The sequence below is a fragment of the Eschrichtius robustus genome, chromosome 15 (assembly GCF_028021215.1).
Source record: "Eschrichtius robustus isolate mEscRob2 chromosome 15, mEscRob2.pri, whole genome shotgun sequence".
NCBI lineage: Eukaryota > Metazoa > Chordata > Mammalia > Artiodactyla > Eschrichtiidae > Eschrichtius > Eschrichtius robustus.
In genome coordinates this window covers 21411876-21637947 of record NC_090838.1, presented here as the reverse complement: position 1 = coordinate 21637947, position 226072 = coordinate 21411876, and the positions used below count along the sequence as shown (strand labels likewise).

At 47.6% G+C, this 226072-nt stretch overlaps 14 protein-coding genes and 1 non-coding gene across 25 annotated transcripts; 9 read left to right on the top strand and 6 right to left on the bottom strand.

The window, feature by feature from the left end:
* The first annotated feature begins 1619 nt into the window (after window positions 1–1619).
* Window positions 1620–21253, top strand: PPM1G (protein phosphatase, Mg2+/Mn2+ dependent 1G). The gene is made up of 10 exons (XM_068564591.1): window positions 1620–1949; window positions 15939–16008; window positions 16480–16565; window positions 16905–17037; window positions 17711–18126; window positions 18714–18848; window positions 19176–19410; window positions 19796–19925; window positions 20223–20325; window positions 20642–21253. Exons 1-10 carry the CDS (start codon window positions 1824–1826, stop codon window positions 20843–20845), a joined length of 1638 nt encoding a protein of 545 aa, XP_068420692.1. The 5' UTR covers window positions 1620–1823; the 3' UTR covers window positions 20846–21253.
* Window positions 21254–21717: 464 nt separating this feature from the next.
* On the top strand, window positions 21718–25381 carry ZNF513 (zinc finger protein 513). 2 transcript variants are annotated; one of them, XM_068564597.1, is made up of 4 exons: window positions 21718–21815; window positions 22371–22526; window positions 23530–24117; window positions 24208–25381. In XM_068564597.1, the coding sequence occupies exons 2-4, from the start codon at window positions 22502–22504 to the stop codon at window positions 25032–25034; spliced, it is 1440 nt and encodes a 479-aa protein (XP_068420698.1). In that variant the 5' UTR covers window positions 21718–21815; window positions 22371–22501; the 3' UTR covers window positions 25035–25381. The 2 variants fall into 2 exon arrangements, with proteins under 2 accessions (XP_068420698.1, XP_068420697.1); XM_068564596.1 differs by lacking the exon at window positions 21718–21815 and adding an exon at window positions 21944–22112.
* A 108-nt stretch (window positions 25382–25489) lies between these two features.
* Window positions 25490–31296, bottom strand: SNX17 (sorting nexin 17). Its single transcript, XM_068564598.1, has 15 exons — window positions 31090–31296; window positions 30522–30596; window positions 29378–29495; window positions 28792–28856; window positions 28401–28511; window positions 28199–28289; window positions 27941–28028; window positions 27627–27696; window positions 27241–27333; window positions 26941–27144; window positions 26677–26802; window positions 26435–26512; window positions 26208–26282; window positions 26074–26115; window positions 25490–25981 (listed from the first exon to the last, which is right to left on the bottom strand). The coding sequence occupies exons 1-15, from the start codon at window positions 31150–31152 to the stop codon at window positions 25868–25870; spliced, it is 1413 nt and encodes a 470-aa protein (XP_068420699.1). The 5' UTR covers window positions 31153–31296; the 3' UTR covers window positions 25490–25867.
* A 215-nt stretch (window positions 31297–31511) lies between these two features.
* EIF2B4 (eukaryotic translation initiation factor 2B subunit delta) lies at window positions 31512–36354 on the top strand. Of its 4 annotated transcripts, none has more exons than XM_068564594.1 (13): window positions 31512–31576; window positions 31955–31998; window positions 32314–32449; window positions 32645–32851; window positions 33115–33197; window positions 33385–33476; window positions 33712–33826; window positions 34028–34104; window positions 34288–34390; window positions 34629–34756; window positions 34895–35072; window positions 35470–35650; window positions 36111–36354. In XM_068564594.1, the coding sequence occupies exons 1-13, from the start codon at window positions 31543–31545 to the stop codon at window positions 36308–36310; spliced, it is 1578 nt and encodes a 525-aa protein (XP_068420695.1). In that variant the 5' UTR covers window positions 31512–31542; the 3' UTR covers window positions 36311–36354. The 4 variants fall into 4 exon arrangements, with proteins under 4 accessions (XP_068420695.1, XP_068420696.1, XP_068420693.1 ...); XM_068564595.1 differs by having other exon boundaries at window positions 31513–31576; window positions 32648–32851; XM_068564592.1 differs by lacking the exon at window positions 31512–31576 and having other exon boundaries at window positions 31822–31998.
* A 3546-nt stretch (window positions 36355–39900) lies between these two features.
* On the top strand, window positions 39901–61306 carry GTF3C2 (general transcription factor IIIC subunit 2). Of its 2 annotated transcripts, none has more exons than XM_068564795.1 (19): window positions 39901–40168; window positions 48019–48289; window positions 48453–48774; window positions 49369–49654; window positions 51481–51575; window positions 52363–52440; window positions 52587–52685; window positions 53776–54003; window positions 54178–54289; window positions 54506–54614; window positions 55920–55945; window positions 56130–56259; window positions 58235–58379; window positions 58487–58648; window positions 58832–58919; window positions 59585–59713; window positions 60010–60162; window positions 60313–60420; window positions 60736–61306. In XM_068564795.1, exons 2-19 carry the CDS (start codon window positions 48043–48045, stop codon window positions 60952–60954), a joined length of 2736 nt encoding a protein of 911 aa, XP_068420896.1. In that variant the 5' UTR covers window positions 39901–40168; window positions 48019–48042; the 3' UTR covers window positions 60955–61306. The 2 variants fall into 2 exon arrangements, with proteins under 2 accessions (XP_068420896.1, XP_068420897.1); XM_068564796.1 differs by lacking the exon at window positions 39901–40168 and adding an exon at window positions 44922–45028.
* Window positions 61307–64333: 3027 nt separating this feature from the next.
* On the top strand, window positions 64334–74831 carry MPV17 (mitochondrial inner membrane protein MPV17). Of its 5 annotated transcripts, none has more exons than XR_011076617.1 (8): window positions 64334–64444; window positions 64839–64913; window positions 71685–71762; window positions 71991–72073; window positions 72168–72263; window positions 72512–72544; window positions 72814–73602; window positions 73859–74831. XR_011076617.1 is itself a non-coding variant. In XM_068564700.1 (8 exons), exons 2-8 carry the CDS (start codon window positions 64844–64846, stop codon window positions 73926–73928), a joined length of 531 nt encoding a protein of 176 aa, XP_068420801.1. In that variant the 5' UTR covers window positions 64335–64444; window positions 64839–64843; the 3' UTR covers window positions 73929–74831. The 5 variants fall into 5 exon arrangements, 1 of the variants encoding a protein (XP_068420801.1); XR_011076615.1 differs by having other exon boundaries at window positions 71647–71762; window positions 71981–72073; XR_011076616.1 differs by having other exon boundaries at window positions 64334–64456; window positions 71647–71762; window positions 71981–72073.
* A 1494-nt stretch (window positions 74832–76325) lies between these two features.
* UCN (urocortin) lies at window positions 76326–76706 on the top strand. The gene has a single exon (XM_068565193.1). The coding sequence runs from the start codon at window positions 76326–76328 to the stop codon at window positions 76704–76706; it is 381 nt and encodes a 126-aa protein (XP_068421294.1).
* Window positions 76707–76798: 92 nt separating this feature from the next.
* On the bottom strand, window positions 76799–97285 carry TRIM54 (tripartite motif containing 54). The gene is made up of 9 exons (XM_068564147.1): window positions 97118–97285; window positions 81936–82108; window positions 81233–81404; window positions 79359–79454; window positions 78447–78680; window positions 78165–78187; window positions 77924–78048; window positions 77663–77785; window positions 76799–77232 (listed from the first exon to the last, which is right to left on the bottom strand). Exons 1-9 carry the CDS (start codon window positions 97283–97285, stop codon window positions 76799–76801), a joined length of 1548 nt encoding a protein of 515 aa, XP_068420248.1.
* TRNAW-CCA (transfer RNA tryptophan (anticodon CCA)) lies at window positions 86805–86877 on the top strand. Its single transcript has one exon. It is a non-coding gene; the product is annotated as a tRNA-Trp (tRNA).
* A 2487-nt stretch (window positions 97286–99772) lies between the features above and the next one.
* DNAJC5G (DnaJ heat shock protein family (Hsp40) member C5 gamma) lies at window positions 99773–101308 on the bottom strand. The gene is made up of 4 exons (XM_068565041.1): window positions 101196–101308; window positions 100678–100891; window positions 100337–100481; window positions 99773–99848 (listed from the first exon to the last, which is right to left on the bottom strand). Exons 1-4 carry the CDS (start codon window positions 101306–101308, stop codon window positions 99793–99795), a joined length of 528 nt encoding a protein of 175 aa, XP_068421142.1. The 3' UTR covers window positions 99773–99792.
* Window positions 101309–112749: 11441 nt separating this feature from the next.
* On the top strand, window positions 112750–120697 carry SLC30A3 (solute carrier family 30 member 3). The gene is made up of 8 exons (XM_068564566.1): window positions 112750–112844; window positions 116312–116493; window positions 117070–117216; window positions 117314–117467; window positions 118055–118253; window positions 118499–118604; window positions 118846–118980; window positions 119909–120697. The coding sequence occupies exons 1-8, from the start codon at window positions 112750–112752 to the stop codon at window positions 120055–120057; spliced, it is 1167 nt and encodes a 388-aa protein (XP_068420667.1). The 3' UTR covers window positions 120058–120697.
* A 9090-nt stretch (window positions 120698–129787) lies between these two features.
* On the bottom strand, window positions 129788–152515 carry CAD (carbamoyl-phosphate synthetase 2, aspartate transcarbamylase, and dihydroorotase). Its single transcript, XM_068563913.1, has 44 exons — window positions 152155–152515; window positions 151776–151915; window positions 149141–149270; window positions 148134–148276; window positions 147820–147961; window positions 147462–147633; window positions 147073–147258; window positions 146789–146901; window positions 146323–146468; window positions 145934–146065; window positions 145559–145792; window positions 145211–145432; window positions 144823–145011; window positions 144453–144577; window positions 144143–144273; window positions 141415–141527; window positions 140926–141170; window positions 140463–140709; window positions 139999–140097; window positions 139586–139810; window positions 139317–139499; window positions 138872–139090; window positions 138429–138596; window positions 137637–137819; window positions 137413–137517; window positions 136738–136977; window positions 136410–136491; window positions 135943–136109; window positions 135613–135777; window positions 135337–135468; window positions 134914–135115; window positions 134348–134538; window positions 134113–134253; window positions 133801–133902; window positions 133307–133403; window positions 132638–132682; window positions 132361–132530; window positions 132176–132250; window positions 131442–131654; window positions 131112–131237; window positions 130757–130912; window positions 130570–130671; window positions 130288–130382; window positions 129788–130172 (listed from the first exon to the last, which is right to left on the bottom strand). Exons 1-44 carry the CDS (start codon window positions 152234–152236, stop codon window positions 130070–130072), a joined length of 6678 nt encoding a protein of 2225 aa, XP_068420014.1. The 5' UTR covers window positions 152237–152515; the 3' UTR covers window positions 129788–130069.
* Window positions 152516–152594: 79 nt separating this feature from the next.
* ATRAID (all-trans retinoic acid induced differentiation factor) lies at window positions 152595–156907 on the bottom strand. Its single transcript, XM_068563914.1, has 7 exons — window positions 156758–156907; window positions 155964–156085; window positions 154086–154157; window positions 153802–153873; window positions 153579–153700; window positions 153153–153250; window positions 152595–152927 (listed from the first exon to the last, which is right to left on the bottom strand). The coding sequence occupies exons 1-7, from the start codon at window positions 156854–156856 to the stop codon at window positions 152823–152825; spliced, it is 690 nt and encodes a 229-aa protein (XP_068420015.1). The 5' UTR covers window positions 156857–156907; the 3' UTR covers window positions 152595–152822.
* Window positions 156908–157230: 323 nt separating this feature from the next.
* SLC5A6 (solute carrier family 5 member 6) lies at window positions 157231–168791 on the top strand. Of its 2 annotated transcripts, none has more exons than XM_068564657.1 (17): window positions 157231–157310; window positions 157718–157784; window positions 161272–161816; window positions 162142–162207; window positions 162535–162586; window positions 162946–163013; window positions 163336–163490; window positions 163869–164009; window positions 164205–164334; window positions 164875–164963; window positions 165381–165493; window positions 165835–165902; window positions 166313–166399; window positions 166548–166729; window positions 166945–167048; window positions 167298–167413; window positions 167809–168791. In XM_068564657.1, the coding sequence occupies exons 3-17, from the start codon at window positions 161424–161426 to the stop codon at window positions 167959–167961; spliced, it is 1917 nt and encodes a 638-aa protein (XP_068420758.1). In that variant the 5' UTR covers window positions 157231–157310; window positions 157718–157784; window positions 161272–161423; the 3' UTR covers window positions 167962–168791. The 2 variants fall into 2 exon arrangements, with proteins under 2 accessions (XP_068420758.1, XP_068420757.1); XM_068564656.1 differs by lacking the exon at window positions 157231–157310 and adding an exon at window positions 157422–157544.
* Window positions 168792–217439: 48648 nt separating this feature from the next.
* TCF23 (transcription factor 23) lies at window positions 217440–220626 on the bottom strand. Its single transcript, XM_068565159.1, has 3 exons — window positions 220405–220626; window positions 219455–219697; window positions 217440–217619 (listed from the first exon to the last, which is right to left on the bottom strand). Exons 1-3 carry the CDS (start codon window positions 220624–220626, stop codon window positions 217440–217442), a joined length of 645 nt encoding a protein of 214 aa, XP_068421260.1.
* Window positions 220627–226072: the final 5446 nt, after the last annotated feature.

Below are 226072 nucleotides of genomic sequence, written 5' to 3'. Positions count from 1 at the left end.
GCCTAATTAACACCTCCTACCTTCATAGCCTAACTTCAAGCCAATATTTGCAATGTTTGTATATCTAGCTGTCACCTTAAACCAAACGCACCATTTTCTCCCCAAACTAGCATTCACCCCCGCCCCCCGCCCCCATCACACCATTTTCTGTTACCGGCTCTGCCAATTTTTGTCATTCAGAGGCAAAACCTTGGTGATATTCATTCATTCAACAAGTATTTAAATACTATTCAGCACAGATAAGAATTGTGCTAGGGATGCTGGGGTATACAACAGTAAGTTTGACAGAGTTTCTGACTTCCTAAAGGCTTATAGTCTGTCAGGAAAGACACACAAGTGGGAACCCAAACCATTGTAGGGATATTAGAGAAGACTTCCTGAAGGTAGTAGTGATGAGGGTGGGTGGGTGAGGAGGTATGTTCCATGGGTGAAAGCATAGGAAGAGAAAGCATGGAGGAACCCAAAGACATATTGCTGAAGCACTGGGTAGCAGAAATGGAGAGGAATGGGAGAGACATGGAAGAAGCCTTTCAAGCATGAAGGGTCTGGTAAACTATGTTAAGGAATTTGGACTATCTGAAGAGTAGGAGGAAGCCATGATCTTTGTATTTTAAAAGAATTAATCTTCTTATCCTTTGAGAATTTTCCCTTTCTCTTCCACCCCGAATCCAATCTGTTACTAAATCCTGTCCATTTCTTATTGTCTAATTTGTTCCTTTATCTCTATTCCCATTGCCACCCACCTTAGTCCCTGCCCTTCTCGTCCCATACTTAGATTAAGAGCCCTTTAACCAGTTAGTTTCCAGACTCTCCCTCCAATCTACACTGTACACGAAGACTAGACCAACAATCCCCAAGTGCTACACCAGGATAGCAGTGAAGTCCAAGTCACCCATTTTGGCGCTTGCGACCATCTCTAGCCTATCTAATATTACCACTTAAAATCAATTTCCAACGAGGCCAGATAGCTTCCTCAAAAACCGTCACCAAAGCAGTTTACTTTCATTCTTCACCCCTGCAACCTTGTAACATTATTCCCTTCTCCCCCTGGTATAACGCATGCCTGGGGCATCCTGAGGACCTCAAGTAACAGTTCTTCCACTCTCTGATTTCTTCTCGACCAGCATAGACTGGGTCACAGATCGAGGTCTTCATTTTCTTTTATCAGAAAGACTCTCTCACATCCTACTCGCGTAGGCCTCACAAAGCCTGGCCAGGGTACTTCTTGCGCTCAGAACCCTAGTCAACTTTAATTGAACCGTACGGGGCGGGGTTTGAGGGAGTCTGAGGGCGCGGTGGAGAGTGAACTGACACGCTGGAGGATGAACCGGAAGTGCCAGGTCCCGCACAAAAGAGCTTCAGACAAAACGCGAGAGGCCGGGGTAGGGGAGCGGAGGCGGGGGACAGTGGGGGACGGTTGGGGACAGACACTGGCGAGGAACAACATCCCACGCTGCCCCAAGGAGGCCGCGGCCGTTGGTGGGCGTGGCCGCGCCAATCTCGCGGGAGGGCGGTTGGGCGGGCCGTTGTCCCCGTGGGCGGGGCGAGTTGCTAAGGAAATGACTGCCCGCAGCGCCGCGCCGCGCCGCGCCGCGCCGCGCCGTCCGGGCGGGGTCTGAAGTGGCGCCGTTTCCGCTTCCGCTCCCTCTCTGCTCCGGTCCCGTTACCGCCTCCTGGGCCGCCTCGCGCCTTTCACCGGCACCTTGCGTTGGCCGCGCAGCCGGGCCCGCTCCTGCCACGCGCGCACCCGGGGCTCCGGCTCCGGCGCCGGCACGGGTCGCGCTCCGTTCGCCTGCCCCTGAGGCCGCCGGTCAGCCGCCGCCATGGGTGCCTACCTCTCCCAGCCCAACACGGTGAAGTGCTCCGGGGACGGGGTCGGCACCGGCGCCTCGCGGCTGCCGCTGCCCTACGGCTTCTCCGCCATGCAAGGCTGGCGCGTTTCCATGGAGGTGAGGCGGGAGGGGCCCATAGGCTGACGGCTGTAGGGCGGGAACCTGACGGAGAAAGGGAGCCGGGGGGGGATGGGGTCATCCCCGGGGAAGGGTCCGAATCGAGAGCCTGTGACCGCAGCGGCAAATTGGGGGGCGACAGCGAGAGCGGAGCCGGGGCCGAGAGGGAGCTGCCGGTGCTAGGAGACCGTGTGACGGTGGCCAGCTTGGCGGCGAGGGCTCGGCCATGTGGGGAGAGGCACCTTCCGCCCACTGACCGACCTCCCCGTGCCTTCGCGCCATCCTCTCGTGACAAACCAGCCCTCCAGGCTCGTAAACGGTGTGAGGTTTAATGTGGGAGTAAAGATGAAGAGAGGGACTATTTATCCATTGACTTCTGCTAGAGAGAGGCGGATAGATGTGAATGATTGTACTTAAAAATAAAAAATGTGATGTGTGAGGCGTCTTTGGACGAGGAGTTTGACAGGAAAGGAAGCCAGGCAAATAGTCCGCTTCAAAATCTTAATACCTATATGCCTGGCCCTGGGCACCACATGTTAATTTCAGAGGTTTGACTTGACCTCCCAAGAGTTGTCACTCGTTTGTATTCTTTCACGGCCTTTCTTGGCCTTTGGAAGCCTTGAACTGTGTCAGTCACTATAATTTCTTTTAAAATTATGCCTGATGTTTTTTTCTCACTCGGAATTTCTCTAAAACTGAGTAATTGTCATTTTACCTGTGCTTGTTGTAGCTTATAGTTTCCTTGATTTTCAGTCATTTCATCAACTTTTTTTTTTCTTAACCTACAGAGAACTGATTTTTCTTTTATAGAAAAATTTACTATCGATAAAAGGGAAAAATGGAAAAATTCTGGATAAAAAGGAGTAGTGTTGGGCAAATGGGTGTGAAACTACAAAGGAGAACAGAGAAAACTATGGTAGGAGGGAAAGGAAGAAAGACATGTGTAAGACGTGTTTTTGTGAAGAGTTTTGTGAGGTCTAGGCAGAGGAGCCAGGGAAATGCTCTATTATGTCTGGGATCGAAGGTTTATCCGCTTACTAGGTGGGCTTCAGGTAACAGCCAAAAGTCTCCCTTGGGAATTTCTTCAAATCCCTCACTCCTCCCTGTGGTTAGCTCTGGAATGACAGTATAAATTTAAATGGTTTGTTCTCAGACTCAAATTTTATACCCACGGCAGACTTTATCATATGCTTAAAATCTCAGGAATGGAGAGGATCCTATATAGTTCATCTCACCACATTTTACAGCTCAAAAACCGACGCCCAGAGAGATTAGGTTACTTGTGCCTTGGTGGAAAGAGTCTGTAGGATGAAAATTGTTCAAGACCTATACTACACACTGTTCTCATCTGTGTCATCCTGAAATAAAGCATTTATATTTCTCTATGGTGCACAGTATTGAGTTTACTGGGTGCTTGGTAAGTGTAATTGTCTGGCTGGTAGAAATATCTGGATGTAGCTTCGCTGTCAATCTGGGGTTTGGGTTAGTTGGTAATTTGGAGGTTCCAGTTCTATGGCATTTTCTGTTAATATTGTAAGATTTGAGGTGACTATCTCATGTCACAGTAAGGCTTTTCCTTTGGGTTTCTCATTCCATATTTTCCACTTTCCTCTCTGCTGTGGTTGTTCCACTTCTTTGTTACCCTTTCTAGTTTTCTTTATGAATTGAGTTGCTTGGATAATCAATTTTCCAAGTCTTTTGCCCAGTGATTCTGTACTGTTTGCTTCTTCTCTGCAGGGCATTTCCCTTTATTTTTGGCTTCTCCTCTGATAATTAGAACATAACTGTTTTCATCAGGGGCTGTTTGGTTTGTAGAGATCTTGCTAGACTATTCCTTAGATCCTAATCTTCCTCCTGAGAGATAACCACTTAGGGTTTTAAAATCTTATTATGCGGTTTCTGAATTTCCCTTTGTTTGAATAGTTAAGTATACCCAATCAAATCTTCTTGAAGTCCTGTTTGGGATCCTGTTCTGCTGCATTGATACTTTTGCTTCTGGCTTTGTTTCCTTTCTCCCTGCAGTATAACATAGTTTCTTTGCTATGGCAAGAAAAGAACTGACTTCTAGCCTGTTGAGTGAATCTTACCTTTTCCGAAAGTGTACTCCTGTTCCTCTTAACCTTTAGGGCTGAATTTCACCAGTTTATTAATTCTATTGACCTTATTTGCCTGGTCCTAATGATTTGGTTGAGGTAAGTTTATCACACCCATACACATTATAAAGGTTACTGAAATCCTGACTGATGTATAGTCAGCCTTAGAGAGTACTGTTTTATCCCTTCTCTTGAGGCAAGAATGGCAACTATCAATAGCTGGCATTTTATACTTTCTGCCTCTCTCCAGCCCCTTTTGCTGTGGAACCAGGGTGTTTTGAGGAGGGGTAATCAAAATACCACAGTTGATGTTCCCTTCCCTTCTTCCTTCTCCATGGTTTGGAGGGACCCTCAAGCTGGTTGAGGTATGTATTTTGGGGGTTAACAGGTAGGTTGTGGAAGGGTGCCTGAGAAATATATATGGAAAGGCTCTGAGTTTCTGATGTCTAATGAGAAGTCCAATCTGAAAACAGTTTTAGTTGATGTAGTCTCAAAGAGACTAGAGTACTTTTAGTTTTTGGTTATGAGGTTCTGTGGAAGTGACAAAATTGCTTCCTGTGGGGAATTAGGAGATATATATATATATATATATATATATGTATATGTATATGTATGTATATGTGTATATATATATATATATATATATCTTATATTTGTCCCTTTTAAAGGCAGCATCAATACCTAGAGTATAAATTTGAGTAGGCTAGCTGTTTATTGCCATATAGAAGCTGGCTTATTAGTGGTCACAGAGGGTCATCTAGAATTGAATGTAGATAATGTTGAGCAGAAAGTTCTTAAAGATACATGCATGATAGTTTCAATCATTATATTAATAGGGGAGATATAAAATGAGATACCACAAGCATGCTGTGGGGTTCCACTTGAGAGAGGGCATCTGAGGCTGAAGACCATTTATTGTTTGTACCTCAGATTAGTGTCTCATCTGTAGCTTAAAGCACTTTTTACTTACTGAACCAGATCAGAATTCCTTTGTCTAGGATACAGTTAAGCAACTTTCATAAAAGGGCATTCTTTTTGATCAGCATGCAGTTCCTATTCTTTACAATTCAAAGATAGCATGAAATGATATCAAATGCATGTCCATTAATATGGAGAAATTTTTTTCTACTATACTATTCCTTTGTAAGTTTTCAAGCAACTGTAAGTTACAGTCAGAACTTATTTCTCAAGATTTCAAGAATATCTTACATTATTTCTGTTGCCCAATCCCCTAGCAGTTAATACTGCTTCTGAACCCCTGACCCTCTATTGGGTTACCATCTTGGAATTATACTTTGAGAGGTAAGGGCTTGAATTTGAATGTAGAAATTTGACAGATCTGATCAGTAGTTCTTGCCACTGTTAGCTGCCATTAAAATTGTGCTGTCTGGAAGCACAAATCTTTAGAACTGAAAGCATCACTGATGTTTAATGATACACTGTGAACTGAGTACCAATTCCAGTGGAGTTGTTTTCTGTTTCCCTCTAAGTCTAGTTCAGAGATGGAGTGTGTCAACTTTTAATCATGCATAGTACTTGAAAATGTATATACAGGTCCCTTTTTAAACAACTGTATCGAAATATAATTCAGGTACCATATCCATTTAAAGTGTACATTTCAATAGTTATTATACTCACACAGTTGTGCCGCCATCACCACTATTAATTTTAGAACATTTTCATCACCCGAGAAAGAAATATTGTAGCCATTATTAGTCACTCCCTATCCCCCCTCCTCTAACCCCTGGCAACCACTAATTTACATTATGTCTTATGGATTTGTTTATTCTGAACATTTCATATAAATATGTCACCTTTTATGTCTGGTTGCTTTTTACTAAACAATATATATATATATATATATATATATATTTAATTTATTTATTTTTGGCTGCGTTGCGTCTTCGTTGCTGCGCGCCGGCTTTCGCTAGTTGCAGTGAGCTGGGGCTACTCTTCATTGCAGTGCGCGGGCTTCTCATTGCGGTGGCTTCTCTTGTTGCGGAGCACGGACTCTAGGCACGCGGGCTTCAGTAATTGTGGCGTGCAGGCTCAATAGTTGTGGCTCGTGGGCTCTAGAGCGCAGGCTCAGTAGTTGTGGCACATGGGCTTAGTTGCTCCGTGGCATGTGGGATCTTCCTGGACCAGGGCTCGAACCCGTGTCCCCTGCATTGACAGGAGGATTCTTAACCACTGCGCCACCAGGGAAGCCCCTAAACAACATTTTTAAGGGTCATCCAGATTGTACCATGAATCGATCAGTACTTCATTCCTTTTTATGACTGAATAATCTTCCATTGTATGCACATTTTGTTTATTCATCCATCAGTTGATGGTGGTTTGGACTTCCACGTTTTGGCTATTATGAATAATGGTGCTATGAATATTCATGTTCAGATTTTTGTGTGGAAATAAGTTTTATTTCTCTTGAGTATATTCCTAGGAGTAGAATTGCTGGGTCATATAGTAACTCCGCGTTTAACATTTTAAGGAACTGCCTAACTATTTTCCAAAGTGGTTGCTCCATTTTACATTTCTACCAGCAGTATATGAGGGTGTCAGTTTCTCTACCTCCTCCCTACACCTGTTATCTTTTTTTTTTTCCTCCAGTTATAGCCATTCTGGTGGGTGTGAAATGGTATTTCATTGTAGTTTTGATTGTATTTCCGTGATGGCTAATGATATTTGAGCATTTTTCCTTGTGCTTATTGGCCGTTTCTGTATCCTTGGAGAAATGGCTGTTCAGATCCTTTGTCCATTTTTTTTTTTTTTTTTTTGGCTATGCCGAGTAGCATGTGGGCATGCAGGATCTTAGTTCCCCAACCAGGGATCGAACCCGTGCTCCCCTGCAGTAGAAGTGCAGAGTCTTAACCACTGGACTGCCAGGGAAGCCCCTGTTGGTGTCCTTTGAAGCACAAAAGTTTTTAATTTTGATGAAGTCCAGTTTATCTGTTAAGAGTTTTATAGTTTTGGCTCTTACATTTAGGTCTGTGATCCATTTTGAGTTAATTTTTGTGTATGGTGTAAAGAAGGGTTCCAAGTTCAAACTTTTACATCTGGATATGTGTTCGTCCCAGCGTCGTTTGTTTTTGTTTTTTGTTTTTTTAGGTATTTATTTATTTATTTGGCTGCATCGGGTCTTAGTTGCAGCGTGTGGGCTTCTCTTTAGTTGTGGCGCATGGGCTCTAGAGCGCGTGGGCTTTGCAGCTCAGGGCTTAGTTGCCCCGTGGCATGTGGGATCTTAGTTCCCTGACCAGGGATCGAACCTGCATCCCCTTCATTGGAAGGCAGATTCGTAACCACTGGACCACCAGGGAAGTCCCCATCATTTGTTAAGAAGCGTATTCTTTTCCCTTTCTGAATTATCTTGGCATCATTGTTTAAGATCAATTGACCATAAATATGAGGGTTTATTTCTGGACTCTTAATTCCATTCCATTGATCTATGTACCACACTGTCTTGGTTACTATAGCTTTGTGGTTTTGAAGTTGGGAAGTACAAGTCTTCCAGCTTTGTTCTTTTTCTTGTTTCTTCTTTTCTGGGTCCCTCGTATTTCCGTATGAACTTTAGGATCAGCTTGTCAGTTTCAGTACAAAAGGCATCTGGGATTTTGATAGGAATTGCTCTGAATTTGTAGATCTATTGATGAGTATTACTATCTTAATGATACTAAGTCTATAGTTTTCTTGCGATGTCTGTCTGGTTTTGGTATCAGGATAATACTGGCCTCATAGAATGAGTTGGGAAGTGTCACCCCGTCTTCTGTACTTTGGAAGAGTTTGTGAAGAATTGCTATTAATTAGTCTTTAAATATTTGGTAGAACTCACCAGTGATGCCATCTGACACTGGGCTTTTCTTTGTAGGAAGTTTGTTTGTTTGGTAAGATACACATAACATAAAATTTACCATCTTAACCATTTAAAACGTGCAGTTCAGTAGCGTTAAGTAAATTCACATTGTTGTGCAACCAGTCTCCAGAATTCTTTTCATCTTGCAAAACTGAAACTCTATACCCATTGAACCACTCCCCATTCCCCCTTCCCCCAGCCCCTGACAACCACTGTTCTACTTTCTGTCTCTATGAATTTGACTACTCTGGGTACCTCATATAAAGACAGATTTGTCTTTATGACTGGCTTATTTCACATAGCATAATGTCCTCAACGTTCATCCATGTTATAGCATGTGTCAGAATTTCCTTTCTTTTTAAGGCTTAATGATGTTCCTTTGTATGTATATACCACATTTTGTTTATCCATTCATCTGTTGATGAACACGTGGGTTTTTTTACTTTTTGGCTCTTGTGAACAAAGCTGCTATGAACATGGGTGTGTCTCTTTTGAGACCCTAATGGGAAGCTTAAGATCAAGGTGTCTGGAGAGGGCCCACTTCTTGGTTCATAGTGGCTGTGTTTTAGCTGTGTCCTCACAAGGCAGAGGACCTCTCTGGGGCACTAATTTCATTCATGAGGGCTCCTCCCTCATGACTTAATTGCCTCCCAAAGGCCCTACCTCCAAATACCATCACTTTGGCCCTGAAGTTTCAACATAGGAATGTTAGGAAGACACAAAACATTCAGTCCATAGCACAGTGGTAATACATGCATATAATTTTAAAAGTCAGACAGTAATACATGACTTTTTTTTTTAATAAATTTTTATTTATTTATTTATTTAATTAATTAATTTATTTTTGCTGTGTTGGGTCTTAGTTTCTGTGTGAGGGCTTTCTCTAGTTGCGGCAAGCGGGGGCCACTCTTCATCGCAGTGCACGGTCCTCTCACTGTCGCGGCCTCTCTTGTTGCGGAGCACAGGCTCCAGACGCGCAGGCTCAGTAGTCGTGGCTCACGGGCCCAGTTGCTCCGTGGCATGTGGGATCTTCCCAGACCAGGGCTCGAACCCGTATCCCCTGCACTGGCAGGCAGATTCTCAACCACTGCGCCACCAGGGAAGCCCAATACATGACTTTTTAAAACCAAAAATGTAGTTCCCTTTCCAACCACCTTCAAAAGTTTTATCTTGAATTGCAAAGATTTAGATAAATTTAAGTATCATAAATCTAAATGATTGATCAAGTGACACAGGAGCCTTTGTGGATGTATTTGTAACCTTAGGAAGTTGACATCAGGAAAGATAACCAGGTCTTTATTAATAGCAGATCCACTGTTGTCTAGAAGGTCAGAAGGGGCTGTGTGATATATAATTTAGTAAGGCAAGACCTAAGAGCCCTTATTCAGGTGATCTGTGTATTCTGCATCATTTCTTTCATACCATCTCAGTGGTTATTGTGTTATGATACAACTTTAGGTTTTGGGTAGTAAATGAAGGAGGAGGTATCCCTAAGATATTTGTTCTGAGGCAGCTGGGAACTCACCATCATAAGCAAACATCCTGCTGTGTTACAAAACATACTGTTAGGCCCCAGCGCTGTAAAGAAATTTAAGACAATCTGTTTTCATGCTGTTTTGGACCTAGGACTCTGTTTTCCCCTATGGAATGTTGGATAACAATACAAGATAGCATATGCTGAATGCCAAATTATTGGTAGAAGCAATAAATGTTAAGAGTTCGGGTGGGGAATGATCACAGAGTATTGGTGTGATGAAGAAATATCTCTTGGAGGTGGTGAGACTAACTGGACCTTTAGGAAAGAGTATAAATGGTAACAAATGGGGAGGAGGAAAGTGGGAGAAGAAAAAGTATTAGAAGAAAGGATAGGAGGAAAGACTGAAGCAGGCATACTTACTACTTTGCTGGGGTAGGGTGTTCAGTATCAAGAGTGTCAAGAGTAGTTTCTTTTGGGGAATGGTATGAGTTAAAGAGACTAGGTTATGGAGATGGATAGGAATGATTACTGAGTGCCTTAAATTGCCAGTAACTTGTATGGAATTAATCTAATGCAGTAGAGTCCATTGAAGGGCCTAGCAATAAAATGTTATATAAGGGAGATTAATCTGGCAGCTGGATGTATGTAGGCTGGATTACAGGGGGCAGAGAGTAGAGATTGGAGAGGAGTTAAAATACCATTAAGAATAAAGTAATCCAGGATCACAGTTATGAGGGAAAAGTCAGCAGGACTCAGTAGTGGTTGGTGGAAGACAGCCAGGAAGTCAAGGAGGACTGATATTAGGTGTTGCCTAGGACAGTTAAGATTCCATTGACAGAAATAAGACATGTAGGGGAAGCTTTGATTTTTTTGGAGACTGCTAAGTTCCTGTTTACATATGTTAAGTTTGAGGTGGAGAAGGGATATCCTGTAGAAACAGGCAATTGGAGGTATAGAACTACAGTTCTTCACAGAACCCAAGAGAACTTTTGAGAAAGCTGACGTGGTTTGTACTATTTAATTACATACAGCGGTTGGGGAGAATGAAGCCTGCAAAATGGCTATTGGGATTGCTGTTATAGTGATTGCCTGCTTCGTGAAGTATGATCTTGAAGGAGAAGGGTTTGAGTTTAAGAGGAAATGTTAATCTAGAAAGAGAGGAGAGGGACTTCCCTGTTGGCAGTGGTTAAGAATCCACCTGCCAATGCAGGGGACATGGGTTCAAACCCTGTGCCGGGAAGATCCCACATGCCGCGGAGCAGCTAATCCCGTGTGCCACAACTACTGATCCTGCACTCTAGAGCTCGTAAGCCACAACTACTGAGCCCACGTGCCACAGCTACTGAAGCCTGCACACATAGAGCCAGTGCTCCGCAGCAAGAGAAGCCACCGCAGTGAGAAGCCCACTTGACACAACTGGAGAAAGCCTGCGCGCAGCAATGAAGACCTAACGTAGCCAAAAATAAATAAATAAATTTATTAAAAAAGAGAGAGGAGAAATATTGCTTCTGAGGCAGAAGTGAAGGAGATGTTAGATACAGCTATGGAGAAATTTTGAGTTAGAATAGGGAAGATGAGGTAGATCTTGAAATAAGACCTTGATCTAAGTAAAGTAAGAGGTTAGCTCATCTGCTGTGAGTGAAAGGAAAATAACATTGAGAGCTTGAATAATGTGGGAAAGGTTTGTGACTGACTGTGGTTAATATATTTAAGAGTCAATGCAGAATAGAGAAAAAAGTGCTAAATGGAAGTAGTCACCACAATCAACATGATTTCATGACATTTTATGACTAGCGATACTTAGTGGCTCGGATTCAAGTGTGAAGAAAGCATTTGGTCGGGTTATACAAGGTTAGATGAGTTTTTCTAGATTGCTAAGAGACAGAGTTGAAATATGCAATACTTAGCTCTGACTCAGAAAAGGACAGAGAGAGAGACAAAGGTAAAGGTATGGAAGCTATGATTGAAGATATAAGGGGGAAATTGAAGTGCTTAGAGAAGGTAGAGCAGTTCCAAGTGATATAGATCCAAAACCTCACCAAGAAGTGGAGGAGAAGGTAATGTGGAGTGGTTCTAGGAACTGAGACCTCGAGGTATAAGATGAATCTTTATTGTGGGCATTCCTCTTTGAGACAAAGGATAGAGAAGACAAATGTGAACCAGGTACTAAATTTCAGAGCAGAATATGTATACTTATATATTACGTTCCAGTTTACAAAGAATTTTTACATGTTTTACATCAGCATCATGATAGTCCTGTGATGATACGAGTAATGTAGATATTCTTATTCCATACTATAGAGGGTAAAATTGAGGCACATCAATAGATAGCTGACCAGAGATCACACAGTATATGGTAGCTTGGCAGCTTAAGGACAATCATAGGTTTCTTTTGTTGTGGTCATTATTCAGAATGGAACGATATGGCTAATTGTATAAAAATAAAAATCTTGAAAAGTAGGATATAATTATTACTCAGATTTCACCCTCCACTAAGTTTGATGTGTGATCTTAGACTTCTAACATATACATAGATACTTTATTTTTTGCTTTTTATCACAATATATTGTGAACTCATTTCTAAATGAATACATATTCATCATTTCTAAGAGCTGCATATATTCCATTGGAGGGATGTACTGTTTGTAATCTAATCTATTCATGGAAATTTAGATGGTTATAATTATTTTTTATTATAAGTAATGCTGTAATGAACATTCTTCATATCTTTGTTTCCTTGTATCAGTACTCCCATAAAATAAACTTTTAGAAGTCAAATTACTAGATCAAAAGACATGCACATTGTGGTACATATTACCAAATTGCCCTCCAGGAAAACTAGTAATTTATATTCCTGTTTGATCAGAGTACATGAGAATGTGTTTTTATCTTCACTCTTCTTATTACTGGATACTATTAATCTTTTTCATCATTCTCATTTGCACAAAAGGATAATTCCTTGGTTTTTTAATGTTTATTTCTTTGATTACTATTGAGGTTAAATATTTTTTCCTGTGTTCACTGTTGCTAGATCTGCTTCAAAGTCACATGATCTTGTGAGGAACAGATGAGAAGTCAAAAAGATTTTTTTAAATAGAGGTGTGGGTTCAAAAGAGATAGTACACCAACCTAAATGTCCATCAACAGATGAATGGATAAAGAAGATGTGACACATATATACAATGGAATATTACTCAGCCATAAAAAGAAACGAAACTGAGTTATTTGTAGTGAGGTGGATGAACCTAGAGTCTGTCATACAGAGTGAAGTAAGTCAGAAAGAGAAAAACAAATACCGTATGCTAACACATATATATGGAATCTAAAACAAAACAGAAAAATGGTACTGATGAACCTAGTTACAGGGCAGGAATAAAGAGGTAGACATAGAGAATGGACTTGGGAACATGGGGTGGGAGGGGGAAGCTGGGGCGAAATGAGAGTAGCATCGACATATGTACACTACCGAATGTAAAATAGTTGGCTGGTGGGAAGCAGCAGCATAGCACAGGGAGATCGGCTCGATGCTTTGCGATGACCTGGAGGGGTGGGATAGGGAGGATGGGAGGGAAGCTCAAGAGGGAGGGGATATGGGGACATGTGTATGCATATGGCTGATTCACTTTGTTGTGCAACAGAAACTAACACAGTATTGTGAAGCAATTATATTCCAATAAAGATCTATTTAAAAAAAAGATGATACAGCTGTGATTTAGAGTGCGTTACAGGACAGAGAAAGACCAGTTGATTCTCTTGTTCCACTGGGAAGCAGTGGACAGGAAGAGTGCTCCTCTCATCTACCAAAAAAGTGAAATTAGTTGGACCAGCCTCTCAAATTTTAGCATATATTGAGTCTTTTTAAAAAGACATTTCATTTACTTTTGAAAAAGTAAACATTCCCATGCTTAAGTCTTGCTCCCATCAGTCTGTCTGCGCCCTCATGCCCTCCCACAGTTTACTTTTATTAGTTTTCTGTGTGTCCTTGTAGTATTAAAGTATGAGAAGACAAATGTCTATTCCTATGCTCCCGCCTATACAGAAAGCAGCTTACTAAATATATCATTATGCACTTTGTTTTATTTAACAAAATATCTTGGAGATCTTCCATGGATATTTTGTGTGTGTGTGTTTTGTTTTTTGGTTTTTTTTAAGGAAAGCAATATTTGTGGATCTCCAGTATTCACTAAAATGTTTTTAATGTAATGTTACTTATATGTGTACAAACATAGAACTGGACATAAATTACATGCCAACAAACCAAACTACAAAATCAACAGAATTAAAATCAACATTAATGTGACACAACTGTTTTGCTGAAACTAATCAGACACTCACAGCATGACCAAGGTAGTGACGGCTGAGGTACAGTTTCTTATGGGTTTAGCATACCTGTGCTGTACTGTGTCCCATGCCGATTCTCTCACTGCTTTTGTCATCTAACCCATCCCTTCTCACTTTTTCTTTATTTCATAGCACTACCATCTTTCTATGTGAATTATGCCATCATTCTATATGATTTACCTATTTACTGTGTTTGTTGTCTATATTCCTCACTAGAATATAAGTGTTTTATGAAGTGTGGGTCTTTATTTTGTTCACTGATACATCCTGAGCACCCAGAACACATACTAGCACATAATGGATACTCAGATATTTGATGAATGAATGAATGAACAAATGAATTCTTAGGCACATTAAAGTCTGAGAACCACTGTAGAGGATGCTGTGGTAAAAGACAATCATAAAAGGCAAGAAAGTGCTAAGATGTTGGTGATAGGAGAGGAAGGCCCAGTAAGATAAACCCTGGTCTAGAGGGATGGGAGGTCAGTGTGGCTGGTGAGAGAGCGGTTGGAAGAGGGAGAGAGGCAGAAGATGACCTTTGGTGTGTGGTGTTCTTCTAGATCTTGGGGATGAGGCTAAGAGGCAGTCGTGTCAATGGCCATAGATAGGCCATCAAAGGCCTTCTGTGGACGCCCATTAGCTTCTGGGGCACTTTCCCCTGGAGACAATCAGAGGGAAATACAAGAAAGAGTAGCTCCTTTTCAGTGCTCTCCTTCCCTACTTTAAAACCCTAAGTTTTTGTTTTTTTGGTTTTTTGTTTTATTTATTTTTGGCTGAGTTGGGTCTTCTTTGCTGCGCGTGGGCTCTCTATAGTTGCGGTGCGCGGGCTTCTCGTTGCGGTGGCTTCTCTTGTTGCGGAGCACGGTCTCTAGGTGTGTGGGCTTCAGTAGTTGCGGCACACAGGCTCAGTAGTTGTGGTGCACGGGCTTAGTTGCTCCGCGGCATGTGGGATCTTCCCGGCCCAGGGATCAAACCCGTGTCCCCTGCCTTGGCAGGCGGATTCTCAGCCAGTGCGCCACCAGGGAAGCCCCCTAAGTTTTATATTCTAGACTTGTATAATGAAGGAATAGTCTTATTTTAGTGACAACAGAACTACTACACTCAGGTCTCCTGACTATTAATATAATTAGAAATTTTTAAATACTAATACCTGAAAGACAAAGGAGAACTATTAACTTTACTAATTAATCAAAGTAAATAGCTAATTATATCCTTTTTGTCTGTAGAGAATACCTGAAAGGAAGGTTGGGTTGTTTTCCAAGATGGGGCAGGGTAAGCGGCGGTACCCTTTTATCTAGGTCTGACAGTCTTGCCTGAACTTTGGCTTAGCCAGTAATATTAGTTTGGGGTAGCAGTTTTATTAATAGAAGAATTTGATCAAGCCCAGCCTCCCAAATAAAATGTTCGTGTAGCAGGACCATTGCAAATTTCTCTTCAGGTGTGCTGTGCCTTCAGAGTTAAATGGTATCTCAGTTCCAGCTGGGGATAGGAGATGGGATGGCTGATTTAATGGGGCATTGTAAATTCCACTGTGTGTAGTTTAATAACTATTTGTTGGAAAGATATTCTTTTGTAAATATATCCTCCGCCTAGCCTTGGGGGTAACTTCTTAAATGAGTTAAACTTTAAGAGAAAAGGGGAGTAATTTGTTTAGATGGTGGTTTTTGGGGGGTGGGGAGTATTAAGTGTATGTAGCTTTACCAATTTCTAGTGCTTTCACTCCGGCTGTCTTAGGATTCTCCTAGAAACTTTTTAGGTCGGTAATGCCCTCAGGTCGCTTTTTGCTATCTTCCCTAACATTTTCTTCCTTTAAGTTCACTGATTCATAGAATGGGTCTGGAAGTGACTTTAAAGATCCTTTATTCTGGTGCTTCCCATAGTTGCCACAAATCCAAAAGGGTCAGATCTAGAGTTCCAACAGCCAAACATTCTGCCATGTGGACTGAGATCTCCTAGGCTGAGGCTGCTAGACTGCAGAGGTAGTGACCTGATTCATCTCTTTCCCTTCTTCCCTCCCTCCTTCCTTTCCTTTCTCCCCCTCCCTTCCTTTCTCCCTCCTGTGTACTGTTCTTATTTATCATCCCATCCTCCTTTCTTATTTCTAGGCCATATAGGTCAGCCAGGGAAAGGTTAGTGCGATTAAGGTGTGAAGGCAATCCTTAATGACCTGAGGTGCACAAGGAAGAATACCCTTTGACCTTAAGAAATGATGATTATGCTCTTTTTCCTAGGATGCCCACAACTGTATTCCTGAGCTGGACAGTGAGACAGCTATGTTTTCTGTCTACGATGGACATGGAGGTAACTTTAGCAGATCATATGGTAACATTCTAGGACCCCACTTCCAGGTCCTTTGTTCTTTTACTTTCCAGGGTTCTCGTCCTCAGATATAATTTCCTGCCTAGTTCTGTTTTTCTCTATTCTGCCATTCTTCCTTCCCAGGAGGATAGTGGATTGGTTCTTAATCTCACCAGGCCTTGTTTTAATCCAAGAAGCCTCTTCCTACATTAGCATTTATCTCTTTTTCACTGAAAACTAAGTATACAGGCGAGAAAAGACATGGGATATATTAATATAGCCCTGAGAGAGGTGATGGTGAAATCCATTTTCTTGGTCAGAACTTCCCAAAACATTGTCTTTTAAATAGGTTTCAGTTGTGCTAAGATATTCATCTTCTCAATCCTTGGGGTTCACTCTAGAATGGTGTGCTGATATTATATCACTTTCTGTGTGTGCGAAGCTATGCTCTGGGTGACTTTACCTTTGTTCTAGGGGAGGAAGTTGCCTTGTACTGTGCCAAATATCTTCCTGATATCATCAAAGATCAGAAGGCCTACAAAGAAGGCAAGCTACAGAAGGTCTGTCTTCCCACACTGTTCATTCTCCATTTCTGCAGACTTTCCCTTTTTTTCCAGTCCTTGGCTTTTCCTTTTTCATTGCCACCCAGCTTCTTCTTACTGTATTTCTTAAAGAATTCCGTACCTAAAATGAGCTTATTCCCACTTGATCCTTTTTAGAGCTACCTTATTGATTCCTAAGTCTCTAAACTGTTTTTTTATTTGTGAGTGTCTCACAGCTTGGTGGATCACACTCTAATTTGCATCTCATCCTCGTGCCCAGGCTTGTGTATAGGCAGTTCATTTTGTACCCACGTACTTCTTCCTACACTTGCCTCATACTAGTTTGATTATATTCAGGCTTTGGAAGATGCCTTCCTGGCTATCGATGCCAAACTGACCACTGAGGAAGTCATTAAGGAGCTGGCGCAGATTGCAGGGCGACCCACTGAGGATGAGGATGAAAAAGAAAAAGTAGCTGATGAAGATGATGGTGAGTGTGGCATCTTTTGTTTGAGAGGAAATTGGCATATTAAAGAACTGTTCTTTAATACATATTTGTTGTGTGTCAATTCTGAAAGATGGCTTCCTAGGGACCTGGGAAATCCTCATGTTAAAGAATCTCCTGTACTACAGGTGGTTATGAAAAGGAGAGAGAGGATTAACCTTTGTTGAGTTCACAGTGTTGTAAGCATTTTTATATACATCATCTTTTGTCATTGCAATTGGGTCTTTCTGGTTCATTTTAATGTTTATGTGATTTTTTTTAAGACTGGAGCTGCCTTTAGCCATAGCAGCCAGTCATTAAGCCTGAGCCCTAGGCCTGGACTAGTAGCATTGTGGACTTCCTGGGTCCTCAGCCAGGTTAGGGTTTCCAACTTACCAATAAAAAATGAGAGGTGATAGGGAACACATATAGTAACTAGTATTCCTTTGACTAAGAAGGGAGTGCAAGACAAAGACCAAAGGAAGTCTCTGGAGGCTGATGTTACTTGAGGAAAAGGGAGCAAAGGGCTGTTCTTCTGAGATTTGATAAGTGACAGGAGCCTTAGGAGTGGGAGGTGGTGGGGAAGTTGGAACTCAGGTTGCAAGGGCTGTGGAGGTAGTAAGGGACTGATGCCATGAGGAGTCTGGCATGGGGTGCTGATTTAGCCTCTCCCCTGCAGTGGACAATGAGGAGGCTGCACTGCTGCATGAAGAGGCTACCATGACTATTGAAGAGCTGCTGACACGCTACGGGCAGAACTGTCACAAGGGTGCTCCCCACAGCAAATCTGGAGCTGGGACAGGCGAGGAACCAGGGTCCCAGGGCCTCAATGGGGAGGCAGGACCTGGGGACCCATCTAGGGAAACTTCTTCAGAGGAAAATGGCCCCACAGCCAAGGCTCACACGGGCCTTTCCTCCAACTCGGAATGTGTGACTGAGGCAGGCCAAGGTGGGGAGCCTGGCACTCCCACTGGTGAGGCTGGGCCTTCCTGCTCTTCAGCCTCCGACAAGCTGCCTCGAGTTGCTAAGTCCAAGTTCTTTGAGGACAGTGAGGATGAGTCAGATGAGGCGGAGGAGGAGGAGGAAGACAGCGAGGTAAGGGCCCAGTGGCGGCAGATAGACGTTGAAGTTGTAGAGAGGGCCTGGTTGGTCGCCGTGCATAGCTTTCTACTCTTTTCTGTTTCCTATTTTGACATCATCCCCCACCTACAGTCTAAGCTTTTTTTTAATTCATTATCTCCACCAACACGGGTACCATTAGCCCTCTTAACCTCTTCCTTTGTTGACATTATAACAAACAGATCTAGTTCTGGCCTTTCAGAGTCTGTCTCCTAGAGAGAGAACAAGAAGTTGGTGGTTATTACTTTGGATATGTGGGTGTTTCTTTTTCTGGGCAACTTATTTTCTGGTCATGTTGCCTGGAAGGTGCTTTTGGCTAGCAGCTCTGGCCTTCCCCGGGGTTTCCTGCTAGTGACCGCTGAACCTAGTTCAGGATATTAGTTATATCCATCCTAGTCCTCTCCCCCGTCCTCCACATTTTTCCATCATGATCATATATTTGCATCTTTCAGTGTTTTAAGGATCTATGTTCAGTCAGGGCCTCTTGGTTCTGAGCGTGAGTTGGGGGGAGGGGGCAAGGAGGTCATCTCAGTCCCAGTAGCCTGGGATTGTCCCTCTGGCAGGAATGCAGTGAGGAAGAAGATGGCTACAGCAGTGAAGAGGCAGAGAATGAGGAAGACGAGGATGACACTGAGGAGGCTGAAGAGGATGAGGAAGAAGAGGAGATGATGGTGCCTGGGATGGAAGGCAAAGAGGAGGTGTGTGGGGAAAGGAGGGCAATGAGTCTGGAAAGCCAAGAGGCCAAGTGTGAATTCTCTGATTTTGATTTTGGGAGAAGGGTCCCCTTCCTATCTTAGCACTGAAGTCATGGTCATGGAGGGATTTACTCTGCAAGGGGAATTAGGCCTTTTGGGTAGAATTATCTCAGAAAAGGGTGAGAGCATGCTATATCTGGAAAGATTAAATCTATGCTCCTCCTGTCTGTTAAAGTGCTCTTGGTGGTCCTAGTGAGATGAGAAGACATAGGGGAATGATTAGAGCTGGTGTCCAGAAGCTCCCATGATGGTCCCTTTCTTCCTTTTAAGCCTGGCTCTGACAGTGGTACAACAGCGGTGGTGGCTCTGATACGAGGGAAGCAGTTGATTGTAGCCAATGCAGGAGACTCCCGCTGTGTGGTGTCTGAGGCTGGCAAAGCTTTAGACATGTCCTATGACCACAAACCAGAGGATGAAGTGGAGCTAGCACGCATCAAGAATGCTGGTGGCAAGGTCACCATGGATGGGCGAGTCAATGGTGGCCTCAACCTCTCCAGAGCCATTGGTAAGGGCCAAGAAACTATGGGAAAAACTTCTGGGGTCTTGTTCTCTGTTCCAGACTACCTATAGCAAACTTTAATCTTCATGGCCTTTTTATCTTTCCAAGTATTTTTGTATCTACTACCTATGTCCCTTAATCATCTCTATGAAATAGGTAAAATAGGTATCATTTCTAGATGATGAAAAAACAGGTTAGTGACTGACCTAAGGTTCAGCAACCCAAAGATAGGGTTGAAACCAGAAAAACTAGACCTCACTTCTCCATTCCACTAGATTATGGAACTTTGTAAAGAAGGGAAATAAATGGCAGGGTTTGACTGGCCTCAAACACAAATCTGTGCGAAGTGCTCAAACTACTTACTCATCAACCATCCATTCCTTTACTTCAGGAGACCACTTCTACAAGAGAAACAAGAACTTGCCACCTGAGGAACAGATGATTTCGGCCCTTCCTGACATCAAGGTGCTGACTCTCACTGACGATCACGAATTCATGGTCATTGCCTGTGATGGCATCTGGTAAGCACTGGTGGAACACCCTACAATTCCCTTTTTTCCCCTGCAGCATTACTTCTCTTCTAGGGCTCTGAGCTGCTTTATCTTCCTTCTAATGGCTGTAGTCAGCCCCTTTTCTCAGGCTGCTCTAGAATTAGAGCCTAGATAGGCAGCAGCTTGGTGTCAAGACCCCCAAGCCTAAGGCAAAGCTGAGAAAAGTCTCTGTGGGTGTTTACGTTGGCCTGAGCCATCTGTGACCTCTATCCTCTACTCTGCCTTGCTGGGACTAAAGAAGATTCTTACTGTTGTTTTTGACCCCAGGAATGTGATGAGCAGCCAGGAAGTTATAGACTTTATTCAATCGAAGATCAGCCAGCGTGATGAAAATGGGGAGCTTCGGTTATTGTCATCCATCGTGGAAGAGGTAAGTCCCAGGTAGAGGAGAGAGGGTGTCTGGTCTGTGTATCCAAGGTTTTCTCTTTTGGCCTGAGTTAAGACCAGAGCCTGGGAGTATCACTAATTACTGACAGATACTAAACTCTGACTAGAAAGTTTCACTTTCCCTCATTTCCCTGACTTATCCTTATGCCTCATGCACTAGCAAGTGGCCTGTTTTGTGACACCTGTTGCCCGTTCCCCTCCTTCTGCCACCCTGTCTCAGCAAGGCCAGCCCTTTGAGACTTTAGGTTCCCAGGAAGGTTTTCAAACCCTGAAGCTGAGCTACCCCATCCCTTTTGTAGCTGCTGGATCAGTGCCTGGCACCAGACACTTCTGGGGATGGTACAGGATGTGACAACATGACCTGCATCATCATTTGCTTCAAGCCCCGAAACACAGCAGCGCTTCAGCCAGAGAGTGGCAAGCGGAAACAGGAGGAGGTGCTCTCTACTGAGGAGGCTGAAGAAAATGGCAACAGTGACAAGAAGAAGGCCAAGCGGGACTAGCGGTTGTCCAGACCCCTGCCCACCTAGACTGTTTTCTGAGCCCTCCAGACTGAGACTGAGTTTTGTCTTTTTCCTTTAGCCTTAGCAGTGGTTATGAGGTGTGCAGGGGGAGCTGGGTGGCTTTGCTCAGCCTATTCCAAAGAGGGCTCTCCCTCCACACAGCAGCCTGGGAGCCTCTGCTGTCCTCCCCAGCCGCCTCCTTGCTCCTTGGGGCTCATCACCGGTTCTGTGCCTGTGCTCTGTTGTGTTGGAGGGAAGGATTGGTGGTTCTGGTTTTTACTCTGTGAACTTTATTTAAGGACATTCTTTTTTATTGGCGGCTCCATGGCCCCCAGCCGCTTGTACCCGCTCTCTGTTGTACACTTTCAGTCAACACTTTTTCAGACTAAAGGCCAAAACCTAATCGTGCCCATGGTGTCCTTTTTTCTCTGCTGCCATCCTGTCCAGACCACCCACCCAGGATGCCCTGGCTCCATAGTTGGCCCCCACCAGTAGCATCGACCTAGCCCTTCCCTGTGTGGGTGGTGTGTGAGGTGGTGTGTGTGTGTGTGTGTGTGTGTGTGTGTGTGTGTGTGTGCGCGCGCGCGCGCGCACCTGCCCACCTACCTGCCTGCCTGTGATGTGTGAGACTCAGGGAGAGGGGGGCCGGGTACGGTAACTCCCTGAGCCGCTGGCAGCCTGGCCTGGCGTCGCGGCTCATCCTCACCCCCTCCTAGAGTGAGGAACGATTTCCTTGTTCCTCCAGGGAGGGGTCAGGACCGGCCAGGCAACCCTTAACTCTAAAGCCAGGGTCACGGTTTGACCTGCCCTCCTTACCGGCCAGGTTTCATCTGATCCCTGATTGGCTCGCCCGCTTGCTCCGTCACAATCACTTCCTGGTCACGCTGTGGACGCTTTCGGGGCTTATGCTTTCCACGGACTACGCGTCCCGTGTGGCTCTGCGACAGCGGAAGCGGAAGCGAGTACGGAGGTACCAGCTGGTCTCCGTAGGGCGGGGGTAGGGGGCTCCATGAATGGACGCGGCGGCGGCGGTGGCGGCGGCGGGAGCGGCCTGAGCTGGGCGCCGGGGCCAGGGCCGGGGTCTGCCCGGGGCCCGCGCCGCTGCATGGGGGCGGCCCGCGGGCCCTGAGGGGAAGGGCGGGCAGGCCGAATTGGGAGGGGCGGGGCCGGGCGGCCGCAGGCCGGAGGCGCGTCGGGCTGGAGCCGGTCACGATGCCCCGAAGGAAGCAAAGCCACCCGCAGCCCGTGAAATGCGAGGGGGTCAAAGGTCAGGGGTCAGGGGTCACGAGCTGCGAGGTGGGGAGGAGCGGGGGTGGGGTCAGTGGTGTGGGTTCAGGTCTGGGTGGAGGGGGACTCTTGAGGGATGGGGTGGGCGATCTGGACTCCTAGCTTCCCATCGAGGTACTAACAGAACCCGAGAGGGTCTACGAGTGCGGGAAGTACGGTCTGCGAGGGCTGGCTCCCCGGGTGCGAATGATGGGCACGGTTCCTGAGGGAGGATCTACAAGCCTCTTCCCCTCTTCAGTGGATACCGAAGACTCCCTCGACGAAGGACCTGGGGCCCTGGTATTGGAGAGTGATTTGCTACTAGGCCAGGATCTGGAATTTGAGGAAGAAGAGGAAGAGGAGGAAGGTGACGGCAACAGCGACCAGCTCATGGGCTTCGAGAGAGACTCTGAAGGTGGGTTTGGGGGACTTATTTAAGGAAGTGACCGCTGGAACCCCGGCCTTTAGGAGGCGGGTTATGGTATAGTGCCAGTGAGCAAAACACCGTTTCCTGCCACTGGGGCTGGTTTAGTTTAGATTTGAGCTAGATTTCTTCATTTGCCTGATGGTCCATCACTTTGTTGAGGTCAAGTTCTGGGGCCTGGTTCAAAGGTGGTATGAATAGGACAGTAGAGGAATCACACGGAACAACTGGTTAAAAGTAAATGCCCTTTTAATAACTTTATCCCGCTCCCTAGCCCATTCCTTATATGAGTTTATTTTTAAGAGGTTCAGGGAAGCAACCTCATTCAAGCTAGTATTTACAGCTGATCTAACTCCCTTTCACCTGCAGCATAAACTCCTCTTGTATGGAGGTATTAGTCTCTGCCCTCAAATATCCTTCCACATTCCTCTTCCCTGTGATCTTAGCATCACCCCATCCTAGTTTGCTGCACTACCTATCCACTAATGCCACTTCTGAAGGATGATTTTGAAAGTCATTGAGGGAATCCATATAAAAGAGAATCCATCCTTTAGGCTTAGAAGTGGTATTACATGCGTTACTTTGTTTCCTCTTCCCTCCAAATTTTGCCTCTTGAGATAGTATGGAGGTGATTATAAAATAAAAACTAAGAGTCCTTACTGATAGAGGCACTAGAAAAAAGGTATCAGGTCTCTGCCTTGTGTATTTTTACTTTCTTATCCCAAGAATCAGTTAATTATTTAATTATTGATTCATTTCAGTCTGTGGTCCACTGTGAGCCCTTGATCTTTTTCCATTCATTGGTCCTATGTACAACTCTGTCATCACTAGGTTAGTCCAGACTTGGAGGTAGATGATTTGTGTTGAATTTTTAGGATCATTGAATTGAAGAGAAGGGTGGAGCCCAGCAAGTGGGGAGACCACAAGTGAGAAACGGAGTTTGGAGTCTGTTCCTAGCCTGTGTTGATGTCTCTTCTCATGTCTGTCTCACCAGGAGACTCTCTGGGGGCCAGGCCTGGGCTTCCCTATGGGCTGAGCGACGACGAGTCTGGGGGCGGCCGGGCACTAAGTGCGGAGAGTGAAGTTGAGGAGCCAGCCAGGGGTCCAGGGGAGGCCAGGGGTGAGAGGCCAGGCCCAGCCTGCCAGCTGTGTGGGGGGCCCACAGGTGAGGGGCCGTGTTGTGGGGCAGGAGGGCCGGGTGGGGGGCCCCCGCTGCCCCCACGGCTACTATACTCATGCCGCCTCTGCGCCTTCGTGTCCCACTACTCGAGCCACCTGAAGCGGCACATGCAGACACACAGCGGGGAGAAGCCGTTCCGCTGTGGCCGCTGCCCCTACGCCTCAGCCCAGCTCGTCAACCTGACGCGACATACTCGCACCCACACTGGCGAGAAGCCCTACCGCTGTCCCCACTGCCCCTTTGCCTGCAGCAGCCTGGGCAACCTGAGGCGGCATCAGCGCACCCACGCGGGGCCCCCCACTCCTCCCTGCCCGACCTGTGGCTTCCGCTGCTGTGCTCCACGTCCTGCCCGGCCTCCCAGTCCCACAGAGCAGGAGGGGGCAGTGCCCCGGCGACCTGAAGGTAAAAAGCCAGGGACCAAAGAACCTTGGACGTGGGTGGGTGGCCTTAGGGGTACTTGGATTCATAGCCCAGGTTTCATTGTCTCCACAGATGCCCTGCTGCTTCCAGATTTGAGCCTCCATGTGCCACCAGGTGGTGCCAGTTTCCTGCCGGACTGTGGCCAGCTGAGGGGTGAAGGGGAAGGCCTATGTGGGACTGGATCAGAACCACTGCCAGAGCTGCTGTTCCCTTGGACCTGCCGGAACTGTGGACAAGAGCTGGAAGAGGGGGAGGGTAGTCGGCTGGGAGCGGCCATGTGTGGGCGCTGCATGCGAGGAGAGACTGGAAGTGGTGCCAGTGGTGGACCCCAGGGCCCCAGTGACAAAGGCTTTGCCTGTAGCCTCTGCCCCTTTGCCACTCACTATCCCAACCACTTGGCTCGGCACATGAAGACGCACAGTGGCGAGAAGCCCTTCCGCTGTGCCCGCTGTCCTTATGCCTCTGCTCATCTGGATAACCTGAAACGGCACCAGCGTGTCCACACAGGAGAGAAGCCCTACAAGTGCCCCCTCTGCCCCTATGCCTGTGGCAACCTGGCCAACCTCAAGCGTCACGGTCGAATCCACTCTGGGGACAAACCTTTTCGGTGTAGCCTTTGCAACTACAGCTGCAACCAGAGCATGAACCTCAAACGCCACATGCTGCGGCACACCGGCGAGAAGCCCTTCCGCTGTGCCACCTGCGCCTATACCACGGGCCACTGGGACAACTACAAACGCCACCAGAAGGTGCACGGCCACGGTGGGGCAGGAGGGCCCGGCCTCTCTGCCTCTGAGGGCTGGGCCCCACCTCACAGTCCCCCCTCTGTTTTGAGCTCTCGGGGCCCAACAGCCCTGGGTGCCACTGGTAGCCGAGCTCTCCATACAGACTCACCCTGAACTAGGTCCTTCTCCCCTAGGGCTCTATGGATTAGCCCTGACCCTCCTGTATGTTTTATACAGATGGACCAGAAGCCACCTTTTCCTTCCTCCCCCGCTGGCCAGGGGCTCCACACAGACTAACTTAGGCACTATACGGACCAGTCCAAACCCCATGGGCAGGGGGCCCATATGGACCAGGGGGCCTTGCCTTGACTGATGCGACTTCATAAGCTCAGTGAGAAGGGCCCTGTATCCACCTCCACTGCTCCCAGGGGCGGTGGATGAACTGGCTGGGGGACTGTCCAGCCTCACACCTGTCTATTTAACTTATTTCAGTGCTTTATAATAAAGGAAACACTAACAAAGCCACGTCTATGCTGAGTCGGCAGTGGCAAGCACGGCTCGGCCTCACCCTTAGCACAGCAGTCCATGCTGTGACGGGGGGAGCAGGGGCAGTGAGAGGGAACCAGAGGTAGGCAGCAATCAGGCTGAGTTTAATGACGGGGAGCTGGGCCAGACCATACACAGACTTCTGCCCATCCCCTTGGCTCATGGCCCCGAGAAGCCAGAAGCAGCCTGGGGGGAGTTGTGGTTCCTCCCCAGGCAGGTAGCCATGGTCCCGTGGACTTTGTGCAAAATACTAAATGCTAATTTGGCATTGAAGGCCAGCTCTGAGCGATCCTTTGTATAGCCAGCCCTCGGGAGGGGAAGGGAAGGCAGGTTAGGAGGCCCCTGGCCGAGGAGAAAAGGGGACGATACGAAGAAAAATACCCCAGTTTGGGGGATACAGGCACAGGGCAAGTTTCTGAACACTCCTCCAGGGTAGAGGGCTGACATCCAAGCTCTGGAGATCACAGATCCTCGTCTCCAATGCCCTCAAAGGCGAAATTGCCGTGGACATCACTGGCACTGGCATCTGTACTGGGAGTGCCAATCCCCCGCAAGCTCACGGCACTCAGCTTGCTCTGTAATAAAGGCAGGGTCGGGGTCAGAGGGCTCAAGCCTCCCTAAGGTCCCCTACAAACACCAACCTCGCCAACCCTCGTGGGAAACTCACTGAGAGTTTGACCATGGACTCCCGGCTGGCATCAGGTGACTCCTAGGGAGGAGGAGGCAGAGGTGTCAGAGACCTCACTGGGGAGGTGACACAAGGCCTGGGGGCTGGGGGACTGACCAGGGAGTAGTACTTACAAGCAGCGGTGGGGACTTCACTGCTTGCTGGCTGTCTGAGCGTCTCAGGGTGCTCCCCACCCGCCGGCGTAGCATCTGGGGATGGAGACATGAGGTGCTGATAAGGGCTGGCCACTCCCTCTGGAATCCCAATCCCTTCCCCTCCCTCTCAGGAGAGGCGTCACACCTAGGACAAAAGGCAGGGAGAGCACAACCACTCAGCTGCTTGGTCCCTGCTTGCTGCTTACCTTCCTGATGCTGCCGCCGGATTTCTTCACCATCAGTTCATCTACCATGGACTGCAAGCAGATGCTCATCATGATAGCCTGAGGGCAAGGAGAGAGCTCAGCCTGACTAGAGTGGTCATCCTGAGCCCAGCACCCCTAAGACAAGGGCTCCCACTCACATGGAGTCCTGGAAGCCCTAGACTTGGGTATCTAAGAGAGACGGTGCAATGGGCTCCAGAGGAGGCCTGAGGGTGGGCTCACACCTGGGGGCTGGTGATGGTGACCCACTGTAGCCGGTCCTTGCTCATGAGGTATTCAAAAGCCAGTTCCAGGCGCACCTCACCCCGGCCCCGACCTGGGCTGCTTGTGCCTCCACTGGGCAGTGGCACCTGGGAGAGGAAGGGTAAGAATTAGGCTGAGCTCATTCCGACTGATGTGCCTCTCCCTGACCCACTCCAGCCCATTCCTGAAGCTCAAGGCTTGCCGGGCCTCCATCCCCAAGGTCTCCCCCTCCTACCCCAACTCACAGAGGAGGTGACCCGCCAGCACCGCATGCGGGTGACCCGGAAGGAGCCTTCACGGAGTTGCTGGCCAGGCAGGCGGAGCTGGAGGCTGAGCTCACTGTTGCCTGCGCTCACCACCACTGGACAGTCCTTCTCCGGGAAGTCAGCCACACAGGCATCGAAGCGCAAGTAGCCATAGTGCCGCAGTGTCTGGGCCAGACGCAGGAACTGAAACCCAGTCAGCACGCGGGACGGGTCAGGAGGGGAAGTGGGACAGCCCAGAGGAAGCAACCCCTTGGAGGGAGACAGGGAGGCAGGGCTCACCTCCTTCTTGGAGACCTTCTCTTGCAGTGATTTGAGCTGCCGGTGCTGCTCCTTGGTGACTAGGATCCACCCACGCTCAATGTCTGATACTGTCTACAGTGGAGACAAGGGGTGGGGGGTTCGGGGCTCCCAGTCAGAGATCCAGAGTGTCCAGTTACCTCTGTCCAGCCTGACCCCTAGCCCCACATTTGAGCAAGCTCTTCGCAGTTGAGTCCTTGACCGTATCAGCTTACAAAGCAGGGAGAGTAGAGGTTGTGCCATATGCCCTGAGAGTATTCTAGAAACTTCCCCATGAACTGGCAGTAAAGATACGAAAGGAGTTTTCTTGGCAGAGGGACACCAGAGCCATTTTCAGGGGAAGGGTTCTGAGGCAGCTCCAAGCTCACCTGAGCATAAAGCAGGTTCAGGCCAACCCGGTTCTCCATGACATCGTCATCATAGGCAGAGTCCCAATAACTGTGAGGCCAAGGGGTGGAAAGGGGTAATGGGGCTAAGCTGGGGGAAGGCAAGAGGCAGAATGGAAAAGGGGCAAAACCGGAGCAATCTGGAACTATGGGGCTAATGGCGATACAGCTGGAGGAAGCTTGGGAGGCCTGGTAGAAACACCCAGCACTACCCCCTTATCCAGATTATTCTGTCTCAATACGTGGCCCCATAATCCAGTCCAGCACCCTCTCCCTCCTCCAAGCCCAGCCCTGACCTCTTCCTTAGCACAATCTTATACTCTTGACTCCGAAGACTGGCAACAGACACATAAGGCAGCTCAAACTCTTGCAACTTCCGTACAACTGTGGGTTTATAAAAAAAAAAAAAAAGAAAGAAAAGAAAAAGAAAATGTCATGAAACTCAGGGGAGGGAAATCAAGAGAGAAGCCCTGGGGAAATGCCACATTCTTGGGGGAGACAGGCAAATTCACTAGTGGAAACAGAGGGAAGCTGTAAAGTCCAGACAAACTCACACGAAAAGGCTCCATCCTCTTTTTCTCGAACTAGAAAGAGACTAAAGTATCCGATCAAGTCATCTGGAAGATCCAGCTTTGCAGCCACAGCCTAGGGATAGGGAAGGAAATACAGCTCATCATGCTGGATGGTTCCAGTCACCCCAAGCCTGGGAACCTGGGGTGCAGGGGGAGGAGGGGCAGTGCAGAACAAGCGCCTCACCTCCAGGACATCCTCAGTCTGATCTGAAGTTAGCACATTGACCAGAACTTTCTGCCCGTTGCTAAGCAGCACTTCCAAGGAGACCTCTTCTGTTGGGACCTGCTGTGTCTCCTGGTTGTGAGCATACACGGGAATGGGAGGCGCCTTGTTAACAACATGCCAGGCGTCCAGCTCTGACCCTTCCCAACTATGTTGTATTGTAGGTCCCTCTGGTGACTTTATTCTCAGCTGTTTAATTATAGACTGGGTTTCCTTGATTTCACTGGTAGAGCAGAAGCCCCATTCCATATAGAAAGGTGCCAGGATGGCTCCTCTGTACCCACCTCATTAAAATGATGTGGCCCTGCAGGAAGGTGCTTCCCTTAAATCTTGGTCCCATCCAAAACCTTACCTGTTGCGCCCGACGCAGGAAACTATTGAAGGTCTCACTGCTCCCAAGCAATGGGTCTTGCCGAACTGTGGGGACAAGAAAATGATGTTCTAATAACTTATGATTCCCTCTTGGATCCCCCCAGTTCTCTTTTTGGCAGGCCCCCCAGGTCCCCTTTCCTGGGCTGATGGTGGCTTGTCACATCTCCCAACTGGCCTCACCTCACTCACTGTTTGCATAAATTCTTCACCTGCCCCACCCTTGGCTACCATCTAGTTGAGTCCAGTCTATAGAACTAGGGAAAAATAATGTTCATCTAAAGCACATCAGATACAAATTAAGTTCTCCCCGCTGATCGAAACTGCTTTAAGACTAGTTAGTGCTATATTAGTATTTCTCATAGATGTCAGTGCCCAAATTGCTTTGCTGGTACCTAGATATTAGAACATCCTTGCATGCTATTTACTTTTGCTAATTAAATAATAGATAAAACAATAGGCTTCCCAGATCTACAGATTCCTTCAGGACCTTCTATAAAATCAGCCGTTTTAAGTCTCTCTCCATAGTCCTCAACAGAGTCAGCCTAAAGTTCCCTCCAACCACTCACCAGCTTGCATGTACTTCTCTAACTGCTCTCTCCTCTGTTCTACCTCAGCGGGTGTCAGAGAGAAAAGCTTCTTTGGGGGAAATGCAGGAAGCACATTGGCCCCATATTCCTTCCGAAGCTATTTGGAGAAAGAGATACAACTCTTCACATAAACATAGCAAATGAGAAGAGGCAATCCACATTCACAATGTTCTCTTGGGCTCCCCTTCCCTTTCCTTAGTCCCTGCTCCCCTATCTACCCTGGTCATCCAGGAAACCATTCCTTTGGCAGGGTCAGCATCCCAAGGGAGCCGTTCCTCTGTCCTAGATATATGTTCTTTCCAATCTTACAGTGTACAAGTCAGTCCCTCCACAGTGTGGGAAGGGTGTGTATAGGGCCAGGGCCTAGGGAGACCCTTGATTATCTAGCAAAGCTGTGTTCATTGAACCCTCACAGGAAGCAAAGGGCTTTGTAAGGAAAGTTTATGTGCACAGTTAAGTAACAGCTAAATATATTCACGAAGTATTTTAGGACTTAAAGGGACTTTGCAGATCAATGACTCCATTTTTCAGTTGTACAAGCTGAGGCCCAAAGAAATCAGGTAACTTGCTCAGGGTTGCAAAACTAGTTATCCAGTAAAACCAGGACTCTGTACCGAGTTAAATACAGAGCTCAGAATCGGGTGAGGATAACAGAGAAACATTACATCACAGACACATAAGGATAACTGGAACAGCTACACCCGCTCAGGTGAGTCAAGGAACACAGAAACTGGTGAATGGTTTGTATCAATATGAGCAAGGAAAAGAATTTCAAGTTGCAGCTCAGATGAGAGAAGGAAAGTGCTTTGGCAGGGTAGGGGGTAGGGTTGTCGTTTTCTCCATGCACAGGCACAGGCAGTGTACAGGCTGTGTAAGATGGGGACAGAGGAGAAAGGAGGGAGTATGTGAGTATAGGGAGGAGCAGTTAGTGGCAGACATTAAGCTTCCTGGGAGTTCCCCGGAAATGTCAGACGATAAGATAAAGCACCAAATCCTTCCCTGTGGCAGTGATTAAAGGGGAACTACAGCCTACGGGAAAGCGACGAGGACGGAAATGGAGACACTGATGCCCAGGTGTAGAAAAGGGCTTGAAGCTGCCTCAAGGCAGGGGTGCTAGTCCCACCTGCTCGTGCAGCCCCAGGAGTTGGCTGTAGCGCACCCGACAGTGCAGGACTCCATTCACGTGAATGTTATAGGCCTGAGGACACAAAAGCAGGCAAGCAGTTTAGGGTCGCGGTCTTGTTTAGGGTCGCTCGCCTCGCTCGCCATTTTGGCGGGGCTTGAGAACCCTGGCCGGAAGTTGCCTGCCACAGCTCCGCCTGAGCAACGCGCCGAGATCTTCCAAAGGTGGCCAGTCGATTTTCCCCAGAGCCAGGTCCCAAAGCAGAAGGACCAGTCGGGGTAAACCCGGGCGCTCAGGCTGCAGTCTTCCTCCCCAAGAGGCCAGGGACGCCCACCAGAGTAGCCACGGCCCAGCCGGGGGAGGCGATGCGGCCGAACAAAGGACCTACAGGAGCTGGGGCGACCTTTGGATGAATCTGAGACGTAATATAAGCTCCCAGCGAGGCTGTCGGGACTCGGCGGCCTGTGACCAGGCCCGAAAAGTGGCGGCCAGACTTCGGAGGCCGCTCGGAGAGGGCTCCGGCCCGTTATCCCCGCCCCTGCCCGGCCGGGCTCCGGCCGCTCCTCACCACGTAGGCGGAGCCGCCGCTGTCCCCGCTGCGGGACTCGGTTTCAGGAATGGAAAAGTGCATGTTCCCTGCGGCAGGGCCCGGCCGGGTCCGGACTGTGAGGGCCACAGCGGCTTTGCACGCTCGCCTCCGCTCCTCAGCGCGTCCCCGCAGCCTCGCTCGCCATTTTGCGGGGGACTTGCGATCAGAGATGGGACGGGCTGGGAGGGCTGGGAACGTCCGCTCTGGGGCGCAGCAGCCCCGGCATCCTGGGAACTGTAGTCTAAAGGGCAAGAGCCGACAGCCGGGATTGGGAGCCTGAAGCTGAGAAGGCCCTTATCGCGACCCGTAGCCAGGGGCAGAGCCCCAGAGCACTTCGGGGCTTGTAGTCCGGTTGGGGCTGCGCGCCGAGGCTGTCGGCCCAGGGGGCGCTGTAGTCCCTGTGACCCAGGCGGGCGGAGCCTAGGACGGAGGATGATGGCTGCCGTGGCCGTGGCTGTTCGCGAGGGTGAGTGAAGGGCCGGGCGCACAAACAGGTACGCGAGCGGACGGGCCCCGGATGGCTACTGATGGGCCCTGAGTAGCTCTGGGCCCCGTCGTTCGGTTGCCGCGCCACGCCGGACTCTGTTCCGCACTGCCTCGGGCGCACTCCTTGCCGCGTAAGGGCTTGTTCCTCCGGGAGGTGTGCGTGCTCCCTCCTTCCCCCGCCCCCCTTCCCTTTGATCCTGCCGCGCACTGCGTACCCCACGTCGATCCCCGGCTCACCTCCCGCCTGGTGGCGGACCCGTGGTCATGCAGACCCAGCAGCTAGCAGCGCCGAGTACGTGTCCCCGCAAACCCTCCCGGAGCCTCTCTGGTTCACTTTGTGCCCTGTTTTCTGATGCAGACTCGGGATCTGGGATGAAGGCGGAGCTTGTTCCTCGGCCTGGGGTAAGTGCGGGTGCCCTCCCTAGCCGCCTGTCAGGCGGTACGCAGGAGGCCGTGTCAACTTCATTCCGCCCCAATCTTCATCCCCGTTTCACTTTATTTCTTGGTAAAGCCAAGAGATTTTACAGAGCTTTTTCAACCCTAATGCTAATGTGACTGTGACTTGCAGGAGATTCCTGTGGGCTCTAAGCTCGTAACAGGTAGCTGCTGAGACTTAGGAAGGATTAGGGATCCTGTGGGAGACTAGTAAGTATCCAGTAGTGTTTATTCATTTTTGGAATTGTTGGGGAAGAGCAGTGTTCTATGTCTGTGTCTTAGGCAGGGGGTAGGGAGATGACCCAAGAAGAAAAGCTGCAGCTTCGGAAGGAAAAGAAACAGCAGAAGAAGAAACGGAAGGAGGAAAAGGGGGCAGAACCAGAAACTGGCTCTGCTGTATCTGCAGCCCATTGTCAAGGTGCGGGGGCTTTTTTAAAGGGCCGGGGTGTGGAGCTGGTAAAGGGATGTGGTGGGAGAGAAGAGGGGGAGACAGGACAAAGTTGGTTTGAACAAGTGAAAAGGGAAAAAGTTTAGATAAACAGGAAAAGAAGCTTTGGTTGGGGCATAGCTATTACCTACCTGGGGCTTGGGCACCTCTTCCTTCTACCTTTAGCAGGCCCGACCAAAGACCTGCCTGGACTGGACAGTCAGTTGGGCAGTGCCAAGGAGAAAGTTCCTGCAGGTCGGAGTAAGGCTGAACTTCGAGCTGAAAGGCGGGCCAAGCAGGAGGCTGAGCGGGCCCTGAAGCAGGCAAGAAAAGGGGACCAAGGAGGGCCACCTCCTCAGGCCTGCCCCAGCACAGCTGGAGAAATGCCCTCAGGTATCTTCACTTCAAGACCTCTGTTGATTCAAATGCCTATGTTAGCTCAGGCTTACCCACAGTAAAACAGCTCCCAATTTTCACCTTGGTTCCCAGAGTTCACAATTCTCTCCTTAACCTCATCCTACCCGTTTCTTTTTCTACTCTTTTCTCCTGTTTTTTTCCGTCTCTCTCTCAAATCTTTCTCGATGTCCCTTATGCCCTGAAAGCAGATTTCTCATTATCACCTACAGTGTCTTGAAAACACGATTGTTATCTTCTAGGAGTGAAGCGTCTACCCGAGCATAGTCAGGTTGATGACCCCACGCTTCTGAGGAGGCTTGTTAAAAAACCAGAACGGCAGCAGGTAGGAAGTGGGTTTGGTGTGTGGCCAGAAAGAGCCTAGGGAGATGGAGTAGAGGGAGGAAAGGTGTTCGGGGCGAAGTGAGACCCTGGAAAAGGATGGGTATTTGGCTCACCATCTTCTTCCTTCCCAGAATTATCGCACAGTTTTAAACTCTAGGCCCTTAGTCCTGTTCCCCTGTTTTGTCAAGGTTCCTACACGAAAGGATTATGGATCCAAAGTCAGTCTCTTCTCCCACCTACCCCAGTACAGCAGACAAAACTCTCTGACCCAGTTTATGAGGTAGGAGCTTACGAAATTGTCATAATTTTTAAGCATGAGGAGTTTTAGTAATTCTGATTTGAAAGTGACTGGAAACTTGAGGTTGGATCTGTGGAAAGAAGCATGAACACAAGGCAGAACTCTAGAGGAAATGGGGGTGTCTGTGCGAGTGAAGGAGGTTTCTTTTCATCAGGGGCAGGTGGGCGGTAGGTGCTCAAGTTCCCTTGCAAAGTGTGTGACACCGCCATCCCATCAGCATCCCATCCTCTGTGATCCACCCAGCCATGGTGCGACTCGGCCTGCAGTACTCCCAGGGCCTGGTCAGTGGCTCCAATGCCCGGTGCATTGCCCTGCTTCATGCCTTGCAGCAGGTATGTCCCATCTTGTTACCTCTTATGATCCAGCCTCACCTTCCCCAACACTACCCCAGCTTTTCTCACCCAGAGTAATCTCTGGGGGGAAGAGGGAATGACTCTACCCTCAGAAGACTATTCTCAGAGAAGCTTACCCTATTCCCCTTTCAGAGACTTTTGTTAGGGCGCATTTTGCTGATCAACTTGTGTACCCTACAGGTGATTCAGGACTACACCACACCTCCCAATGAAGAACTGTCAAGGGACCTAGTGAATAAACTAAAGCCCTACTTCAGGTAAGGATGACCACTGCACATCCACTCCCACCCCACCTTGCTCAGTCCTTTTCTTGGACCCTTTTTCTTGCTCTTCTATCTCTATTTTCATTTTTCTGTTTTCTTTTTAAAAAAAATGTTTTTAAATGTGAAAGCTTTGTGAGCTGTGAAGAGTTGCACAGATGCAAGGTGTTGTTGTTGTAGCTTCCTGACTCAGTGCCGTCCCCTGTCCGCGAGCATGTACAACGCCATCAAGTTTCTTAACAAGGAGATCACGGGTGTGAGCAGCTCCAAGCGGGAAGAGGAGGTGATGAGTATGAGGAATGAGCAAGGCATGCACCTGGGGGATAGAGCTGGAAACGTGTTCGGGACTCCCAGAGGGGCAACTCTCTGGTCTGCCTGGTCAAGGGTTAAGGAGGTGGTTGGTCAGTCTGACCTTGGCCCCCTTTAGGTCTGTCATTATATGCATATTCAAGCATCCAGCATGATAATCAAAGGGAAAGTTGTGTTCATTTCTTGTTCCATAAGTATCTTGCTCCATTTAGGCCAAGTCAGAACTTCGAGAAGCCATCGATCGATACGTGCGAGAGAAGATTGTGCTTGCAGCTCAGGCAATCTCACGCTATGCTTATGAGAAGATCAGTAATGGAGATGTGATCCTGGTATATGGATGGTATGGGCCAGACGCTATGACAGAGAAAATTGGGGAGTGAAGTGATTTGAAGAAGGAACTGCCCCTTTGCCCTTTAGGAATGAGCTGACCATCAGTCAGTGACATTTATAACTGAATCCTCCTCTCCATTCACTCCAGCTCATCTCTGGTATCACGAATTCTTCAGGAGGCTTGGGCTAAGGGCCGGCGGTTTCGGGTGGTAGTGGTGGACAGCCGGCCACGGCTGGAGGGAAAGCACACGCTACGTTCTCTGGTCCGTGCTGGGGTCCCTGCCTCCTACCTGCTGATTCCTGCAGCTTCCTATGTGCTCCCAGAGGTGAGGGCAGAGGAAAAGGACTCCAAAGTTGGAGTAAAAGGGTATAGTAGTATAGACATAGTCTGGCTTTCCCAACATTGCAATTGTCTAGAAATACTAGAATTATACAGCTGTGTTTATATTTAGTAGGAGAAGCATCTATAGCATGTTATACAGCATGTCTAGCTATTGCGAGAACCTTATATTAAACTAGTAGCCGCTGAGAGGGAACAGGGCAAAAGAGTTTAGTTTTCCTGTGGGTGGTGCGGTGAGTCAATGGTCAGGTGTTTTCCAAGAGCCTTTATTAAGATTTGTTACCCATTGCCTTAATATTGCTGTCCTGGGTAAGAGTTGGGAAACTTATTCTGCACTGGTCACACATGACATTTTTTTTCCTCCTCTCTACTCTCCAAAATAGGTTTCTAAGGTGCTGTTGGGAGCTCATGCACTCCTGGCCAATGGGTCTGTGATGTCACGGGTAGGGACAGCACAGCTGGCCCTGGTGGCACGGGCCCATAATGTGCCAGTGCTGGTCTGCTGTGAAACATACAAGTTTTGTGAGCGTGTGCAGACCGATGCCTTTGTCTCTAATGAGCTAGGTAAGGAGGCCCAGGAGGGCAGGAGAGAAGGTTCCAGGGACCTGAGAAGATTTGGGAGGGAGAGGGGAGGTTGAAGTACAACTTATTTTTTATTTTTCTTTTTTTATAAATTTATTTTATTTATTTATTTTTGGCTGCGTTGGGTCTTCGTTGCTGTGCGCGTGTTTTCTCTAGTTGCGGCGAGTGGGGGTTACTCTTCATTGCGGTGCGCGGGCTTCTCATTGCGGGCACGGGCTCTAGGTGTGCGGACTCCAGTAGTTGTGGCTCATGGGCTCTAGAGCGCAGGCGCAGTAGTTGTGGCGCACCGGCTTAGTTGCTCTGCAGCACGTGGGATCTTCCCGGACCAGGGCTCGAACCCGTGTCCCCTGCATTGGCAGGTGGATTCTTAACCACTGTGCCACAAGGGAAGCCCACAGCTTATTTTTTAAAAGTACATAAAAGGGTACACCTCCCATTGCAGATGACCCTGACGATCTGCTGTGTGAGCGAGGAGAACGTGTGGCCCTGGCTGACTGGCAGAACCACTCGTCCCTACGGTTGTTGAATCTGGTCTATGATGTGACCCCCCCAGAACTGGTGGATCTGGTGATCACGGAGCTGGGCATGATCCCTTGCAGTTCTGTACCTGTTGTGCTGCGAGTCAAGAGTAGTGACCAGTGAGTGGGGGAACGCAGGGTCAATAAATGACATACTCCCTACACTTAGCAACTCTGCTGCCTTTTATCTCTTTTAGCATCGCCACCGCTTAGGTTAGGAGTCCAGACTCTTCAGCCCCTCTTAGCACCTGCTACCAACCTCCATGCCAGTGCTTTGGGGCCAAAGTGAAGGTCAGTATGGAGACCAAAAACTATCCAAGTCATCAACCATTTATTGAGCATCTATGTGCCAGACACTGAGCTAGATATGAGAAAAAGTATAATAAGGACAAATAAGAGTCCTATCCTTAGTATTTTAGTGTTATTATTACATTAATATTTAAGTTAAACCAATATGTTGATATTCATGTTAAATAGTTACACATTAATATATTAATATTTTGTATCTTTAGTATTGAGTGTTTACTGTGTGTCATAAACTGTTGTAGTCCCTTTCTTATCCATTTAGGAAGATTAATACCACTCTATGAAGTGTGATTTTATAGAAAACTGGGGCACAGAGAAGTTAAGTTACTTGCCCAAGGTAACACTAACTAAACCGGCATGTGATCTCAGGCATTCTGGATCTAGAGACTGTGCCCGTAATTTTTATGCTATCTGCCATTAAGGAGTACTCATCATGATGGAGGAAGACAGATGATATCTACAGTATGAGATACATTCTACTAGTAGTATGAACAGAGTTCATTGGAAGCAACCCAGGATGTTGCCAGGAGATCTAGTGAGGTTGGAGAAGACTTCACAGGTAACATCTGACCTAGTCTTGAAGGATAAGAAGTTTCCCAGTTGGAAAAGAATGAGAACGCAGATCAACAGAGGAAATAACTTAAACAGACTACAGAATAGGCTTTAAAGTGACTGGCCAATTCCAAAGTGCCAAGTAATGTGGTAAAGCTAGAACCGCGGCTTATGTGGACAATTAGTGATACAGCTGCTAACGTAGGTTGGATTGGGTCCAGGTTGTGAGAGTCTAACCATTGTGGTTAGCCTAAAAAAAATGTTAGCGTATCCATTTTGTGTGTGTGTGTTTGTTTTATTGAAAAATTTCAAGCAGCATAGAAGTACAGTGAACTATACAAAGAATCCCCATCACCAAATGTAGTAATTACCAAGATTTGCCACATATGCTTTTTGTTTCCCTTTTTTTCCTTGCTGAAGTTGTATTAGAGCAAATCCCAGTCATTATATCGTTTTACTCCTCCAAACGTCAGTATGTCTCTAAAAAATATGGAAGCTTACCACGTCATTACACTTATTAAACTCTTCCTTATTGTCCAATCCATAATCAAATTTCCTTGATTGTCTCAAAAGCAGGTTTTTACTGTTGAATCAGGATCCAAACAAATCCATATATTACATGTCGTTATTTTGTCTTAAATTTTTTGTAATCAAAAGCAGTCTCTCCAACCCCCCTTCTTTTCTCATGACATAGACTTGTGCCAGGAACCAGGTTGAGTATGTTTCATACTGCCTTGCCATCAGGTTGGTTGGTCCATTTTCAGTGATGAATGGGTCCAGGTGTTTTAAAGTTTCCCAACAAACTTTCATTTAGTGGTTTCATCCACTTTTATTGTTGCCTGAATTATTTCATTAGAGGATGCAACATGGTAAATTTTTTTTTCCTAATTACATCATTCCATACGTACTAGCTGATAATCTTCTATAAAGAACTCCCTCTCATCAGTTACTATTCTGAATTACAATTCATACTGGAAGGCAAGATAAATATTTAATTCTTTCCTATTAATTGCCAGTTTTCAGGATTGATCACTGGTTACTTCCAGTGGCATACAATGAGAAGTTGTTGAATTTTTGCCTTTCTCTGTATAAAGATCATGATGAATTCATGTTTTTTTACATATTGAGCATACCACTCAATCATCAAAATTAAGCAGAGGTTCAACAGGGTCAGCTCTGTGCTTTAGAAAGGTAGCTGGTAGAGATTAGAGGCAGGGAACCAGATCAATTAAAAAAAGATTGCCTATCAATCAAAATCACAAATGCACCTAAACTTTGGTCCAGCAGTTCTGCTTCTAGGAACTTATGCTAGCCATATAGTTGCACATTTGAAGTAGCTTAGATAGAGCTATTTATAGCAGCATTGTTTATAATAGCAGAAGACTGGAAACCACCTGGATATCCATTAATAATAACAAGGGCTAATCATACTACATTCATATAATTACATACTAAGCAATCATAACAGAATAAGGAAGGTTTTTATATAGAGAAATGGAATAGTCTCCAAGGTACACTCAAAAGAAGTTAAGGTGTAGGACAGTGTGTGTAGTTGCTGTTTGAATTAAAAAGGGGAAAGACTCCCTGGCTGGGGAACTAGATCCTACATGCGCAGCATGGCCAAAAGGTTAAAAAAAAAGGGGGGGTGGAGATATATATGTATTTGCATGTGTATAAATACAGAAAGTATCTTGGACCTGTAACAAGAAAACTGCCTGGGTGGATGTGGTCTGGGAGGCTGGACACAGAGGTGAAAGGTACTCTTCACTTTATACCCTATGTATCTTTTGAATTTTCAGCCATGTGAATGTCTTATCCCCCAAATAAATACAACTATTAGTATGAAAAAGACTTTGCTTTAGTTGAAGTCAAAGATAGTCTAATCTGAGGCAACAGGAATGGAGAAGAGTCAGATTTGTTCATTACAGAAATAAATGCTTGAAAAAAATTTTTAATAGAAAAATAAATAAATGCTTGAAGTTGTCAAGTTGAGAGCTGTCCATTGGACAAGCATTGTAGATACTCCGTATTAGAGGAACTGCAGCCTCGACTGCACCCGATTTTGCACTCTCACAAAGGAGTCAGTCCTAAGCCACGGCGCAGCCTTAGCTTGTCTTTAGGCCACTTAGGGCAAATGGGATGGGAGTCCCCTTGCTCCAGATTTTAAATCTTAGCTAGCTTCTCCCATGCTCTTCTTAAATGGTTTGTGTAACCAAGGGAATTTAATAGATGAGATTATCTGGTAAGAGAAAGATTGGTTTACCCCACCCTTTCCTGTTTGTTTATACATCCTGAACGCCACTATTCGTTGTATGGAGACCTGTGAGATTTACACAGCTTTAAATGCCTCAGGAAAGGGCGGAAGTTTGTTACATTCTTTCTCCACCAGCATCCTACCTCCCAGGGAGGGAGTGGGGCAAGGCCTACGACCAAGGGGAGGGTCCAAGCCCGAGGATCACTTGAGTAGAGCGTCCCCATGCCAGGCTTTTCTACTGCTCTTCCCTTTCACTGTGTTTCTGTCTCGGGTCCATCCTTGACTTCACTAGTGGCTGGATCTGCTGGGGGCTGCCCTGAGGGGGAAGCCGGAGTCGTCCCCCGAGGCAAGGATTCCTTTGTCTCCCAGTCTTCGGCTCGACGGCGGGGCTGCAGGTCAATACTCTCACATCAGCCCGGCCCTGCCCGCCACAGGCCGGTAGTCTCGACAGAAAGCCAGGATTCCGCGCTCGGGAGCGACACTCAGGCCTGGGCACCCGCACTCTCGATGCTCGAGTAGAAGCCGCGTGGGAACCGGCGGGGGCGCGACGACTGTCACCGCGCAGGCGTCAGTCTTCCCTTCGGGACACTGCAATTCCCATAAGGCCGTACAGCGGCATCCCCTGCGCCGCTAAGGCCCGGGAGCTGCGCCCGCTGCGACAGGGCTCGGGGACGCTCGCCGCACTGCATTATGGAATACATAGTCTAATAGAAAACGTCCTGGGGCACAAACTCCCAACCAAGCCCACGTGTTTACCTTGTGCACTGGGGGGACGTCAATGAAGAGTAGCTACCAGATTTCGTCATAAAACGGCGACCAGACAGGCGGCGCCATCTTCGAACTTGGACTTCCGGAAGGACTTTGGTGAGGGTGAGTGTACAACAGCGGGATGTGCGGGGCCCCACGATTACTACCCCCCCACCCCACTTCTTTTTCGGTAGCACTAAGATATTGGGAACCAACTCCGGCTCCGCTTTTCCGCCTCTGCACAGCATCGCGACCTCCAGCCCCTAAACTCCTCCGGAAACCGTCGTGGTCCCCACCTCCCTAACCCACGGTGGCAACCGTGCATCCCCCATCTCTGCTCTCCTCGGGTCTCGCCTTCTTTCCCCACGCGGTGTCCGTAACACCTCATCCTGTGTCCCGGCCGCGGCGCTGCCTACATTGCAACCCTCGGACTCTGCGAACCTACCGTAGTCCTCAGCCTTACGAAACTCAGGGCTCGCTTCCCGAACAGGCTAGTGGTGAAAGCTACCCCACGCCCAGGACTGAGAAAGGGCAGGCGGTCACCCCTAGAGTGGTAGCGGGTCGGTCTTCTCATTCTGCTGTGTTCCAGCCTCTTCCTCGGTGAGGCTCTTCTAACCCTGGGGGTTGTGCCCCGCGCGCTGCAACCTCATTGGCGCAGCCTGGGGCCAGTTATGTTTCCCAATCTAGTCCTTTTATCCCGCAGCAACTTGGCTTTCTGTTGGGGAAGGCAGAGGTGGTGACTTCAGCTTCACCGGTGGTAACTCACTTTGTTAGAGGGGTGCAGGGTATGGCCAAGCCTTATAGCCCCAGGGGCATATTGTTACACAAACCTGTCATTCCTGTGCCTTCAGCTCTTTTTGGCCACCCCTTCTTATCAACTGTAGTATTGTTTTCTTAGTAATTTTCTTTAAATTGATTTAATTTTAGGATTTAAGTGCTTTAGTCTTGATCTAAACAATGTAGATGAAACCATGGGTTTCATGGACTAGTTATAGTTTTTTTTTTATATACAAGTTAAAATAAAAACACAATTAGTCAAATAAAATCGTTCATTTTTGTATCTCAGAAATCACCTTGCATACCACCAGTTGTACCATAGGAACACTTTGGGAAACAATGTATTAGACCAAACAGTGTGTGTAAAGTAATTCCACACTTGAGGAGCAGTGTTATCTAATCATTTTCCACATCTGGGGAGATCAGGCTGGCAGCCTTGGAGCAGCATGGGAACCAGACAAGTTGGGGTGCAGATGCAAAATCTTATAAACTCTGGTACACATTTACTCAACATCCCTTACTTGTGTCCAGAATTTGCATTGTGAAGTCAAAAATGGAAATTAACCACAATGCCATGCCTTCTATGAGAAGTGAATCCTTATAGAGATTTTTGTACCTTGAGAAGTCAGTTGTTCAATCAACAAAGGTTAATTATTGCGCTTACCACGTACCAGGTTCTGGATACAATAGTGAGTCAGATAGACAAGATCCCTATCTCTTGAAACTTTTAAGGAAGATAGATATGGAATAAGTAAATACCCGTATCTCTTATGATAAGAAAATTCCAGATGGACTAAAGAGCTACATGTAAAATCCAAAATTAGAAAAATTATTAGAAGAAAATAAAAGAAGATATTTTATATTCTGATATTATATCAGTGGGGTAGGAAATGCCTTTTTAAGTTATTTATTTATTTATTTATTTATTTTTATGGCTGTGTTGGGTCTTCGTTTCTGTGCGAGCGCTTTCTCTAGTTGCGGCAAGTGGGGGCTACTCTTCATCGCAGTGCGCGGGCCTCTCCTGTTGCGGAACACAGGCTCCAGACGCGCAGGCTCAGTAATTGTGGCTCACGGGCCTAGCTGCTCCGCGGCACGTGGGATCTTCCCAGACCAGGGCTCGAACCCGTGTCCCCTGCATTGGCAGGCAGATTCTCAACCACTGCGCCACCAGGGAAGCCCCAGGAAATGCCTTTTTAAGACACAAACAGGGGAATTCCCTGGTGGTCCAGTGGTTAGGACTCTGCACTTCCACGGCAGGGGGCACGGGTTCGATCCCTGGTCAGGGAACTAAGATCCCGGCATCATGCAACATGGCCAAAAAAAGAGACACAAACAGAAGCCATAAAGGAGAAGACTGAGAAATTTAACTCATAAAATTTAACCTCAGTTTAGCAAGAAACATGAGCAAAGTTTTTTTAAAAGGTAGATACAGAGAGAAAATATTTGCAACATAAATAACTGCACAGATCAATAAGGAATGATCAATTTGTCCTATAGAAATATGGGCAAATTATGTGTATTGGCAATTCATAAAAGACATAGATGTCCAACATATAAAAAGAAGTTGCTAATCTCAATTATTATCAGGACAATGCAAATAAATACAGTAGGGAAGAATTCTTTCACCCATCAGACTGGCAAAAATCAAAGATTGACAAGGGGTGGTAAAAAGGGTATACCCATTTTTACAGTTAGTAAGAGTATAAATTGATTTTCACCTTGGTGACCTGTTTGGCAGTATCTGTTAAATTTTGAAATGTGTATACCCTTTAACCCAGTACAGTAATTCCACTTCAGATGATTATTCTAGAAAAATAATTTCTCATTAATGAAGAGATCTATACTAGAATATTCATTGCAATATTATTTGTAATAATATTATAATCCAATTGTCCATTAGATGGGAAATATCCAAATAAACTATAATCCTATGGAACACCATATAGTAACTAAGAAGAATGAAAAAGATGTATGTGGGAAAATGATATGGAAAAATCTTTAAGACATGTAGAAATTCTCTTAACTGATTCCATTTAACTAGCTGCCTCTGTTAACTGACATTCTCCATTTCCTGTGTAAAGCATACAAACTGATGCCCATGGCACACTGAATTCTCGAAGCCTGTAGGTTTTTTTCCTATAGGCCTGGTCACTCTAACTAGTTGAACTGAATGCTTGCCAAGAGTCATTGTATTGGTTCGAACATTTTTAATATCAGTTGATTTGTCACTATGTTTATATAATTGTGACATATTTAAATTTTAAGGAAATTTGAGTATGTAAGAGTTACTGTTTCTATTAAAAGTAAGTTGAAACATGGCAGATATACAGGTGTTTTATTGTTATTCTTTATATTCTACACTTATAAGTATTTTGTATCAACTAAAGATTTTATAGAAACAATTCTGAAAAAGAAAAGAAAGCAAACTAAACTGAATACCTTGGAGAGACAAAAGTGGTGAGTTTGCAAACAAGCAAAAAAGCTACCAAATAGGTGTAAGACAACTGTAAAAGACTGAGGAAATTTTGTAAACATCTGGAAGGTTACTGCACTTGAATTGCTTCTCAAGAAAAGAGAATGTTTCAAGAAACAAGTGGTAAGGAGCCTTGGTGCTGCTGAGAAGAGTTTATTGGACTAATTGACACAACAGTTATTGATCACTTTAGCTTCAGTGATGAGTTGAGGGCAATATCCTAGTTAGGATGCAGCAGGGTACTTAAAACATCAAGGGCAGACAACTCTTAAAGTTTGACTGTGAGGGGCAGTAGGATATTAGTTGGAGAACTGTGGGTTGAAGGATAGTTGTATTTGTGTTAAGATGAAAATTAAAAAATAATTAAATGTTGTTTATTTTTTAAATTTTATTTTATTTATTTATTTTGGCGAGGCACATATTTTATTTATTTTGGCGGGGGGTGGGGGGGTGGCGCACCATACAGCATGCGGGATCTTAGTTCCTCCACTAGGGATTGAACCTGTGCCCCCTGCGGTGGAAGCGCAGAGCCCTAACCACTGGACCACTAGGGGATTCCCGTTAAATTCTGTTTAGAAGGAGCCAATGGAAAGGAAAAGGATAAACATCTTCAGTTTCTTTGGGTGGGGCAGGAGGGGGCATGGGACCAGAACACAAGTGGAAAGTTTGGCTTTAGAAAGTGGATGAGGTGCTCAGAGGCAGGGAGTGTTAGGTTATCTGACAAGAAATTGAAGTATGGTTTTTGATTGTTTCAGAAATCTGAGGCTAAGTTATCTGCTGAGGACTAGGGGATCAGACATTGGAGGAGAGAGGGTATGGGAGCTGATTAGAGAGAACGTGTGATTGCTAGTGCTCAACTACCTTAGATGCTCCCGTGGAGAAGATGGGTGACTGGTTCATCCAGGCTTGAATTTTGCCAGGCCTATGGAACAAAAAGACAAAAAGAAAGGAAGTTTGTAATATCAACAAGAGTCTGATTAAAAATAAAGGAGTCTAAACTACATGGTATGTGGCTGACATAGGGAGAAATTGGAGAGATCAGTGGATTAATTAATATGGTTAAAGAATAGATACAGTGATAGTTGAGCAACCTAGCTGTAATGATGGGAGGTTGTGATCAGATATTGGGTGTCTTAGTGATTTTAGAGGTTAAAAGGTTTTATATGCTGACAAGTTTCAGGTGTGACAGTGGAGTGACTAGCAGTGATTTAGCTGAATGTTATGAGCTTGGAAGGAACAAGGTTTTTACAAGATGGGGAGGACTATTGGTCAAGAATTGACACTGGAGAGGAATTGAGAAAACACTGATCCTACTTTCTACCCTGGGGTAAGTGGGATGTGAGAGAATGAGCACCCTCCATTTGAGAGCCTGGAAAGCTAGAAATTTCATTTCCTGGAATTTTTCCATCCAAGATTCTGAATATGATTTAGGCCTTGCCAATCAAATGTGCTCTTGAAGAACTCAAATTTGGACTTGAGTTTAGAGAGGAGGCAGGCAAGAAGGCATGCATTTTGCTGTTGCAGGTTGTGGCAGTGGTACGGTTCTGGATCTGGGAGCCAGAGAAGAGTCTTCCTCAGTTGGTCACTTTCTGATTATTGCAGAGGCAGCTTGTTTACGGAGCCATCAGCTATGGCAGGGGCTTCTTCAGCCAGCTTCTGGCTCCCCACCGTGGCAGAGGAGAAGCCATGTGGTTCTTGAACCAGCAGCTGTAAACAACTTCTCAATTTGACAAGTACTTGTTCCTAAACGTTTTTTCCCCAACCCTTCCAGTGATCCTCTATGCAGGTCGTTTTCAAACTTGAGTATGCATCAGAATCACCTGAAAGGCTTGCTATAACATGAAGTGCTGGCCCCATCCCAGAGTTTCTGATTCAGTAGGTCTGGGGTAGGACTGGAAGTTTGCACTTAACTGACTTCCAAGTGATGTGCCAGTTCTGGGACCACCCTTTGAGAACCACTGATGTGAACCATTTAATACCCTGTAATAAATCCCTTTTATTTATCGTGTTTCTGTCACCCTTGTGTTGTTTTTTTTTCTTTTTTCTTTGTGTGTGTGTGTTTCCATTATTTTTAATGATCTTTTATTATGTGGTCTTTTAGAAAATTCCTTCCGTTTCTTAGCCCTATTGGGTATTTTGGAAGCAATATAGTATACTGTTTTTAGTTCTATTAAACATCTAAATGGTATTAGTAGGGAGTTCCCTGATGGCCTAGTTGTTAGGATTCCAGGTTTTCACTGCCGTGGCTGGGGTTCAATCCCTGGTCTAGGAACTGAGATCCCGTAAGCCACACGGTGCCACCCCCCCCCCCCAAAAAAATGGTATTAGTAAACCTATATTTTTCAATTTGTCAACCTTAGAAGCAAAATTAAGATACTTCTTCTTTTGCCCCAATCTACTACAATCAGAATATTGGTATTTTTACATTGTGGGGCATTGAAATTTTTAATTTATAGTCTGTTCTATACCTGTAGTTACCACAGTTAATGATGTGTCACTGGGTTAAATCCTTACTACCAGCCTTTTAATAACACAACTTCTCCACTAGAAAGTTCTTTATATTGATTTATCTTTCATTGGCTAAATTAGGTCTTCAAGTGGATTTTTTTAGAAACTTGCATATTTAGAATGTCATCCCATTACCTTTACATGAATGACAGTTAAGTAAAGAATTCTCTTGATCCTTTTAATGTTTCTTTATCTTCTGACATCAAATGTTTCTGAGAACTCTGAGGCTGACCTGATTTTTTTCTCTTTGTAGGAGAAATTTAGTATCTTCACTTGTATTTCTTGGTCTTGATGAGTACTTATTGATTTTTGTCTCCCTTTTGCACCATAAGCCCTTTTGATCTATAGACTGAGATCTTCCTTTATGTTAGGAAAGTACGCATTTCTAGTTTTCATTTCAGGAAATTTTCTTTTGTTAGGTCTTTGAACATTTTTTTTTCTGTTCCCATTTTTCTTCTCTCTTCTTCAGGAACATCAATTATTCATATGTTGGCTTCCCACTTTCTCTTTTCATCCGTATCATCTTCTCACTAATCACTTTTATCTCTTTACAACCTGTGTGGTTTTTTTCAAACATGTCTTTCATATCACTGATTGTCTTTTCAGTAGTACATATAGTTTCAGCATTTTGCTTCTCCTCTGGTTTTCATTTCTTTGATTTTATTCTTTTACTCAGTTTCTTTCCTTATGACTGCCAGCTCATTTTTTTTTTTTGCCTTGCCATTGTTTTATCTCTTCTTTCGTCTCTTAAATCTTGGATTCCACAGTCTCTTTGGCTTTTTTGAAAGAATAGAAGCTTTTGTTGGAAAATTTCTTGTTTTCTGGAGACTTTCTTTGAAAGGGTACTTTTCACCTTTTTCATTTGTGTCCTTTTTATTCTTTCCATGGTAACTATGCATAGGTCCCATTGGATCCTTTTTGCTTATTACTAATTTTGAATGGAGTAGTTCTCTCAGGGTTTGCTGTTTACCAGAGAACAATGTAGGTGGATTCTCATTGACCTCTATTTACCTTGATAGTGTTATATTATATCCCTAGCATATGATGTTATAATGTATCCTTAGCACCTGAGTTAAAGAGTTGGCTATTGTTGTAGTTTATAATGATAGACTGTAGCTTCCTCAAGAGAGACAGTTGGAAACTTTAATTTGTATGATATTTCTTGTGGTATTTGTATTAGCACACTTTTCCACTGAGGCTGATGAGTTCTTTATCCTTAAGACCTATATAGACCTATGGAGAGGTTCCTCCTGGAATCTGAGCTATTTCTTCCCTTTTGTTACAGACAAGTAGGTTATTCTGGCCAAAAGCTGGGCCCTTGCAGAGTTCTATGTTGCTCAGGTTTTTGGTTTGGTAGTCAGTGTATTGTTTATCTCTGTCAGTTTACTTTGGTCCATGGTTGCACAGCTGGTTTCCTGGGTTTGAAGAAAATGAAGATTCATGACCATTTTTTAGTCTATTCTTCAGTGTGAAAATGGTCTCTTAATTTAGTAGGATGCTCCTTAATTGTCTCATAGGCTACCACCTCCCCCATCCAGCTGAAAGATTGCTAGCAGGACACTAGAGAATTACTTATTCTTAAATAAATCTGTACTTTGACTAATATTCACAAAGATGGATGTCAGATCTCGTCATCCTGTCCTCCTTCAATTTGATGTAAACTTTATAGTATCTGGCAGCTATTCTTTATAGTCTATTCTAGAAACTTGTGGCCCTTTCCTACATTCATAACAGGTGATTTTCTCTCTCTCTCTCTCTTTTTTTTTTTTTTTTTTTCGAAGGGTAGGGGATGATTCATTTCATTGGGTTTCAGGGAGAGGAGTTAAATAATTGTTCACTCACTTTAAGTCATCTAAATAAAGCACTTAGTACAATACTTGGCACATAGTAAGCATTTAATAAATGGTAGCTTTATTATCGTTTGTTTGTTTATTGTCAGCTCCACTAACATGTGAGTTCCGTGAGGTCAGGGACCTTGTCTGTCTTGCTTATTGTCATGTTACCAGTTCCTAGAATAGTGCCTGACATGTAGAAGATGCTTAGTAATTATTGCTGAATGAATGAATGATCAGAGAGCTTGGGTTTCTTGTTGGTGGGGAAGGTGGGGGGAGGTTGGAGAAACGGTTGTGAGAAGAGAAAGACAGGAAAGTAGAAAAATCTGAGCCAGTGCAAATAGCTTTTACCTTCTACTCACTTGTATGTCTCTTGTATGCAGGCGCAGCCATTTTAGGGGGTGCTGATGGATCCCTACGGGGTCGGCTGTGTTGCTCTGGAGGAGGCCGGCCCCGTGGGGAACATGACTGTGGTAGACTCTCCTGGACAAGAGGTGCTAAACCAGCTTGATGTCAAGGCCTCTTCAGAAACAACCAGCGTGGAGGCTTCCATAGAGACGTCATTACCTACCCCTTTGCCTGGATTTGAGGATTCTCTTGATGAGAGGAGGCTCCCTCCAGAACAGGAAACCCTCTCCAGACTGGAACAGCAAGGTATGTCCCTTGACCTTTCAGCTTTTTATCTCCCCATGCTCAGCTTAAGTTGAACGAGAGCAGGTTGAGCTCATAGGACCTTACAAACCTGGGTATGGTGTAATCTGTTCCAAAGAGGCTTGAGCTCTGGTCCCATCTCACAGACCCATATTCTTCTCTACAGATCTTTCTTCAGAGATGTCAAAGGTCCCAAAGCCTAGGGCCTCAAAGCCTGGCCCGAAGAGAGGTGGTAGGACACGGAAAGGCCCCAAAAGGCCCCAGCAGCCTAATTCTCCATCAGCCCCTCGGGTTCCTGGTCTCTTAGATCAATCCAACCCTCTGTCCACCCCCATGCCTAAGAAACGAGGTCGAAAGTCCAAGGCAGATCTGCTACTGCTGAAGTTGTCAAAAGGCCTAGATCAGCCAGAGTCTCCACATCCAAAGAGGCCCCCTGAGGACTTTGAGACCCCTCCTGGGGAACGACCCCGCCGAAGGGCTGCCCAAGTGTAAGGATTTTGGGGCACAGCTTGGTGGAGGGGGGCTGGGCGAAGGGATGAGGGTGGGGCAGATGCTGGAGAGATGAGTGGACTGTGAGGAGGTGTCAGGTAAGCAGGGGTGGTGTCTGGGTTCTGGGGACTTGAGCAGTCTTCTAGCTCTTACCACAGCAAGTTTATCTGTGGTTAAATTTGTCTATCTGGGAGGTTCCTTTCTGTACCTCATATCCTATCACATTTTTCACAATGTCCTCCAAGTCTTCATTGCAATTTTACTGCCCAGTATATGTCAGTATATATGTGCCCTTCCATTCTTTCCCTTCGCCCTCAATGATCTTTGACTGTGGTAGAGTGAAAAGTGTTTTGGACTTGGAGTCAGAAGACCTGGGTTCAGATTCCACATATGTGATCTGAATCATCTTGGCCAAGTTACTTAACTTTCCTGGATTTCTGTTTCTACATCTGTCAAAGGGGAAGGGAAATTAATGGCCACTTCACATGGTCACTGGGAGGATCTAGTGAGATAAGAATCAGCCAAGTGTCGGGCAAAGTGGGCTCTCAGTTAAGTGTCTGTGAGTATTGCTCTGACTCTGCCCTATCCTACAGGGCACTTCTGTATCTTCAGGAACTGGCTGAAGAGCTCTCAACAGCCCTGCCTGCTCCAGTGTCCTGTCCTGAGAGCCCCAAGGTGAGCAGCCCCACCAAACCCAAGAAGAGCCAGCAGCAGGCAGCCTGTCATTATAGAGAAGAAGAGGATGACACTGCACGGGACGAAGACTTCGTTCTCCAGGTTGAGGCTGAAGATGGAGAAGAAAGTGAGGCCCCAAGTGAGAGCTCGTCTGACCCCGAGCCTACAGTGCCCCGGAGCACCGCACGAGGATCCACTTCAGGGGTAACCTGAATAGACAAAGTGAATGGGGATAGCAGGATTATTAGGGGGTCAGCAGGACGCCTAGGAGGAAAGCTTTGGCCTAGTAACTAGGATGGCCAAAACAGGTAAAAGGAAAAAAGAGCAACTTCAAACACAGTTGAGATTGTAGGGGCTGCGGGTGTAACTAAACAAAATTATTCGTTCATATGTTGAGCATCTACTCTATGCTAGGAAACACAAGCATGAATAAGACAAGGTCCTGCTTTACAGAGCTCACAGTGTAATAGGTGCTGCATCAGGAGTGAACAATATGCTTTAGGCATATAGAGGAAGGATGATTAACTGCTTGGACTTCATGGAGAAATGATACTTGAGCTAGGTCTTGAAAGGAATAGAAGTTTGCCAGAGAGGATGGTTTTCCCAGAAATTGGTTGTGGCTGCAGCATAGGGCCTGTGGTAAAGTGGTGGGGAAGATTAAACTAGAGAGGATGAAAGGACTAAAACTGATAGGAGCCAACAAAGGGTGTGTGTGTTTGTGTGTGTGTGTTTGTTTAATTATGGTAAAATAGATAAAACAAAATTTATCATTTTAAAATGTATAATTCGTTGGCATTCAGTGCATTCACAATGTAGTGTAACCATCACCACTATCCATTTCCAAAACTTTTGTCATCCCAAACAGAAACTCTATACAACAGAGGTTTTTAGGTAGAAAAATAACATGATCAGTTAGGAAAATAGATTAATTTGCAGTTGACAATAAAGAAGACAGCTTCAGTTCTCCAGTTCCAGAGGTAGTAAGGGCCTAAATTAAGCAGTGAAGGAAGAGAAGACGGGGAGGCAGATAAAAGAGATATATAAGAGAATTAATAGCAGTTGGGAGTTGAAGGAGAGGAAGGAGTAAGAGTTTCCAGCTTTGATGGTGCTCTCATACACTGAACTTGGGAACACAGAAAGAGTGGGGGACACTGGAGGGGGGAAGGTGGGCAGGCGAGGTGATGAGTTTACTTTCTGACATGTCAAGTTGGAGGTGCTGGTAGATCAAGGGCCATCCTTCTGGAGACGTCTCTTTGCTAGTCAGATATATGGGACCAGTGCCTTACTTCTCCCAGATGCAACATTTAAGGGAGCACCAAAACCCCCAGTAATCAAGATAAATATCTCGATGCAACATTTTAAAAATCAAAATTAATGCAACAAATCTATGGTGAAGAGAATATCAAACATTTAAATAAAGATAGCAACCGTATAATTGATATTCCCTTTTGCCTCAGGCTCTAATATGGCTCAGCACCACACTGAGTCTAGGATTTGTAGAAAAGTTGAGACTGAGTAAAGTTTACATTTACTAAGACGCAGACTTGATAATCAGGCATTAAAATGGTGGTCAAAGCCATGAGACATGGGATGAAATTACAAGGAGTACGTGTATTGAGGGCTGAGGAGACAGAGGGACTCTGGGAAATACCATCACTGACCAAACGGATCAGAGGAGGGAGAGCCTGCGAAGGAATATTAGGGACGTGGGAGGAATAAGGAGAGACTACCCCATAGGGCAGGAGTTTCAAGAAGCAAAAGGAGTCCTCTGAATCAAGTGCCATGGAGACACGCTAAGGAAGATGAACAGAAAACAGATAGCAGGTTTTGCGGTTTTGATGGAGGAATAAGAGCAGAAGATGAAGAGGTCATTGTAATGGTTGAGATACAAATCTTTTAAGATGCTGATAGGTAAAAGGTTGGAGAGGAAGTAATGCCAAGAAAAGTAAAAGTTGGGAAAGCGGTCTCCTGGGGACTTTCTCCAGCTTATAAGATTCTCTCCCTTACACTTTCTTCAATTTGATCCCCAGAAGCAGAAGCCACACTGCCGGGGAGTGGCTCCCAATGGCTTACCAAATCACATCATGGCTCCTGTTTGGAAGTGCCTTCATCTCACCAAGGACCTGTGAGACTTGGGGAACGGGGACTGGGGATGAAAGGGTGGTGGAGGAGTGCAAAGGACGATCTAGCAGTGGGGCTGTGGGAAGGGCGGAAGGCACTCACAGGGTAGAACACTGTGAAGACATTCATAACTAAAAGGCACTGCTCCAAAGGCAAGAGCTCTTTTTTTTTTTTAATTTTATTGTATTTTATTTTTTGGCTGCCTTGGGTCTTCGTTGCTGCACGGGCTTTCTCTAGTTGTGGCGAGCGGGGGCTACTCTTCGTTGCGGTGCGCGGGCTTCTCTTGCGGTGGCTCCTCTTGTTGTGGAGCACAGGCTCTAGGCACGTGGGCTTCAGTAGTTGTGGCACGTGGGCTCATTAGCTGTGGCGAGCGGGCTCTAGAGCGTAGGCTCAGTAGTTGTGGCGCATGGGCTTTGTTGCTTCACGGCGTGTGGGATCTTCCCGGGCCAGATATCAAACCCATGTCCCCTGCACTGGCAGGTGGGTTCTTAACCACTGCGCCACCAAGGAAGTCCAAAGCAAGAGCTCTTGAGCTGTGCTGTCCAATATGGTAGCCACTAGCTGCATGAAGCCATTTAAATTTCATTTTCAATTAATTACATATAATTAAAAGTCCAGTTTCTCAGTTGCACTAGCCACATTTCAAGTGCCCAGTAGCTACTTGCAGCTGGCGGCTAGTGTGTTACACAGCACAGATAATAGATCGCTGCCATCATCACAGAAACTTCTACTGGGCAGCGCTGCTCTAGAATTTCTCTCTTCCTTCATTCATGATGCTTCTGTTTCTCCAGCCGAGAACAGAAGCATTCATACTGGGAGTTTGCAGAATGGATTCCTTTAGCCTGGAAGTGGCAATTGTTATCTGAACTGTAAGTTGAAGAAACATCTTTGAAATCTAGGAGGGGGTGACACCACTGGAGACAGAAGGGTAACAGAGGACTCTAGATTTATAATGGGAATCCCAGGATGGATGAAACTCTTCCAAATTTAGGCTATTCCCTTTGCCCTCCCCCAGTGAGGCAGCTCACTACCTGCCCCAGGAGGAGAAGTCGCCACTGTTTTCTGTACAACGTGAAGGACTTCCTGAAGATGGCACACTCTACCGAATAAACAGGTGACGATTGCACGTCTTTTTCTGATTCTGGGAGACAGAAAAATGAAAAATGGATGTTGAAAGGGATGATAGATTGGCCCTGTTCTTCCCTTAATGCTGGTCCAATTGGTCCCAAGGGTAGGAGTGCTGGCTAGATCTGGTCAGCCCTCTCGAATTTGCAGTGCTTATCGCTGCTGGCCAGACTGAGGGAGCCTAGGGAGGTTGAGGGTAAAACCAGTTTTCAAGGTCACATCTACTCAGATAGACCTAGACAAACTGGCCCTAGAGAGAACACTAGTAAACCAGAATGCACAACCTGTCATCTTTGAAGGTAAGCCTAGGACTAGACAGACTTTGGGAAGGAAAGGAGGAAGATACAAATGGTGGCTAGGACTGGTTTCACCTGTAGACTGTGACTGATGTTCTGGTGCTTGCTTCAGTCAGTTCACAGGAGCTCCAGGTGGAGCTCCCATTCTGTTCACATTACTTTTTTTTTTTTTTCTTTTTTAAGAGCAGTTTTAGGTTCACAACAAAATTGAGGGGGTTTTTCCCATATACTCCCTGACCCCCACATGCACAGCCTCCCCCATTACCAACATCCCTCACCAGAGTGGCACGTTTGTTACAGTTGATGAACCTACACTGACACATCATAATAGCTCAAAGTCCATAGTTTACCTTTGGGTGCACTCTTAGTGTTGTACATTCTGTGGGTTTCGACAAATGTATAATGACATGTATCCATCAATATGGTATCATACAGAGTATTTTCACTGCCCTAAAGATACTCAGTTCTGCCTATTCATCCTCCACCTCCCCCACCTCTGGTTATCACTGATCATTTTACTATCTCCGTAGTTTTACCTTTTCCAGAATATCTTGTAGTTGGAATCATACAGTATATAGCCTTTTCAGGTGGGCTTCTTTCACTTAGTAATGTGCATTTAAGGTTCCTCCATGTCTTTTCATGGCTTGATGGCTCATTTCTTTTTAGTGTGAAATAATATTCCATTGTCTGGGTGTATTACAGTTTATTTATCCATTCACCTACTGAAGTCCGTACTACCTTTTATTAACTCCTTTTTTCATCCCATCTTTGACTTTTCTCTAGATTTAGCTCTATCACAGCACACCCAGAGCGCTGGGATGTGTCTTTCTTTACGGGGGGACCGCTCTGGGCTCTGGACTGGTGCCCAGTGCCAGAGGGGGCAGCAGCCTCGCAGTATGTGGCTCTTTTCTCCAGCCCTGACATGAATGAGACACACCCACTGAGCCAGCTTCATTCGGGCCCTGGGCTGCTCCAGCTCTGGGACCTTGGGACCTTGCAGCAAGAAAGCTGGTGAGGTGGGGCTGGGACACTGCCATTGGAGGGTGGTTGAGGAGGAGAGAAGGATGGGGCTGGGCAGGGGAAGGGGGCAAGGCTCAGACTGGGTTGAGACAAGGGGAGCACAGGCTCTGGCAGCTCCAGGCCCCTCCTTCCCACCCATTCTCCCCACATGCTTTCTCTTCTCAGTCCTGACAACAGAGCCCACTTTGTCTATGGGATTGCTTGTGACCACGGCTGCATCTGGGACCTCAAGTTCTGCCCCAGTGGAGCGTGGGAACTTCCAGGCACCCCTCGGAAGGTACCTCCCAGTTGATTGTGGGATGGCCCTAGGACTCAGAGCCAGGACAAAGGGGCCCTGGGTCTTCCCAGAGTTGGAGGGAGGGAGGTTAGAGAGTGGTGGGTGGAGTTTTTCCAGCAACTCCATATCATATTTTCAGGGACCAGAACCTGAAAAGTTTTCTGAGAGGTGCCTGAAGGCAGCAAGCCTCAGTGCAGATCTGGTCTCACCCTCTAGGCGCCTCTCTTGCCCCGGTTGGGTCTCCTGGCTCTTGCCTGCTCAGACGGGAAGGTGCTGCTGTTCAGTCTGCCCCATCCCGAGGCCCTGCTGGCTCAGCAGCCCCTAGGTGAGTAGCACAGCAAGGAGAATGGGGCTGCTGGAGTTGTGGCCAGAGCTTAGCAGGGCCTTTCTGTCTCCCCTGAAACTCCTCCAGGCCCAGTCTCTGCAGTACAAAGCCTTACCGAGTCACTCCTCCCATTCTGACTTCACACATGTTGTTCTTGACCTCATGCCTGCATGCAGCCTGCATGCAGTCCTCTCTTTTGCAGTCTTGTAACTGCCCACTTTCAGCACATTACCTTTTATCTCCCCCCCTTCCCTGCTCTCCTGTGCTCTCAGGTCTTCCCCCTCTTGCTACCACAGTTAATTGGCTGTGTAAAGAGCTGCTGAAGGCTGAGGCTTGCGCCTGGGGCTTGTCTCCCCTGCCATATTCCTCTTCCTCCCCCAGATCCTGTCCTCCACCTCTCCTGCCCTCACCACCACACATACACGTAAACACACTCTCTTTGTTGTGAAGAGAGGGAGAGAATATAGAATTCTCCCTCTATATTCACCTTTGTGAAGGTGAGCACAAAGAGGAAGGGGCAGGGAAATGCAGCTCCTATTTGGTTGAATTTATTTGTTTTTCAACAGCACTGAGTAATTAAAGAAGAGGGCACCTAGGTTTGAACCCTGAGAAATCCCCTGTTCAGTGGTCTGGTGTTAGGAGTGGGCTGAGGAGGGAGTGGGAGGTGAGGAAGTGAAGACAGAAATGTATAGACAATTCTTTCAGGAAGTTTGGCTGTGAAGGGGATCATATAAATGAGGGCGGTGGCTGGAGGTGAAAAAGGGGTAAAGGGGTGCTTTCCTGGTAGTCAGTGGTTAAGACTCCGTGCTTCCAATGCAGGGGCGTGGGTTCAATCCCTGGTCGGGGAACTGAGATCCCACATGCTGCGTGGCGTGGCCAAAAAAAAAAAAAAGAATAATGGGTAAAGGAAGGCTTTGGTTTGTTCGTTTGATTTAGATAGAAGACAAGAGTGCATGTTTACATGTGCGTATGAGAGTGACCCAATAGGGAGGAGAAAGTGGACAGGGCAGGAGAAGGGGAGGGTAACCAAATGAGCCACGCTCTGGAAAAGGAGGGGATGAGACGAGAGCCGAGTGGAGGGATTAGCCATTCTGATAGGAGGAAGGGCACTATCAGATAGAACAGGAGGAAAGGAGAATCTGGGGGCAGATAGAGGCAGGTTCATCCATTTGATGGTGAAAAGAGAAGAGTGTGAGGGAAGGGCATGGTTGAAAGGGCTGGGGGTGCTGGTCTAAGAGCAAGGCCTGATTAGGACCTCAGTCCTCTGGATGCAGAGTGTCAGTTACTGCTCTTCTTCCCTCACAGATGCAGTGAAGCCTGCCATCTATAAGGTGAGTGAGGAACCTGCTACCTTAGCCAAGGCTCCATCTTCTGGAGCCTCCCTTACTGATTCCACAGCGAGTCTCCTTCCACCTGAAAAATCTCCCACCTCCTGCTGGATTAAACAAGGATTGGAGCCTTTGTTCCAAACAGTAGTTATCCCTAACCCTAGCCTTGTCTCTCCTGTCCCTGCAGGTCCAATGTGTGGCAACCCTTCAGGTGGGGTCTATGCAAGCGTCAGACCCCTCTGAGTGTGGTCAGTGCCTTAGCCTCGCTTGGATGCCCACCCGGCCCCACCACCACCTGGCTGCTGGATATTATAATGGTGAAAAGCAAAGCAGACCATAAGGAGCTACCGCTCTTTAAACTTTTATATATGCTTGTTTTTCTGTTGTTGTTTCCTTTTTGATTCAGTGTTCAACATTATATACTTAAAACTATTCATGAAATGTAAAAAAATACAAAGAAGAGAAAAAAAGTCACTAGAATTTTTCTACTCAGAAAGAAATAATTGAGTAGATAAACATCATTTCATGCTGCTCTCTATGCAGGTATAAAGATAAAAAGATTAGATGGAGAGATAAAGAATTCTGTAAAAATGGGATCATACTCTAGATACTATTTTAAATTAAAAGGTATTAAGTTTAATTATACTTTAACTTCATGGAAGGAAAAGGCAAGTGAAACTGAAAAATTAGTTAAGCTCCCAATAAATGTTCCTTCACCACAGAGAGATTAGTTCCATAAAGATACTTTTAAGATTAAAAGGGAAAAAAGTAAAAAATTATAAATAACATTAAGTAATTGGCGTTATTAGGTTGTTATTGTTTTTAAATGACAGTTTCACTTTTAGACACACCAGTAGACTTTCTGCTAGGGTGATAAGGAAATTAGCACTCTTACACTGCTTCCTGTCATCCTTCTCACGATCTCCTAATTGTGTTTCTTTTGGTGGTCTTGTTCTTACACTGTCAAGGTATGTGATACTCAGTGCTGTTTTGCTATCTTAATTCCCAGAGTTACTTAATCTTAACTCTATATTGAAAATGATTGCCTGTCTCCACCAGTCCTTTGATCTCGGTCTCCCCCTCCATTGCTGAATTACTTATATTGTTTAGCTGTAATTCACTGTCAAATTTTTTCAAAAAGGCTCATAGATGCTACATTTCCTGAGTTTATGTATAAAAGGGGTTTTAGCTTCACATGCTTCCCCCAACTTTTTTTTTTAATTAATTAATTTATTTATTGGCTGCGTTGGGTCTTCGTTGCTGTGCGCGGGCTTTCTCTAGTTGCGGCGAGCGGGGGCTACTCTGTTGCGGTGCGCGGGCTTCTCATTGCGGTGGCTTCTCTTATTGTGGAGCACGGGCTCTAGGCACGTGGGCTCAGTATTTGTGGCTCACGGGCTCTAGAGCGCAGGCTCGGTAATTGTGGCGCACGGGCGTCGTTGCTCCGTGGCATGTGGGATCTTCCCGGACCAGGGCTCGAACCCGTGACCCCTGCATTGGCAGGCGGATTCTTAACCACTGCGCCACCAGGGAAGTCCCGCTTCCCCCCACTTTTGTTTATTAAATTATTATTGTTCTTTAATTTGTCTTTCACTTTTATCAAAGTTATACTTTTGATTACCTCGTCCTCTGCCAGCCTGGTCAGGGGTCAGCTTGTTTTGGATCAGCTGAGTTAGTTTCTATTTGTCCATTTGTTTTCTATTCCTCTACATTTTATTGCTTTTGGCTCCTTGCCTGTTCTCTTTGCCTTAGAGCAGAGTTGGCAAACATTTCTCTTAAGGTTCAGATAGTGAGTATTTTATGCTTTGTAGGCTGTTTTGCCATTGTTGGAACTATTCAACTCTGCCATTAAAAAGTGAAAGCAGCCACAGACCTTAGGTAAGCAAATGGGTGTGGTTGTGTTCCAGTCAAACGTATTTACCAAAATAGGCAGCAAGCTGTATTTGGCCCATGGGCTGTAGTTTGCCAACCCTTGTCCTGGAAGGTTTATGCTTTTTAAAAAATCCCTTTATTTTTATTTAGTAGGGAGTAGAGGACACTGGGTTCATTCAACCTATCTTTCAACTGCAGATCTCAGACTAAGCTATTACTTTTGTTGATGAGAACTGGAACTAATATCAGGTTGAGTCTTCAAACCATAGAGGGAATGTTGGCTAGCTAATCATGATCCCTATAGCCTTTCATAAGGCATCAGGTCTGAGAGTAGAAGACATAGATCCTAGGAGCCAGAGAAAGGAATTAGAACAAGAAGGGAGAACCTGGCTCTAATACCTGCGCATTCTGTCCCTACCTCAGGCATGGTGGTTTTCTGGAACCTTCCCACGAACTCGCCTCTGCAGCGGATACGGCTCTCTGATGGCTCCTTGAAGCTCTACCCCTTCCAGTGTTTCCTAGCCCATGACCAGGCTGTGCGTACCCTTCAATGGTGCAAAGCTAACAGGTATAGAATAGGAGGGTTGTGGAGGTGGGAGGTGAAGACTGGGACAGGCTGACTCTTCCAGGCTTGTTCAGATTTGATCCTCTCCCTCTTCTCCCATCTTTCCACAGTCATTTCCTAGTCTCTGCAGGGAGCGACCGGAAAATCAAATTCTGGGACCTTCGACGACCTTATGAACCAATAAACTCTATCAAGCGCTTCTTGAGTACAGAGCTGGCCTGGCTGCTCCCCTACAATGGCGTCACTGTGGCTCAGGACAACTGCTATGCCTCGTATGGCAGGATGGAGAGAGGAGGAGCTCTGGGGGCAAGCCCTAAGGGTTGGGGTGCACTGTGCCAGATTGCTGTGGGGAGAGGAGGGTTGAGGGTTGTTTCACTGAGAGAGTTTGAATTGTGGGGGAAGAAATGAATCTAATCTTAGAAAAAGCAAGGTTTTCTTTTCTCTTTCTCTTACAGTTATGGACTCTGTGGAATTCATTATATTGATGCTGGTTACCTTGGTTTCAAGGCCTACTTCACTGCTCCTCGAAAAGGCACTGTCTGGGTGAGCCCCTCTCTTCCAAACCTTCATTACACAGGAAAACGTTTCCTTTACTCACCTAGTGGTGGTCAGAAAGAGGCAGTAGTGGTTTTTTTGGTTTGTTTGTTTTGTTTTGTTTTAATATTTTTAAATTTATTTTATTCTTTTTGGCTGCGTCGGGTCTTAGTTGCGACACGCAGGATCTTCACTGAGGCATGCGGGATCTTTTTTGTTGCGGCGCGTGGGCTTCTCTTTAGTTGTGGCGTGCGGGTTTTCTCTTCTCTAGTTGTGGTGCGCAGGCTCCAGGGCACGTGGGCTCTGTAGTTTGTGGCACATTAGCTCTAGTTGAGGCACGCGAGCTCAGTAGTTGTGGCGCACGTTGGCTTAGTTGCCCTGCGCCATGTGGGATCTTAGTTCCCTAACCAGAGATCGAACCCGCGTCCCCTGCATTGGAAGGCGGATTCTTTACCACTGGACCACTGGGGAAGTCCCAGAGGCAGTAGTTTTGGATAAAAGGAGAAGACAGGTGTGTGGTAATTGTATCTTCAGGGATATGGGTTATGATAAACTCATATTTGTTTGTGCAAATATGTCTCTCCCCCCTCAGACTGTGAAGTTGTTACCAGTTCACAGAACTGAATAAATATGAGTGAATGAATGAATGAAAAATATCTCTCTCTTCCTATTAGAGTCTTTCAGGATCCGACTGGCTTGGGACAATAGCTGCAGGAGATATATCTGGGGAGCTCATTGCAGCTATACTGCCTGATATGGCACTGAACCCAATAAATGTCAAACGACCTGTAGAGCGAAGATTCGTACGTATATGAATATTTAATAGCAGCACCATCTGTTGGGTCCTAATCCCCATGACCTCTCAAATTAGTGCTACCAATTAGCAGCAGAGTACAAATTAGTACTAGGTCTCCCAGCCCTGATATTCTCCCTGGAAGTCTTAGAATAGAGCTGTACATAATCTCCCCTACCCTCGTGCATCTGAACATATGTTTAAACATACTACTTACAGTCTTTCCTGCTCCAAACCAATTTTCTCTCTTTTACTTTTATTCAGTCTTCAGTATTATAGAACCTAATCTAACATTCTTCTTTCTAGCCTATATATAAAGCAGATCTGATGCCATATCAGGACAGTCCTGAAGGTCAGGACCACTCTTCTGCTTCATCCGGGGCCCCCAACCCTCCCAAGGCTCGAACTTACGCTGAAACCGTCAACCATCACTACTTGCTCTTTCAAGACACAGATTTGGTAAATTGAGGCCAGGAGAATGGGTGTGGCATTAGAAAAAGTAAAAAACTTGAGTCCTTGTATAGTAGGGAATCCTAAGGAGTTCCAGCAGAAAGATGCAAAACTAAGAAGCTGCTCGCTTTCTCTCTCCTATTACACCCTCCTCCCCAGGGTTCATTCCACGGTCTGCCCCACAGAGAACCAATACTGCGCATGCAGGAGGGAGAGGGGCAAACGCGGCTCTGCCTGGACCGGCTGCAGCTGGAAGCTATTCATAAGGTAGAAACCTTCTCTCTCATCTTCGCCATCCTTCATCTCATTTCCTCCCAACTCTGGGCCTGTGAGCAATGAAATGGGAGATGAAAAGGTAATGGAGACGGCGAAGGGGGGGAAACAGCTCCGGCACTCTCATCCTCCAGAGCATGATAGACATACCTCATTCATCGTCTTCTCATTCCTACCTCTCACCCCATCGTGGTCCTCCTATCCTTTCAGATTGTGGCTCTTTTTTTGGTTTTTTTTTGCTCTTACAGCTAAGACTCACCCTAAAGCAACAACTGTGAGCATCTCTTTTGTTTTCTATTCTCTTCACAGGTACGTTTCAGCCCAAACCTGGACTCCTACGGATGGCTGGTCTCTGGGGGGCAGTCAGGGCTCGTTCGGATCCATTTTGTCCGTGCACTCACCTGCCCACTGGGCCACCGTATGCAGCTTGAAAGCCGAGCTCACTTCAATGCTATGTTCCAGCTGGCCTCCCCCACTAAAGGGCCTGGCTTCCCTCCAACCAGCCATCGCCTTCTGCCTGGTCCCTAGTCGTGGTCCCCACAGAACACTCAGGATGAAGTCTGCCGAGAACAATTGGCCCCGTGCACACAGCCATGGGAACTGGGGCTTTCCTGGACAGTGATGCTGCCAGGCCTGGACCTTTAGACCTGCCTCCCCAGGACTCCTTAGGTCCCTCTCTTTCCACAGACTTCTTCTGTCATCATGGCCCCCCGCGGGCAGGGGGGTTCTCCCTCCACAAACTCTCAAGTCTCCTCAGCATAAAACTATGACTCACGAGAAACACTCAGGCCTGACCTAGGCTTGGGAGTCAAATTGCTCATATTGAGCATATTGTGAAGTGGGTAAAACTAAGTAAAGGTACTGGGTGTTTTTGAGACCACATGTGAGTGGGTGTTTGGAGAACTGGAAAGGGTATCTGCATGAAGGCTCCTGTCTGACTATATTCCAGGATCCAATATTACTGCCTTCCTAACTTCCTCCTTAGAGTACCCAACACCCAGGCCCACAAGGGGGTGATGGTAATTCATTGCACTGAAGCTGCTTACAGTACTTACTTAACTGAGGAACACACCACAGACACCCTGCCAACAGAACTGGCTCAGATCTTACTTGCTCCTGCTTATGAAATGTTCCCAATCACGGGTCATCTGACCCTTCTTGAGCACTCCTAGACAGTCATTTTTAAAAAATCTTCCTTTATATCAAGTCAAACAGTATACCTCTATAAATTTTACCATGGGTGTTAGGAAATCTAGTCACTCTTCCCTATGATTGCCCTTTTAAGTATTTAAAAATAGCTATCATGTGTTTCCCAAGTCTTTTCTTCTCTAGATTAAATATCTTCAGTTACTTTAACCATTCTTTTACACGTCATGATTTTTGAGCCTTCATTATACTGTCACACTGTTGACTTATTAAACATATTTAGCTACTTTATTTCAACTCTATAGGAGGTGTTTCAAACCCAAGCACAGTAGTGTATTATAGCTCATCTTGTTAGAGTCCTCTTGTGGGATGTTGCAGACTCACAGTGACTGCAATATTGCCTCTTAAGCAAGGATAGACCCCACAAGGAGAAATAAGTAAACCATAGTCTTGGAATGTATGAGTACAACCTGAGGTTTGGGGTAGGGAGTAGTCAGATGACTTCAGGAAATAGAGAAAAACACATAGCCAGCTCCTATTTAAGGGAGTGGAGATTAGTTCAGTGCCTACCTGGAACAGGAACACTTTGACACTGTAGACTGATTGGCCAAATATCTGGGAACAGCTTTCTGCCTCTAAAGTGTAGGGAACTTAGCATTATGTGAGAAAATCTCCTTTAAGAGGAAAGGAATCAAGTAGTTCAGTTCCTCCCCTGTACAGAAGAGGAAACGGATTTGGAGGCAACCCAGACCATTAGCAGCAGAGAGACCACAACTCACGTCAATGCAAAGCAGCCAAGTATGCACCATCCTGTTGTGCCAGCTCAGTTTATGCCAGTTTTCTTTTTGAGAGGACTGGTAGGGAAGTGCTTTCCATTGCAGAGGAGCTTTGCTCGTTCTACACAACAGCCCCTTAACACTGCCTCAGGAGATCCCACTTTCAGTGGTAGAAAAGGTGGGGGCCTGGGGACCCATGTCATTGAGGCTGTAGGTTGGTGTTGGCAGCCCTGCTCCTGCTGCTGGGTCTCTGCCCTAATCTCATCCAAAAGAAAAGCAGGAAAATGCTTTCAGCCCTTGCTCTCTTTCTCTGCCATAAGCCCTTTTTGCCCCAGGCCACTCCCCTTCCAAACTTTCCTCCTGATATATACTTTATACTATCCATGGGTTCCCGCATTTTTTCTTCCTTTGTGCCTTTGCTCACACTATTCCCTCCTCCTGGAGTGTCCTTTTCCACCATCTCCACCTAAGTTCTATTCATTGTTCAAGGCCCCAGCTCAAATTCCACCACCAAGGGGCTTCCCAGATTTCTCCAGTAAAAATAATTCTCCCTTCCATGTGCTCCCAAGAGAAAAGGAAGGAAAAGAGGTTAAATGAGAGTTTATTAGGCATTTGATCTATTTCAAGTACTTTAGCATATGTTACTTAATTTAACCCTATGAGGTTGGTATTGCCCCATTTTACTTGACAAAGATAAGATTCTGAGAGGTTAAGCAGTCTGAATAAGGTCACATAACTACTGAGTGGTGGTAGACAGTCTGACTTCAGAATACAACTTTCCAACTTAGTACGTTTGGTCTCCTATTACTAGTGTAAAGTCACTCCTCTAGCATGGTGTTTTGCATATAGAAAGCTTTAGTTAAATGTTTGTGACATCGAATTCTCTTGCCTCCTTACTGTGTTTTTCCAGTTATCTGTTACAGGATTCTCCCTGCCTTAATCATATAGGAATTTAGTAAATTGGGGCTGGAGCTAGCCAGGTAAAGACCCTGAAAGAGTCAGATATGGTTGCCTCCTGAAGTGTGAGCTCTCTAGGGATGATTAAGCAAAGGCTGTCAGCCTGACAAATCTGCTAGGGACCTTGTGAATGTTTCCACTACCCTAGAAAGGATGTTGCAGTATATTCATAAAATTTTAGAATGTTAGAGCTGGAAAGGGATTAGGAAATCACCATATCTATTGGTTTCCTAACAGTTTTAGTTGTGGGCCCTTGTTTAAATGTGGCTTTTTCTATAAGTATACATGTTATTTTTTAAAAGCTTAAGTAAAGAAGAACCTGTGATACCCCTTCCCCAAACATCTATAAAGCCCTAAAACTGAGGAGCCCAGTTTGAAAAACAAAGAGTCCAACCCCCTAATTTCACAGATGAGGAACTTCAAGTCTCGCGATGACCAAGGCTGCAAACCCGCTAGTTATGAAACCAGTATCTAAACTAGAGGTTCTGTAGTCCGAATGATTTCCATGGAGCAGTCATCTTTACGCAGCATTTCTAAAGGCTACTGTGGACAAAGCATTGAACTAGTTGCTGTGAGGACGACAAATATGAACAAGACCCAGTTCCACCCATTCAGGAGCTCACAGTTGAGGCTACTGAAGAACTTACAGACATTTTTTTTAAAAAGTAACACACACGCACGCATTTAACTATGGCTAATAGTTTCCAAACTATAATTCCTGAGACCGAGAACGACGTCTGCACCTTGGCCAGTTCCGGAACGCGGGAACAGTGAGAGTCTATCCAGGTTAAGAGGCCCGTGCACCGGAGAGAGAAGGGGCAGAAGCAGACAGAGGCCGGACCCAGGGGGGCAGGCGGGCCCCGCACCAAGACTCGGCGCAGACCGAGCCAAGCCCTTCTCCACGGTATTAGTGGCTGAATCCACTCCCATCCGGCCCTGGATACAGGGGAAAGCCTAGCGGTCAGCCGAGCGGAAGGGATGGGATTTGGGGCGGAAGTCCCTCCGCCGCTCAGGTCACGTGGGAGGGGCTGAGCTCGCGCGCTGTTGAGTAGCGAGAGTTCCGCGGTCACCGGCTCAAAGCCCAGCGAGCCCGCAGCTGCAGCCCCGCGTGTGACCGTTCCAGGCTCAGGGAGTCAGAGGTCGTTTTTCTGGTGTGGAGTTGGGCTCAGGAAGGATACGGGCTGGTTCCAACTGAGAGTCTGAATCTGGGGACCGACCAGGCTCTGGGTGAAAGCCAGAGCCAACCTGTCCTCCTGTGTGTCTCGGTCGGGACAGAGGCCCCCAGATAGACCTGCTTAAGGGCTGGGGGTGGGGTGGCGGGTGGAGGCCACCGGTATTCCATAGCCGCCCACAGCCTTCCTCACTTCCCCGATTGCCTAAGGCGCGATCCCTGTGACAGGAAGCTGTCCAGGAAGCCTCTGCCCATTTAGAAGCGGGAGGGGGAGAGGGAGTGGGCACAAGGGAAGGACAAAAGTCTCTTTAACTGTGGAGAGGGGCAGTGGGGGTGACCCCCCTCTCCTCTCGCCTTGACAGAAAGCATGGCACTTTGGCGGGCATACCAGCGGGCTCTGACTGCTCACCCGTGGAAAGTACAGGTCCTGACAGCTGGTAAGTGTCCCTGTGGGACCTAGTGGTACCAGAGCAGGCTGATCTGGGAGGCAGAAGCTCGCTGCACCCCCCCGCCCTCATTTTTTGCTTTTATTCAGACCCCTTGAAGGATTGGCTCTCACCCCAGTCTGTTTTGGAGGGAGGGGTCCCCAAGGCTGTTCTTAAGGAAAGGGGTATGCATAGATGACCTGGCTATAAAGTAGGATCTGAAAGTCCTCACAAACCTGAGGAGTCATCCCCTTAGGATGAAGAAAGGCATTGCCCCTAGGAGGCCTTAACTTAGAAAATGAACAATAACAAAGGCTCCTTTAACATTTCACAGTGTGCAAAACACTTTCAACACACATTATCTCACAGGGTCCCCACAAAGGTGGGGACACAAAGTGGGCTAAGATTACTTGGGTCCACATTAGATCACACACCTAATAAGTGCTGGAATCAGACTCTTACCCCAGTTTATTTTTCTTAGTATTGTTCTAATTGTGAAATATATCTTAATACACAAAAAAATGATTAAGATATGTATGTACCATTGAAATAAAAGTAAACTGAATACTCCTGTATCAGTACCCAGCTTTGAGACCCCTTGAATGCCTGTCCCTAATTCATACACCCTAAGAAATAACCACTTTCCTGAGTTTTGTTTATATCATTCTTTTGCGTTTCTTATAGTTTACTATCTATGGATGTATCCTCAAACAATATACTAATGAAGGATTTATTTTTACTCTAAATCCAGTGATTGAGTAGCGACCTCACAAAGGTAACCCAGTGACTTACCTGTATTTGTTATCATCTCATTTTGCAGGTTAGCTAATATGAGAGGAGACGGCACAGAGATAAGTTTTATAGGGGGAAGGATTGGAAGGCCTGTGACTATTGGGGCAGTGCGAGGGTGACCGGTTAAGATAAGGTCTTGCCTATGTTTAGAGGAAAGGAACAGGATTCTAACGAGGACCATGGGCTTCTGAGAGGAAGACTGTTAAAAAGGGGTGGGGGGGATGCTACTGAAAGCCAGGACGCAACAGCAGTCCTGTTGCTGGAATAGCCCCACATCAGCACTAGGAACTTCATTGAGCGACTGGCCAAGGAGTCTTTTGCCCCTCCCTGGGCCCCTCTCCAGCCTCCTGTGCCCAGCTGTCCCCCATCCTGTCCTCAGAGTGTCCGTCAGCCTGCATGACTCACCTGGCTGCGTGTGTGGTGACTCACGCTGGACTGGGTGGCTGTGATGGGAACTGACACGCTGGGCCCTTTGCCCAGCCTCACATTCCCTCAGGGACCCGAACTGCCGGAAGGAAGTTTCCCCCTCTCCCCTTCGTGGCCATCAAGAATAGGGAGGGAAGGATGGTCCTTGTGTTTCCTTACCCGAGGGATCTGCAGCTGACGAAGGCAGGAGCTAGAGCTCCAAGGGGTCCAAGTGCAGATACGTAGCTGAACTGGGGTGCTGGTCTGTCAGTGCTAGAGCTCTGTGGCTCCACACCCCCAGTCTTCCTGAGGCTGTGCCAGTATCTCAGCCCTGAAGCAACCTGTAGGTAGCACTTTTCTCAGAATTTCCCAGACCTTTCAGACTTTTCCTTCCCTGCTGCTCAGTGTACTCGAATCAAACTACAAATAAAGGGGGAAGTGGATTTAGCTCACTGAGCTGTTTTTAGATCCCAGTACAGTAGTTCCTAAGGTCCCACGGCATAGCTCATCACACTGGAAAACAGAATAGAGATTTCAGACTTGGAGTTAGAAGACCAAGGTTTGAATCCCAGAGCCATAGCACTTAGTAGCTGTGTGAATCAGGACAAGAAAATAAACCTCTCTGAGCCTCAGTTTCCTCGTTTAGAATTTGAGTTTAGTTATATGACCTCACAGAGTCAGTGTAGGGATTATCTCTGAAAAGGCTTTAGAAATCAAAAAATGCTCAAGAAACTTAAAGGCTCCAGGAGTTGGCCCTTTATATGAGTGTTGGCAACCCAAGAACAGCAAGCTCTTATTTTTATAGTGGTTTTTGGGTTGGGTTTGTTCCACTTGCTGTAAATTTGGAACAGGGATAACCATCTAGCCTCCGTTCTCCAAAAAGTAGAGTCTGAAGCTTCTTTGCAGGTACTTTGTTAGGAAGTAATCCCACGGTGGGGAGAGAGGGAAGAGGGACAGCCAATAGAAGGATGCATTATCAAATGGACACTGCTTAGGGCACATGGCTGCTCAATCCCTTAAAACTGACTGAGAAGCTCTTTGAAATGCCTCCTAGGACTTTATGGGTGAATAGTCTTTTCTGGAGAAAAGGAGAAACCTTTACCCACCGGCTCCATCCCACGTTGGTCAAAGGTTTGCCATATGGGATGTTGATGCCCGTGCTCTGTGCTCTACCAGGTTGCACGTGCATCATCCCCAGGTAAAGCATCAGTAGCTCAGCCCCAGGTAAGGCATAGGCCTGAGACAAGGACCCATCAGGTGAACTGCAGTGGTGGCTGGAGTAAGAGATAAGTGAATCAAAAAGATCTGATAGGGTTCAAAAGAAGTGTCTGGTACACCCAGTTTGGGCCAAGCCAGAGTCAGGAACAGGGCAGCCTGGGCAAAGGTCTGCGGTGTGTTCTGCAGAGTCTGAGTCAGCCTTCTCCCATCCTTTCTTGAGGGCCCTTCCAGTCTCCAGGGGGCCCAGCTCCATCCATCTTAGGCCACTCTGGTCCTGCTGTGGAAGCAGCTGAGCTTCTGCAGACACTGGTTTCCCTGCAGTCTGAATGTGAGAGCTCAACAGGCATTAGAGACCATCCAGTCCAGCCCTTGATACTACAGAGAAGGAAACTGAGGCACGAGGGAGGAGTGATATGCATGAGGTTTCATGGTCAGTGGTGGAGCTGGCATTAGAACCTGGGGCACTTCCCAATGCACTGCCCTGCAATTGAGACACCTGGGACCTCAGATTGCTGAGTATAGTTCCAGCTGGTCTGGGCTTAGGTACCTGACAAGCTGCAGAACCCTCCATTTTGTCTTACTTTCTAGCAGTGGGAAGGGTTCAGGCCAGGAGTGGGGAGAGCACTCCGACCGATCCCAGAGGAGGCGCTCCCCTCTCACTGCTGGGCTTCAGCTCCCTTCACGCTCTGCCAGACCAAGCCCCTACCCCAGGCAGCTATTTAATTATTGGAGACTTCTGGAGAGGAATGAGATAGCACCCTGGCCCCCTGCCAGCAGCTATACCTGCTGACCCAGACCTCCCATAGTCAAGGACAGTTTCCTGCTCCTCATTCCAACTTCCTGCCCCTCAGTTTTCTCATCTTCCATTAATACTTTGGTTTCTTGCATCTAAGACTCGACACACAAAAGCCAGGAGAGGAACAAAATAGGGGAAGTAGAGAACTTACCCCCACCCATGCCTAGGATGAGGGCATGGAAGTTGGGGCTTTTCCACTAGCGGGCAGAAGGTGGTCCCAAATAGATCTGTGCTCAGATGCAGGCGCTCCCCAACCCCTACCCCCCGCCCCACTCTGCTGAATCTGGTGGCGAGTGACGGCATGAGAACTGGCACCTACCCAGGGGCATGATGTCACACCCACGCCAGCATCTGCCCGCTGGGCTCTGCGCCCAGCCTGGCATTGGGACATCACTGCCCGGCAGCCCCTTGTCCTGCCCCATCAGGGCTCAGGCATTATGTCTCGGCAGGCCTCTAGTCCCAACCCCCTGGAAACAAGTCCAAGGAAAGTGGAGCCAGAGCACTGGAGGGTCCAGGCCAACCAAATATGTCCAAGAGGACTCCCAGAGCCTAGGGTGGTTGGGGTCTGTTTGGCCTCTGGGTTGGGGAAGGTGGGATGAGGAATCTGGATGTCAGCCCTTCCTGCTCAAACAATCACTCTGACCAAAAATGCAGGCCTTGCTCTGTGCTTAGACCAAAGCCTTAGAGCTCCCTGGAGCTGCTGCAGGCCCATGGGGCCTGATGATCTGTGTTCCTCCAGAGGACGAACTGGGCATGGTTCTGTCTGAAATGGACAGAACTGGCAGGGCTACAGGCTACACACCACCTACTCACTCCTGCTGCTTGGTTGTCTCTCAGGCCTGATGGGCATGGTTTGGGGGCCTGGAATCCATCTTTCTCAAAGGCTGCAGGCTTCCAGGACTGTGGGACTACACGTCAGGGACTTTGGTTTTCACTCCTGCTCTGCCTTTAGCTTGTTGTGTGACTGTTGGTAAGCCATGAAGAGTGAAAACACCCCTCTCTTTGTGACTGTTTCCTTCCCAAGAATATTGCTGCTTGCCCTCCCCACAAGGTGACAAGGAACAGAGGTGATCACATTCTGGGGAGTAAAAGACAGAGAGGAAGTGCGTTAGTCCAGGAAGTGTCTTTGATATGCGGGCTTTTGGTGCCTTGTTTGGGCAGGAACCCCCCCCCCCCACCGTGAGTAGCAGCCACAGGAGCCTCTTGGTGCCCACTGGCCCCTGAGCCCAGGTCTCAGCCTCTGCTGGGGATTCCCTGGCCTCCTGTACCCCCTTGAGAGAAGGCCTGGTTTCAGGCTGCAGCTCCACTCCTTACCAAGTCACCTCATCTCTCAAAGACATTAAATGGAGGTGTGACCTCTACCTTCCAGACCTTTCGTGAGGATTAAATGTATGAGAGCCCTTTTGTATACTGTAAACATCTTGCCAAATGTCAAACTGTTAGTCCCTTCATTTAAGCAGTGACTGTCTTTCTGTTCCCCCTTCCCCAGGCCTCGTCAGGGTCACTCTTCCCTTTATGCATGGCCCCAGCAGCTCCCTCCCCTCCCTGGGCACGCAGCTGGTGACCCCAAGTTGTTAGGGAGAGGGGATAGGGTGTTAAGTGCTAATTGTGTGGAGGGGGAGCAAGCCTTCAGCCCCACTGCTCCTCACACCTTGAGCCTGGGTGCGTCCTTTGGGCTACACTTGGCGTCCTCTGTGCCCTTCCCAGGGCAGTCTTGTTGTCTGGGTGGTACCTCTGACATTTCTCCCAGTTTATTTTCTGAGCACCTGCCAGGCTTGGTATGGTGGGGGATAAGAGAACAAAGACGTCCAGGATTCTGTCCTTGCCCTCTGGGAGGCCGTGTCTAGCCGTGTACTTGGAAGGGCCTCCACCACTTTGGGAGTTTCAGGGAGAGGAGAGGCAGGGCTCCCTTGGTGGGTGTGCTGGGGGTCCCAGCAGCTGAGGCCAGCAGCCTAGGTCACGTGTGGGTGCCCCAGCCCGACCCCAGCCCTCAGCCTTACTCAGCTGCCTCTGACGAGGCTGCACAGGGGCAGGGCTGTGCAGGGGTGCGGGCGAAGAGCAATGAGTGTGCAGCCAGCACGGACGTCAGAGCCAGCTCCGGGCCAAGGATGAGGATGTGTTTGCCCAGTGCTAATTGAGGGCACAGGGACAGTGGTGGCTATGGGGCTGGAGGGGACTCTCATTACTCACTGTGATGGACAGGCAAGCTGAAGGTCATACGGTCACTCCCAAGTGGCCCTAGTGTTTGCTAGAAACCATCACACCACCATCACTGACAGGGGCTCTGTAAACAGTGATGGTTTCTTTTTTTTTTTTTTTTGGCTGCGTTGGGTCTTCGTTGCTGTGCGCGGGTTTTCTCTAGTTGCGGCGAGCGGGGGCTACTCTTCGTTGCGGTGCACGGGCTTCTCATTGCAGTGGCTTCTCTTGTTGCAGAGCACGGGCTCTAGGCACGCGGGTTTCAGTAGTTGTGGCACGCGGGTTCTACAGCGCAGGCTCAGTAGTTGTGGCGCACGGGCTTAGTTGCTCCGTGGCATGTGAGATCTTCCCGGACCAGGGCTCGAACCCGTGTCCCCTGCGTTGGCAGGCGGATTCTTAACCACTGCGCCACCAGGGAAGCCCAAACAGTGATGGTTTCTGTCTTGGTTTCTGGGTGTGGGTGTCCTACTAGTGCTGCTTGGAGCTGGGTGTCTGTGCAAGTGAGGGGAGGGGAAGCGGGTGCAAAGACCTGGGGAGAAATGGCCTTAATACCTGTTGACAGCTCAGTCTGAGGCTGTGAATGGGAAGTCTGGGTGTACCTGACTGTGCTGGGAGGTGACAGGATCCTTCCTTGCAGGGACTCTTTACCAGCTCAGCCAGTCATCCTCCTGCCTGGGACCATTTGAACACTTATGTTTTAGAGTTATTCTTGCTGTTCTCCACAAACAGAGACCCCAAAACCAAGGTGAAGGACATTGGCCAAGGTCTTGCCTTCGGCTGGGGGGGAAAAACAACCCCAGGATTCCTTAGCGTTCTGCACATGATCTATTCACAGTAAGGCGTCCTGGAAAGGACACTGTCTAGGAAATCAAGCCACCTGGTTCTTGGCCTTGGCTCTACCCCTTACCGGTTATGTGAGGTCCCGGACCTTCATTTCCATCCATAACTCTAGAGTAAGGGGTTTGCACGAAAACGTCTGGAAGGCCTTTCAAATTCCGACAGTCAGTGCATCTCAGCCCCTGGCACCTCAGATTCTCCTTCCCCTACCTGCGGTTTCTGAGTCCAACTTTCCTTCACTGCTCAGTGCAGTGTTCTTGGGCCCTGGCCTGCTCAAGGCTGCTCATCCCAGTTTCTAACAGGGCACATACGAAATATCACCATCCTTGGGGAGGTGTTACCATCCTTGAAGCAGCAGGAAAGGACTGGCCATTTGCCCCAGAATGAAACTCCTGGCCTCAGAGTGCCAGAGCCTCATTCAGTGAGCAGACTTACCTCCCTCCTTGGGATGGCAGCTTGTCCCTGGGAGGTGTCCTGACAACACCTGTGTACCCTGCACAGGGTCTCTGATGGGCCTGGGTGATGTTATCTCACAACAGCTGGTGGAGAGGCGAGGCCTGCAGGCACACAAGACTGGCCGGACCCTGACCATGGTCTCCCTGGGCTGTGGCTTTGTGGTAAGTTCTGCCCACAGCAGGGCTGCTGGTGGATTGGACAGTGGTTTCAGTTCCCTGTCATCCTTTAGTTTCCCTTGGACCCTGTCACATCTAAGCCAGCCTTGAGTGTCTGCTCCCCCTGGGGTTGGGTTTCTCATATTCGGGGGAGGAGCTTTGTGATGTAAAGGCCTAATGCTCCCCTCTGCGTCCCTGCTCCCCTCTGTGGGGGTTACTTTCAGGGCCCTGTAGTAGGAGGCTGGTACAAGGTTTTGGACCGCCTCATCCCTGGCACCACCAGGGTGGATGCACTAAAGAAGATGCTGTTGGATCAGGTGAGCGCAAGGAAAAGGGAGTTGGGGAGGGTGAGCTGTGTCGAGGGAGGGCAGGGGTTTAGGTGCTCACAGTGCTTTACTTTCTCTTCCCTAGGGGGGCTTTGCCCCATGTTTTCTGGGCTGTTTCCTCTCACTGGTAGGGACACTCAATGGACTGTCAGCCCAGGACAATTGGGCCAAACTCCAGCAGGTGAGCTGGGCAGGTGTGGGGATGATTTGTGGATGGCAGGCCGGCAGGCCCAGGGGAATGAGGCAGGCTTCATGGGGACGGGAAAGGTGGAGGTGCAGGCAGAGCCCCAGCTCTGGAGGAGAGGAGCTGAGGGGCAGTGGTGCAGGGGTGTCTTCTCTGAACAGAAGTCTCTATGTGATACTCGGATCGGGAGGTCTGAGCTGCCTGGAAATGCAAATGTTCACTTGTTCCTTCTCTTGTCTCCTCAGGATTATCCTGATGCTCTCATCACCAACTACTATGTAAGAGCTGACACCTCAGCTGCCTCTTCTTCTTTCTTGAGTCCAGAAGTGCCAGGGTCTGGGGGTCCTCCTGACACAGAAATCCCTCAGTTGGGATTACTCTCTCATTCCCACATGGGCACCATACTCAGGGAAGCACTCACCCAGTTGTGCAACATATTCTTGTCAGACCAGACAAGGAGTCAGCTGGAGTCAGACCAGGCAAGGCAGTGAGTCTGGGGTCAGGTGATGGAGGCAGCCCACCAACCTTTACCTTCTCTCTCTTGTAGCTCTGGCCTGCTGTGCAGTTAGCCAACTTCTACCTGGTCCCTCTTCATTACAGGTATGACAGATCCCCACCCCACCCTTCAAAGAAGATGCACATTATGAACGCTTGGAGACAAAGTGATTCTCATTTTAACCTTGAACTACCTTAGACCCCCCAGAACACTCTGCCCTGGTCAGAGCTCCTCAGACTCCTGAGCATATTATTACAGAACATCCCAGAGTGTCTGCCCACTGACTTCTTTCATCTTCCTGGGGAGGCTCTTGCTCCACAGTCCTTGCCTCCATCCCACCTGGGCTCTCTACCTTTGATGGCATGTCTGCAGGGGCAGTGCTGCAGCCTAGGTTAGGCAGAAAGGTAGACCAGAGAGACAAGTAGGAACGTGGTCAGGTTAGTCCACTGCAAAATATTATTTTATCCTAGATAATAAAGGTAGTTGCTGAAATCTCAATAAAAAAATACAGTGGAACCAAGATGAGTGGTTAAAATTATTGGAGGTGTGGGGGCTTTGGGAACAGGGAAAAACATGAAACTCTTCAGAGGGGACAGGGTCAAAATGGACATGAGTAGCATAGCTAAAAGGAGTATAGACGTACGAACTAAATGAAACTTTAGAGTCCTTGCAGTGCTCTATGAAACTAGAGCAAGGTATATTTAAAATAAAGAGAAGGAGGTGCTACTTTATATGGCAGGCAGCACAATTTTTGGAAGATGAGATCTCAGCTGTACAAGACGGACAGATGTGTATTTAGAAGGAGCCTGGACAGGAGTACGAATAATGGAGCCATGCATGGTGAGATGGCGGCTGAGGGGGGGGTTAACTTTGGGGATTTTGTCCAGGAGACAGAGGTCTGGGCTGGCACCAGAACCTGAGCTGGTTTTCCTCTCGTCTGAGTCACACATCCCTCCGTGGGGGGGCTGAAGGAAGGAGAGCTAAATCTGGGCGTTCTTGGAAATAATCCCTCTTTTCCCACTGTACTTTCCCATCTCTCCCTGCTTGCTTGCTCCTTATTCTGCTGCTTCTTCACGGTGCCATCCCTGTTCCTTAGGTTGGCTGTTGTCCAGTGTGTTGCCGTTATCTGGAACTCCTACCTGTCCTGGAAGGCACATCGGCTCTAAGTCTGCCTCACTCCATCATTTCAAGCTTGCAGTGACGCAGCTTGACCCTGGAAGGGTCAAACCACCTCCTCAAAGTGGGCACATTGGTTTTCACAGGGTTTTGTGGCTGGTCAGAACTTAATGGGGTTAGCACTCTGAAGTGGGCTGTTTCACTCTAAAATGTAACCTGACTCCTACTGAAATCACTAAAACCTTTATAATGGTCTTATACCCACCACATAGTAGGCACTCCATAAATACTTGTTGAACCATATGATTTTGTCACTTTCAGTTTACACCCATATCCCGGCAAGTACCACTCATCCCCACTCTTCATAGACACATCTGTTTTTCTAACCCTTCCCAGCCCTAGTCTAGCTCCAATTTTGGGGGAGCCCCTCAAGCTCTTTATATGGTGCCTCCGTAAATATATTCCTAAATAGGTAATCTGGAACTTGCAGAGGCAATGAGTAAGACCCAGCAGAAACCAACTGGGGAGTCCCGTTTTCTAGAGTTTGGAAAGAACCTGGAGACCACTAAGCCCAGTCTTTTACAGATGAGGACACTGAGGTCCACAGAAGTGAGGTGACCTGTCCACACCATGAGTTACGGGCAGAGTAGAAACTTGAACCCACGTGCTATAGTTTGAATGTTTGTATACTCCCCAATTTATATGATGAAAACCTAATGCCCAAGGTGATGGTATTAGGACGTGGGGCCTTTGGGAAGTGATTAGGTCATGAGGGCAGAGCGCCCATGGGATCAGTACACTTACAAAAGAGGCCATGTGATGAGGCAGCAAGAAGGTGCCATCTGTGAGCCAGAAAGCAGGTCCTCACCAGACACCAAACCTACTGGCACCATGATCTTGGACTTCCCAGCCTCCAGAACTGTGAGAAATAAATGTTTGTTGTTTATAAGCCACCCAGTTTATGGTATTTTTGTTATAGCAGCTCAAACACTTAAGACACCAAGTTTCCTTACTTCCTACCCAGTGATCTTAACCTGGAGGTCAAAGATAAAAGTAATACTGCTGCTGTGATTCCCAGGAGAAAAATTAACTTGGCTAAACTCCTGCTTTGGGGCAAACCTAGAAGCAGATGGACCAGCCTTTTGTTGTCTGAAAGCACCCTGACCAGAGGCCCTCTTTTTTATGGTGCCTCAGTCAAACAGCCCTAGAATTTAGATCCTGGGGCTAGAATGACATCAAAAATCCTGGCAGTGGGCTTCCCTGGTGGCGCAGTGGTTGAGAATCTGCCTGCTAATGCAGGGGACACGGGTTCGAGTCCTGGTCTGGGAAGATCCCACATGCCGCGGAGCAACTAGGCCCGTGAGCCACAACTACTGAGCCTGTGCGTCTGGAGCCTGTGCTCCACAACAAGAGAGGCCACGACAGTGAGAGGCCTGCGCACCGCGATGAAGAGTGGCCTCCGCTCGCCGCAACTGGAGAAAGCCCTCGCACAGAAACGAAGACCCAACACAGCCAAAAATAAATAAATAAATAAATAAATAATTAAAAAAAAAAAAAAAAATCCTGGCAGCTCAAGCTGCCTCAGACGCCTCTTGGGTGGGTACCATGATGGTAGCTGAGTGCCAGCAGTGCTGTCCTGATTGCCTCCATTTACAGAACTGATAGCTGGGGCAAGGGACTGGGTGTGAGCAGGACAGCATTCTCCAGAGGCCTCTGGCCCCTTCTAGAGGCTGAGGACAAGGTCAGCACCATGGACAGCCCCGTGGTCCAGTCTTCCTTTCATGTGCCAGAGAAGACTGCAGATCTGGACTAGTCTGGTCTGGGGACAGGCCCCTTGGTCACTGCTGGCTGTTCTAAACAGGTGAAGGACTCTCATGGCTGGAGCAATCTTTACTCCCCAACAGGCTTCTCACTCTCTTGAGCCAGGTGTCACTTCCAGAGACGCGCCCCACGGGGTCTCGCAGCCGCAAGGGTCGGACTCGAAGCTGCGGCCGTCATTGCTCTACAATCAGTGCATGTTCCTCGCTGACGTCAGCCGGGGCTGTCCTGGCGCTATATAAGGCTGGAGGCAGTCCCGGGACAGACCCCGTGTTCCCCAAGGCGCCCTCAGCCCGCCCCGAGGGACCGAGACAGGCGCTCCTTCCTGCAGGGTACAGACGCTCTCCGGCAAACTGTGAGTGGCTCTCAGCGTCCGCCCAGACTCCCTCAGCACCGGGACTGCGCTCAGCTCACCCACCGCGACCCGCCAAGAGGGAGGGAGGGAGAAAAGGGTGGCACAGGACTGGGCAGCGGCTGGGGCTGGAGGGAAGGCTGTGGGCACCGGGCAGCAGTCGCAGGGCCCCGACAGGGGCGCTGGAAGTGCGCGGGAAGGGGAGTGGCTCCCCCTGCGACTGCCCCTGGCGCACCTCACCCTGCGCTGCGCCTGTGTGTCCAGGGCTGGTGGTACCATGAGGCCGGCGGGACGCGCGGCGCTGCTGGCGGCGCTGCTGCTCCTGGCACAACTGCGCCCGGGGAGCAGCCAGTGGAGCCCGGAGGCGGCGGCAGCCGGGGTCCAGGACCCAAGTCTGCGCTGGAGCCCCGGGACACGGAACCACGGCGGCGGGGCCCGCGCGCTCCTCTTGCTGCTGGCGGAGCGCTTCCCGCGCCGCGCGGGGCAGGGCCGATGGGGATCCGCGATCACAGGCGAGCGGCCGCGACGGGACGACCCTCCGCTGTCCATTGACCTCACCTTCCACCTGCTACGGACCCTGCTGGAGCTGGCGCGGACGCAGAGCCAGAGGGAGCGCGCCGAGCAGAACCGCATCATATTCGACTCGGTGGGCAAGTGATCGGCGGGGTCTGGGGCCCCGGAAATCTCGACCCCCATCCCCCACCCCCGGGCTGAGACGTGCGCGACAGGAACTGACCCAGTCCCGCGGGGCTAGAGCGGCCTAGGGATATCCTGAGCACTCTCCGCGTTACTAGCTTTTAATAAAAGTGCCGAAGAGCCGTTGGCCTCTGCTGCGGGGCGCGGGGAACCACAGCAGGGTGTAAACCCGTGGGAAAGTGGGGCTCCCAGGTCGGCGAGAGGGGACCAGATGCTGCGGGAGGGCTCCTCGAGAACGGCTTTCAGCCAGGGTCCTGCGGTCCCCATCGTCCCCAAGTCTCCCAGGAACTCAAGCCCCGGTGCCGCCGCACCACCCCCGACCCTCTTGGCACTGGGCTTGCGAATCCGTGCCTGATATCGAGGAGGTGCCCAATAGGGGTTCATTCCACTTCCGCCCCCGAAATGGTCCCAGATTAGGAGAAGGTTGGGATGGATGGTGATGCGATCGTCGCCGAAGCCGAGGCTGAGAGAGTGAGCGGTGAAAGGAGCTGCGGGTCGGGACGCATTAGCCCTTTATTGAGCCCCTCCCCCGCGGCGGCGCTCCGAGCTGGGTGGCGGGTGGTCCCTGCTCAGGTCCTTCACCACCCGAGCGCCAGGCCGCGGGTGCGCAGCCTCCCCAACAGGGGCGAGTCAGTGCAGGCCTGTCCCCGGGAAAGAAAGCTCGGTGGGCGGGCGCTCCAAAGAGACAAGGCAACTCCGAAGCCCAGCTCACTCCCTTTCCCCAGCCAGGAGGGTTTCTCCTCCACTTCCCCACCCAACTCGGACTCCCAAACCCCCAGAGGAATGGATGGTGGGAAAGAAAGTTGTACTTCAGCACGCGCGCTAGGGGGCGCACCCCTCCTGGTTGAGGTTGGGAGTAGGGGCCCCAAGCGATCCCTGATGCAGCAGAGAGGGAGATCGCCGCGGGAGGGGCCGTACCAGCCAGACCCCGCCAATGCCCACACTCACCTTCCGGCCCCTCCAGCCGCTCTTCCTCTGGCCCTGCGCTGCCCTCTTCCCCGTCCAACGCTACCTCCTCATCCTCTTCCTCCCCAGAAGCGCCTGGGCGGAAGGAAGGCTGGGTGAGCTGGAGTCCCCGATTCTCTGGCCGTCTTGCACCCGTCCCCCGACCCCCAACCTGGAGGGTCTGGACGCCTAGTCCTAGCGGCCCGCCGCCCCCTCCCATCCTCGCTCCCTCACCTGGCTGGAAGTCGATGGTCCTCAGCATTTCGGCCACATGCTCCACGCTCACGGTGAATTGCTCCATGCTTTCATAGCCCGGCTCCGGCCGTCCAGCCAGCTCCACCTTTGACATTGTCCCGACCCTGCGGCAACCGCAGCTGCAGCGGCTCATTTGGAAACACCCAGCACCCTCACCCCCTCCCGGTGGCAGCGGAGCCCCCTCGGCCCCTTCCTTTCCCTTCCCACTCCACCTACTCACTTATTGATCAGCTCCTTGGCCTGCTGCAGGGAAGAAAAGACGGTGAGAGTAAGCATTGTGCCAACCTCTGGCAAAGTCCCATTTCTGATGCCCAACACAGTCCTGCGGGGTCGGTGGGGATGCGCGTCCCAATTCGTTAAGGAAATAATGCACTCAGGGGGGATGATTTGCCCAAGGCCGTGGGGCAAGTAGGTGCCAGAAATAAGACTTGAACCCGGTCTCCGCGGGTCAAGGCCCCCACTGCAGCCACTAGGCAGCCTGACACCATCCCCCAAAGCCCACCTGCAGATAGAGCGCCATCTGCGGTTCCTCCATGGACTGGATGGCGGACTCCACCAGCTTAGAGGAGGCCTCCAGGTGGTCTCCGTACTGGCGGATGAGGGCCCTGACGCGCTGCAGCTTCTCCTCCTGCTTCCGGGCCAGCGCCTGCAGCAGCTCACCCTTACGCTCCTCCAGAACTGCGCACAGGGCCTCAAACCTCTGGTTTAGCAACTGCTTCTGCCTCCGGCTGTTGTCCTGAAAGACCGGAAGCAAGGATGAGACCTCATAACTGGGAGAGCACGGGGCTACTTGTCCCGCTCCCGACTTAATGGAAGTCACAGACAGCCAAGAAGAAAAGTGACCTGTCGATTACACCACAAATTAGTGGCAGAGACAGAACTCCAGCCAAGGGCTGCTGATTCCCAGATCTTTTCAGTAATAATAACGATATATATTTTGTTAAGGTTTAATTGACATATAACATTATATTAGCTTCAGGTGTACAACATGATGAATCAATATTTGTATATATTGTGAAATGATCACCACAATATGTCTAGTTAACATCCAGCACCATACATAGATTACAAATTTTTTTTTCCTGTGATGAGAACTTTTAAGATCTACTCTCTCAGCAGGTAACACTATATTTTAAAGAAGCTTCATGAGTGCTGTCTATATTACTTGTATTATCTCATTTAATTCTCAAAAAGATCCAATGAGGTAGCTAACATATCATTCTCTCATCACTATTTTATATAGTTAAAAACAAGAAAAACTGAACACAGAGAAGTTAAGTTACTGGACCAAAATCACAGAGCTAGTCAGGGACAGAGCTGGGATTCAAACCAGCAGCCTGGTAAGCACATCCCACTACTTGTGATCCACCTCCAGGAGTCCAGAAACTTTCCCTCCCTCCCATCCCAGGCTCACCTCAATGGTCTGGCACACCTCCTCCATCTGCGTGATCACTGCTTGCACACGGTCATTGCCTGCCACCAGCATTGAGATTCCATCACTGAGCTCACTCTGCCACACACACAGGCCAGCACTTAGGGCTGGAGGACCTAGTCAAGAGCTGTGCCCCCCCCCCCACCCCGACCCTGGCCAGGCTGCCCAGGAAAGGACTGCCCCCTCCCCTCCACCATTAGGGCATCTTCAGGGCAGCTCTGACAGAGATCTAGAGAGTTTGGAGCCATTCAAGAAGTGTGGAAGCACACTCTATGGATTCTGGAAGGAGGTGGAGAGAGGAAGTCCTCCACCACCAAATGAGAAAGGAAGAGACATTCACCAAATATCCACCAAATGCCAGGCACTGGCCTAGATGCTTTATCTGTAGATTCATGTCTTCCATCAATTTTGAAAAATTCTTCATGATTATCCATTAGGATAATATTGCCTCTTTTCCATTCTCTTTATTCTCTCATTCTGTGACTCTGATTAGATATATGTTAGACCTTCTCATTCTCAACCTCCTCATCTCCCAGTGCTGTATTCTAAGTGGTTTTTTCAGTCCCCTCTTCCCCACCTTTTTTTTTTTTAATTAAAAAAAATTTTTTTTGCTGTGCCCCGTGGCTTGTGGGATCTTAGTTCCCTGACCAGGGATTGAACGGGGCCCTCAACAGTGAAAGTGTGGAGTCCTAACAACTGGACCGCCAGGGAGTTCCCCAGTCCTCTCTTCCTGAGAGAAATCTGTCATTTAATTCATCCTTTGAATGTTTTATTTCAACAATTATATTTTCATTTCTAAAATCTCTATTTGGTTCTTTGTCAAATCTGCATTTTTGATAGTCTATTATTGCTTTTTAAAAATATTTATTTATTTATTTATTTATTTTTGGCTGCATTGGGCCTTTGTTGCAGCATGCAGGATCTTTGCTGCAGCACACGGGCTCTTCATTGTGGTGTGCAGGCTTAGTTGCCCCACAGCATGTAGGATCCTAGTTCCCTGACCAGGGATCAAACCCTTGTCCCTGCATTGGAAGGCAGATTCTTAACCACTGGACCGGCAGGGAAGTCCCTATTGCTTATTTTTAAATTCCATTTTAAAGCATTTTATGCAAAGTGACTTTCCGTTCTTCAGTAATTCCAGTATCTGAATTTCTTTGTGTATCTTCAATCATGAGCTAATCTTTTGTTGTTCTTAATCTAAGAAAAACCCAAGGCCTAAATTGAGGGTTTTTCCTCCGGGCAGAATTTGCATTTGCTTTTGTCAAAAGCCAGGTGGCACAACTGACCACTGTAGGGATTCCTGGGATTCCAGTTTAACCTGGGATCCTTGGGGGTCCTCACTGCAGGCCCCCCACCTTTTAGGAGTTTGGAGGCATAATCTCATCTCTCTAGTTCAGTTATAACTTGCCCTGTGGGAAATCCTGCCTTTTCCGTGCTTATCACTCAGGGTTCTGTTCTCATCCCACTTCCCCTCCTCCTCTCCCCACCTCACCGGCACTTGGAGCTTTCCTTTACTTCCTAAGTGTCTACCAATTTAATTTTTAAATTATGTTTTATGTAGAATCTAGATGTGTGACAGTGAGATGGCCTTGAGAGTCCACCATACTGCATCCATTTCTCATTTTATCCTTACAGCTCTCAGGGGTAAGCATTTTCATCCCCATTTTACAAGTGAAGAACGTGAGGGCCAGAGAGGTCAAGTGACTTACCCAAGGTCACACACTGAGTCACGCATAGACTTGGGACTTCAGCCCTGATCTGCCTGCCTTTGAAACCAAGTGGAGTAAGAGGCTATAGTTTGAGACCCTTTCCTATGTCCCCACCCCCACACGCCTGCTTCCTCTGCTGCTTGATACCTTCTGGCGTTTGTAAATGGTGGGCAGTGGGGCCACCTCACAGTCCTTGTGGGCACCGAAGACCTTGCAGAGAGAGCAAGTGGGCACTTCACAGCTCAGGCAGTAGATATTGATCTTCTCATCTTCATGCTCCTCGCACATGAGGTGCTGCTCAGCCTTGGAATGCAGCGGCCTGGAGGGGAGCGGACAGGGTGGCAGGAAGGTCAGGGGCCAGGCTGGGTGGGGGGCAAGAGTGTGAGGCTCCATGAACACCTTCTCTTCAGCCTCCACCACCCAGCGCCACCTTCTCTGCCCCTGCAGCTGGTGCTGTGGCTGGGCAGGCGAGTGACTTCCACGGGGCTCTTCCTTTGAGGAATAGAGCTATGGCGTAGCGGAGACCTAGACCCAAGAGTAGTTTCTATTCCAGGGCAGGGAAGTCCCGTGGGGCGGGACGTCATGGAGGGTTGGCAAGGACCTTGCTGGTGGACGGCCAGCCCCTCCCCAGGTGAAGAGGGGGAAGCACTAACCAGGAATCAGAGGCTGCCTGAGCTGGGTGACCTGACGAGCTGGGGGCAAGTCCCTCCTCTTCTCAGGTCCAGTCCTCTCATCACTAAACTGAAGAGGCAGGTTGATCGTTTCAGCTCCTCTCTTCTGGCCCTGATGGGTTCCCTGGCTGTGTCCCAGGCCCTGCACTTTAGAGAAACAAGAGGCCCTAACAGCTCACCGGGAGGACTCCTGCTTGTAAATGTCGATAATGTTCTCCACTAGCAGATTCCGCTGCAGGCCGTAGACACCATGTCGGTCCAGGACAACCTCATGCCTGCAAGACGGGCAGCGGAAACGGCCTCCTGAAGACACAGTGGTGGAGCCCCGGGATTGCCACAGAGGGTTTGAGGCCTGTGGGGACGGGGAGCGTGAAAGAAAGGCACAGTGAGTCATGGGGGAACTGGGAGGAGGCAGGGGGAATATCACGGGGACTGGGGAGTAGGAGAGTGGTGAAGAGGAAGCATCAGCTCTTTTCTATGGCTGGACGCGCTTCTGAGAGCAGCTCTTGGTGGGTGGCCATGGAGACTTTCCCACCTTTGCTTTGTTACTCAGCCCACCTCCTTGAGTGTCCCTACATCCAGAGCCTAGCTTGATCAAGCCTAGTTAGGGCAAGCTCTCCTCAAAGCGGCCCAGCTTGGAGCTGTGGGGAGACATTGACCTCAGCAGGAAGGCCAAAGTAGGAAATGGACTCTGAGTGTTGCAGTCCTCCAGCCTGGGGCTCTCACGGGCCACATCTGGGACACGTTCTCTGCAGCCACGGTCAGGGGCACGGAGACAAGTGCTGAACAATGGGGCAGACATATCGAGCCGGGTAATTCGGGATAATCACTCCAGGGACTGGGAATCAGGAGTCCTGGGTTCTTGTGCTGCCCCAACACTGCCCTACTATGCATATTTGGGCAAGCATTCAACCTCTGTACAATTAAGGACGAGATTGGATTATTTATTCTACCATAAACATTGAGTGTGTCAGGTAATTGCTAGGCTCTGGGCATAAAACATGAACAGGTACATCACATTACCCTCAGGGAGAGCAAACTGACAACCACATCCAGTGGGCTGCGTGTTATGACAGGAGGAATCTCAGAAGAAGGGTTTACCAGAGCTGCTCACCACTTCCTCCTGCTTACACCTCTTAGGGAACTTTCTCCATCACATCCTAAAAGGGAGAGCCCTGCCATGGCCCAGGCCACAGATGCTTGGCTCAGAATTGAGGAGGTGATCACCTGACCCAACAGGACCAATCAAATTTTCTCTCTAGGAACTTGGAATCGAGTCACAGAGGCTGAGGTGACTAGACCATTTGCAGCTTTTGAACTGAAAAAAGACTTGTGAAGTTGGGCTAAAAGCTGACATTGTGGCCACCCCAAAATCTGTGCAAGTGGACGGTGTGAGGGGTCAGACACTGTGAACAGAGAAGGCTGGTCTGCAAGGAAGAGAAACAGTCAATCTGGGGAGAGCAGCAGAGATGAAAGACTGGTAAATACTGCTTATTGTTGCTCGATATTCACCCCTTCTTCTTCAATAATAGAGCCCCTGAGTTTTTAGCAAGACACATGGAATAAAGACCATGTGACCAAGCCTCCCTTCCAGCTGGGTGTGACCAGGTGACTGCGTTCTGGCCAATGGTATATAAATAGAAATGTTTTGTGCAATTTCTAGGAAGTATCTTTAATGGGAAGGGCATGCCCTACTCCTCCTCTTCTCTCCTTCCTGCTGGCTGGAATGAAGGTGGACTGGCAGGACTTCCCTGGTGGCGCAGGGGTTAAGAATCCACCTGCCAATGCAGGGGACACAGGTTCCATCCCTGGTCCAGAAGATCCCACGTGCCGCAGAGCAACTAAGCCCGTGTGCCACAACGACTGAGCCTGCGCTCTAGAGCCTGCGAGCCACAACTACTGAGCTCTTGTGCCACAACAGCTGAAGCCTGTGTGCCTAGAGCCCATGTTCCACAAGAGAAGCCACCTCAATGAGAAGCACGCGCACCGCAACAAAGAGTAGCCCCCGCTCACCGCAACTAGAGAAAGCCTGCACACAACAATGAAGACCCAACGCAGCTAAAAATAAATAAATAAAGTAAATAAAATTTTTTTAAAATATGGACTGGCGTAGGTTGAAGCAGCCATCTTGAGCCATGAAGTAGCCACATGTCAAGAATGGCAACAAGATAAAAGGAGTGAGTCTCTTATGAGGCAGTCCTGGACTGCCTACCCATACTTTCACTGGAGAGAAAAAATTTTACCTACTTGAAGCCATTGTTATTTTTGGTTTTCTGTCTTTTACAGCTGAACCTAATCCTAATTGGCTGGAACACCATGCACTCTTAGAGAGTAATGGAGAGAGAGTCACCTGTGACTTTGTATGTTCAGATGTATTTCCCGCAATTGGGTTCCATAAAATTCTCCAAATCCTTATGCTATACATCAACCAGAGGGACCCTAATGCGTGTGCAGCAGCACCTATAGCACATAGAGGGCATCCAAGTCCAGAGTCTTATTTGATCCTTTGGTAGCAAGAGATGTAGGCAAGGCAGGAAATGTGGCCCCACTGTGAATTGGGTGACTTGTCTTGGGGAGAGTGACAGGCATATCATAAATATTACATTTTGGGGGAATTTTTTTTAAAATTTATTTTATTTATTTATTTTTGGCTGCGTTGGGTCTTCATTGCTGCGCGCGGGCTTTCTCTAGTTGCGGCGAGTGGGGGCTACTCTTCATTGCGGTGCATGGGCTTTTCATTGCGGCGGCTTCTCTTGTTGCGGAGCACAGGCTCTAGGTGCGCGGGCTTCAGTAGCTGTGGCACGTGGGCTCAGTAGTTGTGGCACACAGGCTTAGCTGCTCCGCGGCATGTGGGATCTTCCCAGACCAGGGCTCGAACCTGTGTCCCCTGCATTGTCAGGAGGATTCTTAGCCACTGCACCACCAGGGAAGTCAGGGAATTTCTTTAGAATTATAAGAAGTTAACATTTTAGCCCATCATAAAGCTAGAACGGATTAGCTTGAGATTATTCAAGGCTGTGTTTGTGCATCTGTCCTTCTCAGTAACTGGAATTGTATGAATATTGTTGAGTTTAGTTTAAAGACTGGGTTAAAGTGTGAGATCACTGGGCTTTTGTTTGCTTAATACAATAATCTTTCAATATTTAGAATCCAAGTGAGCAAGATGGTGTTAGGAGAGCTCTAAGCCTGCAGACTTACTCCTGGAAGGATCTTACTTCTCTTTGATTTGCTGGTGGCAAGCGTATAAAGGTGCTCAGTAAATGTCTGAATGGGAGGAAAGGGGGCGTATTCTAAAGTTTTGACCCAGAGCAAAGACAAACTGCTAAGCAGCCTCTCCTAACCTCCCTCTCTCATTGCACTCTTCCTCTATACTCATTATTTAACAGTCAACACATGTTTTCAGGGCCTATTATGTGTCAAGCACTGTGCTGTGGGCTTTCCAGACATTACTGAATTAACCCTCAAGAATTTCTTGTAAAGACGGTGGAGGAAATGAACATTTACCCCCTAACTTGGACTACAAGAAATATAATCACAAGGCTAACACCTATTGAACACTTAGTTTATGCCAGGCTTTGCTCTAAGTCCTTTTATTTGTATTAATTCATTTCATCCTCATATCATTAGCCCCATTTCAAACATGGGAAATTGTAGCCCAGAAAAGTTAAATAAATTTGCACATGGTCATCAGCTAATAGGTGGCGGAATCAATATTTGAACTCAGGCACTCGGACCCCAGAGCCCATCCTAATAATCATTATACTGCATTGTCAGATACAATAAAATTTAGGCCAATTGAAGAATGATGCCCAGAGCTAACATTTGTCTCTCTGAGCCTCAGGTGAAACATTTTAGTAAAAGAGTCATGAAGGACCAAACAACAACCTGTCACACAGAAAAGAGAGGACAGCCTAAAAATCAACTTTGCAACTGTGCAACTGTGGATTGAAGTTATTTGAGCAGAAATGAACAAAAGATGACCCATCAAACCAAAATCCCTTTGCCACGGAGCGCTAAGAGGGCCCAGCGGGCAACCAGAATGATCTGCTTGTCTGTGAAAAGAAGAAATAGCTCAAATCTCAGGGGAGATGGATCTACGCATGCCCCCACGGTAGATAATTCATCAGATTCTGTGTGAAAAATATTCTGAGGCAACATAACCAAATTGGGACACTCAACTGCCTACTAATCCAGGTCATACCCCTCTGTTTTCCAAAGAAGCCAAAGAGCCAAACAGAGATTACAAACCAATGACAACATCCAGCTAGCCAGTCTGCATTTAGGAGAACAGAGGAAGGAAGCCAAGGTAAACAGGGTTGAGTGAAGAATTCACCCTCAGCACCAGATAAAGCTACCCCTATACAAAGAGGAGTGATAAGCAGAAGAGATCTAACAGGAGATACAAGCCAAGATATTACAAAAAGAAAAGGGAAAAGAAAGCAAGATGAGCAAAGGACAGATGAAGAAAACCCTCTGGAAGAAGAATTGCTCCAGCAAACAATTCAATTTCAACCTAACATTTGTAAAGAAATGAAGAAAACATAGTCTCCTTAATTAAAGAAGAGATATAAGGGAGCAAAGCTGGAAGAAAAAAGTGAGCTGGCAGAATTAAGGAGAGTAAGATATGTTATCAACATAGAAAGAAAATTCACATTTGACACAGTAAGAAGTAGAATATATGATACTGATAAAAGTCACATAGATTTTAGTAGAAAATAACAGAGACACAAGTAACCAGGACTGCATGCTACAACATGGATCAACCTTGAAAATGCTGTGCTAAGTGAAATAAGCCAGTCACAAAAGGACAAATACTGTATAATCCCTCTTATATGAGGCACCTAGAATAGTCAAATTCACAGAGACAGAAAATAGAAGGGTGGTTGCCGGGGGTTGGGGGACGGGAAATGGGGAGTTATTATTTAATGGGTACAGAGTTTCGGTTTGGGATGATGAAAGTTCTGAAGATGGATAGTGGTGATGGTTGAACGACAATGTGAATGTTCTTAATGCCACTGAACTGCACACTTAAGACTGGTTAAGGGACTTCCCTGGTGGTCCAGTGGTTAAGACTCCACGCTTCCAATGCAGGGGGCCCGGGTTCAATCCCTGGTCAGGGAACTAGATCCCACATGCTGCAACTAAAGATCCCACATGCCACAACTAAGACCCAGCCAAATAAATAAATAAATAATTTTTTAAAAAGACTGGTTAAGATAGTAAATTTATATTATGTGGATTTTACCACAGTATTACAAAAGAAAAGAAAAAGTAATCAGGACTTGTTGGGTTATCTTGGCCAAGGGTCCTACTTCAGACTCCCCACATGAGGACTGACCTCAGGGATTGGCCTGAGGTGGGCTGGCGAGGCACTCTACCTCTTCATCGCTTCCCCACCTGCCAAAGAAATTTCTGTGGTAGCTCATCCCACTGGCTAACCATGACCATTCTCCCGGGACCAGGGGCTCTGAGAGGCAGTCAGTACTCAGGCAGTCAACCGTCCATCCCTTGTTTGAAGAACACCACCTTTCTTGGGAGCTGGAGAGCACACAGGGCGGGCGAGGTGGAGGGTTGCATCGCTTTGGCCACAGGGTTGTGCTGCTCCCTGGAGCAGATGCCACAGATGAGCGCAGCTTTGACGTTCATCCCTGGGTCCCAGAGTCCCTCCCTCTTCCACAGCTCAACTCCTCCTGCCATATCCTACTTCTGGTTGGCTTTCCTCCTAACCTCGAGGGCACCCCTTCCTTTCTGTGATGGCTTTGGCAATGTTTCCCCCACCCAACTCCACACCGCCCCACTTCCTTTGCTAGACCCTGAAGCATATATATATATACGTGTATATATATGCCCTTTGGTACTGGGGCTAAATTTGACTGGTAATAAAATAGTAAAGTTTTTCTTTTGCATTTTCCAGGCCCTCGAGCTTATGGCCCAACACGCATGTTGCTTAGAGGCCTCACTGTGCTACCCATGTGCTCAGTACTTCCCCCAATACAGCATACATACTGAGGACAGGTGTGAAGATTTCAGGTGATATGAGGATGGACATTTAAATTTTTTATGTGTTTATCTCAATGCATATTAGAAAAAATAACCAGCCTATAAAACTGGTGATTTTTCATGGATTTTGTCATTGAGAATGATAAATATTTCAACTTTAAAAGTGAGTTCTGGGACTTCCCTGGTGGCGCAGTGGTTAAGAATCCGCCTGCCAATGCAGGGGACACAGGTTCGAGCCCCGGTCCGGGAAAATCCCACGTGCCGCGGAGCAACGAAGCCAGTGCACCACAACTACTGAGCCTGCGCTCTAGAGCCTGCGAGCTACAACTACGGAGCCCACGTGCCACAACTACTGAGCCCTTGAGCCACAACTACTGAGCACGCGTGCCACAACTACTGAAGCCCGCGTGCCTAGAGCCTGTGCTCCGCAGCAAGAGAAGCCACCGCAATGAGAAGCCCACACACTGCAAGGAAGAGGAGCCCCCGCTCGCCGCAACTAGAGAAAGCCCGTGTGAAGCAATGAAGACCCAACGCAGCCAAAAATAAATAAATTTATTTTTTTTAAAAAGTGAGTTCTTTTGAACAACATTGTTAATCAACTATTCTCCAATATATTGTAAAATAAAAAGTTTTTTAAAATGTGAGTTCTTTTAAATAGAAATACTCAAGCATAGCATAGGTGGTACACAGCTTTGGCAAACATCAGGAAGGTGAAACGAGAATGAAGTTTGGGACGTTTGCTCTAACCCTTTTCTGACTCCCTCCCCTTATCAAAACTTGTGTGTCTTGCATCCCAAACCTTTTGCAAATGCTAGGTGGCTACTTTGAGAAAGTCACCTGTACTGGATATGTAGATAAAATTGTTACCCATTCTTGGCAACATCTCTATATTTTAACAGAGATGATATGCAGGATGATATAGGGAAAGTAACACTGATCTGAAGATCTGGTTTGGGATTTGCCATTTATGACCTTGGGAAAATAATTTCTCTTAGGGCTCAGATTTCCTCAGATCTAAAAAGAGGATTCGTACTTAGCACTAGCTCCTTTCAAAGGCTGATGTTTTCTGAGCAATGAGCCTTAATGGATATATTTACGGTAAGAATACTGACCAGTGTGGGGGAAGGGAGTTGTTGGTTTTCATAACAACCTTCTCCTCTCATATGTTGCAGGCCACCATATCCCACTCTGTTTAAAGTTTTGGCTCCTGTGATCCGGTATCTCACTTGTTTTTGCCAGTCCCTAGCTGTCCCTGGATCGCCCTCTTCCTGTCTGATGTCAGCACTTCCTGAAATCCCATCTCCTCTGAAACAGCCCCAGTGTATTTAGATGGATTTATACATTCTACAATTTGTATTATCTGTGAGGTGTAAATTTTACATAATACACCTGTATTATTTTTGTAACCAGAATGAACAGTAAAATTGCTTTTTCAGATAGTTAACATGCTGGTTATTTAATAGTAAAGATTAAATGAGTTATAGAGGAATTATTATGCAACTATCTTTAACAGTTCTTAACATGGGGAGAGACCCATGAAAAAAGCAGGATATAAGTCTGTATAGACAGTAGGATCCCAATTTTGAAATGAGTGATGGGATTTACAGGATTTTAAAATTTCTTCTTTGTAGTCATCTACATTTACCAAATATCTTTGTATAGACCATGAAATTACTTTATAAAGTACATAAAATAAAAATTAAACATTTTGGCAATCATTTCCATTGAGTGATAGAATTGTGGGTGATTCCCTTTTTTTTTTTTTAATATAATTTCCAAATTTTGTACAAGGACTTTCGGTTTGGGGGAAAAAAAACCCTTTACTTTTAAAAAGTGCAATGCTCAATCCTGCCGTGAATGAAAAGGGGGCGCTAGAGTGACAGGCGAGTTAACAAGTGAAAACGCTACTTAGGAGACCGTAAGGAACCATGTTAGTTCGAGGGAGGAGGTGTTTAAGAAGATACCATTTGAAGACAGGGTAGACAGGAAGCAGGAGATGGTCGTTAGGAAAGAGTTTCAGGAGACCAGAGATACTATAGGAGTTTAGGTTACACACAGAGGAGTCCTGAGACGGGCGGGGGTTGCGGGGTTGGGGGGGAGCTAGAAAGGTAGGTTTTACCAAGAAGGGCTTTTTTTTTTTTTTTTTTTTTTTTTGCCTGCGTTGGGTCTTCGTTGCTGCACGCGGGCTTTAGTTGTGGCGAGCAGGGGCTACTCTGTTGCGGTGGCTTCTCTTGTTGCGGAGCACGGGCTGTAGGCGTGTGGGCTTCAGCAGTTGTGGCACATGGGCTCAGTAGTTGCGGCTCGTGGGCTCAGTAGTTGTGGCTCACAGGCTCTAGAGCTCAGGCTCAGTAGTTGTGGCGCACGGGCTTAGTTGCTCCGCGGCATGTGGGATCTTCCCGGACCGGGGCTCGAACCCGTGTTCCCTGCATTGGCAGGCGGATTCTTAACCACCGTGCCACCAGGGAAGCCCCCAAGAAGGGCTTTTTAAAAATAATTGTGGTAAAATCATGGAGGGCTTTGAATCCAAGGGTAAAGATCTGAACTTAACTTTATAGGCAAGGTTTCTAAACTGCAAGAGAAAATTAGAGTGAATATTAATCTAACAGAGGTGATTTGGATACATGGGAGAGGAGACTATGGCTTTTGCTTCTGATCTAAAGGCACAGATCAGAAGCAAGAGCCATAGTCAGTGCAGGTCACAGGCTTGCCCTCAGATAGTGGCAGTAATCCTGCAAAGACTAGGGATGCCAGAGGTGGAATCTGGCCAATCACTTGGCTGTGGGTGGGCTGTGGGGAAAGGAGGGAGTAAGACAATTCAGGCATTTCAAGCCTGGATGCTTGGGGAGACACCGGAAGCTGTATGCTGTATACATTTCGTATGACAAAATGTATAATTTTGTCAATTATACCTCAACAGAGCTGGGGAATAAATGCTGGAGAACTTAACCTGGGGGCCAGAGCCCCCAAAAGATCCATTACTACAACTTAAGGGGTCTGTGAGCCTCGATGGGAAAACAATTACATCTTCATTTTCACTAACGTGCCTAGCAGAACTTGAGCGCTTTCTTCAATTATGAAGGTAGGCGACAAACCACGTAGGTTTAGTAGTACCTGTGACTTTGTCACCAACAGAAATCACGGGTATTTTCATATCGCATTACAGTTGTTGATCAAATCTCCAAAAACAATTTATACTTATCACTACTTCTAAACTATAGTAGTTATTAGGCCCACTGTTCCTTCTCTCTTTTTTTTTTTTTGGCTGCACCGCTAGGCATGTGGGATCTTAGTTCCCTGACCAGGCATCGAACCCATGCCCCGCGCAGTGGAAGCGCAGAGTCCTAACCACTGGCCCGCCAGGGAATTCCCCCATCTCATTATTTAATGTGTTAATCGAGAAGCACATATATTACTCTATCGAAAAACATGTTCTAATTATTTTGGTAATTATATTCCAGCGTTTCTCAAGCTTTTTTTTCACTCCTGCCTCTTCTAAGAGCCTTTTAAGACATTTCCCCCCAATTGCTATCCCCCGCAATTAAATTTTAACACCACAAATCTTAAAAATGTCAAACTCATAGAAGCAGAGATTAGAAAGCCAGTTGCCAGAGGCTCGGGGTGGGGAAATGGGTAGCTGTTGGTCAAAGGGCACAAACTTTCAGTTATAAAATGAAGTTCCCGGGAGCTGATGTACAGCATGGTGACTGTAGTTAATAACACTATGTTGTGTACTTGGCAACTGCTGAGAGAGTCTAGACCCCTCACACACAAACATGGAAACGGTGAGGTGATGGATGTGTTAACTACCTTGATTGTGGTAATCATTTTACAGTGTATAGATATATCACATTATCATGTTGTATACCTTAAATATATATAATTTTGTCAATTATACCTCAACAGAGCTGGGGAATAAAGTTTTACATAAGAGCAGAAAATAAATAACAAGTAAAATTGCAATAAATTTTTTTTAATACCACAGATAAAATTGGATTAATATCACCCCCACTGAGACTGCATGCTGTGTTCTAAGGCAACTGGCGTTTTCTTTATAATCATATATATTTTATGCACTTAAAAACCCTGTTCTTAAAGAAACACACATATACATTGTCCTTAGGATCCATAGGCTTCACAAACTAAAAAGGGATCTATAGCACAAAAAGAGATTACTTCCTGCCCTGATCGTGAGTCCCAGATGGTCTCATCACAAATAGGAACTTTATACTCTGAGGTGCGCATGGCAACTTCCTTAATATGTCTCCATAGCTGACAGTCTCCACCTTGGGCTAAAGATCTCTCAGCTGACCAGTATCCAGTTAGCATAAGCTATCTTCTGCTTCTGTTTATCTTTCTATTTTAAGACTAAGAAATAGCTTTGCTTAAATCCTACATTTACACAAGGGAGCCAGCCCCATAAAGTAAAATTTCACAGGCCAATAATGTGATGTGTAGAGAAAATTCCATCACTCTAGGAAACAGAACACCTACATTTATGTCCCTACTCTGTCCCTTTGTTTGTGTGACTGTAACCTGTTTCCTGTGTTCTCCCCTGTAAAATGGAAATAACATTGATTCTAACTCAAATGGAATCACACATATGAAGGTACTCTATAAATTATAAAGCACTGTACAAATGGTTATTAAAAATCTTAATCTAGACCTTAAAAATATATGACCACATAGAACCACAGGACATGAAATAACTGTTCTTTCTTCACTGTGAAGGATAAAATGGAATGGAATAAATACATGGAATTCTAGGCCATGATCAGGGGTTTTGTGTGGCATAAGAGCTATATGGTGCCTTCTATTTCTTTTGTAATGGTCCATGGCATCCAACAGAAATGTTCCATCCAGAAAGATGCTCTGTGAACGCAGTTTCTCTATCAAATCTATTCTTATCTCAGAATGTTTTCCCACTTCCCTGGCTATCCAGAGTGATGCTAATTGCAGACACTGGCCCAGGATGTAAGGGGGCTTGTTGGAGGCTACCTCCCCTAAACGATTGGCCTGGCCAATGATGAATAGTGGACCACGCAGATACTCTGGGCCAGACCCTCAGAATACACTGGAGAAACTGGGAAAATGGTGGCAGAAGACCAGACATTTGGTCTGGTGACCTTGGCCCTCTTCCTCTGAGCTTTAGAAGAATACAGGCGTTGGCGGCAAAAGCTGAGCTGTGGGTGGAGAAGGGGTTTTGGGTGGTGAGCTAGCTCTGCCCGACAGAACCTAGCAATGAGTGTGGCACAGGGGTTTGTGAACGGAGGCTGGCTGAAAGGAGGGCTGGTAAGCAGAAGAGTGAGCCAAGGTAGGACACTAGTAACAGAATGCAGCAAAGTCCTGAAAAAATGGAAATCCATAATGATATTTCTTGAATTTGTGAAATCAGATTGTTAGAATTACAAGGATGTTAAAGATCAGTTTAAAACCTCCGTTTCATCCATACATGTGTAAACAGGCTTGAAGAGGTGAAATAGCCTGCTTTACATCACATGACAAATTAAGGAAGAAGCTGGTGGGACTTGAGCCCAGGAATGCTGAGTCTCTGTCTATGATTTTGTTTCCCACTCAACCCAGTTTCTTCCCTAAAGTAAGATTCTAAGCCTGCTACAAGGTTAACACAATTCACAAAATTTCAGTGAACCAATTTCTCAAAAAGGAGACCTGCCCAAGGCTGGGCTGGGGTGGGGATGTCTTGGTGCCCTCAGTAGCAGGTGGAAGTGGCCAAGGAGACAGGCTGTGTAGGGTTTTCACCAGCTGGCCTGTACTTGATGACAGCAGGTCCTAACAATTAGCCGGTAAAGAAGTGGAATTCGGGATGAAGTAAAAGAGGTCATCTCTTTCCCAGACTGCCCTTTATGAGAGAAGGAGACCCCTTTATTGCTATCCCCATCTCTGTAAATCTCTCCCTACATGGACACCCTCCAGAAAAGCTGTTTCTGATCAACCTTCTTACAAGGCCTTCTGGTTGCCTGTTAAGTTACAACAGGTTGCAGCTCATAAACAAGTGCCCACAGTGAAGTGGGGGCAGGTATAAAAATAAACCGAAGGCTGCTTTAAAGTAGTTTAGGAGTGAATAGAGTTTACAAATTCAGAAACACATGGGAAGATGTTTGTGTCAAATTCCCACACCGACAGCTTTCCTCTAGTCAAAATGCTTGGTAGCTGAGTGGGTGCAAGTGTGGGGAAAGAGAGAGAGAGAAATTAGAGGGTAAGGTTAATGTGGTGTTTTGGTGTTTTATTCTGTTTAAATTCAGAGAGAGAGAGAGAGAGAGAGAGAGAGAGCTGTATCACAGCTCTGAAGAAAACTAGTTAAATTGTGATGGCAACTATGTAAAAATATGAGACAAGCACTTGAAAGTAATATGCAAACATGAAAATAATTGTGTTGGAGGAGGTGGGATCATGGATGATTTCCTCCCAAACCCTTAATACGGTTCAACATTTTCAATGAAAAAAAAATTTTTTTCTTTTTTGGCCGTGTTGTGTGGCATGTGGGATCTTAGCTCCCCGACCAGGGATTGAACCTGGGCCCTCAGCAGTGAGAGCTCGGAGTCGTAACCAGTGGACTGCCAGGGAATTACCTCAATGAAATATTTTAACTTTTAAGATTTTGCTTCCTGGCTTTTTTGTTAACCTGATGTTATAAGATCATACTCCCTCCAAATTCTTGTTTGTTGCCCATCACAGCAGTTTTTAGGACAGCAGAACACTGGGCATCATCTAAATGTTTCAGAGTGCAGATTAAACAGACTGTGGCCCAGCTACAACAATGGACCGCTATACAGCCATGAAAAAGGAAGGTGCATTAACTTTTTTTTTTTTTTTTGGCTGTGCCGCAAGGCCTGCGGGATCTTAGTTCCCTGACCAGGGGTTGAACCTGTGCCCCCTGCAGTGGAAGTGCAGAGCCTTAAGCACTGGATCACCGGGGAAGTCCCAAAACGAAGGTGCATATCAGAATGTGCGGATATGAAACAATGGCCAAGAGAGCGAACAAAGGCAGGTATAGGATGAATTTAGTTTAAACGTGTGTGTATACACACACACACAGAAACGTCTACCGGACCACGGAAAATTTCTGGAAGTATACCCAAGAAAGTTGGTAATGGCTACCTCCATCTGGAGAAGGGAATTACATAGGGCCTGAGGTGAAGATTCACTTTTCATGATATAAATTCCTATAGCGTCTGGAAAAAAAAAAAAGTGTGTGTGTGGGGGTGTATAATATACTGGTATCACTTTTCTAAGTCCTATTAACTTTCTAGGCAATGTTCTAAGGGTGTTCTTCCTAAGTAGTTTTAAGAGAGAGAAACCACAAGTCCTATTCTTGTCGCCATACTTAGAAAACAGACAATCTGATTATGCCTAGAGTTGTCAAAATGTGGAGGCAATGTGTGAAGAAACTAAATATGCTCATCTTTCACAGGGAGATCTACTGAGATGTATATACATAAGTGCAGCTGAAGAACTGGGTCAGCCTCCCACCAGGCCACCCCAAATAAAGCAGCAAGGAAAAGAGCTGTTCAACTTCTCTCCTTGGAGGGCCCAGGGGTGCCCTGCACTCTAAAAGATACACAGTAGTCCAGATGCACAGAACCATCCCAAAGCTCTGGGAATCATGTTCTCTCCCAAATATTCTGTACCAAACAATTCCCAGGTCTCTCAGGGCCCAGATCAGTATTCCAGAGCTTCAAGGAACCAAAACAGTGTGTCTAGATACAGAGGATGGACTGGAACATCTTCTAGCCTCCATATGGAGGACCGTCCCTGGGTCCTCTTCCCAACGACACTGTGTGCCATGTACTTTAATATTCTGACCAATTTTTTACAGAACACGTTACCTTCACTTTCAAAACTTTGTTTTGCTTTCACATATTTCAGGCTCTAATGAAAAGACGTTTCACTACAAATTCATGAGGAGGGATGGCAAAATCTTTTTGTCATTCCCTCCTAGGCATCTCAGCCTGAAGGATGTTCAGTGTTACTAAGACCGAGGGAAAACCCAAGATAGTGGGCAAGGCATAGCCTCTGGTACATGACTTAGTGCCCGGGATAAGCAGATCCCAGAGGGGGAAAATCACTGGCTCCGAGGTTCTCTGGAGCCAAATAATGGCAGGTTTGGACACGTAGAGGAACAGGAGATGGGCACAAGCCTTGATGGGAAGATGGCAGGAGAGACCATGGAGTTCAGTGAAGACGGCAGACAGCAAAGGGTGGGTCACAGGGCACAGCTGTGGACCTGAATTAGCCAGCTCATTATTTTCCCCCAAACATGCTGCCTCTAAAGAACTTAAAAGGGAAACATTTTCTCGGTTAAGTTGAAAATCACGTGTTCAACACTTTTCCTCATAATTTCTGATACAGATGAAGAATATGTGCTCATGATGTTCCTTATCGCTGCCATGCCTACTAAGCCAGCCAGCTCTGGTCTATTCTGAGTTTTCACTTCATTTGCAAGGGTGTGTGTGTGTGTGTGTGTGTGTGTGTGTGTGTACGTGCCTTTATCCCTCACTCTCCCTGATCTTTGTTCATTTTATAGGTTACTAGAACCTACACCAGGGCACGGGGCAAGAAAGAAAACCCATTTATATAAACCATTCTGGTATGTGCTTTTATTTTTGAAACCAGGAGCTAAAATGATATCTGTGAATTTGACTAGCTATGCTTTGCTCCATGACCACACATAAGCCAAGACTGGTTACATTTTGGGGAAGCAAAATTTATTCTCTGCCTTTTCCCTGCTTAAGTGACCTCAATCCCTTTTAACAAGCAGGTCCCTTTACTGACCAGTCTGAGGGGGGGACACAGGTGTGAACTTCAGCTGGGGAGGATTCCCAGTCCCCTGCCCACTGTCTAACTCTGTCCCCCCAGAGACGGATGCGTTCGGCTTTGCTTTAAATACAAATAGTTTCACTGTCATCATGGACCTTTCTCACAGAGTTTATTTTTTAACGTTTCATTATCTCACTGCTATTTTCTCCAGATTTTCCATATTGTTCTCAAAATCTCAAACGCCAAACTGGAATGCAGAGTCTAGCACAGACTGTCACACAGCCTGGTGGAGGATCGCTTTCCTCCCAGTTTCTAAGGGGGCCTCCTTTCCTCTGTAGATACCAGCATCCCAGCGGCTGTCCACGCACAGGCTGTCCACGCCAGCCTGCAGAGCAGCTGCTGACTCATGCTTACTTTGGGATCTGCTAGGACCCCTGGCTCTTCTTCTGCTCTTCAGCCAGGACAGCCACCACCCACCTCATGGAACCCTCCTCCCATCACCTTCTGGGATCTCAGCGCTGACCCGATGACAAGTCTCCCACGAGTCTGCTCTGCTTTACCCGGCCCTGCCCCGGCCCCGGCCCACCTGGAAGACGTCATTGGCACACTTGCGGCACAGGTTGTGCTGGCAGGGCAGGATCACCACCGGTTTGGAGAACATCTCCAGGCAGATGGGGCAGATGAGCTGCTTCTCCAGGCTGTCCATGCTGTGTGCATCCCCGAGCAGCGGCTTGAAACCCACTGTGAAGTTCATCCCCTCAGCAATCGTGCCTACCCTGGCCTTGACCCTGGTCCTGGCCTTCCCTCACTGCCTCTGGACCCTTCCTCGTTTACTTTAGACAGTCTGCGGATTCTTGTGTTCCCTTCTGTTGCTCACTCCCGAAATAGCTCTGCTATCTCTTCTGTCCCTTCCTCTAACAATTTGCCTTGTCTTAGATCGCTGTTTTCAGACACTTCTCTGTCTCTCCTGAGTCTCTGCTCTGTACCCCAGCCAGGCACACGTAGCTTTTTCTATCCCTCCCTCCCTGAATGGCTCTGTCCCTGGAAATTTCTCCTTTTGTTTCCCAAACCACTCTTGTCCACTCTATGGGCGGCACTGTTTGTCTCTCACTGCCCAGAGAGGCGATTATTTTTTAACGTGGGGGTGGGGAACAAGGGGCATGTGTGTGTGACATTCCAGCTCCCAATTTAGCTCATGTAAGGTGAGCCACAGCTGTCACCGAGTGACCCTGACTCACTCAGGAACGGGTGACTCCCTTGAGCAAGAGCCGGGGTGAGCTTCACCGCTTATGGTGGAAGGTAGGACAGCAAAGTGGCTCTTACTCAGGGGGCTCCTGTGAGCCCCTGACCCACATGCTCTGGCCTGGGCCCCTCTTCCAGGGCAGTGACACAGAATCTGAATCGGCCTGTACGAGAGGCACCATCCATGGCTCGGGGTGGGAGGAAAGATCCTGCCAGACCTACAGTTAGTGAAAGTTTCTGCCTCCGAGGCTTAGCCAGTGACCTTGGCCCTCTTCCTCTGAACCCTGTGATTCAGAACAAGGGCACCAGAGATGAGAGAGAGGCTCTGGTTCAACACTTCTGGACCCATTTTTGTTTTTGCCCAGACCTTTCTTATATCCTCCTAGGAAAAGAAGCCCAGGAGGCTGGAGCTGGCAGGTGTGCCAGGGCCTGGAACTACCTCATGAGCACGCCCCTGAGAAAGTATGGGATTCTGGTCCATGAACACATCACTGGAGCCACTCCAAGGACTTTAAATTTGTTAGGAAATTGAGAGTAGCTGAGCTGGGCAGAAAGGACTGGAATGCCAGGGACCTATTTCGGGCACCAGGGGAATCAGTCTCCAGGGGAATTTTAGAGCACTGACAAAGGCATCATCACAAGGCTCTGGGAAGCCTCTGCCCCAGCTCCACAGTTGTCCTGGACTCCTGCTCTCCAGGGCAGGCTGGTCTCAGATGTGCACACTGGTCCTCTATCTTTTTCTCCTACTTCTTCTCTATCCCAGGCACAATTTGTCTTTTTGGGGCCCAACATATGCACTGGGATTGGACAAAAGCTCTTTTATTCACTGACATCCCTTAGCCCCTCTCCCAGTCAGGAGAGAGAAGTTTGAGGAGTTACTAGACTCTGACCCTGCGTAGACGGGAAATGGTGTGATGAGGATACCAAACAGACAGTGCGATGAGGCACACATGGGGAAAGGGTCTGTAAGAGTGCAGTCTTTACCCTATCACACGTTTCATGCCCCAGTTTTAAGAACAAAACATATAGTGATCAGCTTGCATAAGATGTGGTCAAAAGGATGGAGGCAGGCAGACACTGAGGTGTGAACTTCAGTCAATCCACAGGCGCCCTGCTAATGGGCGCTATGCTGGCAGCTGCAGTCCAGGGAGAATCCAAAGGTGGGATAACTACCCCTAAGCCTCAAATGCATTGATACTTTTCCTGAGTTGTCTCATGGTGGTATGGAATGCGGCTGGCAATGCCAAAGGCATTGGCACCAGAAGAAGATGAGACCAGCCGCCAGAAAGGTGTACTCGCTTAGGAATGTGGCTGACACTAAGAGTTGTTGGTACACAGAACTGCAGCAAAGAAGGGTTAGCTGGTATAGCAGCTCCAGGACAGGATCCATCCAGCTTGGTTATCAGGATCCTGATGGAGATATCGCAAGTGGCTGACCCTACCAGCTGACATTGGCTCAAATCCCAAGGAAAGCACAGGAAAAAGAATGCTCAGGAAAAGACTGTCATCACTGCCTAAGACCTCACAATGGTAGGGATATGAGGGCTGCTCTCTAACAGATTAAAATTGGGACTGCTGCTGAAAAGAAGAATAGCTGGGTGACCCTGTATGGCCAGGGTCAGTTATACCATCAAGGACAAAGATGGCATCCTCACTGGGATGGATGCCATCGATGCTTCCGAAGATGGGAGTCTTACAAGTAGAGGGGAAAATCAGGGTCAATGTCAGGACAGGGCTACTTGCTCTTCTCTTCACCGAGTCCAGCGGACTGGGCAGCAGAAGGCACCCTCACTGGGTCAGCACCTAAGGGCAGAAGAAGATGGCATCTTATTAACCAGAAGGAATGATCACCCAGAATTTAAAGCCAACCCCCTATAGGTAAGGATACAAATACCTGTAGTCCATACTATAAAGATATAAACTTTCCACGAATGACTCATCTGAAGTTAGTGTCTATCCTTTTCTTACCCTTTAATTATTGCTGCATTTCAGTTTTCATACCTCACTCTTCTTCATCTTTTAATAATTATCGTCACTGGAATTATCTTCCCCTCCTCTAAAATGTTCTCTGCGTCCTGTGATGGAATTTTAAAAACACGTATGTAAACATTTAGTAACAAGTTTTTAGTCCACTGGTGAAAAAATGGTGACCTTGCAGTTATGCATTCACATCACTAGGTGGCACTGGTGTGAACGTCAGTCAACCCACACTTTAGGGGATAATCTCAGGCACTTTACCTTTCTTTTGAGTAAATGCAATGAACTGCATCCTCTAACTTGTCTTCGACTACTGCTTTTTCTAGGCACAGTCCCCCACCCCATTCTTTTCCTTAACTCCCACCCCATTTGTTAAGCTTAACAGTCATAGGAGGGCAACATCACATTCAAACTGTCAGTGTGCGGCACAAACAAACTCAGAAACCAAGTGTATCCCCTTCTCTTTCTTCACTTCGCCCCAGTACTGACTTGAGACGCCCATAGTTGGGGGTTCACAGTTTCACCCCCAACCATTTCCTGCATCCCTGTGCCAGCTCTTATCCCAGTCCCTGCCTGTGGTTCTCACCTGGCCTTGGAGGCTGATTCTGGACATTCGGCTCATATTTTTTCTTCGCTGCTTCCTCGGGTGGTGGCTTAAGTGCTCCACAGCAAAAGCAGCAGCAGCAGCAGCAACAGCAACAGGTAAGCAGAGCACACAGGAGGACAAGCGTCTAAAAGGTGGGAAAGAATGGCTTCAATCCGGCCGTTCTTGTGTATTTCCATTGACGCTCCCCTCCCTCAATCCTTCCAGCACCTGCTATATGAGACAACAGAAGCATTTGTCCTAGGAGAGGAGGATTAGCTGTCCTAAGAAAGGCGGGTTGCCCCTCCTTCCTTATTCTTAAGAGACTAGGAAGAATTGTGTACCTTGAACCAACAACTATTCAGCGTAAAATAGTATGTGACGCCTTCTTCGCCAAAGTGGTCGTATATATATATTCCCAATGAGCCACGCCGGTCGTAAATTTGCCGCTTCTTAGGGTCACTCAGTACGGAGTGGGCTGTGTTGATCTCCTTGAATATTTCTGCTGCTTGAGGGTCCCCTGGATTCTTGTCTGGATGATACTTCAATGCCAGTCTCCTACCCAAGCAATACCCAAAGGAGGGTGGGAAGAGGATGGGAATGGCTGGGGAGGGAGGGTTAGGATGAATGACAGGGATAGGTCTCTAGATGGTGAAGAAAGAATGCATGAGATGTGGTACAAAGGATGGAGGCAAGCAGCCCAAGTCTACATTCCTTCCCGTGTCACAATGAAGAGGATGATGGCCCCACCTGGCCCCAAAGTGAAGGCTTGGGGATTTAAAAATGGGTCAGAAAGCAAGGTAGAGGGAAAAGGGTTCAAGGGGGAGAATTGCAGGATTTAATAAGGGGTTGATGTCTGAACCTGTAGGCCTTTTTGATGTCTTCAGGTGAAGCGCCCTTCTTAAGCTCCAGCACTGCATAGAGGGTTGATCCAGTTTTGGACAACCGGCGGGCTGCTTCATCCACGTGAGCCATGATCTGGGTCAGAGGAGAAGAAGCATTTGTGAGAACTTCCACAGGTGAGGCCACAAAGAAGTGAACTTCCAGTGACAGGAAGCTCATCACCTTCAGGGGCTAGGCAGGTAAGTGGCTACAACGGGACAGGTATAAGACAACAGTGACTGGCATCTGTGACTAGCAGGAGAGTGCAGGTGACAAGACCTTCAAATTTTAAAGAGGAAACATCTCCTCACATTTCCCAGTGTCCTTCAGATACACAGACCTCCAGACACACCACATTCTACAGAAGTGAAGCCAAGGGAGGTCTAAACCCTGCAAAAAGATCGATTTTGTCCAGAGCTACTGGTACCTTAAGTAAACAGCCCCGAGCCTGTCCAAGCTCATTACTGGGTTTGAAAGACCAGCAGGGCCCCAGCCCCTGAACAGCTTGGGTGGGGAATCATGGAGGTCCCCAATTCCCAAGGGAGAAACAAGTCAGACCAAACCCTGCGCTGCCTAAGAGAAGTCAGGCGTCCAAAAGCCAGGCCAGAAGGCAGTGCTTGCACCTAGGCCAGAGACTTTCTTCCTCCTAACCTCCCCTCTCAAACCCTCCCACCTCTGTCCCTCAGGGAGAACAGAGGGGTGACTCAAGAGATAAAGGAGGAGCTGTGGGGCAGACCAGAGAGGTAGCAGCGAGCAGGACCCCAGAGGGTCGGGGGAGTGCTTGGGAGGCTGTGGCTTGGGAGAACCAAGGCAACAAGCTCAGAGGGAACGCTCTGGTTCCCCAGGTCCCCTCTGGCTCTGCGTGGACCCCCCACCCGGCCTGGCGTCTACCTGGGAGTCTCTCTCTTCAGCCGGGGAGGCCTCAAGCAACCTCCATCAAGGTGTGAAACTTCACACGGCAGCGGGCCAGTGGCCGACTGCGCCTGCGCGCTGCGTCAACTCTAGGGGTCCCTTTTTGGCGCTGCAGGTAGGTCTGGGAGGGACTTATTGCTCTCGCGGGGAGCCTGAGCGTAGGGATCTGCCTGGCGCCAGCGGCCAAGGGCTGCGGCGCGTCGGTTCCAGCCCCACCCGCGGTGCAGCCTGCAGGGCCGTCCCTTCTCGGGTTGGGGCGTGGGGGGGGGACTCATTCATTCTGATCAGGGACATGGCTCATCAACTCACTGAAGGAAAGCTAACGGGGCTTGCAGACCGTGGCTGTATGAGAGGTATGTTTGCTACAAACCTTTCTCAAGAGGTATATTACCTTCTCAGTCTTCTTTTACGGAATTTAGGGGTCTCCACTTGGTCCTTTCTTTCCCTTCTGCCGGGAAACTCCTACACATGCTTTAAGACCTACATCAAATATCAGTATTCCTAGGAAACTTTCATTCATTCCCTCAATTGTTCTCACCTTCCTCTGTAAAAGCATTTATCCTATCATATTGTAATTTAGATGGCATGTTCCTTTAAATTGATGTCTTGAACATTTCCAAAAGTCATTACTGTTCTTCAGAAACTTCCTTTAAATACTACTACATCACGAGGATGTACCATAATGTAATTATATAATCCAGATTGGATAATTGTTTCTAATCATTTGATAGTATAATGACCTTATTATGAAAATTCTTATCTTTAAATCTACAAATAAATCTTTTTTTTTTTTTTTTTCTTTAGAGTAGATTCCTGGAAGTGGAATTATTGGGTCAAAGCGAATCTTTTTGAGGCTTTTGATCCATATTGCTAACTTTCTTTCCAGAAAGTTACCAAAAGTACCAATTTACCTCCCTAACTAATTTACATGCTACTTGCAGGGCATAGGAGCACCTATTTCTACTCAATTCCTGTGATCTCTTACAGGTTTGCATCCCTTATAATTTACCACTTCATGATGTTGGTTTTCGTAACAAAGGAGCACTCAATGGCTCCTATAACATGGAATTGAAAGAACTTTATTGTTTCAATCCTATCTCTCTGTTACCTCTCTTGTGACTTATTATCTCTTCCTTTTATTACTGTTACCTGTGTACATTTACCTTCCCTTCTAGGTTTTAAGTTGTAAATACTGCACCCCAGAGATGTGAGCCATCTGAGCAAACTAAAGAGTCCATGGGCAACAGGCACAACGACCACTGAATTAGTTTATTTCTGTAGATCTGTGATCAGTGTAGGGGTGGGGATGAAAATCTTTGGTACCCCTCACTGAGTTCATAGGTTCTGGGTTACATGAGTTTAGAGGTTAGTCACCTAAAGTAAAGGAGATAAAGCTAACAATTTTTTGATGGTTTGTACTATGCCAAATTTCTCTAACTAACCTCCAGCCTTTCGTCACCATCATGGAGGGACAGAACTAGAACAGCCCAAGTCATTTCTTTACCAGCACTGGGAAGAGAACAGAAGGCACTGGAAGTGCAGTGCATTTACAGGGAACGTCTCACCTCAGTCTACAGGCCCAGTGTGGTCCGGCCCCTGCCTCTCACTCCAGCTCTACGGAGTACCACTGTCTTGCGTGCTCTGGTCTCTGCTGCACTGCTTTTCTGTCAGTTCTTTGAAGACACCGTGTTCCCTCCCACTCCTCTGCCTGGAGGGCTCCTCCCCAGGCTACGTGCATAGCTGACTTCTCATCCTTTGTGGCTCTCAGCTTTGTGCCTCCTCGGAGAGTCCTTCTAGATTGAGTTCCACTTCTCTCTCCCCATCTCATTAACACCCTCACCCTGATTTGTGAATATATATTTATCTCACGTTGATTTGTTTAAGGTCTGCCTTCACCGGTAGACAGTGAACTCCATGAGGGCAGGGACCTTGTATGTTTGCTCACCATTGTATCCCCAGCACCTAGAACCATGCCTGGCTTATGATAAGTGAATTAATGATTTGCTGAATGAGCTATAGCAGAGGGAGCCCTCTGCTGGTCCAGTGGAGGCCCAGAGTTTGGGCCATAGCAAGAATTGCCTGCGACAGAAGCAGTTAGCTGGGGTATTGGACAGGACTGCAGAGCCCACTTTTCCTCATATGATCTGAGACAAGAAGAGACATGAGGGGTAAAGAGACAGAAGGCACTAGGAGAGATAGTAATGGCGATTCTGGGCTCCTTGTTTCTTGTTTGTCTTAGTTTTCCTCCAGTTCCTAACACAGTATCTGGAATATTGTTAGGTACTCAATAAATGTTGGTTAAGTTGAATGAACAAGCACGCTTTTGTGTACCTTTTCTGAAGCACTTTTACCTCATTGTCTCCTTTGATCCTCACAACAACCCTGGGAGGTGGTATGAGCCCATCCCTGCTTTACAGAAGTGAGCCCAAGAAAGAGCCAAATTAGGCTCTGAGAAGAGTTAGTAAACAGCTTTCACATCTTGCCAGAGGCTCCAGAATGTTATTACTTCTTATCACTGCCCTCTGACATTCTAATTAATTCTAATCATAGTGGCTCTTGAAATAGCCATTATCTTTAAGCCTTCTGCGCCTCTGCTCTGAATGAGATGACACTGCAGGCAGTAGCTGCAGAGATAGGACTAGAGCAAGCAGGTCAGCTGGCATCCTCTGGCCAGGGGCCTCCACTTGGCCTTTACTTAGAAATAGACCCTTTTTGACTCCATTTTCCATGCACAGGGTCTCTTCTAACATCCAGCACAGAACTAGGAAGAACATACAAGCCAGGAGTCAGAAGCCCTAGATCTTCGTTTTGGCTCTGGCTCTAACAGGCTGTGTGATCTTGGACAAGTCACTTAATCTCTGAGTCTCTTCCCTCTTCTGTAAAATCCTGTGCTGTTTCACAGGGTTGAGGTCAAGACTAAATTAAATTTGGTTGTAAAAAAAAATGGAAAAAAATTTTAAAAACCATGCTAAAGAATGATGACAGACTCAAATCTTTCCTGGAATCATTTGCCCTCCCGTCATACCTTGAGTCAGTGATCTTAGAAGTTTACTATGTCATAGAGCCATTTGGTCTCTCCTGGAGAAAACCAAGAAGCATCCCTTATTTACCCACAAACAACTAAAGTTTTAGTCATATAGCTGGAATATACACATACAGACGGCAGACATTGGCATATTTATACCCAAAATATCACGCTCTCGAACATATGCAGTGGGAGAGAGAGATCATAATTTGTCACACCCAACCCCCAGGTTCTAGAATCGTACAGATTTTGAGCTGGAAGGGACCTCAGAAACTTAACTCTCATACAATGCCTTCCTTTTGTAATTGAGAAAAGTGTGGCCCAGAGGAAGGGATTAACCTGCCCAAGGTCAACCTGTGAGGTCCAGACCTGTCTTCTGACTCCAAGTTCAGCGCCTATACTGTGTCTGCTCCTTATACACACCAGCTCCCTTTCCACTTTAAAATCTAAGTGTAGAAACAGACCAAATCCGTAGTTGATATTCACCTCTTTTCATGGTGATGTCAGGTAATATCCTGCTTTCCCTCCCCCCAGTTGAAGGCATACATACTACATGTGACTAAAAATACCTCTGGCCCTGTTTGTTTGCCTGTCCTCCCCAGGGCAGACGTCCCGTGGTGGGAGGTGGAGGCCTTCCAGTTAGAGAAGCTGCTTTATACCCCTGTCCTCTCTGCCCTGCAACCCCAGACTCTGCAGACCTAAGGGCAGGCTAACAGGGCACACCTGCCTTACCTGTAAAATGGAGATAATAGTCTCTGCCTCTTAGGGTTGTTGAGAGGATTAAATATTTAATCTGAACAGTGCTTGGCATGTGGCAAGTGCTATGTCATCGTCGTCATCATCATCATCATTCTTCCTATCCTGTCTCCTCCCAATTTTGTAAAGAGAGAAATTGCTTTCATTCTGTCTCTGGGAGGAAGGGGGTAAATCAGGGTCCTCCCTCTAAGATTTGGAAATTGTCATTGGAATCCTTCCATCCCCTTTCTACATTCTTTTCTCAGCCCCTTAGAACCCTATTTTCTCATTCCTCTACCCAGTGCCCTCTGCCCTCGAAAATATCCATAGTGTTCCCCAAGCAGTCAAAACTCCAAAATTACCTCTCTCACTTCCTCTCCTTTAAACATTTCTAATAAAAATGATTACCTCCATAAAATTATCTCATCCCTATGGGTTAGGTGGAAAGCAATCTAATTAAAACCCTATAATTCAGCTTATAGTGAGAACAACTGTTAATACTTCACCCTCTTAATTCTTAACCAACACAAAAGGAATAACTGGCAGAATTTCAGGCAGTATGACTGAATGAAGTGAAAAATATCAGGCTCTGTTTTGGGAAGAGACTTTGGGCCTTAAATCTCTCCTCTCCTTTCTGTTCAGCTCTACCAACTTCATGTCTTTTCAATTCTGGGGCTCTGCATTATTCTGTGTCTCCTCCTACATCTCTGATAAGTTTCCTGTCCCTTGCTGGCTCCTCTCCCTTCTTTCATTTCCTCATTGTGGATATTCTGTATGGTTTGGTCTTTAAGCTCCTGCTTCTTCTCTCTCCTCTCTACTTCAGAGATGCAGTCTATGGGCATGGCTTCAGCTGGCACTACTCTGCTTTAGCTCAGCTTAGTGTCATCCGCATGCCAGTCTCCCATTGCCTCAAAACCACACTCTGAAATCTGAGCTTATGACCTTGCCCCCAGACTGGTTGTCCCTCTTGCTTTTTCTATTTACGTTAATGTTATGACTCTTTCCAAGATAATGCTGCTCAAAACCCAAACATCAGTGGGCTGTGGACCATTACTTCCCCCAAATTCGGGCCAAAAAATCTTACTAATTTCTTTTTTCAAAATTGCTCTTTCATTGTCCCTTTCTTTTCAGCTCCCACAGCTTTGAAGCACCTCAGTTAAAGGATTTCCAGGTCACACTGACTGTTGTCCTAGCCTTCTAACTGTTCTCCCTGCTGCCAGTCTCATCCTGGATACTGGTTACCAGATCAATGTTCCTAGAGCAAAGCAATGTTTCCATCGTTACCACTCCTTTGCTCATAGCCTATGGGGTGCAAAACAACCCTTTAAATATGGCAATGAAATCTACAATCTGATACCATGTTATCCCTCCAAATGCATTGTCTGCTATTGCCCTGAAGTAAACCTTCCATAACCATCAAGTCTTTTTTTTCCTCCTAAATATTCCTGTTCCTTCTCACCTCGATACCATTGCCCTCACCCCAGTTCCCCTCATGAACTGTCCTTTTAATTAATCAGTTCACTTACTCAACAAATATCTATTAATCGTTGCTCTATGCCTAGTACCTTGGATACAGTGATAATCGGCTCTCATAGATTATAGCTTAGTGTGGAAGATAGACATTCATTTATACCTTCAACAAATATTTATTAGGTGCTATCCTCTGCCAGATTCTGTTCTAGGTACTGGGGATATAGCAGCATACAGAACAGACAAAAACTTCTGCCATCATGTAGCTTAAATTCTGGTGGGAGGAGATAGACAGTAAACAAGATAAGTAAAATATTCAGTGTGTTAGGTGGTAATAGTTGCTATGGAGAAACATAAAGCAGGGGACGGAGATGGAAAAAATTTGAGGGAAGACTGCACTTTTTAAAAGCATAAGCAGAAAGGGCCTGTAAAAGTGATATGTATATTTTGTAATATTTATTTATTTATTTTTGGCTGCATCGGGTCTTAGTTGCACCCATTGCGGTGTGCGGGCTTCTCTCTCTAGTTGTGGTTCATGGGCTCTCTAGTTGTGGCCCGTGTGCTCAGTAGTTGCGGAGCACGGGCTTAGTTGCCCCGTGGCATGTGGGATCTTAGTTCCCTGACCAGGGATCAAACCCACGTTCCCTGCATTGGAAGGCAGATTCTTAACCACTGGACCACCAGGGAAGTCCCTGTAAAAGTGATATTTGATTCAAGACCTGAAGCAGATGCTCAGGTGAGTCGTGAAGACATCTGGCAGAGTGTATTACAGGTAAAGAGATGAGTAAATGCAAAGGCCCTGGGGTGGAACACACCGGGTATGTCGTAGGACCCACCTGCACAAAGGCCAGAGTGGCTGGGGAGTGAGGTGGGAGTAGTATGAAATGAGATCAGATGGGGCTAGATTGCATAGGGCTTTGCAGGCCAGTGGAAGGCCTTTGGCTGATACTGAGACAGAGACTGATGAAATCTGGCCTAGTTGCCTAGCCCGGATTGATGATAGACTATAGGGCAACAAAGGTAGAAAAAGGAAGACAACCTAGGAGGCTACTGCAATAATCAAGAAGGCAGACGATGGTGGTTTGGACAAGGATGGGAGCAGGATTTGTTGACAGACTGGATGTGGGGTACAAATAGAGAAGTCAAGGATGACTCTAAGGCTTCTGGTCTGAGCAAGTGGAAAGATGGAGTTCGCATGTTCTGACATGGGAGGACTGCTGGAAGAGAAGGTTTGGGATAAGGGTGACGATCAGGAGCTCAGTTTTCGATGAAGCTTGAGATGCCTATTAGACATTAAAGAGGAGAGGTCAAGCTGACATTTGGGTATATGAGTTCAGAGTTCAAGTGAGAGATCTGGGAATCACCATATAAGCTGCCATTTATTTTTTAAGTTTTTTTTTTTAATAGAAACTTTCAAACACATATAGAAACAGAATAGTACAATGATCCTCCATGTATCCATCACCCAGCTTCAACAATCATTGCTTCTTGCTGTTTCTAGGTAGTATTTAAAGCCTTGAGACTGGATGATATCTCCATGGGACTAAGTGTAGGAAGGTAAGAAAAGAGGGTGACCAAGTACTGGAATATTCCAGCATTAAAAGGTTGGGAAGATGAGGAGGAACCAGCAAAGGAGACTGAAAATAAGCAGTCAGTGAAATAGGAGGAAAACTAGATTATGGTATCCTGGAAGCCAAGTGAAAAAAGAAATAATCTCCAAATAACAATTTAATTACAGTAGGGTAAGTGCTAAGGCAGAAAAAGAAGTGTGCAATGAGAATGCATAACATGCACTAGCCTGATTTGGGGGGTCAGGAAGGCTTCTCTGAGGATGTGACATTTAAGCTGCAGCCTTCCCTCATCTTCTGTATCTCCAACTAAAATCCTGTTTCCTCCATCCTGCTTCCACTCTGACAATCAGCTCCTCCTTTCTGGGATGGCTTTATCGAGGACTATGTATCAGGCACTATGGTGTGCTGGGGACACAGTGTTGAGAAAGACAACAGCTGTCTTCAGAGAGCTTGTACTCTAGTGAAGAGACTGACAAGTAAACGATTTTGTTAAAATGTGGTGAGTGCTAACATCACCGAGGCACAGTGGGCCTTGAGATCACCAGGGAAGGGCACATAACCCACCCAGGGGTGGGAGGGGTCAGGAAAGGCTTTCTAGGGGTAACACCTCTGTGCATACGCTTCAGCTTGGCTTGGCCCTTTCAAGTGTTAACCCTTGCCCACAGCCTTGGATTCCAAATCTTGCCTGAGATCCCTGGCCCAGCCTAAATCCTGACCTCAGCACTGGGCTTTGCTCTCCTTCTCTCTCAATATGAAATGGTCCAGCCTGGGTCTCCCTGAAGCCTTCTTCTGAGCTGCTCTGTTGCCCTCTGCTCTGGAAGCTGGCACTGACCTGTCCTCTAGGGAACACCCAGGCCTTCCTGCCTCCACAACTAATAGCAGACTAAGGACTCACCTTAGGGAACATTGGTATCTGAGGAAGGCATAAGAGCATGTGGGTAAATAAGTAACCAAAATCTGCAGAACAGAAATCTCTTGCAATCAAGTTAAAGCCAGGATGGGAGAGAACACGTCTATCTTGTTCACCAGGAATCCGCAGCTAGGATAGCAGGGCGCATGGCAGGAATAAGTGTTCAGTAAATGTTGAATGACGACTAGAGTTCCATACAGGGCACCAGCCCTCAGCTGTCCTTCTAGCTCCTGCACAGTTTTCCTAGCTCCTGTCCAGGTGCAGAATGCCTTCCTCCGACCTGGAATTCAAGAGGACCCTTTGCAAAGATTTTCATAGGGCCACTTGATGGTTCTTTAAGAAACAGGTGCAGGCTGTCTGTTTCACTGCCAGGCTTTTCATGCATAAATTTCCAAGCAAAAGAAATTGTTGGTATTCTCCCTGCCGTTGCACTCGACTTCTGGAGGCAGCACGTTCCAACGCCAGAGAGGCGAAGCGAAGGGCAGCCCTGTTATCCATCTGCTCCGACGCCCCTTTCCCGTCCTGCCTTCTCGCTCCCCGCCGGGTGGCGGTGGTGGGGCGGGCACGTGCCGGCGTCTGCGCCCCCTCCCGGGCACCCGGGGCTGCTGTCCCTGCGCCACGGGCTGCCCAGGAAAGGAAAGCCCGGAGGAAGCCATTGTTATTACCACGTCCCCCTGCTGTCGTCATCGGCCGAGGCGTGCCTAGAAGCCCGCCCCCCACACCCCGTCCCGCATAGGGTCCCGCGGTTTCTGCCCATTTTCGAGCTCGCCCGCCCGCCCCGCGCCACTCTGGGCGAGGCTACCGCATCTGAGCCCTGGAGTGAGCAGTGGCCCTCACGTCCCAGCTCCAAGGCTCTCAGAATTGGCAATGCCCCAGGCCCAGTGCGGACGGAGCTTCGAAAACCGACGGCGCCAGGCGGGACGTGCCCGGGGCCCTGGCATAGGCGAGCGGGACATGAATTCCACCCCAGCTCTGACACGGACCAACAAGGTGACCTTGCTGGTGGCTTCCCCTCTCGCCTTCCTATAACCCACTGAGGGAGCTGAGGCCCCATGTCTCTAGGGGAGGTTGGGGGACGAAAGCCACCCCCACCCTCGCTCCCTTGCTCCGCGTGGACTTTGGGCTGCGCCTTAAGGGAAGAGTGTGGAGAAGAGGCTGGCGCGGGCCCCGTGCAGGGCGTGGGTGGAGGCGGCGCCGAGGGCGCGCGCAGACCCTTTCGTTCTTCCGTGCCGCAGCGCTCCCGGCGCAGTACAGTCTCTTAGCACACGCCGCCCGCAAACCTTGGCACAAGCCGCACTTTCCCCGCCGGAACAGCCAGCCCGCCGCCCAGCTTGCCTAATCCGTTCAAGCCTCACCTCCTCCGCGAAGCTCTCCCAGGTTAACCCCATCACTTCCAACCACTCTAGCTGTCACGTCCTCTAGTTTTTTTGTTTTTAGAAGTACACACGCAGTCTCATTGTCTGAAAAACACAATGTTGGGGTTAGATGACTGTCACCAGAACCCTAAATTCATTCTGACGGGTATTCTGAAGCCCAGGGTATTCTGAAGGGTGCGTTTGATGGGCTTCTTGCCTGGGCTAGCTAACGACTCTCACCCTCCACCTTCCCCATCCATGCTCACTCTTTCCCCTCCTCCTACGGACCCTTCTCTTCACAGAGTGTCACAGCTTGGAGTGCACAATCCAGTCACCACCCCTTTTCATTGTACACTGGTGGCAGGTGTGAGGGGCACAGAACATTGAGCATTTGAAGCTTCGGCTCCAGGCTCGGCCACAGACTGCTGTAAGTCACTCCTTCCCCTGGGCTTTAATTTAAATGAGGCAAGATGAAGTAATGCCCGGGAAGGTGCTACAGGTTTGGAGGTAAGGACCAGCTGACCGCAGCCTCCCTCCATGAACTTGGGGCTTGTGACCCCAGAGAAGTGGAGCGCTCTTCCTTTCGGCTGCCCCAGCCTCTCAGTGACAAAGCTGCGGCTGTGCGCTCTCTCCAGTCGCCTTGTGGCGTCCTGAACCGGGGAGGGAGAGAGGATGGGGTTCCAGTCCCAGTCCTTCATTCACTGGTCGCATGACCCCGGACACTTCTTCCTCTGGGACTGTTACTCGTCCGAAAAATAGGGATAATAATGGATTGAAGGAGAGCTGGAAGCTTTTTGTCGCCCCATGTCTCTATAAAAATAAATAATAATGAGCGGTACAGTGCTTGGCAGCAGACTTTGCTCGCGAATTCCGACCCCACATCCGCCACAGAGGGGTTTCTGGCCGGAGTCCCTGGAGTTCTCCCGGATTTGTCACACAGCTTACCCCACATTCTCTTTCTGGTTCTCTCCTCCACACCTGCTTCTGCCTCCGTGTGGGGAGGCTGGGGCCACGAGGTGACGGGTGGTGGGGAGAGGGGGTGGGATGCCCTGGCGCGGACCTGCACGGGGCGGTGTCCCTTGGGCGAAGATTGGTTGGAAGGTCCCTAGGCTTGAGGAGCTCGGCTGGGAACTGGTAGGCAGGGCTTGGGTAGGGGCGGGGCTGGTCTGCCTAGGGGTGGGCTATGGAGGTTAGGCGTTCTCTAGAACCCGGCGGGGGCGCAGAGAGCTCCCACCGCCCCACCTGGCTCCGGCACCGGGAAATAGGGCTATGCCTACGGGGACGGGGCTCCGGGGGCGGGGCTTAGGCGTGGGGGGAGAGGCTGGGGAGCCTGGAGGCGGGGCTTGGGGAGCTCGCCCCAAGCGGGGCGGGGCTCCAGCAGCCGCGGGATCTGCAGTTCGGACTGCCGGCGCCACAGTCGCCGCAGTTTCCTCCACTGTGGTGGCCCCGAGGCCCTGCGGGGAGTCTGGGGGTCGACGGGCCGCTCGGACTTGGCGCGGGGTTGGCCACGCCTCTCCCTACCTCGGTGCGGCCTAGACGGTCGGGGCCGCGGGGAAATGGAGGCTTCTCCTGCCACGGGGGGCTCTGAGACCACTCGCCTGGTGAGCCCCCGAGACCGCGGCGGCGCTGGTGGCGGCCTGCGTTTGAAGAGGTAGGATTGACCTGGGTCGGCCCTCGGCTGGGGGGGGGCGCCACCCTTCCGCCTTCCGTCCACTTCGTTGTCTCTCTCGGCCGGCCGGCCCAGCGCACCGCGACCCCCTCGGCTTCGTGGCGCTGCGCTCTGTCCCCTCCGGCTGCACAGAGAGCCCCGGCCCGCCCAGCCAGCCCCGACCCCCGCCGCTCAACAGCCCGATATGCCTCCTCCTGGCCACCTTCTTCCTCCCGGTCCCGGGAAACTGCTCCTCGGCCCGCCCCCCAAGCCTCCCGACCCCTCCGCCCCCCCCCCCCCCCCCGCCGCGTCTGACTTGCCCGCGAGCGACTGCCCCTCCGTCTGGCCGGAGTCCGCGCCAGGTGCCCCGATGTACGCATTGCTCCGGGGTCGTAGGAGCCCCTCGCCGCCCAGGCCTCCGGCCCTACCCTCCGCGCTCCCGGGCTCGGGGCGCCTCCTCCAGAGTGGCCAGCTGTGGGCACCCGGGCCGACGATGGGCCCGGGCTCCGCAGCGGGTCTTCCGGGCTCCTGGGGGGCGGGCGGCCGCTGGGAAGCGAGGGGGCGGTAAGGAAGGAGCAGGTGCGGTCTGGGCGGCGGGGGTATTCCCGGCTACGCACAGACGGGGCCGGGGGCGGCGAGGTGTGAAATGAGGCGCTTGGAGCGGTTGGGACAGCGGGCCGGGGGCGGCCGGAGAACCGCCTCCGCGTCCCGCCGGCCTCCGGCGCCCGGCGCCCGCCGACCGCCTTGTCCCTCCGAGCGGCCGCGCCAGGCCCTCCCTGGCCACCTCCGCTGGCCATTTTGTCTCTTTGCCCACCGTTCGTTTATCTCGGGAATTTGACAGGGTCTCCGGCTTTTTCTCTTTCCTCATCTCTATCTTTCCTTTTCCCTCCCAACCCCTCTCCTTTTGTCTCGGATGTGGTGCCTCTGTGGGTTTCTCGCTCTTTCCCTGGATGGGGGCCGTAAACCTGGGTGGATGGGGGAGTGGATGAGCAGAAGGGAGGGAAGACTTCCGTCGGAATCTCTCCCGCGGAGGACTGCAGACGGGGGCAGCTGTGGCCCTGGCGTTTCTTCACGTACCTTTCGACTCTGCTTCAGGCCAGTCTCCCCTCTACCCCGCTCAATAGTATTTGTTGTTTGTTGGGGGTTTCAGAGGGCCAGGGAGAGCAAGTTGTCTTTCCTTCTCTGCACACAGCAGGTAGCTCCCCGAACCCCTACACACCAACAATGAGGCTTCTTTAGTGCCCAGTTAATGCAAAACAAAAGGGAGCAGCCTGTTGATGGGTGACTACCTTGATGCCTGGCCGCGCTGTGTCTTACAGGGCCAGGAAAGGCATCTTGCCCTCTGCCTCAAAGCCGCTCACCCTCTGTTTGCTCTTCAGACCCTCATGTCTGACTCCCAGCTTATCCTCATTCTCATATGACCGTTCGTCACCAAATCCTGCAGTACTTTCTGGAAGAAGCTCTTCCCTACCTGCCTGCCTGTCTCTTAAGATTCTGCGCAGGGAGCCTCTGGCCTTGTCTGTTCTGGACCCCTCCATCTCCTCTCTTCTCTTCCTCCCAGACTAGTACATCGTCAAGGTCATCCATCTCACAGCTCAGGAAAGATTAAATCAATCAGTGTATCTCCCTTTATGTTACTTTGAGCCCATCAGTTTCCTCCTCAGCCCTTCCCCTGGTTCCTCACACTTAAGCTCCAAGCTGCATATCTTGTCATTGTCATTCCATGTGTCTGGAGCTCCTGTCTCTACCTAGGTCTTCTCTTAAACATCTCCTCCTCTGTGAGGGTCTCTTCATCCCTTTTAGAGTTGGTCACTCCTTCCCCTGTGCTCCAAAATCCTTTGTTCATAACCCTCCTGGCCCCAGCTTCTCCTTGCATAGTCAGTCATTTGCGACACTTCTGTCTCTCCCACTAGATCGAGCTTCAGTACGTGTACGCTGCTTGGTACTCTCATTGAAGAATGAGGATGGATTTCAAAGCCACCCTCATCTCCCATCTCCTCTGGAAACACACCTGGAATCATACACACCCAGATTCTAAGTCTTGGAAGGGGATTCCAAGAAGTTAATCTACCTGCCAGCACCTGTATTTTCCCTAGAAGCACCAAATGTGCCCCCATCTCCCTCACAGCTGAATTCGCCCATTGGGCAGAGCTGTCCTCAGCCAGAAGGCCCCAGGCACCCTTCCCCACTTTACTGCTGTGATCACATTTCTATCTGGAGCCTTCATTTTCTCTCAAGGGTATTCTTGTGACACCTCCATGAGTATTTCTAGAACTGTACTTTTCTATTTAGGTCCTTTATGCTGTGGAAGCTTCTGTTCTCCCTGGGGTTCAGGTTGGGTAGTAATGGGGGTGAGAGTTAAGCCAGAAAGGACTTGAAAACTCAGTTAGCCTGAGCTCAGCCTCTGGCATCCCCAGGGGAGGCCTCCAGCCCCGCTCATTTGTCCAGGGAGGCTTACTGCACTGTGCGGTTAAAGTGGCCTCTGCTGGGTGCTTGTGGCCACACTGAGGTCCAGCTAACATGTGGCAGACTCCAAGCCCAGCACTCCTACTGCTACCAATCCCAGCCACACCAGTCTGCGCTCTCTCTTCCCCATGACAACCCAGCTCTGGAATCTGGCCATTAGTTCTCTGTGCCAGGAACTTCAGAGTTTTTGGGTCCCAGCATTCTACTCTCCTCTTAAAGGGCCACGTCTAGCTGAATGTCTTAGAGAGAGAAGGTGAAGGACCTGGGAGTGGAGGCACCAGGAGGTAGGTCCAGCAGGGAGGCACTAAGGCCAGGACCACGTGCTGAGCCCCACCCCACACTTTCACACCACTTCCCCTTCATATTGCCTTCGCCGGGCACGTGCACCTACTCTTTATCAAAATCCTTCCCATCCTTCCAGGCCCTTCTCAGGTGCCTCCTTCAGTTGTTTCCCTGATTTCCTCATTAGAGTCAGTATGTCCCTCTGAGCCCTGATAGCACTTTAACTGCTCTAAGGCAATAGCTACCTTTTGCTACATCTCATAGTATTTAGGTACACATTTGTCTTGCTCACCAGAGGCTCCCAGAGATCAGAAAGGATATCCTGCTCATCTTGTGTTCTTCGTGGCGCCTATCATATTGAATTGATTTGGTTGGAGTTTAATCTCAGCTCGACCACTAACTAGCTGTGTGGCCTCCATAAGTCCTCTCTCCCTTTGAACCTCATATTTCTAATTCTTTAATAAGTGGTAGACTAGACGTCTCTAAGGTGCTTTCCACGTGTGCTCTGAGATTCTATGGCTCTGTACGTGAAAGGAAAAGGGAGGCTGGAATCTGAGTTGTCCATTTAGCCCCATCTCTCCTGTGGCCCTCTGTCCACAAGGCCTCGGGAAAGGATAGAGAGGAGGGACATCTGATGAAGCCGGTCTGGGGGATCCAGGACCTGGGAGTGAGGAGTTAGCCCTTGAACCAGGCCCCAGCTTGAACTGTGCTGCCTGCCTCAGTCTCTTCACAGAGCCCTCCGAGCCCCTCCCCGAGGAGCCCAAACCCGTGGAGATGTCCTTCCACCACTGCCACAGGGACCCTCTGCTACAGCCAGGTCTCACCCCTGAGAGGCTGCAGGCGCAGAGGCAGCTGTGTGCCGCCTGTGCTGTGTGCTGCGTCTTCATGGCCGGGGAAGTAGTCGGTAAGTCGGAAAGCAGTTCCTCCAACACCATCCTCTGGATGCCTGCTTAAGCCACTTCCCACCCAGAGTCCCAGGAATGTTCCTGGGTGGAGATGCAGAGAAGATGGGGATGGCTGGGACCGGGGAGGTGGGTGCCCAGGACCCAGGAAGTGGGAGAGGGCGAGGGACAGCACCAAGGGAATTCAGGGCTGGCTCATCAGTATGAACTGGTCTTGTAGAAGCCCTATTTTCTTTGTTATTAAAATATGTTATTGTAGGGAATTCCCTAGTGGTCTAGTGGTTAGGACTCTGCGCTTTCATTGCTGAGGGCGCAGGTTCAATCCCTGGTCGGGGAACTAAGATCCCACAAGCTGCGTGGCGTGGTCAAAAAAAAAGTTATTGTAGAAAAACTAGAATATGTGAATGAGTGAAAACAAAAAACCCCCACAAAATCCCACGTGTAATCCCATCACCAGAGAAAAATTGCCGTTCACATTTTGGTATATGTCCCCCCGCCCCGTCTCTTTTCCATGCCTCTACACACACTGCATGATATTTTCTAAGTGGACCAGACCATATATCACTTTACTCTTGCAGGTGGGTATTTGGCGCACAGCCTGGCCATTATGACTGATGCAGCCCACCTGTTGGCAGATGTGGGCAGCATGATGGGCAGCCTCTTCTCCCTCTGGCTCTCTACCCGTCCAGCCACCCGCACCATGACCTTTGGCTGGCACCGCTCAGGTAAGGCCCCTGCATGGTCTGATGACCCCGCCAGTCTTGCCAGAAGGTACCTCTCAGGGTCCTGGGCAGCTCTCTGATAGCTTGTCTTCCCCTGCAGAGACTCTGGGGGCTTTGGCCTCTGTGGTCTCCCTCTGGATGGTCACTGGCATCCTCCTGTACCTGGCCTTCATCCGCCTGCTGCACAGCGACTACCACATCGAGGGGGGTGCCATGCTGCTGACCGCCAGCATCGCAGTCTGTGCCAATCTGCTGTACGTTCCAGTATGGAGCAGGCACCGTGTGGGATTCAGGGCGAGGGCTCCTCCTCCAGGACGGGAGAGCAGGCTCTCCTCTCCCGGACAGACTCGCAGCACGCACGTGCTGTTCTCATCTCTCTGCTCTAGGGATGCCTGAGAAGGGACTGGGGTAGAGACCTAAAATTCAGAGTCAAAAGACCTTTGTTAAAGGCCTGCTGTGTACTGGCCACCCTGCTGGGGGCTGTCATCAGCACTGTCTCATTTAAAGCTCACAACCACCCCATGAGGTAGGTAGTATCACTCCTGGTATACAGTTAATCAGATAGATCCCAAGAGGTGACCAGGGGACTTGCCCAGGGCACATAGCTACTTTAGTAGCAGGGCCAGGATCTGAATCCACGTCTCTGGCACCACGTGTTCTTGCCCCCAGGCTGCATTACTTGTCTCTCTTGGACCGTATTGTCTTTTTCCTGGGACTGGGAAAATAGGGAGAAAATAGGTGGAGAGAGGGCTCCTGGGGAGGTGAGAAGAGGAGGTGTGGAAGTGGGCAGAGGAGGCCGGGAGCAGGCCACCTGGGCTGAGCTGCTCTGCTTCCCCCTCAGAATGGCCTTTGTGCTGCACCAGGCCGGGCCCCACCACAGCCACGGGTCCAGGGGGGCAGAGTATGCACCGCTGGAGGAGGGGCCTGGGGAGCCCCTGCCCCTGGGGAACACCAGCGTCCGGGCGGCCTTTGTGCACGTGCTGGGGGACCTCCTGCAGAGCCTTGGGGTGCTGGCCGCTTCCATCCTCATCTACTTCAAGGTACTGTCTGTGCAAGCCTGCCCCAGCCTTCCTCCCCCAATTCCACGCCCCAGCCCCTCCTTCCCTGGACCCCCACCCACCCCACTCCAGCTCCCAGCTCCCCAGGACTCCTGGCCCAGGGTTATCGTCCCTTTCACCCCAGCAGGGTTCTCAGGGGCCTCTCAGGTCCTGTTTGTCCAGGATGCCCCTAGGTCTTCCTCTGAAAGGTCCCTGATTCCCAGGCTTAGGGCTTTCTTTCTCTACAGCCTCAATACAAGGCAGCTGACCCCATCAGCACCTTTCTCTTCTCCATCTGTGCCCTTGGATCCACGGCTCCCACCCTCCGAGATGTTCTCCGCGTCCTGATGGAAGGTGAGTCAGACGCCACTGCTCCCCACCCCCCCGGGGCCCTCTCTGACCTCACCCCAGGACTAGGCGCCTCTGGTTTCTCTGGAGAAAGTGTGGGGAGAAGGCCTGTTGGTGGAAGGAGGATTCAGGGATGGGGTAAACTGTGGGGATCAACAGGGTGAGTGGTACAGGATGGGGGAGGTGGGGTCCTGGCCTCTGGGCAGGAGTGGCCCTGGTAATAAGGCGTGGTGGGTGCTGCTTGCAGGTACCCCCCGAAGTGTGGGGTTTGAACCTGTGCGGGATACCCTGTTGTCAGTGCCAGGAGTTCGGGCAACCCACGAGCTGCACCTGTGGTCCCTTACGCTTACTTACCATGTTGCCTCCGCACACCTGGCCATTGGTGAGTCCACACTGACCCCAGCCAGTTACTTTCCAGAAACATTTCTCCCTTCCCCTACCACCATCCAAACATAGGAAGATGGTCTGAATTAACTGCGACTGTTTCCATCTCTCTGTCTTTTGTATCTCTCTCTCTCTCTCTCTCTCTCTCTCTCTCTCTCTCTCTCTCGTATGTTGGAGGCAAGGAGCCCTGGCTGGACAGGGTTTTCTGGGGGAGGTTTCACTCTCTCTGAAGTAGTGCGGGGAACCAGCAACCCTTTAAAAGATCACTGGTACCTACAGGTCTCATGATGGGGCACAGTTAGGTAAATTATGTCTCCTCCACTCAGTGGAGTATCATGTAACTTTTAAAAATGATGATTATGAAGACTGTAGGGCAACTAGAAAAAATGTTTATGGTATAATGCTAAGAGAGAAAGCGGAATATAAAATTTTAGCTACATTATGGTTCAACTATTTAAAATATATATGGTGACTCACAAGCTGACAAAGAATTTTTGAGTTTCTTCCAGATGCAAGAAGCAATCAGAGACATGCAATTTGGATGCCAAAAATATTATACTTTGTAGGATATTTGATGGTAACTCTAGAGGGACAATGAGAACAGAATATTTAACATCTGGAATGTTGTGGAAAATCGGGTGGTATGGCTGCTGAAATACACAGCTGTATACTGATACTCAAAGAGCAGAAGAGAATAGAAAAATAATGGTCTAGTGTGTTAGCCTAGTCGATTAAGGATGAGTCTCTCCGACCTTTTTGACAGTTTTACACTGTTCATACAATATATAGAGAAAATAAAGCTCCCCGTTCAATCTTGGCTTTCATGCCATGCAAACCCCTGGTTCCCCTTCACCCATCCTTATCTGGGCCCCTTGGTGGTTCCCAATTCCCCTGGAAACCTGCTGCCTCTTATCACTCCCCCGCAGACTCCACGGCTGACCCTGAAGCCGTCCTGGCTGAAGCCACATCTCGGCTCCACTCCCGGTTTGGATTCTCCAGCTCTACCCTGCAGGTCGAGCAGTACCAGCCTGAGATGGCCCAGTGCCTGCGCTGCCGGGAGCCCCCCCAAGCCTGAGGCACGGCCGCACCCTCACCCCACTGCCAGGCCCAGGCTCAGCCCTGGACTCTCAGCAACTGCCTCCCTGCTCACGGAGAAGGGACGGAGCTGGGTCCGTACCCTTCCTCTCTGCCCGCTTCCACCTGCCGACCCCCCAGCCCCAGTGGGCAAGACCAAAGTGTGTGTGGGGAGTGGGGCCAGAGTCAGGCTGAACAGGGAAGAAGTCAGGGCAGTCGGGGTGTGTAGAAGTCCTGTGGTCCCTGCTCCCCGTGCTCGGGGGAGCCCCCAGCCTCCTTTCCGTGCAGTTCATTTGTCTGTGTGGCAGGCTGGCTGGCTGGGAGATCTGCCTGTCTTTGTGCTGTTGGTGTGCCTAAGCCTGGGGGAGGTCAGCAGGGGCCCCCTCCCCACGTGGCTCTCTCTCTGTCTATGCAGGAGCCCCAAAGCCTGCACTTTGTCCGTGTGTCCTAGCCTTATGGTTTTGTGTGTGTGTGTCTTGGTGCTGTGGCCTGTGTGTCTCTACCTGTGTGGCTGTGCTATGGTCTCTATGAGTCTGCACCATCCATGTGTCTGTCTGGGGGGTCTGTCTGGCCATCCCTCTGTTGGTGCTGTGCCCTCGGCTCTCCCAGAGAGAGGGAGGACTCCGCCGCAGCTCTGCCAATAAACTTGTACCTAACTGCACCTTTCAGCCCCTGTGCTGACTCCTCAGGAGGGGGACAGAGAATCGGTCATCTGGGAACGGATAGAATCCCTCAGCCAGAGTGACCTTGCACAGCTCCCCTACCCCCTTCCCAGCCTCTCCATCCTCTCCACCCTCAAATATCCATTCTGATGTAGGCTGAAACCCGCCGGTCCCTTTACTGCCTTCCCCTACTTGGCAGTGTGCTCGAGCTTGGGTCCTTGGCTCAGGGAGATGCCCATTCGTTCTGGGCTTGGTTATAGGAGAAAGCTGGATGGCAAGGAGCTGAGGGATACTAGAGCCATTCTGAAAGGCTTCCGCAGGCCAGGATGGCCTTGGGCTGGTTGGCGGGAAGCTGCAGCCATTTGGGAGAGAGGGGTTGGACCACAGTGCTGATTTGCCTTTGTTCTCAAGCTGTGTGAGGTGCTGGGGAGCAGCCCTCAGTCCCAACTGCCCCAACCCTGCCTCACAGCAGCCAACCCCAAGTCCAGGTTTGAGCTGTGGACACCAAGGACCTCTTTTACAATTATCCACCCTTTGCCTCATATGTTGAATCATATATTTCGACAGATTTGACCTTACAGATCTCATTAAGGGATTGTTCATTTTCTCTTAAAAAAAATCATCAAGCCCTTTGTGCTTTCGTTTTGGATATAGTGCAGGAGTCCACTGGCCTTCCCATCCTAGGTTGATATAATGCCAGCCTGAAGCAAAGACCCGGAGCATTTTCATTAGCTCGTGCATATTTCTGGAAGGCTCCTCCCCCACAATGAAAATATCTTTATTATTAAATTGTGCTGATTTTTTAAAATTATAAAGGCAATATATGTTCACTTTAAAAACCTATCAAAGGAGGGAATTCCCTGGCGGTCCAGTGGTTAGGACTCTGTGCTTCCACTGCCAGAGGCATGGGTTCGATCCCTGGCTGGGGAACTAAGATCCCACAAGCTGTGCAGTGTGGCCAAAAGTAAAAATAAATAAATAAAAACCTATCAAAGGAAAGTGTATAAAGTAGAAAGTGAATGATTCCCCTATACTCTTAACTCCCAGAGATAACTGCTATTCACAGTCTCTCTGCTCATATTTTCTTGTATGTACAAAGACTTCTACATAATAACATAAGAGGATTACATTATAGGCGATAACATGTAACCTGCTTTTATGATTCAGCCATATATCCTGGGTGCGTCTTTCCATGTCAATACACATAGATTTCATTACTTGTTTTAAGGTTTGGTCTTTGGACCCATTGAAAATAGGCCTCCCCATTCTGATCTTCAGCTGGGCTCCCCTCGACCAGGATGGGTGAGTCGCTGCTGGCCTGCTGGCCTGAGTCTAGCACGGGAGGCTGGGCGCAGGCGAAGGGCTAGCAGTCCCTCACACTCGGCACCAAGGCTGCCCCAGCTGCTCTCCATGCTTTGCTAGTTCCTGATACTTTCTCATTTTACGACTCATTGATTACAGGCCCCAAGTGACAGGATGGGGGTTGGGAAGAGTGAGGAAATAGAGAGTGGGGAAGACTAGGACTAGATTTTTACCCTTCCAACAGCCTTAAGCTGCAGCCCTGCCCTATATGCACAAGGCTGGATCCCTTTGCAGGAGAGGGAACAGAACATTCAGGGCAGGAAGAGACCTCACAAAGCATGCAGTCCATCTCTGTCCCATACCCCTGCAAAATGAAGAGGAAGCTGAGGCTCAGAGAGGGAAAAGGACTTCCCCAAGGTCACCCAGCAAGTGACAGGGGCAGGTGCAGAGCCTGGGCTCTCACTCCCACCCAGGCCCTGGGAGGCTCTTGCACAGTTGAGTTTCTCAGCAAAACTTTTCTCGGTTCTTTCCCAGCAACCTGTTGCTGCTGGCTAGCCCATCCTGGGGCTCTGCACTCAGGCTCCTTGGTTCTGCCTCGGCCTTCTGCTAATACTCTGGTCACTGGTAACCCCTCTGCATTCCAGCTTTCCTAATTATAAACAGAGGGGTTACATGACATTGTGGGTACAAGTGTGCCTGGTATATAGAGGGCATGTAGGAAAGGGTTACCTTTTGGGTGGAATCTATGAGGGATTTCAGGGAAAAGGGTGACCCAGCACCCTGACAGCAGGGATAGGAACCGACATTTATTGAGCTTACACTTGGTGCCAGGCGCTGTGAGGCAGACAGTATTATCTGTGCTTTACAGATGGAGAAACTGAGGCTTACCTGCCCCAGATCATGCAGCTAATAACCATCAGAGTTGAGATCCAAATTCAGTTCTGGCTGCACTAAGTCCCCAGCCCTTTTCAACACCACCCTGCCTTTCCACCCGCCTCCAGGCATTGCTCTGTCAGGGACAGAGACGCACAGAAGAATCAGGAGCATTCTCCCCCATTCATAGGGCATTCCCGAGGGAGTCCAGGAAATCCTTATCTGCAGGAGCTGCCTGCACACCCCTATTATCTCCCTGACGCACCTCTCCACTTGCTTATCCAGAAGGCCCTTTCCTCTTGGTGTCCTTCCTTGATGGTAAAAATGAGTGGTGGAGGGAGAGGTGAGGAGAAAGGGCTGGGAGGCGTGGGGACGAAGGGGAGGCCTGAGGAAGAGCAGAGCAGGGGAAGGGCCCATCCATCGGCCCAGCCCTGGCAGCTCTTTACACAGCTGGTTAACCAGGGGAGGAGAGGGGAGAGGGCCGCTCTCAGAGGTGGAGATGTACCAGAAAAAAGGGAAAGCCAGAGGAAGATGAGGTGGACAGGAGGGGGGGCTCAGTGCAGTTGTAGGAGCGCTTGAGAGAGACCAAGGAGTCAGATGGAAAAGCCAGAATGGGAGGCTGTGGATTGGAGGGCCTCGTGCTGCAGAGACAGGGCAGGTGCTGAAGGGGAAAATCTGGGCAGCTGGGCAGGCCCTGCCCTCCTCAGGGAGCTGCTCACCCAGGGGGCCGCCGGGCCAGCTGGCCATGGGTGGGGGGCCGTGCTTTCCTGTTTGAGGGGCGAGGGCTGAGGACCCGGCAGACCAGGGAAGCAGCCTGTCTGTGGTCAAGAGCAAGCTCAGGTTGATAAAGCGGTGTTCTCCTCCCTCCGGTGACCCTGCCGCCCCTTCGGGGACTTCCCTAAGCTGTGGGCCCACCCTGGCTGCCTTGAGCCGTGCTATCAGAGGGGGAGCAGCGCCCCCCCTGAGGCCTGTGCCGTGGCAGCAGCCCAGGCAGCTGGGAGACTGGAGGGAATCCCAGGACCCTGAGTCAGGCTGGGAAGACCCCTGCCTCTATTCCTGGCAGATTCCCCCACCTCTGTGGAGAACTGCATTTAGGGAGTTTCTTTTATTGATTGAGTGATTGATTGATTGATTGGCCTCGCTACTCGGCTTGTGGGATCTTAGTTCCCTTACCAGGGATTGAACCTGGGCCCCGGCAGTGAAAGTCCTAACCACTGGACTGGTAGGGAATTCCCTAGAGTTTCTTTTATACTTGAAGGACTGGGCCTCCCTGTCCCTGCTCTGAGGCCCCCGGCCATCCCATCTGCACCTGGTCAACACCTTCCAAAGGGTGCTGGGCAGTTCCCAGGTGCCTGTGGGGCAGAGCCTGAGGCTGCACGTGCAGCCACGATCACAAATGATCCCACAAAGTGGGCCCTGTTGCCAGGACTGATGAGAGAAAGTGGGTGGGGAACATGGGGAGGAGGAGGGGCCCAAGGCTGCCAGAGCCTGCGCCCCGCTCCTGCGCCCCATTCCCCACCCTCCCTCTGCTGCTCTCTGGCTACAGCATCCTGAAGCCCCCGGAAGCAGCCCCAGGCCTGGGCGATGCTCACTCAGAGGGCAGGTCTCCTCCTGTCTGGGCTGACCCTCTGTACCCAGCACCAGTGTAGAGGCCGTGGTAGCCACCCTGGGAAGGGCACGTCACAGCCCGCTCCTGAGCTAGTCCCAGCCTCTCCTCCTGAGCCAGAACTCCCACTCCCTGTGTTACCAAGCTGATACTGCTCACTGCACAAGAGGCCAATAAAATCAAGAGATGAGTTGTTGGGTCAAGGAATAGTGAGTGACTTTATTTGGAAAGCCAGCAGACTGAGAAGATGGTGGACTGGTGTCTCAAAGAACCATCTTCTTAACGGAGTTAGAATTCAGGCTTTCTTCTTTCTTTACTTACTTACTTATTTGGCTGCACTGCGGGGCATGCAGGATATGGGATCTTAGTTCCCTGACCAGGGATCAAACCCCCTGTACTGGAAGGTGGATTCTTAACCACTGGACCACCAGGGAAGTCCCTCAGGCTTCTTTTATACTAAAAGGAGAGGAGGTGTGGTTGTCTGTTGCAAACTTTTTGGTGCTGGAATGCTTTGTTCTTGCAGCTGTTTAGGTAGGTCTGGTCACAATGTTCCTACAAACCTCCAACAAGACAAATGTTATTCTCTGTTCTGCAACTTTTTATCTCTATATGAATGGAAAAGTGTTATACCTTTAAAGGTCAGAGCCCTGGGGCTAGCCTGTATATTTCAGGCTGTAGGCAACATTCTTAACTTGTAGCAAAAGTAATAGCATACAAAGGTTAAAGTAAAAACAACAAATAAAACAAAACAGACAAATTAAAAAAAGCTAGATCCAATGTGGAGTCAGATTTGTTCTTCCCTATTACATTTCTGGAAGATTTTATGGTCAATTCCTAAGTGGAAGCCTCATTACTGGAGAGAAAAAAAGTGCAGCCATCCATAGCCTCCCCCATCCTAGCCTAGAGCTATGATCCTAGGGAAGGCTGCAGGCTCCTGATACAGAATAGTTTCCATTCTTAAAAGAAAACAAAATCTTCCCAGAATAGAACAGGAAAGCTCTGTGTAGGTGGGTCTCCAGGTGCACCCCTTTTGAGTTTTCCTATCCTGTTTTGGTACTGTGCCATGGCACCTGGTCGCAGGGTTTACTGCCTGACTTTCTCTCTGACCCAAACAGTCTGAACATCCATTTCCATTCTCTCGTTCCCTTTGGCTCAACCAAGATAGGCTATAAATTTTAAAAGGACTGTAGCCAAAAAGCCTAGGGAGAAACAAAAGGGAACCAAATCCAGGAAATAAAAGACAGCTAAAGCTTACCAAAATAAGCAGGTTTCAGACGTTACAACAGCAAACTTGCCTTTTCCCTGACCGTGGACTCTGCCCAGAGATCACCTCCCGGCTCTCGTCCACCTCGCCCACCTGCTGCACCAGAGCAGGGTTCAGATCAGGACCCAGTCACACAAGACTTCTGGGAGGCACAGCAAGGGGGTGAGGTTGCCCTGCAGATTGCTTATGGCCCCTGAGGGAAGGCACTGCTCTCCTCACGTTTGCCTCCCCAGCACCAAGCTCACAGCCTGGCACTTAGTAGACTCTCAGTAAGGACTGCTGGTGAAGGAGTGAATGGATGGAAAGATAGGGAAGGAACGGGCGTGGGGTCAATACAAGCCCATAAGGTGCCATCTTAGTCCCCAGGCCCCCAGCCATGGGCCAGCAAGCCAGTGCCTTACGGGCTAACTCCCCAGGGCAAATCTGCACCACCCTTTGGTGGTAGCTAATCAGGAGTCTGTCAAAGAGGAAGTAATGGATATTTCTAGAGAGAGGGTCCTCCAAGGTGGATGAGGTGCCATGGCCCTGCCTGGGCATTGCCTGCCTAACCCTACCACAAACTCACGATATCTAGCTTCCCCTTTGAGCCCTGCTAGGTGATCCTTTTCTCCTGAGGATCCATCACAGCTTTCCCAGCCTTTTCTAGACTTTCAGGTTCTAATCCCTACACCTCTTTTTCCCTTGGCAAACAACCCTCAGCTTCTAAGCCAATACCTCACTAAGCCCATGAACATGGTGTCCACCTTCCCACTCACAAAGCATCAGACTGAGTCTGTGCCTCAGACTGCATTCTCTGTGGCCTCCTGCAGGATCTGATCCTGTCCACACCTCTCCCCATATCTCACATATCTGAAATTCTGGGCCTCTTTGAGGGCTTTCTTCTGAACTCTTCTCCAACCCTTTCTGGGGTTCAGGTTTTAGCTGCCCACTTTTGCTCCCATTCTCTTGGTGAATAATACAGAGGCACAAATTTAAAGAGCTTTCATTACCTTTATGTTGATGATTCGGTCAACAAATGTTTATTAAGCACCAACTCTGTGCTCAATACTTTACTAGGTGCTTGGGATGTATCAGTGAATAACGTCTCTGTTCTCATGGCACTTAACGTTATCACATATAAATATCACATTTACCTCTGTTGCACTTGTTTCAATTCCCCAGCTTTGTTATCGACGAGACATTTCCATAGAGATGTCCCACAGCAGCTGAACAGTATCCTGCCCAGTTCATCCTTTCCCACCCCAAGCTGGTCTGTACCCATCCCCGTTCTCCTCATCTCAAGAGCCTGCCCCACAGAGCCACCCTTCACTTTCCTACCCTTAGTGTTTTGTAACATCCATTCTTGTCTCTTCTTTTCAGCCATCATCTGCTTTTAGTGCAACAACATCCTACCTGGCTTCCCTAATGGTGGAATGGCTGCTACCCCCAGCTCTTCTGGCACTCATTCTCGACCCCGCACCATCACCAGCAAGGTCCCCCACAGTCTACAGGATATCGTCACAGAATTACACACGCCTACCGATGCTACACTGGCAACTTCCAACTCTACCCTTCCCACTTAAAGCCCTAAGGTGCACTGACTTACTGGCCCACGGTTGCAGGTCGTTAGTGACAAGTGGCAGGAATAGGATGAAGGTGGTCAAGCTCCAAGTGGAATACCTATTCTGAGGGGATTTTCTTCTTCACCAGGATAGACAGTGAAGAGTTGGGGGAAATGATTTTGCAAGGAAATGGGCAAATACATTAGGTCAGACCTCTTTTCACAGGGGAATATATTTAAAGAGTTCATCCAAGAGTAAGTAAAAAAGAATGTTAATATTTGTAAAGTGCTAGAACAGTGCTTCGCACATAATTAGAGCCATGTTAACTTAAAAAAAAAATAGATCAAATCTCTTAAGTATCTCAGGAGGAAGGGAGACCAGGAAACTTTATTTTTTTTAACTTGATGTGGTTAATGATAATCCCATGGAGCACATGAAGCTGTTTCTTAATGAATGTGGAAGTCTCAGACGTGGGTGTTTTTTTTAAAGGTCTGTTTTCATTTCTTGCTGATAGTCTCTTTTTACTTCCCAGTGTCCTAAGATCTCCTTTCTGGTTGTAGGGGAAAGAAGTTTATCCAACTTAGAGCTGTGTTACAATTAGGAGAGCCAAAGAAAGGGTCAGGGCAGGGACACCTCCCACCACTTAGCAGCTGGGTGGAATGTGTGTGCCGCTTGGCGGCAAACGCCGCTTCCGCTGAGGACAAGCCTCCCTGAGTTCTGTGGGAATCTGTGTGTGACAGATTCCTAGTACTCGGGAAAATCTCTGATTTGTTCGAATAGCGTAAGAAGGGTAACTGAAGTCCTAGAAAGGAGTAGAAGCGTTGTAGAAACGATACTCTCCTTTCCAACCAACCAGGTCCTCCAGGTACCTGAGGGAGAACGCGTCAGGGTCAGGGGTTTGAAAAGCCTGGGGAGGATTAACATTAGGGGGATTGGAGACAGCTCAGCGACCCCGACGGGCAGATGATGTTACACCTAGTCCCACCCTGCTTCAAACAGTGCCTGTGGTTATGAACTCCTATTTCTGTTGGAATCTACATCCAAACCTCTTGGTCTGGCTCATCAGACTCTCAACCCTAACAATATGGAGCAGAAAGGTCCTGCTGGGTCTCGGTGTATCTCCTCACTGTGCTGCAGACACAGAACTACCACTCCTATGTTCAAGCTGGAAAGCAAGATTCTTCACCCTCCTCCCATCCACCTGGCAAAGCTTGCCCCTTCCTCAGGAACCAGCCCAAACCCCAACTCCGTGGATCCTTCTGACACCGGGAGACCTGTGCTGCTCTCTTCTGAGAACCAGCTCCCCACACACACCTTAGACTTGTTCTCTGGTTGTCTAGGTCTGTGTGGCTTGTCTCTCCCACTGATTCTGAATGCCCTTCAAGCCTGAAATAACTTTTTCCTTTTTAACAGAAAGGTAAGTTTGAAGTCAAGTGGTCCTGATATGTGAATCCTAGCGATGTGACTTTGGTTAAGCCACCTGGTAATCTTCTGAGTGTTCCGCGTCTGTAAAACGGTTGGACGTTTGGCATAGGATTAAATATATGTGGAAAGTTCCTGCTCATGCTAAGTTTTCAAAAAACGAGTTCCATCTCCTTTTCCCATTCCTGCAACTTGCTAAGAGCTAACAGCTCTTTGCACAAAGCAGGTTCTTCCTGAATGATGTTGGAGCAGTTTGGACCATTATGTGCCAATTCAATCTGTAGAAGTCACTGGATGTCTCACCACCTAAGGGCCTCAAAGTTGAGGATGAGAATTACCTTGTTCATCCTTATACTCCCACTGCACATGGTGCTTTGTACCCAGAGGGTGTAAGTTAGCCTGCTGGATCCAGAAATTTAACGCTGCTAAAGTTCATGAAATGGAATAGCTCACACACTTTGAATGATCCACAGGAGCCCTAACCTGCAAAGATACCTGAGCTACTCCACCTCAGCCCCCTAGCCCAGGGTTCCCAAGCAAAAGTGCTCCTCAGCCCCCCTTACCCTAGTCCAGGCTGAAAAATCCAGTGAGGCAGTCTCCCAGGGAGAGCAGGTAGGAGGGGCTCCTCCCAGTAAGGGCAGCTGGAGAACTCCAAGCGAGGTTTTGAGGATGCAGTGGCCACCTCAGCCACTGAGGAGAGAACTACCCGGAGGAGAGGAAAGGCCTACGGGATAGCGAACACCACTAGCAGGACGCAGATGCTCAGCCCTCCCTTCCCCACGACTCATGCACCTGGATTGAGGAAGGAGGGCTGGACACGTATCAGTGTAGCACAGGCCGCAGAGAGTACCAACAGAATGGCGCGTTCCTGCCCAGAACCCCAAAGAGCCACCACTCTGAAAATGGGGGACTGGCTGCCCCCCTGGCCAGAACGTGAGCCTGCCCGGCAAGGCTGCTCTCATATTTGGGAAACTATTCTCGTTTTCTAGAAGAAAGCTCTGCATATTACACTTAACATCCTCTGCTGAAGCCAGGATACATGCAAGAAAGCAAGAACCAGAGGCAGCTCAGCTGTTTTACTAAGTCAGTGGAAAAGTAACAGTAGAGATTTCAGGTGCAATAAGGGAGACGGGGCCGAGCGGGCCCCAGCATCTGAGGCCCCACCCCCATGCTAGACAGCTCCAGTCCAGTCCAGCGTCTGAAGCGTGGTCCACATGTGTGTGCGTATGAGCACATGACCTATCTGGATGCCCCAGAGCATCTACTAAGTGTGCTGCCTCCGTGGAGGGCACCGGATTCCATGCCCAGCAGCTGGGCCTGAGAAGAGGCTGAGGAGTCGGGCCCTAGAAGCGGCCGAGCACGGTGGCTAACAGAGCCATGCGGATGTACATGCCATTCTCCGCCTGCCGGAAGTAGGCTGCTCGGGGGTCCGAGTCCACCTCCACACTGCAAGAAAAGGAAGAGTTACCATGTGGCCCAGGACAGCCTGAACAGGACTGAGTGCACTCCCAGAGCCAGACCCCCGCCCCCAAGCATATCCTCAATTTTGATGCCATGTCACCTTATCTCATTGACTCGGGGCATTGGGTGCATCACCACCATCTTCTTCTTGGCCCGGGTCATGATGTGGGGAGTGAGGATGAACTGGCCAAAGCACTGCGAAGCAGAGAGGGGCCCCGTTAGCACCTCCGGGCAGGCGTGGCTATGAGCCCACAAGCCTGGGTTCCACCCCCCGGTCCTTGCACTCAGTTATCGCAAGCAAGGGGCCCAGCCTCCCTGGCTGCCAGCCTCCCTGGATGCCCAGCAGCTCCGGCCCTGGCTTCTCCTCAACCCTCGTGCTCACAGCTTCATACTCCTGGGTAGAGCCGAAGCGCTCCTTCTGGATGCGAGTCATGTAGAGCACGTCAGTGTCGGGCAGCGCCTCCTCAATGCTCTCAAATTCCTCCTGGAGGGTGAGGCCCGGCCAGGGTGAATGTGGTGCCGGCGCTGACCGCCCAACCCAGGTCCCCCACGGGCTCCCAGGGCCTGACCTGCTTGGTGCCGCGGGACGCCACGAAAGCCCGCACGTTGGGGGGCATGCGCAGGCTGGGAGGCGCCACGTAGCGCAGGCTGACGCGATACTGGGTGAGCAGGCAGGCCAGTGAATGCACCGTGCGTCCGTGCTTCAGGTCCCCAACCATTGTGATCTGGGGAGGAAGCCAGTCACCAAGAGAGCCCCCAGACTGAGCACACCCCCACCCCCATTTTAAAGCTCTCGGCCTCAGGACCAGAATGTAGGCCTCGGAATGCAGGCAACATGCCCTAGAAATGCAGAAACCACCTCCCAACTGTCCCCCTCTCCAGACCAACACCAGGCAGGCCTCCAACCCCTGCCACCACCCTCACCGTCATGCCGTTGACCGTCCCAAGCTCCTCCCGGATGGTGAAGATGTCCAGCAAGGCCTGAGTGGGATGCTCTCCGACCCCATCCCCGGCATTGATCACTGGCCTCCGGCAGTGCTTGGCTGCCAGCTGTGAACATGGGGACAAGGAAGGAGAATCCTGTCTTCTGCGTCTCAGGAACCCCCACTCCCTGCCGCAGTCCCACTCCTCCTGCGTCCCCGCACCCATCTGGCCCGACTGAGACCGGCAGTCACAGGAAGTGTGGGCAGGAGGGCCCTTGTGTCCCTGGGTCCAGCCAAATCAGTCCTGCCCCGGCACACAGGCCGGCCTCACCTCCACTGTGCCGGGCTGGGGGTGCCGCAGCACCACGACGTCGGCGTAGCAGCTCATGGTCTGCACCGAGTCAGCCAGGGATTCACCCTTCTGGACGGAGGACGTGGCTTCTGAGAAGCTGAGCACGGCGCCCCCCAGCCGGGCCATGGCTGCTGCAAAGGAGCTGCTGGTCCGCGTGCTCACCTCGTAGAACATGGAGGCCATCACCTTCCCCTGGGGGAGGCGGGAGTCATGTGTGCACACACGTGTTCATCTTGGGGAGCGCGTGGGCTGATGCCTGCCTCCCCAACTTACGCAAGAGGGGTGCTAGAACCCTTTCCCCCAAACCTTCCCATGACCTGTTGTAGCCTTGACATTTCCACCATAGTGTCACTCTGAGCTAAAGGTCTGCCTCCAAAAAGCCATTGTTAAGAGTCTGAACGAGACATTCATTCTCTGGGAGAGAAGGAAATACCCTAGACTTCTCTCCCACGAATACATCAGCACCAACCAAGTGACCAGATTAGCGGGCCTGTGTGCTGGTGCTCAGGGCCTCGCAAGTCAGCTGAATACTGACCAGAGGAAGGCAAACATGGGGGCGGCCTAGAGAAGCAGGACCTCCCAGAGTAGGGCTTACCTATGGAGGGTGTGGACTCATACGAGGGGACCAATGGCAGGGGAGGGAGACCCCTCTGACCACTGCACAGCCCTGCTGACACGGGCCTGGATCCCCAGCCCACAGCCCTGACCCTGACCTTGAGAATGTCGAGGCTCCGCTCCTTCTGCACCATCATGCGCAGCGTGTGTGCCACATTGAACAGGTGAGACATCTAAGAAAGATCCCAAGTCAGCTGGAAAGGCGGTGGCCCCCAGAGGTCCTAGCCCCGGCTCTCCAGATCCTCTAAGCTCTGGGTATCCCCCTCCTCCCTCCCCCAGGCACCTGATCCTTGGTGAACTGCTGGACAGACAGGATATGTTGGCCCACTAATGAGTGCAGCAGGGGTGAGGTCTGGGGGTGCAGCAGGCCAGGGGTCCCCAGGTTCTGGGGCGACGCCTGTCTAGGTACTGGTGGTGGAGGGTAGCAGGTGCCATCAAGGGTTCCCATGAACTCTGCAGAGTGAGGGACGGGGCAGAAGAGGCTGGTCAGAGGGTTCCTCCTACCCAGGCCAGATCAGAGAGGTCCCCAAGGTGAGCGCGTGTTCCGGGGAGTCTCTCACCTGGCTCAGCTGCCTTCCGGAAGGTCTTCTCCTTTGGCTCCTCAGCTACAAAGAAGGCAACAGGACAGACGTAAGCCTGTGGCTGAGGTGTGTGAAGAGCCCCCGCTTCCCCAGGACTCCGGATCACAGTGTCTGTGTTAAACCAACTCACACCACAGCAGCTAAAGCAGGTTAGGTGAGGGCAGGAGAGACTGGTAGCTCTGGGCACGGACACGTGATTTCCCACAGGGGCTGTTGTGTGTGATCAGTGGTGCCCTCCCGGGACCCTCCCAGTTGGCAGAAGGATCCTAGGCAGGGGGAACGGCCAGGCTCACACCAACCAACAACCTGGATTTACCCCACGCTCTGCTGCCCCATGGGATCCCAGCTCCCAGGCGGAGGAACACAGCTGCCCACAACAAAAAAGGGCCTGTGAGAAGATGCCGTGGGATGCCTCCCTCATGCTGGGCAGGCTGATTTAGGCAAAGGGGGGCACAGCAGGTCAGAGGGCAGCAGGAAGGACAAGGTAAGTGGACAGAGGTGAGGTGCTGGGGGGTGCTGGGACAGTTCCTAGGCCACAAAGCCCCCAGCCTCAGCCCACCGGGGACACTGCGGGGGAGAGGAGCCCATCCCGACATGTCTCTAAGTCCAGGTGGCCCCACCCTCCACGTCATAGGACCTTCCTCTTACCTGGCAAACCTGGGTCAGAGGCTCGGTGGATTCGGGGCGGCAGGTGGAAGCGGCCATCGGGAAGCGCTGGGACGCCCCGGCGGGGCCTCTCCGGGGTCTGGAGAGACAACACTGGGTACTGACCTGACCCTCCTCAAATTCAATCCCTCAAGAAAAGCCAAACTGCTCCCTGTCTGCTAGGATTCTACCTCCATCATGTCCCCTCAGCCCCCCCTCCCACTGGGCTGCCCTCAAGAGGCGCGGGCCCACTGGCCTCTCCGAGACGTCTCTCTGGTTGGGTTAATAATGGGTTTGTGTTTCCTGTGGGAAGACTCCTAAACTGAGAGTTAATTCTGTGTTTTGCAGTAGAGGGGGCAGGTGGTGAGGATTTTAAGTGTTAAGTGACGAACGTTCCACCACCCCGAACCACCAATGAAAATGTTTATGCTGTTAGCCTCGCCCCTGACTGTACCCCCCAACCCCACCCCCGCCCCAGCCCAAAGCAGCACAGATACCGTGGTTAGCTCACTGGCGGCGGGGGCCGAGGGCGTGAGCTGGGGAACAGCCCCCTGCGGCCACTTGCGTACATCCTGTCCATAACCCGGTGGCACCAGCACCTGCGGACAGAAGGCAGGGGCGGGCAAGTGAGCCAGACCGGGGTCCTAAAGGGGTGGAAGCCAGCGAGAAGAAAAAAATGCCCTGGGGACCTGCACCCACCCGCACCCAGGACAGTTGAACGGGTAGTGGGACCACAGAGATGTGCTGGGGGCGGGAGGAGAATAGCACGAGCGGGTCACGACCGGCCCGGGCATGGGCCACACACATACCTGCCCATCAATATAGGCAACCTCTCCTCGCAGGACCACACGGCGGACGGTGCCTTTCACCTTCTGCCCTTCAAAGGGTGTCCAGTGGGCCTTGGAGAAGGGCATGTGGTTGGGGACGGTCCATTCGTGCTCCAGATCCACCTGCCAGAGTCACGGGTTATGCTGGGCACGGGCTGCAGCGTGGAACAGCTCCCAGGGCTGGAGAGCCCCTGCCCCCCGGCCCTCATCCCCACACCTCCACGAAGGTGTCCTCCTGGGGGGGCAGGTGGAAGATGCGCCGCGGGTTGTGGTGCAGCCGCTGCAGCAGGTCATCCAGGCTGAGCCGGCCCTCGCTCACTGCCGTCAGCAGCAAGGGCAGCATGGTCTCCAGCCCCGGGAAGCCGGGGGGTGGCTGGGGCCCACACTTCTCCTCCACGGCGTGGGGGGCTGGGAGAAGAGAGCATGACCCCCGGGACCAATCGCCTCCACCCACGAGAGGTCACGTACGCCACCAGGATGGTGCCTCACTACCAGCCCCGATGCTAATTTTTTCTGGGAATCAGAAGGTAGGGAAACTGGGACTGCTGTCATCTTTGCGCGCCCACACCTTTCACCCACATTCTCTCATTTACAGTTTCCTCATTTGCTCATTCGTTCTTTCAGTAAATATTTATCAAGCACCTATGACAGACCAGGAACTGTATTGGAGGCTGGGATCCTACCCAGATCAAGGCCCAATCTTCATGGAGCCCAAGGTCCTTGCCCGTGAGGATGGGGCACGAGCCCGCCTGGGCAGAGGGGGTTCGGCCTGGGCCCTCTCACCATGGTCGGAGGCAAAGCAGTCGATGACGGCCATGTTCTCCCATAGGGCTTCCACGTCCTGCCGGGAGCCAAGCTCAGGCCGAACCTCCCCCTTCCCGGGCCCCAGATGCTCCAGGTCATCGCGGCTCAGGAACAGATGGTGGGGCGCCACCTCACAGGTCACCGGCAGCCCCCGTGCCTTTGCGGCTTTAATCAGCAGGATCTGGGGGAGAGCAGGGAGACCTCGAGGAGGCCTCCCTCCAGGCCCCACCCTGCAAAGTCCCCGCAGCCAACCTCCCCTCTCGGAAAGTCATGGGGCAGATGTGCTGGGTACGGGCTCCAGGCTCCCCTGCTCGTCCCCTGCCCCTCTCCTGCCCCCAAGGACTACCCTGATCACCTGGAGTTACTGGGAAAGCAACAGGGGCACCTCTGCTGGGCTCTCACCTCTTCCTTCCGCGCCACGTGACAGATGTGTACCGAGCGCTGGGTCAGCTGTGCCACCATGAGGACGGCGGCGACACTCTGCCGCTCTGCGTGGGCCACAATGGGGAGGTGGGACGGCCACGTCTCGAAGTGCTGGGGGCAGGAAGAACATTCTGGGACCATGCAGAGCCCAAGCCCTCACGGAGCTCCTGACTCTCACTGCTGCCAGCCCACTGTGCGGGGCCCTCAGGCCAGGAGGTACTGGTTGGCTGCCTCCTCTCACCTGCCCACCCCTACCTCCATCCACTGGGCCACACTGTCCAGCCGCAGCTCAGAGAAGGTCTCGTTGAGGTAGAGCTTCAGCCCTGCAGCAGACCCAGCCACAGCACCCAGGGTCCCTGCGTTTTCCGACGAAGCTCCGAGGAATAAGGCATAGTCACAGCGGGCGCCGGCCTCTGCCAGCTGGAGAGGGTACATTTGAGATTAGGCCCCTCAGCACCGGTGCCAGCTTGGCACCCATGCGTGGCCTGGGCCCCCGGGGAGGGGCAGAGGGAGCAGGGTTCAGGGAGGTGGGGGAGGTTGGTGGGGGCATGTGGGTCACCAGGAAGCAGGAGAACAAGGGCTCACCTTCTGTGCCAGGGCCAGAGCAGGGGCATCGATAATGGGGGGCCGGGTATTAGGCATGGCACACACCATGGTGATGCCCCCGGCCAGGGCAGCCGCTGTGCCTGAGGCAAAGTCCTCCTTGTGGGTCCCCCCTGGTTCCCGCAGGTGCACGTGGACATCAATCAATCCTGGGAGAACACGGAGGCAGCAGATTAGAGGAAGATTCCGAGACACGAAGGGCATCAAGGAGGTGAACTGGGGTGGCAGGAAGATAAGCAGCGACTGATACGAGTGAGAGGTGGTGAGGTTCGTCAAGGGCATCGTGGATGGAGGAATAAAAGAGCTTAGAGTGAGGAAGATTCTGGGCCCTCCCCACTCTGTACACTCCAGGGCAGAGTGGGCCCCACGGCCATCCTTTGCTGCACCCAGGGTCCATGCCAGCTTCTACCAGTGTCCAGAAGCCAGGTTCTCTCAAGAGATGCACTTACCAGGTAGCCGCACGAGCTTCTGGGAGGTCATGCAGTCAACATGCACCTTCAAAGGAGGGGCTGGCCCAATCTGTCCTAGGGCCTGCAAGGTGGAAACCACGGTCAGCTTTGACTTAAGGGCAGCCTGGGAGGTGCAGATAGGGATTGGGTTTTCCCATAAAGCAGGCTTCTGCCTCTCTAAACCCACCTTCTCTCTCTGCAGCCACAAAGCTTGATTACTAGCGTGGCTGTTTCGTACTGAGGTTTCCCAGCCCCAGGGCACGCTCACTTCTCCCTCCTCCCCCACTGACACTGGCCGCCCCCTTCCCGGCACCCAGGTGTCAGTTACCTCCACAAACAGTTTGGTGCACTTGATATCGATGATGAGGGGCACGGAGAAGTCAGCGGCCAGGCGCCGGGTGCGGTAGCCCTTGGTGACGAAGGAAGAGAGACGCCGGCCCCCGGCCCCGCGCATGGACAGGTTAATCACTAGCTCGAAGTTTTTCTCAGCGAGCTGCTCCAGGATGCTTCGCTGTGGTGGACTCTCTCCATCCACTGCTTCTTCAAAGTGCCAGTCCACAGCCGTTACCTGTGGCCCAGAGACAAGGTCGGGGCCAACTTGAGCCTGGCAAGGGCCAGGAAGGCCAAGCTGAAGGGAGGAGAGGCGGCCCAGGAGCCCATGAGGAGGACGGAGACCAGGCTACCCCTCTTTGCTACAGGCAAAGCATTTTTCTTGACAAGAAAGGTATCTACACTATGGTTACCAAGGACTCTGTGGTATGAGCCCACACATCACACAGAAAGATAAAATTCTGGAAGGAAACATGCCAAAATGTTAACAATGGTGGGGAGATCATGAGGGAATTCTTTTTTTCTCTTTGCTTCTCTGTATGTTCTACTGCTCTACATGGAATATATAATTTGTACAATGACAAGAAAAGCAGGGGAACAGGGAGAGAATTCCTGGGTGCTCTCACACCCTTGGAGAGCGGGCAGCGTGGGGTAGGGCGGGAGCAGCCCATACCTTGACACCGTGCTCTGTATAGAAGTCAGCAGTGCCCAGGCTGGCGTAGAGGCTGTAGCCCAGGCTCTCCAGCAGTCGCACAGTTGGGAGCAGCTCACTTTTGTTCTGAACCAAGAAGGAGGATGAGGCTGTGTTTCCCCCGTCTTCCACTTCAAGGTCAGCCCTGGCCCAGGGAGCCAAGGCCATCTGTCCCCCCAGCTTCAGGCACCCCCCGGATTCTGTACCTTATAGCTGCCAATGGTCAGCAAGATGTTCTTCTTGGGGATCTTAAAGCCAGTGCTTAGCATGGCCTTGAGGTAGGCCTCACAGCGGCTCTCCCCAAAGCCAGCCACTTCCCCGGTACTGGTCATCTCCACACCCAGCACCACGTCAGCACCCGCCAGGCGGGAGAACGAGAACTGGGGCACCTGAGAGAGCAGGAGGTGAGTGAGGCCCAGGCGTGAGGGGCCCATATCCTGCACCAGTGGGGTGGCCTCAATCCCCTCTCTTGGCCTCCTCCAGACAGCGGGGTGAGCCTTCCCTGTGCTGCTCTACGTGAACCCACCAATCATCAGCTGCTTCCCAAACACGCTCGGCTCCCCTCGGTCTCCACGAGGCTACTCCCTGGCCTTGGAACACTTCCTCAACAAGCTCGTCCAATCTCAAATGTCACATCCTGACCGTCCTCCAAGGCTCATTCCAAATGCCACTTCTTTTCTTGAGCCTTCTTGAGTGTCACCACCCTCTCTGGAAATTGCACCTCCTTTAGCGTTTTGTTTTTATCTCTACTATGCAGGTTTATCACACAGTTCTAGAAACAAGCTGTTTCTGGACCCGACTTCTCTTGCCTCCCATCACTAGAGGGGAAGCTCCTAAGGGACAAAGACCATCTTATTGCCCTGACGGCCCAGGAAGGCCTTGCCCACAGGAGGTGCTTGGTTTATACGTCGACTGACATACAGCTTGTGCAGGAGATGAACTCCCTCCGCTATTTGCCTCCCCGCTGACTGCTAACCTCGGGCTTCAATCCTCCTTACCTTTACTCCCACGACTCCAGAGCCAGTCATGAGCCCCACAGGCTCCACTTCTTCCCCCATGATGACCCGTGTGGCCAAGGCTACTAGGTCCACACCCAGTGTCTTGGAGACGAAGGGGAAGGAGCGAGAGACACGCACGTTGCATTCAATGACTTTCAGCTGGTCGTCCTGGGCAGAGAGGGATTGGTCGGGCCTTCCACAGGTGGACTTGTGACACCACCCCAGTGACCTTGGCTCTTCCCCTCACTCATCATTCTGTGGGTCATCAACCCGGGACAGGGGGCAGGGTGACTGTTACAAACCCTGACAATACTGTGGGCTTGAGCTCTGACCCTGCCTCTCCAGCTTTCCTCCTCCAATGAGGGCTCCCTGGCACCAGAGCCAGCACAGAACAAGGAGGCACCACGGACCTCTGGTCCCTGCCTTCAGCCCCCTCTTACTACCTTGGCAATGAGCTGCAGATTGAAGGGTCCTGTGACCTGCAGCTCCTGGCCCACAGCGTGCACGATGGCTTTGATCCGCTCCAGGGTTTTGGCAGTGATGTCCTGCGGCGGGGTCACCAGCGTGGCATCACCTGAATGCACACCTGCGTTCTCCACGTGCTCGGAGATGGCAATGGCTGCCACCACACCATCACAGGCCACAGCGTCCACATCAATCTCCTAGTTGGGGGGGTGGGGGGCGGGCGGCGTGCAGGGCAATGTGATGTAGAGCAAGGGCCATTTTCTTCTCCCACTTGCCCCCGCAGGAAGCTTCCCTTCCTTTAAGAGCCCTGGCACAACCCATCCTACCCAGCCCACTGTGCCTACAGACTTCTGTAGGACCAGAGAGGGGAGTCGCCTCCGAGGCTGGGAGCCTGCCTGCCGAGACTTGTCTGCAGCCTCCCACCTTGGCCTCCTGGATGAACTTGGAGATGACCACGGGGTGCTCCTTGGAGACAGCTGCTGCACTGCTCAGGAAGCGCTCCAGGTCCCCATCGGTGTAAGCCACATTCATAGCAGCACCACTTAGCACATAGGAGGGGCGCACGACACAGGGGTACCCCACGGTCTGGCAGAACTGGCGAGCAGACTAAGGGCAAATGGAGCTTAGCTGGGTTGCTCACACTCACCCGTGACATCATCCAGCCTCCAGCCCCCCACCAGGCCCCAGCCCACCTCTAGGTCACTAAGCTCCCTCCACTGAGGCTGGCTGATACCAATGGTGTCCAGGAGCCGGGAGAACTTAAAACGGTTCTCAGCTGAGTCGATGGCTTCAGGGGAGGTGCCCAGCACGCGGCACTGTTGCCGATGCAAAGCCATGGCCATGTTGTTGGGCAGCTGCCCGCCCATGGACAGGATCACGCCTTCAGGGTTCTCTAGCTCATAGATGTCCATCACCACCTACGGTGCAGGAGGAGAAACAGGTGTTGGTAGCAGACAGGGTCAGGGGTCTGAGCCTTCTTGCTCACTGCTCTTCATCCTTCACCCACTTCCCCTCAAACCCCACAAGTTCCAAACAGTCTTGGGTCCGTCAGCCACTCCTACTTGACTGGCCTCCCAGGCTAACAGGCAGCCTTCATCCGTCTCACCTCAAAAGAGATCTCATCGAAGTAGAGTCGGTCACACATGTCATAGTCGGTGCTGACTGTTTCTGGGTTGTAGTTCACCATGATGGTTTTATACCCCATCTGCGACAGCGAGGGGAATGACATTCAGCAATTAGGTGGGAAGAAGAGCACCGAGAAAGTAAAGCCAAAGCAGTACTTCAGAGAGTACCGCCTCAGCTGTCTCTGAAATTGCTGTACAGGACGGCTGCCTTGGGAGGGAAGTAAGACCAGCAATGAAGGTATCGGAAAAGCAGATACAGAGTTCTGGAGAGGAACCACATGTGAGGCACAGGATGGCCTAAGGGGACCCCCCCAACCCAAAGCCCTGTGATAGATGTAAGGTGCAGCAATGACTAGAAAGTGCCAGGATTGAGTGCGGGTGGAAGGCAGCTGCCAAAGCTGATTAGAACAGCAGAAAAAACCATATGAAAGACTAGCTCTTGGACCTTTCGGAGCTGCTGGATGCAGCCCACAGCACACCAGTCAAACTCGACGCTGGAGCCGATACGGTAGACGCCAGAGCCCAGGACCAGGACATGAGGCGTTCGAAAGCTGAGGTCATGGGTGGTGCCCCAGTATGTCAGGTACAAGTAGTTTGTCTGGGCTGGCCATTCAGCTGCAACTGTGTCAATCTGCTTCACCGCTGGGCAGATCCCCAGTTCCTGACGCAGCTTGCGAACAGCCAGCTCTGTGCTAAAGAAGAAGGGTCAGAAACATAGGCCCTGGGAGTGGGGTATGGACCAAGTAGAGGGCGGAGATCCCAGGCAGGGATCAGAGAGCAAAATTCCCAGGGACAAAGGTCAGAGGTCTCCAAAGCTCCCCACACCCTCCCCTCTGAGGGCCCCTCACTGGTACGAAGGTTCTCTGCCCCACACTTCTCAGCCCGAGGCCCTCCCCGCCATCCCTGACCTGAGAACTGCGAGGGCAATCTGCTTGTCTGAGAAGCCGAGGCGCTTGGCCTGCTGCAGCAGGTGTAGGGGCAAAGACTGTCCACGGTGTTGCTCCAGCAGCTGGGTGTGTGCTACGATCCGCTTCATTCGGTGCAAGAACCAGCGGTCGATGCGAGTAAGTTCATACAGGCGATCCACCGAGTAGCCAGCCCACAGGGCAGCTGCCACCACAAAGATGCGCTTGTCTGTTGGAGTCTCCAACTCCTAACGGGGAGAGGGCAGACAAGCTAAGCCTCCGTTTCCTCATCCGTAGAAACAAATCTAGTGATACGTCCTCATAATAATGAAAAATGAGAAATGAAATCACTGAATTCTCAGCAAAGTGAAAACACAGCAAAGGTCCACAAGTGACTGGTGCTAGTATTACTGGTAACAAGCTCAGGGGCTGGGGACAGAGAGAAGCAGGGTCTGTTCTGAGGGTACTGCCAGGGGAAGGGGAGCCACTTACCATATCACTGACGGGCTTGACTGTGTGATCAAAGCCCACGCAGTTCTCATCCACCATGCGCAGAGCCTTCTGGAAGGCCTCCTCAAAAGAACGCCCAATGCCCATGACCTCACCTGGAGGGATACCATGTGAGGACTGAGGGCCAGAGGGCAATGCAGGATCTTAGTTGCCCAACCAGGGATCGAACCCACACCCCCTGCAGTGGAAGCTTGGAGTCTTAACCCCTGGACGCTGGACGGCCAGGGAAATCCCCAGAATGTCTGTAGTTTACAGTCAAGTCCCACAGTGGTGGGATTTATGGTGTTTCATTGAGAATCTTACACTTGCACCTCTTCTTCCTACCATTTTCATGTTTTGTGTTTATTAGTGAAGTGAAACTAAAATGCCTAAAATGGGCATGTGGATACTGGAACATGTTGCAGTTTTACCACAGAGGCCCCATCCCTGATGGGTTATCCAGTTATTTGGTTTGCTTTATTCATATTGTGATGACACCATCTGGGATCTGGCTCATCCTTTAAAACTTTTAAAAAGTCTGGATAACAGGAAGATGATCCCATTACTCCATGAATCCATCCAGAGCTAATCACATTTACAACTATCACTTTAGAGTACTTCCTCCTGGACTTTTTTCAAATATGTTTTATACATGATCATAGTAGACATACAGCTTCTATCCTGCTTTTTCCCTCATGGTAAGCTTGTTCCCACATTCTATGTCACTTTATTACCAGCAGTTTAACTCCTGTATGATTTACCATAATGTAACTGCTCACTTACTGTAAGACATTTAGCTTTGATGTGTTCATCATTCTAAGTGAGGCTGTGATGTTTTCTGTGCTTTAGGTTATCTCCTTAGGATACCTTTCCAGAAGTGCATGGGCAATAGGTAAGATAAATCTTCTGGCCCTTGATAAGTATTAGTGGCTTTATAGAAGTTTGCGCTTTACAATACAAAGTATAAATTTAACCAATCTTCTAAGAAGTGTGTATAATCATTTAAAACAAGTTTTGCTAATAAGCAAAAATAATTATCTCATTTTAACTAGATTTCTAACTACTAATAAGAGGGAACTTCCCCCACCCCCCAGCCCTGCTTATTGATTTCCTGTTCTATAAAGTTTTGTTCATGTCCTCTGACAATTTACCCTAGGGTCTTCAAATATTCCTTACCAAATGTATTTTTCTGTTTACAATCCTAGTATTTGTTTCTTTAAAAAAAATTTAAAAACGCCAAGATGGTACCAGTAATGTTAAGTAAGTGGAAGAGTGATTTTGTTCAATTCCTTTGTAATGTGGTTATATTATAAAAGTTTTTATCTTGGGTAAAAGAGAAACCCAATGCACTCATACATGCAAGCCTAGAAAAATCCTGGAATCATATATATCCCCAAATTAATCGCTGTATGACAAGATTACAGGTGATTACTCTTCTTTGGTTAAACTATCTTTTCTAATTTCTCAATGATTCATGTATCTTACTTGTATAATAAAAGTTACAAAAAGTTACCATGGAAGATCACACTCCAAGAACACTCAAATAGATGTAAGATACTTAAAATTAAATGTCTCATCTAGGAATCAATTTTTGATTGTCCTATTTTCAATCCACTTCTTTTAGCCACAATTTATGGCTTCATTCCCACGCTTATTGTAATTTTTACATAACAGAAATTCATCTCCAGAAGGAACATCTTGGCAATCTTGTAAGATTTCTAAAAGTTCTGAAATCATATCTGAGCTTAGACTTACGTGTTTAAAGGCTACTATTGTCTTAATGGAAATTTGGAGCACAGTAAAATGCTATTATCCTTAGCTAGTGGCACTTTGGTACACGCACATGCTTGTTTTAATGGAAATGCTTTGCAGGACAAACTAAGGCAATTTAAAGGGTCAGTATAAGGAAGCATACTAACTCAATCCCAGCATGCTCTCCACTGCTTGGAGGCTGACCATCATGCCCATTTATTATTCATTACTAAGTGTCCCTGTTTTTATGAAAAGGTGTCTGATGTCCTGCTCTGATCTTAGACATTGTATTAAAAAACATTTCATTTAGTGACCATGGCAGGAAGTGCCCAGAGAAGGAGATACGCTCAGCATGGCTGCCACTGCGTTGACTTGGCCTTAGAAGTGTTCATAGGAAAACAGCAGTCATCGTTTCCCTGAAGCAATCAGTATTTAAACGAGCATGGAGAACAAACTGTCACTGGTAATAACAGCCTAGTGACGAGGCCATGGGCAAAATGCCATGAAATGCCGTGGGTGGAGTTTCATGGAACTGGTCTCACCCATGACAGGCAACGTAAACAGAGGAACATATGCAACTAGCAACGGATCTAGTTTTCAGTTCTTGGCTCCGCCCTTTACTCAGGCACACACTTTCCTTCTGTGGGCACCTACTTACTCATTTGTAACATGAGAGAAATGAGATAGTCCGATGGCTATCACCCCATCCCAAGATTTTTGACATGCCATCTGGGGAGTGGAGGTAGCATGTGTATTCTGACAGATTTCCAGATGCCTTTGATCCCCGCCCCTGAGGAGGACTGCTATCTTAGTTGGAAATATCCCTATTAGTTCTGAGAAACCGTGTTCCCAAGAAGCTGCTCATATAGGAGCTGAAAGATCATGCCAGGGAACTGACTCTATGACATTCTAGATTCTTGGGACATGTGGGACCCCATGAGGTGATCTGGGGAGGGGTCTCTTGGGATGTGTCTCTCACCGACACTCTTCATGCAGCTCCCAATCTTTGTGCTGACGCGGAGGAACTTGCTGAGGTCCCAGCGAGGAATCTTCACCACACAATAATCCAGACTGGGTTCAAAGGCTGCTGTTCCCCCTGTCACCGAGTTCCTGGGAGCCATCAGGTGAGGGTGCCAGAAGGACAGAGCAGGAGATGTAAATGGTGAGCTTCCAGATAGTTCTCTCCGTCCCACACACCCAGCCAATGTCCTTTCCATGTTCCCTGTCCCATAATGTTTTTTTTAGCTCCCCACCGCCTTTCCTCCCTGATCTCTCCCCAACCCTTGTACCTGAGTTCAGGTAGGGAGATGCCCAAAGCCAGCTTGGCTGCCACATAGGCCAGTGGATAGCCTGTGGCCTTACTGGCCAGGGCGGAGCTGCGAGAGAGCCTGGCATTCACTTCAATGATGTAATACTGCAAAGACAGAGAACAGAGAAAGAGTTACCAGATAACTGGCCTAGAAGGTCTGCCTAAGAAAGGTCTCCGAAAGGCAGGAAAATAAAGCAGCATCCTCCAACCCAAGGCCCAAACCTACTGAAGATAATCCCAGCTTCTACTCCAGGGTCTGTAGGGTTAAAGGGCCTCTTGGCCTAGAGGCCCCAAAATTATGGAAGGCGGTCCAACAGCTACAGTATCAGCTCCACGGCCTAGAGTCTCACCTGCTCAGACTCAGGATTCAAGGCATACTGCACGTTGCACTCCCCAACAATTCCAAGGTGCTGAGTCACCTTGATGGCCGTCTGCCGCAGCAGCTGGTACTCCCTGTCATTCAGCGTCTGGCTTGGAGCCACCACTATGGACTCCCCAGTGTGGATGCCCAGTGGATCTAGGTTCTCCATGTTACACACCTGTGAAGGGAGAGTCCCAGAGTGGTCACTGCCAAAGGGAGTCAGGAGAGGTAGGAGGCTGCATCCCAGGGTCCTGTTGCCCCTGGAGACGCACCCATCCTGGGTCTGAGGGACATCGAACTCTCAAAGATGTCAGCCGGACCCCGGCTCTTACAAGAACTCATACTGCCTGACGCTACGCCCCTCCTCCGTCACTCACCGTGACACAGTTGCCATAGGTGTCTCTCACCACCTCATACTCAATCTCCTTCCATCCTTTCAGGGACTTGTCTACCAGCACTTGGCTGGTATGGGCAAAAGCTGGGGCCACGAGAGCAGAGAGCTCCTCTTTGTTAGAGGCAAAGCCAGAGCCCAGGCCCCCCAGGGCAAAGGCTGCACGCACCAGCACGGGGTACCCCAGTCTCTCGGCAGCTGCCTGGGCCTGCAATGAGCAGAGACAAACAAATGGGATCAGGCCTTGACCGCATGCCGTGCAGAGGGCTCCTGGACCCGGAGAGAATACGGTGTCAAGGAAACGACACCCGTCTACCCCAACCGTGCCTCAAACCTGCTCAAGAGAGTTTGCTGCCTCACTGGGGGCCACGTGCTCTCCGATCTCGGCCATCCTGGAGGCGAAGGCGCGCCGATCCTCAGTCAGCTCAATGGTCTCCACAGGTGTGCCCAGGACCCGGACCCCATACCGAGTGAGCACCCCAGCCTTGGTCAGCTCCACACCACAGTTCAGAGCTGTTTGGCCCCCAAAAGTCAGTAACACGCCATCTGGGCGCTCATTACGTATCACCTGAGAGAGGAGAGAGGAATAATAGGCATTAAGACCCTGGGGTTAGGGAGTGGATCAAAGAATTTGGAAAAACCCAGAGTGACACAGGATCCCCCTGCCCACGTGGGTCCCCTCCTCAGCCTAGCCTCACCCGAGTCATACCTGGGTTACGTAGTGAGGTGTTATTGGGAGGAAATAGACCTTGTCAGCCAGCCCCTGGGAGGTCTGCACGGTGGCAATGTTGGGGTTGATCAGCAACGTCTGGATGTTTTCCTCCTTCAGGGCCTTGATCGCCTAGGGGGACAAAAAGGGCATATCGGCCTCGAATGCAGAAGCAAGATTTTCAGTCTTAGACCAGTATTTCTCTTCCTCTTCTCCCCTCCCTGGACTCTCAGTCCCTAAAAACCCACTTCTGTTCCTCACCACCTCACCTTTCTGCACGTTCCCCAGATCTCCTGGGTCACTTCCTCCCTACAACTAATGTTCATGCCTCAGCCCTATCTGCTCCTGAGGGCCACACACCCAGAGGGTCAGGGACGCACGTGCTTTACCTGAGAGCCTGAGTAGTCAAACTCTCCGGCTTGGCCAATGGAGAGGCCCCCTGAGCCCAGAATCAGAACCTTTCGTGGTGGTGGAAGCCCAGAGCCTGGGGTGGGAATCCCAGGGAGACAGAGGCGCTCAGCCAGCCGCTCTCGAACTATGGAGGCAAAGAAAGTCATAGAATGTTAGAGCTGAATGAGACCCGAGAGGTCATCTAGATTAACCCCTCACTTTACAGAAGAATCAAGAACAAGTCATGCCTCTAACGAGTGGCAGAGGCAGGACCAAAAGCCAGGACTTGTGATTCTGGGTTCCTTTGAATAGAAGAAGCATAAATGAATCATCTTGGCCTGACTGCCTTCCCACCCCTCCCGCCTAACCTCCCAAACACCTATCAGTTTCCCGAGACAGGTCCATCTTATGCCTCTCCTGGAGCCCATTCTTAGATCCACAACCCAGTTCTACTCGAGTGCTTACCTGTCTGGCCCCCAGGGTTACTGGTGGTGGCTTCTTTCACAGTGTCCAGAAAAATATCAAAAAGAAGTTCCATATCTGAAGGGCCAGCCTGGTGCTCTGGGTGAAACTGGACACTGTTGAAGAGAGTGGATCACGAAAATTGCCATCATCATCGGCAGCCTTGGAGGTAGGTAGTGGGAAAGATGACGGGGGCCACTGCTGCGGTTTACTTTTTGATTTTCAAGTCCCAGTGGGCTTCAAAGCTGTACAGATCCAGTCATCATGCCAGAACCACCCAGGCTCACCTGAAGAAGGGCAGGCTCTCATGTACAATGCCTTCATTGGAGTGATCATTGGCGTTGGTGAAAAGAGGAAGCCAGCTTGCTGGCAGTGAGTCTGTTTCCACAGCAAACCCATGGTTCTGGGATGTTAGAAAGCAGCGCCCAGAGCCCACCAGCAAGCATGGCTGGTTATGGCCTCGGTTCCCATACCTGGAGATGGAAACGTACTGAGTCACAGGCCCCTTTCACCCTCCCTTCACTACTGTACCAAACCCAGCTCTTGCTGATCTCACAATTCTCACCAACCCCCACTCCTATTTCAACACTAATAAACACCAACTCTACTCCCATTCCCAAGACTCCCCACACCTCATGTCAGTGGTGTGGGCACTTCCTCTCCCCACAAGTCCCACCTCATCTTGTAAGTCTTGGCCCCAATGGCTAAGGCCAACAGCTGGTGTCCCAGGCAGATCCCAAAGACAGGTCGGGGGTTTGGTTCAGATAAGACACGGCTCAGTGTGGATACCACGCTGGGATAGGAGGCGGGGTCGCCAGGGCCATTACTCAGAAAGAGACCCTCATACTCTGGAGTGGGCAGAAAAGATGATGTCAAAACCTGTGGTCCAACTAGAGAGAAACACCACTAGAGCAAAAACCCTTATCGCCACCTTCTTCCCTACAGCTCATTTTGACTTTCAGCAACTGGACCAAGGGCCAGATCTTCCACCCATGCTGTTTGTCTGTGACCTTGTACAGACCTAAGCTACTCACCCTGACTGTCTAACGCGTGGTCCCAAGGTACCACAGTGACCTCTGCCCCACGCTGGCACAAGCATCGGATCTGATTATACTTGAGGCCACAGTCCAAAGCAAGGATCCGAGGGGTACCCCCTGAATTGAATACCCGTGGAACCTGAGGAATAAAGGGCGACGGTTGACAGCTGTGATTAGTAGGTATAATATGCGCACACCAATCCCTACCTTGGAGGCCTCTTCTGGTTCTCCCTTAAGTGTTCACCCCCGAGTATGGGCAGACTATAACTACTGTGCTTAGTCTGGAATACTCTCCCACTCTACCTCTGTACCTTAATGGAGACCTCTGGCACCAGGGCACGGGCATTGGGGTCCAAGAAGGGCAGGGTTGAAGGCTCCGTCCCATCCTGGACCAGCTTTCCCAGCAGAGACCCTTGCTCTCGCAACTTCTTAGTCAGCTCCCGAGTGTCCACTCCTGCCCAAACAGCAGACTCTGAGAGATCACTCCCCCAACGCAGTCACGCATGACGTTAGACTTCCATTCCAGAGCCTGAGTCAGACACAGCTGTTCTATGGGCATCAAAAATCCCGGGCTATCCTGCTGGAAGTACCCTACCATGAAGTACTCTTGCCCTCAAATATCACATCTGAATTGAACCACCACTCCAGATCTGTTTACAGAAAATAATACCAAGGGACAAAAGAACACGCTAAATGACAATACAGGAATGTAATCAATAAAATGCAGACTGTGGGGTACGCTAAAGGAAAATCAACTGTTTGTGTCAAATAGGTTACAAGGCCCATAGAGTAAAGATTATCAACCAAATGCAATGTACAGTCCTTGTGTAGACCCAGATTCAAATAAACAAACAGTTTTTAAAAAATCAGAAAATTGGAGAAATTTTAAACATTCCTTGTATATTTGATATTAAGGAATTACTGTTAATTTTTTAAAGGTTATGGTAATGTTACTGTGATCATGTTTTTACAAGGATTTTTTTTTTCATAGCTATTGAACTATCTGTGGATGAAATGATATTATGTCTGAGATTTGCTTCAAAATAATCTGGGAGTTGTAGTAGTGGTGATGAAATAAGTTTAGCCCTGAGTTGATGAAGCTGGGGATTCATTATTCTACTCTCTCCTTTTGCAGGTTTGAAATTTTCCATCTGAGAGCTCAGTTCCTTCCCCCAGCTCCAGCCTCCAGTCTAAAGCTTTCGGATCAGGTACATTGTATCACAATCTTGGACTCAAGTCCCAAGAGCCCACAGAGTCCTTGATTCTTTCCATCTGGGTATCTGTGCTCCACTCAGACACCCCTGTGCTTGCACCATACCTTGTAGGCCAGGTATGCCATGCTGTTGCAGCCACTCATGCAGGGTACGGGTGGCACTCCAGTGGCTGGGTGTGGGGCAGCACTCTCCTACCACCAGTCCTGCCACGTGGATCCCCGAGGATTCAAACCACTGTCGATGGGAGGAGGAGAGTGTGAGAAGCTCAGGGCCACACACCTCCCTGTAGGGCCATGGACCCTGTACTTCAGCTGCACTGAATGACCTGTCATTCCTTTAACATGCCAAGCACCTCTTGCTTTTGCCTTTTATCAGCAATGCTGTCACCTGCATGAAACACTGAACACATGGGCCTGGGGTGCCTGATTAGTCATTGAAACGACATTTTCCTTTTCCCTTCCTTTTCTTCTATCCCCTTTTCCATGAAGTCACCCCCATTCTCACCCACTGCAGCTTCTGTCTCCTCCTTAGAGCTCACCTAAGTTCACTTTGTTTCTATTTGACTTGCTATTTCCATTGTATTACAAATGTGTCCAGATGTCTTCATCAGAGAACTATGAACTCAAGAGCAAGGTACCTGACACATGATAGTAGTCAGCGTTTACTGAGGGCCCACTTGGTGCCAGGCATTAGAATAGATGCTGGGGGAGGAGCATGAGCATAAAAAAAGACAAGGTCCTGTGTTCAGAATGTTAATTTGCTACCTAGGGAACCAGAAAATTAACAAAGTAAGGTAGATAATACAAGATCATAATCACAGGGTGTGATAAAAACAGTGTAGAATAGGCAGGGGCACAATACCTTACTAAATAAAAACAAAGGTTCAGGGTGCAATACTAGGAATTATACCACCACCACCCACCCCCACTTCGTAAGGGATTATCATTAAAAAAAAAGGTAATGTACGGCTTCCCTGGTGGTGCAGTGGTTAAGAATCTGCCTACCAATGCAGGGGACAAGGGTTCGATCCCTGGTCTGGGAAGATCCCACATGCCGCAGAGCAACTAAGCCCGTGAGCCACAACTACGGAAGCCCGACGGCCTAGAGCCCGTGCTCCGCAACAAGAGAAGCCACCACAATGAGAAGCCTGTGCACCGCAATGAAGAGTAGCCCCCGCTTGCTGCAACTAGAGAAAGCCCGCATGCAACAACGAAGACCCAACACAGCCGAAAATAAATTTTAAAAAAAAATTTAAAAAAAAAAGGTAATGGGGGCTTCCCTGGTGGCGCAGTGGTTGGGAGTCTGCCTGCCGGTGCAGGGGACACGGGTTCGAGCCCTGGTCTGGGAGGATCCCGCATGCCGCGGAGCAACTGGGCCCGTATGCCACAATTGCTGAGCCTGCGCGTCTGGAGCCTGTGCTCCGCAGCGGGAGAGGCCGCGATAGTGAGAGGCCCGCGCACCACGGTGAAGAGTGGCCCCCGCTTGCCGCAACTGGAGAAAGCCCTCGCACAGAAACGAAGACCCAACACAGCCATAAATAAATAATAAGTAAATAATAAATTGCCATATCTTTAAAAAAAAAAAAAAAAGGTAATGTAAATTTGCTATTCAATGTTAATTTGCTACTCGATAGATAAGCTTATAATAACTAAGTAGAGAAACAGATTATTTATCTGGGAGAAAGTGGCATATTTAAACTACATCTGCTTAGTGGTGGAAGGTTTGAAGAAACATGAATGTAATCTGAAGGCTAGTTTGGCAGAACCCTCCATGGCTAGGTGTCTGCACATGGACAAGTGCATTTACAGCATATGTACTACAAAAGCATCCGTGGTGGGCTGGTGGCTCCAGGAGGCCTTACCTTGGTTCTGTCAGGGCCTCAATTTTGCAAGGGTATAAACTCAACTTTGACATCGTATCTAGAGTTGACAAAGTTGAAGACTTACGTCAATTAACCAAGATAGTGCATTATAAACTAGAATGCAGTGAATTTATACAGAATGCAGTGAATTTATGTGATGAGGAATGGTTCTTCCAGGAATACCAAGCATGTCTCTTTCCTAGAGTTTCCTTTTCTAAGTGTCAGGGTGATTGGGAAAGCATATTAAGAATTAAAGGCTCAGTAACCCTAGAATTAGGACAAAGTGAGTTTTGAGGAATCCTACGCTGGAGGCTATGGCTACTCTACAATTAACTTGTGTTGATTTTTTTTTTTATTACTTGAACTCTCAGAGGGCAACTTAGTTTCCAAATTCCAGACGAGGAGGAATAGGAGAAACCTCACTGAGAAGGAAACTGAGTTTCGTATCTACATGTAAGAACTCTACTGAAAAGTGGTAAAGAATGAGGCAAGGTAAGGAAAGCAGGTTTAGAAGATGATAATCAACTTCATTGGTTTGGTAGGTGAACTGTGACCCGCCATCACTGAGAAGGGTGTAACCCTAGTTTCCAGTCTCTTTCCCATTAATTTATGCACTCTTAAAGCACTGCTCCCATCACATCACTCTGCTGCTAAAAAATTTTCACTGGTTCCTTACTAGAGCCCAGACTCTTCACCTTTGCCTCCAGCACTCGGTGCTTCTCAAGGTGTTACCTAACAAACCCTGCAGAGTGCCTGTCTTATCACTTTAGTGTGTACCTGCTTTCTCCAGAATGCCTAGCGGAATGTCAGTGCCTTCACTAACAGTTAACAATTACTGATTTGAAAAGGAATGTAGTGAAAGCATTGGATGTGGCTACCTTGCTGAGCCCGAACTCATCCACTTCATCTGGGGGGATGCCGTAGTTACCAATCAGAGGATATGTCAGCACTAAGATCTGTGCTTTGTAGGAAGGGTCAGTGAGGGCCTCGGGGTAGCCGACCATACCGGTTTGAAACACTGCAAGAAAGAGGCAGAGCTGGGGCTTAGGCAGGGCACTCTTCGGAGCACTGCCCTGAGCGACGAGAATGCCCCAGTGGAGGCTGCCCTGACCGTCAGGGATAAAAGGGGTCGGGCTGGGGAATGGCGGGGGAGGGGGTGTGCAGGCGGGGAAATGGCGGGGTCTGAGCAGGGCAGGCTGGGCAGAGAGGGGCAGCAGAGAGTGGGATGAGGTCGGCAGCCAGCCCGGACTTGCTTACCCACTTCCCCGGCAGTCGACACAGCGGCCCCAAAGGGCTGGCCCCGCAGGACCGACCCGTCCTCCAACACCAGGGCCGCCATGGGAACGGAGCTCAGAGGCCGGGGTGATTACAGAGTAGCGGGAAACGCAGCAAGCCCCAGCGGATGCTTGAACCACGTGAGGACGGCGCGCCCGGAATCGGTCCACGTGGCTAGCCGCGCCGGTGTCTGGATCAAGGGCGGTGTGGACCGCGCAGAAGCCCAGGCACTCTGGGCGGCGGCAAACTGCGGCGGCGCGGGCAGCTGGCGGCGTGAGGGGCGGGGCCAGGAACGTGAGGGGCGGGGCCAGGGCAGCGACAGGGTTGGGTCACCTCCTCTACCCTGCGCGAAGCGATGGGATACCTGAGAAAACCTGCTCTCCCAAGGTAGCCTTTCCCACGCTAACCAAGAGACGAAGAAGAAAAAAACAAAAACTTTATTACGGTCAACAGCACAAATGGGAGCCGGTACTAGTCCACTCCTGGACTGGGTCTACAATACGCAGGGTTGTGCAAATTTCCATCCTCCTTCCGACGGCGGCCTCTGCCTTGGGAGGGAGGATCCGCTGACCAATGATGTCTAGGAAGCAAATCTCCCTGGCTGGACTAAGATGGGGATGATCTTTAGTCAGCAGGAAGACCTATGTGGTTCATGAAGCCTTCGCTTTTCGGCGTTGAGTCCCCCAAAGGAGGATGGAGATGGATAATGTGGTGGATCCCAGAATCCCAAAGAACATGAGCAGTGAGAAGGAGCCCTGTGAATAACAGACCGAAAAAACTTCACACAGGGTTACACTAAGGGCTTACAACCTAACACCCAGTTCTTTCCTAGCATACCTGTCCCCTCACCCAGGGCAATTCTCTTATAGTTTCCTTCTCTAGGTGATTTGCATCAGCTCCTGGTTTTATGGCTCTTCTTTCAGAGAGGTACTTACTCTATGCATTTCTCTTATCCCTAATTAGAAGACCTAATTCCTCACCTGGCGCATACACTTGTAGCCATGGAAGCCTTCAGCACAAACACACTGCAAGAGACCTGGACCACCAGGTGCACAAGATCCATTCTCAGGACACATTTCTGGGAGCCAGAGAAAAACAGAGAACATCACTGGATTTCATTAGGTATGTTTCCCAAATATCTCCTTCAACTTAGATTCTCTCAACTATTTCTAGGTCAAAGGTAGAACGGAAAGATTACAGATAATCAGAACATTGTCATCATCATCATCATCATAAGTTATTTTAAAAATATTAACAAAAGGTTAAGACCTTTTCTTTCCGAGGGGTTAAAGCTTCAGAAACCCAAACAAAAGGCACTTAAGCAACTTTACTGTCTTTCTGATCTAAATCGGAGAACACAAGGGAGGAAGGGCAGTTTCTGGAGGGGTGGAGGTGAGACAGCATACCTGAGTCCCCAGTGCTGTTGCAAAGCTTCCTTTGTTCTTGGCAGGTTTGGTTGTTTATATAAAAAGTGACAGTATCCCAAGCATTAATACCTCCAGGACAGCTGACATCTTGTGGCAGTATCCTGAACACAACACAGGCAGTCATAATATGCAGCCTCAGGTTGCTGAGTTCACATCACTGCCTCTCTTTGGTTCTCTCCCACACCCCACACCCCTTACTCACAGAGTCTGGAGCTGGGTAAAGCCATGGAAGGTGTTGGCCAAGTCACCCTGGAGGGGGTTTGCCTGCAGGTCTCTGCAAAGCACACACTGTTAGCACTGTGCTCTAGGAAAACACCTTACTTCCATTCACACATGAATGTGTGTGACTGGTAATCCAGTTCTCATTCTGAGTTGTCCAAGTGTAGACAATATTCAAACATCCTTTTAGGAGTCCATCCTCAAAGACTTTCCCATCAACCCTTTGCCATAATCACCTTTTGGGAAGGAGGATAATTAACGACTTACATGATGATAGCAGTATGTGCCTGAGGAAAGTATGGACCAGGGTCCTTCAGAGAGCAGTTCTGGAGATCCAGCCTGAGGAAATAAGGTAATCAGCAAAACTGTGTGTCTCTCCCCTTCATCCAAGGTAAGCTAATACAACCCTCTTATCAGCTAATATTAATTGAACACAGCTGTGTCGGGGCCACAACCTAGGTACTCTGGTAGATGTTTTAATCCTGCATTGTCCAATTGTCACCACTAGCAACATGCAGCTACTTAATTTAAATTTAAAAAATTCAGTCTCTCATTTGCACTAGCCACATTTCAAGTGTTCAGTAACCACTAAGGTGGTTAGTGGCTACTGTATTGGAAGGTACAGATACAGAACATTTTCATCGTGACAGAAAGTTCCACCGGACAGTACTGTTCTTATCACTATACCTATGCATCTGTGCATATATTGAAAGAAATGTGTTTCTTGTCAGGATTAGTGAAACTCACTCACATTGTAATATTATGATTCTCAGATCCACAAAAGGCCGTCATATAGGAAAAAAATTCAAGTCACATAAATGAAAGTTTTTTCCAAGTGCATTTTCTACCACAGATTGGATGGATGTAAACTACTGGATATTAAGGTCCATGCCACACTATTTTTTCTTCAATATCTATTGCTGTCTGTTCCTTTATTCTACAAATATTTACTGAGTGCCTACTAACTGCAAAATTTCAGAGAATTAAAAATAACATTCAATATCTTAGCTTGCAAGTGGCTTACAATGTAGTAGGGGAACAAGACCATCACCAAAAATAAAAACAATATGAACATTAAATTACAATATGAACAGTATATAAAATTAGAGTGGTACAGACACTAAGGATTAGAGGAAGTAAAAAATAAAAAGATATTACTCTGGTTTTTAGTAGTAGGGAACATTCACAAAAGATGTTGGAATTAAAGGACAGATATGTTCTAATTTGGTGGAGGAAGGCAATTTTAGGTAAAGAGAGAGGTTTGAAAAAAGAAACAAAGGTGGAATGCTTTTGGAGGTAGGAGAGTCTGGCTGCTGCCAGACCCTCATGAAGGGTTTGAGTGGACAAATAATTGAAAGTAATGTTGAAAAGGTGGGTTGGGCCAGTCTATGGTAGTTTCTGGTTTGAACTTTATCCTAGGGCAACAGACAATTATAAGTCTAATTTTAAAGCCAGAGAGTAATAAGGGAAATAAATTGGTTTTCAGAAAGTTTAATATAAAGAAGTATTTAGGCAGATGAGGGAAAGAGAAGAATGGAAGCAAGACATGTGACATTTTGAGTCTGAAGTGAGAGTGCTCTGAAAGAGGAAATGTTTAACAGGAATCTAGAGGTACCCACATGTATCTGGAGCTTGGAGAGAGGTCAAAGGAAACTAAGAGATCTAGTTTTGGGAGACACCTGCATAATGGTTGAAGCCGTTAAGAAGAGGTGGATTCTCAAGAGTGTAAGAGGAAAACAATGCAGAGACTAATCTGCATAAGGGGACAAGAAGAGAAATTTGCCTCAAAGACAAACATGAATTAATGAGAAGAGGAAGCAAACCATATTCCATAGTGTCCTTCAGGCCAAAGGAGTCATTTCATGGAGACACACAGTAAATAAGCCAAAGAGTTGACAATAAACAAAAGAAACAAGCTTAAAAAAATGCTAAAAATTATGACTTTTATGCATTTCAACCAGGAAGAACCACAGGGTTGTTTACTTAGCCAAAAATGCTATAACAGATTTAAAAGTCTGAGACTCATGGTTTAGATGCCTCCAAAACAGGCACGAATATTTATCTCAAAAGCCAATCAGGCAAGCCTTGAAGAATTTGGTTTGGGAACTCTTTTCCAGTATCCAGGGATGTCTTCTCCTCCCTCACCCCAGGATGGTGCCCTTCCAATTCAGGCAGCAGCGGGCGTGCAGCATTAGCTCTGGTGTCTGCTTACAATAAAGAGCCACTTCTGACAAATTTTGCACACTCCCTGGACACTGGATGCATATCTGCAGAAGAAAGAAAACAGGACTCCAGAAAGAAAGCCAAGAAAAAAACAAGGATCAAAAGTTAACTGCCAGTACACTCTCCAGAATTCCTCTAACACAGGGCATGGAAGTGTCCTACCTTTATGTCAGGTTTACTAGAAGACGCATTTCTTCCCCTTGGAACCAGGCGCCAAAACAGCGCACCAGAGAATTTCTGTACCAGATCTTGTCCAGGGAAGGACCTCATCTTTGAGAATACTATTCGAACATATATATTATGCCCTCTCCAATGACTTCTCAATCTGCCAGCCCCGATTTGGCAGGTGTAAAAGGACTGCAGGTACACAAAGAACTCATCAAGCATTACAGAAAGTACAGTCCTGCCAACGCACAATATAGGGCATTCGTACGCTGTTAAGCTTGCAGAATGGCCAGAGGTCTCGTTTGTAGAAAAAACGACTTAAAGTTATTCAACGATTAAGGAGCAAGGAGGTCAAATTTACGTCTTTGGACGTCGGCAAGGCGAAGGCGCTGGGAGACAGCGGCGTTTAAGTACTCGGGAGTGGGAGCTGGCTGGGCTATGTTTAGGGAGGCCCCAGGGACGAAATCGGGCCTGCGCGGAGGCAGAGGAGTGGGGAGAGCCGAGGGCCGGCAAGCAACTGTTTCAACCCAACCTTTAATTTGCTTCAGTACCTCGGGTAGCGCCAAAGCCCTTTCCACGCTCAGAACGAGGAGTAGGGCTGCAGCCCAGGGCACCACGCTCAAAGGACTGTCGAGCCTGCGAGGGGCCATTTTTCGCCCCCTCTGTCCTTCTCGGCTGATCGCGAGACTTGCGCGTGTGGCCCCGCCTCCCACCGTGTCACGCCCTCGCCCGGGGCGTGGCCTAGTCTGCCAGGCTAGTCCGCTGGGCCGGTCGGTCCGGGGAGGGCTAGGGGTCGCTGATAGCTGCGGAGGTCAGCGCTCTGCTCTATGTGCCCCAGTCCTCGTTCGGGGGGACTGACCACCCCCTTCTCCTATTCCCCTTTAAGCGAAGGCCTCCCCGCCACTGCTCCCTCAGCCCCGCGTTCCTTGCGCTTGGAGCCGGGGTCGCGTATCCGCAGCGGGGGGGGTTAATCCATTTGCCCTCAGTAAACATGGCTGCGCGGCGGCGTGGGCGGGCAGGGGGCGGGACCCCGCTGTCACCCGGTTTGGCGCTGCTGGGCCGGCTCTTTGGCGGCGGCCGGACCCACGTGTGGAGACCCGGCAGGTGGGCCGGACTGGGGCGGGCCGACAGGGGGTGGGCCGGAACACAGAGGCTCGGGAGAGTGGCGTCAGGGTGGGAAGGGACGAGGAGGGGAGGGGAGGAGCGGAGAGGTGAGGGGCGGAATGGGCCGGCCTCTAGAGTGGGGGCCTGGGAAGATCGGAGGTGCCGGCGACGAGGTGGTAGTGGTCCTGCCACCTCGCGTGTGGAGGGAAGGAGAGAAGCCAGGAAATAAAGAGGGTAAGGGTGATGGAGGAGCGAAGGGCGAAGGGCAAACCCTGTCGGGAGGAGACGAGCCGTAGCACCCTATCTCCTTCAGCTCAGTCCTGAAACCACGCGGTGTCCTGTGTTCTGGCGAGGAGGTAGGGGTGGGATAGATGCTTCCCTAACTCCTCATTTCTTTGCCTTCCCAGAAAAAGGGAGCGATGCAGATTTCGGGAAGAACCACGGGACCGCCTTAGCCTTGGCTGGGCCACGGAGGTAAGGGAAAGACAAGCGCTGTCCCGTGGTGGCCCAGCGCCCTGACCGAAGGGCGCCAAGCGAGCCCCGGGCCGGGGGGGGGGGGGGTACTGAGTGTTGGCTTTGGTTAGGGTTAGCAAAAGCTCATCAAAGCTAACCAAAGCTCGTCTTCAGTAGCGTGGCTTCCCTTCCACCTACCCCCAGGTGTCTGGAATCTCCTGAAAGGATTTACCTTCAGAGGGCTGGCACATTTTCTAAGGCATTAGTAGTTACTAGCATTTTAATGAGGGCCCCTAAAGCCTTTCAGAGCTTGAGGAATTCTAGGCACAAAGACAGATTTTTTTTTTTTTAGTAATTTCCCTGGAAACTATGCAATCTTTTATTTAAAAATTAATTTATTTTATTTAATTTATTTTTGGCTGCATTGGGTCTTTGTTGCTGCGCGCGGGCTTTCTCTAGTTGCAGCGAGCAGGGGCTTCTCATTGCAGTGGCTTCTCCTATTGCGGAGCACGGGCTCTAGGCACACGGGCTTCAGTAGTTGGGGCGTGTGGGCTCGGTAGTTGTGGCTCGCGGGCTCTAGAGCACAGGCTCAGTATTTGTGGTGCACGGGCTTCGTGGCTCCGTGGCATGTGGGATCTTCCTGGCCTAGGGCTCTCACCCGTGTCCCCTGCATTGGCAGGTGGATTCTTAACCACTGCGCCACCAGGGAAGTCCACAAAGACGGATTTTGAAGGCATTTTTTTAGGAAGGTTTATCTTTCAGTCGCACCTTTGCCTTTTGTAGGAGTCAAAGCAGTTCACTTTGTAACCAAAGTGAGAGTGGAGTTAGGGTGGTGAAGGGTGATTCTCTTTCTTGTCTGTGTATCTTGGACTTTTTAAAAGGGTCCCACAGCCTGCTATTTGTGCCCTGTGTGTTAGAGTTTTAGTGAGACAAGTTATCTCTTACTTTCGGCTCCTCTCAGATGCAAATCCATGGGGTTTAGATCAGTGTACAGTTGTTGCTGTTGTTGTTGTGGTTGTTTGGCCACGCCTCACGGCACTTGGGATCTTAGTTCCCTCACCTGGGATCCAACCCATGCCCCCTGCAGTGGAAGCACAGAGTCCTACCGTTGGACCGCCAGGGAAGTCCCCAGTGTAGCAGTTTTAGAAGGCCACTATCCTGTTCTTAGAATCATGTCTAATGAAGCCTTTGTTACTGGGTCAGGTTTTTCCTGTCTTGCCTGGCTCTCTCTTCAGCCGTCCAAGAGAGTTCTCTGCATCTCATGCAAATAGAATCCACAGGAGCCCTGCCAGTTTACCCCAGCAGTAGAGGGTCTCCATTTCTGTACATCTGTTTTCCTGTCTATACTTGGACCTTTTTTCGTTTCTCCAACTACCAGCCTAGCCGTATCATTAACGCTTTACCTCTACACAGTGTTATGTGCACGCAGCAGACATCTTCTCTCCTCTTACTCTCTGGTAGTTCCCGTCACCTCTTTCACAGTAATAAAAACTTGCCAAAGAGGAGTGAGAAAACTCAAGATGTTGCAATGCACAAAGGCCCAGGGCCTCTTTAGGTTATACCTGAGTGGCCTGTTGGGAACATTGTTCTGGGGACTAACATTTGTGACTCAGTAGAACATGTGATTCAAGAGTTGCCAACTCTGATTTCCTCTCTTCATTGGCTCCAGGAGGTTCAGAGTTCAGGACTGGTTTGCATGAGGTCGTATCTTGCCAGCCAGGCAACATCTGTCCAAGAACACAGTGTAGGAGAGCCGGAAGACAGCTAGGCTGATCTTTCTCCTAGTGGGCAAGGACAAAAGACATAGTTTATATTAATCTCTCTCTAGATTAGTTGAAATCTAATCTTTGCTTCAGGAATGACTGACAGCAGTTAACACTCTGCTCCAGCCCTGGTTCTGGGAGTAGTGAAGGAGGGGCTCCTGGTGAATTACCTGTCATACCTACTGACAGCATTGTTTTTTCTCCCTTGTTTTATATCATGCTGTATAACCCTAGTGAACTAGAGAGTGTTCATATAAAGTGCATAACCTGAGACATGGTGTTTTGAAAGTGATAGGTATGGTTACTTATTTATAATTGTTACCGTTTATAAAGTACATAACACACTGCTGGATTATATAACAGGTGTTCAAAAGATGTTAACTAACATCATATTAGGCTATCTAAATCATGGGCCTCAGTGTGTTTGTTGGTAAATGAGGGGGTTGTAATAGTGATCTCTTAAGATTCCTTTAAGTTTTGACATACTGTGATCTGGTCCTTGTTCTGAGGATAACGTAGGTATATTCTTTGAGGATTAGTATTTCTTGTGCAGGAGTTAGAAAAGCAACTTTCCCATCTCTCAGCAACTCTTTTCCAGTTCCCCCTTGCACACAGTGCCAAGTGTGACTTACAGTGAAAGCCTAATCCATCTAAGAATGCTATTGAATGTGAGCTCCCTGCTCCCCATTCTGGAGCCTCTAGGGCCGAGCTGGAGTTTGGGGGCTGTAGGGTGATAGGGCCATTTGGTCCACAGCGATTGGTTCCCTGAAGGGTCCAGAACAAATAGCTGCTGAGCTTCCCTCTACCCCCAGTTCCTCGTCTCACCTCAGCCACTTGTAGACCAGATCCTCAGCCTCTGCCCAGCTCCAGACACACAGCTTCTCCAGGCAGCTTTGATTCAGAACAGGGATTGCTTTTTGAGGTGGGTGTCTGCGCCCGTGGGATAGGACCACTTTCCCTGACTGTTTCTCTTGCCTGCAGCTCCCTGGCTGGTTTGCTTGTTTCCAAAGTGCCCCTGTAATTGTAACTCTGAACCCCTGGCTCCAGCATGTTGCCATCTCCTTTTGAATCACACCACTCTTCCTGCATCTCCTACTGACTGTGGTGTTATAGGTAGAGGAGCTGAGAGGTGGGTGGACGGCCTTATTTAGTAGTGTTGGGGAGAACAGAGTGGTTGGCTTGGGGTTGCCTGAAATGGAATTTGGCGCTCTCGTGGAGGTGGCCTCCCTGGTGATCAGTGTTGAGAAGGGCTGCTGTTAGGACGGTGACACTGAGGATCATGGGGGTGCAGGTGCTGAGGCTGGGAGAATGGAGGAGGCCATGCTGTCATTTGTCTCTGTTTCTTCCTCCCTGCTGGCTTGTGGCGCCAGGCTGGGCTCTGCTGGCTTAGTACATTGTAGTGACTGGGTCTGTGCCTGCAGGATGGGGCAGGGAATTCTGAGAAGAAACATGGGCTAGAGTTGATTTTTCTTTCACTGCTAGGGTGGAGACCTAAGAAGGTTCTTAAGTTTCACAGCTGTGTACACCCAAAAAGGACTTGGCCAAGTAGTTGTCTCCTGGCCCTCTCAGTCTGCTGCTTCCTCCCTCCCCTCTCTGCCCTACCAAACCCATATCAGTACCTCCAGACCTTCAAGGGCTGTCATGGAGCTGGCTGGCCCAAATCTGATGGGTGTGGGATGCACAGGCCCAAGGGTGGGTGGCCATGAAGGCAGGATAGGCCTGACTGAGAGCCGATTTCTTTGCAGCTCACCTGGACAATGTCACTTGGTGGTAGAGGAGGACGGTGAGACGGTGGCTGGGAGGCAGATTGTAGCCACTTGCCTGCCACTGCCCAGCCGAGTGGCAGCCCAGAGCCCAGGAGCAGCAAGTGGCTGCAGGTCACAGACACAGAGAGGGTATGAGTGTGGCGGTGAGCACCTCCGCTCCCCTCCCCCCAGCCTCAGACACCAACATGGTCACATCCACCTTCTCCTTGGTGGACTATGTGGTCTTTGTCCTGCTGCTGGTTCTCTCCCTTGCCATTGGGCTCTACCATGCCTATCGTGGCTGGGGGCGACACACCATCGGCCAGCTGCTGCTGGCGGACCGCAAAATGGGCTGCTTTCCTGTGGCGCTGTCCTTGCTGGCCACCTTCCAGTCAGCCGTGGCCATCCTGGGCGTACCGTCCGAGATCTACCGATTTGGGACCCAGTATTGGTTCCTGGGCTGCTCCTATTTCCTGGGGCTGCTGATCCCAGCACATGTCTTCATCCCAATCTTCTATCGCCTGCATCTCACCAGTGCCTACGAGGTAGGTAGGGAGGAGCACATAGGACCCCCAGGGTCAGGGGTGGAGAGGAGGAACAGGGCACATAGGGATCTGGGCCCCTGGATCTCCTTTGCCTAATGAGAGTGACAGGGAATACCTTGTGTGTTTATAAGTTCTCTCTGGTTGAAGTTGGGCGGGGTGGGAGTTGGGGGAGAAGAAGGGTGCTGTGCTGAGTGGGGCCCAGAGTGGATACGAGTTGGATATTTCCTCTGCTCCTAGGTTTCTTGAGGGAAGTTGTGTGTGAATTGTTGGGGGTGGAGTGGAGAGAAATACCTTTTTAAAAAAAAAAAAATCTACTCCTACCTAGTACCTGGAGCTCCGGTTCAATAAAGCTGTGCGGGTTTGTGGGACCGTGACCTTCATCTTTCAGATGGTAAGTGGAATGAGGATAGAAATTGAGCCTGATGCCTGGTAGGGGGAACTGGACTCAGGCTTGCTGAGGCAGCTGGAGCCTTCCTTGCTCTCAGACTAGCAAGATTGAAATTCCTGCTAGCCCCCAGAGGCAGCCTGCTTCCCATTCCTTCCGGTTCCGGCACAGATACTATGGTGGCAGCAAGCCAAACTTTGGAAGAAGGGAGAGGGAGGTGAGCCTAGGTGAAGGGAGGCCATTGGGATATTGGAGCTGAGGTCCATCTTTCCTCCTCTCTCTGCCCACCCTCATCTCCTCTTCCCCTCACATTCTCTTTTCCATACCTGACAGGTAATCTACATGGGGGTTGTCCTCTATGCACCATCATTGGCCCTCAATGCAGGTGAGGAGTCACAGCCCCTGACTCCCAGCCACAGCAGGCTGGGAAAAACCTTTGGGAGGCGCAGGTAGAGGAGAGTGTGCAGAAAAGAATCCAACCTTGACCAGGGTATTATTTCACTGCCTGGGCCCTTGGCTGGTCTCTACTAGAGGTGGAAAGCTAATCAAACATTACCATGCCCCATCTGAATTGGTTAATCAACACCTTTTGGTGGAGCTTTGCAAACTTCTTTTTTCCATTGTGGTAAATGATTTATATCATCCTTAATGACTAAATGCTTCATATCTTACCAAGGCTTCTCTGGCTTCTCTGCTGGGAAACCCTCCTCGGGAGACAGGAATGTGACTTTTATCTGTTTACAGTGACTGGCTTTGATCTCTGGCTGTCAGTGCTGACCCTAGGCATTGTCTGTACCGTCTACACTGCTCTGGTAAGTGCAGTTAGTCTTAGGGGAGGGAGGAGAAGAGGTGAAATTGGGAGGGAGATGGGAGGAAAGGGAAAAGATGGGATAAGATCAATAGGTGGGTGGTAGATGAGATAAGAATATAGGTGAGGAGAGGGCATGACCTTCTAGGGTGCTGTGAAATGAGATGTAGGAAATGGGATGGGCTTATGGTGGGGGGTGGGGGATGAAGATGGGGGTGGGCTGGGAGTGATGTCAGCAGCTGTACACCGGTGGCGGCTGTCTGGTGCCCTCGCTGGTGGTGTGGCTTCGTAGACGTCTGCGGCAGGTGTGCTGTCTCTCCCTGCAGGGTGGACTGAAGGCAGTCATCTGGACAGATGTGTTCCAGACACTGGTTATGTTCCTAGGGCAGCTGGCGGTTATCATTGTGGGGTCGGCCAAGGTGGGCGGTTTGGGGCACGTGTGGGATGTGGCTTCCCAGCATGGCCTTATCTCTGGAATCGAGTAAGTACACCCCTTCCCCGGCTGGGGTCTGTAGTGCCTGACAGCTGAGCCCATCTAGAGCCTGCGCTTAGGGCTGTAGTAAGCAGAGGGCAAGCTGTGGAAGTAGAAGTGCAGCACTGAGGCCAATGGGAAGCTGGCACTGCAGCGGTGGAGGGTGAGCGCAGCGTTCTGGCTGGTGGTTGGGTGTCAGGATGTTTTTGGTACCTGGGATGAGGCTATGGTTGGAGGGGTGGAACCACCCCCTCCCCACCCAACCTGCTGCCCTGTCTTGAGTCCAGCTTCGCCCTGGCAGCCATCTCTCTGCCCTGCCCCCTGTTGTAGGAGGGTGGGGAAGGCTGAGTCTCTGGGGCAACAGTGACATGTTGGTGTCTCTGGCAGGCTGGATCCGGACCCTTTTGTGCGGCACACTTTCTGGACGCTGGCCTTTGGGGGTGTGTTCATGATGCTCTCCTTGTATGGAGTGAACCAGGCTCAGGTGCAGCGCTACCTCAGTTCCCGCACGGAGAAGGCTGCGGTGCTGTGAGTGCAGGGCCAGGAAGACCGGGGAGCACAGGCTGGGGGAAGAGTGGGCCCCGGCTCCACTGAGGCAGTTGGGATGGGTCAGGATGCCGGAGCGCACACGCACCCATTGGGCAGGATGTGGAGCTGCCTTCTGGGGCTTGGGGACGTGCCTGCTAACACCGTCTCCCTGCTTGGCACTGGCCTCTTTTGCAGCTCCTGCTACGCTGTCTTCCCTTGCCAGCAGGTGGTCCTCTGCATGGGCTGCCTTATTGGCCTGGTCATGTTCGCCTACTACCAGGAGTATCCCATGAGCACCCAGCAGACTCAAGCAGCCCCTGACCAGGTGAGAAGGCCTCCCTGCCCCAACTCCTGGACCCCCCAAGGGGAGTGTCTGGGTGGCTGCAGGAGGGACTCCCACCCTGGGTGGGAAATGGATGGAAAGTCCTTCCTGTTCTGGAAATCTACAATCCAGCATGTGAGGATCCCAGCCCCCAGCTAATCACAGTGCCCACCCTACTGGGGCGGGGACCTACCTTCACTGACTCACCACTCTGCACCACCTTCTCTGTGGGGAGCCGTCACACGCCTGGTCTCGTCTAACCTTCCCGACAGCCTCATTTTACAGAGGAGAAAAGGACGCACAGCGGGGTGGCTGGCATGCTCAAGTCACACCGCTCACCGAAGCAGAACTGGGGTGTGGGCTGCGTCCTTCTCTCTCCGGAGCCTGCTTTCTCTCCACTTACTGTGGGGTTGCCCTCAGTGCCTGGCCTCCTTCCTAAAGCACGCAGTCTCCAGACACTGCCTGGCATATGCAGGGGAAGGGCGGCGTGCTCTGGGGAAGGGCTTCTCTGAGGAGAGCTGTGCACTTCTGCTCCGCCTGCAGTTCGTCCTGTACTTTGTGATGGATCTCCTGAGAGGCCTGCCAGGCCTGCCTGGGCTCTTTGTTGCCTGCCTCTTCAGTGGCTCCCTAAGGTACACTCTTTGACCTTTTCCATCAGGCTTGACACAACTGACCCCTCCTTGGTACAAGGTGATGGGTGGAGCGGGGGTCCCTCTGAGTCTCTCATTGTATTCGTTCATGTGTGAATGACAAGGGGCAGCTCATCTGTGTGGGACAGAGCGTATCCTCTCCTGGGAGATGCCCCTTTTTGGTGAAGGATTCTTCTTCTTTTATGACACCAGGAATTGATCTACTTGAACCAAACCTGTACCCCACTCAGAGAAGGTCAGGTGTCCCTGCCTCCCAGGCCTCTTCCTCGTCAGCCAACTGTCAGGATGGTGTTTGGGCTGCACACGTCCTCTCCTGCCTTCAGGGTGCTAGTCCCTCAGTGGGGTCCCTTGTTTTGCGTTTCTCAGCTTCTGGACTTGTCTTTCTCTTTCTTCTTTCAGCACCATATCCTCTGCTTTTAATTCACTGGCAACTGTTACAATGGAAGACTTGATTCGACCCTGGTTCCCTCATTTCTCTGAAGTCCGGGCCACCATGCTTTCCAGAATCATCGGTGGGATTATGCTTCCTCATCTCTTCAGCTGTGTTCTTTCTAAGACACACCCTAAGAACTGTTGTCCATCTGCTTTGAAGCACCAGTTTTAGCCTGGGCTCAGCACTTGCCCAGTGAAGCACCAACCTTGTTTACGTGTCAGGGAATTTCCTGGGGAGGTCTCTTAGTCACATAGAGTGAGGATGGGGTGGGAGAGACCTGGAGGTGGGGCCTGAGGTAATATGCCCTGTTTCCAGGGACACAGAGATAGTAGTTTGGCTGGGGAAGGAGCTTTGCTCTACTTTTCCCCCTTTTATTGTGTTAACTCACATCTGCTTGTTTCCTCCTTTCTTTTTCCCCAGCCTTTGGCTATGGGCTACTTTGTCTGGGAATGGCCTATATTTCCTCCCAGATGGGACCTGTGCTGCAGGTAATGACTATGGAGGGAAGAAAGCAATTTTTAAGGGAGAAAAGGAGCTGATTGAAACCAGAAATTGAAGAAGACAGCTATTGTGAAAGGAATGACATAGGGGGCAGGTGTCAGAAATTCCCCTTTGATGAGCTACCTTTAGCTGTGAACAGATTCTCAAGTAGCCAAAAGCCCCAGGGTCATTGTTGGCTGAGAGATATCTGAGGATCAGCCTCAGGAGAACCCCGAACACATTCCCTTAACCATTTCTGCCCTCTGGAATCCTGTGTTCTGATGATTCCAGGTAGAACAGACGGACAGCTCTGACAGGTGGGGCTCTGAGGCAGTGGTGGTAGCGGTGCCACGTTGGTGAGGCTGGGGATCTCTGAGCCTGAGTGTTCTTTTCTTTTTCTCAACCCTGTCCTCCGCAGGCAGCGATCAGCATCTTTGGTATGGTTGGGGGCCCGCTGCTCGGACTCTTCTGCCTTGGGATGTTCTTTCCTTGTGCCAATCCTCCCGTGAGTGACCCATCTGGCTCCACGGTCATGTGCGGGGGTGGACCTAGGGAACGACTTGGCAGGGCTCTCACTGTGACTGCTGGGAACTTACGTGAAGGTTTGGTGGGTCTGGCATTGAGACAAGAGAGTGCGCTGTGTCTCTGGGCAGGGTGCCATCGTGGGCCTGTTGACTGGACTGATCATGGCCTTCTGGATCGGCATTGGGAGCATAGTGACCAGCACGGGCTCTGGCAGAGCCCCCACTCTCTCTAATGGGTCCAGCTTTTCCCTGCCCAGCAATCTGACTGCTGTCACCATGGCCACACTGATGCCCTCGACTACTATCTCCAAGTGAGTCAGAGCTCACTCTCTCTCTCCTTGCGGAGAACAGCTCATTTCTGAGGGGTTTTCTAGGGGCCTTGCTAAGGGATGGCCACCAGAGGACTTGGGCCACATGTCGGGTGTTGGGCCCCAGGATTCTAGGACCGTGTAGGAGGGCGGAGCCGGGTGCCTGAGGAATGCCTGCCACTGAATTGCTCATTGTCCTCACCCTCTGCTCTCCCCAGACCCACAGGGCTACAGCGGCTCTACTCCCTGTCGTATTTATGGTACAGCGCTCACAACTCCACCACGGTCATTGTGGTGGGCCTGGCTGTCAGTCTGCTCAGTGGTGAGGGGGTGTGGCATGGGGGCACAGGGAAACAAGGACCAGCTGAGGGAGGGCGCTCAGGGGTCTGGGGTCTGGAGCTCAGGGAATCCCGGGCTCCTGGGTGCTGCCTGGAACAGTCATGCTTCTTGGTGGAGCTCGGGGAGGGGGGCGGGGACTGGGGGTTTAGAGTCCTGAGAGCAGGGGGAGAGCAGGGGGCCGCGGGTGCCCCCTGGTTACACAGTAGGAACCTCGGGAGCACTTTGTCTTCAGGCGGAATGCGGGGCCGGACCCTGAACCCTCGGACCATTTACCCGGTGTTGCCGAAACTCGTTGCCCTCCTGCCCGTGTCCTGTCAGAAGCGACTTCACTGCAAAACCCTCAGCCAGGTAGCGCCTCTGTTGTCAGATCGCCCCTCCCTTCCCTCTCAGGCTACTGCTGGCCCCCTGGGTTCCTGTGCCTCCCTTTTCTTTCTCCTCCCAGCCCCCCTTTCTCTGGTGATTGGCCTGAGCTGGACTGTCCTGCAGCAGCTGCCTGGCCCCTTCCCACAGGGGAGCGGGGGCTTGGTGGGCAGAAGGGTCTCGGCCCCGAGAGGCCACAGCTGCTGGCCTCTTGTCTCCCTCCTCCCAGCCCCGTGCTCATCCCCGGGCCTGCTCCTTGTCGGTCTCCTTTCTAGCCAGGATCAAAGCAGGGTCACCTTTCCTGCAAGAGAAAGGGGAGGTTCCTTCACCTCCCCTTTGCCTCACGTTCACCCCACCCACTCCCTTTGCTCTGTGTTCCCCAGGATCTCTCTGTGGAAACCGCTGTGTTTCCAGAGAAGGTGAGCAATGGGATGCTGAGGGGCAGCAGAGACAAGGAGGCCATGGATGTGCCTGAGGAAGGCCCAGCCCACCAGGGGATCAGCCCCACCTTCATCCTTCAGGAGACCTCACTCTGATCTGGACTCGGGACCCAGCCCCAGAGACCACCCTGTGGCACAGGAAGGAGTTCCTTGGTGATCCTCAGGGGTGATCAAGGACTGGATGACCTCGCCCACACCAAAGGACCTTGTTCTTGGGAGCTTGTGCTGCAGTAGAAGCTGTCATGTCACGGGAGGTGTGAGAGTAGGACAGGGTTTTTCCTTGTTCCTTGCCAGTCTGTTCTCTAGAGAACCAGGCTTGCAGAGGGTAGGATTTTGCCAGAGAAAGGGAGAGAGACGAATCCTCTGGCAAAAGGATAATGGCTTCTGATTCTGCATCATCAGGCTCCTTTGAAGTGAATAGAAATAGCAGTGCTGGACCCACTTTGTCAAGATTGACCATCTCCCCGTAAAACTCAGCTGCCTTGGCCAGCTGTTGCTTCCCTCGCAGTCCCCTCGGAGCACACATTCTGTCAGCCACAAAGGGCCCCTGTGGCACTACTTTCAGGTTGTCTGTGATACCCAGGCCCCTCTCATTATCTGTCTACCTCCATTCTTGAGAGGGAGGTTTTGGTGTCCCTGAGAGGCGTCTCGGAGCATACAGGTATATTCATCTCTCTCGCGTAGAGTAGGGAAGCTTTCCACCTCGCTGCCCCACCCTCCACCTCTGTAATGGGTACTTGGGGACGGGGAAAATGTTAATTTAAGAAACTAAATTCCATGACCAGGTCCACTGTGGAGCGTGCCATCCGTCTGACTCCTGAGCCACGCCACCCTAGTGGCATTTGGTCATTCATGCTGTTTCCTTTTGGAGTTTCTTCCCCACATATCTTTGTTCCTAGGGAATAAAAACTGCTATTGGGCTAGAATTTGGGCTCCTGTACTGTCTGCACCTGCTCTTGTCCACCTTAGTGCTATCCCTGGCGAAGATAAAGAGCCCCTCTTCCCATGCACAGGTCTTCCTCTGCTGAGGAGAGAGGCACAGGGGACCAGTGATGGCTTGGTGAGGTTTCTGGTCTCTCTGGCTGATGTGTCTACAGGGGGTAGCATTGTGCTTATGGGGTGGAAGGTGCACACTTTCCCTCTGCTGCTTCTCTTCCCCTGTGGCTCAGTCTGTTCCCTGTCCCGCCCACCACGTCCTCGATCAGAACAGTCACTGCTGCTCTGAGAATTTTCACTTTGGGACAGGAGGAAGAATGCTGCTATTTGGCTTTTAAAAATAGAACATTCGAGGTGGACTTTAATGGTCTTGTGAAGAACACTTTGCTCATGCCCACGCACACCTGGTCTCTAGCTCTGCTTGGCCCCGTCCAACTGCCCAGAAACAGCTCTGGGCAAGCTCTTCAGGCCCCTCAGCAGAGACTTAGTCCCACACACATCCATGGCCAGTCCCAGAAAATGCCAGGTTGACTCTGCCCTGAGGTCTGCCCTCCTCTTGACAGCCCCCCACCTTGGGGCTGAGGGCCACTGCTCAGCCCACGTCCCCACCCAAGCCAGCTGCCAGAGTTGTAGACCTAGCCGGGCTCTCATTTATTCATTCTTCAACATATTTATCCGTCACCCACTTCATTCAAGGGCCTTACCTTGGCTGCCATCTTAGAGCTAAGGAAATGACTGTGCCACCCAGGGACTCTGCACCAGGTGCCACCGTTGGCCTTTGAGTTGCCCCTTTTTGTCATAAATTCTTGCATTTTGGCTATATTTGCATAGAAAAAGGGGAGACCCTACAGGACTCAGAACTTTCAAGAATTATATTTAAGGGGAACGGTAAAAAAAATTCATTCTCCATATAATTCAAACTCTGTAACAACATAGATGCTCCTTTGTCTCTAATGCAGTAACTTATCTTCATGCAGCGTTTTAAAAGTACCATTTAATGATTGAGGGTGGAGCCTAATGGACAGACCTGGGTTCAAATACTGACTTCAGTTACTTCATCTATTAGGTGTGAATGTCACAGTTAAAGATTCAAAATTATATTGTGTGTAAAGGACTGATGCATTCCTTAAATGCCAGTTATTGTGATAATTATTGTAGTTTTCAAAGCACTTTTCATGTGCTACCTAATTTTATACTTTGGGAGAGAAGTACATTCCATATTATCTGCATATTTAATGTATAAGGTAATTGGATTGCTTGCCTAGTGAAGGGCTGAAACAGAGCTAGAACCCGGGTCTGTGACTCCCATTAGCCCACCAAAGTCACATCTCTTGCCTGGAAGCAGCGTCCTTTTTGATAGGGTGCTCACACAGGTGACAGGGTCTCTCCTGAGATAGTCCAGAGAACAACGATGTACTAAATGGGATGCTACTGTACCATCGTTCTAGAATCTTTCTAGGTCAGTGGCCTTCAAACCTTTCTTGAGACCCACGGTAAGAATGTATTTCACAGCATGACCCAGTACACTGATATATTGCATTGTGTTACTAAAACATTTCATGAAAAAATGTCTCTGGGTATAGTTAATATTTTTGGAGCTCTCCTTTTCCCTTCCTCCTTGAATAATTCAGTCCTTAAGCCATTATGTGCAGCAGAGCAAGGTAGGTATTCATGCTGGGGGCTGAGCGTTCTGGGTGTCAGAGCTCAAGTGAAAGGAGGGAGGCCATGCATAGGAGTGGCCCAGCTTGAATGTCAGAGCCTGAGCAGGATGAGGGGGGCAACCACATGGAGCGCAGCCTGCTGTGGGGTGTTAGAGCCCAAGCTGGATGAGGAGAGTGCCCATGGGGGTCGGGAGCCTGGTGTGGGGTTGGAGAAAGAGAAAGGCGTCCTCACAGGAAAGAAGACGTGTGGGTTGTCAGCTGGAGTGAGTGAGGTGGGAGCCTATAAGGGGGGGCAGCTTGACGTGGGGTGTCAGCATGAGGAGGGCATCCACAAGGTAGGTGGCTCAGCATGGCTTGTCAGAGCCAGTGTGTGTATGTGTGTGTGTGTGTCCCACATGGAGAATCAGAACCCTATCAGAATGAAGAAGGCGGGACTTCCCTGGCAGTCCAGAGGTTTAGATTCCGCGCTTCTGAGGCAGGGGATGCAGGATTCGATCCCTGGTGGGGGAATTAAGATCCTACATGCTGCGCGGCCAAAAAAAAGAATGAAGAAGGCATCTATACGTGCGAGCAACACGTGCAAGCAGCTCAACCTGGGCTGTTAGAGTGTGAGTGCAGTGAGGAGGGCATCTATACAGGAGGAAGATCTATCATCAGGTGGGAGTCCAAGTAGGGTGAGGGGGTCACCTGCCATGGAGGCAGCCAGTGGTGGGGAGATGAAGACGTCCACACAGGGGCCAGCCCATTACAGTCTCAGAGCCTGAGTAGGATGAGGAGGGCATATATGCGAGAGAGAGTATTGGGGCTTTGACTACATCCTGAGAGATTAATCAGATAAGTATATTAGTAATAACCTGAGCCATGTTTCTCACTAGTGGAGAAGGATGTTACATGCATGGAAAGGGAGAAAGCAAGAATGAACTCTGTGGTGGTGGATCGGAGAAAGGGATATTGGCATGTGTTCATGGTTTTTAACAGATCTACATAAATATAGAAATAAACAGGGAGGGAAGTAGCTCTGTCCGCTGAGGGCTTGGGAGCAGGAGTAGTGTGATAGCAATAAGTGCTTTGTGCCTAGATCTTGGATTCTAAATACCATTTTCCACTAAAAACAACAACAACAACAAAAACCCAAGGCTTCTTGGAGAAATAGTTGATTCTAGGGCTGGGACCAAAGTACAAGATAGGCCTGGAACATCTTGTGCCAGAAAGCGAAGAACTTATCAAGGAAAGATAAGATCATATCAAAGGACACAGAAGTTAGCTTGAAGGGACTCTCACTAGCCAAATCTGGAACATTCTGAGCATTAAAATAACAGTAATGGATTATAAGCTATTGAATGAAAAAAAAGGAAATCAGGAATTCATACTGATAAAAGTAGTAAGTTGGAAATTAGATAGGGTATGGTATATTTATATAGTTTCAAATACTTCTCTCTGCACAAAATACTTAATTACAAGGGAAAAAGAACTGTAGTGGAGAAGCCTGGCAGACACCATCTTAAGTGATCAAAATAAACATCATCTGTAATGGGATAAATCATGCATTTATCCCATTTATCCCAATGGGATAAGTCATGCATCACCTGATAAGATGCAAAGGGAAGAACATGTAATCACTTCTGTGATTCTCTTGTCAGAAATGTATAACCTGAATCTAATCATAAGAAAACATCAGACAAAATAAAATTGAGAGACATTCTATAAAATAACTGGCTTGTAATTATTGGGACCATAGCTGAAAATTAAATAGGATCTGAGCATTAGATGGAAGTAACATTAACTTCCTGACTTTGATGCTTCTGTTGTGGTTATGTAGGATAATGTTCTTGTTAGTAGGAAATACACAATAAATTTAATTTCATGCATGATCTACTGATGTGTTGCAATCCGCTAAAAACACTGTAGTGCTAGGCTTCCTTCCCAGCTTTCAGACATGGAATGGGTTTCTTTCCCACTTCCCACCACCAATGGTCCCAGAATTCCAAGGCCTCCATGCATTTTCTATTTTCCTAAAGTGGTCATGTCCTCTGAGAAGCCATTTCTGGCTGTTCCCCTTCCTGTGAGAAGCAAAAGGGCTATCAGCCTCCAGTCCCAACAACCAACCTTGGCTCCCCCTCATGTGACAAAGCAGAAAACAGATGACTTCATGGCAGGGCTGGTGGTGGGTGGGTGGGGTCTTCGGTCCATTTGACCATTTTTGCCAGTTAGAGAAAAATCCTTCCAACCATTCCTGTGTGTTCACTAAGCCACTGGCAGAAGTTCTAGCACCCAAGCAAGAAACTCTTTGGATTTATCGTCTGAGAATCATTTCTACCAACCTAGAATTTTACACTTAATCAAAACGTAATACAAATGAGAGCATGAAATAAAGACATTTTCAGATATACAAGGCAACATAAAGTCAACAGATGTCAACTGTTAGAGAGAACGATGACCAAATTAACCAATAACATTTATTGTTACATCTAAATAAGCAGGGATTATTTTTCAAACAATTAATATAATCTGGAACTAAAATCCAAGAGCTAAGATTCTCTAAACTAATTGAACTAAGATTCTCTTTTCTCATTTTTAGAGAACAAGATGTAGACCAACACTGGATAATAGAAAAATTAAAATATGAGTTATACATGTAAAGATAACTAATAGAATAAAAGAAATATGATATATCACTCCCATACCATTAAAGCAAAATATCAAATGGAACAAAAAAACCCTGATTATTCCAAGCATAGGTGGAGTGTGTGGGGGGGGGGGGGGGGGATTTTTCTAAATAAAAATGCTGAATAACGTGGTAAAAATAAGTCGAAGTGTATCACTCATCTCGATATTTATGAATATATAGAAGTAAAACAAACAAAGTCATAGATTTATACATTTGGCAATAAGGAAAGAAATCCAGCTTTTGCTATTATAAAAGATATACTTAAAAGGAAACAGCATGAAATAATTGAAAATAAAGGTATGGAAAAAAATTTGCCATGCAAATGATAAAACAAAAGCAGAAGTAGTAGCAGTAATATCAGACGTCAATAGAATTTAATAGAATATCAATAGTATGTCAATAGAATCAAGGCATAAGGCATTAAAACAGATCCAAAATGATATTTCATATTGTTTATAACAAAAAGCATTACTGAATTTGCTTATCTGATAGTAAAGCAGGTTAAATATCTGGACCAATGTTCCTGTTGAAAGCAGTGATAATGCTGAATAAAATGTTTCTAAAAACTTCTTAAAATCATCGTACAGCTGGTAAGGGTAAGACTTCACTGGGCTGAAGGCTAAGTGAGGGCAGGAATCCAGACACGTAGGTAGAACCCTGAGGCTGCTATTGTCCCCAGTGGCATTCGCAGATCTGGGTGAAATTGAGCTTTAGTTTCGACAGCTTGAGCTTTGACAGAAGTCTAGCCCAGGGGATGCCCAGCATATGGAGACTAAAAGGATACTTTCCCTCCTTAAAGCTGGGGCCCAAAACGGTGATGCCCTCAGGCCCCAGGAATGCAAGAAGAGTTGCTCTAGAGCCAAGCAGAGCAGTGAAAAGAATCTCTGTAAAATCACAAATCAACACTTGTGGATTTGCAGTCCAATTTCACATTGCGCAACAAGTCAAAATTTGGGACTTTGAAAAGAATAATAAAATTCACCAACTCTGGCAAATATGATCAAGAAAATTGATAAGGTACTACAACTAGAGATTATTGTACTAAGTGAAGTAAGTCAGAAAGAGAAAGACAAATACCATATGATATCACTTATATGTGGAATCTAAAATATGACACAAATGAACCTATCTATGAGACAGAAACAGAATCAGGGACAGAGAATAGACTTGTGGTTGCCAGGGGGGAGGGGGATAGTGAGAGAGGGATGAATTGGGAGTTTGGGATTAGCAGATGCAAACTATTATATATAGGATGCATAAACAACATGGTCCTACTATATAGCACAGGGAACTATATTTAATATCCTGTGATAAACCATAATGGAAAAGAATATGAAGAAGAATGTATAGGGCTTCCCTGGTGGCACAGTGGTTAAGAATCTGCCTGCCAATGCAGGGAACACGGGTTCGAGCCCTGGTCCGGGAAGATCCCACATGCCACGGAGCAACGAAGCCCGTGCGCCACAACTACTGAGCCAGCGCTCTAGAGCCCGTGAGCCACAACTACTGAGCCCACGTGCCTAGAGCCTGTGCTCCGCAACAAGAGAAGCCACTGCAATGAGAAGCCCGTGCACAGCAACGAAGACCCAACGCAGCCAAAAATAAATTTAAAAAATTAAAAAAAAAAGAATGTATATATGTGTATAAGTGAGTCACTTTGTTGTGTTGTAATTAACACAACATTGTAAATCAATTATACTTCAATAAAAAAATCAAAAAAAAATTGAGAAGGTACAAATAATTCCAGAAATAAAAAAGATACATAGGGCTTCCCTGGTGACGCAGTGGTTGAGAATCTGCCTGCCAATGCAGGGGACACGGGTTCGAGCCCTGGTCTGGGAGGATCCCACATGCCACGGAGCAACTAGGCCCGTGAGCCACAATTACTGGGCCTGCGCGTCTGGAGCCTGTGCTCCGCAACAAGAGAGGCCGCGATAATGAGAGGCCTGCGCGCCGCGATGAAGAGTGGCCCCCACTTGCCGCAACTAGAGAAAGCCCTCGCACAGAAACGAAGACCCAACACAGCCATAAATAAATAAATAAATAAATAAAAATTAAAAAAACCCAAGGTTTTAAAAAAAAAAAATTACAGATATTGTAGACATTAAAACAATAGTAAGAAGATTTATAAACAACTTTAGGCCAATAAATGTGAAACTTTAAATAAAATGGACAAATTACCAGAAAAATACCACTTATCACAGACTCCGGAGACAAGAAAAAATCTGAATAGTCCTATTCCCATTAAAGAAATAGAAACAGAAGTAATAAAAGCATCTAACTGTGAGAAAAATCCAGGGCCTATATGGCTTCACTGTTGAGTTTTACTAATATTTCAAGGAATAAATAATTCTAAATTTACATAAATGATTCCAGAGTATAGAAGAAGAGGGAACCCTCCTGAATGCATTTTCTACTTACCAGCAGCAAGCATTTAAAGTCTGAGATTTTAAATGTATCTTTTATAATAGCATCAATCTAATACCAAAACTCTACAGAGACAGCATAAGAAGAAAGGAAATGTATAGGTCAATATTACTCACAAACACAGGTGTAAAATCATAAAATATTAGTGAATCGAATCCAGCTATGTATATAAAAAAATAACATATCATTACCAATTGAGTTTATCTCAGAAATGAGAGGTTGGTTTAACAACAGAAACTCAAATAATGTAATCCTTACCATTTACAAATTAAAGCAAAAATCTCACTATCATCTCAAAAGATGCAGAAAGGTGTTTCAAAAGATCAACATTCATTTATGAGAAAAGTTATCACTAGCAGGACTTCCCTAACCTGATTAAAGGGTATCTATGAAAAAAAATCTACAGCAAAATGTTAAAAACTATAATCAAACTTAAAGGTAAAATAATTTAACTAATTCTTTTAACTATAATCAAATTTTTTAAAAAAGGGAAACAGCTGAAAAAAATTTAGCAGTGAAATGTTGAACATTCTCTCTTTGAAATCAGAAACAAGATAAGCATGCCTGCTATTACAATTTCATCTTACCATTGAATTAATATTGCAGTCAGCAGTCACACAAAAGCTCAAAAGAAAAGAAAAGAGTGATGAATTTGACCATATTAAAATTAAAAACTTCTTTTCTTTTTTTTTTTAAACACCTTTATTGGAGTATAATTGCTTTACAGTGGTGTGTTGGTTTCTGCTTTATAACAAAGTGAATCAGTTATACATATACATATATCCCCATATCTCTTCCCTCTTGCATCTCCCTCCCTCCCACCCTCCCTATCCCACCCCTCCAGGTGGTCACAAAGCACCGAGCTGATCTCCCTGTGCTATTCGGCTGCTTCCCACTAGCTACCTATTTTACATTTGTTAGTGTATATATGTCCATGCCACTCTCTCACTTTGTCCCAGCTTACCCTTTCCCCTCCCCTATCCTCAAGTCCATTCTCTAGTAGGTCTGTGTCTTTATTCCCGTCTTGCCCCTAGGTTCTTCATGACCTTTTTTTTTTTTAAAAAAACTTCTTTTCAATGAAAGACACCATTAAAAGAGCGAAAAAGACAACATACAAAAAGTAGAGAAAATCTGTTGTATTTGTGACACATACAACTGACTTAAAGAACATGTAATGTAAAGAACTTCTAAGAATTGACATGAAAAAGAGAAATCATCCAATTAAAAATGGGGAAAATATTTGAATTGATATTTTACAAAAAAGGAAATCCAAATGGTCTATAAGGAATTCAGTCTTACTAGTGATCAGGGATATGCCAATTAAAACAAGATACAATTACACACTTACCAGGTTGGCAAAAAATGACTCCCAGTATAGATTGGAAACAGTGACTTGATATGTGTTAAGGTGGCTACAGTTTTACTCACCACTGCTTTTGTACCATAAGTGAGAATGTCCACAGAGTGAAAAGGGCATGTTACATTTTAGTATTATGATAGAAGAAAATAGCTCTAATTTCAGTGACTCCTTGATAAAGTCCCTGGGACCCCTAGGGGTTCATGGACCACACTGTGAGAATTGTTGCCCTAAACCAGGAGACACACAAGAACTTTCATAGCAACATAATAACCTCAAACTGGGGACAATCCAAAAGTTCATAAAAACTAGTGTTACATTCATACAAGAATGCTTTGCAGCAATGACAAAAAATTAACCACAACCATACACATAAGCTAGTGTTGATTTTTAAAAAAAAAGCAAGTCATAGAAGAAAACACTGTGATTCCATTTGTCAAAGTTCAAAGCAGAAAAAAACTTAAGCCCCATTGTTTATGGACCCATACAAAGTTTGTAGAACCATAAAGAAAAGCAAGGGAATGATTAATCTCAAACCCAGGTGAGTGGTTACCTTGAAGGAAAAGGGTGGATGATGTAATCTGGGAGGGGCTTTGCAGGTACCAGCTGTGTTCTAGCTCCTCACTGTGTGGGAATATCATAAAGATTCACTCTAAACATTACAAATATATCTTATATCCTCTAGGAATATTTCTCAATAACTAAGAAAAATCTAATGTATAATAGTCATCAACATAGCTCTCATTTCCAATATATTCTTAAGAAGAAAAGCAAGATGCAGAATAATACATAATATGCCACCTTTTGTAGGAAAAATGATGAGGAAAAGAATATATTAATGCTTGTTCGTATATGCACAAACTATCTCTGGAAGAGTATGGGGGAAACTAACAGTGATGAATGCCTGTGAGAGGGGCCGGGATGATAAGGGGACCAGGCTGGAAGGGGAGCCTTTTCTTTCATCTTTCTGCACCTTTTCATACATTTTGATTTTGAACAATTCATGAATTACTTATACTAAAATATTTTAAAAGCCCTGTGCATCTGGAAGTTTAAAAATATTTCTAAATAACACCTGCATTAAAGACAAATCGTACTGGAAATTATAAACCATTTAGAAACTTATTGCAACTCAAGCATTACATAGCAAAAACTGTGGCTTTAAGCAATCTTTTAAATGTTGAACAATCTGATGGGCAAATACATCTCATTTTATTTGCTTTTCTTGATTACTATTGAGTTTGAGCACCTTTTCTTTTTTCTCTTTCTTTTCTCTTCCTCCTCCTCCCCTTTCTCTTTCCTTCCTCCTCCTCTTCTTCTTCTTTGATTTGCATTTTTCTGTGAATTTCCTGGTCATATCCTCTGTCAATTTAAATTATTGTTGTCAGAATTCTGTATATATTCTGGATATTCATTTAATGCAACATTTTTTTTCTCCTACACTTTCTGTTTTCTTTCAACTTTTATTATAGCATTTTTTTTAACAGAAATTTTAAATTTTATGAGAACAAATCTCTCAGTTTTTTATGGCTTCTGGATTTTGTATCTTGTTTAGGAAGGCTTTCTCCACCCCAATATTATTAAAGATATAGTTTAAAATCCTTTAAAATATTTTAACTTTCCCCCCCAAATGTTTAACTATTTGTACCATCTGTGTTTGATGTGATGGGTCAGGAGGGTCAGGAGGATCAATCTAAAATTATTTTTCCTTCAGTGGATAGCCAATTATCTCACATGATTTATTGAAAAAAGCCACCCTTCCTTCGTAGTTTTTTTTTAACATCTTTATTGGAGTAAAATTGCTTTACAATGGTGTGTTAGTTTCTGCTGTACAACAAAGCGAATCAGCTATACATATACATAAATCCCCGTATCTCCTCCCTCTTTCGTCTCCCTCCCACCCTCCCTATTCCACCCCTCTAGGTGGTCACAAAGCACCGAGCTGATCTCCCTGTGCTATGCAGCTGCTTCCCACTAGCTATCTATTTTACATTTGGTAGTGTATCTATGTCCATGCCACTCTCTCACTTCGTCCCAGCTTACCCTTCTCCCTCCCTGTTTCCTTAAGTCCATTCTCTATGTCTGTGTCTTTATTCCTGTCCTGCCTCTAGGTTTTTCAGAACCTTTTTTTTTTTTTTTGATTCCATATATACGTGTTAGCATACGGTATTTGTTTTTTTCTTTCTGACTTCACTCTGTATGACAGTCTCTAGGTCCATCCACCTCACTACAAATAACTCAGTTTCGTTTCTTTTTATGGCTGAGTATTATTCCATTGTATATATGTGGTACATCTTCTTTATCTATTCATCTGTCGATGGACACTTAGGTTGCTTCCATGTCCTGGCTATTGTAAATAGAGCTGCAATGAACATTTTGGTACATGACTCTTTTTGAATTACGGTTTTCTCAGGGTATATGCCCAGTTGTGGGATTGCTGGGTCATATGGTAATTCTACTTTTAGTTTTTTAAGGAACCTCCATACTGTTCTCCATAGTGGCTGTATCAATTTACATTCCCACCAACAATGCAAAAGGGTTCCCTTTTCTCCACACCCTCTCCCGCATTTATTGTTTGTAGATTTTTTGATGATGGCCATTCTGACCCCTTCACAGATTTTAAATGTCGCCTCTATTGTAAGCTTCATATGGAGCTGTTTCTGCATTTTATTCTGTTCCACTGAGCTATTTTTATCCCTTTAATTTTATACTGCTAGATCTATTTCTAAAATGTTAATATAGCTTTATGTATTTTTATATTTACATTTTCATATATTTTAGGGAAAATTCCCATGAAATAATCTTTTTCGATTTTTTTTTGGCTACTATTGAATATTTCATCTTTCAGAAGAGAATCAGAATTCTTAAGTTCCAATTTAAAAATCCTGTTAAGATTTGGTTGGGATTGCATTAAATTTATAGATTCGTTTGATTGTCCTGGATGCCTACAGCATAGAAATATCTTTACCTGGATGATGTAAGTACCAGATCCGAGTGGTTTCCATGCAGTCTCCTTGTGAATTTTTATTTGATTCTGACAGACAATTCCAAGGAGCCATCACTCTGTCTGAATTGTCCACAAGGAGTCTTCAAAATCCATACTGTGGATGGTGCTTATAGTGGGCTCTGCTCTCAGTCTTTGGGTAGACACTGTAAGTTCAAAGTGGCAAGCAGGGTTAGACGCAAAGGGCCCACTTAACTTGCAATATTTCCATGCAGAAGTGCACTAGTAATCCTAACTAGTCTACTTAACCACCTCAGCAACTGAGAAATACCCTCCATTTACTCTGTAAAACATATTGACCAGTGGCCAAAACCCATTAAAATCCCAGAGCTAGTAAGCTACTAGCACATGTCTCCCATTGGTTGGGTTGTATAATTGCCAAGAATCAGCCGTGTTTTTTCTCAAACCTGTATTCACCAGTTGTACTTGATATTGTAATTAAATACAATCACCATGTTAGAAGGGAGTAGAAGCCCAGGTTCCCCACAGAGCCCCTGTTGACACCCTGGGAAGGGCATGCTCCTCCCTAGGCCTCTGCTGATACCTCCCTGCTGGGAGGGGGAGGTGTGCTCCCTACAGGTCTCCAGTGACACTGTAGGGGTGGGTTTCTACTTTCTGACTCCATAGATTTGCCTATTCTAAACATTTTGCATAAATGGAATCATAAAATATGTGGCCCTTTGTAACTGGCTTCTTTCACTTACCGTAATGTTTTCAAGATTTGTCCATGTTGTAGCATCTATCAGTACTTCATTCCTTTTTATTGTTGAATATATTCCATTGTGTGACTATACCACATTTTGTTCATCCATTCATCAGTTGATGAACATTTGCATTGTTTCCACTTTTTGGCTGTTATGAATAATGTTCCAATGAACATCCATGTACAAGCTTTATGTGGATAAATATTTCCATTTCTCCTGATTATATACCTAGGAGTGGAATTGCTGGGTAATATGGTAATTCTGTGTTAACCTTTTAAGTGATTACCAAACTGTTTTCCAAAGTGGCTGCAAATTTTACAGTCCTACCAGCAATGTAGGGGAGTTCCTATTTCTCCATATCCTTGTCAGTTCTTATTATTGTCCATCTTTTTTATCCTAGTGTGTATAAAGTGGTTTTCATTGTAGGGGCTTTTAATATTTTACTTTTTTAGAGCAGTTTCAGGTTTACAAAAAAATTTATTTGAAAGTACAGAGATTTCCCACATATCTCCTCTCCCTGAGCACATGATATCCCCTACTCTTTACATCTTGTATTAGTGTACATATTATATAACTGAGGAATAATATTGATACATTATTATTAACTAAAGCCCATAGCTAACATTAGGGTTCACTCTTTGTGTTGTACATTTTATGGGTTTTGACAAATGTATAATGACTTGTGTCTACCATTACTGTATTGTACAGAATAGTTTCGCTGCCCTAAAGATCCCCTGTGTTCCGCCTATTCATCCCTCCCTCCCCCTGAACCACTGACAATCACTGATCTTTTTACTGTTTCCATAGTTTTATCTTTTCTGCAATGTCATATAGTTGGAATCACATAGTATGTTGCCTTTTCAGATTGGCCTCTTTCACTTAGCAATATGCTTTGAAGTTTCCTCCATACATTTTCTGGCTTGATAGTTCATTTCTTTTTATAGCTGAATAATATACCACTGTCTGGATGTACCATAGTTTATTTCTCCATCCACTTCTGAAGGACATCTTGGTTGCTTTCAAGTTTTGGCAATTATGAATAAAGCTGCTATAAACATCCATGTGCAGGTTTTTGTGTGAACGTAAGTTTTCAGTCTATTTGGTTAAATACCAAGGAGAGCAATTGCTAGATTGTATGATAAGAGTATGTTTAATTTTGTAAGAAACTGCCAAACTGTCTTCCAGAGTAGCTATACCAGTTTGCATTCCCACCAGCAATGAATGAGAGGTCCTGTTGCTCCATATCCTCATCAGCATTTGGTGTTATTGGTGTTTTGGATTCTGGCCATTCTAATCATTCTAATAAGTGTTTTAATGTTCTAATTTTCATTTCCTTGATGGCATATGATGTGGAGCATCTTTTCATATGCTTATTTGCCATCTTCTTTGGTGAGGTGTTTGTTAAGGTCTTTTGACTCATTTTTTAACCAGGTTGTTTGTTTTCTTATTGTTGAATTTTAATAGTTCTTTGTATATTTTGGATAACAGTCCTTTATCATATATGTCTTTTGCAAATATTTTCTCTCAGAGCAATTCATTTTTAGAATGTTATGCCACAGAATTACCCCCACACAGGCCCAAAGATGTATATGAAGGATAGTCATTAAAGTTTTTTTTTTTTTCCTAAAAAATAACAAATTAGAAGGAAAACAAAATGTCTCAGACTGGCTCTTGGTCACAAGCAGAAGTGACTCTGGCTGATGAGCAGAAAGTCATTTATTATAAAGATAACTGTTGGAGAAGAGGAACCAAGATGGCAGAGTAGAAGGATGTGCTCTCACTCCCTCTTTGAGAACACCAGAATCACAACTAGCTGCTGGACAGTCATCAACAGGAAGACACGGGAACTCACCAAAAAAGATACCCCACATCCAAAGACAAAGGAGAAGCCACAATGAGAAGGTAGGAGGGGTGCAATCACAGTAAAATCAAATCCCATAACTGCTGGGTGGGTGACTCACAGATAGAGAACACTTATACCACAGAAGTTCACCCACTGGAGTGAAGGTTCTGAGCCCCACGTCAGGCTTCCCAACCTGGGGGGTCCGGCAATGGGAGGAGGAATTCCTAGAGAATCAGACTTTGAAGCCTAGTGGGATTTGATTGCAGAACTTCGACAGGACTGGGGGAAACAGAGACTCCATTCTTGGAGGGCACACACAAAATAGTGTGCACATCAGGACCCAGGGGAAGGAGCAGTGACCCCAAGGGAGACTGAACCAGACCTACCTGCTAGTGTTGGAGGGTCTCCTGCAGAGGCGGGGGGGTGGCTGTGGCTCACCGTGGGGACAGGGACACTGGCAACAGAAGTTCTGGGAAGTACTCTTTGGCGTGAGCCCTCCCAGAGTCTGTCTTTAGCCCCACCAAAGAGCTCAGGTAGGCTCCAGTGTTGGGTTGCCTCAGGCCAAACAACCAACGGGGAGGGAACCCAGCCCCACCCATCAGCAGTCAAGTGGATTAAAGTTTTACTGAGCTCTGCCCACCAGAGCAACAGTCAGCTCTACCCACCACCAGTCTCTCCCATCAGGAAACTTACACAAGCCTCTTAGATAGCCTCATCCACCGGAGGGCAGACAGGAGAAGCAAGAAGAACTACAATCCTGCAGCCCGTGGAACAAAAACCACACTCACAGAAAGATAGACAAGATGAAAAGGCAGAGGGCTATGTACCAGATGAAGGAACAAGATAAAACCCCAGAAAAACAACTAAATGAAGTGGAGATAGGCAGCCTTCCAGAAAAAGAATTCAGAATAATGATAGTGAAGATGATCCAGGACCTCAGAAAAAGAATGGAGGCAGAGATCGAAAAGATGCAAGAAATGTTTAACAAAGACCTCGAAGAATTAAAGAACAAACAAACAGAGATGAACAATACAATAACTGAAAGGAAAACTACCCTAGAAGGAATCAATAGCAGAATAACTGAGGCAGAAGAAAGGATAAGTGACCTGGAAGACAGAATGGTGGAATTCACTGCTGTGGAACAGAATAAAGAAAAAAGAATGAAAAGAAATGAAGACAGCCTAAGAGACCTCTGGGACAACATTAAACGCAACAACATTCGCACTATAGGGGTCCCAGAAGGAGAAGAGAGAGAGGAAGGACCAGAGAAAATATTTGAAAAGATTATAGTCGAAACTTCCCTAACATGGGAAAGGAAATAGTCACCCAAGTCCAGGAAGCACAGCAAGTCCCATACTGGATAAACCCAAGGAGAAACACGCTGAGACACATAGTAATCAAAGTGGCAAAAATTAAAGACAAAGAAAAATTATTGAAAGCAGCAAGGGAAAAATGACAAATAGCATAGAAGGGAACTCCCATAAGGTTAACAGCTGATTTCTCAGCAGAAACTCTACAAGCCAGAAGAGAGTGGCATGGTATACTTAAAGTGATGAAAGGGAAGAACCTACAACGAAGATTACTCTACCCGGCAAGGATCTCATTCAGATTCGATGGAGAAATCAAAAGCTTTACAGACAAGCAAAAGCTAAGAGAGTTCAGCACCACCAAACCAGCTCTACAACAAATGCTAAAGGAACTTCTCTAAGTGGGAAACACAGAGAAGAAAAAGATCTACAAAAACAAACCCAAAACAATTAAGAAAATGGTAATAGGAGCATACATATCGATAATTATCTTAATTGTGAGGGATTAAATGCTCCAACCAAAAGACACAGGCTTGCTGAATGGATACAAAAACAAGACCTATATATATGTTGTCTACAAGAGACCCACTTCAGATGCAAAAGCAGTTCTAAGAGGGAAGTTTATAGCTATACAAGCCTACCTCAAGAAACAAGAAACATCTCAAGTAAACAATCTAACCTTACACCTAAAGGAACTAGAGAAAGAAGAACAAAGAAAACCCGAAGTTAGCAGAAGGAAAGAAATCGTAAAGATCAGAGCAGAAATAAATGAAATAGAAACAAAGAAAACAATAGCAAAGATCAATAAAACTAAAAGTTGGTTCTTTGAGAAGATAAACAAAATTGATAAGCCATTAGCCAGACTCGTCAAGAAAAAGAGGGAGCGGACTCAAATCAATAAAATCAGAAATGAGAAAGGAGAAGTTACAACAGACACCGCAGAAATACAAAGCATCTTAAGAGACTAGTACAAGCAACTCTATGCCAATAAAATGGACAACCTGGAAGAAATGGACAAATTCTTAGAAAGGTATAACCTTCCAAGACTGCACCAGGAAGAAATAGAAAATATGAACAGACCAATCACAAGTAATGAAATTGAAACTGTGATTAAAAATCTTCCAACAAACAAAAGTCCAGGACCAGATGGCTTCACAGGTGAATTCAATCAAACATTTAGAGAAGAGCTAACACCCATCCTTCTCAAACTCTCCCAAAAAATTGCAGAGGAAGGAACGCCCCCATTATTTATATACACAAAAATAATAATTCTATGAGGCCACCATCACCCTGATACCCAAACCAGACAAAGATACTACAAAAAAAAAGAAAATTACAGACCAATATCACTAATGAATATAGATGCAAAAATCCTCAACAAAATACTAGCAAACAGAATCCAGCAACACATTAAAAGGATCATACACCATGATCAAGTGGGATTTATCCCAGGGATGCAAGGATTCTTCAATATACGCAAATCAATCAATGTGATACACCATGTTAACAAATTGAAGAATAAAAACCATATGATCATCTCAATAGATGCAGAAAAAGCCTTTGACAAAATTCAAGACCCACTTATGATAAAAACTCTCCCGAAAGTGGGCATAGAGGGAAACTACCTCAACATAATAAAGGCCATATATGACAAACCCACAGCAAACATCATTCTCAATGGTGAAAAACTGAAAGCATTTCCTCTAAGATCAGGAACGAGACAAGGATGTCCACTCTCACCACTATTATTCAACGTAGTTTTGGAAGTCCTAGCCACGGCCATCAGAGAAGAAAAAGAAATAAAAGGAATACAAATTGGAAAAGAAGAAATAAAACTGTCACTGTTTGCATATGACATGATACTATACATAAAGCATCCTAAAAATGTCACCAGAAAACTACTAGAGCTAATCAATGAATTTGGTAAAGTTGCAGGATACAAAATTAATGCACAGAAGTCTCTTGCATTCCTATACACTAATGATGAAAAATCTGAAAGAGAAATTAAGGAAACACTCCCATTTACCATTGCAACAAAAAGAATAAAATACCTAGGAATAAACCTACCTAAGGAGACAAAAGACCTGTAATGCAGAAAACTATAAGACACTGATGAAAGAAATTAAAGATGATACCAACAGATGGAGAGATATATCATGTTCTTGGATTGGAAGAATCAATATTGTGAAAATGACTATTCTCCCCAAAGCAATCTACAGATCCAGTGCAATCCCTATCAAATTACCAATGGCATTTTTTACAGAACTAGAACAAAAAAATTTCACAATTTGTATGGAAACACAAAAGACCCCGAATAGCCAAAGAGGTCTTTGAGGGAAAAAACAGAGCGGGAGGAATCAGACTCCTTGACTTCAGACTATACTACAAAGCTACAGTAATCAAGACAATATGGTACTGGCACAAAAACAGAAACATAGATCAATGGAACAAGATAGAAAGCCCAGAGATAAACCCATGCACCTATGGTCAACTAATCTATGACAAAGGAGGCAAGGATATACAATGGAGAAAAGACAGTCTCTTCAATAAGTGGTGCTGGGAAAACTGGACAGCTACATGTAAAAGAATGAAATTAGAACATGCCCTAACACCATACACAAAAATAAACTCAAAATGGATTAGAGACCTAAATGTAAGACCAGACACTATAACACTCTTAGAGGAAAACATAAGAAGAACACTCTTTGACATAAATCACAGCAAGATCTTTTTTGATCCACCTCCTAGAGTAATGGAAATAAAAGCAAAAATAAACAAATGGGACCTAATGAAACTTCAAAGCTTTTGCACAGCAAAGGAAACCGTAAACAAGACGAAAAGACAACCCTCAGAATGGGAGAATATATTTGCAAACGAATCAACGGACAAAGGATTAATCTCCAAAATATATAAACAGCTTATGCAGCTCAATATTAAAGAAACAAACAACCCAATCCAAAAATGGGCAGAAGACCTAAATAGACATTTCTCCAAAGAAGACATACAGATGGCCAAGAAGCACATGAAAAGCTGCTCAACGTCACTAATTATTAGAGAAATGCAAATCAAAACTACAATGAGGTATCACTTCACACCAATTAGAATGGGCATCGTCAGAAAATCTACAAACAACAAATGCTGGAGAGGGTTTAGAGAAAAGGGAACCCTCTTGCACTGTTGGTGGGAATGTAAGTTGATACAGCCACTATGGAGAACAGTATGGAGGTTCCTCAAAAAACTAAAAATAGAACTACCATAGGACCCAGCAATCCCACAACTGGGCATATACCCAGAGAAAACCATAATTCAAAAAGAGACATGTACCAAAGTGTTCATTGCAGCACTATTTACAATAGCCAGGTCATGGAAGCAACCTAAATGCCCATCGACAGACGAATGGATAAAGAAGTTGAGGTACATATATACAATGGAATATTACTCAGCCATAAAAAGGAACGAAATTGGGTCATTTGTTGAGACGTGGATGGATCTAGAAACTGTCATACAGAGTGAAGTAAGTCAGAAAGAGAAAAACAAATATCGTATATTAAGGTATGTATGTGGAACCTAGAAAAATGGTACAGATGAACCGGTTTGCAGGGCAGAAGTTGAGACACAGATGTAGAGAGCAAACATATGGACACCAAGGGGGTAAAGCCGCGGGGGTGGGGTGGGGATGGTGGTGTGATGAATTGGGCGATTGGGATTGACATGTATACACTGATGTGTATAAAATTGATGACTAATAAAAACCTGCTGTATAAAAAAATAAATAAAATTTAAAAATTAAAAAAAATATAAAAAAGATAATTGTTGGGAGGGCTAGAGAATAGGCTTGATGCTAAACTTCAAGGCACAAACCACATATAGAAATAGCCTGATGAGTAAAAGGCCCAGACCTTGTGCTGTGACCAAGAATGAGATGCTGTAATTTGCACTGCCACTCAAAATTTGACGGCAATCACAACTGTCGCTCACACCTTCGCCACCAATGTCTCTTCTGCATCAGGAATTTGCTTTGTAACTCCTACTGCTCCCAAAGTCATAAGGCTGTGCTTCCCTGGCCAGCAAAATGGATGTCCTGCCCAAAGCACATGTCCTCCTGGGGTCCACTTCTGATTTGGAGACTGGCCTGGGTGCAACTTTTTGGTAGAGCTTCCAAGAAGACTGGAGAGTGAGTTTTTCCCCCAACATGAGAAGTGTTCCAGAGGAGCTGGCCAACCAGAAAACATGACAAATGTCCACTGTAGTGTCTATCAATAGGAGATTGGCTAATATGTTATGGCACATCCATGTATTAGACTTCTATGCAGCTCTTGAACAGTACAAGGTAGTTTCAAAAGTAATGATGTGGGAGGATCTCCAAGATACAATTAATATGTATTATACTCTACTATTTGTATTTAAAAAGTTATACATATTTATATAATTGTCCATGTATGCAAAAGTCTGGAAGGATACACAAGAAACATAGCAATGGTTGCTTCTAGAGAATGAAAAAAGGAGACTAGGATGCTTCCTTCCATTTTTTTAAATAAAAATGTTTGCCACACATAAAAATGTGTCTTTTAAACGTTTGAAAACTTTTCTTCATTTTAGAATGTCTAGAACTAAAACCAACAAACAGTGCTTATTATCCACAGTGTGATCAAAAGAGACAGCACAGATGCCAACGGTACCTCAGGATCACCAATCCCAACTTCTTCGGGGCTAAAGGTTGTCCATTTCACACCTACAATTGTGACACAATGTCTGTCTCATAAAATTGGCCTGCCTGGCTCGCACTTCCCCCTGCAGCTCTGTGAAGTTGTCAGTGAGGTTGAGCACGTAGGGAACTGTTAATAAGAATAACTATTCCATCCATGGAATATTCCATCCATTCCATCCATGGGAGGTGAGAATCACTGTCTCCCATCCAGCTTCCAAAGTCTGAGGGAGGGTTTCTGTGATTCTTGAAAGTGTGATTTGAGAAAGACCCATGTGATTCTACTAGGCCGTAGATCTTACAATAAAATAACTTTAACTCTGTGGCATAAAGGTCTTCATCTGAGTTCTGGGTCTCTCTAAGAACCACAGTCATTTAACACCTGCTGAGTGAGTTTCAAAACACTTTCAGCTGAATCATTTAGGATGCTTACAGCAGCATAAACAGAATGCCCAACTAAATGAGGCTCAAACAGTGAGGACATTCATTATTTTACAAAACAGGAAGTCTGGACGAAAGAATTCCAGAACTGCCTAATTCAGAAGTTCAACAATATCAGAGCTCTGGCTCAGTCTTTCTGACTTTCTCATGACTTTTCCTCCACAGTGACAAAGTGACTGCTGCTGTTCCCAGCACCACATCTTCACAGGAGATTGTTGAAGGCAGGAAGCATGAAGGACTTCCCACATTTTGTCTCTCTCTCTCTCGAGTTTTGAATCAGGGAGGAAAATCTTTCCCAGAAGTCTCCAGATTTCTCCTCAGATGCAATTGGTCGAATTCTGTTATATGCCCACCCAAACCAATCACTGGCATGGGGGAAGGGATTGCCATGTTTTGGCTTAACCAATCACAGTTCATCCTCAGAACATGGGGGATAGGATTGCCTATCGGTTGTTTGTCTGAGATTAAGTTTTAACTGAATGTCCTTTCTTTTTACTTGCCAAATCTGGCAGCCCTACTGGGTGACAACCCCACCTTTCCTGAGCCTGTTGCCAGCCCATACTTAACAAAATCAGAGTTCCATTAGCAAGAAGAAAAGGGTAGTGCCTAAAGTAGTGTTGAGAAAAAATTAATAATCGAACTAAGAAAGAAATGGAAAAATTTTTTAATTTTAATTTTTATTTTATCTGTGTCTGCGTCAGCTCTTAGTTGTGGGATCTTCGTTGCGGCATGCGGGATCTTTCATTGCAGCGCATGGGCTCTTCGTTGCGGCGCACAGGCTCCTCTCTAGTTGTGGCGGTGCGGGCTCCAGAGCACACGGGCTCAGTAGTTGTGGCGCGCAGGCTTAGTTGCCCCACGGCGTGTGGGATCTTAGTTCCCCGACCAGGGATTGAACCCGCTTCCCCTGCATTGAAAGGCGGATTCTTAACCACCGGACCACAAGGGAAGTCCCAGAAAATTTTATTTGAGCCAACTTAAGGATTATAACCTGGGAGGCAGTATCTCCCCCCCTTTTTAATAATCTTTGATAGAAAGCATTAGGTGGTGGTTGCTTACCTATCCTAGGTCCATCATGTCCCTCGATGTTGGGTCTTAAATAGCCCAATTCTTTTTTTCCTTTTAGGGGGTTGTACTAGTAAGATATCTGGCAAGGACTAACAATCAATTTCAAACTGTTCAATAGGACTCATGCCAATTTTACCTTGCATATGTATTGTTCATGTTCATTAATTTATAAAGAACTGTAAATGTGATCAATAGTTTCAATTGTTTAGATATTATCTCAGAGTAGGTAATACACAGCACAAAAGGCAAGAAACTATCACTTTATAAGTTACACAAATTATAATCAAAATTGCCAATAGGAGTGACAATGTCATTAGTAAAGGTTTAAACCAAGATCCTCCTAAACCAAACCATTTTCCTAGTATTTCCCCTTAACTGGGAAGAGGATCATTCAGAGCAGAAATCTGCTTCTTTATATATGTCATAAGATGAGTTACATCAGAAGACACATCAGGTATAAAACCCCAACATTCAGTATGTATTATAGCACAACTTCCCCCTTGGGAAGCAGTTAGAATATCAAGGGCCATGAGATTCTGCAGGACGACTTTTCTTATCATGGAGACTTCTGAATTGAGCAAGCTAATGGCTTGACTACTATCATTCAAGGCTTGCTGAGTAAATTTTGTTAAACTCTCTATGTGAGTAATGATATCTTCTATTCCAAGTGAAGGGACAAATATCACAGCCAAATGATCACACCATTGCAAAACTGACAGAACCCAGTGTGCTTACATTAAAGGCAGATTGGCGGGGCTGATTCCAAGGCTACTGATAGGTGACCTTGAGCCCAAGGGAAACCAATTGTGCATCTTCCTAAACAACATGGGGAGAGCCGAGGTCATAAACATGTTCTATAAATCCACTGTGGTCCGATATTTAACATCTAGTCAAAGGGGGTATTTATGGCCAGGTTCTGAACAGGTGTCCTTAACTGACCAGGTAAGAGGGTTCCACTTAGTTATATTGGCGATAGCTTGCACAGCACTAGAAGTTCTTTCTTCTAAAATTACATTTTTAAGGGCCAAACAATCAGAGCCTTGGAGAGGAGAAATCCACCAAGGTATCCGAGGAGTACTGGACATAGGTCATTGGCCACAAACCCAGCAATTGGATTGACTTTTTTTTTTTTTTTTTGAAACTTACATATAATTGAGCCCAAGGAAGAGATACATTTGGTTCGTTAGCAAAAGTGTGGGCAATTATCAAAGTAATTATGCCTGGTCCGGCACCTTAAGTCAGCTGTCTAGTTCGTATGTCTTCTTCTTGTCCTGGTCTGGTAGTGCTGGTCTTAGCTGAAGTCTGGTGTCAGAAACAGGAGTTGCAGTTCATTCAGGACAGGAGGACTGATATAGCCCCTTCCATCGTGCCTGTAAAGAGTCCTTTATCTGATGTCTTGTCATTATGCATAATCTCCTGGTAATAGGTCATGGGTATCTGCTCTTTGTCCAGAGATAGATTACTATTATAAACTTCAGAAACAAACTCAGAATGTCCTTTTAATAATCCAATTAAAGTTTACAATAATGTAACATAGCAACAAGGAGCCATCAGGGAAGTGAGTCTTAGGCAGTAAATTTAAAAAACCTCAAAGACAACACTAGAACTTAATATCCACTGAAACATAATTCTTTCCTCTCTAAAATTACCCTTATTTCTACCAAATATAGCCAAATTAATACTAATTTGTCTAAAAATAATTCTGATTTCAATAAAGTTGGCCTGATTATTTACATAAGTGTAGTTGATCCTTCAGGCTTTTAAAAATTGGCTATGATGGGACTTTTTATAAGGAATCTCAAATTGAACTTTCAAAAGGCCTCTCAAGTCTAGGAAAGCCACATCAAGGGCTTGCCATCAGGTTCTGCCTGAGATATCTATAGATGTGGGTGGATTCCTGTCTTTTCAAGGTCCCGAAATATCTTGAAATTCCTGCAACCAGCAGGAGGTGGTCTTCTTATTCACCTGATAAGGCTTTTGGGAACCTAAGAATTTCTAGTTTCTGGAAGGAGCAGGTAGAGAAAAGATAAATGTTTCAATTCTACTTACAAAGTTATAATTTATTAAATTTCTGTAAGTCATACTTAGCTTGAGGGGAAGGGTTTCTTTATATCTGGAAAACACAGATTAAAAACCAGCAATATTTCAGGCACCCCTCCCCTTGCCAAATTACAACCATATTCATCAGTTCACTCAGTCCTATGTGACTAATTCTTGATCTTAACCTTCTGTTGACAGTTTTATGAAGCCGTCAGGTTTTCCATTAAAGTTCTCTAATCTCTTACCCAGTTCAGTGGAAACTATTTTTGAGTAGGAACACAATAAAACATAATTATTCCTAAAGAGTTCACCTAAAAAACTCTTATCTCACTTACATTTAACTTAAAAATTTCATCATATCAAGTTATTTTTCTTGCAGACAAATTTTGTAACAGGAATAATAAGATCTTATTTGACTTCTAGTAAACCTAAGTACAATAAAAGTATTATACTTAATGTTGATGACTCTACAGACATGTTTGTATTAATTAAACCAACAAACTTAAACTTGTTTTCATTCATTAAAAATTAATCCTAAATCATATGATCCTGAAATTCATTTGGGTTAGTTTCATTTATATTTCTGAGTATTTATATAAGCACCTAATTTCCTTTAGATCGATTATATAGAGATCTTTTACAAACTAATTTTGACAATACTGATGCCAAAATATTGGCTCCCTGTACACTGATGCTGAAATGAGATACGGAGACATGGTTTTGGAAGAGAAAGAAGGGGTGGTTAAAACAGCTGGTTTTAATTCCTCAAAGAATTGGGTGACCACCTCAAGGATATCAAAGGACTGATGTACCAGTATTTACTTAACAGTTGTAGTGGGGTTCCTCTGAAGGGCCACTGCAGTCACGAGGATTGATCCTCAGATACTTCTGCTGGGTTCTCAGTCACCTGAGGACCCCTAGTGGCCAGAGAAGCAAATGTCCCTTGTTCTTAGGAGATGAATAATTGTCTCTCATTTCACTAGCAAATGGTTTGTTCAGATCATACACTGACCTTTTTTTTTTTTCAACTTAAGCCACATTTAACAAAAACCCAGCCACCTATATTTTTCCTAAGCCTACGGCCCAGATTCCCCTAGGTCCCTACTTAGGACATGTACCGGTACCCATTAAGACTCCAAGTCTTAAGTAAAAACAGCTTGAATAACATTTTTAGGATGATCACTTAAAAACAATGAGATCCAGATATGAGGAGAATTCACCAGAACACCTGAGGAGTACTGAGAAGCTAGTGGGGCTCAATGGGCCTGTGCTGGTACTGAGTGCCAGTTCGGGGTAGACTCTAGGTGTCCTCCGGTGGGTATCACTGATATCCTGCCCACTATGCCATGCTAATGTCAACCAAAAAAATTAATCAATAGTTGATCTAAGAAAGAAATGGAATAATTTTATTCAAGCCAATGTGAGGATTATAACCTGGGAGATGGTCTTTCAGAAAGCTCTAAGGGCTGCTCCACCCGTTAGAGGTCTAAACACAATTATATAAGTTTTTGAAACAGTTTACACAATCCAGATCTGCACATACAAAGGGAATATTGGGTCATTGTGACCCATTGGTTGTGCTGAGGACCAGGTTTTCTCCTGGACTTTAACAGTTACACCCACTTTTTTTCTCTTTTTTTCTTTTTTGGCCATGCCCTGTGGCTTGTGGGGTCTTAGTTCCCCAACCAGGGATTGAACCTGGGCCCCCTGTAGTGGAAGCAAGGAGTCCTAACCACTGGACCACCAGGGAATTCCCAACAGCCACTTTCAATGCTGGGGCTGGCATTGCCCTCAATGACTGCTTTGTCAAGTTCATTTCCTGGTATGACAATGAATTTGCCTACAGCAACAGGGTGGTGGACCTTATGGTCCACATGGCATCCAAGGAGTGAAAGTCCCCTGGACCACCAGCCCCAGTGAGAGAACAAGAGGGAGAGAGAGGGTGTCAGCTGCTGGGGAGTCCTTGCCCCAGTCCTATCCCCCAACACAATGTGAATCTCCTGTTCATGACACAGTTTCCATCCCAGACTCCCTGAAGGAGGGGAGGGGCTCAGGGAGCTCTACCTTGTCATGTACCATCAATAAAAAGAAAGTCCTGGTTTATGCAGCCCAGGGTTTTCATGTGTGTGTGTGTGTGTGTGTGTGTGTGTGTGTGTGTGTGTGTGTGTGTGTGTGTTGGAGGGTTGGGGGAGTGGGTTGGGCAGCGGGAGAGCCAAGATCATAGTTTTATAATATTACAGAATAAAATCCAAAATTTCAGGGTCAGCTGGTATGGTCAGATGAAGAGTGACAGATTTGTTAAAAATAATATGTGTGTAGGGCATGTTACCACATGTAATTTACATTTGTGTGAGCCGGAGTTTTAAAAGCCACCACCCAGTGTTCTTCAGCTTTGCTGTGGCATCTAAAGAAAAGGAAACACCAGCCCAGATGCTTCCTGAGACCCTGGAGTTTTCTGTGTGGAAGACTTGAGTATCACTGCTTTTTCAAAGACCACTTGGGATTGAAGATCAAGATGCCATAGAAATGATGAGAGTGAACAGAAATGTTTCCCATGGGAGTCAGTGCCCATTCAACACTATTTTTATGCTTTTATGTAAGGGGATGATTATGATGTCAGTAATGAAAAGGCATTTCTGGGTCCTGATTATAAGTGTGACTACTGGGAGGCTGCTCAAAGACAAACATGGACCCACAACTCCTCTGCAAGGCACCGGCTTAACACTGCTAGCAGCTGCCCGGCTCCCCCAGCCCTGTGTAAAGCCACTGGTTTGTCAGACCCCTGTGAACTCTGGCCTACAGCCCAGGCAGCTCAGAAATTCTGGCTGTCAGACTGGAAACAGTGTGACAACCTTTTTAAAGTGTCTCTTCTGGGAGACAAAAATCCAATGGCTTGCCTGAAGATACTTACTGGGATCATGTCTGATAAACACCTAAGTTTTCTGAGGTTGGCCAGAAATAAACTTCATATGTATATATATTTTTTGGTGAAAAAATAATATCATTTTCCTAGACTATATTTATGTTGCAGACTTGATTAAAGGAGAGCTTGGGTAAACATGAAAGATTGAATATGTTTTATCTTTTCCCTCCTAAATCCCCACTATAATAACAGTAAAGAAGTAAAAAGACCATAAACCCATAGGGTTAAAGAGAAAGGAGAAATGATGACAGGAGTTAAGAGACGTCAACACAATATTGGAAGATGAAAGCAGATGGACGATTGGTAACTGATTTAGCAGAATGGAGAGACTTAAATAGAAGGGAGCTGGTGAAAGGGGTGCAGCAGGTAGAGGGGGGCAGTGGAGGGCACCAATAAAGAGAAAGTCAGTTGGCTCAGCAGAACACAGGAAAGGGTAAGGAATCAAAGGCGCAACCACTGATCTGTTCCTCATCTCTCTATTTTTGCCTTTTCCAGGGTTTTCTTAAATGGAATTATGTAGTCTTTGGAACCTCGCTTCTTTCATTTAGCATAATATATTTAAAAGTCATCTGTGTTGTAGTATCAATACTTTTTTCCTTTTAATTGCTAACTAGCGATCCATTTTATAAATGTGCCACAATGTGTTGGATTCGTTCCAGGTTCTGCTATAAACATTTGTGTAGTGGTTTCTCAGTTTTTCTGTCAACATAGGTTTTCATTTCACTTGGGTAAATACCTAGAAGTGAGGTTCTGGGTCCTGGTAAATCCTCTGAATAATGCTGATTACTTTGCTGTTGTTTTAACAAGCAACCAATCCAGCGAGTTGCAGACCGCAAGTTCTGGTTCACCTTCTTTGGGAAGTAGTTCCTGTATCAGTTCAGTTTTCAAAGACTTTGCTATACTGTTTGGATCTACCCTTTCATGTCTTACTCTGGAGTTGGTCTGGGACTTGGATGTTGATTTATCAATATATTTATGTTGTAGTTCCATACCTAAAGCTTTGTATGCTTCTTTGGGTGTGTCTTGCACATGAACAGCCTGGGGTGAGCCTCAGACTTGTGTCAGTTTATAGACAAAATCAGAGATACCCTTCTCCAGCTCTCTCTTCCGAGGGATTTCCACATCACAAATCAATTGATCATGTGGCTTCTCTTGCCCTGTCATAGTTTATTGTGAAGGATGAGAAGAATGACAAATTCTGCTGTTATAAATGTTTAGTGACAGCATTTCACTTTAATCTCCACCCCCTGCTCTGCCTCTCAGGTCATCCAAAACCACTGTGTTCACACATTTCACACGAAATAAACTCACTGTCATTCTGTGTTGTCAGGAGGATTCCCATCAACAGAATGTTTGGGAAATGTGTTGTAACATCCTATACAAGGGCTGCCAAACAGCCATTGTACCATATGATTTTTTTCTGGCACTTTAGAGACTCTTTAATCACCCTTTTGATGTAAAAAAATTTATCTGCCAAAAGGTTTTTCTCTAAAATAGGAGGTCATGACAGGGTACAGACACACAAAATATTTTTGCAGTTGTACATAGGACTCAGTAGCCATAGGGTGCATTTCAAAACTTTTGGATACTTTTTAAAAAAAAGTTTCTCTCTTTATCATAAATAATAATTTGCCTTTTGTCGTATCTAATGCTGCTCTGTTGCATGACTATCTTTGCTTGGTTCAGCTTCCCAAACTGAGCAGTGTTTAAAAGCACAGGGTCGGGCTTCCCTGGTGGCGCAGTGGTTGAGAATCTGTCTGCCAGTGCCGGGGACACGGGTTCGAGCCCTGGTCTGGGAAGATCCCACGTGCCGTGGAGCGGCTGGGCCTGTGAGCCACAATTGCTGAGCCTGCGCGTCTGGAGCCTGTGCTCCGCAACGGGAGAGGCCGCGATAGTGAGAGGCCCGCGCACCGTGGTGAAGAGTGGCCCCCGCTTGCCACAACTGGAGAGGGCCCTCGCGCGGAGACGAAGACCCAACACAGCCATAAAATAAAAAATAAATAAATTAATTAATTTAAAAAAAAAAAAGCACAGGGTCTTTTAAGGTGTCAAAACTGACCTTTGGTGCCATATCCAACATTCAAATAAGAATCCTTGGACCGCCACAGCAACAGTCAGCTCTACCCACCACCAGAGCCTCCCATCAAGCCTCTTAGATAGCCTCAACCACCAGAGGGCAGACAGCAGAAGCAAGAAAAACTACAATCCTGCAGCCTGTGGACCAAAAACCACAGTTACAGAAAGATAGAGAAGATGAAAAGGCAGAGGGCTATGTACCAGATGAAGGAACAAGCAAAAACCCCAGAAAAACAACTAAATGAAGTGGAGATAGGCAACCTTCCAGAAAAAGAATTCAGAATAATGATAGTGAAGATGATCCAGGACCTCGGAATAAGAATGGAGGCAAAGATTGAGAAGATGCAAGAAATGATTAACAAAGACCTAGAAGAATTAAAGAACAAACAAACAGAGATGACCAATACAATAACTGAAAGGAAAACTACACTAGAAGGAATCAATAGCAGAATAACTGAGGCAGAAGAACGGATAAGTGACCTGGAAGACAGAATGGTGGAATTCACTGCTGCGGAACAGACTAAAGAAAAAAGAATGAAAAGAAATGAAGACAGCCTAAGAGACCTCTGGGACAACATTAAACGCAACAACATTCGCATTATAGGGGTCCCAGAAGGAGAAGAGAGAGAGAAAGGACCAGAGAAAATATTTGAAGAGATTATAGTCGAAAACTTCCCTAACATGGGAAAGGAAATAGCCACCCAAGTCCAGGAAGCGCAGAGAGTCCCATACAGAATAAACCCAAGGAGAAACACGCCGAGACACATAGTAATCAAAGTGGCAAAAATTAAAGACAAAGAAAAATTATTGAAAGCAGCAAGGGAAAAACGGGAAATAACATACAAGGGAACTCCCATAAGGTTAACAGCTGATTTCTCAGCAGAAACTCTGCAAGCCAGAAGGGAGTGGCATGATATACTTAAAGTGATGAAAGGGAAGAACCTACAACCAAGATTACTCTACCCGGCAAGGATCTCATTTAGATTTGATGGAGAAATCAAAAGCTTTACAGACAAGCAAAAGCTAAGAGAATTCAGCACCACCAAACCAGCTCTACAACAAATGCTAAAGGAACTTCTCTAAGTGGGAAACACAAGAGAAGAAAAGGACCTACAAAAACAAACCCAAAACAATTAAGAAAATGGTCATAGGAACATACATATCGATAATTACCTTAAACGTGAATGGATTAAATGCCCCAACCAAAAGACACAGACTGGCTGAATGGATACAAAAACAAGACCCATATATATGCTGTCTACAAGAGACCCACTTTAGACCTAGGGACACATACAGACTGAAAGTGAGGGGATGGAAAAAGATATTCCATGCAAATGGAAATCAAAAGAAAGCTGGAGTAGCTATACTCATATCAGATAAAATAGACTTTAAGATAAAGAATGTTACAAGAGACACGGAAGGACACTACATAATGATCCAGGGATCAATCCAAGAAGAAGATATAACAATTATAAATATATATGCACCCAACATAGGAGCACCTCAATACATAAGGCAACTGCTAACAGCTATAAAAGAGGAAATTGACAGTAACACAGTAATAGTGGGGGACTTTAACACCTCACTTACACCAATGGACAGATCATCCAAAATGAAAATAAATAAGGAAACAGAAGCTTTAAATGACACAATAGACCAGATAGATTTAATTGATATATATAGGACATTCCATCCAAAAACAGCAGATTACACGTTCTTCTCAAGTGCGCACGGAACATTCTCCAGGATAGATCACATCTTGGGTCACAAATCAAGCCTCAGTAAATTTAAGAAAATTGAAATCATATCAAGCATCTTTTCTGACCACAACGCTATGAGATTAGAAATGAATTACAGAGAAAAAAACGTAAAAAAGACAAACACATGGAGGCTAAACAATACGTTACTAAATAACCAAGAGATCACTGAAGAAATCAAAGAGGAAATAAAAAAATACCTAGAGACAAATGACAATGAAAACACGACGACCCAAAACCTATGGGATGCAGCAAAAGCGGTTCTAAGAGGGAAGTTTATAGCTATACAAGCCTACCTCAAGAAACAAGAAACATCTCAAGTAAACAATCTAACCTTACACCTAAAGAAACTAGAGAAAGAAGAACAAACAAAACCCAAAGTTAGCAGAAGGAAAGAAATCATAAAGATCAGAGCAGAAATAAATGAAATAGAAACAAAGAAAACAATAGCAAAGATCAATAAAACTAAAAGTTGGTTCTTTGAGAAGATAAACAAAATTGATAAGCCATTAGCCAGACTCATCAAGAAAAAGAGGGAGAGGACTCAAATCAATAAAATCAGAAATGAAAAAGGAGAAGTTACAACAGACACCGCAGAAATACAAAGCATCCTAAGAGACTACTACAAGCAACTTTATGCCAATACAATGGACGACCTGGAAGAAATGGACAAATTCTTAGAAAGGTATAACCTTCCAAGACTGCACCAGGAAGAAACAGAAAATATGAACAGGCCAATCACAAGTAATGAAATTGAAACTGTGATTAAAAATCTTCCAACAAACAAAAGTCCAGGGCCAGATGGCTTCACAGGTGAATTCTATCAAACATTTAGAGAAGAGCTAACACCCATCCTTCTCAAACTCTTCCAAAAAATTGCAGAGGAAGGAACACTCCCAAACTCATTCTATGAGGCCACCATCACCCTGATACCAAAACCAGACAAAGACACTATAAAAAAAGAAAATTACAGACCAATATCACTGATGAATATAGATGCAAAAATCCTCAACAAAATACTAGCAAACAGAATCCAACAACACATTAAAAGGATCATACACCACGATCAAGTGGGATTTATCCCAGGGATGCAAGGATTCTTCAATATACGCAAATCAATCAATGTGATACACCATATTAACAAATTGAAGAATAAAAACCATATGATCATCTCAATAGATGCAGAAAAAGCTTTTGACAAAATTCAACACCCATTTCTGATAAAAACTCTCCAGAAAGTGGGCATAGAGGGAACCTACCTCAACATAATAAAGGCCATATATGACAAACCCACAGCAAACATCATTCTCAATGGTGAAAAACTGAAAGCATTTCCTCTAAGATCAGGAACGAGACAAGGATGTCCACTCTCACCACTATTATTCAACATAGTTCTGGAAGTCCTAGCCACGGCAATCAGAGAAGAAAAAGAAATAAAAGGAATACAAATTGGAAAAGAAGAAGTAAAACTGTCACTGTTTGCGGATGACATGATACTATACATAGAGAATCCTAAAACTGCCACCAGAAAACTGCTAGAGCTAATCAATGACTATGGTAAAGTTGCAGGATACAAAATTAATGCACAGAAATCTCTTGCATTCCTATACACTAATGATGAAAAATCTGAAAGAGAAATTATGGAAACACTTCCATTTACCACTGCAACAAAAAGAATAAAATACCTAGGAATAAACCTACCTAGGGAGACAAAAGACCTGTATGCAGAAAACTATAAGACACTGATGAAAGAAATTAAAGATGATACCAACAGATGGAGAGATATACCATGTTCTTGGATTGGAAGAATCAACATTGTGAAAATGAGTATACTACCCAAAGCAATCTACAGATTCAGTGCAATCCCTATCAAATTACCAAAGGCATTTTTTACGGAGCTAGAACAAATCATCTTAAAATTTGTATGGAGACACAAAAGACCCCGAATAGCCAAAGCAGTCTTGAGGCAAAAAAATGGAGCTGGAGGAATCAGACTCCCTGACTTCAGACTCTACTACAAAGCTACAGTAATCAAGACAATATGGTACTGGCACAAAAACAGAAACATAGATCAATGGAACAAGATAGAAAGCCCAGAGGTTAACCCACGCACCTATGGTCAACTAATCTATGACAAAGGAGGCAAAGGTATACGATGGAGAAAAGACAGTCTCTTCAATAAGTGGTGCTGGGAAAACTGGACAGCTACATGTAAAAGAATGAAATTAGAATACTCCCTAACAGCATACACAAAAATAAACTCAAAATGGATTAGAGACCTAAATATAAGACTGGACACTATAAAACTCTTAGAGGAAAACATAGGAAGAACACTCTTTGACGTAAATCACAGCAAGATCTTTTTTGATCCACCTCCTAGAGTAATGGAAATAAAAACAAAAATAAACAAGTGGGACCTAATGAAACTTCAAAGCTTTTGCACAGCAAAGGAAACCATAAACAAGACGAAAAGACAACCCTCAGAATGGGAGAAAATATTTGCAAATGAATCAACGGACAAAGGATTAATCTCCAAAATATATAAACAGCTCATTCAGCTCAATATTAAAGAAACAAACACCCCAATCCAAAAATGGGCAGAAGACCTAAATAGACATTTCTCCAAAGAAGACATACAGACGGCCACGAAGCACATGAAAAGATGCTCAACATCACTAATTATTAGAGAAATGCAAATCAAAACTACAATGAGGTATCACCTCACCCCTGTTAGAATGGGCATCATCAGAAAATCTACAAACAACAAATGCTGGAGAGGGTGTGGAGAAAAGGGAACCCTCTTGCACTGTTGGTGGGAATGTAAATTGATACAGCCACTATGGAGAACAATATGGAGGTTCCTTAAAAAACTAAAAATAGAATTACCATATGACCCAGCAATCCCACTACTGGGCATATACCCAGAGAAAACCGTAATTCCAAAAGACACATGCACCCGAATGTTCATTGCAGCACTATTTACAATAGCCAGGTCATGGAAGCAACCTAAATGCCCATCAACAGACGAATGGATAAAGAAGTTGAGGTACATATATACAATGGAATATTACTCAGCCATAAAAAGGAACGAAATTGAGTCATTTGTTGAGACGTGGATGGATCTAGAGACTGTCATACAGAGTGAAGTAAGTCAGAAAGAGAAAAACAAATATCGTATATTAATGCATGTATGTGGAACCTAGAAAAATGGTAGAGATGAGCCAGTTTGCAGGGCAGAAGTTGAGACACAGAGGTAGAGAATGGACATATGGACACCAAGGGGGGAAAACTGCGGTGGGGTGGGGATGGTGGTGTGCTGAATTGGGCGATTGGGATTGACATGTATACACTGATGTGTATAAAATTGATGCCTAATAAGAACCTGCAGTATAAAAAAACAAACAAAACAACTAATACTAAACTTTCATTGGGTTATTTGTATGGAAATATGTTAATATAAATGTTTCAGACATTACGTGAAATTTCTAAAAATCTTATATTTGTATGTGTATGGAAATATGTATGGAAATATGTTAATATAAATGTTTCAGACATTACATGAAATTTCTAAAAATCTTATATGTTCTGGTATAATGTTATATGTAATAATCCTAGTTATTACTTTAAAATGTATATCTCAGAAATAACTAATTTTCTTGTCAACTGCATTACTATGAACTTTCATCAAATTTTTAACCGTGGTCATTTTTAAGTCTTTTGTCATTTACAGACAGTTCTGGGTGTACTCTGATGATTTTGCAAATATGTTCCTATAAAAGGCTTTCATCTTCAAGAAATTCATGGAAAAGACTCTGACAAGTACAGGTTTCTGGTAACTGACTGTACTGCTGAACTGAAAGAATAAGCATTTTCAGAACTCTAATGAAAAACTGATGAACTCATAAAAGTGCTAACAAAAGATCAAGATGAAAAAAGAATTAATTACATGGGACTGAGTGAACTGATGAGGATGAGTATAATTTTTGTGACTTTCTGTCTGAATTAAAAAAAAAAATCCCACAAGGACTCAGAGGCAAAGAATATACAAATCAATTTTCACTGCAAAGTAAAGGAGCTGTTACAGTGGAGGATTACTGGACTGAATGTCAATATTATGACATAGTATGAGTGTGTTTCATGTTTGGTAATTGCAATCATTGTTGCTTTTGTTGTGGTCATCCATGTACAATGCTTGGTGTCAGTCTATTTATCTCTTGTAAAAATAAAATACAGTGTGTGTGTGTGTGTGTGTGTGTGTGAAAAAAAAAAAAAGAATCCTTGTACCTTGATCACATTCTTACCACCTTTAATTTCATACTTCTGTGACTTGGGGCAACAGAAACAAATATGAAAGTGTTTCCCTGTCTAGAGTTTGTTTGTGAGTCCCCTTCAAACAAATACATCACAAGAAAATAAAACTACAGAGCAGGACTTCCCTGGGGGTCCAGTGGTTAAGACTCCATGCTTCCACTGCAGGGGGTGCGGGTTCAATCCCTGGTCAGGGAAATAAGATCCCACAGCCTGTGTGGTATGGCCAAAAAGATAAAACAAAAAACAAACAAACAAAACAAACTACAGACCAGCCATAAGGACAGTCATTTTTCTCACAGAACAAGATGTCTGGGGGCTAGGTGGTCCAAGGTCAGCTCAGAGCCTTGATAAGGTCATTGCAGATCCCAATAGACCAACAAGTCCATCTTTCTGCCTTGCCATCCTCAGCATGTTGGTGATGCTTCCACTTGGGGTTTCAAGATGGCTGCAGCAATTGCAGACAATGCAGGAAGACATGATTTCATCCAGCAAAAAGGAAAATGCAGTGCTTCTTCCCATGCATCTCTTTATACTAGAATAGACAAAAAACTTCTTAACACACCATTCTAAGACAACAAATATGCTATATTAGTGATTATATTAATAATTCTTTGGCAAAAGGAAGAAGAAGCCAGCAAAATAAAACTAAAAACCTTTCTGGCAAACAGCAAAATCCAGAAACTTAAGTAGCTGAGGTACAGATCCAACACTGACTGCTATTTTACAAGATAATTCATTAGCAAGGCTAGGAGATTGATAGCTGCACTCTATAAGGGATGATACAAAAATTTTGGATGCCTAATGTCTACAAGAAAGTTCTTATCAGTAACAGTGAAAGACATTTTTATGATTACACAAAAAGAACAAGAAGAAAGAAGATATTGAGCAGGTAAACAGGTAAAAATTTCACAACAGAATCTCTTTCCCGAATGTAGGTCTGCACAATTCACCCTGGCTAGATATATAGTCAACATAACTTCTGGGGCGCTGAAGTGGCCTGCATTTTCTGTAGGACTGCATGGTGATTAATGATGGGAGAATATAAATGGTATCATAACAATACGTGGCCTTTGTGTCTGCCCTCTTTCACTTTGTATCATGTTTTCAAGGTTCATTTGTGTTGTAGCATGTACCAGTACTTCATTCTTTTTTATTGCCAAATAACATTCTATTGTGTAGATACACCACGTTGTGTTTATCCATTCATCATTTGATGGACCTATGGGTCGGTTTCCACTTTGGGGCTATTTTGAATAGGGCTGCTATGGATGTTCATTCATAAGTTTTTATTTAAACACGTTTCTACTTCTTTTGGGTACATACCAAGGAGTGGAATTGTTGGGTTATATTGTAATTCTGTTTAACTTCTTGAGGAACCACCAAACTGTTTTTCACAGTGACTGCACCATTTTACATTCCCACCAGCAATGTACAAGTGTTCCCCACTTCCTCATTAACATTTGTTATTTTCTGTTTTGTCTTGTTTTCTAATTATGGCCAGCCTAAGTAGGTGTGAAGTGGTGTTGATTTGCATTTCCCTAAAGACTAATGATGTTAGTTTTGTTTGGGTATTTGGTTTGAACACTTTCTTTCTAGCAACTAAATCACCCAATGAATGTCAGTGCTTCTGGTGAAGGTGGTAATTGAAGCAGATAAGTGTTTAGATGGTGCTCTGGTAAAAATTTGAGTCTGTACATAGCCAAGTCATAGAGCCAGTGCAGAGTATTCAAATAGATTAACATATGCCTGATGGTGCTCTTGCCTGTCTTCATAAATGTCATTTCAGGCCATTATGGCCATCTCTGAATGGTACAGGACTGAAGTACAACTGAAGATCCACACAGCATGCTTATAATAATGCCCTAACTCCCTCTGAAGATGAAACACATTTATTTGTGTTCCTTAAGCCAATGCATAGAAAAATTTCACTGAGACACTCTTTGGACCACTGCTCTTTGTTTCTCTTTTTAAAAATTAAATAATACATTCATATAGTTCAAAAGCCAAACAACCTAAAAAGGAGTAGCCTTAAAAGACTCACTCTCACCTTATCCCCCATCCACTTCAGTTCCCTCTCCAACAAGTAACTGCTTTTCATTGTTTTGTGTGTGTGTATGTGTGTGTGTGTGTGTGTGTGTGTGTGTCTCCTTATGCAAATACAAACAAATCATATATATTCTGGGAGAGCGAAATACATGCTGTTTTGTACTTTTCTTTGTCTTCATTTACTTCTATCTCAAAGATCTTTTCACATTAATGTTACAGAAATATATGAGATCTGTTTTTCCATAGAGCATGTTGTCAAACTTTTGGATTTTTATTAGTATGATGGTTGAAAATGGTATTTCATTGTAGTTTTAATCTTTATTTCTCTTTATTAATAATGAGTGTGTCTATCTCTTTGTATGATAAAGGGCATTTGATTCACTTTCTTGAGATCTGTCCGTTCATATTCTTTCTCCATTTTTCTGTTGGGTTGTTGGTTTTTTTCTTAATAATTTCTAGGAGCTTTTTGACTATTACTGATGTTATCACTATGTCTATGACCTGAACTGTAAATACTCTTTGTCCAGTTTGTCATTTGCCTTCTAACTTTACTTATAGTGACTTTGGCCTTGCTAATTTTCTCCATGCTACTTTTATATTTATAAGTAGAACAGAGGAGGAGGAGCCAGGAAGAAGACTGAGAAGGAATAGCTGGTTAAAGAATCTGGAGAAGAAAAGTGTTTCAAGAAGGACAGAGTTGTCTAAAGGGTCAAATGATGCAAAACAAAACAGAAACTAAGACAAGGTCATAGAAATGAACATCAAATTTGGCAAAAGGGGGGCAGTTTTAGTGGTGGAGATAAACACCTTGTTGGAGCGAGTGAGTGAGGAAAGGCGATGGAGAGAACTTTGAAAAAGTGTTGCTCTGTGGTGGGGCAGAGAAATGTGGTGGTAGATGGGGAAACAGGGTCAAGGAAGGGTTTTTTAGTGGGAGATGCTATACTAAATATCTGTAGGTTGATAAAAGTGGGAGAAACGATCTAGTGGTGAGAAAAAAGCCAAGGATGCAGAAGGCGGTAGAGGGAATACTTTTAAGAGTGAGGCCCTTCAGAAGGGCAAGAGGGGGTGGGATTCAGGCCCACACAGAGGACAAGCTTCATCCATCATGAGCATGGGCACAGCTGGGAAAGTGGTAGGTGTGGGTGATGGTAAGCTGATGGAGGAGTTCCTGCCTGACTGCTCTTGTTTTCTCATGAAGTATGTGGTGAAGACAAGCTGAGAGGACTCCAGTAGAAAAAAAGAAGTGGGAGATCAATGTGTTAGAATGTGGGAAAGGAAACATATGAGGGAAGGTTGCTGCAATGTTGAGTCCCATTTGAGATTTATGGTGAAAATTTCAAGGGAAGCCAGGGGCCACAGCTGTGGTTTCATCTCCAGCCGTGCTCAGGCCTGGAATGGGAAGATAGTATCAGGTCAGGAAGCTGTCAAGCAAAAACAATGGAGGGAGAGGGGGCAAGGGAGACGGGTAATAGCAAGGGAGCGATTATAGTGATGAACATGGAATCTGAGCTGAATGAAGAGGAAGTAAGGATATGGGGAAAGATGGTTAGTAAAACAGAAGGTGGTAAAAAAATCAGAGGCCTCAATAAGATAGAAGAAATATGGGACCGCAAGCACTAGCCTGAGTGAGATGGAAGGATGGGAAATAGGGATCTAAATATCAAATCAGAATGCTTGAAATAGAGATTTTGGAGATGGTGCAGTTATTGGTGAAAGAGTATGACCGTAGGAGTGAGTGGCTGCAGTGAGGGAATTGGAACTTGCATTTGAGGAGGTCAGGAGCTGAGTTCCCAAGACGTTGGATAACGCCTCTGGGCAGAACCAAAGGATTGGCATCTAGAATGTATACAATAGGAAAATCTTATGAGAATATTCTGGGTGAAAGTGTAAATAAAAATAGATTGTTGAATAAGCAGCTTGTGTTCTGTTTTATTTAGACACGGATTTAAATGGTGGGAACTGTGGAGATGTGTACTTAAGTGGTTTAGGAAATTATATACCATGAGGTTATTTATTTTTGGGGGTATGGAGGGTGGAGTGGCTTTATAATAATTCATAACAGTTGGTACAAGCCTGCTAGGAGAAGAACGCTGAAAGATCACAGCCCATCAAGGTCTCAACTCACGTTATTTTTCTCACAAATTACACAACCTTCTTGTTCATTTGCTGGGCAAGCTCTGCACACATGTTTACAATCTGGTTAAAGAATCAGCCTTTACAATGACGTTATTAAACACAAACATACACAGTGGTGGCCATAGTAACAGCAGGGCGCCTCTGGAGTTTGATGCTCTCAAATCCAGTTTCCTCGGCAACATCTGAGGAGGGTTGTGAGCCTTTAGGAAAGAGGCCATTTTCCCATGCACATTCACAGGAGAAAAAAACACGCAGCCAGAGAATGTTCATAAGGGTTGGTGTGACCTTCCTTGTCCTCCTGGCAGGCAGTCACAGCTGTAGACGCCCGAGATGCTCTGCTCTCCGGCTCTGAGGGATTTCTGTGACCACGTCAAGATGCCATCGACAATCAACCAAGTGAGGCTGTGAGGATCTGTGGACTTTGTCGCAGCCCTCAGGTTCCCTATTTGAAAGAGGAGTGATGTTCAATGCATTCTTGGTCAGGAGGCAGGTCAGGAATGAAACTTGCCAAAAAGAATTGATACGGCTGTAATATCATTCAGGGTCCAGTCAGGAATATAAAAACCATACCAGTTATTTTTAACAGAGGGAAGTTATTATAAGGACTGCAAAGGCCAAAGGAAAGGGCCCAGGAAACATAGACGTGTCAACAGAAGGAAGCCCCCGGATGGGTAGTGGTTAAAAAAGGCAAGAGGTGGGAGTTACAGGAATCCAGAAGCTTGGAAGAGGTGGAACTCAGGCCTCAGAGGAAGGAGTACTGGACAGTTGGTGCAGGTATCTTTGATGCACACAGTCAGATTGGTTCTGAGACGGGGAAAAGCTGGAAACTTGAACTGCGCTAAAGAGCTGTTGCTGGAAGCAAACCACAAGAAGCCAGTCCCTTCTCTCTCCTCCAGCCTTGCAGGTTTCCCCTCCTGGTGGAGTCCAACAGGGTGCCAGCTGGTTTGCTGAAGTCCAGCCCCACCGAGCAGCCATAGGAAACAAAAACAGGTTTCCAGTTTGGGGGCTGTCACAGACAATGCTGCTATGAGCATTCTTGTGTATATCTTTTGATGCCATTTGTGCACTCATATTTTGGGGGTATATACCTAGGTGTGTACTTGCTGGATTTAATAGATACAGGTATTAACCATTCTGGAGAATGTGTAGTGGTATCTCATGATTTCAATGTGCATATTTCTAATTTCTATTGAAGCTGACCGTCTTTGATCACTTGGATATCCTCTTTAGAAAGGTTTCCAGTCAGGGTTCTAGCCCATTTATAATTGCGTGGTCAGTCTTTTTCTTATTGTTCTATGGGGTTTTTAAGTATATTCCTGATATATAAGCCCTTTGATTATGTGTATCGCGAATATTCTCTCCCAGTCTGTGAACTTGCCTTTTTCACTCTCTCAACAGCATCTTGTGATAAATAGATGTTCCTAATTTTATGTAGTATAATGTATCAATTTTTTTCCTTTAGGGCTAGTGCTGTTTGTGTCTTTTTAAAGGAAAATCTCCTTGTTCCAGGGTCATGAAGATACTCTCTTATATTCTTTTTTTTTCTTTCTATTTTCCATCTTTTTGTCCATATGAACTGAATTCTAGTGATTTTTTCAGACCTATTTTCTAATTTGTTAGTTCTGTTTTCAGCAGTTTCTAATCATCTACTGGATTTCTAACTAAAATATTATATTTTTAATGCCTAAAAATTCTACATTTTCCCTCAATTCTGCCTGGTCATGTTTGACAGCCTCTTGTTCCTGTGTTGTCTTTTCAAAATACTCTTTATTTCTTTAAACATATTAAACATATTTAATGTATATTCTGTACCTAAAAATTACAATATCTGCAGTCATTGCAAGTGTGATCTTACCACTCCCAAGTTCAATGTTTTCACTCTCATTGTTTATGGTAGCATGTTTCCTTCTGATTTTTAGAACCGTTTGCTATGAGCTCAAGTTTGTCAGAATTTTATCCATGGGAATCCTTCAATGCCTGATTTAAAGTATGTTCTTCCAGAGAAGAATTGTAATTTCTTGTGCTTAGAAACATTACTAAATTGAGATCACTTAAAATTTGGGGCTTTTTTGGCTCCCCAAAATTTAAGGGCCTGGAAATATGTGGGAGACTCCCTCCCCCACCTCCACCCCAAGCCAAGATCTATTTGGGCAAATATTCTCATCTCTCCTTTACTCACTGAGGATGTTGGCGTTTGGGGATCCCAAGTTTATTACAGAGTCTTTGATCCAACTTTGCATTTTGTACAGGCCCGGGCTTTTTGTCTCTTGTCCCCAGATTTGACTTCTTAAAACCCTGACCTTGGGCACCAGGAACCTGCAGATACCACCAGGGCTACACTGGCTTCAGTGCTGGCTTACCAATTTTTTTTTTTTTTTTTTTTTTGGCTGTGTTGGGTCTTCATTGCTGCGTGCAGGCTTTCTCTAGTTGCGGCGAGCGGTGTGCGGGCTTCTTATTGCGGTGGCTTCTCTTGTTGCAGAGCATGGGCTCTAGGCGTGCAGGCGTCAGTAGTTGTGGCTCACGGGCTCTAGAGCGCAGGCTCAGTAGTTGTGGCTCACAGGCTTAGTTGCTTCGCGGCATGTGGGATCTTTCCGGACCAGGGCTCGAACCCGTGTCCCCTGCATTGGCAGGAGGATTCTTAACCACTGAGCCACCAGGGAAGCCCTGGCTTAACAATTTTGGTTTTATACTTTCTTATTCCTTTCCCTCACTTTTCTGCCAGCCCAGCAATGAATTTTAAAACATTTAAAACTTTTTATCCATAATTTTGAGCGTTCTGTACCAGGAGGGTTTTCCTGCACATTAGTCTACCATATTGTCAGAAACGGAAGTCCAATAATCTTTCTTAGAAAATATGATACTCATGCAGGAGCCCCATAAGGCATATAATTTCTTCTTCAGCAGTCGGTCAAGGACTTTTTACAAACCCAAGTTTTCTCTTTCCTACTGTATTTCTTCATGTTTGTTTAGGGTGTCTCAGGAGAAATTCCTTCTATAAATGTGTAGTTGCCATAAGTGAGAGCAAATTGAATGAAAACTCCCTAAAAATAGCAATTATTGCACCAGGTAATGAGATGATCATCCAGGACCATATTAAGTTGGGGAAAAAATAAAAGCTATGGGAGAAATGATTAACCCAGATGATACCTTTCTGTCAAGATCAGAGCCATCTTCTTTCACAATTTTGCAATTTAGAAAGAGCTAGGAGTTGTTTAAAATAGATGAGCTCCCTGTCTTGGGATGTAAATTTAAGTGGAGCAGTTCTGGTAAAGAAACCAGAGGGGGTCTTCTGAACAACTCCAGTTCTGACTTTGTACAAAGATCATCCTTGAAATGCTTTAAAGAAAAAAAATACAGGACTTCCCTGGTGGTCCACTGGTTAAGACTCTGCGCTTCCAGTGCAGGGGACGCGGGTTCATTCCCTGGTCAGTGAACTAAGATCCCACATGGCGTGCAGTGCGGCCAAAAAAATTAAAGAAAAAAAATTTTTTTTAAAAAAAGAAAAAAGAAAAAGAAAAGGAAAAAAATCCTCCAGCAAAGGTGGTGGGCAGAAAGCCCAGCCAATATTTGTGTCTTCTTAAGCCAGAAAAGACACTTTTCTCCCTCTTAAAAGGCCTCAGGAGGACCAACTTAGGATTTTTACTGTTCCTGGGAGGCTACTGATGGCTCTGGCTTCTTTTAATATGCAGGAGACCAGCCCCTTTCCATTCTAGGTCTTAAATAAGCTTGGTGTTAATAACACACTTCATCACTTCACTGGTAGTGTTTTTAACAGTTGGTTTCTTGGGAGGATTTATAATACCAGGATCTCTTCTACAAAATGTCGCTGCCTTTCAAAAAGGGCTATCCAGTCTTCTCGTCCAATGGTCCCATGGCTCACATATAACAGGAGCCCCATGAAAATCTGTTAACTCTGGGTCCTGTAGTCATCAAAATACAGCCTAGGACATCATAATTTTTCAGTGACACCATTTTTTCCCCACGTAGAGTTCCACTTTCAAAGGCACAGGTAAATGTTCATTTTGTAGTAACGTATGAGAGGCCTGCCTGTCTGGGTCAATGGCGTATTTTATGACAACCTTCCAAAAGCAAAATAGGTCTGCCTTGGTTTGCCCTTCTGTCCAGGGAAATGATGGCGGCAGCATGTTGTTGCCAATAGGCACCTGGTAAGACTGGTCAAAAGAGAAACTCCTTGGCCAGTTGGTGGAGTATTACCACTGTGTTTGAGGCACATTAAACCAGCCCTGACCGACACTTCCCATGTCTGGCAGCCCTGCCAATGTCAGGGCCAATGGCCTCTTGTGATGAGATGTAGCCCTTCCCAGCTGGCGTGGCATATACTCACACTTCAGTTAGAACTGAGCTTTGCTTCAACTTCTGCTTCATGCTACTGTACTTCTTCTCAGAGCATATCACATCTTGATAGTTTTATATTCACCTGGATCCCTCTCCAAGCCCTACTCAAAGTTTGCGTCTGTAGAGAGAGTGTGCCTGTGTTTTCACCAGGACTCTGCCAGCCACTGTGCAGTTAACTGTGGTTTCTGGGATGTGTGACACAGAACTTATTTTCGCCCAACTTGGACCCAACCCAGACGTTCTTGACCCCTGAAACCTTGATAGACCTGCTGTTAGGCCAGCCTGATTCACTCAAGTTTTTTTTCTCCTTCCAGCATCCTTAATGTGGAGGAGTGTTCGTAATCTGATAATTTGTCAATTTTTTTTCAGGTTAAAAAACGCCCAATCGTCTTTGCCCCTTCATAACTTCTCAGCTACTTCAATCGTTCTTAGTTCCCGCTCGGTCCGCGTGATCTCCCCAGTGGCTGGTGGTCGGCTCCTCCATGTGTCCAGCATCTCCTGTAGGTTGCACTGAATCCTGCTGCTTCTGCCCTGGGCAGTTGAGGCGGTCCCTGTCCTTTATTCCCCTGCTCAGCAGCTGGCCCCTAGCTGTGTTGGGGGAGGGGGCTCCTCTCCAAACCTGAGGCTGGGGAGGCAGAGCCCTAAAGAGGGGAAGTGCCCCCAGCAGCCAGTCTGGGGGTGGGGGGAGTAGGAAATCCAGGCTCAACCAAGAGGAGATAGATCTTCACTCCTGGGGTTTCTCATCATCAAAGCAAGAACCGTGGTGGTTCTTTTGGAAGCCACTTGCCAGCCAGGTCATGGGACCTATGCTTGGCTGAAAGTCTAGTGGGATGGGGGGACGGGCAGGCAGTCTGCACAGTGGTGACAGGGTGTGACATGGGGATACAGGGAATCCCGGGCTCCTGGGTGCCTGGAACAGTCACGCTTCTTGGTGGAGCTCGGGGAGGGGGGCGGGGACTGGGGGTTTAGAGTCCTGAGAGCAGGGGGAGAGCAGGGGGCCGCGGGTGCCCCCTGGTTACACAGTAGGAACCTCGGGAGCACTTTGTCTTCAGGCGGAATGCGGGGCCGGACCCTGAACCCTCGGACCATTTACCGAATGGTCCGAAACTCGTTGCCCTCCTGCCCGTGTCCTGTCAGAAGCGACTTCACTGCAAAACCCTCAGCCAGGTAGCGCCTCTGTTGTCAGATCGCCCCTCCCTTCCCTCTCAGGCTACTGCTGGCCCCCTGGGTTCCTGTGCCTCCCTTTTCTTTCTCCTCCCAGCCCCCCTTTCTCTGGTGATTGGCCTGAGCTGGACTGTCCTGCAGCAGCTGCCTGGCCCCTTCCCACAGGGGAGCGGGGGCTTGGTGGGCAGAAGGGTCTCGGCCCCGAGAGGCCACAGCTGCTGGCCTCTTGTCTCCCTCCTCCCAGCCCCGTGCTCATCCCCGGGCCTGCTCCTCGTCGGTCTCCTTTCTAGCCAGGATCAAAGCAGGGTCACCTTTCCTGCAAGAGAAAGGGGAGGTTCCTTCACCTCCCCTTTGCCTCACGTTCACCCCACCCACTCCCTTTGCTCTGTGTTCCCCAGGATCTCTCTGTGGAAACCGCTGTGTTTCCAGAGAAGGTGAGCAATGGGATGCTGAGGGGCAGCAGAGACAAGGAGGCCATGGATGTGCCTGAGGAAGGCCCAGCCCACCAGGGGATCAGCCCCACCTTCATCGTTCAGGAGGCCTCACTGTGATCTGGACTCGGGACACTCTGTCCACATTCTGCCAGGCACACCCCCCCCTCCCTCACCATAAGCCCCTTGTCTCTCGAAGGCCAAGACCGAATCACTGTGTCTGCCCCAGGCAGAGGGTAGAGCTGTCATATACAGGGTCACGGGGATGGGGTAAGAGCTTTTCTTGACCTTCGCCAATCTATTCTAGGGCAGAGATTCTAAGAATTTTTGGTCTCAGGATCCCTTCACGTTCTTCAAAAAGTAGGGCTCTGAAAAGCTTTTGCTTATGTGGGTAATTTCTATTGATATTTACCATATTAGAAATTAAAATAGACTTAAAATATTTATTTAAAAATAACAATTAACCCACTATATGTGAATATAGATACCATTTTTATGAAAAATAATTATTTTCCATATTGGAAAATATTTAGTGAGAAGAGTGGCATTGGTTTACATTTTTTTTTTTAGAGGAATTCCTTTATTTTTATTATTTACTTATTTACTTATTTACTTTTGGCTGTGTTGGGTCTTCGTTTCTGTGCAAGGGCTTTCTCTAGTTGCGGCAAGTGGGGGCCACTCTTCATCGCGGTATGTGGGCCTCTCACCATCGCGGCCTCTCTTGTTGTGGAGCACAGGCTCCAGACGCGCAGGCTCAGCGATTGTGGACCACGGGCCCAGTTGCTCCGCGGCACGTGGGATCTTCCCAGACCAGGGCTTGAACCCGTGTCCCCTGCATTGGCAGGCAGACTCTCCACCACTGCACCACCAGGGAAGCCCTACATTTTTGCAAATATCTTTAATGTCTGTTGTAATCGAGAGCTGGACTCTCCCGTCTGCTTCTACATTCCATCTGTTGTTGCAATATCACATGTCATATGGCTTCTGGAAAATTCCATTACACTCATGAGAGAATAGGAGTGAAAAAAAGGCAAATCACATCTTGTATTATGAAAATAATTTTGGCTACTTAGGGCGCTGAATGGGTCTCAGGGACCTCCAGGGTTCCCGGACCACACTTTGATCAAGAGCGAAACTTTTCCTGTAAAGGGCCAGAGTTCCTTCACAGGAACTCTGTAAATATTTTGCGCTTTACTGTCTGTCACAGCTATTCGACTCTGCCTTGTATCGGGAAAGTAGCCATAGATCATATGTAAACAAATAGGTGTGACTCTTTTCTCATAAAAACTTATTTAAAAAATCGGGGGCTGGATTTGGCCCACTGGCTATAGTTTGCCAACCCCTGATCTCGAATACCAAGCTTGCAGGGGCCCTGGGTTTAGGGCTTAGGCCACAAAGGGGAGAGGACAGTGCCATCTGACTCATCCTAGCCAGGCTCCTTCCAGAGGAAGCGAAAGGGAATTTCTCAGACAAGACTAGATTTTTCTATTTCTAATGGCTCTAGTTCTCAATTTAGTGAAATCTGCAGTCTCCACCTTAACACTGAGACATCCTCTGGCCAGCTCTGCTTCTCCTAAAGTGCATCCCCTGTAATTCTGCTGCCCCCCAGAAAGCACACGCATATCCAGCCCCGGAGAAGTTGTCCCGGCCATCACTGCCTCACCCCCACCTAGAGTGACAGGCACCTGGGGACGGGGCAGGCGGTACAAGATGCTCAAGTGGACCAGCCAGCCCTCTCACTCCCGAGCCAGGCCACCTGAGCGTCATTTTGTCATCCAGGCTCCTGTTTCCTTTCGGAGCTTCTTTCCTACATACCCCTGTTCCCAGGGTCTCCCAGTGAGAGGGTATTTTTCTTCCTCTGCTAGAGGAAAAGGGGGTTACTCCTGATTCTGGTTGATTTGTGGGTCGAAGTCTCCAACCCGACATTTCCTCTGGTTATTCCCATTCATCCCCTGGTCCTTTCCTTGGCTCTGCCTGCCCCCTGACAGTCCTTTTGCTTCCTGACCTGACTGTGCTGGGTGCTGTCTGGCTGGAGGAGACGGTCTCCGGACCCCTTGGGGACTGTCCAGAACACTAAGGAAATGCCTGGAAAGATCCCGAGACAGACTTAGAAACTTGTAATGATGGTACTTGCCCTCCCCCAGCCCCCCACCAGCTGCATCCTTCTTTGGCCCTCCTTGCCTTTTCTACCAGGGTAACGTGGTCCCCCCTCTCCCGAAGGGTCTGGCACCACTAGGCAAAGGCTGGAGTCTGAGCCGGGTGGGTGGCGCAAGCTCCCAAACCTGAGTTATCAGGAGAAGCTCCGTGCTGTGGGGGGACCCCAATGCACACCCAAAGCCAGCTTTCCCAGCTTCATCCCCGGAGAGAGATTGTGTGCTACCAGCGCACGAGGAAATTCACGTGCTCCTCTTCTGACCACTTTCAAATTCAACAAGGAAGGTACTGCTTTTTGGCTTTAAACATAGAACATTCGAGCTGGACTTTTATGGTCTTGCAAAGAACACTGTGCTAGTGCCCACCCACAGCTGGTCTCTGCCCTGCCTGGCCCCGTCCAGCTGCCCAGAAGCAGCTCTGCACAAGCTCTCCGGGCTCCTCGGCAGAGACTTGGTAGATTTATGAGCCTGGCCTTGGCCGAGGCCTTCTCGCCATGGCTCCCAGACACAGTCCAGCTGCTCTCCCACATCTCACGCTGCCGCGGCTGGGACGTTCTGTGTCTGCTTTTCTGCCTCCACACCAGTTTGCTGAGTCACGCCCTCAGCCCCCTTCCCCTGCTGCCCCGGCCAGCCCTGTGGCGGAACGGCAGCTCCTCACACCAGAGCTCAGAGCCCTGGCCCCTCCCAGTCGGCCAGAATCTCATTCGTTCTCATGACGGCAGTGGTGGCGTCTGTCTAAGGCTACCCCTGTTGGGACTCTAGTTGGCCTGGCCCGTGCCTTCCCGCTCTGAGGCACTGAAGTTTAACAAAAAGATGGTTCCTTCTCCGTCTGGACTTCAGGTGCCTGATCTGAAGCCACACCTGATCTGGAAAGTTACCTTCTGTGTGTATAGACACTGAGTTTTCCTCAAACTATTTCTACAAGGCCAGAGATAAATTCCATTAAAGCACTCTGATTTCTGGCACCCCATGGCAGGACTAAGGGAGAGGCTGGGAGGGCAGTGCCTGTGGGGAGGAGCTGGCCGGCGGGAGCTCGTTGTAGACAGATTGTAGAAATGACTCCTGAGTCAGTGGGGCCTTCGGCCAAAATCATACAAGGAACCCTGTGAACCCAGGCCTATCTTGTTTGTCCTGGAGGTTAGGTTTCTAATACAACGGAAGATTGTAATTATTATCCCCTGGCAAAGATATACTTTCTCCTTCTCAGGTCCTTCAAGGATGTAACTGAGTCTATCAGAACCTTCAAACGTGAGGGCTTAAGATGCTGCCTGGTTCAGTTAAGGTAGAGCTGCCTCTGGGATAAAATCTCAAACTAGGCAGCTAGGACTATGTACAAGTTTCTCTGGATACTGGAATGTAAGCAATGTAAGCTTTATGGTTTAACCTGTAAATATAACTCATAGCAAGAGAAGAGTGGAAGGGTGCAGGGCCCAGAGAGGGAGAAAATGTAGTGATGAGGGGCAGCTGGAGAGACCATAACGCAGATACAAAATTCCTAAGTTCCTGATGTTGGGTAAGCATCTTGCAGTGCAATAACAAAGTATGTTCCCTTCTTCAGTTTCCTCTCTACCTATGTGACCCCGGCCCAGCCCTGCTCACACTCACAGCTGCCGAGAGCCTGTCTGGCCCCTGGCTTTCCCATCAGCACCTGCAGCTGCTGCCAGCCTCAGCCGCTACCTCTGTACACGTGCAGCAGTGCCTGGCTTCTTGCAATCTCCAGAGGGTCTGTGGGAACCTTAGGGGAGAAAAGCAAGCGACAGTGCCCTAACTCAACTTCCAACTCAGTCAGACCCTTTCCTTGCCCACTTCCCTGTAACTGCCACCAGGGAGCCACTGGGGCATCACCCGTGGGGGACAAGATGAGGATCTGCTCCCTGGTCCTCCTGAGTACTCTCCGTCACAGAGGTGCCCACTGCTCTGCCTGGTCCGTGTGCTGGAACCTGGGAGTGGAGCCTGAATCAGATCGATGGGTGAGAGGCAGAATGAAGACAGGCAGGGCCTGGCAGAGAATCCAGGTCCCTAAGCTTGAGTCACAGCCCAGGAGAAAAGGGCGACTGTGATGATCACTTGTCACCAGGTGCTGGTGAGGGCGGCCTGGCGGGAAGAAGAGCATCTGCCTCTCCAGAGACTTGGGGCCTGGTCTCTGCCTCCTTTGTTCTTTGGCCCGAGGTGACGACTGTTGTGGAGTCAAGGCCAGAGCACCCCAGGCCTCCGGCGTAGAGACGCGATCGCATCGGCCACTTCTGCAAGACATGGGGAGGGGATGAGGGTCATGCTCACTGGCACAGCCCTCATAGTCCTCGGCACCCCAGACCGGGCCTTCCCTAGCCTCCCTCCCTGAGACCCGTCCCCACGACTGCTCCGATGACAGCGGTCCCAGGCTCACCACCACTCATGGTCTCACAAATTCTCCTGACCACCTGAGCCTGGCTGAGAGGCACAGGAGGAGCCGTCTGAGAAAAGCAAGGGCCCCAAGGGGAGCCCCCGATGGTGGGGAGGGAGGCGGGCGGCAGAGCTGGCAGCAGCCAGGGCCTGGGCAGTGGGGAGGGCAGCAGAGTGGGGCAAGGGCAGGCTCTTCCTGACACTGAACAGTCCTGACCCCTTCTCTTGCCCAGTCCCGGACCCAAGTGCCTGTGGCCCCAGATGTCAGTGCTGCCCACTCCCCCTAAGCAGGGGACCTCCCAGGATTGTCCATCCTTCCAGCAGGAGCGTGGCCAGTCCCAGAAAAGGCCAGGTTGACTTGGCTCTGAGGTCTGCCCTCCTCTTGACAGCCCCCCGCTTGGGGGCTGAGGGCCACTGCTCCTGGCTAGCTAACCCACCCCACCCAGCTGCCAGAGTGCTAGACCTAGCTGGGCTCTCATTTATTCATTCTTCGACATATTAATGCATCACCCGCTTCCTGCAAGGGCCTCACCTTGGCCGCCATCTTACAGCTAAGCAAGCAACTGTGCCACCCGGGGACACTGCACCAGGTGCCACCATTGGCATTTCAGAGTTGCCCCTTTTAGTCTCAAATTCTTGCATTTTAGTTTCAGAACTATGATGTTTAAGGAAGAGAGATGGTGAAAAGTATCCTCCATAGAAATAAAGTTACTGTCCTCAGAGGGCAAAGACGACCCTTTATAACAGCTACACTCACAGTCAGCAACTTACAGTGTGCTCCACCCCACACCCGGGGCCTGCTTAGTGGCTATGAGCCCCGGGCCTGAACTGCATTCAGCCACTTAACCTACCTAAGCTTCAGTTTCCTCATCTGTAAAGTAATCTTCATTTGGTTCTTTTTCTGTTTGTTTTTTCATTTTCTTTTTTAAAATTCCCATCTGGTTCTTGTGCAGATTAAAAGGTAAAAATGCACTAAAGCATTTAGTCTAGCTCTGGGCATTACTTTAGCCCCCAGATAATGTTAGCTGTTATTGCGATGATGATTATTGTTAATCATACTTTTCCTTCATGATCTCATTTCATACCCTGGAAGCAAAGTCAGACTCATGTTATCTTCCCTTTCCATATAATAAGACTGAGGTTCAGGAAAGGTAGGTGACAGTCGGGTAAGTGATGCATGCAGGAAGCCCTCCTTCCCCCTTTCCCAGCCCCTGCCACTCCCCCACCCAGCTTGGTAACCAAGAGTTATCTAGAGTGATGCTTTCTTAGAGCTTTGTTCTCCAAAGGGGGATCCCTCCTGAGACAGAAGTCCAGAGGACACCAAGGCACTGTACAGTGGCATGGTGCCCCTTGGAATCTAGGAATCTCCTAGGTGTTGTTTCTTTCCCAGGCCCCAGCCCTGGAAACTACCCCCTTTTGTCCTCTACCACTAAGTGCTCCGGAGTCTTGGGGCCTCTAAGAATTTCCCTCCCCTTGGAGGAACCATATTCTCATGAAGTCATTTCCAGTCATCACTCCCACTGCATCCCATGAGAAACATTATCATTCCAGTCCCAAGAGCCAGCCTCAGCTCTTCTCCCCCTGAGAGAGCAGGAAGCAGCCGGCCCCAGCGTCAGCTCTGCCGAGGGCAGGGGCACTGAGTCCAGAGTGCCCCATCCCAAACCCCCTTCCCCAAGGCCCCGGGCCCGTGACCTACCTTGAGAGGGTGCAAGTAGCGGAGTCCACGCAGGAAGGGTGGCCAGGCGGGGCCAGGCATCTCGTGGCCAAGTGTGCGGGTGAGGTGGGCTATGTAGCTGGTGGCCAGCACCAGCACGTCCAACTTGGACAGCTTGGTGTCGGGCGGCACGGCAGGCAGAGCGGCCTGCAGGGCCAGGAAGGCCTGGCGCAGCGTCCTCACCCGGCTCCGCTCCCGAGCGGCGTTCTCAGGACTGGCTTCACTCTGCACAGAGGACCCCGGGTGAGCGGGTCTGACTGGACGCCATCGCCCCTGGTTGCTAGGAGCATCCTAGGGCAAGGTCTCCTGCCAGGGTAGTAGCATGCCGAACGACAGAGACCCAAGGGCCTCGTCCCCACTTTGTCTGCTCTCAGCCCGGCCCCGCTTTACGGCAGAGGAAATGGAGAGAAGACCTCATCTGGGCTCAGAACCGAGAGTCCTGTACTCTTTCCCACCCTCCACTGTGCCTCCCCCTGGCCCTTGCTGCATCCACACCTAAGTCTGAACCCTGCTTATCAGGATGCCCTGGGGCCACAGGGAGCACACAGCCCTGCCCTGCTCTGTAGGGCTGACCCTAGGCCCAGCCAGGTCCTGAGATGTAGAGGCAACTGTGGTAAAGAGGAAAGGACACCAAAGCGTGCTGGCCCTGTCGCTGACTGCTGCTCTGGGACCTTGGGAAACATATCACTTCTCCGGGCCTCAGTTTCCTTGAGAGAAGTGAGTTGGGCCAGCTCTCTGAGCCACGCTCTGGTTAAGACCGGCTCTGACTTCCCTAACCACCCAAGCATGGAGCCTTGGAGCGGAAGTTGGCCAATGTCCCCTCTCTTGGGCAGGGCAGTAACCATGAGTGAGGCTCTGCCATCAGAGGGGACATCGCAGCCCCTCCCATGCCTGCCTCTCCCAGCTACCTCTTCAGGTCCCGGCTTTCTTACCCGGCCACGAGCCAGGCTCCTGGCCCTGGCCCCTCGAGGGCTTGGGGCAGCTCTGCTCCATCTTTGGTTGCTCCAGCTGGTCTCTTCCCACAGGTCCTGCCCTGTCCTGCTCAGGCGGCTCCTCTTCCTGTCAGTGCCTGCTAGCAACCTCGGTGTGGCCTTGGCCGGGCTCTTGCCTACTCCTGGCATGGCCAGTGCCCCTCTGGCCTCTCTCTGAGACATGCCACACCCCTGAGGTATGATGCTGCAGCCCCCAGGACAGGAACACAGGGCCTGAGGAAGCCCTTGGGCTCACGCTAGCGGGGCAGGCTGGTCATCCAGCCAGCAACGTCTATATCTGAGGAAGCTAGCGCCAACTCAGTCCTGCTCCGCTCCTTGCTCTGGGAAAACCGCCCACCGGCACAGCCCCCGCGAAAAGCCTCCTGACTGCCTCCCAACCGGCTGAGGGGCGGGGGTGCTGGATGCGGGGAGTGGCCAGGCCCTGGGAGGAGGCCCCTGCTGTAGAGGGCAGGAGGATGGTGGGAAGGGAACTCCCTTCCCGGATCCCTGCCTGACCCTGACTGTGGTCCTGGGATAGACCTGCAGCTTCGGCTTTGGGGCTCAAGTCCATGGAAGGGCCCTGAACTCCCTTCCCTGTGCCAGAAGCCTGGCTGTGCACATCCCTGAAAGGACCTTTCCTCCCCTTGCCAGTGAAAATGACCTTCCAGTCAGAGGGCGCTACTACCTATACCCCAAACATGCCTCTTATTTCCACCTCAGTGCTTTTACTTTTACCTTTTTGTCCCCCTGGAATACCTCCCTCTAGCTCTGCCAGGGGAAACTCTGCCCATCCTTTGGGTTATGTCCAAAGGATTTGTGAGGATTTCTTCCAACCCCACAGAACCCAGAGCCCACGTCTCCCTGTTTTGTTTTGTTTTGTTTTCTCCCTGTTTTATTGGTACCCCATTCTATGCACAACTACACCCTGGCTAGCTTCCTAACAGTTCAGTGTTCTAGATCAGTACATGCCAAGCACTGTGCTAAGTACTTTACATGTATTATCTTATTTCTCAGATCAACGTCTTAAGAAAAAAAGACTCTTACATCGTCATTTTACAGATGGGAACACTGAGGTATCAGGAGGTGAAATAACTTGCCCAGTGCCAAACATCTAGTAAGTGATGGCGGTGGATGAGAGCCCAGGCACACAGTGAGACTTGGAAGGCTGCTCCTCACCCTACACCGTTCTGCCTTGGGTGGGTTACTCACATGTCTGTTCCCCTGCTAGGTGCGAGGTCTTTGAAGGCAAGGACCAGGATGTTTGCTGAGCTGCATCAGATCCTCCATTCAGCTAGTTAGGAGGAGGCAGGCCGAAGGAATAGCAAGCCTGCCACAGTCGGCCCTGCCTGCCCTCAGGTTACCACCCCTGCCTGCAGCAGAGTCATTGCACGTCCCTTATCCTCCAATCTTGAACTCCAGAGGAGACAAAATAAGTAAAGGGAAAGTGCAGAGAGGACAGAGGAACAAAGGTGGATATACAGAGACAGACATTCAGCCAACCAGAGAGAAAGGAAAACAGAAGAGAAGTAAAATTCACTTGAATGTCCATCGATAAGGAAGTGATTAAATAGATTTCGCTATATCCATTCTGTGGAATGATATGCAGTAATAAGAAGAAGCAGACATCTGTATAGTGACGTGGGAAAACTCTCCAAGATGCACAGTGAAGTGAAAAAACCTAGTTGTAGATCACTATGTATAATAAGATCCCAGCCAGGATTTTAAAAGAAAACACCAAAAAACAAAAGCTATAAGTATAAAGGTTTAGGGACTTCCCTGGCGGACTCCCTTCTGCCAGTCCTCCCTTCCAGTTTAGGACTCTGCCACTGACTGCAGGGGCACAGGTTTGATCCCTGGCTGGGGAACTAAAATCCCGCATGCCTCATGACGTGGCCAAAAAAAAAAAAAAAAAAGTTTAAAGGTTTTTGTGCTCATGTGAATATATAGAAAGGAGACTGAAAAGATGCACACTGAGTTACTTTTTTTTTTTTTTAACTCCAGATGCAGAGAATTCGGTGCACACTGTCATTTTTGGTCCACGCAGGGCCTCTTGTTAGCCTTCCTCTCTCCCTCCTTCCCTCCCTCCCTCCCTTCCATCTGTTCCCTTTTATCCTATTCCCTATCATAGGCAACCATTCCAAACTGTTTAATGTATATTCTTTCGTTTAATGTACACTTTTTGTGGCGTTTTTAAACTATGTACACAAATTCTTTGACACTCCTCCCTTCAAAAGGCGGAGCATACCAGATGGCTTCACAGGCAAATTCTATCAAACATTTAGAGAAGAGCTAACACCTGTCCTTCTCAAACTCTTCCAAAATATAGCAGAGGGAGGAACACTCTCAAACTCATTCTACGAGGCCACCATCACCCTGATACCCAAACCAGACAAAGATGTCACAAAGAAAGAAAACTACAGGCCAATATCACTGATGAACACAGATGCAAAAATCCTCAACAAAATACTAGCAAACAGAATCCAACAACACATTAAAAGGATCATACACCATGATCAAGTGGGGTTTATCCCAGGAATGCAAGGATTCTTTCAATATACGCAAATCAATCAATGTGATAAACCATATTCACAAACTGAAGGAGAAAAACCATATGATCATCTCAATAGATGCGGAAAAAGCTTTCGACAAAATTCAACACCCATTTATGATAAAAACCTTCCAGAAAGTAGGCACAGAGGGAACTTACCTCGACATAATAAAGGCCATATATGACAAACCCACAGCCAACATTGTTCTCAATGGTGAAAAACTGAAACCATTTTCTCTAAGATCAGGAACAAGACAAGGTTGTCCACTCTCACCACTATTATTCAACATGGTTTTGGAAGTTTTAGCCACAGCAATCAGAGAAGAAAAAGAAATAAAAGGAATCCAAATCGGAAAAGAAGTAGTAAAGCTGTCACTGTTTGCAGATGACATGATACTATACATAGAGAATCCTAAAGATGCCACCAGAGAACTACTAGAGCTAATCAATGAATTTGGCAAAGTAGCAGGATACAAAATTAATGCACAGAAATCTCTTGCATTCCTATACACTAATGATGAAAAATCTGAAAGAGAAATTAAGGAAACACTCCCACTTACCATTGCAACAAAAAGAATAAAATACCTAGGAATGAACCTACTTAAGGAGACAAAAGACCTGTATGCAGAAAACTATACACAGATGAAAGAAATTAAAGATGATACAAACAGATGGAGAGATATACCATGCTCTTGGATTGGAAGAATCAACATTGTGAAAATGACTGTGTTACCCAAAGCAATCTACAGATTCAATGCAATCCCTATCAAACTACCAATGGCATTTTTCACAGAACTAGAACAAAAAAAATTCACAATTTGTATGGAAACACAAAAGACCCCGAATAGCCAAAGCAGTCTTGAGGGAAAAAAACGGAGCTGGAGGAATCAGGCTCCCAGACTTCAGACTATACTATAAAGCTACAGTAATCAAGACAGGATGGTACTGGCACAAAAACAGAAATATAGATCAGTGGAACAGGATAGAAAGCCCAGAGATAAACCCACACACGTATGGTCACCTTATTTTTGATAAGGAGGCAAGAATATACAATGGAGAAAAAGACAGCCTCTTCAATAAGTGGTGCTGGGAAAACTGGACAGCTACATGTAAAAGAACGAAATTAGAACACTCCCTAACACCATAAACAAAAATAAACTCAAAATGGATTAAAGACCTAAATGTGAGGCCAGACACTATAAAACTCTTAGAGGAAAACATAGGCAGAACACTCTATGACATAAATCACAGCAAGATCCTTTTTGACCCACCTCTTAGAGAAATGAAAATAAAAGCAAAAATAAACAAATGGGACCTAATGAAACTTAAAAGCTTTTGCATGGCAAACGAAACCATAAACAAGATGAAAAGACAACCCTCAGAATGGGAGAAAATATTTGCAAATGAAGCAACTGACAAAGGATTAATCTCCAAAACTTACAAGCAGCTCAATATCAAAAAAACAAACAACCCAATCCAAAAATGGGCAGAAGACCTAAATAGACATTTCTCCAAAGAAGATATACAGATTGCCAACAAACACATGAAGGGATGCTCAACATCACTAATCATTAGAGAAATGTAAATCAAAATTACAATGAGGTATCACCTCACACCAGTCAGAACGGCCATCATCAAAAAATTTACAAACAATAAATGCTGGAGAGGGTGTGGAGAAAAGGGAACACTCTTGCACTGTTGGTGGGAATGTAAATTGATACAGCCACTATGGAGAACAGTATGGAGGTTCCTTAAAAACCTACAAATAGAACTACCATATGACCCAGCAATCCCACTAGTGGGCATATACCCTAAGAAAATCATAATTCAAAAAGAGTCATGTACCACAATGTTCATTGCAGCTCTATTTACAATAGCCAGGACATGGAAGCAACCTAAGTGTCCATCGACAGATGAATGGATAAAGAAGATGTGGCACATATATACAATGGCATATTACTCAGCCATAAAAAGAAACGAAATTGAGTCATTTGTAGTGAGGTGGATGGACCTAGAGTCTGTCATGCAGAATGAAGTGAGTCAGAAAGAGAAAAACAAATACAGTATGCTAACACATATATATGGAATCTAAAAAAAAAAAAAAAAAAAAAAAGAAAAAAATGGTTCTGAAGAACCTAGGGGTAGGACAGGAATAAAGACGCAGACGTAGAGAATGGATTTGAGGACACGGGGAAGGGGGAGGGTAAGCTGGGATGAAGTGAGAGAGTGGCATAGACATATATACACTACCAAATGTAAAATAGATAGCTAGTGGGAAGCAGCCACATAGCACAGGGAGATCAGCTCGGTGCTTTGTGACCACCTTGATGGGTGGGATAGGGAGGATGGGAGGGAAATGCAAGAGGGAGGAGATATTGGGATGTATGTACATGTATAGCTGATTCACTTTGTTATAAAGCAGAAACTAACACACCATTGTAAAGCAATTATACCCCAATAAAAATTTGAAAAAAAAAAAAGGTGGAGCATAATCCTCCTCCCCGTGAGTGTGGGCTGGACCTAGGGACTTGCTTCTAACAGGTAGCATGTGGCAGAAGTGTCAGCGCGTTACCTGAGAAACTAGGTTATAAAAGACACTGCAGCTTCCTCCTTGCTCTCTCTGGGATCTCTCCCTCTGGGGGAAGCCAGCTGTTAAGTCATGAAGATACTCAAGTAGCCCTGAGGAGAGGCCCAAGTGGTGAGGAACTCAAGTTTATCAACCACACCAGCACTAACTAGCAACCATGTGTGTATGTGTACCACCTCAAAAATAGACCTTCCAGCACCAGTTCAGCCTTTAGATGACTGCAGTCCTGACCAATAGTTTGCGTGCAACCCATGAGAGGCCCTGAGGCAGAGTCACCCAGCTAAGCTGCTCTAACCTGTAGAATTCCTGACCCACAGAAGCCGTGTGAGATAATACATGCTGATTGCTGTTTAAGTTTGGGGGTAATCTGGTAAGCAGCCATAGATAACTAATGCAATGCGTGTCGTTGAACCATGTGCATTGTTGCATGAATGGATTTAAAAATCATTAAAATGATAATGCATTTATATTGCAAATATATAATACAATACTAC

Coding starts and splice junctions, on each gene's coding strand:
- ATRAID (XM_068563914.1), bottom strand. CDS start 156,856: ATGGCCCCTCGCAGGCTCGACAGTCCTTTGAGCGTGGTGCCCTGGGCT. Junction 154,158..155,963: donor TGGAAGGGCACCATCCTGGG/GTGAGGGAGGAG, acceptor TTATTTCCTCAG/GCTGGATCTCCAGAACTGCT. Junction 153,874..154,085: donor GCACATACTGCTATCATCAT/GTAAGTCGTTAA, acceptor TGTGCTTTGCAG/AGACCTGCAGGCAAACCCCC.
- GTF3C2 (XM_068564795.1), top strand. CDS start 48,043: ATGGATCCCTACGGGGTCGGCTGTGTTGCTCTGGAGGAGGCCGGCCCC. Junction 55,946..56,129: donor TGAAGCCTGCCATCTATAAG/GTGAGTGAGGAA, acceptor CTGTCCCTGCAG/GTCCAATGTGTGGCAACCCT. Junction 58,649..58,831: donor CAGGACAACTGCTATGCCTC/GTATGGCAGGAT, acceptor TTTCTCTTACAG/TTATGGACTCTGTGGAATTC.
- TRIM54 (XM_068564147.1), bottom strand. CDS start 97,285: ATGAACTTCACAGTGGGTTTCAAGCCGCTGCTCGGGGATGCACACAGC. Junction 78,188..78,446: donor AGATGGCGCTCTATCTGCAG/GTGGGCTTTGGG, acceptor TCTTCCCTGCAG/CAGGCCAAGGAGCTGATCAA. Junction 77,786..77,923: donor GACCATCGACTTCCAGCCAG/GTGAGGGAGCGA, acceptor CCTTCCGCCCAG/GCGCTTCTGGGGAGGAAGAG.
- SLC30A3 (XM_068564566.1), top strand. CDS start 112,750: ATGGAGGCTTCTCCTGCCACGGGGGGCTCTGAGACCACTCGCCTGGTG. Junction 112,845..116,311: donor GGCGGCCTGCGTTTGAAGAG/GTAGGATTGACC, acceptor TGCCTGCCTCAG/TCTCTTCACAGAGCCCTCCG. Junction 118,605..118,845: donor TCTCCGCGTCCTGATGGAAG/GTGAGTCAGACG, acceptor TGCTGCTTGCAG/GTACCCCCCGAAGTGTGGGG.
- PPM1G (XM_068564591.1), top strand. CDS start 1,824: ATGGGTGCCTACCTCTCCCAGCCCAACACGGTGAAGTGCTCCGGGGAC. Junction 17,038..17,710: donor AGTAGCTGATGAAGATGATG/GTGAGTGTGGCA, acceptor TCTCCCCTGCAG/TGGACAATGAGGAGGCTGCA. Junction 19,411..19,795: donor CAACCTCTCCAGAGCCATTG/GTAAGGGCCAAG, acceptor CCTTTACTTCAG/GAGACCACTTCTACAAGAGA.
- EIF2B4 (XM_068564592.1), top strand. CDS start 31,861: ATGCAGACCCAGCAGCTAGCAGCGCCGAGTACGTGTCCCCGCAAACCC. Junction 34,105..34,287: donor AAACTAAAGCCCTACTTCAG/GTAAGGATGACC, acceptor TTGTTGTTGTAG/CTTCCTGACTCAGTGCCGTC. Junction 34,757..34,894: donor GTGATCCTGGTATATGGATG/GTATGGGCCAGA, acceptor CATTCACTCCAG/CTCATCTCTGGTATCACGAA.
- SNX17 (XM_068564598.1), bottom strand. CDS start 31,152: ATGCACTTTTCCATTCCTGAAACCGAGTCCCGCAGCGGGGACAGCGGC. Junction 27,145..27,240: donor AGAAGGTCTCCAAGAAGGAG/GTGAGCCCTGCC, acceptor ACTGGGTTTCAG/TTCCTGCGTCTGGCCCAGAC. Junction 26,116..26,207: donor TGAAGTCCCCACCGCTGCTT/GTAAGTACTACT, acceptor CCTCCTCCCTAG/GAGTCACCTGATGCCAGCCG.
- SLC5A6 (XM_068564657.1), top strand. CDS start 161,424: ATGAGTGTGGCGGTGAGCACCTCCGCTCCCCTCCCCCCAGCCTCAGAC. Junction 162,208..162,534: donor TGACCTTCATCTTTCAGATG/GTAAGTGGAATG, acceptor CATACCTGACAG/GTAATCTACATGGGGGTTGT. Junction 163,014..163,335: donor GTACCGTCTACACTGCTCTG/GTAAGTGCAGTT, acceptor CTCTCCCTGCAG/GGTGGACTGAAGGCAGTCAT.
- TCF23 (XM_068565159.1), bottom strand. CDS start 220,626: ATGTCTCAGAGAGAGGCCAGAGGGGCACTGGCCATGCCAGGAGTAGGC. Junction 219,698..220,404: donor GGAGCCTGGCTCGTGGCCGG/GTAAGAAAGCCG, acceptor TCCTCTGTGCAG/AGTGAAGCCAGTCCTGAGAA. Junction 217,620..219,454: donor GCTACTTGCACCCTCTCAAG/GTAGGTCACGGG, acceptor CATGTCTTGCAG/AAGTGGCCGATGCGATCGCG.
- UCN (XM_068565193.1), top strand. CDS start 76,326: ATGAGGCCGGCGGGACGCGCGGCGCTGCTGGCGGCGCTGCTGCTCCTG.
- DNAJC5G (XM_068565041.1), bottom strand. CDS start 101,308: ATGGCTCACGTGGATGAAGCAGCCCGCCGGTTGTCCAAAACTGGATCA. Junction 100,892..101,195: donor GACATCAAAAAGGCCTACAG/GTTCAGACATCA, acceptor TTGCTTGGGTAG/GAGACTGGCATTGAAGTATC. Junction 100,482..100,677: donor TGAATAGTTGTTGGTTCAAG/GTACACAATTCT, acceptor CCCACCTTTTAG/ACGCTTGTCCTCCTGTGTGC.
- MPV17 (XM_068564700.1), top strand. CDS start 64,844: ATGGCACTTTGGCGGGCATACCAGCGGGCTCTGACTGCTCACCCGTGG. Junction 71,763..71,980: donor CCCTGGGCTGTGGCTTTGTG/GTAAGTTCTGCC, acceptor GGTTACTTTCAG/GGCCCTGTAGTAGGAGGCTG. Junction 72,074..72,167: donor AGAAGATGCTGTTGGATCAG/GTGAGCGCAAGG, acceptor TCTCTTCCCTAG/GGGGGCTTTGCCCCATGTTT.
- ZNF513 (XM_068564596.1), top strand. CDS start 22,058: ATGCCCCGAAGGAAGCAAAGCCACCCGCAGCCCGTGAAATGCGAGGGG. Junction 22,113..22,370: donor GAAATGCGAGGGGGTCAAAG/GTCAGGGGTCAG, acceptor TCCCCTCTTCAG/TGGATACCGAAGACTCCCTC. Junction 22,527..23,529: donor CTTCGAGAGAGACTCTGAAG/GTGGGTTTGGGG, acceptor CTGTCTCACCAG/GAGACTCTCTGGGGGCCAGG.
- CAD (XM_068563913.1), bottom strand. CDS start 152,236: ATGGCGGCCCTGGTGTTGGAGGACGGGTCGGTCCTGCGGGGCCAGCCC. Junction 135,778..135,942: donor CTCTGGCCCTGGCACAGAAG/GTGAGCCCTTGT, acceptor TACCCTCTCCAG/CTGGCAGAGGCCGGCGCCCG. Junction 132,251..132,360: donor AGCAGTTCACCAAGGATCAG/GTGCCTGGGGGA, acceptor GATCTTTCTTAG/ATGTCTCACCTGTTCAATGT.